Source organism: Neovison vison, chromosome 6 (assembly GCF_020171115.1).
Source record: "Neovison vison isolate M4711 chromosome 6, ASM_NN_V1, whole genome shotgun sequence".
NCBI classification, from domain to species: domain Eukaryota; kingdom Metazoa; phylum Chordata; class Mammalia; order Carnivora; family Mustelidae; genus Neogale; species Neogale vison.
In genome coordinates this window covers 125,257,251-125,497,912 of record NC_058096.1, presented here as the reverse complement: position 1 = coordinate 125,497,912, position 240,662 = coordinate 125,257,251, and the positions used below count along the sequence as shown (strand labels likewise).

The 240,662-nt window shown below is 38.8% G+C and overlaps 2 protein-coding genes across 2 annotated transcripts; one reads left to right on the top strand and one right to left on the bottom strand.

The window, feature by feature from the left end:
• Positions 1-22,786: 22,786 nt before the first annotated feature.
• Positions 22,787-224,397, bottom strand: PIK3CB (phosphatidylinositol-4,5-bisphosphate 3-kinase catalytic subunit beta). The gene is made up of 24 exons (XM_044252261.1): positions 224,229-224,397; positions 191,276-191,374; positions 146,601-146,787; positions 138,471-138,696; positions 131,098-131,321; positions 122,222-122,401; positions 118,953-119,123; positions 117,992-118,069; positions 102,635-102,886; positions 101,191-101,287; positions 97,582-97,712; positions 94,874-94,924; positions 81,869-82,057; positions 74,524-74,645; positions 71,136-71,279; positions 69,414-69,513; positions 50,979-51,157; positions 50,045-50,154; positions 48,517-48,595; positions 29,639-29,806; positions 28,462-28,585; positions 26,947-27,092; positions 24,677-24,809; positions 22,787-24,321 (listed from the first exon to the last, which is right to left on the bottom strand). The coding sequence occupies exons 3-24, from the start codon at positions 146,769-146,771 to the stop codon at positions 24,184-24,186; spliced, it is 3,213 nt and encodes a 1,070-aa protein (XP_044108196.1). The 5' UTR covers positions 146,772-146,787; positions 191,276-191,374; positions 224,229-224,397; the 3' UTR covers positions 22,787-24,183.
• Positions 142,195-143,768, top strand: LOC122908901 (elongation factor 1-alpha 1-like). The gene has a single exon (XM_044252262.1). The coding sequence runs from the start codon at positions 142,230-142,232 to the stop codon at positions 143,616-143,618; it is 1,389 nt and encodes a 462-aa protein (XP_044108197.1). The 5' UTR covers positions 142,195-142,229; the 3' UTR covers positions 143,619-143,768.
• Positions 224,398-240,662: the final 16,265 nt, after the last annotated feature.

The window sequence follows — 240,662 nt, the reverse complement described above, 5'->3', positions numbered from 1 at the left end:
CTCAGGCAGTGCTGGAAAAGTGGAGTTGTATCTGGTGTTGGGAGGTGACAGCAGCGTGAGGCAGGCCAGGCCTCCTCAGGAAGGCGAGTGCCTGAGATTATGCACTCAGTGCTCTGCTTAGACGGTCTCTCAGGAAAGGATATCGCTTACCAGTAGGGCCTTTTGTCAGGGTGTCTCATGTCTGTTACAATACTGTGATCCTCTAAGAGGAGGGGTTCTTCATTAACTTGACTTGCTCTGTCCTATATGAGAGCCACTAGTCATGTGGCTATTTCAGTTAAATTAATTAAATACAGTTAAAAAAAAATTCCTCCATCACACTAGCCACATTTCAAGTGCTGGATAGTCACCTGGGGCTGGCGGCAACCACATTAGACAGTGTGGACACAGACATTTCCATCATCCTCCCACATTCCATTGGATGGCACTGGCCTGCATATGCTGTCTCAGGTTTACTGAGCTTCTCACTAGTGGCACCGGCAGGATTTAAACCCAGGTTTTTTCTGACACTGAAACCCACCCCCTTACTACTATCTCCCTGCCACTAACGTACTTCTAAGAGATGTGGGGCAGAACAGAGGCACAACCAGGTTCAAGCACCAGGAAAGAACTAAGAAGAGAACAGGAGAACAGAGAGGAAAGGTGGCTCAAAGAAGCCTGGGCCAGGCAACATGCTAGATGGCAGAGAAAGCATATTAAAATTAGCCTGTAACTACTTGCTTCCTCTAACATTTTTTTTTTCAGTTCTTCCCAATTGGTGGGTCCAAGACTACCTTGACAGAAATGCCCCCCTGTTCTCCCTTGTCCACCTCCCAGCTCTGCTTCACTGCCTGTGGAAAACCAGGAGATGAACAAAGAGGCACTCTTTTGAGGCTTCTTAAACTCACATTTGGGTGTTTTCAAGTGTTTGGGTATTGTTTTCTTTTTTCTTGAATAATGGGCTGCTGCCTTTTTTTTTTTTTAAGATTTTATTTATTTATTTGTCAGAAAGAGAGAAAGCACGCAAGCAGGCAGAGAGGCAGGCAGAGGCGGAGAGAGAGGCAGGCTCCCTGCTGAGCAAGGAGCCCAATGCGGGACTCCATCCCAGGACCCCGGGATCATGACCTGAGCCGAAGGTAGCGGCTTAACCCACTGAGCCACCCAGGCGTCCCAATGGGCTGCTTTTAATGGCCATATTCTGGGACACCAAAAAAATGTTTTAGACCATGTCCAAAAGCAAAACAAATGTTTTTAGGCACTTTGTTTTGAACTCTAGTTATTAGAGATCAAAACCTGTGCATTGCATCCCAGAGCAAACACTTGAGGATACAGTTTGATTCAGGCTTTTGTGGAAACCAAACCCAGGGATGCTTCAGATTCGGTGAACCCATGTTTGTTTTGTTAGTGCAAAGCAGCATGGTGATGTAAAAGGAACACAGGGTCAGTTCTTGAGCCTTGGGCTCCTCATTTTAAAAAATTAGCCTATTTGTTTTGTTGTTTTAGTTGTTAAATGATATACTGCAGATGTACAAAAAATAGAAATGTAACAGACAGTTGTATTATATATTTTTTTAAGATTTTATTTATTTGAGAGAGAAAGAGCACAAGCAAGGAGAGCAGCAGGCAGAGCAGGCAGAGAGAAAAGCAGCTCCCCACTGAGTAAGGAGCCCGATGTGGGACTTGATCCCACAACCTGGGGGTCATGACCTGAGCCCAAGGCAGATGCTTAAGTAACTGAGGCATCCAGGCATCCCAGTTGTATTATTATTATTTAACTGGGCGTACAATTCACTCCGTTTAATAACAAAAGCATTACAGTACTGAAGTGCCCTAGGCCTTCCCTATCCTGAGGCCCCTATGTTGCCTAAGGGATCACTGTCATGATTTGGATGTTTATCATTCCTATGCAAGTCTACATTCTTTTACCATATAGGCATATATCTCTAAACAATAAACAGTATTATTTAAAATGTTAAATATCCTATTCTATGTATCTTTCCTGCAACTTGCCTTTTTTCCCCTCTCAACATTGTTTTTGAGATTTATCTAGGTTGATATGTGTAACTCAAGTTCCTTTTAACTCTTGCTTTCAACCATACGAATTTAGCCATCCACTCACCTCAGTAGTTTTTCAGAAGCTCATTAATACCATCAGTGCTCTAGTGAACATCTCTATGTGTGTCCTTTGAGGATATACATCAAGAGTTTCTCTTGGGCCTTGCTGTTTAAAGTGTGTCACTGGACTAGCAGTAATGAGATCACCTAGGAGCTTGTAAGGAATTAAGAATCTCTGGTCCTTCCCCAGGCCTACTGAATCAGAATCTGTGTTTTAACAAGACTCTGTAGTGATTGAGTGCTTCTCAATCTCAAAGATTGAGAAGATCTCTTTGAGACAGAAACGCTGCCCTAAGGATATACTCAGAGGTAGAACTGCTAAATCAAAGGGTGGGTGTATCTTCATTATTAGGTATTTGCCAAATTGCTTTCAAAGGTGGTTGTACCATTATAAGTTTTGACCAGCAGTAGAAGTTCTTTTCCTCATATTTTCAACACTTAAAGTAGTCAGGATTTTAAAATTTTGCCAATCTAATGGTTTTTAAAAAATCGTATCTTTTTTTTTTCCAATTTATTTATTTTCAGAAAAACAGTATTCATTATTTTTTCACCACATCCAGTGCTCCATGCAAGCCGTGCCCTCTATAATACCCACCACCTGGTACCCCAACCTCCCACCCCTCCGCCACTTCAAACCCCTCAGATTGTTTTTCAGAGTCCATAGTCTCTCATGGTTCACCACCCCTTCCAATTTACCCAAAAGCACATACCCTCCCCAATGTCCATAACCCTACCCCCCTTCTCCCAACCCCCTCTCCCCAGCAACTAACAGTTTGTTTCGTGAGATTAAGAGTCACTTATGGTTTGTCTCCCTCCCTATCCCATCTTGTTTCATGGATTCTTCTCCTACCCACTTAAGCTCCCATGTTGCATCACTACTTCCTCATATCAGGGAGATCATATGATAGTTGTCTTTCTCCACTTGACTTATTTCGCTAAGCATGATACGCTCTAGTTCCATCCATGTTGTCGCAAATGGCAAGATTTCGTTTCTTTTGATGGCTGCATAGTATTCCATTGTGTATATATACCACCTCTTCTTTATCCATTCATCTGTTGATGGACATCTAGGTTCTTTCCATAGTTTGGCTATTGTGGACATTGCTGCTATAAACATTCGGGTGCACGTGCCCCTTTGGATCACTACGTTTGTATCTTTAGGGTAAATACCCAGTAGTGCAATTGCTGGGTCATAGGGCAGTTCTATTTCCAACATTTTGAGGAACCTTCATGCTGTTTTCCAGAGTGGTTGCACCAGCTTGCATTCCCACCAACAGTGTAGGAGGGTTCCCCTTTCTCCGCATCCTCGCCAGCATCTGTCATTTCCTGACTTGTTGATTTTAGCCATTCTGACTGGTGTGAGGTGATATCTCATTGTGGTTTTGATTTGTATTTCCCTGATGCCGAGTGATATGGAGCACTTTTTCATGTGTCTGTTGGCCATCTGGATGTCTTCTTTGCAGAAACGTCTGTTCATGTCCTCTGCCCATTTCTTGATTGGATTATTTGTTCTTTGGGTGTTGAGTTTGCTAAGTTCTTTATAGATTTTGGACACTAGTCCTTTATTTGATATGTCGTTTGCAAATATCTTCTCCCATTCTGTCAGTTGTCTTTTGATTTTGTTAACTGTTTCCTTTGCTGTGCAAAAGCTTTTGATCTTGATGAAATCCCAACAGTTCATTTTTGCCTTTGCTCCCCTTGCTTTTGGCGATGTTCCTAGGAAGACATTGCTGCGGCTGAGGTCGAAGAGGTTGCTGCCTGTGTTCTCCTCAAGGATTTTGATGGATTCCTTTCTCACATTGAGGTCCTTAATCCATTTTGAATCTATTTTTGTGTGTGGTGTAAGGAAATGGTCCAATTTCATTTTTCTGCACGTGGATGTCCAATTTTCCCAACACCATTTATTGAAGAGGCTGTCTTTTTTCCATTGGACATTCTTTCCATCTTTGTCGAAGATTAGTTGACCATAGAGTTGAGGGTCTATTTCTGGGCTCTCTATTCTGTTCCATTGGTCTATGTGTCTGTTTTTGTGCCAGTACCATGCTGTCTTGATGATGACAGCTTTGTAATAGAGCTTGAAGTCCGGAATTGTGATGCCACCAACATTGGCTTTGTTTTTCAATATCCCTTTGGCTATTCGAGGTCTTTTCTGGTTCCATATAAATTTTAAAATTATTTGTTCCATTTCTTTGAAAAATATGGATGGTACTTTGATAGGAATTGCATTAAATGTGTAGATTGCTTTAGGTAGCATAGACATTTTCACAATATTTATTCTTCCAATCCAGGAGCATGGAACATTTTTCCATTTCTTTGTGTCTTCCTCAATTTCTTTCATGAGTACTTTATAGTTTTCTGAGTATAGATTCTTAGCCTCTTTGGTTAGGTTTATTCCTAGGTATCTTATGGTTTGGGGTGCAATTGTAAATGGGATTGACTCCTTAATTTCTCTTTCTTCTATCTTGTTGTTGGTGTAGAGAAATGCAACTGATTTCTGTGCATTGATCTTATATCCTGACACTTTACTGAATTCCTGTACAAGTTCTAGCAGTTTTGGAGTGGAGTCTTTTGGGTTTTCCAGATAGAGTATCATATCATCTGCGAAGAGTGATAATTTGACTTCTTCTTTGCCGATTTGGATGCCTTTAATTTCCTTTTGTTGTCTGATTGCTGAGGCTAGGACTTCTAGTACTATGTTGAATAGCAGTGGTGATAATGGACATCTCTGCCGTGTTCCTGACCTTAGTGGAAAAGCTTTCAGTTTTTCTCCATTGAGAATGATATTTGCGGTGGGTTTTTCATAGATGGCTTTGATGATATTGAGGTATGTGCCCTCTATCCCTACACTTTGAAGAGTTTTGATCAGGAAGGGATGCTGTACTTTGTCAAATGCTTTTTCAGCATCTATTGAGAGTATCATATGGTTCTTGTTCTTTCTTTTATTGATGTGTTGTATCACATTGATTGATTTGCGGATGTTGAACCAAACTTGCAGCCCTGGAATAAATCCCACTTGGTCGTGGTGAATAATCCTTTTAATGTACTGTTGAATCCTATTGGCTAGTATTTTGGTGAGAATTTTCGCATCTGTGTTCATCAAGGATATTGGTCTATAGCTCTCTTTTTTGGTGGGATCCTTGTCTGGTTTTGGGATCAAGGTGATGTTGGCCTCATAAAATGAGTTTGGAAGTTTTCCTTCCATTTCTATTTTTTGGAACAGTTTCAGGAGAATAGGAATTAGTTCTTCTTTAAATGTTTGGTAGAATTCCCCGGGGAAGCCGTCTGGCCCTGGGCTTTTGTTTGTTTGGAGATTTTTAATGACTGTTTCAATCTCCTTACTGGTTATGGGTCTGTTCAGGCTTTCTATTTCTTCCTGGTTCAATTTTCGTAGTTTATATGTTTCTAGGAATGCATCCATTTCTTCCAGATTGTCAAATTTGTTGGTGTAGAGTTGCTCATAGTATGTTCTTATAATAGTTTGTATTTCTTGGGTGTTAGTTGTGATCTCTCCTCTTTCATTCATGATTTTATTTATTTGGGTCCTTTCTCTTTTCTTCTTGATAAGTCTGGCCAGGGGTTTATCAATTTTATTAATTCTTTCAAAGAACCAGCTCCTAGTTTCGTTGATTTGTTCTATTGGTTTTTTTTGGTTTCTATTTCATTGATTTCTGCTCTGATCTTTATGATTTCTCTTCTCCTGCTGGGCTTAGGGTTTCTTTCTTGTTCTTTCTCCAGCTCCTTTAGGTGTAGGGTTAGGTTGTGTACCTGAGACCTTTCTTGTTTCTTGAGAAAAGCTTGTACTGCTATATATTTTTCTCTCAGGACTGCCTTTGTTGTGTCCCACAGATTTTGAACCGTTGTATTTTCATTATCATTTGTTTCCATAATTTTTTTCAATTCTTCTTTAATTTCCCGGTTGACCCATTCATTCTTTAGAAGGATGCTGTTTAGTCTCCATGTATTTGGGTTCTTTCCAAACTTCCTCTTGTGGTTGAGTTCTAGCTTCAGAGCATTGTGGTCTGAAAATATGCAGGGAATGATCCCAATCTTTTGATACCGGTTGAGTCCTGATTTAGGACCGAGGATGTGATCTATTCTGGAGAATGTTCCATGTGCACTAGAGAAGAATGTGTATTCTGTTGCTTTGGGATGAAATGTTCTGAATATATCTGTGATGTCCATCTCATCCAGTGTATCATTTAAGGCCTTTATTTCCCTGTTGATCTTTTGCTTGGATGATCTGTCCATTTCAGTGAGGGGAGTGTTAAAGTCCCCTACTATTATTGTATTATTGTTGATGTGTTTCTTTGATTTTGTTATTAATTGGTTTATATAGTTGACTGCTCCCATGTTGGGGGCATAGATATTTAAAATTGTTAGATCTTCTTGTTGGACAGACCCTTTGAGTATGATATAGTGTCCTTCCTCATCTCTTATTATAGTCTTTGGCTTAAAATCTAATTGATCTGATATAAGAATTGCCACTCCTGCTTTTTTCTGATGTCCATTAGCATGGTAAATTCTTTTCCACCCCCTCACTTTAAATCTGGAGGTGTCTTCGGGCTTAAAATGAGTTTCTTGGAGGCAACATATACATGGGTTTTGTTTTTTTATCCATTCTGATACCCTGTGTCTTTTGATTGGGGCATTTAGCCCATTAACATTCAGGGTAACTATTGAGAGATATGATTTTAGTGCCATTTTATTGCCTATAAGTTGACTGTTACTGTATATTGTCTCTGTTCCTTTCTGATCTACCTCTTGTAGGCTCCCTCTTTGCTTAGAGGACCCCTTTCAGTATTTCCTGTAGAGCTGGTTTGGTGTTTGCAAATTCTTTCAGTTTTTGTTTGTCCTGGAAGCTTTTAATCTCTCCTTCTATTTTCAATGATATCCTAGCTGGATATAGTATTCTTGGCTGCATGTTTTTCTCGTTTAGTGCTCTGAAAATATCATGCCAGCTCTTTCTGGCCTGCCAGGTCTCTGTGGATAAGTCAGCTGCCAATCTAATACTTTTACCATTGTATGTTACAGACTTCTTTTCCCGGGCTGCTTTCAGGATTTGCTCTTTGTCACTAAGGCTTGTAAATTTTACTATTAAGTGACGGGGTGTGGGCCTATTCTTATTGATTTTGAGGGGCGTTCTCTGAACCTCCTGAATTTTGATGCTCGTTCCCTTTCCCATATTGGGGAAATTCTCCCCAATAATTCTCTCCAGTATACCTTCTGCTCCCCTCTCTCTTTCTTCTTCTGGAATCCCAATTATTCTAATGTTGTTTCGTCTTATGGTGTCACTTATCTCTCGAATTCTCCCCTCATGGTCCAGTAGCTGTTTGTCCCTCTTTTGCTCAGCTTCTTTATTCTCTGTCATTTGGTCTTCTATATCGCTAATTCTTTCTTCTGCCTCATTTATCCTAGCAGTGAGAGCCTCCATTTTTGATTGAACCTCATTAATAGCTTTTTTGATTTCAACTTGGTTAGATTTTAGTTCTTTTATTTCTCCAGAAAGGGCTTTTATATCTCTGGAGAGGGTTTCTCTAATATCTTCCATGCTTTTTTCAAGCCCGGCTAGAACCTTGAGAATTGTCATTTTGAACTCTAGATCTGACATATTACCAATGTCTGCATTGATTAGGTCCCTAGCCTTCGGTACTGCCTCTTGTTCTTTTTTTTGTTGTGAATTTTTCCGCCTTGTCATTTTGTCCAGCTAAGAGTATATGAAGGAGCAAGTAAAATACTAAAAGGGTGGCAACAATCCCAGGAAAATGTGCTTTAACCTAATCAGAAGAGATCCCAAATCATGAGAGGGGATTTCTCCCCCCTCACGATTGGGTGAGGGATCTCCTCTGATTGGGATCTCTTCTGATTGGGATCTCCCAATCTCTTCTGATTGGGGTCTCTTCTGATTTGGGGATAAAAAGAGGTTCAAAAAGAAAGAAAGAAAAAAAAAAAAGAAAAAAAAGAATTTAAAAAAGAGATTGAATTAAAAATTCAATCAAGAATTAAAAAAAGAATTAAAAAAAGAGATTGAAGAGATTGGGATCTCTTCTGATTTGGGGATAAAAAGAGGTTCAAAAATAAAGAAAGAAAAAAAAGAATTAAAAAAACGAATTAAAAAAAGTATAAAAAAGAAAAAAATATATGTATATATATTATATAAACTGTTAAAAAACGTTAAAAAAGAAAAGGGTAAAAGTTTAAAAAAATTTTAGCAGAAGAAGAGAAAAAAAAATGAAAAAGAAAAAAAATTAAATTAACTGCAAGACTAAAAAATCACAGGGAGAAAGCCATGAGTTCCGTGGTTTGTTTTCTCCTCCTCTGGAATTCTGCTGCTCTCCTTGGTATTGAAACTGCACTCCTTGGTAGGTGAACTTGATCTTGCCTGGATTTCTTGTTGATCTTCTGGGGGAGGGGCCTCTTGTAGTGATTCTCAAGTGTCTTTGGCCCAGGCGGAATTGCACCGCCCTTAGCAGGGGCGGGGCTGAGTGATCCGCTCGGCTTTGCTTTCAGGAGCTTTTTGTTCCCTGAGCGCTTTCCGTAGAGTTCCGGAGGACGGGAACACAAATGGTGGCCTCCTGGTCTCCGGCCTGGAGGAGCCGAAAGCCCGGGGCCCCGCTCCCCAGTGCACCCTCAGCGAACAGCTCCCAGTAACTCCCGTCTGCCTAACCTCTGGCCGCGCTCCGAGCTCACCGAGCCCTTGACTGGCTCAAGGCAACACCGAGCTGCGAGCTTACTGTCGGCTCTGTCTCTGTAGCCGGCTTTCCCGTTCCAGTATCCGCAAGCTCTGCAACACTCAGACACTCCCGATCTTTCTGTGACCCTGCGAGACCCGAGGCCACGCTGACCTCACGTGGGCTTCACCCCGGTTTAGCCTCTGGAGCGATGTCCCTCAGCGGAACAGACTTTTAAAAGTCCCGATTTTGTGCTCCGTTGCTCCGCCGCTTGCCGGGAGCCGGCCCCTCCCCCCGGGGTCTATCTTCCCGTCGCTTTGGATTTACTTCTCCGCCAGTCCTACCTTTCAGAAAGTGGTTGTTTTTCTGTTTCTAGAATTGCTGTTCTTCTTCTATCTGCCGATGGATTTGCAGGTGTTTGCAATCTTTAGATAAGCTCTCTAGCTGATCTCCTGCTTGCTGAAGTAGTCTCAGCCTGCTACTTCTCCGCCATCTTGACTCCTCAAAATCGTATCTTTTTAGGGCACCTGGGTGGCTCAGTGGGTTAAGCTGCTGCCTTCTGCTCAGGTCATGATCTCAGGGTCGTGGGATCAAGTCCCGCATTGGGCTCTCTGCTCAGCAGAGAGCCTGCTTCCTCCTCTCTCTCTCTCTGCCTACCTCTCTGCCTACTTGTGATCTCTCTCTGTCCAATAAATAAATAAAATCTTTTTAAAAAATCGTATCTTTTTACTTTATTATTTTTTAAATTTTTATTTATTTATTTATTAAAGTAATCTCTACATCTGATGTGGGACTTAAACTCACAACCCTGAGATCAAGAGTTGCACAGCCTTCTGAGTAAGCCAGCCAGGTGCCCTGAAAAAAATGGTATCTCATTTTATTTTCTCTGATGACTAGTGAAGTTGATTGTCTCTTATGTTTATTGGCCACTCAGGTTTTCTCTTCCAAGAACTACCTTTTCTTTTCTTTAGCCTATTTTTCTATTGAGTTGACATTTTCTAGTAGATCTGTAGTAGTTCTGTATATATTCTGGAACTAATCTTTTGGGTGTAGCCTTTCCCTTATAGCAGTCCAAAATTTGCAAGAGATCAACAAGTCTCTCAGTCATCCCTCTAAATTAACACAGTATCTCTCTTCTCTAACAAGCTTGGAGGGCAGGGACCACCTACTATTGTATCCCCCAGGATTTATCACACCCCTCACTGACAGTAGACAGTGATGTTCATGTTACTACAGCTCAGAGGTCTGGGCTGGAGCTATACATAAGGGCATCATCAGCATTTGGGGAAGGTTAAAGCAATGGGAATGGATGACATCAGGTAGGGAGTTTGTATAGAAAAAAAAAGAAGGGAGCTTAAAATTAAACCCTGAAGAGCTACAGTATCTGAGACTGGCCAAGGACAAGGAAGATTTTCATTAAGTAAGAAAATCCTAAAGCTATAAAACAGACATATTTGACTATGTAGATATTTAAATGTTATATGGTAAAAAATACCATAAACAAAGCTAATAAGCAAGAGATTTGGGAAAAATTTGTAATGTAAAAGACAAAGATATATATAAAGAGCTTTTAGAAGGTGATAAGAATCAGGCTAATTTTGAAATGGAAAGGATATGAATGGGCTATGGAAAATGAAATAAAATAGCCAGCAAATATATTTTTTAAATTCTCAAATTAATTTGTAGTTAGGAAAATTATTTTAACAGTGAAAACAAAACAAAAAAGAGTAGTGACGTTACTGCTGAGATGTAGAAGGGTATCTATCCCTTTACACTTTGAGGGTTAAAATATGGTATTTTAAGTTCTCAGGGAAAAAATCTGACATTTGTTAAGTTTAAAAATTCCATTTACATAAAGTTCAAAAATAAGCAAAAACTAATATGTAGTGTTAGAAGTCCATATAATACTCACTATAGAAGGGAGTTAGTAAGTAGGAGTATGAGAGGAATTTCTGAGGTGATAGTAATCTATTTGATGTGGGTGCTAGTTACAAAGATGTATTTACTCCCTGAAAGTTAATGAAGTTATTTAACTATGTGATTTTTACCTTTCTGCCTATGTGTTCTTTATGAATGTTGAATTTCAAAAAAGATTTTAAGGTGTACTTACAGTAAAGTTTTTTAAAACAGCATGTACACACACCATGCAGTCTTCTATTGGAAACCTAATCCATAAAAACAAAGCCATCAATAACAATAAATATACAATATACACATGAGGATGTTTATTGCAGCATTGTTCATAGTGGGGAAAAACTGGAAATTAGGAATGCCCATCTACAGAGAAATGATTGAATAAATTATAATACACTATAAACTACAATCCATCCATTCAGAATGAACTTCAGAGATTTCCATAAGGTACTTTTGAGTAAAAGAAAAGCAAGTTGCAGAAAAGCAGTTATAACAGTGCGATTTTTTGAGGGGAAAAAAGATACCCTATTGTAATGTGTGTATCTTTTTTTTTTTTTAAAGATTTTATTTATTTATTTGACAGAGAGAGATCACAAGTACGCAGAGAGGCAGGCAGAGAGAGAGAGGAGGAAGCAGGCTCCCTGCCGAGCAGAGAGCCCGATGCGGGACTCGATCCCAGGACCCTGAGATCATGACGTGAGCCGAAGGCAGTGGCTTAACCCACTGAGCCACCTAGGCACCCTAATGTGTGTATCTTTAAAGATTTTTTTCTGTATACAATTATGAAAGCATGGAGAGAAATATGGAAGGATACAAACAGGCAGCATGAGCTAGGGTGGATAGGGAATGATGTTGATAATGGGGAAAGGGTAACCAAATAAAATTTTTTAAAAAAAGATTCCACTTTTAAAAACTAGGCATTTGTTATTACTTTTATGCTTTATGTAAAAATTTTTAAAAAGTATACAAAGAAAAAATTGGATAAAGGAGAAATTGTTAGTAAAGTAGAATGAGGAGTGTTTTGAGATGGTAGAAAAGCCTAAGATGTAGAAAATACTACAAAACATAAATAGTTAACTATGTCACATTGCTGTTTAAGTGAGGAACATGAGAACTGGAAAGTGTGCATTAGATTGGCAACATCCAGGATGTCTGTAACAAAATTAACAAAATCAGTGTGAATGAACTGAAGCAGAAGCCATATTAAAGTGGATGGAGAGTTAGTAGGGCTAAGAATAAAGTTGGAAAAGGCAATGCTAACAGTTCTCTTGCTAATGACAACTTAAAAAAAAAGATAAAAATATAAAACATATCTTCTTGAAGGCACCAGAGAGCTAAAAAGGCAGTGATGAATTTCTGTGCCAAGATGTAGCAGAAAACAGAAACCCAAAGTTGTGAGCCAGGCATTTGGAACCACTTAACCCTGGGAATGTTTACTGATTCCACAACAAGAGGTAAAGAGACTAAACAGCAGTTTTGATAGCTTAGCAGGGCTAGGGGGATATAACTTGGGGTCTACGAATGCTAATGCTGGAGAATTCTAACAAAATTCCCACATTTGGGGCCCAAAGAGCATAACTTAAATAATAATAATTTATTTGTTTTGAAATTAGACTTACCATGGATGTGAGCATGCAGCATAAATAAATACACAAACAAATGACCACTACAACATGAATTGGTTTCAACAAAAATAATGAAGTAATAGAGACAGACCCACAAGGGCTGCAGTTTGTGTTAAGCTCTGCTAGATGCAGAGCTTAACATAACTATGTTTAAAATGTTCAAAATAATAAAGACAATTCTGAGAATTTCAAAGGCAACAGGAAAAAAAAGAATTTAAAAAGAACCAAATAGAAATTGTAGAATTGAAAAATACACTGACATTTGTAACTCAAGATCAGAAAAATACTAATACTAAACTGGAACAGGGAAGAAGGAAATATCTAGAAGAAAAATACAAAGAGATTATAGAGGAGAAAGTAATAAATATCAACTGCACAAAGGTTAAGTAAGTATAAATGGAGTTCCAAAAGGAGAATTATGCAGAAGCAGATTTGAAGATAATTTTCCAAATGATGAAACGTGACAAGCTATAGATTCAAGAGGTTTTTTTTTTTTTTTAAAGATTTTGTTTATTTATTTGACAGAGAGAGATCACAAGTAGATGGGAGAGGCAGGCAGAGAGAGAGAGAGAGAGGGAAGCAGGCTCCTTGCTGAGCAGAGAGCCCGATGTGGGACTCGATCCCAGGACCCTGAGATCATGACCTGAGCCGAAGGCAGCGGCTTAACCCACTGAGCCACCCAGGCGCCCCGATTCAAGAGGTTTTGCAGACACCAAACAGGAGAATACAAAAAACAAACAAAACAAAACACCCTGGGATACCACAGTAAAGCTGCTAAAAACCAAAGACAAACAGAAAATCTTTAAGAGTAGTTAGTAGAAAAAAAATATACACTAAAATGTTACCTTTTCAGTAGAAATGATTTTTCAATGGAAAAATCCCTTCAATGTGCTAAAATAAATACCAACCTAAATTTTTATATCCAGCAAATCTACTATTAATTATCAGGCAAACAAAAGTTTGATGAACTTAATCAAGGGTAGAACAAGTAAAAGAAATATGAAAGGGTTTTCTTTGGTCTAAGAAAAAAAGGATCCTAGATGAAAACTTGAAAATGTAAGAAAAAGGATGAAAAGCAATGAGAATGGGACGCCTCGGTGGCTAAGTGGGTTAAAGCCTCTGCCTTCAGCTCAGGTCATGATCCCAGGGTCCTGGGATGAAGCCCCGCATCGGGCTCTCTGCTCAGCAGGGAGTCTGCTTCTCCCTCTCTCTCTACCTGCTGCTCTGCCTACTTGTGATCTCTATCAAATAAATAAATAAAATTTAAAAAAAAAAGAAAAGCAATGAGAATCATAAAAATGTATGTATAGATCTTCCTTGTTTTATGATGGGGTTATGTCCCAATAAACCCACTGTAATTTGGAAAGTCAAAAATGCATTTAAAACTGACTGAACATCATAGTTTAGCCTACCTTCAACATGCTCAGAACACTTACTTTAGCTTAAAGCTGGGCAAAATCATCTAACACAAAGCCTATTTTATTTATTTATTTTTTTAAAAAGATTTTATCTATTTATTTGACAGAGAGAGAGAGAGAGAGACAGCAAGAGAGGGAACAGAAGCAGGACAATTGGGAGAGGGAGAAGCAGGCTTCCCACTGAGCAGGAAGCCAGATGCAGGGCTTGATCCCAGGAGCCTGGGATCATGACCCAAGCTGAAGGCAGATGATTAATAGCTGAGCCACTCAGGAGCCCCACAAAGCTTATTTTATAATAAAGTGTTCAATGTCTCATGTAATTTATTCAGTACTATACTGAAAGTAAGAAACAAGATGATTTTATAGGTACAGAACGATGGTTTTAAGTTTTTCAGTTGTTTACCCCCATAATGGCATGCCTGAAATGGGAGCTATGGTTTGCTGCCACTGCCCAGCAGCACAAGAGTGTATCATACTATATTATCACTAGCCCAGAAAAAGAGCAGAATTCAAAATCAAAGTACAGTTTCTACTGAACGTGTATTACTTTCACACTGTTATAAAGTTTGAAAATTTTAAGTCAAACCACTGTTAAGTTAGGGTCCATCTGTACAGCTAAATGAACAGGGGCTGTATAAAACAATACTTTCTTGTGGGATTTAACAATGATATATAATTAAAATCCAACAACAATAGCATCTAGTTGGGAGAGAAGTAAAAAGATTTACTTGCATTGTCTGGGAAGATGATGAAAGTACCAATAACATTAAACAAAGATTAGTCTAGTATGCAAGTTGTAACCTAGTATATCTTTTTTTTTTAAGATTTTATTTATTTATTTGACAGACAGAGATCACAAGTAGGCAGAGAGGCAGGCAGAGAGAGAGAGAGAGAGAGGAGGAAGCAGGCTCTCCGCGGAGCAGACAGCCCGATGCGGGGCTCGATCCCAGGACCCTGGATCATGACCTGAGCCGAAGGCAGAGGTTTTAACCCACTGAGCCACCCAGGCGCCCCATAACCTAGTATATCAATAAAAGAGTGGTAAGAGTGTGATTTCCAAGTTAATAAAAAAAGTATTTTAGAATTCCATTAAAACTGGAAAGAAAATCATGGAAAAAGCAACATATAAAGAAAAGCTAGAAAAATATAAAACTACATAGTAAGATGGTTCACTTAACTCCAAGTATATTGGCAATTACCTTAAAGGTAAATGTGAATACTTAAATCAACAGATAAGGAGTATTAAAAATAGATTTTTAAAAAACTACATGCTATTTACAAGAGAAACTTTATAAGGTTTATAAAAGGTTTTTTTTTTTTAAAGATTTTATTTATTTATTTGACAGAGAGAAATCACAAGTAGTAGGAGAGGCAGGCAGAGAGAGAGAGGGAAGCAGGCTCCCTGCTGAGCAGAGAGCCCGATGCGGGACTCAATCCCAGGACCCCGAGATCATGACCTGAGCCGAAGGCAGCGGCTTAACCCACTGAGCCACCCAGGCGCCCGGTTTATAAAGGGTTTAAAGGAAAAAACATACCATACAACCACTAACCAAATGAAAGCTGGCATAACTATATTAATATCAATTAAAGTGGACATCAAAGCAAAAAGTATTGCCAGAAACACACGGAAGACTTTAAAACAATTTTTTATTTATTTATTTATTTATTTATTTTTTTAAGATTTTATTTTATTTATTTGAGAGAGAGAGACAGTGAGAGAGAGCATGAGCGAGGAGAAGGTCAGAGAGCGAAGCAGACTCCCCATGGAGCTGGGAGCCTGATGTGGGACTCGATCCCGGGACTCCAGGATCACGCCCTGAGCCGGAGGCAGTCGTTCAACCAACTGCGCCACCCAGGCGTCCCTAAAACAATTTTTTAAATGATTTGATTCACCAGGGATATAAATCAACTCTAAATTTGTAAGCACCTAATAATATTGCCTCAGACTATAAAAGTTGACATAACTAGAAAAGCAAATCCAAAATCATAATGGAATATTTTAACTTATCTCTCATAAATACTAGGCAACAAAAAACTCAATAAAGATATACAGACAACAGAACTGATCTAATGAACATATGTAGAACACTTAGCAACCATAGCACATGGATTTTTTCCACATGTACACTGAACATTTACAATTGTTGACCATACTGAGTCATAAAAACAAGCTTCACAAATTTGAAAGATTTGAAATCATATAGATATGTTCTCTGAATGCTAAGCAATCAATCTAAAAATCAACAAAATTGTAATGAGAAAATTCACATGTATTTGGAAATGTATTTGTAAATAATCAGCAAGTCACAGAAAGAAAAATGGAGATTAGAACATACTTTTTATGGAATGGTGATGAAAAGACTTCATCTTGAAACTTAGGGGATGCAGATAAAGATTTATTATAAAGACTAAAATCGATTGGTCAAGCAACCATCTTACAAAACTGGAGAGGGTAAAGTAAGACCAAATAAAGCAGAAGGAAGGAAATAATAGGGATGAAAGGAATGTCAAAAACAAACATACATTAGAGAATCAAAAAAGCCAAAAAACTAATTCTTTCTAAAGACGACTATAACTGAAAAACCTCTAGTGAGACTAATTAAGAAAACAGAGAAAGCACTAACCAATGACAAGAATGAAAAGAGGACATCAGTATTAATCCTGCAACATTAATAAACTCTTACACATCAATTGCTGTATAGGAATAAAATTTAAAATGTAGATGAACAAATTCCTAGAAATCACAACTCTTTAAAATGGGCACAATAAGATAAAAATGTGAATATTCCTCTAGCTATTAATGAAATTCATACCTCCAAGAAAACATCAGATATAAGGTCATTGGCAAAATTCCATCAGATTTTTAAATAATACCAATCTTACCTGTGTTAAAAAGTCACAAAATCTTGGTTAACAAAACCTAACACAGATCTTAAAAGAAATTTATGGGCTTGGTGCACCTGGGTGGCTCAGTCATTAAGCATCTGCCCTCGTCTCAAGTCATGATTCCAGAGTTCTGGGATTGAGACCCAAATCAGGCTCCCTGCTCAGCGGGAAACCGACTTCTCCCTCTCCCATTCTCCCTGCTTGTATTCCCTCTCTCTCTCTGTCAAATAAATAAATAAAATCTTAAAAAAAAAAAAAAGAAATATATGGGCAAATCCCACTGATAAAAACAGATGTGAAAATCCCAAGTGAAATATTGGCAAATCTAATCTTTCAGTATATTTTAAAAAATACATCACAATCAAGTTGGGCTCATTCCAGGAATGTAAACATTGGCTTACAATTTGAACATTAATTGGGGTGCCTGGGTGGCTCAGTGGGTTGAAGCCTCTGCCTTCGGCTCAGGTCGGGATCCCGGTGTCCTGGGATCGAGCCCCGCATCGGGCTGTCTGCTCCGCGGAAAGCCTGCTTCCTCCTCTCTCTCTCTGCCTGCCTCTCTGCCTACTTGTGATCTCTGTCTGTCAAACGAATAAGTAAAACCTAGAAAAAAAAATTTTGAACATTAATCAATATAACCTACCAAAGGAGGAAAACCTTTGTAAAATGCAGAAAAATAATTTAATAAACTCAGCAACCTTTCATGATTAAAAAAAAAAAAATCCCTTGAGAATTGAAGTATGCTTTCTTAATTGGTAAAAGATTCAGATTCCAGAGCACACACCATACTTAATATTGAAAACGTTCCCTTTGAGATCAATTAAAGATTTAGTATTGCTTCTCTTCAACATTGTATTGCAATTCCTAAGCAAGCCAAAGGTAAAAAAAAAAAAAAAAAAAAGGAAAAGGAAAAGAAAAAAGAAAAAGAAAATGTTGAAGGGAATGGAAAGGAAAAAATAAAACTGTATTTGTAGATCATGTAAAACCAAAATAATTCTATAAATAGGATTAATAGCATGTTTAGCATGTCTGCTAAATGCAAACATCAACTGTATATCTATTGATTGCTCTAAAACTTGTTAAAGCTTTGCTAAAATACAGGTTGCTGAATTCCATCTCTAGTGGTTCTGATTCAGTGGGTCTTGCAGAGGGGAGGGGAGGTCCTTAAGAATTTGTAGTTTTAAGCAGTTCCCAGGAGATGCTGCTAATAATCCTACTTAGGAGACTGCATTTGGAAAACCACTGCTATAGATCAAGCAACAATGAAACTTAAAATCACCCAGAAATCTAACAAAAGATATACAAGACTCTACATAGAAAACTATAAATTGGGGCACCTGGGTGGCTCAGTGGGTTAAAGCCTCTGCCTTTGGCACAGGTCATGATTCCAGGTTCCTGGGATCGAGCCCTGCATCAGGCTCTCTGCTCAGTGGGGAGCTTGCTTCCCCCTTCTCTCTCTGCCTATTTGTGATCTCTGTCAAATAAATAAATAAATAAAATCTTAAAAAAAAAAACAACTATAAACCATATGCACAGGACCTAAAATGAAGACCTAAATGAAGGTTACTCCATTGTCACAGATTGGAAGAGTCAATATTCTTAAAATGTGAATTTACTTCCCCATCTATAATGCAATTACATTCAAAATTTCCTCGGGTTTCTTTTCGTGGATCTCAACAAGCAGATTATGAAATGTGTATTGAGGCATCACTGGTAATTGTGAGGAAAGAGCGTTAACACTGAAGACAAGAGTCCCTGAGTCTGAATGCTTCCTTTTACTTTGCGACTATGGACAAATTATTTAACCTCTAAGCCTCACTGTTTTCATCTGTAAAATGGGGAAGGACACTTGCACCTGTATGTAAGGTTATTATACAGATTAAATATATACTGTTTATTTTTTTTTTTTTTGTCAGAGAGAGAGGGAGAGAGAGCGAGCACAAGCAGAGGCAGAGGGAGAAGCAGGCTCCCTGCCGAGCAAGGAGCCCGATGTGGGACTCGATCCCAGGACGCTGAGATCATGACCTGAGCCGAAGGCAGCTGCTTAACCAACTGAGCCACCCAGGCGTCCCAAATATATACTGTTTAGATGCATACCTAGTACATACTAAATGCTACATATGAGTATGATAAATTAACTTGAAAAAATAGGGAGGTGAAATCTACTGGGTATCTTCTAGAGTCCAGAAGCAGACTCCTATGTACATGGACACCTGGTTTATGACAAAGGTGGATCTATCAGTGGTCAAAGGATCCCAAGATACTAGGAACACTTGGTGCCCATACAGGAAAAAACACTTCACATTATTTATAAAAAGCAATTCCAGGTACATTATAGACCTAAACAGAATAGTTTTTTTTTTTAAAGAGCTTTTAGAGAATAATCCAGAAAAATATCTTAAATACTACATAAGGGGTATTAACAAGGGAAAATAATGATAAATTTTACATTAAAATTAAGATTCTGTGTTATGAGAAGAAACATTAAGAAACTGAGAAATTCACACACTGAGTGGAAAAGATATTTTCAACACGTGACTGACAAAAGGCTTCTACACAAGGTAAGTAATTTCACATTAACAAAAACCAAAAAGCAGTATTAAAAACAAAACCCTCTGGGACGCCTGGGTGGTTCAGTGGGTTAAGCCTCTGCCTTTGGCTCGTCATGATCTCAGGGTCCTAGGATCAAGTCCCACATCGGGCTCTCTGCTCGGCGGGGAGCCTGCTTCCTCCTCTCTCTGCCTGCCTCTCTGCCTACTTGTGATCTCTCTCTGCCAAATAAATAAATAAAATCTAAAAACAAAACAAAACAAAACCCTCCTCAGAACCAAAAAGAAACAAAAACAAAAACAAACAAATGGCAGGTATCCCAATAAACAAATGCACAAAGGACTTAAGTAGGCACTTCACAAAGGAGAAAACAGAAATGAACAAAAATATGAAAAAGCAATTTAATCTCATTACTAATCAGAGAATACAATTTTTTCACCTCACACATCAGAATGGCTAAAAAGTTTGTAAAATGTTGGTTAACTGGGTAGTGGTGAGAATATGGAGTGACAAGAATTAAGTACTGGAGGAAGAGTAAATTGGCACAACCACTTACTTTTAGCATTACTTAGTCAAAATAAAGATATGCGTAATCCTATGACCAATTCATTTTAATCTTAAATATATACACCCAAAGAAATACATACATCTGTGAATCAGCAGATAAATTATAATCATCATAGCAGCATTATTTATTTGTCCCAGCCTCCAACTAGAAACTACATGTGTTCCCACAGTAGAAAGGATATTTTATTTTTTTTTATTTTTTATTTTTTTTAAAGATTTTATTTGTTTATTTGACAAACAGAGATCACAAGTAGACAGAGAGGCAGGCAGAGAGAGAGGGAAGCAGGCTCCCTGCTGAGCAGAGAGCCCGATGCGGGACTCGATCCCAGGACCCTGAGATCATGACCTGAGCCGAAGGCAGCGGCTTAACCCACTGAGCCACCCAGGTGCCTGAAAGGATATTTTAAATTATAGGAAACCCATAAGATGGAGTAATTTGTGGTGATGATAAAGAATGATGCCACTGCATGGCTGAATCTTGAAGACATAATGTTGAGCAAAAGAAACCTGATCCAAGAAGTAGGCAGTGTAACTGTAAAGTAAGGAAATAAGATGATTGCCATCAAAGAAGAGACAGTGATTACAATGGCAGGGAGGAAGGAGTCCTGACCAGGAAGGGGAACTGGTAGGGCTTTGTAAGTATTGGTAATGTTCTTGACCTATGTGATGGTTCTCTGGATGTCTGCTCTAGAATATTTGCTAAGCCTATTTATATACTTTGTTTTGTATACTTTGTGTGCCATTTCTCACAATAGAAAAAAAAAAAGTTGGAGTTTGAAAGGGCAGACTTTTTCTGAGTGTTGAACCTGGGCTTTACTAAAAGCAGAAAGGAACTCTGAGTTCCAAAAATCCATTAGTTACATATTTTAGAGCAGGAATAGCCCAGAAAGTGATGCCAGACCCTTTTCCCATCATCAGACAAGGGGATAAAACTGCCAACAGACAGTTAAAGAGGAAGAGGTTCCGGGATGACATGACTGAAGTTTAGATCCTGTCTGGATCCCTGAGAAGTGCAGCATTCTGGAATGGAGAAAGGGGAAGAGGCAGAGGCAAAGAAAGAACTGTTGGGCCTATTAGTGCCCATGGATCCTGTTTTTCCTCCTCTCCAAGCCTTTGCAATATGCTGTACCTTCCTGCTTAGTCATACCTATCACCCCTTCACCTAGCTTCTATGTCCTTGAAGACTCAGCCCAGAGGCCCTCTGCTCCAAGAAAACCTTGCACTTGCCTCCTCCTTTTTTAAAAGCTGCCCATTCCAACAGTCAGGGTCACATGGCATAGTCGCTCTCTGCTCTCCACCCCATGGACTAGTCTTTTACCTTCTCCATACGAGTGACCTCTGCATTATAGGGTACCTGACTGGTCTGGTGTTAATAGCCTAGTCTGGTCCTAGGCAGGGTACCTGAGTGGTCTGGTGCTAACAGTCTAGGCTATTAGGGGACTCAGCCTATGAGTCTATGAGCCGATGAGCCTATGGGACTCAGCCTAGATTCTCGTTGAAGACCTTAACCTAGGGTCTCCCCCACACACAGAAATGAGTAGGGCAGTTACTATCAGGCCCATTTTATACACTAGGAAGCTCAGACCCTGAGAAATAAAAATACCTTACTCTAGGGTCACAGAAAAGAACTGGATTGCAAATATTGGTCTCTGCAGCCCAGGGTCTGCCTACAGATATGTGAGGTTAATAGTTGGTAATTACTTGTTCAGTATACCCATCCTTTGTCTTCCTAGACCCAGGCAGACACAGAGGCTGCCCTCAAGTATTGAAATGCACAGGGTTTCCAAAACACTGTTTTGGATCAACTTGGGAAAGGACCAAAACACAAGGAGCCAAATGTTTTCTGCTAAGATTTATTGTTGACCAGAGCACTTAACAACCAAGGTGCTAGATAACCAGCCCCCAGCAACAAGCTCCTCCTGCAGCCCAGACCTCTAGGCTGGTATCCTCTGCCTTCTACCTCCTCTTCTCTGGCTCTGCCAGAGCCCCTGAGAATCAGAAATATGCAACTCAGTAAGTATGTGGGGAGCACCTGTAAGGAGTGGTCAGCAGCTACAGAAGGCTACTGTGTCACAGTGTACTGGTTATCTTTGAGGGACTTATGGCAGAGAGGGTAGAGAGGACTCCAGAGCCATCCTGGGCTCAGGCCCAGCACTGTCCAGGGAGGTTCATTTCCCTTTCTTTTCTTTCTTTCAAAATGGTGTCCTGTTATTTTCTTTCTTTCTTTTTTTTTTTTGATTTTATTTATTTATTTGAGAGACAGAGATCACAAGTAGGCAGAGAGGCAGGCTGAGAGAGAGAGAGAGAGGAAGGGAAGCAGGCTCCCCGCTGAGCAGAGAGCCCGATGCAGGGCTCAATCCCAGGACCCTGGGATCATGACCTGAGCCGAAGGCAGAGGCTTTAACCCACTGAGCCACCGAGGTGCCCCTCATTTCCCTTTCTTACTCTTGACATTCACATTCATTGATTTGGCATATATTTACCAAGGCTCCCTATGGCTGAGGAGATTCCTCAAACAGTAGTGCCCACTTGTAGCTGGCAATGTTCACCAGTCTCCAAACCCCTGACCTGCAAGACGTAGTGCATGTAAAGGTAGACTGCTACCGGACAAAGATCCTTGAACAAATCTATCCTTCCACAGTGTTATTCCTGGAGTTCTGAGTCTGGGCCAGCTCTCGGAATAGTCAGGTCAGAGGTCAATCTCTATCCTTAGCTGACATTTCTAAGAAACTATGACTCTGAACATCTGCCTCATGGAAGAGAGCTACAAAGTGGCTGTAGTCTGGCCTTGGCTTGGGTACTGAGTCACTGAAGGGGCATTCTCCCCAACCTCAGGGTGCCTTGCAAAAATATGAAAACCTGATAAGCCTCAGCCTCCCACCAAAGTCCAAGAGGCCTCCCACACTGCCTACTGGGCTGAGAAGTAGAGAGAGAAGTCAAAGAGACCATGAGCCTCAGTCTGCTTCTCAGACTGATTTGTTTATTGACTTGATGATCTCTTAGGGTCCCAGTGCTGAGACCCAAAGGCCTGTGCTGTCCATAAAGAAAAAGCCCACACATCCCAAGATCAGCTGAAACCAGCTCACCCATTTATTTGACTGAGAACATGAAGGAGAACAACAAAATTAAACAATCTTTAATAAAATTCCTATAGAAAACTCAGTCACAGGGTAAATACTCAGTTCTCTTTCTCATGTCACTGAGGATTGAGAGCTCCCAAAAGTCTTTGGAGAAAAAGCAGTAGTTTTGCTGGATATTGCCAGTACTCTGAAAGAGCATCCATTTACACATTCAAACCAGTAGTTCTTATTGCACATATTAACATTATTTGCCATCTAGCACCCTAAATGTATGGTACCTCAACAAATAAATTAAAGAATTCCATGTGGCATGGAACCATTTCAATTTGAACTAATATCCTTGAAAAATCACATTATTATAAGTTTTAATAAATACAGTAAGAACAGCTGGCATTTTACTAAAATACTGAATTTTAGGTCTGGAGATGATTCTATAAATAGTTTCTTTTCATTTGCTTTTTGTCTTGGATGTATTTGCTCAAGTATTATGCTCTATGAAGTGAACTCTTTCATAGATACCATGTAAAACTGAAATTACTATGTGCCTCATTACAGAAGCAACTGGAAGAACTGGATCTCATACAGTTAACTAAAAAAGTAACAAGAAAAAGCTCTGCTTTTTGTAAAACTTTAAAAAACAGAAAAAAACAAAGAAATGTCTTTTTATATAGAACTCCCACTAGAAATTTATAAATATATATGCAGCATATATATTATATTTGCCTCATGAGCAGATTTTCACCAAGTCTGGTAGGAATGATGCTGTCACGGTAGATAAATATCAACAAAAAGAGTTACTCTTTCTACAGATTTAAAGGTTTCTTTTGAAAAATAACAATAACTTCAAATTATGTTATAATTTATAGGTGATATAATTTAAAAAGGGAAGAAAGATACCTTTCTTTTAAGCCTCATTTGGAAAGTAAGAACAACTACCAGTCCCCAGGTGTGGATAAGTTGGCTGAGTGATAACACTTGGTCACAATACAAAAAGAAGTATTTACACCTTTCTGGAAAAGTACCAAATACTTAAAAAGAAGGAGAAGAAGAAGGAGGAGGAGGAGGAGAAGGAGGAGGAGGAGGAGAAGAATAAGACAGAAAACAATCTCTAGTAGCATTCTTCGGCGTGCAAAGTCAGCAGGAAATGATTATCCATTATGTTGGGAGTTTTTATGATGAATCTTGGAAGCATTCAATGAAGCAGAGGGTGGTCACTGGGGATTGTTCAGATTAGGTTCTGTGGGATGCCTTGTTCTTAATTTAACTGAGTTCCAGGATTTCATTCCCTTTGTAACATCTCTGGCAGGGTCATGTTCAATTTAGTGCAAGTGCAAACTGAAAACTAAACAAAACCAACAAATACATTAGGAGCAAAGGCTGATCATTAAGATCTGTAGTCTTTCCGAACTGTGTGGGCCATCCAGTTCACTTTAGTAGTCCAGCTTTCCCTGAGTGCCTCATCAAATTTTTGCTTAAATTGCTTGAGTGCTTCTTCTTCACTCTTCCCTAAGGCAAGAGAGTCCTAAAAATAAAAGGGAAAAAATCTGATTTCATATATCTTCCATAGTCACACGCAAATGTCAAAATCTCAGTCATACCTCCCTAGCACCATTAAGTTGTGTGTCTCATGTTCTTATTTAAATCCCTTTTGCAGGATAGAGAATGACACAAGGTAGGGTGATAATATAATCTCTGCCAAAGGGTTTTTGAAGATGACGTTTTATGATTACTGCACGACAATTACTCAGCTGCTGGGTAAAAGCAGTCTAACAAGAAATGGCTTTGTTCTATTCCCTTTGAACATCTGAACGAAACAGGTAGGTATAGCTGAGCTTCATGCCTATGAACTCCCATATACAAAGAAAAGGGGTTCATACCTTAAGATACTGTATATCCTTGACTGATGTAAGCTCAGGAAGCCCTGCAGTCAACATCAGTGCAAAAAGAGTGATGAAGAGATTCCCGTGCCGTCGTAAAATCAGATATGCATCCTCACAACACTGGCGGAAGCTTCAGTTGACGCAAAAAATCACAACATGATATTAGAGAAGGAAGCAAATTTCACAAAAGAAAGCAAGAGAGACATATCTAGACTTTAATTTCTACTGAACTAACATTAACAGTTCATTTCTGATTTTTAAAACTCTGAAAATTGTCTCAAGAATAAAATCTACATAAACTAATAAATCTGTCTAAAATGACACACACTAAATTGAAATTTTTATAGAAGACTACGTAACATTTACTGTGTGCTTTTTTTTTTAAAGTAGACTTGTGTATTTCTTTTTTTTTTTTTTTTTTTTAGATTTTATTTATTTATTCAACAGACAAAGATCACAAGTAGACAGAGAGAGGAGGAAGCAGACTCCCTTCGGGGCTCGATCCCAGGACCCTGGGATCATGACCTGAGCCGAAGGCAGAGGCTTAACCCACTGAGCCACCCAGGCGCCCCTACTGTGTGCTTTTTAATTGAGACCCCAAAACTAGTTCTAAAACAAGTGGTAATTTATAATCCATGAGGATTTCTGAACATATTTGCAGATTCTACATTTGTAGCCAAATTCCACTGTAGTCTATTTGTAGTCTAACAGAGAATAATTTATTTGATTTCCCCCCAATTAGTATCAATACTTTTGCACTGCACCTCCACATCATCTTGCTTTCCCTCTCTCTCCTCTTTTTTTTAAAGATTTTATTTATTTATTTGACAGAGAGAGATCACAAGTAGGCAGAGAGGCAGGCAGAGAGAGAGAGAGGAGGAAGCAGGCTCCCTGCTGAGCAGAAAGCCCGATGCGGAACTCGATCCCAGGACCCTGAGATCATGACCTGAGCCAAAGGCAGTGGCTTAACCCACTGAGCCACCCAGGCGCCCCCTCTCTCTCCTCTTAAAGACAGTAATTCAAGTGGCGCCCGGGTGGCTCAGTCAATTAAGCATCTGCCTTTGACTCAGGTCATGATCCCAGAGTCCTGGGATCAAGCCCGGCATTGGGCTCCCTGCTCAGTGGGAAGCCTGCTTCTCCCTCTCCCACCTGCCTGCTTGTGTTCCCTCTTTAGCTGTCTCTCTCTCTGTCAAATAATAAATCAATCTTAAAAAAAAAGGACCATCCAATACTATTTCCCTAATTTTGCCCCCCAAAAAACCCCAAAACAAATAAACAAACAAATGAACACCCAAGAGGTATATTCTGCAGAAACTCGAGGCAGAAGTAGAAATGATAATAGCAATCACGTGGCAAGCATATAGTATGAGTTGGTCACATCACATTACTTAACTCTAATTATCATAATTGCTCTAAATTCTTTTTAAAAATATTTATTTATTTGAGAGAGAGAGACAGAAAACAAGCTTGGAAAGGGGCAGAGGGAGAGGAGCAGACTCCCCACTGAGCACGGAGCCCTGACAATGGGGCTTAATCCCATGAAACTGAGATCATGATCTGAGCCAAAATCAAGAGTTGGATGCTTGACTGAGCCACCAGGTGCTCCAAAATGGCCCTAAAACTTAATTATTTTTGTCCCTATTTTAAGACAAAAATAAGACAAGAAGACAAGTAATGTGCTTAGAAACAAGTAGTGAGGACTAGATTAGAGATTATAAAGTTCTGAACCCTGGCTCCCTTAGAATGAGTGCAAAGTGCCTGTCGCTCCCAACATCTCATTATGAAATGTCTTAACAGTTTCAGAGAATTTTCTAAGACAGATAAAAAGTGGTATAAATACTACTGGAATAAGACACAGTAACTTATTTCAAATTTCTTTTTTTTTTTTTTTTAAGATTTTATTTATTTGACAGACAGAGATCACAAGTAGACAGAGAGGCAGGCAGAGAAAGAGGAGGAAGCAGGCTCCCCGAGGAGCAGAGAGCCCGATGAGGGGCTTGATCCCAGAACCCTGGGACCATGACCTGAGCCGAAGGCAGAGGCTTTAACCTACTTAGCCACCCAGGTGCCCCTTATTTCAAATTTCTATATTATTTCTCCTCTCTGAACCAGAACATGGATCTGACAGGCAAACTCCTCAAAAGCCCCCAGTTAGCAGACTGAATATTTCCCTGATCTAAATATATCTCAGCTAAAAAATGCTAGTCTAGCTAGTCAGATGAGAAAATGTCAGATATGTTTATCCTTGACATGAGGACAATACTCACCGGCCAAACTTCTCTGTGTTTCCTGTTTTTCCTTGTTGAATCACATGAATGAAATCATAGGTAAGAATAAAAGGCACCCGTTCCCTTTTAATGCCAAATTTAGACTTGAAATTTCCAAGAATATGTCCAAAGTCAATGTGGAAGAGCTGGAAAACAAATGGCACTCAATTTCTATTGTTTCTTTAGTTCCAAAGAGAAAGGCAATATTTCAGCAGTCTTACACTCAACCCACACTGATCCTCAACTGAGCCCTTTTTTCACTCCTTTTATTGACATATAGTTGATACACAGCATTACATTAGTTTCAGGTGTACAACATACTGATTTGATAACTACATACATTACAAAATGTTCATGAGCCCTCTTCTCTTTTCAAAAGCTATTGGGTCACTTGAGAAGAGTGTTTCTATCATTCAAAGATCTTTTATACTCAGTAATAACCCAGACCAGGTATTGAATTGCATTTACCCAGTGGGAAAGACAAATGTTTAAAAAGTGCAAGAAAAAAAAAGAAAAAAAAAAAAAAAAGGAAGAAAGAAAGAAAGAAAAAAGAAAAAGAAAAATGCATCCAAATAATAAATATGTCTGATTTTAAAAAGTCAAATAGTTCTACATATCAAACTATTTTGGTCAATATTTCTACTATGGAAATAAAAAAGAAAGTATAGCTTTGCCTTATAGCCCCCTCAACACCCTGAGTGTTACTATTTAGAGGTAACTTCCCCCACTCTTTTAGGGGTTTTTCCTCCATTTTTTAAAAATGAAGTAAATTATGGATGGTAAAGACTTAGTACTTTGTGCTGATGTAATACTATACAATGAGGCACTACTGTGCCTTGTAATTTCTGGTTAAATCAATACTCAGTGTTTATACTGTTCAGGCTATGTAAATCCATTTCAAAGCTAAGTCATGTGGCAACAGTATACTACAACTATATTTCCTTTTTTGCCCATCTTTTTCCTTGACAAAGCTTTTTTTGGCTTAGTGTCCTAGGACCACCTCAATAATTCTTCCCCAAATCATTTTTAAAAACTTTTTTAGACTTATTTATTCATTTGAATGAGAGACACATAGAGAGAGTCTGGGGTGGAGGGAGAGAGGGAGAAGGAGACAGAGTCCCAAGCATACTTCCCACTGAGTGCAGGGCCTGAAGTGGGGCTCAATCCCATGACCCTGAGACTATGGCTTGAGGTGAAACCAAGAGTCAGACACTCAACTAACTGCACCACCCACGTGCCCCTCTCCCCAAATCTTATATTGAAAGAATATGTCATTTTAAATAACTGCAATAACTTTTCAAACATTAGATAAGTGTTTATCACCTTACTTTAAGCAAACAACCAACAAATATATGAAGCAGATGGTATATGAAACAAGGTTTGGGAAATAAAAGGAAAGCAAGAAGACATGACTCCAAGAATTACTAAAGAACCTGCCTGGATTGCACAAGAGATTGTGCTGTATATAAGTAATAGCATCACCGAGGCCCTTAGCAGATCTAGGGAACAGCTCACCTGGCCGGTTTTTTTGACCATAATGTTGTCACTATGTCTATCACCAATCCCAAGGACATAAGAAGCTACACAGTAGCCGGCACAGGACAAGGTAAACTCCTCAATGGCTCGGTCTAGGTCATCCCTGAAAAAAGAGAAAAAAATAAAATAGAATCAACAAAGGTTTTCAGTCTCCAAAAGTACAGGATGAGATCCAATTCACACTTGCTTCCTTTTAATTGTGAGTAGAAAGGCAATACGGAGCTGCTATGAGCAGAACATTCTGGATCAGTCAAGAGAGGGAGGGTGAACACTGCAAGAGCGGAGCAGAAAGGAGTCAGCAGGAAGTCTCCAAGACTTCAGATAACTGGACCTCAGCCATTCAAACTGCTATGTCCTGGGGACTGAGCTTCACTGGGTTGGGAGTAAGCTCAAATACATAACAAGAGGAGACTGTCTGCTTTGCTGGCTGATGCTGGACTATAGGACATTTTTGGTCAGTTATAACCTAACCCTAGAATTCCATATTTAAGAGTTAAGTATTATAGTTACAACACTTTAAAGCACTAACTTAAATTAGAAGTTAATAATACAGACCCTTTACAGACAAGGTCTTAAGATCAAAATTTGAAAACTAATCCTTACATTCAAGTCCTTTGGTTTTGCCAATGAATAAAATATAAATCTGACTTTTAAGTCTTTAGCCAAAAATACCTGCAGTGTTTCCCCTCAATGTAACATTCCTTGTGAATTTCACAAGGAATTCAATGTGAAATGTCCATGATACTATGTCCAACAGAGTAACCAATAATAACACAATTCCCAGCCCTGTTTTTTTTTAAGTTTGGAGCAATCACAGTCTACAAACTCACTTACTTCTACTGTAAAAATCTACTGAAAACTTACTAATAAGTTCATACATTCATATAATTACAGAAGCTGACAAATTCAAAAAATTATTTTAAAAATTCATAAATTCTTAGATTGTAACTACTACAAGGCTCTGAAATTTGATCTAGATGCAGTAGAATTTAATGCTAACCATCTGTGAGCCTTTAGGAAGGCCTATTTGTCATTCTGATCTAACCTGAAATAAAGCAATAAATAACACTAACATTTCCTCTAGGACAGATGATTCTACTTGAAAGAACAGTTATTTGTTTGGCTATTTGTTCAGAAGAATGATAAACAAACTAACCCAGAATTGTATTCTTTAAGCCAGTTCAGAAGGGCATCTTTGTTGAAGGCTGCTGCAGCAGCCACATTGCTACTGTTCAGCTGAATGTCAGCAATTGTTTCAGAGGTGCTCACAACTTCAATGAGGCCAGAGCGATCTCCTGTCGCTAAGCAGCCATAAGGCAGCATCCTGAAAGGGAAAAAAAATGGGCATAGTCACATGTATATGTTACTCATAAAATGAAACTTTAACAGAGTAAGCTTCTTCTTTGATTTTTAAAAAGCTTTATTACTATTGATATGCTTGCCGTTTCTGTTTTATTGTCATATGGAAAAATAAAAGTCCTATTTTCGGTTGGGGGGGAATCTCCTGGCCAACAGATGAAGTAGTTTACTAGAACTCCAATGTACCTAGATGTATAATTTGTTATCCAGTTATTCTAGTGAAATATTCTATTTGTTTGTGCAGATGGACAGAAGTGTATCAGATAAAAGAAGAGTCTTTTATTTTTATTCTAAACCATCCTTTATGGAGCACCAATAGGTGCCACATAGCAGGCTAAGCACTTTACACATTACTTTTATTAATGAATGGCAACTCCATCTTTCCAGTTGTTCAAGATGACAATCTTAACGTCACCTTTGACTCATTCTCTTATGACCAGGATTTACCTATTTTGAAAACATATACTTAAGACTTCTCTGCCTCCACTCTTCCTCCAGCTCCTACTAGACCAAATCACCATCAACCCTTACTCAATTATTCAAGTTTCCTTATTAGTCTCCTTTCTCCCACACCATGGTTTGTTTTAAATGCAACAGCAATATAATCCATATAAAAAATATACATATTATGCCACTCCTCCCCATCAAAAGCTCTGCATTGGCTTCCCACCTTAGGGTGAAAGCTAACATGCTTGCCATAGCTCACAAGGCCCTTCACCTCCTCTCGTCTCCTCCCCTTGTTCACTTTATTCCCAATACACTGGCTTCCATACTTTCTTTAACCACAGCAGGAACAACATTCTTTCATTCCATTTTCTCTGCCTAGAACATCTCTCCCCAAAACCTTTATATGACTTACTCCCTTATTTCTTTGAAGTCCTTGCTGAAATGTTTCTGTCTCAGTGAGAAATTCCTGATCATCCTCTTTGAAACTATGAAACTATCTGTGACACAACACTTACTATCTCTTCCCTGTTTCAATTTTCCTCTATAGCCCTCTACACTATCCAGACATCTTGTACACTTTGTTTCTTTATTGTTCCTCTCTCCATTATTGGATGGAAGTTCTACGGGGCAGGGATGTTTGTTCCTGGCTGTGTCCTCAGTGCCTGAGAAAGTGCCAGGCACAAAGCAGACTCTCAGTATTTCTGAATGAACAGACAAATTTAGTAACAAAATCCCTGTAAGGTAAGTTCCAGTTTACAAATGAGAAACAAAAGCAATTTGCAAAAGGCCATACATTTAACTAAGCCATTGATCTAAGACTTAAAACTAGGCCTGCGTGGCTCTAAAATTATCTTTTAAACCCAAAAGTCTCTAGAGTCATTGACTATATAACAGGCCTCTCAGACTGCTCTTGCGTAAAATAATTTTTACTAATTGATAAGGAGCATTCTGCTCTGAATCTCATTTATACAATTACAGAAAATTAGAGAAAATAAAAATTTTCTCCTATCTCTTTTAATCATTTTAAGGAGATTTTCTTTTATGACTTAGGTATTCACATTCTTCCCCTATTTATTAGGGTTTTAAATATTTACCTTAGTGACTTACATGACTTCTTTAATATATTATCCTTTTCTTCTTTTGGTTATAAATATTTTCTTCAGTTTTTTGTTTTTGTTTTTAAAGAGTATTTATTTATCTATTTGACAGAGAGAGAGAGCGAGCCAGAGAGGGAATACAAGCAGCGGGAGTAGGGGAGGGAGAAGCAGGCTTCCCACTGAGCAAACCCTGATGCGGGGCTCAATCCTAGGACCCTGGGATCATGACCCAAGCTGAAGGCAGATGTTTAACGACTGAGCCACCCAGGCGCTTACCCCTTTATTCAGTTTTGTAAACACTACATTATCTTTACAGCAACTCCAAACTAGAATGGGATACTTTGGGAAGTTCAAATGAAAGGTGACTACAGAAAATGCAATGGATGGGATTCTAGAACTCAATAAATATATGGGTACAGCTATGTGCCATGCATCATGTTTGCTGTTGGTGATACAGAAAGGAGCAAAAAAAAAAAAAAAGGCAGTCCTTACTCATACAAAATGAGTATATTATCTTTGTATGAATAAGAACTGCCATGAGAACATGTCAAGAGTTAAAAAGATCTCTATGAGGAGGAAGGACAGCAAGGCTGGAGGAAAATTTAAGGGGAATACAAAAGCAAGGTGAGACTATGCAGGCCCCTATAGGTCATGTAAGGGCTTCTGTCATTCTCTAAAAGCACTGAGAAAGCTTTGAAGGACTTTATGAAAGAGGGGGGGTGTTTGTGTGTTGGGAAAATGTATAAATGTATTACTGTAACAACCCAATTAAAAGAGCCATATTTCATTAAATAATCCCTAAGTTTCCATACAACCAAGAATTCAATTATTTTATGCCTCTTTTAGGCACTTTCCTAGTCTTAACAAAAGAAGTCTGGCAGAAGAATTGTCAAACTACATGTTGGCAGCCCGATATACCAATACACTGCTTTACATTTGCATTATTAATTTTTTCTTCTCCTTTTAAAAAGTTACCTTCAATAAGAAAAGTAGCTTGGAGTATGGAAGCTTTCCCAGCATCCCTGTCCTTCTCATGACACAACACATGTGAGGTAAACAGTGCATGGTTAAACTTTGGCTCACTTTCCTGCTTCTCCTCCCACCTCATTTGCAGCCAAACTGGGCAAAAATCCAACAACTTCCTCTTCAAAAGCATGCAATAATAAAAGCATTCAGTGTCTTGAGGATGAAACTCTCACAATGGGAAGGAAAAAATATCCTTGTTAGACAGTTTGACAGAAGTCAAGCTGGGGACAAACTCCTGGAGTCCTGACCATCTTACATGGGCCTAATTTGCACTCAACTTCCACACTTCTTTTAAAGGCTGTAACAACTGGTAATGTTTCTCTTCCTTTGTCACGATCTCTGACCCAAGGAGCAATTTGTTGCCTTTCCACTAAACAAGAATTAAAATATAAATTCTAGGGGCACCTGGGTGGCTCAGTCATTAAGCATCTGCTCAGGTCATGATCCCAGGGTCCTGGGATTGAGCCCTGCATCAGGCTCCCGGCTCAGCAGGAAGCCTACTACTCCCCTTCCCCACTCCCCCTGCTTGTGTTCCTTCCCTTGCTCGCTCTCTCTTTGTGTCAAATAAATAAATAAATAAATAATGAAATAAAATACAAATTCTACAGCAGAGAGGATGGCAGACCCATAACCCTACTCTCAGTGGGTATGTAGAAAATTTTCTCCAGCCTTGACTCTGACACATCAACCCAAATCAGAATGGTACCAGAGACCCTTGCTTCCAAAGGAGGAAATTATAATTCCTTTACCTAATGTTTGCATTGCTTCCATCTTCTTCCTTAATCCTTCCTTCCAAGATTACTGATACCAATGTCATTACAGAACTGTTTATTAGCACTCTTAAAAGGGAACCAAATCCCATTAATGTAATTCAGATGTAAAGTCACAATGAAGACAGCCATCCAAAATTCAAGGAGTGGAAGAAGACTGTCAAATCTACCAAAGGTCAGATACATTTATATATAGACCACCAGTGAAACTTGACAGAAAAGGCTGAGTATCTATTATTTATTGACTGAAAGAGGTCAGAGTGTTCCAACATACTGATGGCTTACAAAAGTTCTAAAATTTGACATGACAGATACCAAGAGTATTTTTGAGACATCAGAGAAAAATGAAAATGAGATATGCACACTTTCATTCATGCTAACATGGTACTGTTACAAGTACTAAAATATTCTGGTCAAAGTAATAAGTATAGAATGTACCTGAAGATTTAAGATTGAAGTTAGAAGAGTTTGTGCTACGTGACCAAGTTTAACCTCAACAGCTGGCCAAAAGAAAACAAACAACAGGAATACTGGAACACGTATTTATAGAAACAGTAAAAAAAAGTTTGGTGAGAAAAAGGTATTCATTTAGAAATGAACCCGAAAGAATTATAGTTCTGCATATTTTAAAAACATGGGGTCAGAGTACAAGATGTCAGCAAAGATCTCACTGAACAGACGAGTTCCTTTTTCTTGTTAGACACTTGTTGCTTCCCCAAGAGAAACATTAGGTTTGTTTCTGGCACTCCCACATGTGGTTTCCTCCCTTTGCCTGAGGTCACAATGAACTTCATTTGAAGCTAAATGAGCTTTACATTTGAGTAGAATAGGTAAAATTAAAAAGCTAAGAGAAAAGAAAAGGATTGGGGTTTTCAATTAGGCTGATGGAACTGAGACAGGCAAACCAAAGGGACCCCATGAAAGCAAAAGCTGTTTTGTTCCTTTTGCTTTTTTTTCCTGCTTCTATTCTTGCTAGGACCTGCACTTCTGCCCTACAAATTGCCTTAATGCATGTCTTCCTTGTAAGGGACAAAGTTAATGGTATCTTTGGAGTCTTCTAGCACTGTAGGTAATATCTAAACCACTGTGCTAGGCATCTTAAAGCCAAGACCCTGGCCTCAAGTAATAAGTGACTTATGATGGACACCTGGACCTTGTCCTTATTCTAACTGGTTCCTGGATACCTGAGAGGACACTTAGGTCAGACCACCATCCTCAATAAAAACCCCCAGCCCCCAAAGATAAGACTCGGGCTCCTTTCCCTTCCAAGTGACTGGGACAGTCCATCTGTAACTGCTCTCCCTATTATCCTCAATAAACTCTGCTTTCACCTCCTGCTGGCTCCTGGTAAATTTCTGTCCTGCATGAAGCCAAAGACCCTCTTGGCTGGTCTTGTGGGATCCCTCCTGGGTCCCTTGGACCTGGCTTGTAGGCATCAGAACTTTACTTTTTATTCATTTTTTATTTAATTTTTTGAGAGAGAGACAGAGTGGGTGGGGGACGGGGGTTTGCAGCAGGCAGAGGGGGAGAGAATCTTGAGGCTCCATGTCTAATATGGAGCCTGACATGGGGCTGAATCTCATAATCTGAGCTCAAGAGTCAGACGCTTAACAAACTGAGCCACCCAGGCTCCCTGTACACATTGAAACTTAAAAACAAAAATTTTACCTCAACCTTTCATAACTGAACATGACTTCCCATATGCTCTGAATCTGCTTTTAGCAAAGGAGACTACTTTGTAGCTTACATGATGATTTTGGGAAGAACCAATGAATTACTAGACTAAGCTTGAAAAGTCTTCCATTTTTATGGGATAAATCAAGTAAAATCAGGGCATCTAGGTGGCTCAGTCAGTTAAGCAACTGCCTTCAGCTCAGGTCATGATCCCAGGGTCTTGGAATCGAGCCTCACCTTGGGCTCCCTGCTCAGTGGGGAGCCTGTTTTGCCCTCTGCCTCTGCTGCTCCCCCTGCCTGTGCTTTCCTGCTCTCTGTCAAATAAATAAATAAAATCTTTTTTAAAAATCAAGTAAAATAATTTTTGCAGGAGTTTACTTTATAAGAAGGGTGAACAAACTTTTGGAGATTAAGCCAGAAAGTAAATATTTTAGGCATTGCAGACTACCCAATTCTGCAGTTACAGCATAAAAGCAGCCACAGACAGTATGTAAACAAATGAGCCGTGGTTGCATGCCAATAAAACTTTATATACAAACAGTGGGGGTTGAGGGGGTGCTGTAAACCAGATCCCTCTGGGTTTATGTCCTTCAGGCAGAGTTCACAATCACTCATTCCTCTTATCTATACTGTATTTCCTATGTGTATGTGCTTGACTAAAAAAAACTTGCTGCCTATTCCAAAATAATTTTACTTTTTACATAGCTATATTAGAAATTCCTCCCAGGGCGCCTGGGTGGCTCAGTGGGTTAAGCCGCTGCCTTCGGCTCAGGTCATGATCTCAGGGTCCTGGGATCGAGTCCCGCATCGGGCTCTCTGCTCAGCAGGGGCCTGCTTCCCTTCCCCTCTCTCTGCCTGCTGTGATCTCTCTCTGTCAAATAAATAAAATCTTTAAAAAAAAAAAAAAAAAAAAGAAATTCCTCCCAAATTAAAAGCAAAACTCTGTCATTTGTGGTACTCAAAGGGTCCTCTTTAGATAAACCATAATCTTACTTCCTTATTTCAGTCACAAGTCCCATAAAAGTAACAATACCAACACAAATTGTTCTTTGTACCTCAACAGCATGGAAAGATCTAAGACTAAAACTCCTTTAAAGAAAACAAAACAAAACAGAAACAAAAACAAATCAATGAAAAGTTATGTATTTGAGGCACCACAACACTTTGATAAACAAAGGGTTATAGAGCTGCCTCATCATGATTGCTTTCTTGCTTCTACTAGTAAAATGAAAAAGTGCCATGAAGTATACAGTCTGATGGACCTAGATTTAAGAGTCTTGTGCTCAGGGAGCCTGGGTGGCTCAGTTGTTAAGCGTCTGCCTTCAGCTCAGGTCATGATCCTGGGGTCCTGGGATCGAGCTCCACATCGGGCTCCCTGCTCAGCAGGAAGCCTGCTTCTTCCTCTCCCACTCCCCCTGCTTATGTCCCCTCTCTCACTTTGTCTCTCTCTCCCTGTCAAATAAATAAAATTGTCTCTCTCTCCCTGTCAAATAAATAAAATCTTAAAAAAAAAAAAAAAAAAAAAAAGTCTCACGCTCTTTAGTCGACTGAGCTAGCCAGGCTGACAGACCTAGATTTGAATCAGGCTCCTTCACTTAACATTTTTTAACCTTTGACAAATTGTTTAAAAGCCCTTAAGCCTGGGCGCCTGGGTGGCTCAGTGGGTTAAGCCGCTGCCTTCGGCTCAGGTCATGATCTCAGGGTCCTGGGATCGAGTCCCGCATCGGGCTCTCTGCTCAGCGGGGAGCCTGCTTCCCTCTCTCTCTCTCTGCCTGCCTCTCCGTCTACTTGTGATTTCTCTCTGTCAAATAAATAAATTAAAAAAAAAAAAAAAGCCCTTGAGCCTTAATTTTTTCATCTGTTAAAAAAAAGTAACACAATCTCACACAGTTTTAAGTTACACGACATTACATATGTGAAAACCTAATAGAACATCCGGCTCAGTCAATAAATAGCAAGTGTTTTAAGTTTAAAAAATCCTAAAATATATTTAGTAATGAAGAAAACAATTCAAGTTTCAAAAATTATTCAGAAAACGTTCTTATAATCTTAAAGGGATAAAGTCAATGACAAGTAAAATTGTTTACAGCAAACTAGTAGACTAAGCTGCTATAGATACTAAAATGCGTGCCTGAGTTGCTCAGTTGTTAAGCGTCTGCCTTCGGCTGGGGTTGTGATCCCAGGGCCTTGGGATCGAGCCCCACAACAGGCTCCCTGCTCAGTGGGAAGCTTGATTCTCCCTCTCCCACTCCCCGTGCTTGTGTTCCCTCTCAGGCTATGTCTCTGTCAGATAAATAGATAAAATCTTAGGAAAAAAAAAAAGATAAAGTAAAAAATATTCCATAAACAGTTATAGTTAATTAAAGAAAAAAGCTCTGGGTTCCAGAAATAGATTATTCATAGCACTGGCTGAGGAAGTCACTGACTTCGTTGACATTTTAATGTCCATGAGAAAACAGATACATTGTTGTGCCCAGAAGAGACAGAACCTGGACCTGAGATCCTAATACAAGGCTGAGGATCTGAAAGGGCTTTCAAGTGTCTGAAAAAGGAACTAGAAAATATCTGCTCACTGATCAGAAGATGTAGCATGAAAGTCTGCCATCTATCTTGAGCACTGGATGGGGGGGGAAAGTTTCATGAAAATGCAAAAACTCAAGACTTCCTACATTCTCGTGAGATCCAAGTATAAACTACCTGTAAAATCTGAGAGCATGAAGGCAAAACGTTAAAATAAAAACTGACTGATCGTGTGTAAAGACCTTGAGAAACAGCACAAATTAAACTCAAACCCAAAATATTTTGAGAGGATACTTTCACACCCTATGGAGCAAAGGACACTCAGAGAAAACACTAAAAGGAATTCAAAACCAAATTTTGTCAACTATACAACAAAATGAAATTGGACAATGTAGAAGAGAAATTTAGTGAACTAGATGATTTAGTGAACTAGAAGACCAAATATAAGAAACTACAAAGAATGTCACCTAAAGATGGGAAATAGGTAAGACAGGTTAAGAGAGATGCAGGACAGAAAAGTCCAACACACCTCTACCAAAGTTGCAGAAGACTGTGAAGGTGGAAGTAATGGAATATTGAAAAATATGGATACATTTTGTAGGAACTAAAAGAAACCCATATGCCAACAAATTGCAGTAAAAACTGCAAAAACAAAGGCAAAGAGAAATTTGTTTTCCACAATGGAGAAAAAAAAAAAAACCACAAAACAAAACAAAAAAACCACTATTTAGACTGACAGCAGTCTTCTACAAAGTAACAGAGGTCAGAATACCATGGAATAACACCTTCAAGGTTTCTAGGGAAAGCAGCTATAAATCTGGATTTTAAAATTCTATAACTAGGTGATGTCTGCAAAAACAGGAAGTTAAAAAAAGGAAGTTAAAAATCTGGTCTTTCATTAAAAGCAACCAGAACACTAGCCGAAAAATGTCAGAATTGACTATTTAAGTAATATAGAAATGTAAGAAAGAGTTGCAGCAATCAGCAAGTGTTTATTGAAGAAAATAGCTGAATCTCGGCTGTTTTATATCATCACATAGTTCAATTTCCCACCTTCCCAGTTCCACAGTAGACTTGACAATGAATAGTCCATAATCACAGTGCATACAGTAATCTACTAGCCATTAGAGGGGGCAAAATGGGGTTGAAGGTCCTTTGGCCCCATTTCTAAAGCTAACATTCTTCAAACTCTATAGTGGTTCCCAGGAAGAGCTGACTCACAATTCTCTGTTTCTCTGATCTGAATCAGACCTCACCTACTGTGAAGTGCCGTTTACTGTGGTGTTTTGGGGGAAAAAAAAATCACTATCAACTAAAACTGCAGCTATCTAAGGGGTAAGTAAAAGCAGAGTAAGTAACAGCTGGGCAAATAACAGGCTAACCAAAAAGCTTAGAGGAAAAAGCTGGGGAGTTAGGTGTCCATAGAGGACAGTAAAAAACTCCAACATAATCATTGAAATCTACAAAGCCATATGCATGGATAGGGTTTTACGCATACCTAGGGGAGTGTACAGTGCAGTGAAGAATTTAGATGGTCATAGTTATCACCTCTTGCTAACATTCAGACATTACACAAGTTAGGGCTAAGACACAATTCTGAATTATCTGGCTGGCTGCTGAAGGAACTACCCTAACACATAGAGTCTCTCAGTAAAGAACAGAAAACTTACAGATTTCAGGGATTCAAGGAAGCCTTGGTCAATTACTAGTTGACCAATAAAGTAATCAAGAAGAGAAATCAGTAACCACATATGAGCATATGTATACTTTACATATAATTACTTCAGATAAAACATTACATAAACAGACCGCAACAATACAAAACCCTAAAGAATGATTAGAATCTGATTTTCAGAGCTGCCAAATTATTTAAAGTGTTTGGTTTCAACAAAAATGTATGAGACATACAAAGAAACAAGAAAATATTACCCATACATAAGAAAAAAGCACCATATAAAAAATGTCACCAAGGAAGCCCAAATGCTGAACATTTCAGACACAAATTTTAAAACTCCTATCTTTTTATTATTTTTTAAAGATTTTATTTACTTATTTGACAGACAGAGAGAGATCACAAGTAGGCAGAGAGAGAGGGGAAAGCAGGATCCCCGCTGAGCAGAGAGCCCAATGCAGGGTTCAATTCCAGGACCCTGAGACCATGACCTGAGCCAAGTGCAGAGGCTTAACCCACTGGTGCCCCCCAAACACCTATTTTTTTAAAAGACTTTATTTATTTTAGATAGAGAAGGCATACATGCAGAGTAGAGGGAGCAACAGAGGGAGAGAATCTCCAGCAGACTCCCTGCTGAGCATGGACCCTGACATGGGTCTTGATCCCATGACCTATGACATCACATTTTAAGGGGCAACTGGGTGACTCAGTCAGCTAAGCATCCAACTCTTGATTTTAGCTCAGGTCATGCAGGGTTGTGAGACTGAGCACCAAGTCGTGGGACTCCACACTAAGCATGGAACCTGCTTAAGATTCTCTCTCTTGCACCTCTCCCTCTACCCCTTCCCCCCCAATAAATAAAAAATAAAAATAAATTAAAACATCTATTTTAAGTATATTCAAAGAACTAAAAGAAACCACGTCTAAAGAACTAAAGGAAAAGTACAAAAATGCAGAATCATCAAATAGAAACTATCAAGAGACACTAAAACTTTCAGAAGAAAACATAAATATAAACTTTCATGATATTGTATTAGGCAATGACTTCTTAAACCTGACACCAAAAACATAAAAAAAAAAAAAGAAGAAGAAGAAGAAGAAGAAGAAATAGGGGCGCCTAGGTGGTTCAGTAGGTGAAAGCCTCTGCTTTTGGCTCCGGTCATGATCCCGGAGTCCTGGGATGGAGCCCCTGTCAGGCTCTCTGCTCCACCAGGAGCTTGCTTCCTCCTCTCTCTCACTGCCTGCCTCTCTGCCTACTTGTAATCTCTGTCTATCAAATAAATAAATAAAATCTTAAAAAAAAAAAAAAAAGAAGAAATAAATTGAATTTCATCAAAATTAAAAACTTTGTGCATCAAAGGACACTATCAAGAAAGTATAGAGACAACCCACAGAATGCAAGAAAACATTTGCAAATAATTTATTTAATAGGGTTTAGTATCTAAAATATACGAAGGGGTATCTGGCTGATTCAGTAGGAAGAACATCTGACTCTTGATTTAGGGGTCATGAGTTTGAGCCCCATGTTGGGGGTAGAGATTACTGGGGAGAAAAAAAAGAACTTAAAAAAAAAAAAATGAGCAAAGGACTTAAATAGCTATGTCTCCAAAGAGGATATACAAATGACCATTAAGCACATTAAAAGCTGGCCAACATCCTTTGTTATTGGGCAAATACAAATTAAAACCACAATGAGAAAACTAACAAAACTGCAAGCAGAAACTGACAAATGCCAATTATAATGGGAGGTTTTAACATATCTTCAAAGTGAAAATTAAGTAAAAATTTGAATAAAGTATAGATTTGGACACAGTTAACAAACTTGATAAAATAGACTGATTTATAACCTTACTGCTAATAATTATAGCATATGAAATCTTTTCACTCACAAATAGGATGTTTTGAAAACTGGACATTTTTATTAAAGCATAAAGAAATTCTTAAGAAATATGATATTTATACTGACCACATAATTCTAGCAATAAAGAAATAAAATAAAAAACCAGAAACAACAGCAACAAAAAAATCCAATGCACTTGGAAGTTATAGTAATTTAAACTAGATCAGGAGTGGAGCCACTGGAAAGATGGTAGCAGAGCAGGAGGACCCTAGGCTCACCTCGTCCCATGAATACAACTAGGTAACTATCAAATCATTCTAAATACCCCAGAAATCGACCTGAAAACTGGCAGAGCAAACTCTACAACTAAAGGTAGAGAAGAGGCCACATTGAAGAAGGTAGAAGTACAGAGACATCACGTGGGAGAGAAATGGACTGTGGCCACTGTGGTGGGGAGGGAGCCATTATGATGGAGAATGGAGACAGACTACCACACAGAGGAGTGCACAAGGAAAACCAATCCCTGTAGCAATTAGCTTGGAAAACAAGAGAGCCCAAATTTTGTGACATCTTAAAACCAGCAGGGCATAAAGCCTAAAGTTCTAAAGGTCAGCACTGGGACTATTCCTGGAGAAAAGGCAGGGCAAACAGCCTGCAATACAGAGCCTGGAAATAGCTATCTGAAGAGTGCATGGGGTACAAAATAGGGAGGTTATTTGTTCATCTTGAAGCACCCTAGAGAAGCAGGCTTCAAGGACAGACCCCTCCAGAAACAAAGAAACTGGCAGGCACCCTGCACCTCAGCATAAATAGAGCCTCCTCCCGGAATGAGCACAAAGCCAACACCCACTACCTAACTCGCTTATATCAAGTCTCATCTCCCCGTGCTTTTGCGGACCTGCCCTTCCCAGTCCTTCTTGCCCTAAGCCCAGCACAGCAGGACCCCTCTGTCAGAAGAATGCCCCAAGCCCCTTCTAGAACAACATCACCCCACTCAGGAGTTATGCAGGGCATTGATTCCAGAGCTCTAGTTAAAATCACATTCAGGCCAGGAACCAAACACTGCCCACAAAACGCAAAGAGAGCTTCTGCAGATGACTAGCCTTGATGATAAAAAAGCCAGGGGCATCTGGGTAGCTCAGTGGGTTAAGCCTCTGCCTTTGGCTCAGGTCATGATCTCAGGGTCCTGGGATTGAGTCCCACATCAGGCTCTCTGCTCAGCAGGAAGCCTGCTTCCTCCTCTCTCTCTCTCTGCCTACTTGTGATCTCTCTGTCAAATAAATAAAACAAAATCTTAAAAAAAAAAAAAAAAAAAAAAAGAAAAGAAAAGAAAAGAAAAAGAGCCAGGGCACAATAGCACAGCACATGCAGCACATTTTGGAGACACTCCTGGAAGTGCCAGGCCATGCAGAACAGGGGACACTACACTTCAGGGCACTACAGGACCTCTTCTTAAAACCATTACCCTCAAGAACAGACGATGTAGCCAGCTTTCCTAACACATAGAAGCAGGCACAGCAACTTCGACAAAATAAGAAAGAGGAATCTGTGCCAAATGAAAGAACACAACAAGGCCAGGATTACAGATCTAAGTGAAACAGAAATAAGTAACATGCCTGACAGAAAATTTAAAGTACTTATGACAAAGACACCCCCTGGACATGGAAGAAAGAGTTGAAGACCCTTAATACAGAGATTAAAAAAATAACCAAACAGAGATGAAGAGTGCAATAAACAAGATTAGAAACATGCTTGATGCAGTAACAGCAGGCTGGAAGAGCAGAGGAAGGAATTAACGATCTAGGAGAAAGAATAATGGAAAGAAATCAAGATGAATAAAAGACAGAAAAAAGAATTATGCAAAATGAGGGACGCCTGGGTGGCTCAGTTGGTTAAGCAGCTGCCTTCGGCTCAGGTCATGATCCCAGTGTCCTGGGATCAAGTCCCACATCGGGCTCCTTGCTCAGCAGGGAGCCTGCTTCTCCCTCTGCCTCTGCCTGCCATTCTGTCTGCCTGTGCTCGCTCTCTCTCCCTCTCTCTCTGACAAATAAATAAATAAAATTTAAAAAAAAAAAAAGAATTATGCAAAATGAGAATAGACTTAAGGAACTCAGTGACTCCATCAACTGTAGTAACATTCACATTACAGGATTCCCAGAAGAAGAGAGAGAAAGGGGGGCAGAGTATTTATTTGAAGAGATAATAGCTGAAAACTTCCCTAATTTGAAGAAGGAAACATATCCAAATCCAGGAGTCACAGAGAACCCCCAACAAAATCAATAAAACCAAACCCATGCTGAGACATATTAAAATTAAAATGGCAAAATATACTGATAAAAAATTTTAAACGCAGCAAGACAATACCCAACTGATAAATTTTTGAATACTACATCTGAAACTAATGATGTACTACTATATGTTGGCTAACTGCATTTAAATAAAAAAATTTTTAAAAAGCAGCAAGACCCCATAAGGCTATCAGAGGATTTTTATTTTTTTATTTTTATTTTTTTATTTTGAGACACAGAGTATGAGTGGGGATGGGAGGGAACAGTGAGAGGGACAGAGAGAATCTTAAGCAGGCTCCATGCCCCAGCATGGTGACCAACACAGGACTCAATCTCACAACATGAGATCATGACCTGAGCCAAAATCAAGAGTCAAATGCTTGAGTCAACTTGCTTGTCAAAAAGTCAGTACAGAATAAACTCAACTAAAGGGAAATCATAAAGAGGTAATCAATGATAAAATAGAAAAAAGATCAACAAAATTACAAGCTCCTTCTTTTGAAATACTAAGCAGCACATCTCTAGAGTAACAAAGAAAAACAGTGCACATAAAATAATTTTATACATGCAAAAAAGGAGAAAAATAAAACACAGAAGAGGTTTTAAAATTAGGGCGCCTGGGTGTCTCAGTGGGTTAGGCCTCTGCCTTCAGCTCAGGTTATGATCTCAGGGTCCTGGGATCGAGTTCCACATTGGGCTCCCTGCTCATCGGAGAGCCTGCTTCCCCCTCTCTCTCTGCCTGCCTCTCTGCCTACTTGTGATTTCTCTCTCTGTGTGTCAAATAAATAAATAAAATCTTTTAAAAAAATTAAAAGATGCTGCTATAAAAGATGTATGATAATAAACCTGAAAACACTGATGAGCTGGACAATTTTTAGCCTCTAAATTAACTCAAGAGGGAAAAAAATCTGTTGAGTCCAATAACCATTAAGAAAAATCATAGTCAAAAAGACCTGGACTCGGAAAAAAACAACACCAGAACCAAATCTTCAGAGGGACGGAAGAGGGAAAAGAACACTACAAAATAAAATATAGAAGAGTATCTTTCTTTTAAAAGATTTAATTTATTTATTTGAGAGAGAGAGAACATGAGAGAAAGCATGAACAGGTTAAGTGGCATAGGAGAAACAGGTTCTCTGTTGAGCAGGGAGTCCTACGTGGGGCTCGATCCCAGGACTCCGGGATCATGACCTGAGTCAAAGACAGATGCTTAACTGATGGAGCCACCCAGGCACCCCCTAGAAGAGTATCTTTAATGATAACTGCACAGAGAAAACAATTTTTAAAACTTAACTAAAAGTATAAACCTTAAAGGAATCTAAGTAATTTATAGCAGAGAGAAAAACACAGTACTTTTCAACACTGAAAACACAAAGAACCAAGCTATTTATAAAAGAAATGAAATTTAAATTCTATGAGATACCACGTTATATCCGCTAGATTTGCAAAAAATCAACAAGTCTGCTTGGCAAGGAGATATTTCTGGGTGAAAGTGTAACACTGGTACAACCATTTGGACAATGGTGGTCAATGTAAAAATACACATGCCTTATGATGGAGCAATTCCACTTCCAGCTATATAAACTAAACATCTCTTCCATATGTGAAGAGTGAGCTGTTGAGAAGTGTTCAAACTCAAGCTTTTGTTATTGTTGAAAAAACAATCAATGTAAATAGCTAGTAACAGAAGAACCAATGTAATCAATGTAAATAGCTAGTAACAGAAGAATGGATACATTTTTATATTTATTCAAAGTATTAGTAAAGAAGTGAAAGTAAGAAATTAGAACTTCACATATTAATCTTCATAAATCCCAAAATATGTTGTGAAGACAAAAAGTAAAAGTTGCATGTGATATAACAGCATTTATTTAAAGTTTAAAACATAGAATAGATAACAAACATATAGTTAAAGCCTAAAAGTATACATATTACAGCTTTAAAACAGTGGTTAATTCTGAAATGTGAGAAGGCAGAATGGGATAAGAATGAATTAACTTTATCTGTGTGTTTAATTCCTTTTTTTAAAAAAGTAGGAAACATGTTAATAACTCTCATTTAATTGCTAAAGATATATTTATTAAGTCCCAATGTAAAAATATAAAAATAATAAATTACTTTCTGTACTTCCATGTATGAAATAGTCCACAATTTAGAAAAATAAAAGAATTAAGTAAAAGAGGAAAAGGTAAAACGATCAACTAGCATAGGAAAAAGTCTAAAACTGTACGGACCTATATTACTATCACGAAACATGCTGTTTTTTAATCCTTGATTTAAAAAAAAAAGAATACAAGCCCACTGAAGAAAACTATGGAAACAGGTACATGAAGAGTGCCTGACTAGCTCAGTCAGTAGAGCATGCCACTATTGATCTCAGGGTTGAGTTCAAGCCACACACTGGGTGTAGGAATTACTTTAAAATGTTAATGGGGTGCTTGATGGCTCAATGGGTTAAGCCTCTGGCTTCAGCTCCGGTCATGATCTCAGGATCCTGGAATCAAGCCCCACATGGGGATCTCTACTTGGTGGGGAGTCTCCTTCTCCGCCTGCCTCTCTGCCTACTTGTGATCTCTGTCAAATAAATAAATAAAATCTTTAAAATAAAAAATAAAAAAATAAAATGTTGAGAAAAAAAAAAAGAAAAAAAGAAAAGAAATAGGTACATGAAGGGTGAAATTATCTTTACATCACCCAGAAATAATGTCTATTACCATTTTAGTTTGCCAATCTATTTTTTTAAATTTATTATTCCAAAATTGTTTTGGAAGATTTTATTTATTTACTTGACAGAGAGAGAGGGAGATCACAAGTAGGCAGAGAGTTTGTCAGAGAGAGAGGGGAGGCAGGCTCCCCGCTGAGGGACTCGATCCCAAGATCCTGGGATCATGACCTGAGCGGAAGGCAGAGGCTTAACCCACTGAGCCACCCAGGCGCCCCAGTTTGTCAATATTTTAGCATGTCACTTTTCAGTGAGTTCTTTTTTTTTTTTTTTTTTTTTAGGCAAAGAGGCAGGCAGAGAGAGGAGGAAGCGGGCTCCCTGCAGAGCAGAGAGCGATGCAGGGCTCCATCTCAGGAATGTGGGATCATGACCTGAGCTGAAGGCAGAGGCTTTAACCTTAACACTGAGCCACCCAGGCGCCCCTCAGTGAGTTCTGAATACAACTGAAATAATTCTATGAAAACACTTCTGCACCTCACTTTTTTTTCTTGACATTTGAAGATAAGCATTTTCTCCATATTGTTAAGCAATTCTCTATGAACAATAATGTAAAATACCTGAAATACTTGGTCATAGGAGTACGTTAGATATTTTTTTTAAGCTTTCTTTATCTGAGAGAGAGAGAGAGAGAAAGGGTAGGGGGAGGGGCAGAGGAAGGAGGAGACAAGCAGACACCCTGCAGAATGGGGAGCCTGATGTACGGCTCGATCACAGGTCCCTGAGATCATGGCCTGTGCCGAAACCAAGAGTCAGACACTTAACCACAGTGGTCTAATTTTCTTTTTTTTTTTGTAAATAAAGCAAGGATGAATATCCTTGTGCATAAATTTCTGTCCACATTTTTAATATTTTTTAATAGGCTCTGCACCAGCATGGAGCCCAATGCAGGACTTGAACTCACCATTCTAAGACCTGAGCTGAAATCAAGACTCAAAGGCTTAATCAAGCGAACCACCTAGGCACCCCTCCACATTTCTAATTTTTTTTTTAAGATTTTATTTATTTATTTGACAGAGAAAGAGATCACAAGTAGGTAGAGAGGCAGGCAGAGAGAGAGGGGGAAGCAGGCTCCCTGCTGAGCAGAGAGCCCAATGTGGGGCTCAATCCCAGGACCCTGAAATCATGACCTGAGCCGAAAGCTTAAGGCTTAACCCTTAATTAGGCTTAACCCACTGAGCCACCCAGGCGCCCCCACATTTCTAATTTTAAAGTAAATTCTGGAAACACTGGATAGAGGATATAAAAAAAAAATTTGATACAGGAAGGTTTATATTAATTTACAAAGGTATATAAAAATGTTTGTTTCTGTTGCTTCAATGGTCTTAGACAAGTTTATCATTTAACAAAATCTTTGCTAGGAAATTAGTGGTTTCCAACTCTTCTTGTAATTTGTACGTCTATGCTGGAATTGACTGTGTTCATATAATTTTTAGTGTATTTATTTTATATCTTGTATGAATAGCCTTTTCACATCTTTTCTCCATATCTCTTTCTATAAGCTTTTAAAATATTTAGGATTATTACAGACTTCTACCCTGTTCATTATTTATATTATACCCAGTGTAAGGCTTGACATTTAATTTTTTAGGTTTATAAGATTCAAATCTTATATTGTTATAAAAATAACATTTTTTTTTATAATTATCTTCATTTGCTCCTCACCTCAGAAGATTTGGTAATGATTAAAGTTTTAAAACCATTATGTTGGACACCTGCGTGGCTCAGTGGGTTAAGCCTCTGCCTTCAGCTCAGGTCCTGATCTCAGGGTCCTGGGATGTAGCCTCACATGGGGCTCTCTGCTCAGCAGGGAGCCTGCTTCCCCTTCCCTCTGCCTGCCTCTCCGCCTACTTGTGATTTCTCTGTCAAATAAATAAATAAAATCCATTATGTTTTCTTTTTTTCTGTTGCATATAGCTGTTCTGCTGTCTACCCCTAATAATGGTGACAAGCTGAAAACCCTAAAAGAACCCCTAAACACTTCCCTTTCCTAAAGGTAGTGGAATCAATGCTACCAGGCTAAGAAGACAGGCAAGCCCTTCTCTGGCTTTGTCATTCCCAGGACCACCAGCCAGTGCATCCTTCATGAGAGCACCTTTAAAATCACAGGTTAGGGCGCCTGGGTGGTTCAGTGGGTTGGGCCACTGCCTTCGGCTCGGGTCATGATCTCAGGGTCCTGGGATCGAGTCCTGCATTGGGCTCTCTGCTCAGCAGGGAGCCTGCTTCCCTCTCTCTCTCTCTCTGCCTGCCTCTCCGTCTACTTGTGATTTCTCTCTGTCAAATAAATAAATAAAATCTTTAAAAAAATAAATAAATAAAATAAAATAAAATAAAATCACAGGTTAGATAGAACGTGACTCTTGCTGTCTGTCCAGGGTTTACTGGAAGTTCAAGCCTCTTTCTTTCTGGAATCTCTGTACATATACAGTTTTACATCTGATGAGACTTCAATAAGACAATGTATTTGACAGTACACTATAAACTGTAAAATGCTATATAAATATTAACATGAATAACAATTAATAATAATAGCAGGAGAAAAGGAATAAAAAGGAAGTTTTAAAAATTCAGCTGTGGAAGGAATACAACATGAGACAAAAATAAAGTCACTAGAAATCTCACCGAAGATCCAGACCAGCTTCTTTCCAAAGTAAATCCATCAAACGCAGCATCTGGAGTGTCAACATATCTTGTCGTAAATCTAAGGGGGGTAAAAATCCTGCTTTATTATAAATACTTTCCAATTTTTGTCTCATAACATTAATTCAAGATTAGCTAATTCAGCCAGACTTAACTAAAACCATTGACAAATATTGTGCTAATACTTCCCCCAAATTGTAATGCTGACCATATTTATTTTGTTAAATGTTAGGTCTGGGGCACCTGGGTGCTCAGTTAAGTGGCTGTCTTCAGCTCAGGTCATGATCCCAGAGTTCTGGGATCCAGCCCCACACTGGGCTCCCTGCTCAGCAGGGAGTCGGCGGCTGCTTCTGCCCCTCACTCTGCTCTCATGCACTCTTTCTCTCTAATAAATAAATAAAATCTAAAAATACATATTAGGTTTATTGGTTAGCACGTGCCCATAACACTAGTAACTAAATTAAGTTGAATAATATTTTTAATTGGGGCAACTGGCTGCCTCAGTCAGTAGAACATGTGACTCTTGATTTCAGGATCATGAGTTCAAGTCCCATGTTGGGTGTAGAGATTACTTAAGGAAATTCTCACTATTTCACTTTCATGAAAATTGTACAATTTTCATTGTAAGCTACTATACTAATTGTATGGATACTATAATACTATATAACACAGTCATGCTGTGTACAGCATCCATACAATTCACACTGCTAATTTTTTTCTTTCCTGGTTGTGTTTAAAAAAAAAAGTTCTTAAAAATCACTTAAGTGATTATATGATTATATGATGGGTTACAGAACTCTAATAGTCAATTTTATTTATTATATCTAAGGATAATTTTCAGCTAACAGAGGGCTGTGAAAGTACTGACTTCTACACAATGACATTCACATGGTCACAGTGGGGTTAGATGTCTAGCAAAACACTACGAGTTCATTTTATAACAGACATAAACACATTTACTTATGTTCCTTTAATTCCTTTTAATAAACCCAACATACAATACTATAATCCTTTTGGACGTGAAGAACCTGAAGCTCAGTGAATTTTATGTGACTTATCTATAATCACACAATAACAAGTGGTGGTTGTCATAACTGCCTTCTGATTGGTGTAATCACCTCAGAGGCATTCCTTCTGAAAATACTTGTCAGTAAAATATTTTAATTAAAATACAAAACTATGGCAGCAATATCAAAATTGTTACCACTAAAACAGAATATATGAATATACCACTGAAAATACACTCTTGTACTTCACAAGCTTTTTACCAAAGAATTAGACTTTGTATTTTGTAGGGGGAAAAAAAGATTTATTAGAACAATGTATATAAGTAAGCTGTAAGCATTATTTTCTAAGAGGAAAAAAAAGGGGATTTAAGACATGCCAAATTCAATCTTATGACCACTGATAGCATCTGTTACACATTTACACATCACCTTTCAGATAAAGCAAACTGACAACAAATGAAAAATACTAAGGAATTTGGTACTATAAAAACCTTAGTACATACCATCACCATTTTTAAAAATCACTCCAACTGAATCTTCACCAAACACTTTGTTGTTGTAAACGAGCCACAAAGGCTTCATTTTGGAATCCATGTATTTACACTTTTCAACACTGAAATCAAACAAGGGGAAAATTAGCCCACCTCAATTTAAAGAAATGGCAAGACTGTATATTAGACGTGGGGAAAACCCTCACCTGTTTCATTTAGCTCTGCAGAAGTCAGAACTAGAACATATCCTCCTGGTAAAAAAGTAACTAGGATGACAGTTTTCACTGGCATGTAGTGATGCCAGATGGGCTAGACTGAAAACCCAGATTCATCCTTCTCACTACCTACATTTAAAATTCCTCCTTTTCTTTCTTTATTTTTCCTTATGTTATTATATGTAGTCAATAAAGACCAGATCATATCATTGGATTAAAATTAGGAATATTATGAGTTCATTCTTGATTTCTTAAAGAGATCAATTTTGAAAACTGACATATGAGAATATTTATCACTACCTTTCTATTAGTACTTTTGAAGGGAATAAAAAAGCAAGAAATAATCTTTCAAATTAATTTAAGATCTCATTTGAAATACGAAAACAAATTAATAAATAATCTATGATGGTTGCCAACATTTTGCATACATAGGATTTTTAACTCTCAGAAACCAGTAATATAGAAAACAAATTTAGTCACATACAATTGAAAGGAAAATAACATGCAGTAACTTTTATGAACCCCACAGGTAAATTTAGCTAATAGGTATACATCCTAACACATATAAGAATAACCTTTGAGAAATTTAAGATTTTCCTTCTTTAAATATATTGTCCTTATGGAGGCTAACAGCTAGCCCTACTGCTCCTGCAAGGCAGTCACTCAGAAATCCTTTCCGCACTGCCATTTTCATGGAAAATTCACTGAGCACAGCAAAGATGGTCACTTACTAGAGTTCTGAGAGGATAACGCATGGATTCAGAGGCGACTGCAGGTCAGAAAGGGCTTCCCGGTAAGCATTCTGTTTTAAACAAGTATGCATGGCCTCCTTCCCTTTGGCTCTGTTTAGCTTCATTGCATTCAGTTTGATTAAGCTATTTAAAGTTTTTAACTTATTGAGTGCTTCAACCTGAAAAATAAGTGTCCCCGCCAACAAAATTTATTTATGGTTAAAAATAATAAAAAGTACTATAGTTTCATGTGATCATATTATTTCATAACCACTCCCTTCCTCTCCCCAACATAAACATTTGACAACCAACCAAAGTAAAATCAGTGCTTGGTTTATGACAAATATACTAGAAACAATAGAGTAAAAATCTCATTTTTATCACGTTACTTAAAGCACAACTTTTCAATCTTCAAAATCAGGGAAAAGTAAAGGGACATACATTGCTGTTAAGAAGATAAGTAAGACAAAGAACTCAGCACTCTGCAGCTCAACAAGTAGTAGAATTTGAAACACAGTCTGAACCATTCCATTTGGCCAGCTTCATAGTATAAAAGGAAAATCTGTGCACAAGTAATCCTGGGGTTCCTGCCATTCAACCTTAACATCTAGTTCTTGTCATCACTCTGGTGTAACATGTTCTCAATATACTCCTATATTCTCTTTCCATGAGTAATACAGTTAAATGAATTATTGTGTAATAAAACAAATATGAATATAGAGAACAGTATTTGTTGTCCAAGTCCACATTACTTATTTTTATGAAGTAACTCTAGCTATCAAAACTTATGCAAATTAAAAAAAAAACTTATGCAGTTAGTACAAAGTCAATCAACAGCGGCCAACTCAATGAAAACCATTGTGTTTAAAAGTCAACTTCACTGTTTAATAATAACTGAGGTCTTTCCATGTTGTGTTACGCAAAAATCCATTAGAAACAGCCTTGGCCAACCATAAGCCATAAAAAAGACATTTTATTTTATTATTATGTTATTAAAGCTGGAACAGCTTGTTAATATAAACACATTTATATTAACACATAAATTGACTATAACAAGCATATAAAACATGTATACAATAAACATTATGAACACCTTGGCCTGAATTTCCATTAACAGGAGATTTATTTTATAGATTGTTTTCATTTTCAAACTTTGCTTCTATGAGAAGAAACCACTAAGACTCTGTAGGGAGATGAATTCAGTCATGCAGTTTTTAGAGACAGGCTTGCTCACAGGAAACTGGAAGGTTCTATGTAGCTTGATGAAAATCGAGAGGGCTGAAGCTTGCCAAGTTAGCCACAGACACTCCATTTCTCAACAGTTTCAGGAGCTGTACAAACACTGGTGAAAAGGGAACCAGTTGAAATACAGACTGTGCAAACAGGAACTTTTTGAAGTATTTAAATTTGAATTTCTTCTATGTTTGTACAGTTGGGAATTTTCAGGCCCCATCATTAATTGTGTTGATGTCCATTTCCTGGAATAGTGTCCTAAATACCCACGTGGCCGTTAAGTCAAATACTTTTAAGTGTTTTGACACCCTGTCCTTCCACAGGTTTACAGTGATAACAAGAATCTCCAATGTAAAGTGTAGAATATTCCCCTTGCTACTCATCAATTAGGAGTAAAAATTAAGTGATCATACATATATCATATGTTTGATGTTATAGAAGTCAAACTGAGGTTCGCAGAGAACCAAAGAAATGTATGGTGTGGTTTGATCATGAATGAAGTCAATGAAGCAGGACCTCATCAAGTTGGGCCTTATAGGCTTTGTTAAAAAGTTTGGGGAAGATCCCTCTACATGCTAGGTGAGATACTGCTGTATTCACGAATCAATCAATAAAGCTAATAATTAAAACACACTCAGTTGAATTTTTTGTGACAACTTCAAGATCTGAAGCAAACTTCCCATGGCATTCGGGGATGAGAAACGCGGGTGCGGTACTGTGAACCATTTTGAATTTACTATCTTTCTCGCCATTTTCCTCTCAGCTCTGAGCTCTGCTCTCTTTGTAAAAAGTTCCTGATCTAACTGGCTTTCCTTTATAGGGCAGGTCAGATCGAGCTGGCAGATAGCTTTGCCCAGAGCTCACCTTAGCTGGCAGTTCACCCTGAAGCCCAACTGAGCTGGCAGACAGGGCTGCCCCAGAGCCAAGCCCCTAGCTTTTCAGAATACAATTTCCCAGGTGGAAAACCCAATCTTAGTTGTGTCATTGGATTCCACATTGGAAACTGCTGACAGTTTAGTCTGCAATTCTCTATTTGTTTGGAATCCTTCCCCAGATTCCATGTTGGGAAATGCTACAGGCAGCTGTGGTTCTCCATTTTATTTGGAATTAGTCCATACTCCATATTCCTTGGCATTTTCTCATTTATCCCTTCCCCAGTCCAAGGTTTGATGGGAATTGGTGGTGCATACAGGGCCTTCTCTTGGCTAGGAAAAGTAACATTTCTTGGTCACTGATGATCTATTAAGGAGCATATGTTTTTCTGTCTTGTTTTATATAGATAAAGGCTACTTCCTCTGAGGGAACTCAGAGGTCCAAAAGCTACAAAAAGCGGGGCAAGCAATCAAGGCTGTTAGAGCATCTGCCACTTCAAGTAATAGGGTAAGTTGGTCAGGAATGTGTTAGAATGACACTAGGTTACCTGCCAACAGCAAGAAAACTTCTGTCCAACAAGGTATATTGTAACACACCCCACAATTCCCAACCTCACCACATGCCCCTCTTAGGTATTAGTTTGGCTCCAAGAAACCCAAAGGTCTAGCTAAAACAAATAGGATCCTAAAGAGTTGAGCACTCCACCTTCCAGCACAACTGCTTATTTTATGTCTAAGAATTACATGTAGAGGTCACTTTTAGATAACAGCCCTGAGCAATGAAATGCAGAACAAGGCAAAAGGGCCCACAGTGGGTACCTGGCTGAATACAAACAGGTGACCCACTTCAAAATATCCATAAGCCCTGATTGACCAATGGGCTTCTTACAACCAGGCACAGTTACCAAAAAGGGGAAATTCCATAGGTCCCCATACCCCCTCACCTTCCCCCTTTAAAAACAGCCCCCACCCACTGCCTCATTGCAGATTGTTTTTTGTGGGTTTTTTGCTGTCCTGTTCACCGCTCCCTTGCAGTGTATTCAATAAACTTCTATCTCCTTTGTTCTGCCTTGGGTGAACCCTCTTACCTCCCATACCATCAGCTTCTAGGCTACCATCACCCCACGTTTGGGGGTCTCCATCTATCTGGAGTGACAACACACTACAGTCCTAGAAATTTCAGATAGCTAGTAAAATGGCAAAATCTTACTGAAGAAAACCTGGAAATACAATGGCCATTATGTGGAAATTTCCAATTAGATAAAACATGTAAGAAATGCACTTGAAATCAAGCATTTCCAAATTAAATAAACAGAATGGGATATGCACTTAGAGTATGAAGCAGCCTCTAAAAGCTTCAAAATTCCAAAATAGTTTCACTGAAGATTCACTGCAAAAGACTAATGAAAAATTAAAGAGAAAGGGTATTTAAAACAAAAACTGTAACAGAGGCATAAGAGTGACATAATTTCTACTGCTTCCCTTTATCCTTAATTTGAGTATCCATTCTACTAACCCCCTGTCTGAATTGCCTTTCTACTCTAAAGAGACTATTAAACAGTTAGCTTATAAAATAAGACCACCTGAGGCTATGGGCCATTCTCTTCTCCTAACTTTCACATCTTGCTCAAAGGCAGAACTAACGGCACAAAGAAATTTCTTAAATCCAGGAGAGGATTCTGAAAATTTCTATAAGCAGATTACCCCTGGAGCCCAGGGAAGAGAGGGAAATAAAATTTCACATTATCCCTTTCTTTCCAGTTCCAGACCAATTGGTTATTGATCCTTTCTCTCCCAGAGAAAAGTATTTCTTTCTTGCTTGCTGGTCTTGTTTTATATCCTAAGGCTTGGCTTTCTGCTCACCTGAGCTATGTAAGTTGTTGTTGTGTTTTCTGTTGTTGCTATTGTTTTGGTTATGTTTAGGAGTAACTCTAGATCTTGTGAGGATAACATCTTTTGCATATAGATCCATGGGATTGTTCAATACTGCCAGAAACAGTTGACTGTTTGTCAAGGTTGAAACCTGACAAGATATTTGAAAGGACTTTAATAAACTTTTTGGTGAGAAATTTGCCCCAATTGGAAGATATTATTCAGAGCTTGATAGGAATTTTTTAGGCCTTCTCCCCAACGGTTACCCAGCAGGAAAGAAAAACACTCTAACATAGGTGCATAGATGTTATTAGCCCTTTGATATAACTTAGGCAGCAACCCAAGTCTTTGAGGAATTGAAAATAGCTGTCTTTTGTTTTACAAGTCTAGTCTTTTTTTTTTTTTTAAAGATTTTATTTATTTATTTGACAGGCAGAGATCACAAGTAGGCAAAGAGGCAGGCAGAGAGAGAGGAAGAAGCAGGCTCCCTGCTGAGCAGAGAGCCCTATGTGGGGCTCGATCCCAGGACCCTGGGATCATGACCTGAGCCGAAGGCAGCGGCTTTAACCCACTGAGCCACCCAGGCGCCCCACAAGTCTAGTCTTTATAGGACCAGAGACAAGAAGCAACTCGAAATCCATCAATACTTTTTACCAAACCCAAAACCTCCCACTTATCTCAATAGCCTTGGAAGTATTATGAATTCTGGCTTTAAGAAAACAAACATTAGGGCGCCTGGGTGGCTCAGTGGGTTAAGCCGCTGCCTTCGGCTTGGGTCGTGATCTCGGGGTCGAGTCCCCCATCGGGCTCTCTGCTCAGCAGGGAGCCTGCTTCCTCCTCTCTCTCTCTCTCTGCCTCTCTGCCTACTTGTGATCTCTGTCAAATAAATAAATAAAATCTTTAAAAAAGAAAGAAAGAAAGAAAACAAACATTATAGGAGGAGCCTGCATTTTTTCCCCCGTGTCTTTGAAGTACTACATGTCCTACCTGAGTCCTCTCCATAATTCTTATCTAGACCATCTCTTTGACAAGTAAACTTCAGGGAGGTAATCCTTATCAAAAGGGGAAAAAACGGTCATTTGGAACTTGACTTGTTAAGAACAAATACAATTCTTTTTTTTTTTTTTAAAGATTTTATTTATTTATTTGACAGACAGAGATCGCAAGTAGGCAGAGAGGCAGGCACAGAGAGAGGAGGAAGCAGGCTCCCTGCGGAGCAGAGAACCCGATGTGGGACTCGATCCCAGGACCCTGAGATCATGACCCGAGCCAAAGGCAGAGGCTTTAACCCACTGAGCCACCCAGGCATCCACAAATACAATTCTTAATGCTCTTCTCCACAAGTATTAGAAAACGGTTTTAGGCCCCTAAGCAGGTAATCTGAACTTACTCCATCCATCAGAAAAACAATTTAGAGCCAACTATTTTTCATAAGCAGTGAGTTTTGTATTATTATACCTAATTCATGGTAGTAATTTAAAGCTATAAGCTATAAGGTCTCTGTTTGCTTCCATTTGTGTTGGTATGTGTGTTCATACATGTGTTTTGTTTTTTTTTTTTAAAGATGTATTTATTTATTTATTTGACAGAGAGAGAGAGAGAGAGAGAGAGATCACAAGTAGACAGAGAGGCAGGCAGAGAGAGAGGAAGGGAAGCTTTTTTTTTTTAAGCCACAAGCCCCGCACTGGGCTCTCTGCTCAGCAGGGAGCCTGCTTTCCTCTCTCTCTCTCTTTCTGTTTTTAAAAAAAAAAGTAAGCTGGTATAAAATTAGAATTTGGTTTTCTCTGGTTTTTATTTTTTAACTTTTAGTGTACTTTTGATAACAGAGTGTAGAAGTTTCTTTACCTTTAAGTGATCTGCCTAGAAAACAAAGATACTGTATTTTAACAAAATAATTTCCTGTGGTTGCCATCTTTATTAGGTTGTTGATTACTTAAGAAAACTGAGTCTTCTCAGTATTAAAAGAGCTAAGTGTTGCTAACAGATAATTAAGTATTAAGTTTCATAACGATCTGTGATCCTATCTAACTATTCAAGGGCTTTAAAACTTCATTTCTCTCCCACCATAAACTTCTCAAAATCAAATTATAAATGTACTTTTTGACCTGGAATAAACTTTGGGATTTTTCCAAAGGCTCCTAGAATATTTCAAGGGACCTCTTAAACTAATTAGGTTTATTTGATACGTGAAATTACGTAGAAAATATTGTCAAACAAGAAGTAAGCTGGGCAAACCTGTCGGGACCCCCTCACTCTTGAGAGCTTTTTATCTTCACTTAATAAACTTCTATTGCTTTAACTCACACAAAAAAATAAATTAATAATAATATCAGTAAGCCTTCTTTATAAAGCATTTGTGTTCTAAAAATTATATGAAATTCCTAGAAACCTAGCATGCCCTAGTATAATATTATCACTTGTAATTCTGATTATCTTAAAAGGTTTGACATCCTCTGAGACCCCAATAAAAAATGGCAAAAGTGAACCATCTTCTTACTATTACTGCTTCCCTTCTGAAATTGCTGTCATTAAAACTGAGGTTCACACTAAAAGGATTAAGCCTGAGTATCAGAAAAATGCCCCAGTTGACCTTCATGCTAAGGCAACAGCAACACATCTATGAAGATTATGGCACATGTGGAAGAAATCCCTTCTGCTTCTGCAAAACATGCCCCTCACTGCCAGACTTTTGCCATCCTGATGGACTTGGAAGATGGCAACAGTCTGTTCCTGAATTAGAGAAATTAGCATGGGTAAGCAATAGCTGTAAGTTAAACAAACGTTTGAGACTATGAGAAACCCAAGATGGCTGCTTGGTTCTTGGTGACTCCCTGGCAAACTTTATTTTTTAGTTTGTGGATTCCTTCACCCACCAGAGTGCATTTAAGATGATACAAATTATGAACAGAGATTGGTAAAAATACTTTTATAAAACTGCAAACGCAGTCTACCAGTAATGTCTGACCTGTCGGGTCCACAATCCCCAAGAAGAACTATTTTTGTCCCAAGAGATCTCAGACCTCCACCTTCTGGGCCTTCTGAATATCTGTAGATGACTTCATTCAATTGCCACTCAGTATGGCCTACCAATATGTTGATACTGTATATGTGTTTTCCAGATGGGCTGAAGCATTCCGAAGCTCCAAGGCTGATGTCCTCACAGTGTATTTCCCACTTGTGGTATACCTCCCAGAATCCCCAGAGATGAAGGCCCCCACTTCACTGGACAAATCACATAAGGCTTAATAAAAACCTGGCAAACTTCTTAGAATTAACATTGTCCCTATCACCTTCAATCATAAGGCAAAACTGAGAGAATTAATGGGGTTCTCAAACTTAAAATTTCTAAATTTGCCTCAACTATTGGACTTTCCTGGCCTACGGCATTATCTTTGGTCTTGCTGACTATTAGTAGTTACCCCTTTAGGAAACAAACTTACCGCATATATGACAGTCACCAGCAGACCAATGTCTATTAGTATACAGCCTTATGCTGATCCCTTGTTGTTTCATGCTCCTGTAAATCTCTAATATCTTATGCTCAAGACTATCATCAACAGAGTAAAGATTTTTTGGATCCCAATTCAAAGGTTCCTGTTGGTCAGAGTCTAGAGCTTGGTGAATGGTCATTCTGGAAATGTCATCGAAGACAGCTGTTATAACCCCACTGGAAGGGACCTTACCCAGTGCTCTTGACCACTACACTGCTTGGGTATTCATCTCACAGCTAATGACAGTTCCACCTCCAACCTGGTCTTGTGCAGAGGCTGGCAACCTCTAACTCAAATTGATAAGAAAGAGATGTAGCTGACCTTGAGGCAGACTGCTTCTGCCTAAGGCGACAGATCAAGACTTCAGACCTTAACTAAACATGAAAACCTTCCTTCTTCCCCTTTCTTTTACTCTGGCATTAGCCTGAAAGATAATGCCCCCATCTTTTTCTCCCCAGGCCCTTGCTTAAGGGAGGTAACCTCTGGATTTAAAACAACCTTATAGTTCAGGTAAGAGAAAAATCTGAGACCCTAACTTTTCACAAGCAAAATAAGACAACACACTGGGTGACTCCCTTGAAGTTGCACTGTTGAGTTAGAAAGGACCTGCTGGGAGGCTTTCATGATTCAGGAATTCACTCCTCTTGGCAGGACCCTACTTCCCTGGTTACAGGTAAATGTAAATTAGCTCATGATCAGGAAATTCTCAATTCTTGAAATTACTGCAGAATCTGCTGCTAAAGCAACAGAGGCCCAACAACCATCCTTAGATTCTTTAGCCAAGGCTGTTCTTAATAGTAAGACAGCCCTCTATTATCTTTTAGCCAAGCAGGGGAGTACCTCTGCTGTGGCCAACAACACCTGCTATATCTGGATTAACATTTCACAGGAACCTGAAACTTGGTTACATAAGATCACTAAGCAAGCTACTTGCCTTAAAAGGACTCTTTCAATAGGGTCTTCTTTGACTGATCTGGGTCTTGCGGACCATAGCTCCAAAAAAACTCCAAACACTGGGAATTACCCTGCTTATAGTTATCATAATAATTGCACCAAGTAATTCTCTCACAAGTTTTAAATGTTAAGCCACTAACCGTCAAGTAAATGAACTCCTTAAGACTGGAATGTAAAAAAAAAAAAAGAACAAAGAGAATGACTGACTTCCATAACCTATGAATACCACAGGGATTAAGCAAAAACATTCTAACCTATGGATAATGGAATCCACACAAAAAAGACAACAAAAACTTTGAGAACTTCAAAACAGTATCTGATAGTGACACTAACGCCTTAAATTTTGATCACATCTCTCCATTAAGCTGAGAGCCTGATCAAAAGGGAAATGTTGAAAGAAAAGGACAGGCCCCAAATGCTAGGTCAAGTCACCAAACTGGGGTTTAATACCTAACCTAACTGCAACTTCAACCTTCTCCTTCCCCCTCTTAAAAGATTTATTTATTTGAGAGAGAGCAAGCAGGGGGGGAGAGGGAGAGGGAGAGAGAAACTCAAGCAGACTCCATGCTAAATAGAGCCCCTAATCAGGGCTCAGTCTCACAACCCTGAGACCATGTACCTGAGCCAAAACCAAGAGTCGGACGGTTAACTAACTGTGCCATCCAGGCGCCCTCTTTTCTTCATTTTTAAGATTTATTTGTTTATTTTGTGTGTGTGAGAGAGAGAGAAAGCATGAGTGGGAAGAGGTGCAGAGGAATAAACAGAATCCCAAGCAGCCTCCATGCTGAGCTCAGGGCCCAACAGCGGGGCTTGATCTCATGACCCTGAGATCATGAGTCCAGTGCTTAAGTGACTGAGCCACCCACGTGCCACCGCCTCCAAGCAAAGTATAGTCTTAGGCAGGAATTTTCTGCTCAGTACCAATAAGGTAATCTGTCACAGGAGCTCTCTCAAACCCCTAAAGGAAAATGAGGAAATCCACCTCCAATAATAATAAGGCCCTTGGCCCCTTCCCCTAAGGGAAGGTCACTGTCCTAAAACAATCATTTCTGTCCTAAAACAAACATTTCTTTTCTTTTGTTAATTGCCTCCCCTATTACTCCCTACAAAATCCTTCTATTTTGCAACTCAAAGTCCCCTGTACTAGATTAGCTGGATAGGACACTGCCCAATTCATGAATCAATTAATAAAGCCAATTAGATGGTTTTTAAAAAATGGGATTTTATTCTCCATGAAATGAATACTCAGGGATTTTAAAAATGAAAATAACATAATACATCTACATTTTAAAAAGGTTACTTTATCTGCTATGCAGTACAGGAGATACGTGTGCAACAATGGAAACAAAAGGCAAAATTTAAGAAGTTAATGAAGACATCCAGGTGAGGAGCACCTGGGTGGCTGAGTCGTTAAGCACCTGCCTTCAGCTCAGGTCATGATCCCGGAGTCCTGGGATCAAGCCCCACATCAAGCCATGCATTGGTCTCCCTACTCAGTGGGAAGCTTTTCCCTCTCCCACTCCCCTGCTTGTGTTCCCTCTCTTGCTGTTTCTCTCTCTCTCTCAAATAAATAATAAAATCTTAAAACAAACAAACAAACAAAAACCAAGACATTCAGGTGAGAGAAGATAATGGATTGGTAGAGGACAGTAGCCATGAGCACAAGAGACACTGATAAGTATGAGATATTTTTAAGAGGACTATAAAATTAAGGGGACTAATAGTATCCATTTCATGTAATTGTGAAGAAAAAATGGCCCATAATAAATGGTGAGTAAATGTTAGCTATTATTACCACCATTAATGGGCTTTCCAAAAGGATCAGATAATAGTTGTTTTAACATGAATGAAAAATCATAATACAATCATAATATAATAATATATTATGCATATATAATGTAAATCATGTATGAAAAGCTATGGGAGCTTCTTTGGCAATGCAAATGAGTTAGAAAAGTATAATGAAACTGGGAATTACCACAAGGATAGTTTATAAAATAGGGTGGACATCAGAGAGGAATAGGAATGAGTAGGTTAAGAGTGAGGAAACAAATGGCCTTCAAATGAGATCAAGAGGTTGGAAAATATAGCAAGGTAGGGAGTCTCTGCCATGAGGAAAAAACAATGTACCGAGAAGCAAAGTCTGGAAGAGGTTTTTTTTTTTTTTTGTTTGTTTGTTTTTTGACAGACAGAGATCACAAGTAGGCAGAGAGGCAGGCAGACAGAGAGGAGGAAGCAGGTTCCCCGCCGAGCAGAGAGCCCGATGTGGGGCTCGATCCCAGGACCCTGGGACCATGACCTGAGCCAAAAGCAGAGGCTTTAACCCACTGAGCCACCCAGGCGCCCCTCGAAGAGGTTTTTTTATTCTACAAAATATTTTGTCTAAGTGGACTAAATACACGGATTCAGATTACATCAGCTAGCTACCTTGCTAAAACTTCCTGGTCAGATACAGTTTATAGTGTGATGTTTATACCCAGACAATAATTAACACCTAAAGTAAAACCTTCAGGACTCATTTCTCTAACATGCACCCAGACACCTAGACACAGTAAAGGTGTTAATTCTCCCCAATGTTTGGGGAGAATCAGTGCCAAGACTGAAACTGATTTTTCCCTGGCTTCTCCAAAGGAACCTATGGTTTTAACCATGGTAACTGCATATTGGAGGAAAGGAAAAAACCAGACCTTTTCTTTTCTTTTTTTTTTTTTTTTTAAATATTTTATTTATTTATTTGACAGAGAGAGATCACAAGTAGGCAGAGAGGCAGGCAGAGAGAGAGAGGAGGAAGCAGGCCCCCTGCTGAGCAGAGAGCCCGATGCGGGACTCGATCCCAGGACCCTGAGATCATGACCTGAACTGAAGGCAGCGGCTTAACCCGCTGAGCCACCCAGGCGCCCAAAACCAGACCTTTTCAAACTTCTAGATACTTGCTTTGAAATGACACTAACTCTAGGAGACTCAAAATATCACTGAGGTCCACCAGAGTAGATGCTTATGGAAGTAAGCACAGATATGTTTCACAGTGTGCTCAATGGGTCCCAAACCCATCTCTGGCTATTTCTTCAATTCTAGAATGCATAATTGGAATAGATATATTCAGCAGTTGGCAGAATTTCCATATTGGTTCCTAAACCTATGGAGTGAGGGCTGTTTTGGTGGAAAGGTCAAGCAGAAGTTATCACAACCATCTCTACCTAAGAAAACAATAAACCAAAAGCAGTACCCATTCCTGCAGGACTGAAAAGATGCAGGGGTGGTAATTCCCATCACAACCCTATTCATCTTGCCTATTTGGCCTATGCAAAGGACACACAGATCTTAGAGAATTACAGTGGATCATCCTAACATTATAATTAGGTGGTATACCAAATACGGTTTTGTTGTGGAATGAAGTAACACATCCCCTGGTACTTGGTATACAACTATTGAGCTAACAAACGCTTTTTCCTCCTCCATAACTGTCAATAAAGTATCACAAGAGGTTTCCTTAAGCTGGCAAGGCCAACAATACATTTTCACTGTCCTTTCTCAGGGGTATATCAATTCTCCAGCTCTATGTCATAATTTAATTTACAGAGATCTTGATCACATCTACTCTCAACAAGATACCACTCTGACACCTTTATAATATTAGGCTGATCCAACCTAGTGAGTAAGAAACAGCAACTTAGAAGGTAGGAAGTATTCCAACAAAAATTTGGGGCCTTTTACCTCAATGAAACTTGAAGCACTCAATTTATATGGAGTATTATCAAGATATTCTAAGGTAAAGAAAAATTTGTTACTCTGGGCCCTCCTACAACCAAAAATGAGACACAGTAGCTAGGGGGCCTCTCTGCATTGTAAAGGTAACATATTCCTCAGGTGGGTAATGTACTGTAGTCTATTTCCTAAGTGACCTAAAAGGGTGCTAGTTTTGAATGAGATCCCAAATAAGAGAGGGTTCTGCAATAAGTTCAGACTGCTATGCAAACTGCTGTGCTACTTGGTCCTATGATCCAACAGATCTAATGGTTCTTGAACTGTCAGTGGCAGATATAGATGCTGTTTGGAGCCTCTGGCAGGCCCCTATAGGTAAACCATAGCACAGGTCCTCGGGATTTTGGAAAAAAAAAAACCACCTGCCATCTCCAGTAGATAAATACTCTCCTTTAGAGAAACAGCTCTTAGTTTGCTAATGGGATTTCATACTAAATGTTTAAACACTGGCCACCAGGCAACCATGTGAACTGAGCTGCCAAATATGAATTGGGTGTTATCTGACCCACCAAGCCATAAAGATGGGTGAGCAAAATAGTATTCCATCAACAAATGAAAGTGGTGTATATAAGACTAGACCAGAGCAGGTCCTGAAGGCACAATAAGTTTTATATGAAAAAGTGACTCAAATGTCCATGGTTTCCCATGGACTTGTTACACTACCTTCTTTTTCTCAGCCTGCCCCTATGTCCTCAAAGGAAGTTCCCTTCAGTCAGTTAACAAAGGAAGAAAAGAGAAGACTCAACATGATTTACAGTATGTAGGCATCATATGAAAGTTGGCAACTGTGGTACTACAGTCCCTTTCTGAAACATTTCTAAAGGACTGTGCTCAAGTTCTGTTGGGCAGAACTTTGGAAACTGCAATTCACTGTTCACTTTGCTTGGAAGGAGAAATGGCCAGACATGCAATTATATACCAATTCATGAGCTGTAACTAAAGCTTGGCTGATGGCCAGGGACTCAGAAGGAACATGACTAGAAAATTAGTGACAAAGAAATTTGGGGAAGAGATATGTTATAAACCTCTCTGAATGTATACCAAAGGGTGTCTCTGGAAGAGGGCTTTTATAATCAAATGAATACGATGCCCCATTTTGAGGATACTTGTCAGCCTTTTTCCAATCACCCCTGTCATCACGCAATGGCTTCATGAACAAAGTGGCCAAGGTGGCAGGGATAGGTGGCAGGGATGGAGGTTATACACGTGTTTAGCAATATGGACCTCCACTCACTAAAGCCTACCGGACTATGACCACCACTGAGTGACTACTGTGTCAGCAGCAGAGACCAACACTGAGACCCTAATATAGCACCATTTACCTTTACCCAGGATGGTCAGCCAGCTATCTGGTAACAGGTTGATTACACTAGACTGCTTCTACTATAGAAGGGGCAATATTCTCTTCTTACTGGAATAAACACTCAACTCTCTATATAGATTTGCCTTCTCTGCATGCAATGTTTCTGCCAAACTATAATCAGTGGAGTCACAGAACATCTTATTCACCATTGTGGTATTCCATACAGCATTGCTTCTGATCAAGAAACTCATTTCACAGCAAATGAAGCTTAACAATGGGCTCATGCTCATTAGTCTTACTGTGTTCTTAACCTGAAGTAGCTGGCTGGACAGAAGAGTAGAATGGCCTTTGGAAGACTAAGTTACAGTACCAGCTAGGTAGCAATACCTTATAGGAGTTGGGCAAAGTTCTCCAGAAAGCTGTATCTGATCCAAGTCATCATCTGCTACATGACAGTTTCTCCCACAGCCAGGACTCAAGGGTCAAAAATCAATGTTTAAAAATGGAAGCAAAAATTTTGCTTCCGGGGGCGCCTGGGTGGCTCAGTGGGTTAAAGCCTCTGCCTTCGGCTCGGGTCATGATCCCAGGGTCCTGGGATCGAGCCCCGCATCAGGCTCTCTGCTCAGCGGGAAGCCTGCTTCCTCTGCCTGCCTCTCTGCCTAGTTGTGATCTCTGTCTGTCAAATAAATTTTAAAAAAACCTTAAAAAATTTTTTTTTGCTTCCTTTTCCTGCACCCTTATGCTTTATGGACATAGAGGTCTTAGTTACAGAAGGAAGAATGGTTCCAGTGGGAGACATGACAATGATTCCCCTGGACTAAAAGTTAAGACTCCAGCCCAGCCGCTCTGAGCTCCTTATGTCTTCATATCAACAGGCAAAGGGCGGCACGGTGATGCTGGGTGGAGTGATTGATCCTGACTAACATAGGGAAACCGGCCTACTACTCCACAGACAAAAGGAAAAGTATGCCTAGAATACAGAATATTTCTTCTAAGCATGACTATATCCTATCATTAAGACCAATGGACAATTACAAGCTAACTCAGGTAGGACTACTAATGACCTGGACCCTTCAAGAATGAAGGTTTTGGGGGGAATCTGGATGGCTCAGTTGGTTATGCCGCTGACTCCCATGTGCTCTTGCTCAAATAAATAAAATCTTAAAAAAAAAGAAAAGAAAAGAACGAAGGTTTGGGTTAACTCTGCAGGTCAAGAACCACAAGTGAAATGCTTACTAAAGGCAAGGGGAATACAGAAAGGGTTGGAAGAAGCTAGTAACAAATACCAGCTATGAACACATGACTAGTTACAGAAATGAGGATTAACTGTTATGAGTATCTCTTCCTTGTTTTGGTATGCATGTTTTTGTGTATATATGTGTATAGACTATCTGTACACAGACACACAGTCTTTGTTTCCTTCCCACTGTTTTCCTTAATCTCTCTTTTTTTAAAGATCTTATTTGAAGACAGAAAAAGAGAGAGAGAGAGCACGAGCAGGGGGAAAGGACAGAAAGAAGGGGAGAAGCAAACCCTGCTGAGCTCAACAGAGGGCTTGATCCCAGACCCTGGGATCATGACCTGAACCAAAGGCAGTTAATAAACTGAGCCACCCAGGCGCCCCTTCCTTTTTCATGTAACATAAGATGTACTGATTTTGTATTGTAGTATTTAAGCATTAATTTTACAACATATGATTTAATTTTCAGAGAAACAAGAGTAGGCAACACTCAAGGATATTACTTCTCGTGCTGGGAAAGAGGTTAGTGCATTTTTGGTTGTACTCAGGGTAATTTTATCATGTTAAGGGAATTTTGAACTTGCTACAATCTTTACCTGGAGATTAAATATGGTTTTCAGAGCTGTGTATAAATGCCAACTTGACCTATGATGGTTAATTTTAAGTGTTAACTTGACTGGGCCATGAGGTACCCAGAAATTTGGTCCATCATCATTCTAGGTGTGTCTGTGAGGGTGTTTTGGGATGAAACTAACATTTGAATGGGTAGGCCCAGTAAAGCAGGTGGCCCTTCCTAATATGGGTAGGTCTTGTCAGAATCTGTAAGTTCTGAATAGAATAAAAAAGCAGACTTTCCAGCAAATAAGAAGGAACCCCGTCTATCTGACTGCCTTGAGTTGGGACACAGGTCATTTCCTGCCCAGAATTAAAACTCCTTAGGTGTTAAGCTTGTCTGCTTTCAGACTAGAACTTCAACATTAGCTTTCCAGCTCCCATAACTGAAGATTTCAGGACTTCTCAGCTTCCATAATCACATGAGCCAATTCTTTATAATAAATCACAATCTCTGTCTTCCTTGGCTTCATTCTCTCTATACAGCTAACCCTTAAATAAAGGGTTAGAGGTACTGACTCCACCTCCAGCCCCATGAAGTTGAAAATCTGCATGTAATTTGTGTCTCCTCAAATTACATGAGGAGTGGGTGGCTCAGTGGGTTAAGCCTGGGTGGCTCAGTGGGTTAAGCTTCTGCCTTCGGCTCGGGTCATGATCTCAGGGTCCTGGGATTGAGTCCTGCATCGGTCTCTCTGCTCAGTGGGAAGCCTGCTTCCTCCTCTCTCTGCCTGTCTCTCTGCCTACTTGTGATCTCTCTCTGTCAAATAAACAAATAAAATCTTTAAAAAAAAAAAAAAAAACTTAACTACTAATAGCCTACTGTTGATGGAAAGCCTTACCAATGACATAAACCATCGATTAACATAATTTGTCCGTTATGTGTATTATATACTATATTCCTAAAATAAAGTAAGCTAGAGGGAAGAAAATCACAGGAAGAGAAAATACATTTACAGTACTGTACTATATCCCAAAAAATCAGTGTATAAGTGGACTCATGTTATTCAAATTTATATTGTTCAAGGGTCAACCATACACATACACAAACACACATACCCCTTTTTGATTGTTTCTTTGTAAAATACTAACATACTCTTCACTGAACTAACACCAACTACAACATCAAAAGCTACAAGCATCTCCTCCACTGTGAACTCTTCCCTAATGTCTTAAGTTTGTTTACATGTCTGTCTTTTGTCCTTCCATAATATTCCCATTACAATAATTCTATCCTAACAATCACTGACTTGTATATCTTCTCTGGTATAAAAAATTCCTTCATAACAATAACACAACTATATTCACTTCACATTACCAGAACCTAACACAAACCCTAGCATATAGAAAGTTCTGAGTAAATATATATTAAACCATTAATAAAACCTTCTTTCATTTATTTAGAGGATACTCAATTTAAGAAAGATTATTGCTAAAGAACAAAAGCATATTGTTGCTACCTGTCAATGAAGGATTCTGGCATGAAGAAGCTAGAATAAAGGGCTATTTTATTTTGATGGCAGAAATGCTCTCATCACAACCTTCAGGGGACCAATGACCTACCAGCAAACCAAGCCTGAGCCACAGTTATGCTTCTCACTTGCAAGCAAGCTATTAAAAAAACCTTTACTATTTGCAAACACATAGCTGTATAAATCAGGATTATCTCCAAAACAAAAGAAATAAATAGATACCAAGACTACAACTGTCAATAATAGTCCCAGATTTTGAAATTCTATATTTAGTAAAATAGTTTCATGGTTCTGTTTAATGGCTTTCATTTTATTTTAGCCTTAAAACATATTTATACTGATAAAATAACATTGCTATTTTATATATCGAATCTATGTTTAAGTTTTGATTTATAAAATAGAGTTATGGTGCTAAAAGTGTGAAAACTCCCAGTAGGATTAAAAAAGATGTTAATTTTATAGCTGGACAGACTGAACTCTAAAATTCATTCCTGTCACAGAATAGCGGGTTTTCAGGCAAGCTACTTAATCTCTTGGAGCCTCAGTTTCCCCCTTGTCAAATCCAGACACTACTGGCAACTACTGTGGCACATTATTAGGAGAGTAAAGAAATATACTTCAAACACTTAGTATGGTTCCTGGCATATAAGCATTTAGTATCTGACCTATCAATATCACTAATATCACCTGTCATGATTAGAAAATGAAGGCCTGGAAAGAAGATAAGGGTCTGTGCAAACACACACACACACACACACACACACACACACATATACATAATTTGAAAAAGCAGCTTGAGGAATCTGAATTCTAGATCCTATAACAACTATGGACTTAGTTGTCAAAATATCTCAAACTAAAACATATGGCAGAATAAATGAAACATAAATACTAACTGCAAAGAGTAACTCAGGGATATGAAAATACAGGGTCTATTTCATGACCTATTTCATGATGATGGTCATCATCACCATCAAACACACTGTTAAGCATGTCTAAATAGGCATTTCCTATTAAAATGTATGGCATGTTTTAAGTGGGTAGGACAAGAATCCATGAAACAAGATGGGATAGGGAGGGAGACAAACCATAAGTGACTCTTAATCTCACGAAACAAACTGTGGGTTGCTGGGGGGAGGGGGGTTGGGAGAAGGGGGGTAGGGTTATGGACATTGGGGAGGGTATGTGTTTTTGGGTAAATTGGAAGGGGAGATGAACCATGAGAGACTATGGACTCTGAAAAACAATCTGAGGGGTTTGAAGTGGCGGGGGGGTGGGAGGTTGGGGTACCAGGTGGTGGGTATTATAGAGGGCACAGCTTGCATGGAGCACTGGGTGTGGTGAAAAAATAATGAATACTGTTTTTCTGAAAATAAATAAATTGGAAAAAAAAATAATGTATGGCATGTTTTAATATACATACAATGAGGAATCCGTAATTGGGGGGACACTCAAATAATGTTTTGCTCAGTTTGTTGACACTTCATTTCTTGACTTATAATTTAAAAATGTATTAACTAGGTTTAGTTACTAAAACCTCTATGACATAATGTGAGAAACAGCATATGATACAATTTATCAAAAGCCATATGGCAAACTGAACAGAAAATTTAAAAAAATCCAATACCTGCTTGGAAAGCACTTTCATGTGCCCAACACTTCCCCGGCAGTATGCTTCAAGGATAACACCAAATTGTACTGAGACAGCAGGAATATGCACTTCTGACCTACAAATAAATTAATACTATTAAGACAGGCTGCTTATAAAACACTTCAGATCACCAAATAAAAATACTGACTTCATATTCTATTATGAAATAAACTTCTGATGCCAATCAAAAAAAGAACACATTATCTTATTCACAATTATTAGTGGGATGGTCAACTTCCCAAGTCTTTAAACACCACAGTTCAAAACCATGTGATTTTGTAGTTAATTTCTTATTAAAAAAAATTCAAAATACTCACATCTCACCTTGCTTATTACTTTTTATAGTTGAAATGGTAATATTGCCAATTAAATTACAATAAAGTGAAGATTCAAATCACACAACTGACTAGTCACTCAATTAGCTTCTATACAATTTTCTCTCACTTAAAGAATGCTGTACATGGGCGCCTGGGTGGCTCAGTGGGTTAGGCCGCTGCCTTCGGCTCAGGTCATGATCTCAGGGTCCTGGGATCGAGTCCCGCATCGGGCTCTCTGCTCAGCGGGGAGCCTGCTTCCCTCTCTCTCTCTCTCTCTCTCTGCCTGCCTCTCCATCTACTTGTGATTTCTCTCTGTCAAATAAATAAATAAATAAAAATAAAAATAAAAATAAAAAAAGAATGCTGTACATGTTTGAAAAAGGAAGGAACACCATGTTTTGTTATTCCTTGGAGGACTTAAAATTAGGAAGACTGAACTGCAGGATAATAAGTTTAAAATAAGAAAGGAGGGGTGCCTGGGTGGCTCAGTGGTTAAGCTGCTGCCTTCGGCTCAGGTCATGATCTCAGGGTCCTGGGATCGAGCCCCACATTGGGCTCTCTGCTTTGCAGAGAGGCTGCTTCCCTTCCCCTCTCTCTGCCTACTTGTGATCTCTGTCAAATGAATAAATAAAAATCTTAAAAAAAAAAAAAAGAAGAAAGGAAAATCTCTACGAATAATAAGGAAGTCAAGATTCAGAAATATAACCCCCCAAATTAACATCAAAATAATATAGAGCTTATTTTCCTTAAGAACTTTGGCAAAAATGGAGTTTAGTCCTATTTTTCTGATAATCATTTTCTGACGTCCAGATGAAAATGACTGAAAAATGTCTGAGTACAGTGATAAATGAGGAGCCAACAGTTTTCCCAGGACAGAAGAACTTTAGTTATCCTTCTTGATTTTACTCCTATGTAAACTTGGTGAAATAAGACTCATGTATTTCTGAAAATGGCCTAATAAAGAAGCCAAAAATAATGTTGCTGTTCTTACAGAAAAACTTTAAAACCTCTACCTATTAGTAGCAATGATAATATTACTACCCAAAGCCTTTTGGAAAGAACTGTAAGTCAGGTTTTAGCCCAAATACACTGTAAGTACATAATACGTACATTTGACAAGAAAATAGCAACACATTAATTATTTGTTTGTTAAAAATCAAGGAGGCTTGGTGGGATACTTATCTGAATTAGTTTGCCAAATCCTGAAAATTAAGAGTTGGGTATCAAGAAATAGGAGAAGACACCAAGACAAGTGCTAATGTTACAGATGGCTCAGAAACAACAAAAGCAGCTGATGAGTACACTAAATGTCCTGTATTATGCTGATTTATATGTACAAAAGCACAAGGTGGACTCAAATTGAAAAATACAGAAGACTTACCTAAGGTGCCAAAAGAGAAACTGCCCTATTCTCCGATTAGCCAGTGCTCTTTCTAATAGGAATCTAGAGAGGGCACAATCAAGAAAAGGCTCATATTTTAAAACTTGCACCAGTTGTAAAAGATATTGAGAGAGCTCTTCATCACTAAAAGAAACAAAGAACAGAATAAGTCACTCAACAACCAGTGGCAGAAAAAGATCCCTTCTGATCAAACTATCAAATACTAACTTGCTGAAAACAGAATGGTTCATGGGGGTAAGGCCTGTTGCATGCTTACATTCACTATTCCACTGTTAAAATAACACAAGAAAAGCTCAGGATTTCCTGTGGGCAGGAGGGGGAGTGAAAAGGAAAGGAGCAAAGAACAGATATGTGGGGCATTTTAATTATCTAGGTTGATATGATTAATGACTGTACTTACAATCAGCCCAGAGATTAAAAAAACAAAACAAAACAGGTACTTTTTTTTTTTTAAAGATTTTATTTATTTATCAGAGAGAGAGAGGGAGAGCGAGCGAGCACAGGCAGACAGAATGGCAGGCAGAGGCAGAAGCAGGCTCTCCGCCGAGCAAGGAGCCCGATGTGGGACTCGATCCCAGGACGCTGGGATCATGACCTGAGCCGAAGGCAGCCGCTTAACCAACTGAGCCACCCAGGCGTCCCAAAATCAGGTACTTTAATACTGATTTCTGATCATGCTGGAAAAGTGATATACTCAGTCAACCAGTTTTTTAAAATAAAAATTCTATCAGTAATTTAGCAATTTATTTTTCTTTTCTATCATTAGGATTAAGTAATTCCTTTTCACAGATAGTGAATATTAAAATATTAACTTAAGAGTTTAAAGGATAAGGAAATGAGTATATGTATAAGTGGGAACTGATTCACTGAATTAATACAACATAATGTTGTAATTAAATGAGCTGAATTAATATTAGTGGTTTAGTTTGTGTCATATATAAACACACTCTCATCAGAGGCAATTCGAGTGGTCAGGTAAGATATGAATCCCAAGTCCTCTACTTGCTAACTGTAGTCTTGGGCAATAAATGGTTAAGAAAGTAATCTAATGCAGCTCTGGGACTGAAACCCAGGGCACTATTTTTAAAAACAAACAAATAAACAAAAAAAAACCTCATAAGCAGAAAATTTATCAAAGGAAAACTCATCAGAATTACCAAATGGAACATGGAGATCACAGCAATCTCCTCCTGGAGATCAACACATTTAAGAAAAACACGTGGCGGGGCACCTGGGTGGCTCAGTGGGTTAAGCCGCTGCCTCCGGCTAAGGTCATGATCTCAGGGTCCTGGGATCGAGTCCCGCATCAGGCTCTCTGCTCAGCAGGGAGCCTGCTTCCCTCTCTCTCTCTGCCTGCCTCTCTGTCTACTTGTGATCTCTCTCTGTCAAATAAATAAATAAAATCTTAAAAAAAAAAAAAAAAAAACAACCACTTGGCTCAGCCCAAAGCAGGCCAAGTAGCCACTTCCCCTCAGGTCTCCAAACTTAGGGAAACTAAGAAGCAACTGGGAGCCTCATTTTTTAAAACTACTCAACAATCTTAAGTTTACTGTAAAATTTTTGTCCTTTATAAAACCTGCAAGTGATGTAAAAGACAGAAAGGAAGTACTGAAACAGAAGGAGGCTTCTTTTTTCCTCATACTTTGAACTTTACTCCCCTAAAACAGCAACTATGGAAGAGTTTGTAATTTCTTTTGGATATCACATGACTTATAAAAAGAAGAAAAAGGATAACAGTATCCATAATTTTCTGAGAACTTATCTTTTTCAAATAACCATATAGTATAATCTTCATTTTTGAAACTGGCAATGAATAAACCTGAAAATGCCCAGTGTCTGAGACTGTTTCAATAACGACATTTCTTCAAATAAAGCTCACAGATTTTCACACATATACTGGCCAAAGGGAACTGTATAAGCATGTTCACTGCAGCACTGTTTATAATACTGTTTATTTGGAGGAAACAAAAATGTTCCTCAGTAAGGAAATGGAGTAAATAAGATATATCCCTACAACAGAATATTTCACAGTAGTCAAAGAAACAAACTATTATCTATATGCAATGGGAGAGAATGACCTCAAAAACCTACGGTGGGTTTTTAAAAAGCAAGATTTAAAATAAAATATATAGTAAGACATATTGGTATAATTTTTAAATGTACAATGTTGGGGCGCCTGGATGGCTCAGTGGGTTAAAACCTCTGCTGTCAGCTCAGGTCATGATCCCAGGGTCCTAGGATCAAGCCCCGCATCCGGCTCTCTGCTCGGCAGGGAGCCTGCTTCCCCCTCTCTCTCGGCCTACTTGTGATCTCTGTCAAATAAACAAAATCTTTAAAAAAAAAAATTTTTTTTTTAAATGCACAATTTTACTCTATATTTTTATAGTTATAAAAATGTAGTATAAACAAAAAAATGTGGTACAGAAGGATACATGCCAAATTCATGATAATGGCTGTTTTGGGGAAGTAAAAGTAATTAGCACTAGGTAAAGTAACTACGAGGTTTTCACTTTTAACTATAATGTTATTTGCTTAGAAGTATTTTTTAAAAAATAACAAAATACTAACATTTCTTAATTCTGAGTGGTGGACAGCAAAGAGTTAACATAACAGCAGGCCTGAACTTTATCCTCTTAAAAAAAAAAAAAAAAGCCTGTTAACACTCTGGTCCTTTTGGCTGGCATTTGGAAACATAGATTTCAGAAGGCTTCCCACCACCTAACAGGTAAGAGTGGCTTTGTGTGCATAAACTGTTCTTACAAAGTGTATGGTTTATGCTCAATACTCATTTTTCTGGGAGTCTAGAATTTTGCTTTTGTGTTAGGCAAAGGGGGCTTCTGGGACTAGCCCCCAATAAAAATTCTGACTGCCACATGTCTAAGACGCTTCCCCAGTGGATAATTATTTCAGATATGTTGTCACAACTCATTGTTGGGGGAATTAAGTATATTCACTGTGATTCCACTAGTAAAGAATTCTTAGAAGCTCCTACATGGTTTCCTCTAGGCTTTGCTCTATGAATCATTTTCTTTTGCCAATTCTACACTGCCTCCTTTTGCTGTAATAAATCACAGCCAAAAGTATGAATATATGTGGAATCTTGTGAATTGTAATGAACTGTAGAAGCCAAGGGTGATCTTGGGTACCTCCTAACCCAGTGTTTTTTTGCTTTTTGTTTTATAATAGAATAAACATGAAAGAAGAGGGAGAGATGGAGATCGAAAGGGAGAGAGAAAAAACACTTTAAAATCTGAATAATTCCGAGCTCTTTCCTTTCTTATGACACATTCAAGCAGACATCACCTTCTCTATCTACCCCCCAAGTTATTATATATCCTTTCCCCCAAGAAAGCCACCTGCAGAATACCTCATCTGTCGCAGGCAGCCCACAGCATATTCTCTCACGTACTGATCTGGATAGTTGAAATCTAGAAGCTCTAACGCCTCCCGGGGGGGCAGTTTAGGCCAAATCTGAAGTAGTGCCTGAAGCTGTTGAAAAATTAAAACTGGTTCAGAAATTATAGGGGAGAAAAGTAATCTATTTTTCCTTGACACACAGGAGCAGAGATGGGTCAAAAGAAAGGAAAAGCATACTTGCAATTACTGAGGCCTCAAACCTCCACTCCTGTTAATGTGGATTAGTAAAGACTATCTTTGTTGAAATATTCTATAAATAAGCAATGAAGTACTTACCTGGGAATAGAATGATACACCGAATATAATCATTAACTATTAAATAACTTTTCAAAGGAAAAAAGAGAGAAAAATGATCAAGAAATACTTAAAGGTAAAATTCAAAGTACAAATATAAGTACACACTCAAGATAATGACAGGCAATTTACATATAAAAAGTTCATTAATAACTCAACATAAAATTATTTTGAGGGAGCTTATTTCCAGTTCTTAATACTTTTAAGAATATCTATCACTGGGGCACCTGGGTGGCTCAGTGGGTTAAAGCCTCTGCCTTCAGCTCAGGTCATGATCCCAGAGTCCTGGGATGGAGCCCCAAGTCAGGCTCCCTGCCTGCTTGTGATCGCTTGTCTGTCAAATGAATAAATAAATAAATAAATAATCTTTTTTAAAAAAAGAAAAGAAAAGAAAGAAAGAAAGAAAGAGAAAAAAGAATATCTATCACTTAACAGATTTTTTTATTGACCATAACAAGTTTACACCCTTTAAATCATAGTAAGTGACTAAAAAGAAATAGTTTATTTTCTATAAACAAGGTAAAAACAGCCAGTCCCCTATTTACAGATGCCACTTAGAAATAATCTAGACAGAATAAAAAGGAATCCCTCCACAGGGATGAGTGGGGACTGCAGTGGAAAATGGAAAAGAGATGGCAGTAACTGGAGGACTTCTCTCAACAGACTGCCAACCTCACAGTCATACTGCAAAACGTGGCTTAAGAATATCTGCTGTCTAGCTACCTTGTCGTTTGTCATTTAAGCTTTTATGAGACTTGGGCTTTGAGAACTAAATAAAAATCATTCTTATTTTATTATTTTAATTCTACTAATTATTCAGCCTCTCTCATTAATTAGGTCAGGTGCCAAAATAGGTCAATAATACTTGAATGAATATCTACAAGCTGTTTATTTTCTCATATCAAGCAAATTTTACCTCACTAAAGATACTTTTTAAAAATTGATTTTTCTATTAATTTCACATTTGCAGAAAAAATAACCTTTGAATAACTTTTAACAATTTGATTATATTGCTATTATTACTAACTACTAACTACTAACACAGTTATGAAATTTGATATTACAATTTACATAATTATATAAATTATTCAAATACAGTAAAATATTAGTTTAACTTTTTCTTAAATTTTTGTTTAATTATTCTTAAACTTGTGTAAATAAAAGGAATAAGCTTTATACTTGCTCTTTTTATGTATATAGCACATAAGCACATATATACATATTGTACATAAAAAGACAAATACTTACCCATGGATCAAAATATCATGGGGATGGGGCTATTAGGGGAAAAAATGTCTAAACAGGCTCCTAACAGAGGCGACTGGGTGGCCCAGTTGGTTAAGCATCTGCCTGTGGCTCAGGTCATGATTCCAGGGTTCTGCAAGCCAACCCCATATCATATATGGCTCCCTGCTCAAAGGAGAGTCTGCTTCTCCCTCTCCTTGCTTCTCCCTACCCCTCCCCGCCACTCACACGTAAGCACTCTTTCTCTCTCAAATAAATAAACAAAATCTTTAAAGGGTGGGAAGTGCTCCTAAAGTGTAAAAAATTTTGACACAGTTTCAGGAGAATAGGAATTAGTTCCTCTTTAAATGTTTGGTAGAATTCCCCCGGGAAGCCATCTGGCCCTGGGCTTTTGTTTGTTTGGAGATTTTTAATGACTGTTTCAATCTCCTTACTGGTTATGGGTCTGTTCAGGCTTTCTATTTCTTCCTGGTTCAATTTTCGTAGTTTATATGTTTCTAGGAATGCATCCATTTCTTCCAGATTGTCAAATTTGTTGGCGCAGAGTTGCTCATAGTATGTTCTTATAATAGTTTGTATTTCTTTGGTGTTAGTTGTGATCTCTCCTCTTTCATTCATGATTTTATTTATTTGGGTCCTTTCTCTTTTCTTTTTGATAAGTCTGGCCAAGGGTTTATCAATTTTATTAATTCTTTCAAAGAACCAGCTCCTAGTTTGGTTGATTTGTTCTATTGTTTTTTTGGTTTCTATTTCATTGATTTCTGCTCTGATCTTTATGATTTCTCTTCTCCTGCTGGGCTTAGGGTTTCTTTCTTGTTCTTTCTCCAGCTCCTTTAGGTGTAGGGTTAGGTTGTGTACCTGAGACCTTTCTTGTTTCCAAACTCATTTTATGAGGCCAGCATCACCTTGATCCCAAAACCAGACAAGGATCCCATCAAAAAAGAGAGCTATAGACCCATATCCTTGATGAACACAGATGCAAAAATTCTCACCAAAATACTAGCCAATAGGATTCAACAGTACATTAAAAGGATTATTCACCACGACCAAGTGGGATTTATTCCAGGGCTGCAAGGTTGGTTCAACATCCGCAAATCAGTCAATGTGATACAACACATCAATAAAAGAAAGAACAAGAACCATATGATACTCTCAATAGATGCTGAAAAAGCATTTGACAAAGTACAGCATCCCTTCCTGATCAAAACCCTTCAAAGTGTAGGGATAGAGGGCACATACCTCAATATCATCAAAGCCATCTATGAAAAACCCACCGCAAATATCATTCTCAATGGAGAAAAACTGAAAGCTTTTCCACTAAGGTCAGGAACACGGCAGGGATGTCCATTATCACCACTGCTATTCAACATAGTACTAGAAGTCCTAGCCTCAGCAATCAGACAACAAAAGGAAATTAAAGGCATCCAAATCTGCAAAGAAGAAGTCAAATTATCACTCTTCGCAGATGATATGATATTCTATCTGGAAAACCCAAAAGACTCCACTCCAAAACTGCTAGAACTTGTACAGGAATTCAGTAAAGTGTCAGGATATAAGATCAATGCACAGAAATCAGTTGCACTTCTCTACACCAACAACAAGACAGAAGAAAGAGAAATTAAGGAGTCAATCCCATTTACAATTGCACCCCAAACCATAAGATACCTAGGAATAAACCTAACCAAAGAGGCTAAGAATCTATACTCAGAAATATAAAGTACTCATGAAAGAAATTGAGGAAGACACAAAGAAATGGAAAAATGTTCCATGCTCCTGGATTGGAAGAATAAATATTGTGAAAATGTCTATGCTACCTAAAGCAATCTACACATTTAATGCAATTCCTATCAAAGTACCATCCATCTTTTTCAAAGAAATGGAACAAATAATTTTAAAATTTATATGGAACCAGAAAAGACCTCGAATAGCCAAAGGGATATTGAAAAACAAAGCCAATGTTGGTGGCATCACAATTCCGGACTTCAAGCTTTATTACAAAGCTGTCATCATCAAGACAGCATGGTACTGGCACAAAAACAGACACATAGACCAATGGAACAGAATAGAGAGCCCAGAAATAGACCCTCAACTCTATGGTCAACTAATCTTCGACAAAGCAGGAAAGAATGTCCAATGGAAAAAAGACAGCCTCTTCAATAAATGGTGTTGGGAAAATTGGACAGCCACGTGCAGAAAAATGAAATTGGACCATTTCCTTACACCACACACAAAAATAGATTCAAAATGGATTAAGGACCTCAATGTGAGAAAGGAATCCATCAAAATCCTTGAGGAGAACACAGGCAGCAACCTCTTCGACCTCAGCCGCAGCAACATCTTCCTAGGAACATCGCCAAAGGCAAGGGAAGCAAGGGCAAAAATGAACTTTTGGGATTTCATCAAAATCAAAAGCTTTTGCACAGCAAAGGAAACAGTTAACAAAACCAAAAGACAACTGACAGAATGGGAGAAGATATTTGCAAGCGACATATCAGATAAAGGACTAGTGTCCAAAATCTATAAAGAACTTAACAAACTCAACACCCAAAGAACAAATAATCCAATCAAGAAATGGGCAGAGGACATGAACAGACGTTTCTGCCAAGAAGACATCCAGATGGCCAACAGACACATGAAAAAGTGCTCCATATCACTCGGCATCAGGGAAATACAAATCAAAACCACAATGAGATATCACCTCACACCAGTCAGAATGGCTAAAATCAACAAGTCAGGAAATGACAGATGCTGGCGAGGATGCGGAGAAAGGGGAACCCTCCTACACTGTTGGTGGGAATGCAAGCTGGTGCAACCACTCTGGAAAACAGCATGGAGATTCCTCAAAATGTTGAAAATAGAACTGCCCTATGACCCAGCAATTGCACTACTGGGAATTTACCCTAAAGATACAAACGTAGTGATCCAAAGGGGCACGTGCACCCGAATGTTTATAGCAGCAATGTCCACAATAGCCAAACTATGGAAAGAACCTAGATGTCCATCAACAGATGAATGGATCAAGAAGATGTGGTATATATACACAATGGAATACTATGCAGCCATCAAAAGAAACGAAATCTTGCCATTTGCGACAACATGGATGGAACTAGAGCGTATCATGCTTAGTGAAATAAGTCAAGCGGAGAAAGACAACTATCATATGATCTCCCTGATATGAGGGAGTGGTGATGCAACATGGGGGCTTAAGTGGGTAGGAGAAGAATCCATGAAACAAGATGGGATAGGGAGGGAGACAAACCATAAGTGACTCTTAATCTCACAAAACAAACTGTGGGTTGCTGGGGGGAGGGGGGTTGGGAGAAGGGGGAAAGGTTATGGACATTGGGGAGGGTATGTGCTTTTGGGTAAATTGGAAGGGGAGATGAACCATGAGAGACTATGGACTCTGAAAAACAGTCTGAGGGGTTTGAAGTGGCGGGGGGGTGGGAGGTTGGGGTACCAGGTGGTGGGTATTATAGAGGGCACAGCTTGCATGGAGCACTGGGTGTGGTGAAAAAATAATGAATACTGTTTTTCTGAAAATAAATAAATTGGAAAAAAAAATTTTTTTTGACAAATATGGACTTAAAGGTAAGAAACACCTACCTCATACCACTTTTCATCACTGATGGGATTCCCTCCCCGCTTTGCCCAAGGTCCTAAGGGACCAGAAATCCCCATTATGGATGGGGGAAACAGGGAGACCATATCCAAGGTCTGAAACAATAGTTTAAAGGTTAAACTATGCTGTGAGTTAAAAACAGCTCTACTATTGGAAGGAAGTTGCCTTTGGTAAATTTATTTACAATTATTAAAGAATTAATTTATATAAATGTAAAACGAAATAAAATATCAAAACTTACTACTTCAGTTTGCATAAAGCTAAGGAAGTGAATAGGGAAGAGAAATCTGATTCAATGATATAAATAATGAAAACAGTGCTAATTAACTACCTGCCTTCTGCAAAGCCTCTTGAAACCACTTCTACATTATTATTTTCCTGTGGCTTAATGGAGGACTACTCTTTTTTTTTTCCTCTTGGGGTGGGGGTGGTGGAGAAAGGCTTCTATAGGATTTTCACCCATGGCTTATCCCTCTAGGATCAGAATACAAATTTTACACCAGACTTCTGGCTCTCCACTTCTTAAGGTAGTCAATTTACTAAAAATACAGTTTATTCATTCTTTTGTATCCATACACTTTTTATTCCAACAACTTTTTTTTCTTTAGACTACTAAAAATAGGGATTAGGATTGGCTAATCCTAAATTGAGGATGTTAGTTTTATCTGAAAACAACGCTTTAGGTTACCTCTTGGAAATGAGATAAGTGTGCCAAATTCCAAAATGTAAAAATTTATATCCCCATGCTCATATAAAGAAATAGTAGCAGTAACTGGGTGGCTCAAGAGGTTAAGCACTGGCTCTTGATTTTAACCCAGGTCATGACTGCAGGGTCCTGGGATCCAGCCCAGCATCGGGATTTTTTGCCCTTAGTATTCTCTCTCCCCTCTTCCTTGTCCCTCCCCTACTTGCATGCTCTCTCTCTCTCCAAAATAAATAAATCAATCTTTTTTTTTTTTTTTAAAAAAAAAAAAAAAGGAAAAAAATATTAAGCAAAAACTAGCTCTTTTTTTTTTAAAGATTTGAGAGAGAACACACAGGCATGCTAGTAGGGGGAGGGGCAGAGGGAGAGGTTCCTCAAGCCCACTCCTCACTTAGCATGGAGGCTGAAGCCCTGGTGGATTTCACAGCCCATGAGATCATGACCTGAGCCAGAACCAAGAGTCAGTGGTGAACAAAATGAACCACGCAGGCGCCCTTCGTTCTGTTTTCTGACAGATGAAACAAGAAACCTCTCTCTCAGTATCTTTTAAGAGTACAGCAAGAAATTTCTTCTAATTCTTTTTTTTTTTCTTAAGATTATTTATTTATTTATTTTACAGAGAGAGAGAGAGAGAGACCACAGGTAGGCAGAGAGGCAGGCCGAGAGAGAGGGGGAAGCAGGCTCCCTGCTGAGCAGAGAGTCCGATGCGGGGCTCGTCCCAGGACCCTGAGATCATGACCTGAGCAGAAGGCAGCAGCTTAACCCACTGAACCACCGAGGCGCCCCGACTTTTATTTTTTTTTTTTAAGATTTTTTTTTAAATTTATTTGTTTGACAGACAGAGATCACAAGTAGGCAGAGAGGCAGGCAGAGAGAGGTTCCCTGTGGAGCAGAGATACTTGTGATACTGCCTACTTGTGATTTCTGTCAAATAAATAAACAAAATCTTAAAAAAAAAAATACTGCCCACCCAAAATCAATGTTAAAAACTGATCTAAAAGGTTTACGCTCTAAAGTATTAGCTTCTAGAAATAGAAGTAATTTTCAAACAATACATATTCATTTTAGAACAGTCAATGCAAAGATTAAAGTCATTTTAAGATTAAAACTTTGGAGCTCACTGATGAATCTGTTAGAAATAATCCAGAACTTACTACATGCAGGCTGTAATTATAGATGATTACACCAAAAGCAATGTTTTAATTGTTCTTAGTGGAAGATACAGGAAACCTATCTAGAATCTGGGAATTTAAAATCTTGAACTTTCTAGTCTGTCATTTAGAGTATATGTAAGAGTTTAAAATCTGAAAACTTCTCTTATTATAGGAAGTTATCCAATGTATGGAGATATCCCTGTATAAGAAAGGACAATTTACATGAGTTCAACCATATATGTCCCCAAAAAGAATTACAAAAATTATGTTCTGTTACCTGAGCAACATCCTCAAGTTTATTCCACTTGATTGACAGCAGTAATTTTGGCAGTGACTGTGGGAAATTCTCTCTGCAATCTTGCCGCAGAGTCCAAATAAGATCCATTTCATTCTCACACAATTGAGACAAGGGATCCCTGTCCAAGATTTCTTTTAGTACAGCAAGAAACTTTTTTCCACCTCGACTCTAAGAAAGTAAAATTTCTCATTTATTACATAATTTAATTCTATGAACATCACTGGCAAACAATTAACAAAACTATATATAAGGAATTTATAAACAATTTATAAGCTTTAAAATAAGATACTAAAGATATAATCCCTTAAAAAAATTAATAAAGATGGATGCCCTTTTCATAAGTTGGTAGCATATTAAATTTGTAAGCTAAGGATGAAATAAAGTATTCTCAAAGAGTTCTAAAAAGGGGGTTTCCCCTTCCTGTTTCTTTAAAAATCCATGCAAACGCTAGGTGGCAGAATTGCAATTTGGATTAAAAAGTCCTTTATTATTTAAATTGATTTCTTTCTATCCTTCCATTTTAATTTTCAATTGCTATAAACAAATCAACAAAGACAAAATAGACATACTAGGTTTTTTCTTTTTTTAAGAGTTTATTTACTTATTTGTCAGAGAGAGAGAAAGAGCAGAAGCAAGGAGAGTGACAGCCAGAGGGAGAAGCAGACTCCCACTGAGCAAGGAGCATGATCCTGGAAGGACCCTGGGTTCATGACTGACTCAAAGACGAGACGAACTGAGCCACCCAGACATCCCCGAACGTACAAAGTTTAAAAAAAAAAAAAAAAAAAGCATAAGTGTCTTGTTGGTTCAGAGGCATTAAAACCATTTAGATTAAGAACTGAATCCTTGGGACACCTGGGTGGCTCCATGAGTTAAAAGCCTCTGCCTTCGCCTCCAGTAGTAAGGCGGGATCAAGCCCCGCATCAGGCTCTCTGCTCCTCAGGGAGCGTGTTTACAGCCCCTCCCTCCCCCGCCTGCTTGTGAGCTCTGTCTGTCAAATAAATAAATAAATAAATGAAATCTTTAAAAAAAAAAAGAAAAAGAACTGAATCCTGGCTAAAACTAAACATGAAACAAATATCATTATCCCATTTTCTTCCCCAATTTGTACAAGAATAGACTAAAATAATGAAGATGGCCAATCTACTTTTTGGATCTACACTCTGAATTGTAGCAACATTAAAAGAAAGAGATTCATTTCCTCATACTTAAAGTAGAACTATACTATTTGGGCCAAAATACATTTAAAACAAAAACAAAACAGGGACACCTGGGTGGCTCAGTCAGTTGAAGGCTGGACTCCTGGTTTTCAGCTCAGGTCATGACCTCAGGGTCAGCGATTAAGCCTTGTGCTGGGCTCCCTATTCTGTGGGAAGTCTGCTTGAGATTCTCTTTCCTTCTCCCTCTCCCCCACCCAACTGCTTATGTGTGCATGCTCTCTTTAAAATAAATAAAATCTTTTAAAAAAAACAAAAACAAAAACAAAAACCTCTCCCGGGGACGCCTGGGTGGCTCAGTTGGTTGGACGACTGCCTTCGGCTCAGGGCGTGATCCTGGAGTCCCGGGATCGAGTCCCACATCGGGCTCCCAGCTCCATGGGGAGTCTGCTTCGCTCTCTGACCTTCTCCTCGCTCATGCTCTCTCTCACTGTCTCTCTCTCAAATAAATAAATAAAATCTTTAAAAAAAAAAAAAAAGAAAAGAAAACCTCTCCAGAATAACCAGGCAAGATTCTGTAAAATCGTATATTCTATTATTTATAATTTTGTACTTGATGTTTCTAAATGGAATTTCATATAAGCATTAAAATAGTCATGCTAATTTTCTAAAGTAATGAGATTCAAAATAACACATATGTACAAAAGAATGGGGGTTACGATTATCTACATAGATGTCTATGTAGGAAATCTGAAAGAACCAACAAAAATATTACTGGAACCAATGCATAATTAAAGCAAGACTGTAGGACACGATTTAGTAAACAAAAGTAAACTGCTTTCCCATATATCAGCAATAAACAAGTGGTTTTTGAAATTAAAAATCTAGTATCACTTACATTAGCACCCCAAAATATGAAAACTTAAACAAAATATGTACAAAATCCATATATAATGAAAATTATAGATCTCTGATGAAAGAAATCAAGTAACTAAATAGATATTCCATGTTCATGAATAGGAAGATAGTATATATGTCCAAAATTAGCTCTTCTAATGTAATCAAGAGATTCAATGCAAACCTCATCAAAATTTTATAGATATTGACAAATGGACTCTAAAGTTATATGGAGTGGCAAAAGACCCAGAAAAGCCAACACAATACTGAAGAAGAAAAAGGTGAAGGACTGATACTACCCAACTTAGTAAAAATAAATGTGAAATATCAAACTATTAAACTCCCAGAAAATAACACAGGAGAAAACCTAGATGACCTGGGGTTTGGCAATGACTTTTTACATGTTAACACCAAATGCATGACCCATCAATAAAAAAACTGATAAACTAACTACTTCATGAAATTTAAAATTAATTGCTCTGTGAAAGACACTGTCAAGAGAATGAAAAGACAAGCTACAGACTGGGGGAAAACATCTGTAAAGACTTATCTGATAAAGGACTGTTATCCAAAATAAACAAAGAACTTTAAAAACTTAACTATTAGAAAATAAACCATCAAACTAAAATACGAGTCCAAGACCTGAACAAATACCTCACCAGATAAGATACAGGCATAGCAAAGAAATATATGAAAAGATGCTTAAAATCCTATGTCATCAGGGAAATGCAAATTAAAACAAAAGTGAGGTAAGACTACACACCTATTAGAATGGCCAAAATTCAGAACACTGACAACATGGAATGCTGTCAAGGATGTGGAACAACTGTTATTCACTGGTGGCAGGAATGTAAAATACTACAATAACGCAGAGGAAGACAGTTTCACAGTTTCTTACAAACTAAACATACTCTTACCATACAATCCAGTAATCACGCTCCTTGGTATTTACCAAAAGGAGCTGAAAACTTATGCCCACAAAAAACCTGCACACAGATGTTCAGAGCAGCTTTATTCAAAACTGTCAAAACTTGGAAGCAACCAAGATGTCGTTCAGTGGGGTAAATGGATAAACTGTAATACACAGAATGGAATATTATTTATCACTAAGAGGAAATGAGCTTTCATGCCACAAAGACATGGAGGAACCTTAATTCCTGCTAAGGGAAAGAAGCCAGTTTGAAAAGACTACAAACTGTATGATTCTTTTTTTTTTTTTTTTTTGGTATGATTCTAAATTATACAAAATTTAGGACAAATTATGAAGAAAATAAAAATATCAGTGGTTGCCAGGGTAGGGTGGGAGAATGAACAGGCAGAGGACAGAGGATATGCAGGATAGTAAAAATACTCTGTATGATATGATAATGATAAATATGTATCATTATACATTTGTCTAAACTCACAAAGCACACAACATCAAGAATGAAACCCAAGGTAAACTAAGGACTTTAGGTGATTATGATGTGTCAGTGTAGGTTTCTTTTTGGTAACAAATGTACTGCTGTGGTGAGTGATGTTAATAATGGGAAAGGGATGTGCATGTGAAGGGACAGGAATATATGGGAAATCTCTGTACTTTCCTCCCAATTTTGTTGTGATCCTAAAACTGCTCTTTAAAAAATATATTCTTGGGCGCCTGGGTGGCTCAGTGGGTTAAAGCCTCTGCCTTCAGCTCAGGTCATGATCCCAGGGTCCTGGGATTGAGCCCCTCATCGGGTTCTCGGCTTAGCAGGGAGCCTGCTTCCCTTCTTCTCTCTCTCTGCCTGCCTCTCTGCCTACTTATGGTCTCTGTCAAATAAATAAATAAAATCTTTTTAAAAAATAAAAATTTTTTTAAAAAATCTTATTTTACGGGGCGCCTGGGTGGCTCAGTGGGTTAGAGCCTCTGCCTTCGGCTCATGTCATGATCCCAGGGTCCTGGGATGGAGCCCCGCATCGGGCTCTCTGCTCAGCAGGGAGCCTGCTTCCTCCTCTCCCTCTGCCTGCTTCTCTGCCTACTTGCGATCTCTGTCTGTCAAATAAATAAATAAAATCTTTAAAAAAATAAAAAATAAAAAAATCTTATTTTAAACATACATACACACACGCACAAAGACTATGATTACAGTGGTTTTATATTCAGATCCTCAACCTAGAAAGAGTATGCTTTATTTTACAGGCTTGACTGGGTTTCTCTGAAAGTTACCATCACAAGTCATTGGAATTTGAAAATCAAACTCCTACACTTACACATCTTGAAACCTGTTACTGCAAACAACACAGAGTCTAAACTGTTCATGTCAGAGAAACAGACCACTATTAAGTTAAATATGGCAAAACCCAACAAACCTACTATAATTTTGTGAATCAAAATTGGACTCTACAGACCTACTCTAAGTAAATATCCTGAAGACCTAAGAGTAAACGAAGAGGGGAGAATAGAGGGTTAGCTGTATAATTGTACTATGATTATTTACTGAGCTATGAAAAGCATAACACTGAATAAAGCCAAGGTAAAAATAAACAACTACCAGAAATGTGGCAGGAAGCCCAAAGAAAACACAGAATCTTACATTCTTTTGCAAAAGCCCAAATAATCAGTAATGAAAACTTAAACTGCACAGGGTAAATGGTTAATTTATACACCTGTTCAAATGCTTGAACTAAAGTAATGGTAGAAAGCAATGAAGAGTAACATTCATATTCTCTTTCTTTATGTTTAGATTTTTCAAAATCATATACATATTATGATGTAATAACCATTACTAACGAAAACAAAACAAAGCAAATATACTTTGCTATAAGTACATAAAAAAATGACTGTGCTCTTCTAAATGGGGGATCTGGTTTTGGGGGAGGGGAATGAAAGACTGGAAAACTCATTGGTCATTTTTTTTTTTTTTGAAAGATTTTATTTATTTATTTGGCAGAGAGAGAGCGAGAGCGCGCAGGAGCGCACAAGCAGGGGGAGCGGCAGACGGAGGGAGAGGGAGAAGCAGGCTCCCCGCTGAGCAGAGCCCAATGCTGGACTCAATTCCAGGACCCTGGGATCATGACCAGAGCCAAAGGCAGACACTTAACCAACTGAGCCACCCAGGTGCCCCTCATTGGTCATACTTAAACTCAGCATGTTACCAGTATGCCTGCTGAGGACAGAATTAACTGTGTGTGGCCAGACAAACTGACAAGAGAGTTACATGACTGGGAGACTGATTACAAACAGGGGATTAAGCAAATAAGCAAATATACTGTGGTTAACAGACATCCAGATTTCTCAATGTCAGAAAACAGAATTATAAATATTGAAAGGCAAAGGCTAAAAAAAATTCCTGTAGTGGTGGACCTAATAAATTAAAAACACTGATAAGAGCTCATGTTTTTTAATAGATAAAGCAATATATCTTGGTGCTTATATATGCCCAAATATATGCAAATATATATATGTTACCTAGCTGTTTTGTGAAAAGGCCTAGATACAAGTGCATGCCAATAGCAATGGGCATATACAGTGCCCAAATCTTGGATTCTAAATACTTTCCACATATGGAATCAGGACTCTTAACATGTAATATTAAGTGGCATACACACAAAACTCCCTTCTGCTCCTCAATTCTTCAGCGTATATTTCCTAAAAACAAGGTCATTCTCATACTTAACCAGAATCTGTTCACAAAAATCAGGAAAATAATAATGACATAGTTCTATTGTCTAATTCACATATTCCATTCAATTTTTCCAGTTTTCTAAACAATGTTTGTTATAGATCTAGGATCCAACCCAGGCTTAACTGTTGCATTTTACTGTCATTTATCGTTAGTTTTCTTCATTCTAAAACAGTTCCTCAGTCTTTCCTTACCTTCACTGACTCTGACATTTTCTAAGAATACAGGTCAATTACTTTGTAGAATGTTACTCAACATGTATTTGCCTAATGTTTTGTCATAATCAGATTCCAGCTATGTATTTTTGGTATGAATACAATGAAGTGGTGGAGTGTGCCTCTTACAGGAGGCAAATAATGTTAATTTGTCCTATTGCTATTGATGTTAATTTTTTAAAAGATTTTATTTATTTATTTATTTGACAGAGATCACAAGTAGGCAGAGAGGCAGGCAGAGAGAGAGGGAGGAGGAAGCAGGCTCCCCACTGAGCAGAGAGCCCAATGCAGGCTCAATCCCAGGACCCTGAGATCATGACCTGAGTCAAAGGTAGAGACTTTAACCCACTGAACCATGCAGGTGCCCCTTGATGTTAATTTTTATTACTTCATTAGGAAAGTGTCTACTAGGTTTTTCTGGGATAAAGTTAACAAGAAGTAATTTGTGGGCCTATTTTGAGACTAACTGTCCTGTTTCCCATCAAACTTTCACCCACTTGTTTTAATAAACATTTATTACTGTATCTCGCACCCAGGGTGCCTGGGTGGCTCAGTCTAACTGACATAACAAGCATCTGCCCCAGCTTGGGCATAATCTGGAGGTCCTGAAATCTAGCCCCAAATTGGTCTCCCTGCTCACTGGGGAGTCTGCTTCTGCCTCACCCTCTACCTGCCACTCTCCCTGTTTCTGCTTTCTCTGTCAAATGAATAAATGGAATCTTTTAGAAAACAAATGTGCCAAAATGTTAACAGGTGGGGAAGCTGAAGAAAGGCTATATGGGAATTCTCTGAATACTTCCTGAAAATTTTGACTTAAGTTGAAAAAAATTTTTTAAATTTTTGATATTTCCTTCCCTAAAAATTGAGGGCTATAAAAACTCCAAATCATTCTCCTAAGAAAACTTCCTAGGTAGATTTCTAGGACTTGTGAACACTGGCTTAAGTTATCACATCTGCATACTCCAAAGCCAACCATTAAAATTTTATGCCTGAGTTTCCACAGTAGAAAATAAGATAAAATTATAATATGGATGTTTTAGATTACAGCAGGGTTTCTAAACCTCAGTGCTATTATTATTTTGTTGTAGAAGGATGGTCCTGTACATTGTAGAAATTTAGCAGACCCCTGAACTTTACCCACCAGATGCCAGGAACACCCTCACAACCAAGGAAACCTCTAAACAATGCCAAATGGCCCACAAAGGGCAAATTAGCCTCAGGTTGAGTTCCACTAGATAAGAAGATAAAAACTGCCAATTCTATAATCATAATTCACAAGGATCACATTTTTTCTATTCTACAGACCCAAGGTCCTTGGCACACAACCAATTTAAAAAATACTAACACCTATTAGGATGGCTACTGTCAAAAAACACAAAAGTGATGACAAGGATATAAAAATTGCTTTTGTAGCTGGTGGGAATGTAAAATTATACAACTATTGTAGAAAACAGTATAGCAGTTCCTTAAAAAAATTAAAAAGAAAACTACAATATGATTCAGCAATTCTACTTCTGGTTGTATATATATCCAAATAAACTGAAAGCAGAGTCTTAAAAAGGTATTTGTATATTCATGTTCATAGCAGCATTAGTTCAAGTCCAGCATTGGGCTCCTTGCTTAATGGGGAGTCTGCTCCTCCCTCTGCCTGCAGCTCCCCCTGCTTATACATACATTCTTTCTGACAAATAAATAAAATCTTAAAAAAAAAATGCAAGTTAAAGTAGTGTGACATAAATTTTTTGTCCAATGGATTAAAATACTAAAAGGGTTTAAAAAGTATTAAAAGGGCAGGAGGACATGTAGAATGATACTAACTCTTCCACAGTGTGGCTAGGGTTATAAATTTTAAGGTATTTTAAGGTATGCAATTTGGCAGAAATCTTATTTTAAAAGGGATGCCTTTGATCTAATAATTTCACTTCTAAGAATCCATATGATAAAATACATGTATGTAGGGGCATGTGGCTGGTTCAGTCAGTGGAACATGCAACTCTTGGTCTTGGGGTCAGGAGTCCCCATGCTGGGTACAGAGCCTACTTAAATAAATACATACATACATACTTTTAAAAACACAAAATACATATTTAAAGAAGTATCTCTAAAATATTCATTACAACACTATTTTAGTAAAAATGGGGGGGAAAAAACCCCCAAAAAACAAAAAAACCCCAGGAGTATGTATGTTCAATAACTAATAGCTGCTAATAATGCCACAGAATGTTGAAAAAACTTTAAAAAGTGGGGAATGCCTGGGTGGCTCTGTCAGTTAAGCTTCTGACTCTTGATTTTGGCTCAGGTCATGATCTCAGAGTCCTGGGATCGATTCCTGGGGTCAGGGGCTTTGCACTCATTTGGGAGACTACTTGAGGATTTCTATTGCACTCCCACTGCCTTTCCCAGGACCTCTCCCTCTGTTCACGCTGTTACTCTCTCACTCTCTCTCTCTAAAATAAATAAATCTTTTTAAAAAAGTAAATAAAAAGAGGGGCGCCTGGGTGGCTAAGTGGGTTAAGCCTCTGCCTTCGGCTCAGGTCATGATCTCAGGGTCCTAGGATCGAGCCCCGCATCGGGCTCTCTGCTCAGAGGGGAGCCTGCTTCCCCCTCTTTCTCCACCTGCCTCTCTGCCTACTTGTGATATCTCTCTCCCTCTGTGTCAAATAAATAAATAAATAAAAATTAAAAAGTAAATAAAGAGAAGTGAACCTCTGAAAGAGACAAAATCCACAAATGCATTAAATTAAAAAGGAAGAAACTATATGATCTCATTTATTTTTTTAATAAAGAATATATTATATATAAAGGTATGTAAATCCATGTATTGCATTAGGATTAGTACCTATAAGCTACACTCCTGAAAAGTTATCTCTGAGGATAAAAAGTAGATGGCAGTTAAAGGAATAACTTTATTTAATTTTTGGTTTCACTATTTATTAATTGTACGATGCCCCCAATTTTTTTAAAAAAAGGCACATCAAATGTGGGCCAGAGGGGCACCTGGGTGGCTCAGTGGGTTAAGCCGCTGCCTTCGGCTAAGGTCATGATCTCAGGGTCCTGGGATCGAGTCCCACATCAGGCTCTCTGCTCAGCAGAGAGCCTGCTTCCCTCTCTCTCTCTGCCTGCCTCTCTGTCTACTTGTGATCTCTCTCTGCCAATTAAAAAAAAAAAAAAAGTGGGCCAGAATATTACAACCTTAGTAAGAAGGAAACCTTCTGATTTAAGTGAGGGAACAGTAAAAAGCACAAGAGAAATAGTAAAAATTACTATTTTACTATTACCCTTCTGATACTTGGGATCAATATAAAGACTAATAAAGGATAACAGAAAGAGGAATTATGAGACTGACGTGCTACCTACTGCGCTAATGAGGCACCTCAGAAAGAGGAATTAGAATGAAGATATCTTTATATAACTATTATCTCTGAAACCTAAAACTGTAATTATCTGTTTTGGTACAGGCTTATTTTATTATACCTCACAGATACTGTGCTATATTTTTTCACAAATTGAAGGTCTGTGGCAACCCTGCATTAAGCAAGTCCATCAGCGCCATTCTTCTAACAGCATTTGCTCACTGTCTCTATGTCTCATTTTGGTAATTCTCTGAATATTTCAAACTTTCTCATTATTATTATACTTGTCACAGTGATTGGTGGTCAGCAATCTTTGCTGTTACTACTGTTAATTTTTTGGGGGTGCCAGGAACCATACCACAGAAGATGGCAAACTTAATAAATGTTGTACCCATTCTGATTGTTCCACCAACCAGCTGTTCCTATCTCCCTCTCTCTCCTAGGGCTTCCTCATTCTCTAAGACACAACAATATTGATATTAAGCAAATTAATAACCCTACAATAGCTTCTAAGTGTTAGAGTGAATGGAAGAGCTGCACGTCTCACACTTTAAATCAAAAGCTGTAAATGATACAGCTTAGTAAGAAGGCATGTTGAAAGCCAAGACAGGCAAAAGCTAGGCCTTTTGTGCCAAAAAATTAGCCACGTGGTGAATCAGAGGAAAAGTTCTTGAAGGAAATGAAAAGTGCTACTCCAGTGAACACATTAATGACAGGAAAGCAAAAGAGACTTATTGCTGTATGGAGAAAGTGTTTGTGGTATAGATAAAAGATCAAACCATTCCCTTAAGCCAAAGCCTAATGCAAACAAGGCCCTAATTCTCCTGAAGTCCATGAAGGCTGAGAGAGGTGAGAAAGTTGCAGAAGAACAATTTGAAGCTAAAAGAAGTTGTTTAAGAGGTTTAATATCTCCATAACATAAAAATGTAAGGAGAAGCAAGTGTTGACATAGCAGCTGCAAGAGGTTGCCCAGAAAATCTAGCTAAGATCATTAATGAAGATGGCTACACTAAACAACAGCTTTTCAACGTAGATAAAATAGCTTTCTATTAGAAGAGACTGCTATCTATGACTTTCACAGCTAGAGAGCAGAAGTCAATGCCTGGCTTCAAAGCTTCAAAGGACAGATGGACTCTCTGGGCGCTAAAACAGCTGGTGACTTTAAGGTGAAGCCAGTGCTCAATGACCACTCCAGAATCCTAGACACTTAAGAATTATGCTAAATCTAGTCTGCCTATGTTCTATATATGAAGCAACAAAGCCTGATGGCAGCACGTATGTTTACAAGATGGTTTAATGAATATTTTATGCTCACTACTGAGACCTACTGAGACCTTCTTTTCAAAACATTAATGCTGACAATGCTCCTGATCACCCAAGAGCTCTCTGATGGAGATGTATAATGAGACTGATGTTGTTTTCATGCCTGCTAACACAATACCCATTCTGTAGCCCATGGACGGAGGAGTAATTCTGACTTTCAAATCTCATTATTTAGGACATTTATTTCATAAAATCAAAAGTACATACAGAGTGATGCCTCTGATGGGTCTGGGCAAACTAAACTGAAAACCTTCTGGAAAGGATTCACCACTCTAGATGCCATTAAAAACATTTGGGATTCAAGGGAAGAGGTCAAAATATCAATATTTACAAGGAGTTTGGAAGAAGTTGATTCCAACCCTCACAGATGACTTTGAGTGGTTCAAGAACTCAGTGGAGGAAGTAAATGCGGATACGGTAAAAACAGCAAGAGAACTAGAATTAGAAGTGAAGCCTGAAGATGTGACTGAATTGCTGCAGTTTCACGAAAAAAGCTTGACGGATGAGAACTTGCTTCTTATGGATGAGTGAAGAAAGTGGTTTCTTAAGATAGAACATACTGCTGGTGAAGATGCTGTAAAGACTATTGAAATGACAACAAAGATTTAGAATATTACATAAACTTAGTTGAGTAGCTGCAGGGTTGGAGAAGACTGACCTAATTTTAAAAGAAGTTCTGCTGTGGGTAAAACGCTACCAAACAGATTGTATGCTGCAAAGAAATCATTCATAAAAGGAAGAAGAGTCAATTAATGCAGCAAACTGCATTGTGGGCTTAATTTAAGAACTGCCACAGCTATCCCAATAACCTTCAGCAACCTCGACCCTGATCAATCAGTCGCCATCAACATCAAGAACTTCTATCAGCAAAAAGATTACAACTTGCTGAAAGATCAGCATTTTTTAAAATAAAAAGTATTTTTAAATTAAGGCATATACATTGTTTTTTAGGCATAATGCTACTGCACATGTGACAGACTACAGTATTGTGTAAACCTAACTTTTATATGCACAGGGAAACCAAAAAATTCACAACTAATGTTATCATGATATTCCCTTTATTGCAGTGGTCTGGAAAAGAACCCACAGTATCTTCAATATAACTGATGGACAAACTGGTAAGTGTATACTTGTAATAAAATTCTTTTATTCCACTAAAGAGAAGTGCTCGAAGTATTTATAGTAGATGACTTGCACTGCAGGACTATGGATATTTTTGAGAACTCCAAGGGCAAAGCAGAAGACACCCTGGGCCAGACATTTCTCCAACTAGCCAACATAACATAGTGCTTTGATTCTGTGTAAATGATAAAAATATACATTATCTCCACTTTGCCACCTGGCCTATTATTGCCATTTTATGTAAATAAAATGTATGTTCTATACTGAAAACACATTAAAATTGTAAACAGATTAACATGAAAAGAGAGTATCAGATTAGACTCGGCAACGTCTTAAACTATTTTAACAGTCAAAAAATTAAGCTAAAAAGTATAAGTGATAGAAATATTACAAATATTGTAAACTAAACAAAATAATCTATTTTGTCGTCTCTGATAAAAATGATAGGCATAGTGTGTATGGCAGAGATGCCGTTTGTCCCACAGTATTCTTTCTGCTCTTCCTTTATTAACTAGGATCTCTTATTCTTAGTCAAGCACATGCCTGGCCAACTAAAGACTGTATTTCCAGCCTCACCTGTGGTTAAAATATGGCCATGTGACTAATTCCTGGCTAATAAGATGTGAGCAGCAATGAGGCATATTAATGATTTCCTCAAAGAGAATAGGTGTGGCCTCTATTCTTGCTTTTCCTGTTCCTGCTGGCTGGACCATAACAATATGAGAAGCTGAAGCACTAGTATTAAACCATGAGACAGAAAAACTACGTATTAACAAGACAGAGCACCAAGATGGAAGAAAACTGGTTCCCTAGCACTGTAAATCCTGACCTGATTATATTTGTTGTTACATGTGAAAAAGAAAGAAAATTACAGCCTCTTCATTCAATTGAATAATATTCAAAAGAACAGTACTGTTACTCTATGAGGAGGTGCCAGAGCGTCTCTTAAAGACTAGCTACTGAGGGCACCTGTCTGGCTCAGTCAATAGCACATCCAACTCTTGGTCTCAAGGTTTGTGAGAGTCTACTTTAAAAAATAAATTAACTAAATTAAAAAAAAAAAAAAAAAGACAAACTGCTAAGCCTGTGCTTATATCAGAAAAGGGTTTACCACTGAACACAGAATATCTACAAACAGCTGCCATTCAACAGAACATTAGTATGTACATATTCACACACAGTCTGTAAGTCATCAGCATAAATCAGATAAAGGTAACTAAAAATGAACACAATGTTATAATAAGAAAGGGCCGTTTAAAATCTTGATACTTACTGATACATTAGCACTATCACTGCTTGCAATCTCAGCCGCCTTCTCAATTATCTGTTAAAAAAAAATTTTAATTACATTCTGCGCTTGTATTTGTAAAATTTTAATTATAAATGATTATAATTGTACTTAGACTACAAGAAACAACATAGGGTCTGGCATTTCTACACTTTATAATGTAAACATGAATTTTAAGTGCAAAATGGTATTGTGTGGGGATTCCCAATCTTCAAACTCCTGACAACTGATAGTCAATGGTACTGTGACTCCCAGGGTATACTACTAGCATAGTCTGTAGATAAAATAAGCAATGGTTTGAATATGTATGGGAAAGAATTCTTTGGTATGTGAAAGAATTTTAAATACAGGTAAATATTTTCTGATTAAGAAAATGCAAAGATATGTAAGAATTACTAAATAAGTAAGTTTTTCTCATTTGTCATTTTTTCCCTAAATTAACATAAAAAAGCAGACTATCAGGGGATAATCTAAAAATATCTTTTGAATTTTTTTACTTAAAAGGGGGCTCTGATTCTTTTTTTTTTTTTAAATATTTTATTTATTTATTTGATAGAGAGCGATCACAAGTAGGCAGAGAGGCAGGCAGAGAGAGAGGGAAGAAGCAGGCTCCCTGCCGAGCAGAGAGCCTGATGCGGGGCTCGATCCCAGGACCCTGAGATCATGACCTGAGCCGAAGGCAGAGGCTTTAACCCACTGAGCCACCCAGGCGCCCCGGGGGCTCTGATTCTTAAAAAGATGGGAAAATCAGTGGTTAAAGAATCTGAAGAAGGGTGCCTGGGTGGCTCAGTGGGTTAAAGCCTCTGCCTTCGGCTCAGGTCTCTGCTCTGCAGGAAGCCTGCTTCCTCCTCTCTCTCTCTGCCTGCCTCTCTGCCTACTTGTGATCTCTGTCTGTAAAGTAAATAAATAAAATCTTAAAAAAAAAAAAAAGAATCTGAAGATTTATATCCAGTTACTGACTTACATAATACTAAATGAATAATTTAACTATATCCACAAATGTAAAGTGTAGTGATAACTGTTATCTTATTTCATACAGTTTTTATAATGACAAAATGAAATTAGTTATTAAAATTATCAATAACCATAAAATTATCTTGAAAAGCAAAATGTACACAAATGATCACAACAAAAATCATTAAATTAAATAAAAAGAATACAGGGAACTTTCAATTTTTCTATCTGTATTATTTGATTTTTTAAATGGTACACTTATAAATTATACAATTTTTATAAAATCCCAGTAAGTATATTTATATATATTTAAAGACAAATCCTCTATCGCAAGTTGATCTTCAAAGACGGACTCTCTAAGAGATTACAAAGGCAAAAGGAGAGTTTAGTGACTTAAGCAGTGTTGAAATAAAATATTTTAAAGAAGCTGGACTTCTCTTGAAATATAACATGAAAACTACATGTATCTGCATAGGATAGTCATAAAAATGGTTCAAAAAGCACTTCATTTGATCCAAAAGAAACTATAACTGATTGCTGAACACATACTATTAAGCGAACACAAAAATAGTCATAGTTTGGAGTATAAAATGTATCACAAGTAACTATGCCTTCTGGTTAAACTGCTATTCTAAGGAATAAAGCCATGGCAGGAATGCAATGGATGAGTCAGAAATGCACCTTTTCCAACTCAGTGTACACTAAGGTATATGGTTCTTGACATATGTGGGATTTCAACTGTATAACCACAAAATTTAATTTGGTTGTATATTACTGATTAGAAAATCATTTCAGAAGAATTGAAAATGAAAAGTTACCTTATATGGAAAAAATTCAATGAAAATGAGAGTAAAGAAGAAACATTAGGTAACATTAATTTATGTATTACTTTAAAAATTTACTCTATACAGGTCTGGCAATGCTGAATTTTAAAATAGAATTAAGTTTAAAGATGGATTAATGTAAATATTATTTAGTATAATACTAATTTTTAAAGGAAGCTTTTTCTCACATAGATGAAGGAAATAAAATAAACTTGTTACTATCTGAGAATCTGCTCCAAGATTTTCTCATAAAAATTGCATCAATCATACCTGCAACAAAGATGCCAAACCTGAAGATAAAACATATGACTGCTTAGCATATGTTCAGAATGTAAATTAGCATAGCCCCATTTTCAACTCCAGCAGATATCCTCCTGGTACCTAAGATAAGCAGTTTGTATACTAAGGAAACAGGTTTAGAAATGGAAGTCCTTGCTATAGATTCTACACAAGTAACAATACCTTAGGAAGTCTTACTAATAGTAATAGTCAACATAAATCTTCTGTTTTTTGAATACCAATTCTGACACGGCAGTGACCATGTCTTTAATTCCTAAACTAAGATGCCGGGCAAGCTTCAATGTACGTATCACATACTCAGACTTATATAAATGCATTTACTATCATTTTAAATTGAAAAGAACCTGAGAGAACAGTTATGATTTTCTCATTTTATAAATGAGAAACCTGACATTCAAAGATATTATGTCTCACCTGGTCAGTGATAAAGCCAAGATTAAATACAAATTTAGTTGGCTCCATGATCAGTGGTCTTTCCACTGAACCAAGCTGCCAATGTATGTGACGTTTTGAAAGAGAAACAAACATGGAAAGCTTAAACTATAAACATGCAGAGCCAAGAACTAATGATTCAGTGATTTTCATGCATACTGATTCTTTAAATAATTAGCTTACCTTATCGAAGGGAGGATAATAATAAGGTTGTTTTTTATTTTCTGGGAATTTGATATGCAAAGCTGTTGCATTTTCAGTATATGGATTTGTTTGAACAGTTCCCATTGGATTCAACATTTCTTCAAGTTCATCTAAAATATACAAATAATTTTGACTCTTAAAAAATGTTTTTAAAAACTAAACTAAAATAAATCCTTAGTAAAAAATTATTTTACAACTATGCCACCTAAGGAATTTGGTAGACAATCATATCAGTAAGCTTCTTTCTGTTAATACTTGACACAAGAATTGAATGTGAGTTTACATACAGCTCTAAAATGAGAAAGTTTATAAAAATACCCACCTCACCTCTTTCTTCAAATTTGACTAGTATTCTCAATCTTGAAAAAAAAAAAAAAACTTAATGGGAACTGTTCTCCATCAATATAAAGTGACTCACAGAATTTTTATTCCTTCACCACATATATGGACTCCTTATTTTTTTTTCTTTTTCTTTTTTTTAAGATTATTTATTTATTTATTTATTTGACAGAGAGAGGAAGAAGCAGGCTCCACACAGAGCAGAGAGCCCCATGTGGGGCTCGATCCCAGGACCCTGGGATCATGACCTAAGCCAAAGGCAGAGGCTTTAACCCACTGAGCCACCTGGCGCCCCTGGACTCCTTATTTTTCCATGGTCATCACAGTACCCAAACTGATATTCTGAGAATCATCAATGACATTCTTTCGGACACATCTAATGTTGTTTATGCTTCTCAATTAGCCCATAAACTGCTGATAACAGTTAAAGGGCTCTCTGATAGTTTCTGCAACACTCCATTCAAATGGTACTCCTTTAACTGAATAAACTGCTTATTTCTTGAAGGCACTCCCTCTGCTCCCCCATGGTACATTCACAGAATTGTGCATGGGATTCTTAGATTTCAGTGTTCTCATAAAACTTTTTCATTTCACAGATAAGTAAACTGTGGAACAGACAATAAACTCAAGAGAATGGAATTAGCAGTACAACCTAAAGTCTCTCCTCTCCAAACTATTATCTCTTTCTTATACAGACTTTTATTAAAGAAATAAAAGTTCTCTCCTAAAGAAATAAAAATCCATTGTGTCCAGGCCTAATGTCTAGATATTATGCATACTCAAATTATTTACCAATGCCAGAAAATATTCTTTTTATTTATTAATTTGAGAGAGAGAAAGAGAGCAGGAGCAGGGGTGGGGTGGGGGGAGAGAGGCAGACTCCCTAGTGAGCAGGGAGGCTGTTGGGGTGGGGGGGTGGGGGACAGGTGGGGAATCCCAAAACCTGGTGTTAGTGACCTGAGCTGAAATGAAGGCAGATGCCAACCACCCTAGCTACCCAGGAGTTCCACTAGAAACTCTTTGAGTATTTCCACGTTTCAGCTCATTGATCAATTCTTCACTTGAGTTGTTTAATACTCTCAAATTTCAGATTCCATTGTCACCCAGAAGGGAGAAATTCTCATTTATATACCTCTAAAGCAGATTTCTCAGAAAATTAAAATCCTACACTTATGCTATCTGGTAGCATTATACTCCTTTGTTCTACCACATACAATCTAGCTAAGTAAAATGGAGCATTTTAGTATTCTTACTAACAAACATAGAGAGGTAACCTTGCTTGAAAGTGATTACCAAAAAAGCACTCTAATATATTTTATAAATAGAAAGTACAATTTGGTACAACCTCAACAGGAGAGCAATTTGTGATTATCAAAATAACAAACCTATTTATTCTTTTTTTATTTTAAAATTCCAAGTTTTTTTAAGTTTTTATTTTAATTTCAGTTAGCTAACATAGAGTGTGATATCAGTTTCAGGTGTACAATAACAAATGTATTTATTCTTTAACTTAACAGAACCACCTCTAGGAATTTATCTCAGACATACACCTGCACATAAGCAAGATTATTCACTATAACACTGCTTAAATTATCAAAAGGTAAGTCTGGTTTAAGAACAGCAACAGAACTCTATATAGACAGATAAGGTTAAAGGAGCAAAAAGGAGAACATTGCACAGAATGCTATTTTAAGACTAGAAGAAAAATAGAAATCTACATTTGTATTTCTTAGTGTATATGCAAAGAAATCTGGAAAGATAAAAAAGCAACCAGTAATGTGATTATATATCATTTAATGATGGCCTAGGGACTCTACACAATAGATTATTTGTAGTTCCTTTTTTTCAGCTTCACTCCTACTGCGATAAAGTGACAATTCTAGAGCTCATACATGCATAGCAAATGTGTTCATTTATTATTTTTCACATTACATTTTGTTAGAGATGAAGTCAGGCTCATAGTATGCCAAGTTAATACTGCCCAAAATTGTCTATTTTACTAAAAATACCAGTCGAGTTGCTTGGTGATTCTGGAGAACATGTGTGAGTCTAAATTAAAATTTTCAAAAAGGTGTAACTGCTGAAATGCATAATTTTTACTCTAACTATGAAGCTCACAGTTTCTCTTAAGAAATATATAAATGCATACTACTCTCTTATATTTGGGGGAAAACATGTAGTAGTAAAAACTACTACTGGTATATGAGGAAAGAATAGTAACTGAAGAATATATACACACATAAAATATTAGAACATAAGTTTTTTTTTTTAAGATTTTATTTATTTATTTGACAGACAGAGATCACAAGTAGGCAGAGACGCAGGCAGAGAGAGAGAGAGAGAGAGAGGAGAAAGCAGGCCCCTGCAGAGCAGAGAGCCTGATGCGGGGCTCAATCCCAGGACCCTGGGATCATGACCTGAGCTGAAGTCAGAGGCTTTAACCCATTGAGTCACCCAGGCATCCTAGAACGTAAGTTTTAAATATGTCTGTAAATAACTGATTATCCAAAACCAATTTCTCAGATGCCAACTACTAATAAATATTTTCAAGTATCTGTCACCCAAAAAATAACTTTAAAATGCAAGTAATTTCACAATTTTATTAACTGTATTAACAAACTATGAAGGCAGGGGGGAATGAAAACCGCTATTATAATGCAAAGTTTATACTAAAAATTTCAAACATCCAGGAAACGCAGTATGGAATAATGGAAAGAATCAAGCAGTCTTCTGTACAAATCCTACTTTTGAATCAAAGTGAACCTAAATTGTAAGTCTTACAAAACTGGTTTCCTTATTGGGGTGCTCTGAATAGTACTTCAGAAATATAGGCATATGGAAGGTGCTCCTCTTAGCTCAAATTTCAGGTTAAAGCCAACTAAACACTTGCTGTGTTTTTACTATTCCTCCCATATTAGTGAATGTTCCTTCTATTAGTGTAGAAATTTAGTACAACAAGAAGCAAAAAGGTTGTTACAAAGAAGATACTGTTCCTTAGGAGAATTTCTCCAAAATCTATAAAAATAAAACTTTTAAAGCAAGAACATATTCACCAGGATAACAAATATCTTCAGATACAAGTCACTTTTTAAATACATTAAAACAATCTGCGGGCATCTGCCTTAGAATAAATAATAAAGATACAAAAAGATGGTTTCTTTTCTAAACTGAAAGAATAGTGAGTCATAGAGAAACTAACTAGTCCACATACCAAAAGTTACTCTTTAAGGATTAGGATATAAGTCTTACCAGGAAATGAAGACCAGCTGTGCAATATTATGTCTCCAGATCTCAACTGTCCTTTAAAGTCAAAAACCATCGTATTTACCCATGCTACAGGATAATGCTGTTGAAAAAGATACCACTGTATAAATATCCTGAAAAAAAACTTCAGAAGGTAAACATGTACATGCCTTTGTTTCAAAAATTTAGATCTAGAAATATCTAGAATTCCAGACGATTTCCAAAAAAATCATCCTAAATAAAACAAGCTGTACATGGAAAAATGTTCTAGATCTTTACAACGGTTCAAGAAAACTCTGAAAGTCAATTAATGTCTCATGATGAAATAATGTATCCAAAAAACATTATTTCTTATATAAACAATGCAAATGATAAGGAATTTTTAATGATTCAAGAAAATACGTATGATATATCAGGTTATAAGTTTTATGAGCTTTACACCTCATTAAACCTTAATGTAGTAGAAGACAATGTCTGTAGGTATTGTAGAATTTATTTTTATTTCTTATTAGGAAGCCTAGAACCTAGCAACAATTAACTTGGTCACAGTTTATCAAAAAACCTTATAAATAGTCAAATACTTTGAATAAAATTCTTTATCAGTGTAAGAAAAAACACTAAGGAAGTACTCTTCCATGACTTTTACACCCTAAAATTTATTTTTAAAAAACTGTATGATAATAACCAGAGGAAAAGCCTGCTTAATTCTTACATTAAAGAATAAAGGATACAAATTCATGTACATAAATATAGCAACCAGGTTTTTTTTAAATATATAAAATTCGTGTCCCCATCCCTCCAAAACAACTTTTCATAAACTTAAAAGAAAATGAAAAAGACAGGACTAAAAATATGAAATGGAATATGAGAACAGGCACACCATCATACTTTTTCCTCAATTTTGAAATCTAATAAATTGAAAACTAAAAGTTTATTCATAATTCATATGACAGCAAAACATGGCCAGAAATGGCATGAAGTTAACTAATATTCTGCATTTGTCTCATTTAATGTGACTATTCACATACTTCACTGCCAAGCAATGATGTGTTTAATTACAGATTTGTGATCCAGGCCCCACAGATGTGTTGAATAAAATATACTGTACTATCTTTCTAAAATTCACAAAAATCTGAATGTTTGAGCATATGTGGCACACAGAATTTCAGTTAAGGTATTGTGGAAATACAGTTTTTTAATCCTTTCATTCTTTTTTATCTATATTTTCTAAAGTATTATATTTATAATGGAACACTTACAATACGGTATTTGCTAAAATAATTTGCCAAAAGAGAAATAAATGAACAGAATATAAAAATGAAGATCTATCATCTTTTTAAAATCACTTCATAGGGCCGAAAGTTATATGCTCTCATTTCATGTTACTCAATTATTTCAAAGACTCTTAAAATTATCCCATTGAAAAAATTTTTCGGTAGTGTATAATTACCACTTTCCCAGATTTCCGAATGGTCTGGTATTTAGAGGGATTAATAGTTTTAGTTGACTTTTTTGTTTTCACTTTATCCAGAACTGCATAAACAGCAAAACATAATCGAGCCATTCGTGGCAGGTCACAAGTATTTATATCAAATTCCAGTGGTTCATTCCAAATGTGATCATTTTTCCCTGATATCTCTGAGCTTACGATGGTTTTACAGAGGAGTTCAGTACCATGAAAAAGGCCAGCCCTGACATGAACCTGTAATAAGAGAGACAAAAACACAGAATTACGAGTACTGCACCACTGAAATACCTCCACTCTGAAAAACAAACATCTATTAGGAGAAGCAGCACACCAACTCTAGGAAAAACTTTTCGTCCACAGAAACATCAGGCTGTAAGTATCAGTATATAATTCACTAAACTGTTATTTCAACCTGTTTTCACTTAGTAAACCAACTAAAAAATGCAGTATGTCTCAATGGTATAAACAGATCTACAGAAACTAAGACCATAAGTATGAAAACTACTATCATATGTTCACCTCGAATGACTGCATTTACTGGGGGTGTCTTGTCTTATTCTTTGTATAACTGGAAAGTAAGTGATAGATAAAATGTCTTTGAAATCTCTTTCTACTTCTTAATAATGTACGAACTGGACATTCTAAGACCCACCTTCTTAAAGATATTCTATCCAATATTTACAATTATTCTACACATCATTGTGTTTCATTTTTTCCTGAAGACACAAGTCCAGAGTAATGCTGGACATACGCAAAATGTCCCAGAAAATTTTACTCAGTCATTCATATAGTTTTTTATGACATAACCCAATTATCTCTAAATTTAAAAGTGAGTAGTACAGAAGTAGAACAAATAATCCTTAAGTTTATATGGAATCACAAATAGCCAAAGCAACCTTAAGAAAGAACAAAGCCGGAGGCATCACAATCCCAGATTTCAAGATATTCTTCTATAAAGCTAAAGTAATCAAAACAATATGGTACTGGCACAAAAACAAAGACATCAATCAATGGAACAGAATAGAGAGCCCAGAGATAAATCCACATTTACCTGGTCAATTAATCCACAACAAAGGAGGCAAGAATATACAACAAGGAAAAGATAGTCTCTTCAATAAATGGTGCTGGAAAAACTAAATAGCTACGTAGAAAAGAATGAAACTGGACCACCTTCTTATGCCATATACAAAAATAAACTCAAAATGGATTAAAGACCTAAATGTGAGATCTGAAATCACAGCACGCAAATTACTTCCACATAGGCTACAATTTCGTGGATACTGGCCTTAGCAACATTTTCCTAGATATGTTTCCTCCAGCAGCAGAAGCAAAAGCGAAAATACACTATTGGGACTAAACCAAATAAAAAGCTTTTTCACAATAAAGAAAACCATCAAGCTAACAAAAAGGGAGTCCACTGAAAGGGAAAAGATATTTGCAAATGATGTATCTAATAAGGGGTTAATATCCAAAATATATAAAGAACTTACACAACTCAACACCTCCCCAAAATCAAACAATCCAATTTAAAAATGGGCAGAGGACCCGAACAGACATTTTTCCAAAGAAGACATTCAGATGGCCGAGAAACATATGAAAAGATGTTCAACATCACTAATCATCAGGAAAATGACATCAAAACCACCATGAAACATCACCTTATACCTGTCACAATGGCTTCAGTCAAAACAAGATATAACAAATGCTGATGAGGATCTGGAGAAAGGGAATCCTTATGCACTGTTAGTGGGAATATAAATTAGTGCAGCCACTATGGAAAACAGTAAGAAGGTTTCTTGAAAAAGTAATAATAGGAATGCTATATGATCCAGTAGTTCCACTATTGAGTATTTACCCAAAGAAAACAAAAAAACTAGTTTGAAAGATGTATACACCCCTATGTTTATTGCAGCATTATTTATAATAGACAAGGTATGTAAGCAACCCAAGTGTCCATCCATAGATGAACGGATAAAAAAAAGATGTGGGGTGTGTGTGTGTGTGTGTGTGTGTAATGGAATATTACTCAGCCATACCAAAGGATGAGATCTTGCCATTTGCAACATTAGAGGGTATTATGCTAAGTGAAATAAGTCAGAACGAAAGACAACTTCTGCATGATTTCACTTATATGTGAAATCTAAAATCAAATGAACAAAAAAAGCAGGAAAGACCCATAAATACAGAGAACAAATTGACGGTCGCTAGAGGGGTAGATGAAGGGGATGGGCAAATGGGTAAAGTGGAATAGGAGGTACAGGCTTCAAGTTATAGAATGAATAAGTTACAAGGATGAAAGGTTGAGGATAAGGAATATAATCAATGGTACTGTAACAGTGTTGTACGGTGACATATCGTAGTTGTGCATAAATAAAACTACAGGTTAGTTCATAATGTTCATAGTTCACATAGTCAGTTCGTAATGTAACAGGGAAAGAACGGCTTACTTTAATGAACAGTATTCATTTATCTATCTCCCACATAATAAACACAGATTGGAGTGCCCAGATGACTCAGAGCCGGATGTGCGGCCGATCTCACAACCCTGAGACCAGGACCTGTGCTCAGTGTGGGGTCTCTCTCCTTCTACCAGTGCACCTCCCCCTGCTCACACACACAATCTCTCTCTCTCAAAATAAATAAAATCCTAAATAAAAATAAACACAGATAAAAGGGTTAGATGTTAAAATCATTAAAAAGCAAAAATGTAAAAGCTATCAGAGTAACTACTGAAGCATGGTGATGGGTTCACAGAAGTTGATTACACTATTCTCTTTACTTTTGTGTATGTTTGAATTTTTCCATTAAAAAATTTTAAGCTAGGGGCTCCTGCATGGCTCAGTGAGTTAAAGCCTCTGCCTTCGGTTCAGGTCGTGATCTCAGGGTCCTGGGATCGAGCCCCGCATCAGGCTCTCTGCTGAGCGAGGAGCCTGCCTCTCCCTCTTTCTCTGACTGCCTCTCTGCCTACTTGTGATCTCTGTCGAATAAATAAATAAAATCTTAAAAAAAATTTTTTTTAAGCTAAAAAAAATCAGTTATTCCAAATACATATGGGTTATTTTTACACAGTAAAGATTAAAGTAATAGGGAGTACAAAGAATTGCTAAAAGCACCTCCAGTAAATTTTCAGGCCACCAAGAATTTTCATCTGAATACACCTGATTGTCCTCAAATTCACAGAAAAGGGATTATTCCTTCTACTCAAAACCTCTACTTCCATCTTGTTCCAATTTCCCAAGTACTTAGACCTTGCTCTTTTGTTTCTCTAAATTGGAAAAATCCCCTCCCCAGCAGGCTATAAAACCTAAGCATTTCTCTCCTATGTCAAGCTCAAACAAAAACCTTCTTTGGAACCCAACTAATCATAATGAGAATGGTGCCAGTGTCTGTCTACTCATGTTTCCTACTTTCAATCCATAATCAAGCCTATACTGTAATACAAGAGGAAAGTGATTTATGATATAATCTTACTATTTTTAAATTTTTAAAAATATATTGATTTTTTTTTTTTTTAAGTAGGCTCTATGCCCAGTGTGGGGCTTGAACTCACAACCTTGAGATTAAGAGTCCCATGCTCTCTCAACTGAGTCAGCCAGGCATCCCTATAATATACTTTTTTTTTCCTACAATGTACTCTTAAATGAAAAATAAAGTAATTCAATCATACTCACTAAAAGCATATTCACATTTTGATGGTGCAAAGAAATGAATACAAATAAAACTAATTATGGTAGGACAGCAAGAATATTGGTGATTTATCATTCTCTTAATACCATACTTAAGATGGTATTTTATACTGTTATCTTTAAAATATTTAAAAATTACTATTCTAGAAAGTATAACACAAATCAGCTAGATGAACTTAAATTTAAGATCCTAAATACAGGCATAACACCAAATGCTCACAATCCAAAACTCATTAAATTTAATGCAAACGTGAGTGAAAATGGAAATCATTTTAAAAACAACTACTGGCGGTGCCTGGGTGGCTCAGTCAGTTGAGTGTCTCACTCTTGATTTCAGCTCAGGCCATGATCTCAGGGTCGTGGGATCCAGCCCTACACTGGGCTTCACACTCAAGTGTGGAGTCTGCTTGAGATTCTCTCTCTCCCTCTGCCCCTCCCCCCAACTCACATGTGCACACGCATAAACTCTCTTCTCTCTCTCTCTGTAATAAATAAAATCTTTTCTTTTTTAAAAACCCATCCAAGATTATCTGTTTTTAAACAGTGTCAAAATCTTAAAGGGTGCCTCAGTGGCTAAGTGGGTGAAGGCTCTGCCTTCGGCTCAGGTCATGATCTCAGGGTCCTGGGATCGAGCCCCGCATTGGGCTCTCTGCTCAGCAGGGAGCCTGCTCCCCACGCCCTGCTTCTGCCTGCTTCTGCCTGCCTCTCTAACTACTTGTAGTCTGCCTATCAAATAAATAAAATTTTTTAAAAAAAATCTTTAATAAATATATCAATAAATAGAAAATGTCAAGATTGAGCAGCCATAGCCTTAAGCAACTTTTAAGTCCATGACTCTACCCTACCTTAAATGCTATTTCCCTGTGTTCCCTGAAATAAGGCAAAAAGTCTGGGGATTCATTTTTACTCTGTGAAGAATGTAACAATAATTATAAAGAAGGATTTATACAACTGCAAGATTAGGAAATCTTTGTATTTTCCTTTACTCTATACTCAAAATAAACTGTGAGACACTTATCATAGTAGTAGAATTTTTAATAGCCAAGACAAAACCAGAAATAACAATTATTCTTTTTATATATACATATGAATAATTATTCTATACAGAAAACTGCAACTGCCTATAAGAATCATAATTATTTTCTCCTAAGCAATGAAAAAATGGCCCTATCATGAAATGCTCAACAAATGGCATTTAGTGTTAGTAAAATTATATGGGAAGTAAAAAGAGCACAAAATCCAGATTTCGAAGTTTTCCTTTTCTCCCTGATATACCTCAGGAAGACTGAGCACGTTAATAAACACATAGTGAATGGTAATTTTAGTTTATCAAGAGGTTAGGAAAAGTTCCACCACTATCCTACCAGTCATTATCTTAAAAGAAGTTCAACAGGAAGAAAGGAAAGCGGTGCCTATTGCCTAGGCAAAGACAAACTCCCCTGGCATGCCTTAAGAACTGAAACCACTATGGCACAGCTAGAGGCACATCAGGGGGCCACACTGTTGCTTGGGCTGGAGAGGTGAACAGCAAAGTCAGTGCCAACTGAGACTACTAAACAGGAATGGAATTTTTTTTTTTTTAAGATTTTATTTATTTATTTATTTGACAGAGAGAAATCACAAGTAGGCAGAGAGGCAGGCAGAGAGAGAGGAAGGGAAGCAGGCCTCCTGCTGAGCAGAAAGCCCGATGTGGGACTCGATCCCAGGACGCTGAGATCATGACCTGAGCAGAAGGCAGCGGCTTAACCCACTGAGCCATCCAGGCGCCCTGGAATTTTTTTTTTTTTTTTAAAGATTTTATTTACTTATTTGATGGAGAGAGAAGGGGGGGGGCACAAGCAGGGGGAAGGAGCAGAGGGAGAAGCAGGCTTCCTGCCAAGGAGAGAGCCCGATGTGGGCCTTGATCCCAGGACCCTGATATCATGACCTGAGCCGAAGGCAGGCGCCTAACAACTGAGCCACTCAGGCGCCCAACAGGAACAGAATTTAAATCACAGAAAGACTACTTTGTTTTCAGGTAAGAGAGAAGTTTGGGTGTAAGGTAAGATGTGAAAACAGAGGCAAGGAGATCACTGAGGGGAGGCTGTTGCTGTAATTCAGGGAGAGACAATGAATGCTTGAGCTACGAAATGGTACAGAAGACAAAGAGGAAAGAATGGATAGTAAAGGATTTCAATGAGGTAGGATCAACAGTATGTGATCAACTGAATAAATATGGTAAGTAAGGGAGAGTGGTGACTCCAGCTGCTTTACCAAATATAAGAGGAAAAGGAGTTAAAGGAGTTAAGAGAATGAGCTGGGGGACACTAAATAAAGTTGGCTTTAGAAATGTGTATTGGGGCACCTGGGTGGCTCAGTTGGTTAGGAATCTGCCTTTGGCTCAGGTCATGATCCCGGGGTCCTGGGATAAAGCCCCATGTTGGGCTCCCTGCTTAGCCGGGGGCCTGTTTTTCCCTCTCTCCCTGTCACTCTCTCCACTCATTCTCTCTCTGTCAAATAAATAAAATCTTAAAAAAAGAAACAAAAGAAGAAGTACACACTGAGGTATGTGAAAACAGGAGTCTGGAACTGAAGAGATAGCTGGGCTACAGCCAACAGCTTGAGAATCATAAGTGAAGGAGGTATAGTTTTTTCAATTTTCTTAAAAAGAGGATATCAGTAATTGTTTTCCAAGATATAAAGAATCCGAATGATATGAAAAACATTAAGAGGTGTTGCTGAGGCAGGGTGCACATGCCTCAAGCAAACAATCCATGTGACCTCTGAGTTCTGTGATCTCAAGATCTCCATAGTGCTTGCTCTTCTTCCCCTTGGCCACACAAACCCAAACAAATCTAGAATTGGACTTCCCACCACACCCTAGCATCTCCAAATCACTACCTGCTACATCTTACTCTCTACTCACCTCCCCTTCCAAATCACTATGACACTCCTACAGGATAATCTCCTTACCCTCTTTAAGGCCTGCATTTCAATGACCAATACTACCCCCAATCCCCACTTTTCTCTATCACCTTTGTCTTCCTTTGCCTTCACCAAAACTCTGTCAATGGGTGTCTCTCCTCTGTCACAATCATCTGAATTCTCTATCCTGGATAAACCTAATTAACTGCCTCTCCTCCATACTACATGGTTTGGGGTCAAGACCAACCAGTCTCAAATGTAAAATTATTCTTTCATCATTACAAGAATATTTCTTACCTTTAATTAACTGCTGAAAACCTGCACAATCATTTACTCTCCTATAAGATGAGAACTATTTTTTTTTAAATGCAAAGCCCCAATTTAAGCTCCTTTTTTTTGTTAGGTTTTCTGTTACCCAAAGATGCCATGCTTTGATGAATACCTCCTGTCGGTCAAACTACTCTATTTAGAAGTTATAAAATATTAGAATAATGAAATACTAGTCCATTATTATTTATAAGGTAAGGAAAGCAAGTAAAGAGAAAGATCGAATTATGTAACGAATAAAAAAAATCAGAATCTAATACTCACCAATTATAGATAGAATACTGTTACTAAATTGTGAAGTCATGTCAGTGGGGCAGAATGAGAATGACATATATGTTGGGATGAAGTAAAGGGTTTAAAGAGTATTTTTCTCCCAGAAAAACTCATGCTGCTTCATATGCACCCAAAGCTCCACAAATCTCCAAGTAAAGATGTATGGCAGTGGGCAGGGAGGGTGAGCGCCTGGGTGGTTCAGTGGGTTAAAGCCTCTGCCTTCAGCTCAGGTCATGATCCTGGGGTGCTGCAAGCCTGCTTACTCCTCTCTCTGCCTGCCTCTCTGCCTACTTGAGATCTCTGTCTGTCAAATAAATAAATAAAATCTTAAAAAAAAAAAAGATATATGAGGGGTAAGGCGGGAGCTGTCATCTATTATCACACGATCCTCCCCTTCGGAACTTCATGTTCCTTTTTTTTTTTTTTTTTTTAAAGATTTTATTCATTTATTTGACAGACAGAGATCACAAGTAGGCAGAGAGGCAGGCAAAGAGAGAGGAAGGGAAGCAGGCTCCCTGCTGAGCAGAGAGCCCGATATGGGGCTCGATCCCAGAACGCGGGGATCATGACCCAAGCCAAAGGCAGAGGCCCTAACCCACTGAGCCACCCAGGTGCCCCTCAATATTATATTTTAAGTTTAGCCAGTGAAAAGATTCTATAAAGGAAAGACATGTGAGAGGTGCCTGGGTGGCTCAGTCAGCTAACTCCAACTCTAGGTTCTGGCTCAGGTCATAATCTCAGGATCATGAGACGGAGCCCTGCTTCAACTGACATGCTCAGTGAAAAGTCTACTTGGGAGTCTCTCTCCCCTTCTCCCCACCCACGCTCTCTCTTTAAAATAACAAATAAATATTTTTTTAAAAAAAGACTGAATGACAGACAAAAGGTTGATATCCAGGATCTATAATGAATTCCTCAAACTCAATACACACAAAACAGACAATCATATCAAAAAATGGGCAGAAGATATGAACAGACACTTCTCCAATGAAGACATACAAATGGCTATCAGACACATGAAAAAATGTTCATCATCAATAGCCATCAGGGAGATTCAAATTAAAACCACATTGAGATATCACCTTACACCAGTTAGAATGGCCAAAATTAACAAGACAGGAAACAACAGGTGTTGGAGGGGATGTGGAGAAAGGGGAACCCTCTTACACTGTTGGTGGGAATGCAAGTTGGTGCAGCCTCTTTGGAGAACAGTGTGGAGATTCCTCAAGAAATTAAAAATAGAACTTCCCTATGAACCTGCAATTGCACTCCTAGGTATTTACCCCAAAGCTAAAGATGTAGTGAAAAGAAGGGCCATCTGTACCCCAATGTTTATAGCAGCAATGGCCACGGTCGCCAAACTGTGCAAAGAACCAAGATGCCCTTCAACCGACGAACGGATAAGGAAAATGTGGTCCATATACACTATGGAGTATTATGCCTCCATCAGAAAGGATGAATACCCAACTTTTGTAGCAACATGGATGGGACTGGAAGAGATTATGCTGAGTGAAATCAGTCAAGCAGAGAGAGTCAATTATCATATGGCTTCACTTACTTGTGGAGCATAACAAATAGCATGGAGGACATGGAGAGTTAGAGAGGAGAAGAGAGTTGGGGGAAATTGGAAGGGGAGGTGAACCACGAGAGACTATGGACTCTGAAATACAATCTGAAGGGTTTGAAGTGGTGGCAGGGTGGGAGGTTGGGGTACCAGGTGGTGGGTATTATAGAGGGCACAGATTGCATGGAGCACTGGGTGTGGTGAAAAAATAATGAATACTGTTATGCTGCAAATAAATTTAAAATAAAGTTTTAAAAAAAGAATGAATTTTTAAATTCTACCTCTGAAACTAATAATATACTATATGTTAATTATATTGAATTTAAATTGAAAATTTTTTAAAGAAGAAAGATTATGTGAAACATTATTTTATCTGCTATAGTGATGCTGGCATGGGTGTTGGTACCCACTCTATCTCCTCTTGTGTCTCATTCAGAAGGAACCACTAACATCTCTCAATTTATAGCAGTATGAAAATGAGTTCTAGACACGTGAATAACTGATTTGTTTATATAAGGAAATTCTGAATACAACTGACAATGTTTTCTTTGCTTTGACCACTAGCTCTATGGTAAGAAAGCAAAATCTAACATCATGCACTTATGGAGGATCTTACCATATGCATACTCTCTGTGAATCTTGCTCCTGACTTTTTTGACTATTAAATATCCTCAATTATTTTCTAAAAAAGTCAAAATTTTGTATATGGACACTGTGTATGTGTTGTGAGAGAGAGAGAGAGAGAATGAGACAGACGGAACGAACACACATACACTTAGCTCAAACATTTGTAAAGTGAGATTTGGTATATCATAAATAAAACAAAATATCCATAAGACACATTTTGCACCTTTTGTATGATAGGATAGAATGAATTTCAAGATAAAAATGCTATTCAATTTTTACTCTTGGTGACCCTTAACACTTACAAGACATGATTTTACCACCCTTTGCATTTGGAATAGTTTATTCAGAAAAATTACAGGTTTAAAGAAATGAATATTTTTCAATGTTTTTGTAACAGAAACAAGCTACTTATAATAAACTGCTAAACTCGAAAATGTTAGCATCCCTTGGTTTTTGACAATTTTTGAGAATAAGAACATATAGAGTCTACTCCATAAGTACTCAAAAAATACTAGCATTTAAAGAATCAAAACAAAAAATGCTAGCTGTAATTCCATCAACCAACTTCTATAAGAATTCAGATATAAGGAATGAAGTAAAATTATGGATCAGGTGGCTACAAAGTTCAAAAAAACTTAAGTATAATGAACTCCAAAAGTTCTATACTAGCTATAAACAGCAACAGCAAAGGATATGATCTACAAAAGAATAAAAATAAAGACTCCAACCAAGGCATGGGTGGTAACAGAAAAAACAAAACAAAACACAAAAAAGAACAAAAAACAAAACAAACAAACAAACAAAAAAACCACCCTAAAATAATTCAATACATGGTTTAAAAAAGAGTATTAAAAGTGATCTACATTTGGGGCACCTGGGTGGCTCAGTGGGTTAAGCCTCTGCCTTCAGCTCAGGTCATGATCCCAGAGTCCTGGGATCAAGCCCCACATAAGGCTCTCTGCTCAGCAGGATGCCTGCCTCCACCTCTCTCTCTGCCTGCCTCTCTGCCTACTTGTGATCTCTGTCTGTCAAATAAATAAATAAAAATCTTTAAAAAAATAAATAAAATAAAAGTGATCTACATTTAAAATAACATGGGGGGAAAACTGTTTTCTGAACAGTTACATGGTAACTGCTTTCCCATGGTAGCAGAATTAAAGGGAAGTAGTTGTTTTCAGAAAAATCAGTAAGAAAAACTATACTCTGAACTTGCATCACATGGAATTTGGTCAAAATTATCCCATTCCCTGATGCTTGGTCTGAATCACCTTCAGACTCTGAAAAGTAAAGGATTTTAAAGCACCATCATGCTTCACACAGTTGTGTTCACACAGTTGTGTTTTATTATCCAACTTTAGTAAACTTCCAAAGAGATCCTTTTTCACAAGGCCCACAACATTTGAAGAACAAGGGAAGGCAGGCTTTATCATGCAAAGAACCTTTCACTGTGCTACAGCAAGGATATACCAAAGCTACACACACAATTCCTGAATTCAACAATTAAAAATGTTTCTGTGTTATAATACATGAAACTTTTCCCCAACATTATATCTAATTTCCTTCTTATTCAGAAATAATGGCCAAAATCCACTACTTTCTGCCTTTAGATATTAGACATAGAAAAAGGTCAGTGGGATGAATAGGTTGAAATTCCCATGGTTTCATGAAGGGCATCACTTTATAAAAAGAGGCAGATTCGTTCTTGCTTTTGGAAGGAGTGTTAAGCTACCTTTAACTAAGAATATAAAGATGTTAGAGATAGTTACATTAAAATGTATTAATTCATAACACAAATACTTATTTAGTGTGTCAGGCACTAATAACAGAAAAAGATTAAGAGAGTTTCCTTCTTTCCTCAGGTTATTTTTATTTTTTAACAGTTAGGTGTGCTGAGACCCACATAAGTAGGCTATGAGGTGTTACGATTTTTGAGGTTTACGATTTTTACTAAGTGTGCTATCAGATGTACGCGAGCTTGAAATTCTCTGGGTTTATCCTATTTGTGGTTCATTGAGCTTCGTTAATCTGTTGTATTTATGTCTTTTGCCCACTTGGGAAAGCTCCCAATAATAATTTGTTTAAATAGTTTTTCTGAACTGTACTCTTTTTCTTTCTAGAACTCAGATTACACAAATGTTCAACCTTCTGATATTGTTACATAGGTATCTGAAGCTATAAGGAGTTTTTCCTCCCTCAATCATTTTTCTCCATTTTGTTCAAACTGGAAATGATTTTTATTAATCTTAAAATTCATGGACTCTTTCCTTTCTCATTACCATTTCACTACTGAATCCATTCCATGAGTTGTTGGTTTTTTTTAAGATTTTATTTATTTATTTGACAGAGACACACAGCGAGAGAGGGAACACAAGCAGGGGGAGTCGGAGAAGAGAGGCTTCCACTGAGCAGGGAGCCCAATGCGGGGCTCAATCCCTGGATCTGAGCAGAAGGCAGACACTTAACAACTGAGCCACCCAGGCACCTCATTCAATGAGTTTTTAAATGGTAAGTTATTGTATTTTTCAGTTCTAAATTTTCCATATAGCTCCTATTACATCTTCTGTTTCTTAGCTGATACTTTCTATTTTTCCATCCCTTTCAAGTGTGTTTGCCCTTACTTGGAGCATTATTGTAACTAACAACATATATGTCATCTGAGCAGATACCTGTTGGTTATCATTATCCATACAACTTGATATTTTCCTGGTTCTTTATGATGCCAATTAATTTTAAATTGCATAGACCATTATGACCACTATGTTTTAAGACTCTGGGTTTTGTTTATATCCTACGGAGAACACTGATGTTTTAGGAAACAATGGTTAAGTTCAGACTACAAGGTGAAACAAGCTCTGTGAAGCTATGGTTCTAATATCAGTTCAGTTTTCAAAAACCTTTGCATAGTGCTTGGATCTGTCCTTTCTGTGCAGCATACAGTGACCAGACTGAGACCTGGTGGGAACATATGCTACATTTCAGTCTTCAAATTATGTAGGCAGTTAAGATTCAGATCCACATAAGTACAGCTCAGGAATAAACCTATAGGCATAAACAACTTTAAAGAGTTACATTCCCAAGCTCTTCCCACTCTTCAATCATCCAATTATTGTTTGGTTGCCTAGGGCTCCCCTTTTTTATCACCCAGCCAGAAAGCTAAAGCTTTATTCACCCACACTTCCTGCAACTATGCCAAACAGAAGAAAAAGACAAAAAAAAAAAAAAAAAGCCTGTGAGGATTTGCCCCATTCTCTGTACAACTCTTCTAATCAGAGAAGGTTCAACTTTGCACTTTAGGCCTGTCCCCCTTGTTGTTGCTACTGCCACTGCCACCACTGCTACCACTGCCACAGGACTTCTTAGAAACTGGAACAAATGAGAACAAAGAACAGGAAACAAATAACAGAGGGAAAAAGCAGAGAAATTCTTGCTCTCTCTGAGGGTTAGAAGCCCTCCTTCCCACTAGAGCTATAACTAGAGGGCTTCTTGAGTTCTGTGTGCACTAATGTCATCTTCTAGATTTGGGACAGCACTGAGTTCAGGAGTCTCCTTAATATTAAGATACATACCTGAGAGGGTGCCTAGGTGGCTCTGTGGGTTAAATAAAGCCTCTGTCTTCAGCTCAGGTCATGATCCCAGGTCCTAGGATCGAGCCCCGCATCGGGCTCTCTGCTCAGCGGGGAGTCTGCTTCCCCCACCCCACTCTCTCTGCCTGCCTCTCTGCCTACTTGTGATCTCTATCTGTCAAATAAATAAATAAAATCTTAAAAAAAAAAAAAAAAGATGCATACCTGAAAAGTGAACTACAAGGCTAAGAAAGGACCAAATCAGGAAGGAATATGCTCCAGAATTCTAAGCACATTCACAGGGTCAAGACATTCATGTGCCCTTTAAGATCCCTGGGACTCTAAATATAATGGATTTCACTCCTATGATTAGGTTATACTACTTAACATAGATGACTTCAAGGAAGGGAGACTATCTTTCATGGGTCTGATCCATTGGTTAGTCTCTAAAAAGGGACCAGGTTCTTCTTGGCAAGAAATTCAAAGAGTGAGAAGGATTTGAAGCTTGAGAAATTCTCCATTTCTATAGAGTTAGAAATAGAGAGAGCCACAAAACCAGCCTTGAAAGACACCTCTACTAACTGAGAGCAATCCCCAATCAATCCCCTACCAAGACCCAGCAAGAAAATGAAAACCTTAGTTCTACAACTTCAAGGAACTGAATTTGGCCAATCACTTGAATCCCCTTGGAAGCAAATTCTTCTCTAGAGCCTTTAGGAACAAAAACAACCCAACTAACACTGGATTTCAACCTTGCAAGAACATAAGCAGAAAATCCAGCCACACCATGCCCAGACTTGTGACCAACAGAAATGCAAGCTAACAAACAGGCATTCAAGCTGCTACGTTTGTGGTAATTTGTCAAACAGTAATAGAAAAACTAATGTAAGAGGCTATTATAAACTTAATGCCAAAAATGTAACAACTTAAATTTTTCAAAGGACAAAAATTATCAAAACTGACATAAAGAAATAGAAAACCTGACTATCCAAATATCCATTTAAGAAATTAAATTCCTAAGGGTGCCTGGGTGGCTCAGTCTGTTAAGCCTGACTCTTCCTTTCAGCTCAGGTCATGATCTCAAAGTTGTACTGCATCAGGCTCTGCGCTCAATGGGTAGTCTGTCTGAAATTCTCTCTCTCCCTCCCCTCTGCCCCTTCCCCCCACACTAGCTTACTCTGTCTCTCTCTCAAATAAATAAATGAATCTTTAAGAAAAAAAAAAAAAAGAAAAGAAAGAAACTGAATTTCTTAATAAAAACCTTCCCACACGGGGCACCTGGTGGCTCCATCAGTTAAGCATCTGCCTTGGGCTCAGGTCATGATACCACAGTCCTGGGATCCAGACCCACAACAGGCTTCCTGGAGTGGAGTCAGCTTCTCCCTCTCCTTCTACCCCTCTCCCCTGCTCATGCTCATGCTCTCTCTCTCAAATAAATAATATCTTTAGGGGAAAAAAAAAAAACTTTCCCACAAAGAAAACTCCAGGAAATTTCCATGAGCTAACAACTTGTGGTCCATAATGTAGTCATCTATTTCCTTCTAAGAAATGATACTATATTTTCTCTGTGTTCAGCAAGTTTAAAAGAAAAGGAAAGGTCTGAGAAAGGAGGCCGAGTGCAGTTCTAAACAAGGCTGACAAAGGAGATTGAGCTTGCATAGGAACCTATGGCTTAAATTGTATTTGCTGAATTCCTGATCTAAAGCAAGTTCTTTTATACAATACACACAGAAAAACATCACTATATCTAGTACATCTCCAACTATTCAAAGAATACTTTAAAAACAAAAATTCTTGGGGTGCCTGGGTGGCTCAGTCAGTTGAGCCTCTGCCTTTGGCTCGGGTCATGATTTCAGGGTCCTGGGATTGAGCCCCGCGTCGGGCTCTCTGCTCAGGGGGGAGCCTGCTTCCCCCTCTGTCTCTGCCTGCCACTCTGCCTACTTGTGATCTCTCTCTGTGTCAAATAAATAAATAAAATCTTTAAAAAAAAAATTTAAAAAAAAATTAAAAAAAAAATTCTCGTCTAACTTTAAGTCACCATATTCTGTCTTGTGTAACTGACCAATATAGGGAAAATTTAATCTCCAGTGTGACATTCATTGAGCGTATCAGTGAGTTATTCAAATAATGGAGTAGACAGGGGCACGTGGGTGACTCGTTGGTTGAGTGGCCACCTCTTGGTTTCCACTCATGCTATGGTCTTGGGTCCTGGGATCAGTCCACATTTGGCTCCAGGCTCAGCATGGGGTCAGCTTCTCTCCCTCTCCCTCTGCCCCTCCCCCTGCTCTAGTGCTCCAGTGCTCTTTCTCTCTCTAAAGCAAATAAATAAATCTTTAAAAAATAACAACAACAATGGAACAGATTTTAAAAAACTCAAATCTTAACAAGTACTCACTTTTACACTTTCTTCTGTGTTAAGTTTATTTCCCTTAACCAAGACAATCTGGAAAGGGTTGTTATTTTCCCAAACATGCTGCAAAAGAATGAAATAGAGTATTTTAATTAAAGACATAAATATTCTATGCTAGCAATGAAACAATCTTATCTGTTCTCATGTCCACTGGCAAAATAATGCAAATAGACCTCCGAACTAACAGCTGAAAATCCCATATACTAAATGAAGCATCACAACCACTACCACTTAGTTCTTCCAGCAAAATACAGGCAGCATTCCAATACTGCCAAGAGGTTCACTAAACTAAATACCATAAACAAAAAGTATTAAAGCTTTGGATGAATTAAGAATTGACCACTTAAATTAATACAGAGCTAATATCTTAATCATCAAGGAGAGATTAAATATACAACTTGTTAAAACTGAGTAACTATTAAAAAATATTAACTGTTCCAATCAATAAACAGAAACACAGGAATTGCTTTATATAAGTATATTACATTCTGGGGGAAAAATGGTATCTTTGATATATTTAAATTCTAAAAGTATTCAATAAGAAGGCAAGTTATACCAAAAATGCTAGCATAAGCTAAGCTGACATAAATTAAATACACAAGAACATCAACTATTTCTGAACATCTTTTTTACTAGAACCTCTCAAATTGCTCACTGAAGTTTATGTTCACCTGCACTCTCAAGAAATTTCTAATTTGGTATCATTTTTCTGTGATACCAAAAGAATACCAAAACCAGAAATCGCATATTTACATTTCCATGAGCTGAGGAAAAAGAATAGTAGCTAGAAAGATAATTACCAATAAATGGTAATGGATCTTCGGCTAATGTGCACTGGTTTTCACAGAATGAGAAGTGAGCAGAGAAAATATGTGAGGCTTAAGCACACAACCTAACAAAATTATATGCTTTTGGGGGTTACCAAAGGTTCACACATGAAACTTACAGAAATAATTCGCATTTTCTTTGGTGGTAAAGGAAGAGGAAGGTTTGATGCATTTCGATTTATGGCAGCCTCTATGGCAATCATTTCCTGCTCATACATCTTCTTGATCTTGCAACATTCCACAAGCATAAAATGGGGCAAAGTCCTGTTCATTACACAGTTCCGAATATACTACAGTGGCAACAAAGAATAAGGTAAAGATTTTCAAGCAAATACTTAAATTGACAGAAGAATAATATTACATGAACATCACTATACCAATGTACTATGAAAATATATCTTAACAACTAATGTTAAGAATATGAGAAATTAAAATCACAACATAAAATAGCTACCATTAATTGAATACCTAAGTACCTAAGAACTAGCTACTTTTTTTTTTTTAAGATTTTATTTATTTCTTTGAGAGAGACAGAGAGAGCACAAGCAGGGGGAGTGGCAGAGGCAGAAGGATAAGTAGGCTCCCTGCTGAGCAGGGAGGCCAACATGTGGCTTGATCCCAGGACCCCGGGATCATGACCTGAGCTGAAGGCAGACACTTAACCGACTGAGCCACCCGGCCACTGGAAGAACTAACTAATTTTTCTAACAACCCTGTAAGAGAGATTTTCTTCCCTTTAACAGATGAAAGGACTAAAAGAAGAGTTAAGTTACATACCTGGCATCTTAAATCTACCTGTTTCTCTCTCTCTCTCCCTCTTTTTTTTTTGGCTAAACCTTTAAGAAATAAGTACCTCAGGCTTGATGTTTTGTCTTCTCTTTGCACTCAATACCTGACATTTTGACCAAGTGGCTCACTGTCCCAAGGGTGGGACTTGATACACGTACTGGTAAAGACTGTGATATCATAGTGTAAACTCTGATCAGTCAGTCAGGAAAAGTAGACATGTAGTACACATGTGGCCATTTCTTCACATTCTAAGGTGGTCATCTTAGACCTTCCCATAGATCCCTGAAGTCGACCTAGTACCTTTACAGAACAAGGCTCCAGAAGACAACCATTACTATCTCCCTTGCAAAAACATTGACCATCTCAGTTTGAAACTCTTTTATTTCCATGAGACCAGGACAACTCTCCAAAGGCATATAAGGAAAGGGATGGTTATTCACATTACCAGGGATGCCTAACAAACTGGATAGAAAGAAACTTAATATATTCCTCAGAAGAATAAATTTCCTATATAGATTCAGCATATTACATTAAATTCAGAACCACAAAATACTTTTAGAAATTAAAAAAAATCCAGAATGGTCTGTAAGTAGAAATCACATATTATGATAAATACATTCAATCAAACACATGAAATATGTATCCTTCCATTTCCTTCACATTCCTTTACCTACATGGTATACTTTCTCTCTCACAAGACCTTGTACAAAAATGTATACAACTCTTTATTTTTCTTTATAATAACAAATCCTAAAACACAAACTCAAAAAAAAAACCCCATAAATCCTAGTTTTGGCAAAACAATACGTCCTCCACTAATTAAGTTAAAAAAAAATCAAAGCTCCTGGTTGGTTTTTTTTTTTTGGAGGGTGGGATTTTATTTATTTATTTATTTGACACAGAGGGAGAGAGACAGCAAGAGAGAGAATACAAGCAGTGCGAGTGGAAGAGGGAGAAGCAGGCTTCCCACTGAGCAGGGAGTACAATGTGGGGCTTGACCCCAGGACACTGGGATCATGACCTGAGCCAGAGGTGCTTAATGGCTGAGCCACTGAGGCACCCCAAAATCACAGCTTTTTCTCAGCCATCACTTAATATCTGGCATGCCTCTATCCCTCTTTAAAACAAAAAAATAAAAATCACAAGAGTAATCAGATCCTACTGTATAAGGATGTGAAAATGTATTAAGACCTTGTTAACTTCTTTAAAAAAAAAAAAAAGACCTTGTTAACTGATAATCACATCCAAGATCCTATTTTATCAGATGATGGTGGGGGAGAGGTGTTGCACTACAGATTTATTTATTTATTTAATATTTTATTTATTTATTTGACAGAGACAGAGAGAGCACACAAGCAGGGGAGGAGAAGCAGACTCCCAGCTGAGGAGATAGCCTAACACAGGGCTGGATCCCAGGAGCCAAGGATCATGACAGGCAGCCATTTAACTCACTGAGCCACCCAGGTGCCCCTCATTTACCTTATTTAAACCCTACTTAACTCCAAAAACAATCTGGGGCACTATCCTCAAGGAACTTGTGATTGCATGGAAATAGGTATGTCAAAGATGGAGGAAAGCTTTTGAGGATGAACAGACCTAATGCTTTCAAAATTCCTACCATATATGGAAATAACAAAAAACAGAGGGAAAGGCAATTACACATATAAATGTTAGACTGAACTGAAAAGCTTTCTAATTCAAAATGAAAAGGTATAAGACCCTGTTAACTGATAATCACAAATAAGTTTCTTTACCATTTAATTAGTGGCCATTTAATAAAAAAAAAAATTTTTTTTTTTAAGATTTTATTTGACAGAGAGAGAGAGAGAGAACACAACCAGAGGGAGAAGCAGGCTTCCGGCAAAGCAAGGAGCCTAATGCGGGGCTCAATCCCAGAACCCTGGGATCATGACTTGAGCCAAAGGCAGACACTCAACCACTGAGACACCCAGGCGCCCCTAATCAAAAAATCTTGTATTTTATTTCCTCCAGAATATTGCCTACCTAATTACTATGTTTACGTGATAAAACAGTAAGCAGCTTTAGCAAGTTTTATTAATAATTCATTATGCTGGAATGCCTGGGTAGCTCAGTTGGTTAAGCATCTGCCTTCAGCTTAGGTCATGATCCCAGGGTCCTGGGATGAGCCCCATGTCTGGCTTCCTGCTCAGCAGGGGGTCTGCCTTTCCATCTTCCTCTGCCCACCCCCCACTGCTAGTGCTTGCTCGCTCTCTCTCGCAAATAAATAAATAAAATCTTAAAAAAAAAATTCATGCCACAGGAAATGCTAACACTGAAACAACCAAAAAAGTAGAAAGGAAACATTGAGATACACACATTAATATAATCATTATGCCAAAAATATATAACTGCAAGTAAACAACAAAAACACGCCAAAATTTTAACAATGGTTATCTCAGAGGTGGGTAGGATTATGAATATCTATTATTTAATTTTGTATAATTTTCTGTAGGTTCTAAATACTTAACTATAATAATGTATTTTTATCAGAAATTTAAATTGTTTAAACACACATACATACACGCACACACACACACACTCACACATATCTATGGAAAAGTGATAGTAATACACATACCTGGAACTGAATGAGTGGCTGATCACCAAACACATATTCTACTCTCCCACTTACTTGCAACACATAGTCATAGGGACTAACTTCATCTTCTTTCCCATGAATAGTCAAACGTTTTTGGATTGCCAGTTCATTTATTTTGATAGGATTCATATTAGGAGATATTTGAAAGCTAAACACATCCTTAAAAGGGGGGGGGTAGAAAAAAGGAGCAAATTTTATATTTGTGCTGAAAAAACTGTCTTTACATTTATACTTATTACTACATTGTATATAGCCATACATAGTATGTCCATATATATATGTTACATATGTATATCCTTTACATTTAACATTCCAGTACATTTTCTTATTTTTTAAATATAGTATGTCCACAACAAACTTAAGATTTCTGATAATTTGCAAGTCATCTTACACTATACAAAGTGCTACAGATCCCACAGATAAGATTCATATTTAACTCAAGTGTCTATTTAACTAAACTATACCACCAGAGAGTTTCAAATACATTTCTCAGTAAATATCTTTTATATTTTTTAATATCTTTGCTTTAAAAAGTTCCAAAAATCCTGTAGTTGTTCAAATGTAGTCCATACTAAGAATTTTATGTTATATACCAATTAAATTATAAATGAACAAATATACCAATTAATTATAAATGAACAATTCAGCCCAATTTTATAGACATGTAAAAAAGAAACAAAGAAGGTTTCATTAATGAGAAATAAAGATATAGTCAGAACTGAATATCAAATCTTCTCATCACAAATCCCAAATGTATAGATATTAAAGATCACTTAATAACATCTGAAACTTCTCATAATCCAGCAAAGTAATTTCCCACCATATGATCGCATACCGAGGATTTAAGAAAATTCACTGTCTTCTAAAGCAGCTAACTGTTCCTCTGCACAACTGTGGCTGTTAGAAAATTCTCTACTGACCAGAGGTTGCTTCTGCAGTATTTTCACCAAGTTGAGTCACCTCCCTTTTCCATAAGGTACTTCAAATTTCAACTTTTTTAACCTAAACTTACTGGGTGCTCCTTTTCTCTAGTATTTTTACCTTTTTTTCCTAATGTTCTGTATGAGTTGGTGCTATATGCATCAAAGCATATGAGCCAGGATCCACAGAGTCATTTGAAAAGTCACATGACTCCACTTTCCTCCCCTAACTCACTTCCCAATAAGATACCAACAACCTTGTATCCTTGGGCTGCCAACTGTCACCTCCTCTCTATCCCACTCACACTACTCTATTTTGGCAATTCTTCATCTTTCTCCTAAAGAGCAATATAGCTTCTTATTTAATTTCCTTGCACTATCCACCTCAAAACCTTCAGCTACCTTAGAAAGTAACCTACTTTAAAAAATAGATTCACAAAGAGATATAATACTTTTTTAACATAATACAAATGGTCGTAACTGTCTAAAGCAGCGCTACCCAATAAAACTCTTTAATAATGGAAATAGTCTATTCTATGCTGTCCAATACAACAGCCTATTAGCCACAAGTGGTTGGTTTTTTTTTTAAGATTTTATTTATTTATTTGACAGAGAGAGAGAGAGAGAGAGAGAGATCACAAGTAGGCAGAGAGACAGGCAGAGAGAGAGGAGGGGAAGCAGGCTCCCTGCCAAGCAGAGAGCCTGATGCAGGGCTTGACCCCAGGACCCTGAGATCATGACCTAAGCCGAAGGCAGACGCTCAATTTACTGAACCACCCAGGCGCCCCTCCACAAGTGGTTCTCAAGAAGCTTGATATGTGGCTAGTGCAAATTACTGAATTTTAATTTTACTTCATTTAATTAACTTAAATTTAAATTTAATGTACAAATGTGGCTAGTGGCTACTGTATTTAAACAATACAGGTCTGAATAATAAGGCCTTACGCTCCTTAATATACCATAAAATTATTCTATGACTCCCATTTACTCTCTATTTCATAAACAGACCCTTTAGAGATAAAAAACTAGAGGACACACTCATTATCAGATAGCAAGAACCTACAGAAAAGACCAGAAATCAGAACTAGGCTTGAAAAACTGCAGATAGGGGCGCCTGGGTGGCTCAGTGGGTTAAGCCGCTGCCTTCGGCTCAGGTCATGATCTCAGGGTCCTGGGATCGAGTCCCACATCGGGCTCTCTGCTCGGCGGGGAGCCTGCTTCCCTCTCTCTCTCTCTCTCTCTCTGCCTGCCTCTCCATCTACTTGTGATTTCTCTCTGTCAAATAAATAAATAAATAATCTTTTAAAAAAAAAAAGAAAAGAAAAAAGAAAAACTGCAGATATTACAAGTAATACTCAGAAAATAAAACAGGTTTAGTTAATGTGTGTTAAGAATTAAAGGTTGTTTGAAAATGAGTAAAGAACAAAAAACTGAAGAAGAATCAAAGAGAACTCCAAGAAACAAAACATATTAAGTGAAATTTAAAACTCAATGAAAAGGAACATGGCAAATTTTAAACAGTTTTCAAATTTGACAATATCAAGTGTTAGCAAAGATGTGAAGAAACTAAACTCTCAATATATTTCTGGTAGGAATGTAAATTGGAAAAACTGTTTGGGGGGGGCGCCTCTGGGGATATAGTTGGTTTAGCAACCAACTCTTGGTTTCAGTTCAGGTTGGGATTTCAAGGTCCTGAGACTGAGATCCACATCGTGTCCCTGTACTCAGCCAGAGTCTGCTTGGGATTCTCTCTCCCTCTCCTTATGCCCCTCCTGCCTGCATAAGCGTGCTTACTTGCTCTTTATCTCTCTCAAAATAAATAAATCTTAAAAAAACAAAGAAAGAAAGAAAAACTTTTTGGCAATATATATTAAAAACCAATTACACCCATATACCCATCACTCACCAATTCCATTTCTAGGTATATTCTAATACAAATACATAAACTGATGTTATTTCATACAAAACAATGTTGGATTTGAAATGTGTGTATACATGTATATAACACAAGAATTGAGAAAAATCTGAAAACTGACTAGAATTTGAGGATAAAAGCAAGTAAAATAAACTAGCTAAACAAAGAATAAAAAACACAAGACACATAGAGGGAGAACACATTCCCAACATACGTGAATGACAAAGATTCACTACTCCCAAAAACCAAGAACGTATACAAATCAGTAAGACACACACGACACAGTTTTAAAACAGACAAGAAACAAACACAACAGAAATATGAATGTTTCATAAATATGTGAAAAGACATACCTTATCATCAGTTCTGAGAGAGATGCACCTGAGACCATGGAGATAAAGCTGACACTTGAGCAACATGGGTTTGAACTGTGTGGGTCCACTTAATTATGTGGATTATTTTTATAAATACTGTAAATGTATTTTCTCTTCCTTATGACTTTAATAACATTTTCTTCCCCCTACCTTACTTTACTTAAAAATACAGTATATGACATGTATAACAAATATGTGTTAATCAACTATTTATGTTATCAGTAAGAGAGTCAACAGAAAGCTATTAGTAGTAAGTTTTGTGGGAGTCAAAAGTTATCTGTGGATTTTTGAATGTGGAGGGGTTGGCACTCAACCCTTGCAAAGATGAAGCTTAGGAGAGAAACAAATCATGGCCTTTGCAGTACAGAGGGAGCTGCTACAGCACAGAAGAACAAGAGACAAACTGTAACACAGAGGAGCACCTGGGGAAAAGGAGTCCACATAGTAACCAGCAAGAAAAGCAAGAAAGTCCCATTTCACAAGTTCCTGCAACCAGCCAGTGGGGCTTAAAGTCTGCAGTTCTAAAGACAGTGGGCTTGGCTCAGCTAAAGTCCAGAGGCATGGGGGCTACTCTTAGAAATAAGGTGGAACAAACAGCCCAAGGAAATACAGAATGAAAACAGAGATCTTTAGGGTGCCTACACGCACAATGGAGAAGCTACTTGCTCAACTCACAGCAGTGGCAAGAGTTCCAGAGAGGCAGCCCTCCCAGAGAAACCTCATGGGGGAAAAAAGGAACTGCAAGGCACCACTTCCCTTCCCTATCCCTCAGCATAAACACAGAGCCACCTGAGGTAATGAACACAGCATTAGCACTCACATGTAACTTGCTTATATACCAAGCCCTGCCTCCCGCACTCTTGTGGATCCATCCTTTCCAGTTACACTTGCTTCAGTCCCACCACAGCAGGCCTCCACACCCAGATGACCAGCCCAAACCCTTGACCAGCACCATATCTCCTGACCCAGGAATTCTGTGAGGCCTCAGTTCTGGTGGCAACAGCAACAGATCTCATTTCTTAAGTAGACCAGAGCACATCTAGTTAAAACACACCACATTCAGGCCAGGGACCAAACACTGCCCACAACAGGCAAAGAGAGCCTCTGTGTACTATACTGATCTGAAGGATAAAGTAGCCAGGGCACAACAGCAGAAAACACTCAGCACACAATAGAGATGCTACTGGAAGCACCAGGCTGTGAGGAACAGGGAACACTACACTGCAGAGCACTACAGGACCTCTTCTGTTTAAGGCCATTACTCAGAAGAACAGAAGATGTAGCTGACTTTCTTAACACATGGAGAAACAGGCACAGAGACAAAATGAGAAGACAGAGGAATTTGTCCCAAATGAAGAACAGACCAAGACCAAGACCAGAGATATAAGCAAAACAAATATAAATAACATGCCTAATGGAGAATTTAAAGCAATGATCATTAAGGATACTAAATGGGCTTTAGAAAAGAATAGAGGACATCAGTGAGACCACTAACCAGAGAATAAGAAAAACATGGCAGAGCTAAAAGGCTCAATAAATAAAATAAGGTGTTTGATGGTATGAACATCAGGCTGGAAGAAGCAGAGGAACGAATTAATAGTCTAGGAGACAGAGTAACAGAAGGTAATCAAGATGAACAGGAGAGAAAAAAGTACTTAGGAAACAAGTACAAAACAGTAACAGACTTAGGGAACACAATATTTCCACCAAAAGTAGTAACATTCACATTATAGGACTCCCAGAAGAAGACAGGGAAAAGGGGTAGAGAATTCATTTGAAGAAATAACAGCTGAAAACTTCCCTACTTTGGGGAAGGGAACATACCCAGATGAAGAATGCACAGAGAGCCCCCAACAAAATCAACAAAAGCAGCCCCACACAAAGACAGGTTACTATTAAAATGGCAAAATAAAGGAATAAATAAAAAATATTAAGAGCAGAAAGACAGAACATCTGGGTGGCTCAGTTGTTAAGCGTCTGCCTTTAGCTCAGGTCATGATCCCTGCATCAGGCTCCCTGCTCAGTGGGAAACCCACTTCTCCCTCTACTACTCCCCCTGCTTGTGTTTCCTCTCTTGCTATCAAATAAATAAATCTTAAAAAAAAAAAAAAAAAAAGAGCAGATAGACAAAAGAACAAAGTTACATATGAAAGAAACCCCATAAGGCTATGAGCCCATTTTTCAGCAGAAACTTTGCAAGCCAAAAGGAGTGGATGATGTGTTCGAAGTGCTGAATGGGAAAAACCTGCAGTAAAGAATACTCTATCTAGCAAGGCTATCACTGAGAATAAAAGGAAAGATAAAGGGGCGCCTGGGTGGCTCAGTGGGTTAAGCCTCTGCCTTTAGCTCAGGTCATGGTCTCAGGGTCCAGGGATTGAGCCCCACATCAGGTTATCTGCTCAGCTGGGAGCCTGCTTCCCCCCCTCACTCTTCCTACTTGTAAGCTCACTCTCTCTCTCTCTCTCTCTCTCTGTCAAATAAATAAATAATCTTTAAAAGATCTTTTTTTTTTAAAAAAAGAGAGAGATAAAGAGTTTCTCAGACAAAGAAAAACTAAAGGAGTTCATGACCATTAAACCAGCAATATTAAACACAGGACTCTTTCAGTTGAAAAGAAAGACCAAAAGTGAAAGTATGAAGGTAGGAAACACAAAAACAGTAATGAGTATTTCTGTAAAATATCAGTCAAGGAAATCACAAAACAAAAAGATATAATATGACAACACATACCTAAAACATGGGAAGGAGAGTAGTAAAAAATGGGTTAAAACCTAAATAACCATTAAGTTAATACAGACTGCCATATGCAGAAGTGGTTATACACAAACCTAATGGCAACACAAATCAAAAACCACTAATAAATATGCAAAGAATAAAAGAGAAAGAAATCCAATTGTATCACTAAAGAAAATAAGAAAACCATGAAAGATAAAAGACAAGAAAGTGTCAGAGAAAATCTTCGTTAACAACCACAAAGCAGGACGCCTGGGTGGCTCAGTTGGTTAAGCAGCTGCCTTCGGCTCAGGTCATGATCCCAGCGTCCTGGGATCGAGTCCCACATCGGGCTCCTTGCTCGGCAGGGAGCCTGCTTCTCCCTCTGCCTCTGTCTGCCTGTGCTCGCTCTCTCTCCCTCTCTCTCTGACAAATAAATAAATAAAATCTTAAAAAAAAAAAAAAAAAACCACAAAGCAGGTAACAATAATATGGCAATATACATATATATACATATATGATTACACTGAATGTAAATGGACTAAACACTCTAATTGATAGACATAGGGTGACAGAGTGGATTAAAAAAACAGGACCCATCTATATGCTGCCTATAGGACACTTATTTTAGACTCAAAGAAACCCACAGAGAGAGACAAACCAAGAAAGGAAATCTTTACAGAGAACAAATTGATCGATGCCAGAGTGGAGATGGGTAGGTGGATGGGTGAAAGGATTGGGATGGGATGGTAGGTGGATGGGACAGGGATTAGGAGTGCACTTTTCTTGCTAACAACTAGGTGATTAAAATAACTTTATTTTAAGATTTTATTTATTTATGACAGAAAGAGAGATCACAAGTAGGCAGAGAGGCAGGCACAGAGCAGGGGAAGCAGGCTCCTTGCTGAGCAGAGAGCCCAATGCAGAGCTCAATCCAGGGACCCTGAAATCATGACCCAAACCAAAGGCAGAGGCTTAACCCACTGAGACACCCAGGTGCCCCTAAAATAAATTTTTTAAAAACTAGAAGTAAATAAAAGAATTTGGGAAAAAATTCTATGATTTCTTGGAATCCAGTAGATTTCACAATATCTCCATTTTTCTTCTTATTTCAAAACATTTATTTTCACATATACTTTGTTACAATGATGATTACATGAAAAATATGTATATCCAGTAGAGAACTGACCCATATGTACTGAAATGCAGACTGACCTAGAAGGGCAAATTGCTCTGAGCCAGTGTTTTCAAGTTGAATTCTAGTCACCTTTTAGTGGTAAAATTCTTCATTCCACCTCTTCCAACACTGCAGAATTCCCTAAATCGTATTTCAAATTTGATTGTGAGACTTTGTCATATCCAAATCTTGATTTAAACTGAACTTTAGTCTCAACATACCTCGGGAGAGAGCAACAAAAAAAACTTTTAAGCTAGATAAATCTCCTTCATAAAATGCCAGAAGGCCAGCCGGCTCGCTCTTTCCTTCTTTTGTATTTGTTCTTACAATTATTTAGAAACATATTGTTGGAAAGGAGGCAGAACTGAATAAAACGAAACACCTGGATAAAATCCTGTCACTACCACAGACCAGCTGTAAGATACAAGACCTGGCAAAAAAAAAAAAAAAAGAAAGAAACAAGAAATAAGAAACAAAGAAACAGAGAGAGAGAGCGACAGAAAATAAAGAAAAGAAAGAGGAGGGGGGGAAAAAAAAACTTCTCTCCCTTTCATTTTCTTCATTGTAAAATGGGGATGATAACATTTTATAGGTTTTTTTTAAGATTTTATTTATTGATTGATTTGACAGAGAGAGAGAGCGCAATCACAAGTAGGCAGAAAGGCAGACAGAGAGATGGGGGGTGGGGAGAGCAGGCTCCCTGCTGAACAGAAAGCTCAGATGTAGGGCTTGATCCCAGGACCCTGAGATCATGACCTTAGCCGAAGGCAAAGGCTTAACCCACTGAGTCATCCAGGCGCCCCTACAGTTGTTTTGAAAGTGGAGAATATACTTAAAAAATACGTATCTTTCATAGTTCTTGGCACGGTAAAGTGCTCAATACAGAATGGCTACTGAAATGGTTTATGTTGTTGTTATCGCAGTAACTGAAGAACACCACAAAATATCCTTGAATGCCTACCCTAATTCTAAATCCAGATCCTAGATGATAAAATGACCACACTAGATACAAAGGCAGTCTCATAATCTGGTTTGTAAAATAGCTGTCACCATTCAGGTATGGATTAACTGTAAATATACTCCAATATAATGCCCAATTCCATATCACCATGAAATGCATATATAAGAATATGAGAAAAAAGAGATCATTTGATCAAACCTTTCATTTCATAGGCAACAGAAAAATCAAATAAGAAAATAAAATATCTACACTAAAGAACATTATCTAGACTGGGACTGGCAATCTTTTACTGTGAAGAACCAGGCTTTGCTGACAACCCATGAGTCTGTGTCCCATTCCTTTCTCCCTCCTTCCCTCCCTTCCTTCCTCCCTTTCTTTCCCTCCATTCTCTCTCTTCCTTTCTCCTTCCATCTTTTAAAAATTCCTCGAGTTTTTTAACATCCTTTTAAAATATAAAAACCAGAAACTAATAATATACTATATGGTTAATTGATTTTAAATAAAATTTAGAAATAAAGTGAAATAAAAATGATTTCTAAAAAATATATACATACATACCATTCAAAAACTGCAGTTTCCCAACCCCAATCTAGACTAATACATCACTGTATCACAAAATCATACGTGCAAAAGATGTGTCATTTGATTGTTATACGTAATTCTAAATTTCCATCTTTAAATCTAAAAATGCCCTTTTTAATAAAATTTACCAGCTATCTCCTCTACGATTGGTGTTGCATTCAGGTAAAAATCACAGATTTTTTACAATGTATTTCTTAAAATAACATAACACTACCTGACAATTTTCAAAATGAACAGCCACAATGAGCTTTCCTCCATAAAGTTTATCTTCTAAGTTTTCAAGGACGGATGGTTCATGTTCTGGTGGGTATGTCTGCTTTAGCCAATCCATCCAAGACAATCCCACAAGCGACTGAATCTTTTCCTCACTGAATTTGCGCATTTTTATTCGGAACTCATTCACTTCGGGATCCTTCAGTGCATCAAATTCATGTAGACCTAAACAAATTTTTTTAAAGTGTCATTCTGAGTAGCTAATAATAATACAAGAGAATACAAAATATATTCAACCAAATATAATGGATATTTGGTTTTTATCACGCAAATAAAACTGGGCAGGAAAATATGATGAAAGATCAAAAGAACATCCAGAAAAAGTAACAAATTTCATGTACAGAAGATGAACATAATTAGATTTCTAAGGAAGATAAACTTGAAACCGTTAAAGAAATGCAATTGGGTATGAGTTTTATAAAGGTAATCACTGAAATAGTACACACTTTAAAACCACATACAAAATATCCAGTTTTTCTTTACAAACCAAGTAAGTCACATTTACTATATCTGAGAAAACCTAAGAATCTGAAAACTTTTCAGTTAATGAACTTAAAATACAAGCTATTTCTTAACTTTAACAAGCTATTACTTTAAATAGTAATATTATTATATTATATTATATATAATTAATATATTAATTATATATTATATAATATAATTATATAACTATATATAACATAAATATATAATTGATCTAATTAATATATAATAATGTAATAATATAAATATTATTTTTATATAATATATAATAATTATTGTATTATATTAATATTATTACTATTACTTTTTATTAACTTTAACAAGCTATTACTTAAAACTCAGTAAATTTAAATTTTATAGATTAAACTTTCAATTCACTATGATTTTAATAATGGTTATAGTGTATCAATTAATCAAAAATCTCATAAAATTATTCTTTGTTGTACTTAATTATGACCACTCCTACCATCAAAACAACTAAATATAGCAACGTTTTCATAAACTTATCATTATCTTAATAAATAATTTTTGGGGTGCCTGGGTGGTTCAGTGGGTTACGCCTCTGCCTTCAGCTCAGGTCATGAACCTCAGGGTCCTGGGATCAAGCCCTGCATCAGGCTCTGTCTCTGCCTGCTGCTCTGCCTCTGCCTACTTGTGATCTCTCTCTGTGTCAAATTTTTAAAAAATTTTTTAATAAAATAAAAAATAATCTCTGAAATCTATAATAAATGAACATGCAGAAATGCTTATATGTACATTACATATAAAAATTAGTGGTGAGATTGGCAAACACTTTAATTTAAAGATTATTCAGACTGGCCACACCTCATGACCCCAGTGCAGCTCTTTCTGCCACACGTCCTGTCCCCATTCTTTAATAAAACCACCTTTTTGCACCGAAGATGTCTCGAGAATTCTTTCTTGGCTGTGGGCTCTAAATCCCAGCAACACCCCAAAATTACATCAATCCTGTGCATGTATTGAGGAGACTTTTCAGTGCCAGCTCTATCTCATTCTTCTAAAGTGCTGTTTAGGTGTTCCTGGGGGGCTCAGTCGGCCAAGTGTCCAGTGCTTGGTTTTGGCTGAGGTCATGATCTCAGGGTCGTGAGATCGAGCCCTACATCTCTCTCTGTACTCAGCACAGAGTCTGCTCAAGACTCTTTCTCCCTGGGGTGCCTAGGGAGCTCAGATGGTTAAGTATCTGCCTTCGGCTTGGATCATGATCCCCAGGTCCTGGGATTGAGCCCTATGTCAGCTCCCAGTTCAGCGGGGAGTCTGCTTCTCCTTCTCCCTCTGCCTCTCCCCTAGCTTGTGCTTGTTCTCTCTCTCCCTCTCTCTCTATCCCAAATGAATTAAAACACCTTTAAAGAAGGATGCCTGGGTGGCTCTATGGGTTAGGCCACTGCTTTCGGCTCAGGTCATGAACTTGGAGTCCTGGGATCGGGTCCCACATAGGGCTCCCAGCTCTGCAAGGAGTCTGCTTCTCCCTCTGACCTTCTCCCCTCTCATGCTCTCTCTCTCTCAAATAAATAAATAAAATCTTAAAAAAAAAAAAACTTTAAAGGAAAATAAAAACTCTTTCTCCATCTTGCTCTGCCCATCCCCCTCAAATAAAAATCTTTACTAAGTAAATAAATATTAGAATCAATTGTGGCATTAAATACAGAAAAATAAGTTTAAGTTGCATAATGCAGCAAAGTTAAAATCCTGAGGGTACATTGTGACTTCCTGGAGAGGAAAGATCTAGAATGGAAATACACACTCTAAATCAGCTATGAAGGAAGTGTAACTTAAGACAAACTAGCTGAGGCACTGTGGAGATTTTTCCCCAGCACCGCTGAAACTACTACTACCCACAGACATAGGTATTACAGGTAAGAAAAGAAAAATTAGTACCTAATACATCTAACAAAAATCAAACTCTTTATCTCCCTTTATCTACTAAAAGTCATGTCTAATCCACTTTCTAAATGTTCCTCAACTCTATCTACTCTTCTAGTTCCTGCAGTCATTAATTTAACCCTGGCCATCACCAACCCTCCCTTGGGTTACCACATCAGTTTTCACTAACTTCTCTATTCCCAGTCTTAATCTGATTCATTCTCTATTTTACAATGTGAATCATCTTTATAAATATAATCTGATCATGTTACTCCACCATTTAAATCCTTTTGATACTTCCCAATTGCTTTTAGGAATCAGTCTCTAATTTCTCATATGACCTGAATGGCTCCACATACTCTGAAGCTGGTTGCCTCTCTCAACTTCCTATTTGTCCTAGCTATCCCTTTACACAAACCATAATCAATTACTTTTATTCCGTGAACAGGCCATTCTTCATACGTGCCCTTCCCATTCAATTATCCTTCTAATTCCTCCTACCTGCTCAACTCCTCATCAGCACTGAAGGCTCAGTTTAGTTGTGTGTCTTCTAGAAGGCCAACCCTCTCTCACTCAGCTGATTTTACCTCTTTGACTTATAGCAGTTTACACACTGTATTGTAATTGTCCATTTACTGATTCACAATTTCCACAGCATTGTCAGCTCCAAGCAAAGACCCAAGCTCACTGCTGTAGTCCCAATTTAAAACATTTGATACATATTGTGGAACTGCAATTGCTACTGCTTTGGTAATTTTTTCAATATATTGTAAATAAGGAACTCTGCTCACATAACTGTTAGAACCAACTGAAGAGTATAGATTTCTTTAATTCACCACAGACTCACTGAATTCCAATCTGAGAATCTGCTTTTAAAAAATAAATAAAAAATAAAACTTGAATTTAGAAACCACTACAAAGAGTTCTTAAAAATAGACACTTTGGGGCACCTGGGTAGCTCAGTGGGTTAAAGCCTCTGACTTCAGCTCGGGTCATGGTCCCAGGGTACTGGGGTCGAACCCCGCATCGAGCTCTCTGCTCCATGGGGAGCCTGTTTCCCCCTCTCTCTCTGCCTGTCTCTCTGCCTGCTTGTGATCTCTGTCTCTCAAATAAATAAATAAAATCTTTTTAAAAAATAGACACTTTGCCAAAAAATAAGAAATTAGCGGGGTGCCTAGTTAGTTCAGTCGGAAGAACATGCAACTCTTAATCTCCGGGTTGTGAGTTCAAGCCCCAGAATGGATGTAGAGATTACTTTAAATATAAATAAATATAACAATTAGGTAAGTAATTTAATTTTAAAACTTAATTTCTACATATCTTCTGGTGAAAATTTGATAGCAAGCCTTAAATTTCAAGATAAGAATATTTTATCATTTACAGTCAAGTATAATTTTTAAAATAGGCATCCTACCCGGCATGGAGTCCAATTCAGGGCTTGAACTCACAACCCTGAGATCAAGACCTGAGCTGAGATCAATAGTGAGATGTTTAACCGACTGAGCACCCAGGTGTCCCAAATGTAATTTTTTCACATAAAAAAAGCACTGAGTGGGGGCACCTGGGTGGCTCAGTTGGTTTCCTATCTGCTTTTGGCTCAGGTCATGATCCCGGGGTCCTGGGATCTGGCATTGAGCCCCATGTCTGGTTCCCAAGAGGGAGCCTGCTTCCTTTGCCAGTCACTTCCCTTGATAGTGCACACACGCGTGCTCACTCTCTCTCTACCACATAAATAAAATCTTAAAAAAGGTATTGCTGAATATTTTCTTCACATTAAAGATACTGTTAAAATCCCGCAGTCACTTTAAAATATATCACAACTTAAGATAGGTCAGGGAAAAAATAAGGGAGTTTTCAAAAAATTTTTTTCAGGATGCTGACAAAATCCTCTGATCAAGATTTAATGGGCATTTGAAGGGGTGACCTTCACTACAGAGCATAATCAGAAGACAAATAGAAGTTCTGTAAATAATTATTTATAATAAACATTAGAAAATAAAATGAGATAAATCATCATGGAGGAAAAGGTATTTTTAGACCCACCAGGGCAATAACATCTGTAAAGGTTCCATTGTTTTCTTTGGGGAGGAGAAGGCAGCAAACTCATTCCTGAAGTTAAACTGAAATAATTGTTTATTGTTTTACCAGGAGGCATGACCTCACCAAGCCCCAGTTATAGTCATCACATATAAATTAGCAACTGCGAAAACGGACTTCTTAGGTACTTAAAGTGAAAATTCACTCCAAAATATTAAAACAGACTTACTCAACTTCCTAAATGCATGTTAACACTTGAATCTGTGTATATGATCATTAACATCAGGTTTTCTAGATATGCTGAAAATCTAAAGTACAGTTTATTGTTAAGCGTTTATAAACTGTTCATTTTATTTCTTTTAAGATTTTATTTATTTATCTGACAGAGAGAGAGAGCAAGCACAAGCATGGAGAGCACAGTGGGAGAAGGAGAAGCAGGCTCCCCACCAAGCACGGAACCAACATGCAGTTTGATCCCAGAACCCTGGTATCATGACTTGAGCTGAAGGCAGATGCTTAACCAACTGAGCCACCCAGGTGACCCATAAGCTGTTCAGTTTAATATAAAACAGAGTTTGCATCTTGATCACTCAAACTGCAGGACACACTTCATTAAAAGTTTTCATATAATAAACCTATGATACAGAACAAAATATGGTCACACTGCTTATAGAAAGAAAAATTCAATTTATATATTACATATGTACGACCCCTGCACTGTAGCAAGGTAAAGTCAGGGTTGCCAAATAAAAACAAAGGCAAAAAAACAGCATGCCCAATTCTATTTGAATTAGATAAACCATGAATGATTTTCATCATTGAGTATATCCCATGTAATATTTGCATCTAGTATATTTTTATTTGCTAAATCTGCCACGCTCATGTAGAAATAACAGTGGCTAATGAGCCCATATTTTTTGAAGATCACAACTAGAAGACAGTGTAGTGATCTAAATTTTGAAAACATGATACATCTCAGAAAGATATCTATATCTTGACAAAAGTTAGCTCTCTCTGTGATGCTAATCTTTTGGATTATCAAATATTTAATCCTTAACAATCAGTATGGTTCTGGTCTACTTCCTTCCATCAGCAGGGAAACCTAAAAGCTATATATTTCATACACAGAGACACATACACAAAAAGCCACTTGGAAAGAACTCTATCTCAATGTTATCAGTGGATATTCTTGTCTTCAATAACCTATAAGTCATTATTTATTATTTTTTACTTTCCCATATATTCTTCAAACAAAGGAGAGACTTTTTGTAATGGAGAATTTAAAGTTTATTGAAAAAATCTTTGGAGCCCTAGCAAATGGAAAGGAGTGCTTTCTAATGAGGCCATTAATATATAAGAAAATTGTGGGGTCTCCTGGATGGCTCAGTCAGTGGAGCATGTGACTCTTGATCTCAGTTATGAGTTCAAGCCCCACACAGGGTGTGGAGATTACTTAAAAATAAAAAAATAAGAGGCGGGGGGGGGAGGGAGGAAGGAAGGAAGGAGTGATGGATGGTTGGGTGGGTGGGTGAATGAATCCTATATGGTAAATAATTACAAACTTATTGAAGAAACAAAAAATTATTTCCTAAACGGAACTAGCTCTCCTCTGAAGTAATCAAACCTTTTTAAGTACTATATTGTCTGGGTACTTGGTTGGCCCAGTCAGTGAGCAATCTGACTCTTGATCTCTGCTCAGGTCTTGATCTCAGTGTTGTTGAATTCAAGCCTGGTACTGGTAGGCCCAGCATGGAGCCTACTTGAAAAAAAAAGAAAGGGAAAAAGAAAGAAAAGAGAAAGAAATACACATAGGCTGTCATTCAGTAATTCAACAAAGTTCTGTTCTTCTTCTAAGCACTCAGAGGAAGAATGTAGCCCTACACTTGTAATCATTAGTTAGTCTGAATCACTATAGGTCAAGATCAAAGAATGCAATCTTTAGGACATGGTTCTTGGAAGGGATGATATTAGGTTATCTTGAAGACACTTATAATATTAAATGGGATGGTACTATATTATCTTTTAAGAGTGAATTTAGTCAATACAAGAGGCTAATCCAAATCCAAAAGCCTCCAGTGGGTTGCTTGGTTTTTTAGTTCAATTTCAAGTCTCTTAAAAAATAAAACTGAAAACAACAACACAAAACTGCTACTGCAAAATAAATAAACTTCAAGCCTCCTCTGCAGTAAACCTCTCACAGTACTTAATTCTAGTATCTTGTCTAAAGCAGGATATTGATATACCATTGACCCATGTGATACCTAACATTATTATAGCAAAAGATACTCTACCACATTTTGTTACTCATGATTCTCCCTGGAATTAATTTGCAAAGAATAACGTAGACACAACATATCCTGACTCCCTACAAAAGTATCTCTACTTAAAGATAATTTTAGTTAAGAAGTAAAATTTGTCAGTAATATGGGTTATTGACAGAAACTTTTTAATTAGCTTAAAGTCTTGATATACAGAATTTTATATAAATTGTGTGTATAGTGTAGAGGAAGTTGTGTGTATTGTGTATAGTGTATAGTGTAGAGGAAGTTCAAAAGAAATGGAGGATGTATCTCTTAGAAAAGGCCTTCTCAAACTACCTGAGACAAAGGGAGAACTTCTTCCTTTCCAATCTGCCAAAAAGGGCATATACTCTGGCTAATAAAAATAAGTCACTAAAATAGATATATAAAACATATTACCATAGTGTCCCAGGGGTTATCACATTGCTATAGGAATTTATAAACATTTACTCTCAATTGTTACATGCACCTTATCTCAGACTAGTTACAAATTTACAAGTAAGTATTGGTCTTTGAGCCACACTCTACAAAGCAACGTCTTTGATCATACTTATATGTTTATACATACAACCATAAATATGTAAAGAATTCATACCATAAGTTTTTACGTTACCTTTTCCTATAAGGACTCCAATTTTTGAGTCTAATTTTTCCCCTGGGTCACAACTTCTGGTCACTAATTTGAGAACTGGAAGAAAAGGTCTGACATCACAGAGTCTTCTTGTTTCATCTTCAAGCTCCTCATATACAGCAGTTTGATTCACACATGCAAACATATAGGAGTCAATTTCCATAAGGAGGTTAAACATTGGGTAATTGTGAACTTGCTTCCATAACATCTGCAGGAAAAAAATAAGACACTTTCTGGAACAGAAAAACTTGTTCAAGTGTACAAAGATACATCTACAAGGATACTCACTGCAGCACTCTCTATAAAACTCAAAAAAATAGGACAAGCCAAATGTTTAGCAATGAAGGACTGGCTAAATCAACTATAAAATATTACAAATCTGTAAGACTAAAATAAAAATACACAGTAACATGGAAAGTTGTTCAAGATATATTAAGGTTTGTTTTTTGTTTGTTTGTTTGTTTGTTTTTAAATACCAACTTAAAAGATAGGATCAGGAGGGAGACAAACCATAGGAGACTCTTAATCTCACAAAACAAACTGAGAGTTGCTGGGGGGGTGGAGGGGTATGGATAGGGTGGTTGGGTTATGGACATTGGGGAGGGTATGGGCTATGGTGAGTGCTGTGAAATGTGTAAGACTGATGATTCAAAGACCTGCACCTCTGGCACAAATAACACATTATATGTTAATGAAAATAATTTAGAAAAAATAAATAAAATACCAACTTACAAGGGGACACATATAGTATTAACCCATATTTGTAAGTAATAGTACAACACACAAAAAATGCATTTACATAAACAAAATTAAGTATCTGCAAGACTTCTTAAGAGAGAGCACTCAAAATCAGAAATGAAAGAGAAGTTACAACTGACACCACAGAAATACAAAAGATTTTTAAGAGACTACTATAAAAAATTATATGGCAACAAACTGGAAAACCAAAAGAAACAGATAAACTCCTAGAAACATACAATCTTCTAGGGCTTAAATCAGAAAAAAAGCAGATACTCTAAATAGAGTGATAACCAGTAATGAAATTGAATCAGTAATTTAAAAAAACTTGCACCAAAAAAAAAAAAGTCTAGGGGCCGGTGGGTGGCTAAGTCAAGTAAACATTGGCCTTCAGCTTAGGTCAAGAGTAGCCACTCCCCCACCCCCACCCCATCCCCACCTCATAAGGCTCCCTGCTGAGCAGGGAGCCTGCTTCTCCCTCTCCCCCTGCCGTTCCTCCACTGGTGTTCTCTCACTCTGTGTGTGTCAGATAAATAAATAAAATCTTAAAAAATAAAAAAAGTCTAGAACCAGATGGCTGCATTGCTGAATTCCACCAAACATTCAAAGAAGAATGAATATCAGGTATCAGGGTGCCTGAATGGCTCTTTCAGGTAAGCATCCAACTCCTGATTTTGGCTAGGGTCATGACCTCAGGGTCCTGAGATAGAGCCCGGCCACAGGCTCCTTGCTGGGCATAGAGCCTGCTTAAGATTCTCTTTCTTCCCCTCTGCCCACCCCTCTCTCCCTCTCTAGCTGGGGGGAAAAAGAAATGAATATCAATCCTTTTCTTTTTTTCTAAAGATTTCTTTTATTTATGTATTTGATAGAGAAAGCGTGTGCTACAAGCATGCAAGTGAGGAAAGAAGAACAGGCAGAGGGAGAGAATCTCAAGCAGACTCTGCATTGAGCATGGGCCCAACTGCACAACCCTGAGATCATGAACTGAGGCCAAATTAAGAGTCAGAAACTTAGGGGAGCCTGGGTGGCTCAGTGGGTTAAAGCCTCTGCCTTCCGCTCAGGTCATGATCCCAGGGTCCTGGGATCGAGCCCCGTATCAGGCTATCTGTTCAGCAGGGAGCTTGCTTCCTCCTCTCTCTCTCTGCCTGCTTCTCTACCTACCTGTGATCTCTGTCTTTCAAATAAAATAAAATCTATAAATAAATAAAATAAAATAAATAAAATCTTAAAAAAAAAAAAAAAGAGTCAGAGGGGCACCTGGGTGGCTCAGTGGGTTGGGCCTCTGCCTTCGGCTCAGGTCGATCAAACCCCGCATCAGGCTCTCTGCTCGGCAGGGAGCCTGCTTCCCCCTCTCTCCGCCTGCCTTTCTGCCTACTTGTGATCTCTGTCTGTTGAATAAATAAATAAAATCTTTAAAAACAACAAAAAAAAAGAGTCAGAAACTTAACCAACTAAGCCATCTAGGCACCCCTCAATTCTTTTTTAACTCATCCAAAAAAAGGAAGAAGGAATGCTTCCAAATTCATTCTACAAGGCCAGCATTACTCTGATACCAAAATCAAACAGACACTACCAAAAACAAACAAACAAACATACTAGTATCCCCAATGAATACAGGTGTAAAAATCTTCAACAAAATATTAGCAATGCAAATTCAACAAGACATTAAAAGGTTCATTCACCACAATCAGGTAGGAAATATTCCAGAGATGCAAAGATGGCTCATCATCCACAAATCAATCAAGATGATATACCAAACTGAAAGATAAAATCATCTAATCATCTCAGAAGACGCCAAAACAGCATTTGACAAATTCCAAATTTGTTCATCATAAAAACTCTCAAAAAGATGGGAACAGAGAAAATATACTTCAACATAATAAAGCCATATATGATAAACCCATGGCTAACATCATACTTATGGTGAAAAGCTGAAAGCTATTGCTCTAAGATCAGGAACAAGACAAAAATGTCTACTCTCACCACCTTTATTCAACATACAGTATTAGAAGACCCAGTCACAGCAATGAGACAAAAAGAAAAAGTATCCAAATTGTTAAGGAAGAAGTAAAATTGTCACTATTTGCATAAGACATGATACTATATATAAAAAAAAACCCTAACGATTCCACAAAAAATATTAGAATAAATGAATTCCACAAAGTTGCAGAATACAAAATTAATATACAAAAACCTGTTGTTTCCATACACTAGCAAAGAAAGAAAACAATGCCATTTATAAGTATATCAAAGAAAAATAAGTATATACCAAAACCTAACCTTATGCTAAGTAAATAAGTCAGAGAAAGACAAATACCACATGATCTCACTTATATGTAGAATCTAAAAAGCAAAAATAAAAACAGAAACTAATAAATAAAAAGAACAAACTGGTGGGGGGAAAGGTGTAATAGATGAAGGGGATTAAAAAATCAAAATACTGGTTATGAAATAAATAAATCATGGAGATGAAAAGTACAGCAATGAGAATACAGTCAATAATATTAGAATAACTTGGTGTGGTGATAGTAACTATACATATCATGGTAAACATTTCATAATGTATGTAACTGCTGAATCATAGTTTGTAAACCTGAAAGTAATATAATATCGTATGTCAACTCTACTTCAATTTTTAAAAAAGTGATTATCTATGAAGATGTTCATATTTACCTTTTTTTTTTTTTTTAAGATTTTATTTATTTACTTGACATAGAGAGACAGACAGTAAGAGAGGAAATATAAGGAGGGGGAGTGGGAGAGGGAGAAGCAGGCTTCCAGCCAAGCAGGGAGCCCAATGTGGGGCTGGATTCCAGGACGCTGGGATCATGACCTGAGCAGAAGGCAGGCGCTTAACGACCGAGCCACCAAGGCACCCTCATATTTACCATTCTTATGAACACAAGTAACTTCTAATTAGGAAAAAAAAAAAAAAGCTTTTTTGCAACGGGTTTGCCACCAGAACACAGGTGTCGTGAAAACCACCGCTCAACCTAAACCAGAATGGGGAAGGAAAAGACTCTTATCAACATTGTTGTCATCGGACACGTAGATTCGGGCAAGTCTACCACTACTGGTCATCTGATCTACAAATGTGGTGGGATTGACAAAAGAACTATCGAAAGATTCAAGAAGGAGGCTGCTGAGATGGGAAAAGGCTCTTTCAAGTATGCCTGGGTCTTGGATAAACTGAAAGCTGAAAGTGAACGTGGTATCACCACTGATATCTCCCTGTGGAAATTCGAGACCAGCAAGTATTATGTGACCATCATTGATGCTCCAGGACATAGAGACTTTATCAAAAACATGATTATAGGCACATCCCAGGCTGACTGTGCTGTCCTGATTGTTGCTGCTGGTGTTGGTGCATTTGAAGCAGGTATCTCCAAGAACGGGCAGACCCGTGAGCATGCCCTTCTGGCTTACACACTCGATGTAAAACAACTAATTGCTAGTGTTAACAAAATGGATTCCACTGAGCTACCCTACAGCCAGAAGAGATACGAGGAAATCGTTAAGGAAGTCAGCACCTACATTAAGAAAATTGGCTACAACCCCGACACAGTAGCATTTGTGCCAATTTCTGGTTGGAATGGTGACAACATGCTGGAGCCAAGTGCTAATATGCCTTGGATCAAGGGATGGAAAGTCACCCGTAAAGATGGGAATGCCAGTGGAACCACACTGCTTGAAGCTCTGGATTGCATTCTGCCACCAACTCGTCCAACTGATAAGCCCTTGTGTCTGCCTCTCCAGGACGTCTACAAAATTGGTGGTATTGGTACCGTCCCTGTGGGCCGAGTGGAGACTGGTGTTCTTAAGCCTGGCATGGTGGTCACTTTTGCTCCAGTCAATGTTACAACTGAAGTCAAGTCTATTGAAATGCACCATGAAGCTTTGAGTGAGGCTCTTCCTGGGGACAATGTGGGCTTCAATGTCAAGAACGTATCTGTCAAAGATGTTCATCGTGGCAATGTGGCTGGTGACAGCAAAAATGACCCACCAATGGAAGCAGCTGGCTTCACAGCTCAGGTGATTATCCTGAACCATCCAGGCCAAATTAGTGCTGGATATGCACCTGTGCTGGATTGTCACACAGCTCACATTGCTTGCAAGTTTGCTGAGCTGAAGGAGAAGATAGATCGTCGTTCTGGAAAAAAGCTGGAAGATGGTCCCAAGTTCTTGAAATCTGGTGATGCTACCATTGTTGATATGGTTCCTGGCAAGCCTATGTGTGTTGAGAGCTTCTCTGACTATCCTCCTCTGGGCTGTTTTGCTGTTTGTGACATGAGACAGATGGTTGCTGTGGGTGTCATCAAAGCAGTGGACAAGAAGGCAGCTGGAGCTGGCAAGGTCACCAAGTCTGCCCAGAAAGCTCAGAAGGCTAAATGAATATTATCCCCAATACCTGCCGCCCCAGTCTTAATCAGTGGTGGAAGAACGGTCTCAGAACTGTTTGTGTCAATTGGCCATTTAAGTTTAATAGTAAAAGACTGGTTAATGATAACAATGCATCGTAAAACCTTCAGAAGGAAAGGAGAATGTTTTGTGGACCATTTGTTTTTTGTGTGTGTGTGTGGCAGTTTTAAGTTATTAGTTTTTAAAATCAGTACTTTTTAATGGAAACAACTTGACCAAAAATATGTCACAGAATTTTGAGACCCATTAAAACAAAAGTTTAATGAGAAACAAAACAAAACAGAAAATTCAAAGTATGCACCATCCTCTCTTACAAAATATTATTTTTCCTGGATTCTTTTCTATTGACCAGGATTATCATCATTAATTAACAGTGCCCTGTCAGAAGAAGCAGAATCAATCTCTTGTCATTTTCCCCCAAGCTTCCTGAATGAAATCATATAAAAGAAGGTCACCATACAAATGGCAAGGTGGATTACAAATTTGTAATTGCAGCCAGTATAAAAACCAAGAGCTGAGAATAATAGACCCTAGTAAAAATCATAGCTAATCTTCAGATTCAGCTATATTCAGGAGAAAGCAGTGTTGCTGGGCGACAAAAGAAAGAACAGGTAAACTGGATTTCATAAAAATTTTAAAAATTTTATACATCAAAGGACAGTACTGCAAATAAAAAGGCAACCCAAAGAATGGGAGAAAATATTTGCAAATTATGTATCTGATAAGAGATTAATATCCAAGATATATGAAGAACTCCTATGACTCAACAATAAGAAGCAAACAATTGAATTACAAAATGTACAATGGACTTAAATAGAGAATTCTACAAATGGCCATTAAAAACATGAAAAGATGCTCGACATCATTAGTGATCAGGGAAATACAACTAAAAACTGCAATAAGATACCATTTCACAGCTATAAAAATAGTTATTATAAAAAACAAGTGACAAAAACAGAAAATAACAAGTGTTGGCCAGGATGTGGAGAAACTAGAACTCTTGAGTATTGCTGGTGGGAAAGAAAAAGGATAATGCAACTGTGGAAAACAGTCTGGCAGTTCTTTAAAAAGTTAAAACAGAGTTACCAAAAGATATAAAAATTCCATTTCCAGACATATACCCCAAAAAACTGAAAGCAGGGACTCAAACAGATAACTATACACTAATGTCCACAATAGCCAAAAGACTGATACAATCAAAATATCAAGAGATGAACAGAAAAACAAAATGTGGCATAAAATTCCAAACAGTGGAATTTTACTAAGTCTTAAAAAGAAATGAAATTTGGACTTATATTACAATATGGATGACCTTTGAAAATACTATGGTAGGTAAGATAAGTCAGACACAAAAGCACAACTACTGTTTGATTCCACTTTTATAAGGTAGCTGGAATAGACAAATTCCTAGCGACAGAAACTAGAATAGGGATTACCAGAGACTTGGAGAAGAAAGTTTTTTATTTAACGAAAACAGTGTTTGTGTTTCTATATAAGGCTGATGGTTGGGCAATACTGTGAATGTATTTAATACAGAATTATGCACCTAAAAATTATTCTTATGGTAAACTTCACGTTATGTATGTTTTACAATTAAAAGAATGGAGTGCATGAATGCTTAATCCAGCTTCAGGTGCAGCCACAGACATCCATACTTGTCACTGGTGACTATAATGATAAGCACTGAACCTGTACACCAGGTTAATACCTCTGAATCTTGGGATACCTAAAATAATTTTGGGGTTTTTCTGTTTTCTACTTCAGGGATCATGCAGTTTTAGAATTCTCATGTCTCCCAGATGAAGAAGCTTGGAAAAGAGTTAAGAGGCTATCCAAAGTCAAGAACTTTAAAAAGGTTTATCATAAATACTTTTTCTTAAAGTATCATATCCCCTGATTTTCATATTGGGTTCAGCTATTTGGAAAACATTAAAGAGAAAGTTTAGGAAAATAATTTCATTTACATTTCATTGTACTCACAAATCAATACCACTCATCAATTAATGTGAAAACAAGCAAGACTAGTTATATAAAAGAAGTTGCGGGGCGCCTGGGTGGCTCAGTGGGTTAAAGCCTCTGCCTTCGGCTCAGGTCATGATCTCAGGGTCCTTGAATAGAGACATACATCCGGCTCTCTGCTCGGTGGGGAGCCTGCTTCCTCCTCTCTCTCTGCCTGCCTCTCTGCCTAATTGTGATCTCTGTCTGTCAAATAAATAAATAAAATCTTTAAACCTAAATAAATAAATAAATAAATAGAAGAAGGTGCTTCCAAACTGATGGTTACAGAAGGGAGGTATGGTTGAGGGAATGGGTGAAATAGGTGATAGGGATTAAAGAGTACAGAGTACACTTGTAGTGATGAGCACAGGGTATTGTTTGCACTGTTGAATCACTATATTGTACACCTAAAACTTACATCACACGGTATATTAACTAACCTGAATTTAAATTAAACCTTTTTAAAAAAAAAAAAAAAGAACTTGCTTCCAAAGGAGGGCATGCTATTCACTACTAGGGGAAAACTTTTTCTTCCCCACAATCATCATGAAGAGTAGTGGGGGTATGGAGAGAAGAAGAGGAAAGAAAAGGGGAAGAGACAACCAACCAAAAACCACATACAAAAAAGTATGACAAGTTCAAAGATAGTACTTAAAAAGATTTTAACTCAAAACTTTCTTTGACAATGTCAAATTCCTTTAAACAACCTGAATGAACATTTCAAACTAACCTAATTTTTCTTAATTCAGGTATTACATATAGATTAAAAGTGAGAGTGAGAATTACCTTTTATACATCTACAAAAGACAAAGCATGTATCAAAATCCTAAACGTTAATTTTCCCTCAAACTGACCATATGATTTACATTAATAACATTTTCTATAATAGAATAACATCTTCCCCTAAGTGATATAGTAAGTAAGCTACATTTATAAAAATTCCACTTATTAACATACCTGTTTAATATAGGAAATGGTAGCTTCCCGAGGAACCTCCAGCTGAATATAAATCCCAGTGGGCAAAAGGAAATCCACAGGTATGGAGCCATCAGATGCTAACTGTGAATCCACTGCCCAGATGTCAAGGATGTCTGCCATAGCAGGAGGCATTATGAAATTGAAGCACATTCATAACCATGGGGCCCTAAAAATTATTAAGTAAAACGTGGTGAAACAGAAAATTAGCCAAATCTTATAATAAAATATGTTAAAGACCACCAATCCATAATTAGTCTTTGGATTTCAATACAGCCAATAATATAACAGATGGCTAATTAAAGATTAAGCCACCAGAAACAAATTATTTAAAAACACTCTACTCAAATTCAACAAAAGTGTATCACATATGAAAAATGAAAGATTTAAGATTAGAGGTTTCTAAGAAATTCAGTTAACAACCACTCAACAGGTGATTCCAGATTTTATTAAATAAAATTGGCTTCTTTCGCTGAGTTCTTCTCTGCAAACTCCAATGAAAACAGTAGTCAAGAGGGCCTTCTTTCAAATATAATTTTCTATCTGGGCACCTGGGTGGCTCAATCAGTTGAGCATCTGTCTGACCCTCGATTTTAACTTAGATCATGATATTGGGGTCATCAGGTCAAGCCCTGTGTTGGGCCCCATACTCAGCAAGGAGTCTGTGCTTTTCTCCCTTTCTCAAATTGCCTCCCCCCACCCCATTTAGACACACTCACTCTAAAATAAATAAATCTTTTTTTTTTTAATTTATCAATCTCATGTGAGAAACAAAATGTCATGAACTTACAGTCTCACGACCCATCACCTAAGAATTAAAAACACCAAATCCCTCAACCCAGCTGACAAGGACTTTTGTGCTATGTTGCTGGACTAATTTCCTTCGCTTGTCCTAATACTGCACCACCTTAGCCTTTGTACCACAAAGGCTATTAATCTACTGTTGGAACTATGTTCAGACAAATGTTGACACTCCTGGAATCAAACCCCTATTCCAACAAATGCGCCCCTGAACTGCACCTTGAAGACTTCCTTGAGAGCTTCCTTGAAGAAAGCACAGCAATAATAGTGGGCGGAACACGGGCACTAAAGTTAATTAAATCAAGATTCAAATCCCATTTACTGAAAGAATGAAAGCATCACATCAAAAGAGACAAGAGCCAACTTGAAGCATTTCTGAGCATCAGAAATATCCGTGACATCCACCGGTTGAAATGCATCAAAAATATACAAATGAGTGACTTAATAATAATAAAAAGAAACAAATAAACAATTTACTGATCACCACTGGAGCTTGCTAAGACCAACTCCCTATTCTGAAAATTGATAAAGAATGGGGAAGCAGGGCACCACTGGCTCAGTGGGTTAAGCCTCTGCCTTCAGCTCAGGTCATGGTCTCAGGGTCCTGGGATAGAGTCCCACATCGGGTTCTTTGCTCAGCGGAGAGCCTGCTTCCCCCTCTCTCTCTGCCTACATGTGATTTCTCTCTCTCTGTCAAATAAATAAATAAAACTTAAAAAAAAAAAAAAAGAATGGGGAAGCAAATCAAACATGTTTTGACCAGCTTATACCAAATATTTCAGGGTAACCAAATGACTGATGAGGGTAAGGTTTTTTCCTTAAGTTTTAGAACAACTTGAGTTCATAAACACAGAAAGAACGATAAAATTAGAAAACCACCGTTGTGCAACCTCTAATGAAACAATGAATCTAGGCAATAATGCATAATTTATGGATGCTAAATTTTACAAAATAAAGTGAAAGGATGATGAGTAACTTTATAATGAACAGTATCAGGTTAACACTATCTAAAACCTGTGACTAATCCAGACATATGTCTCCTCCTACAATGCAACAGAAGTACTAACCACACCCTATAGGATATAGTTGATTTTGGAAAACAAACAAACAAAAAGAACCTGAATTTAATCAAGACTCTAAATCTGAATTATTTATCAGTTTACAAGAAATAGGAAAACAGAGACAGGAATTAAAGACTTCAAGGAAGCATCAGTCAAGTTCCTAATGAATCATCAATAAAAAAAAGTAATCAACAAAAACAAAACAAGCTAATCAACAATAAAAGAAAATGATGCAAGGACTGTTAACAAATCAACATTTAGGAGGGGCACCTGGGTGGCTTAGTTGGTTAAGCCTAGAGCTCTTCATTTTGGAATAGGTCATGATCTCACAGTTCTAAGATCAAGCCTTGCCTCAGTTCCGTGTTGGGAGTGGAGATAGCCAAATCCAACACTTATTTCACCAAATCAGCTATAAAAACCTATCTTTAGGGATGCCTGGGTGGCTCAGTCGGTTAAGCTTCTGCCTTCAGCTCAGGTCATGATTCCAGGGTCCTGGGATTGAGTCCCACATCAGGCTCCTTGCTCGGCAGGAAGCCTGCTTCTCTCTCTGCCTTTGCCTGCCACTCTGCCTGCTTGTGTGTTCTCTGACAAATAAATAAATAAAATCTTTAAAAAAAAACAAAAACACAACAAACATCTTTAAGACAAACTAGGAAATTAAATATGAATTAAATATTAGATGATTTTAAGGAAATACTGTTGCATTTGTGAAGTATAATAATGGTCTGGTGGTGGGGCACCTGGCTGGCTCATTTAATGAAGCATATGACTCTTATTCATGGGGTTGAGTTCAAGCCCCACAACTGGTGCAGAGATTACTTAAAAATGGGATCTTAATAGATTAAGATCTATCTATATGCTGCCTACAAGAGACTCACTTTAGACCTAAAGACACCCGCAGATTGGAGATGGAGAACCACCTATCATGTTAATGTATGTCAAAAGAAAGTTGGAGAGAGAGCAGAAGAAAGAGCAGAGGGAGAGAGCAGAGGGAAAGAGCAGGGAACAAGGAGAAGGAGATACCCTGCCGGGCAGGGAGCTCTATGTGAAGCTTGATGGACTCGATCCCAAGACCCTGAGATCATGAGCTGAGCCAAAGGCAGATACTTAAACAACTGAGACACCCAAGCGCCCCAAAACTGGTCTGCTTTCTTACACCATACACAAAAATAAATTCAAAACAGATGAAAGACTTTAGTGTGAGACAGGAAACCATCAAAATCCTACAGAAGGGGTGCCTCGGTGGCTCAGTGGGTTAAAGCCAGCTTTATTGCTCAGCTGGGAGCCTGCTTCCCCCCTCTCTCTCTGCCTGGCTCTCTGCGTACTTGTGATCTGTGCCTGTCAAATAAATACATAAAATCTTAAAAAAAAAAAAATCCTACGGGAGAACACAGGCACCAACCTCTCTGACCACAGCTTTAGCAACTTCTTACTAGACATATCACCAGAAGCAAGGGAAACAAAAGCAAAAATGAACTATTATGACTTCATCAAGTCATACAAGCATGCAAAAAGCTTCTGCACAGTGAAGGAAAGCAATCAACAAAACTAAAAGGCAGCTACAGAATAGAAGATACTTGCATGACATACTGATAAAGGGTAAGATTCCAAAATCTAACAAAGAACTTATGAAACTCAACACCGAGAAAACAAATAACCCAGTTAAGAAATGGGCAGAAGGTATCAAGACATTTCTCCAAAAAAGACATTTAGATAGCTAACAGACACATGAAAAGATGCTCAACATCACACATCATCAAGGAAATACAAATCAAACCACAATGAGATACCATCTCACACTGGTCAGAATGGCTAAATTAACAACACAAGAAACAACAGGTGCCGGCAAGGATGCAAGAAACCGCACTCCCTGAATATTCAAGCCTTTACTGATTCCTCTCTCCTAACTCTTACACCCTTTTATAATCTGGACCCATTACACTGACACTTATACAGGCCCTGAAACTTTCTCATGTGCCAGTCCTGTTTCTGTCGGCAAGATAGTGCACTGATGAAAGACTGTGGTCTCAGAATCCAACAGCTTACTTGTGAGAGTTCGTTCCATCCCTTACCGGCTGAAAGATCTCGGGCAAATCATGTATCTTCTCCCCTACTTAAGTTCCCTTATCTGTGAAATGATGAAATCAACAGTAACTACCTTAGAGCACATAGCTATAAAAATTAAAGAAAGAACGCCTGGAACTTAGTAAGTTAAATATAAATATTTGCAGCTAACTTGTTTTTTTAATTCAAAAGCCCTAAGTTCTTTTGAGCTATGAATTATATATTTTCAACTACTTTCATTTCCCCAAAAGTGATCAGCACATAGTAGCCATTTTGTAACTGTTCAATGTTTTTAAGACAAAAACATTATTATCCCTACTCCTACAATTCAAAAAAAAGCTCACAGGGTAATAAGAAAATCTAAAACAGCTAAAGGTGAGTTCTTAACTCTGTGCCAGCATTCTACTAATTTCTTTACATGCATTTCTGTATTTTATCCTTATTACCCTCCTATGGTAATATTATTACTCCTTGAGGAACTTAAAGAGGTTGTTATCTCATAGCTACCAAATAGCAGTCCTGGATTTGAAGTTGGGTCTAGCTGCAGAGTGTGAGCACTACACAACCCTCTGCATAGTAACTCTTAAATTACCAGAAAAAAGTCTTTATTATTATATTATTACTAACCATAATAAACCACATGTTAACTATAAACTTTTGGAGAGCTTGACCCATGCTTTTATTTTTGCTTTTTTTCCCCCATGCTTTTTAAAGTACTGTCTCTTACCACAGTATATGGAGAAATCATTAAACTTGGGCACTCTAAACTGATACTTTATTACAAAGATTCATTTTTATTTTTATTTATATGACAGAGAGAGAGAGCACAAGCAGGGGGAGTGGCAGGCAGAGGGAGAGGAGAAGCAGGCTTCCCCACTGAGCAGAGTCTGATATGGGACTCAATCCCAGGGCCCTGGAACCACGACTCAAGCCAAAGGCAGACACTCAACCAACTAAGCCACCGAGGCGCCCTAAACTGATACTTTTATAAACATGAACAAACTACACACAGTTACTACAGATGTCATTAACAGTCACTGGTCCTGGAATAGCTTTAGGTACATCACTGCAGAATAGCCTTTTGAGACTGTCTTTAGGAGAGTTGTTCTTCAACCTTGCAAATAGCAGGTGTTCAAGAAAATATGCTACACAAAATTATAAAGACCATGCTTTGCTTACTTTCATCACCACCACACAAAGATGGGGGAAAGCCAGCTCCTGAATACTAAGTCACACCATGTATGACATGAATCAGGAATTTGCAACAAAAGCTGGAAAAACAGAAGTTTGCACTTAAAATAGAGAAGGGTTTATGAAACATCAGCCACCTATCATACAATTACAATCATGATAAACCTGTACATGCCCCTCCTTTCTTTAGCATGGATTTTTGGCAAGATTCTCACAACTGAAACCAAATCACCTAATAAATAACAACAGCAATAAGGGAGCATGAACCTATAAAAACAGAATTTCTAAGATCTCACCCTTACCAGACAGCTGGAAATGCTAAGGCTTCCCAGGTCCTGAAGCCCAGAACAGCAATCTTTTCAAAGACACTACACCTCAAACCACCCTATGGCATTAACTTCCCATATACAAAATTATGAACTTCTGGGGCTATTGGAAGAAAAAGCACTATAGCAGATTTAAGAATTTCTTGATGACATAGTTATAAATAAATGGGCCCCTACCTATCTTCCTTTTTAGATCTGTTCTTCAATACTCTCACATATCCTATCCTTAATCCTGATGCCCTGAACCACTGATACTTGCCAACATATCCCATACTCTCTCCTACCTCCTACCTTAACCATCATTCTCTCTCCCTAAGATAGATGTCCTTATCTACATATCTCCTGATCAACTTACTCTTCTATTTTTTAATGATTTTTTAAAAATTATGTTATGTTCGTCAACATACAGTACCTCATTAGTTTTAACTCTTACTCTTCTAGACTCTTGGAATCCTTCCCTGATAATCCTGTGCACCCAAGCACCAGGGCATATCTATGTCAAAGCAAGAGCACGCTACATTGAAGGTCACAGCTCTTTCTCACCTCTTTATTTGCAGCTTTGACACATATTATGGCCTCAGTAAATATTTACATATGGGTAAATGAATAAATGAATGAGTGAAAGAATTCTATGGAAGTCACTTAGGAGAACAATTGTACTGGATAATTAAAAATGTGATCTAAATCATGCTTCAGAGGAAAAATTTAACTATGTGGCTTCAATGCAGTCTCTCAGTGCCTAGTCTAAGAAATTCCATAAACAGCCCACAAACGTGACATCTTGACATGAAGTCATGGTAATATATACCATTACACAGATAAAATGCCATACACATATAGATTTCCTAAAACTCATTAAATTTAAAAAACTGAAATGATCTAATTCAGGTATCGCTTATCTATTTGCCCATGGCTTTACAAAAATCTGTCTAAATTTCATAGATATACCTTTCCATAAAAGAGTAAACCAGAAAAATATTAACGAATATACAGAATTCTGATCACATAATCACTTGCAATGGATCAAGCTTCACTTAATATCACTTTGTTTCCAATCCATACATTCCTGTCATGTGAAGAGGAACATGAAATATATCTTATCTATAACCTAAGCACTGCATTCCCACTATATAGCAACTCAGTAACAGTACAGGCATTTCCTTCCAAAACTGATGCTTTTTCAACTAACGTTTAACTATAGAATGGCTTATTCCCATAAAATGACATCTACTAAATTTAGACAGACTGGAGAATTCCCATGATGTCAAGGGATAACCATTATTTTTAATATAGGGAAAAAGAATAATTCACTAAGCTCCACATTTATGTTTTTGTATTTTCTATATCTATGCCACATTTCACAACAGAAATATTTAGAAACATTTAAATAAATTAAATTTTTAAAACTGGCCAAATAAGTTGCAAAGTATTTTTCTCGTGCTATCTCAGAACCTATCAAAAAGGCAAGTTAAACCATTTAGCTTTACAGTAATCATGCTCATTGCTTCTTAAAGGAACAGCACACCAATCTCCAAAATTAACTCCTTGATCTTCAATTTCAAGGGCAAAATTCTCACTTTCAAATGTCAACTACTTTAGTGCTCGCTTCAGCAGCACATATACTAAAATGTCAACTACTTTAAAAATACTCCAATGATTCAGCAAGATAATAAAGATGCTTCTTAAACAATACTATGTTTAAAAGAAAGACATAAGTGTTTTTCTCTACCAGAAGTAAATAAATTATCAAAAGGGAATATTGCAAGGTTACAAACATGTCCATTAATTTCTACCATAATATTGTCATATTAATAATTCACTAACAGGGGCGCCTCGGTGGCTCAGTGGGTTAAGCTTCTGCCTTCGGCTCAAGTCATGGTCTCTGGTCCTGGTGTGGGGCCCTCTACTCAGCAGGGAGCCTGCTTCCCCCCTACCCCACCGCCTGCCTCTCTGTACCTACTTGTGATCTCTGTCAAATAAATTAAAAAACCTTAAAAAAATAATAATTCCCCCCAAATAAATAAATAATTTACTAATAACTGGCTTGCTCAGTCAGAAGAGTGTGAACTTTTTTTCCTTAAAATAGGCTCCACACCCAATGTGGGATTTGAAATCATGACCCCAAGATCAAGAGCTACATGTTCTATAACTGAGCCAAAGACGTCCCCAGAGCAAGGAACTCTTGATCTCAAGGTTGTGAGTTCAAACCCCACATTGGGCACTGGGCACAGAGCCTACTTAACACAAACACAAACACAAAACAAAACAAAATAAAACACCGCTCAGGTAAACATATGGTATATAATTACAGCCTAACGTGTAGGTTGTACTTGTGTGTCCCTTTAATAAAAGCACTTTTGTTTAGATCAATGTTCAAGGTTTTCAAGTATTTTAAGCCAAATACTATCTAGAAGAATCGTTTTCAATCCTCTCATATTCCATATGCTTATTAAACAAATATTATACAAACACTTCAAAAACCTGAAATGAAACTATTCATATATCTTATATATATATATATATCTTAATTTCAAAATAAACCCGTGTAATGCCCCAGCTATAACATAAAAGGAGAAATAAAAGAAAATATAAGGTTTTTCTCAATATGTAAATACTTGGACATGACCAAACGTCTGCTAATGAAGCAGTCAGGTTTGCCTCTCAACACAGAATCACCATGGATATGACAATCCAGATGACTAATCCAGATGTGTTGTACTGATGATCAAATACTACAAATGCCACTCACTGGTGTCACAGATTTTCTAAATCTTTATCTTTCAACATCAATATTTTGAAACCATGTAAAAAATACTTTCTATTATATTTTTATGTAATACAGAGTTAAGAGCTCAGCTCAGATAGTAAATAGAATTTTCACCTCATCAGAAAGAAAATTCAAAAACTGTGTTGTACATGAGACTTTTTTTGTTGTAGACAACTGTCTAATGCATTGCAGGATATCTAGTAATCCACGGCCTACTACTAAGTAGCACTTCCCCCAGTCACTGTATCAACAAATAAACAAAATTGTCTGTCACAAATTTCAAAAACATCTTATAGGAGGGAAGTCACACTGTTCACTTTCAGTACCACTGCTCTAGGACAATTCCTATTATTTCTCAAAGTAGTAGTAACCTAGAAATGGTCTTTTTTTTTTTCCTAATTTTATTTTTTGAGAGAGAGAAGGAGCATGAGCAGGGGGAGGGGCAGAAGGAGAGGGAGAACAAGAAGCAGACTCCCTGCTGAGCAAAGAGGGTGGGGCCAACTCAGGGCTGAATATGAGGACGCTGAGATCATGACCAAAGGGAACACCCAGGCACCCCAATCCAGAAATGTTTTTATCTAGACCTAGTTATACTAGGTATTTAAAATAGTAATGAACACAATTTATCATACATTTCTACTGGCAAACCAACGTTTCTTATATTTGGCTATGCTGTCTTTGGCTAATTCTTGAAGGGTAAAAGAAGCTCAAGTAAAGAAAACTTTAGCCCCTTACACAATCAGAGGAATATAAGGCCAGTATGACTAGCTCTTAACTTTCATGACTCTTAGTAAACACACTTAAAAGATGGGGGGTCAAACTAAACCCACAGGATAACTTGTGGCTCTTCAGAATATCATGTACAACACTGTATATAGGTACTGAGAGAGGGGGCATACTTACAAAATGTGCTGTGCTGTTATTAAAATAGCACGTCCTTTATCAAATTAAAACTGTGATGTGGTTGCTAAGCCATCGAGGTATCAAACCAAATGCTAACAGATAAATCTTTTGTAGAGATATTTTGGAAAAAAAAATACTGCTACACATTCAAATGTAAAATATATCTGGTTCCTATTTCCCTTTGTCACCTTATTTCATAGGGAGCACCACACATGAGTCCAGCCTAAGAATTAACTCAAGAGTTTCCAGTTGGGAGATGCCCCTTGGGGCCCCTGGGTGGCTTGGTCAGTTAAGCATCTATGTTGGCTCAGGTCATCATCCCAGGGTTCTGGGATAGCCCCAAGTCAGGTTCCCTGCTCAATGGGGAGCCTGCTTCTTCTCCTCCTGTTTCCCCTTCCCACACGTGTTCTCTCTCTTTCTCTCCCAGTTTTTCTCAAATAAATAAATAAATAAATAAATAAAATCTTAAAAAAAAAAAAAAAAGTCACAAACCCTGAGGTGCCTCCAGGTTGAGCCTCCAATTCTTGATTTCAGCTCGGGTCATGACCTCAGGGTCATGGGATCCAGCCCCATAAGGGCACTGGGCTCTGTTCTCATCAGGCAGTCTGCTTCTCCCTCTGACCCTCCCCAGCACACTCACTCTCTCTCAAATAAATCTTTAAAAGTTAGAAGCCCTTCTCATATTAAAGGTAAGAAAAGTAAGGGTCATGGGATCCAGCCCCATAAGGGCACTGGGCTCTGTGCTCATCAGGCAGTCTGCTTCTCCCTCTGCCCCTCCCCTGCACACTCACTCTCTCTCAAATAAATCTTAAAAAGTTAGAAGCCCTTCTCATATTAAAGGTAAGAAAAGTAAGGCCCAAAGAAATTAGTTATCGAGGATGACACAACAACAGAGCTAGAACCAAAGTCCGATTTTTCCCAAGCAATCAGCATACCTTTTGATTTTTTTCCCCTTATTTTTTGTTTTCCTTTTCTCTTTTTTAGAAATGACTTATTTTAGACAGAGAGAGTGAGCACGTGTTTGTGCCTGTGAGCAGAAGCAGAGGCAGAGGAAAGAGAGAATCTTCAGAAGATCAGTGGGGAGGCCTGATGCAGGGCTCAATCTCAGAACCCTGAGATCATGATGTGAGCTGAAACCAAGAGCCAGAAGCTTGACTAATTGAGCCACCCTGATGCCCCCTCCTTTTGCCTTTAAAAGAAGTGTCCTTCCCAGGGCTACCTAGCCCCAAAGAATTCCCAGTCTTGCATCACTCTTCTGTTTAAACATGTAGGCAATGATCAAAGCATGAAGAAAAGCATGACACAACTATGAAAACAACTCTCTTCCAGGAAGCTATCAGAGGGCATGGAACTTTAGCAATGACAATCTGCTCAACTAAAACCCTCATACTGTAATTATAAACCTATACCCTGCCAATTGTTCACTGGCAGAAAGAGGAAAGGATTTAAACATTCTCAGTCTCCACAGGAATATGTCATCAGAGCCATTAGATTTTACACTTTTTTAAATCAAATCATAAGTAGAAGCCAACATAAACTTACAGATGAACAAGTTTAACCAAAAACTACTCTGCAAAATTATGGAAGAAATTTTAAGAGAGACTGAAAGACAATTTTTTAAAAAAATTAAATCCAACAGGGGTGCCTGGCTAGCTCTCTTGGTGAAGCATGGGACTCTTGATCTCAGTGTTTTGAGTTCGAGGCCCACATTGGGTGTGGAAATAACTTAAAAAAAATTTTAAATCTTTTAAAACTTTTTTTTAAAGACTTTATTTATTTATTTATTTGACAGACAGAGGTCACAAGTAGGCAGAGAGATAGGAGGAAGCAGCTCCCCGCGGAGCAGAGAGCCCAATGTGGGGCTCAATCCCAGGACCCGGGGATCACAATCTGAGCCGAAGGCAGAGGCTTTAACCCACTGAGCTACCCAGGTGCCCTCCAAATTTTTTTAAATCTTAAAACAAAAATTAAATGCAACAGTATTTACCTAATATTAATTTCTGTCTTATTATATGATATAGTTAGAAGATAAGTGAATGTTCATAAAAAAAATTAGCACTGGGCTACCTGGGTGGCTCAGTCAGTTAAGCATCTCTCTCTGGCTCAGGTCACGGTCCCCAGGTTCTAGGATTGAGCCTCGAGTTGGGCTACCCGCTCAGCAGGGGTTCCTGCTTCTCCCTCTTCCTCTCCCTCTGCCCCTGCTTGTGTGCTCTCTCATCTTACTCATACTATCTCTCAAATAAATAAATGAAATCTTTAAAAAAAAAAAATTAGCACTGAAAGGGGCTGTACACATTTGAAGATTACTATCTTTGCCATCTCAAACATTCAGGTTTCAATTAGACACCAAATAAAAGATGGGATCTTGATTCATATGGACCTCAGTTCTGCTATCCACATTGTTCAAAAACAACAAATCAGCCTCAACTGAGGCTGAAAATATGAACAGAAGAGAACTTGTTTTGTAAAGACTGGAATCATCGTAAGTCTATGTAAAAGATACCTCCAGAGATGGGGCACCTGGCTGGCTCAGTCAGAGAACCATGTGACTCTTGATATCAGGGTTGTTAGTTCAAGCCCCACACTGAACATGGAGCCTACTTTTAATTAATTAATTAAACTACAGATTTATATTCTTAGTACTTAACCTCAATATAAACAGAATACATTTATAAATATTTAGTGTGTTTGGGGCGTCTGGGTGGCTTAGTGGGTTAAGCCTCTGCCTTCGGCTCAGGTCATGATCTCAGGGTCCTAGAATCCAGCCCCACATCGGGCTCTCTGCTCAGCGGAGAGCCTGCTTCTCCCCCCCTCTCTCCGCCTACTTGTGATCTCTCTGTCAAATAAATAAATAAAATCTTTTTTAAAAATTAAAAAAATATAAAAATAAATATTTAGTGTGTCTCTATAAAATAAGTTTTCTCATTATAAGTCAGATTTATTTCAATGTCCATGACAACAGAGCAATTTTTTAAAACCACAATACATATACTTAATGTATCAAAATTATTTCAGTGGCTAACCTAGGCACAGACAAAACTGTGGTCTTGCTTAAGGAAATTTCTCTCTTAAACAACTTCCCAACAAGCAATCTCTAATGCACAGACAGGTAGTTCCCATCATGGTACATATCCTGAAGAGGAAAACACAGCCAACAATTAAAATAGCACAAATTTAAATGAAATATATATAGTTACTAAAGTTCTCCCCTCCCAAAAAATATCACTACTGTCTTTGGGTCTTAAAAGAGAAGCTCCAAAATATTCAAATTCAATAGAGCAATCATCTCAGATAAAATTACCCACTATGTAAATGCTACTTAACTCTAAAAGGTTACTGTAAGATCTAATGTATAAAAGTCATCAAGTATTTAACACTGAATTTTATCATTCTCTTTAATCGAGTATCTGGCTCATCAATATTGAACCAGATCCAGAGATTTTATTAATGAAACACCAAGAAGTTCTTTTCATAATACAGTTTCACCTACACATTATGTTGTACAACTTGGATGGTGTAACCTTGATAATTTACTTCCCTCTCTGACCTTCAGTTTCCTAATTTATTATCAGGAGTAAGTAATTTCTACTTTGCAGAGCTGGTGTAAGTTTTAAATAAAATGGTGTATACACAAAAGCACAGTGCATAGTACCTTATATATAAAAAGCATTCAGGGGCGGGGCGCCTGGGTGGCTCAGTGGTTTAAGCCACTGCCTTCCGCTCGGGTCATGATCTCGGGGTCCTGGGATCGAGTCCCACATCGGGCTCTCTGCTCAGCGGGGAGCCTGCTTCCTCCTCTCTCTCTCTGCCTACTTGTGATCTCTCTCTCTGTCAAATAAATAAACAAAAACAAAAAAAAATAAAAAATAAAAAATAAAAAAAAAAAAAGGCATTCAGGGGCACCTTAACTAGATGGTTAAGCATCTGACTCTTGGTTTCAGCTTGGGTCATGATCTGGCTCTGTGCTCAGTGTCAAGCCTGCCCAAAAAAGATTCTCTCCTTCTGCCCCTCCACAAGCAAGGGAAAGCTTGCTCACCCTCTCCCTTTCTCTCTCTCTTAATAAATAAATCTTTTGGGATGCCTGGGTGGCTCAGTGGGTAAGCCTCTGCCTTCAGCTCGGGTCATGATCCCAGGGTCCTGGGATCGAATCCCACATCAGGCTCTCTGCTCAGCAGGGACCCTGCTTCCCCACCTCCCCTGCCTGCCTCTCTGCCTACTTGTGATCTCTCCCTGTGTATCAAATAAATAAATAAAATCTTTTAAATAAATAAATCTTTTTTAGAAAATTAAAAAATAAAAATAAAAAATAAAAAGCACACAATAATTGATGACTAAGATTAATTTACAATAATACTTGTTTCTTTCCAAGGAGAGGAACAGCCATGACTCCTTTCCACATCATACAATAATGACCCTGAATGCCTGGTGTGAAAGGAATAAGAACAAAGCTCCTCAAAAGGTGGTCTCTAGTGACCTACCAGGTGGTTGGCTCACATAATTTCCCAAATATAATCACAGTTTGTACAGAAATCACACAAAACAATTCTGGGTTAGCAGAGCTGTAATGATTAATTTCTCTTGGCTAACAGTTGAAATGATGCTTCCAGACTTAGCAAATATATTTTTACTTCATTGCTACAGCAATTTATTTTTTTAAAGACTTTATTTATTTATTTGACAGAGAGAGATCACAAGTAGGCAGAGAGGCAGGCAGAGAGAGAGAGGAGGAAGCAGGCTCCCTGCCGAGCAGAGAGCCCGATGCGGGACTCGATCCCAGGACCCTGAGATCATGAGCTGAGCCGAAGGCAGCGGCTTAACCCACTGAGCCACCCAGGTGCCCCAGCAATTTATTTTTGTTAAATATTTTTTACTATCATGTGGTATTATTCATTTGAGGGTAAATGGCTCAAAAACAGTTCAATGAAGCAATCAGAAGTAGAGGAGCAGGGGCGCCTGGGTGGCTCAGAGGGTTAAAGCCTCTGCCTTCGGCTCAGGTCATGATCCCAGGGTCCTGGGATCGAGCCCCGCATCGGGCTCTCTGCTCAGCGGGAAGCCTGCTTCCTCCTCTCTCTCTCTCTCTGCCTGCCTCTCTGCCTACTTGTGATCTCTGTCTGTCAAATAAATAAATAAAATATAAAAAAGAAGTAGAGGAGGGGCGCCTGGGTGGCTCAGCGGGTTAAAGCCTCTGCCTTCGGCCCAGGTCATGATCCCAGGACCCTGGGATCGAGCCCCGCATCGGGCTCTCTGCTCAGTGCAGAGCCTGCTTCTCTCGCTCTCTCTCTCTCTGCCTGCCTCTCTGCTACTTGTGCTCTCTGTCAAATAAATAAATAAAATCTTTAAAAAAAAAAGTAGAGGAGCAAAACACCATTATATATTTCTTATAGAAAACCAATTTCCCCAACTACTAAAAAGGTTCCAAAACCATGATAAAGTTAATGCTAATGCTCAGAGAGAAAGCAAAATGAGCTGCTGAAAGATTCCTCCATCTTACTGGGCACTGCACAGTATCAGTAACATACAATATGACAGAGCAATTCCTACCACGTATGCGTAAGAGTAAAAATTTTGCTTTATAAAGGCCAAAACCCCTGGCAAATCCATCATGGTTCCTGAGGGAGAGGTGCTTAATGACTTTTCATACTGTTTATGAATGAAAAACCATGTAACCATAGTTAAGGATTTTTCATTTAGTTTGTAATTTTCTAAGCCACAATATAGGCTCAAAAGCAGCACCTATAATTACTACTTATGGAATTAAAGTTCTCAAATCAACATCACTATTTCAGTGTTTACTCGTAGTCAATGCATTCACAGTGATTCAAGCACAGATATAAGCACCTGACTTTGGGATTCTACAGTTTTTGCTGTTGATTTTTTTTTTTTAAGATTTTATTTATTTATTTGACAGAGAGAGATCACAAGGAAGCAGAGAGGCAGGCAGAGAGAGAGGGGGAAGCAGGCACCCCACTGAGCAGAGAGCCCGATGGACCCTGAGATCATGACCTGAGCTAAAGGCAGAGGCCCAACCCACTGAGCCATCCAGGCACCCCTGGGCTTCTACAGCTGTACCTGTGTTTTTACATAATGAAATGCACACCAATTTTTATCACAAATGACCTTCCTTTATATTGCATTATATTTTTAATATAATTAATTATATTTTTCTTGTAACATATGTAGGTAGATTATATTAACTATAAGTTCTATTTCAATACAGTACAAGTATTGCATAATATGCTACAAAAAAGGGATGTGAGGGGCGCCTGGGTGGCTCAGTAGGTTAAACGCCCAACTCTTGATCTCAGCTCAAACCTTGATCTCAGGGTTCTGAGTTTAAGCCCTGCAATGGGCTCCATGCCAGCGTGGAGCCTACTTAGAAAAAGAGAAAAAATTGAGTCCAACAGGGTTTAGAATCACTGCTATAAAATTCATCGGGGTTCTTTATATGTACTATCTAACTTTCTAGAAAGACATTTCCTAGAAAGTCTTTACCAATTTGTATTCCCTCTACACTGATGGATGTACATAGTATTAACAGATTTGTAATACAAGTTTTTTAATTTTAGTCAATTACCTGAAGGCAAAAAAAGTTCTTGTGAGTTAAACTGCATTTTTCGGATTACTTATAAAATCAAACTTTAGTTTACTGAAATTTGAATTTCTGTATGTGTTTGGTCACACAGATGTTTCACTTAAACATTGATACTTTTTTCACTGCAAAGTAAATGATAACCATGTGAAAATGTTAGAACTATGAATCGTGGTTTTATTAACCTCTTGCTTCCTTATCTTAGACTGTTACTTTTAATACATTAAGGCATACTATCCAAGTAAACTGAACACTCTGGCATCTTAGAGAATATCTGCTTTGAGAATAACTGGTATTATAATACAGAGCACTAAGGGAAACCTGCCTGGCTCAGTCTGTAGAGAATGAAACTCTTGATCTCAAGGCTGTGAGTCTGAGCCCCATGCTGGGTATAAAGGTTACATAAAAATAAAATCTTTAGGGGTGCCTGAGTGGCTCAGTCAGCTGAGTGTCAGACTTTTAAGTTCAGCTCAGGTCATGATCTCTGGGTTGTGAGATGAAGCCCTGAGTCAGACTCTGTGTTCCATGGAGAGTCAGATTCTTTCCCTCTGCCCCCATCCCGCTCAAGCACGTGCATATTCTCTCTCTCTCTCTAAAGTAAGTATATAAATCTTTAATAAAAATCTTTAAAAGTATATAAATAAAACTTTTTTTAGTTTAAAGGTTTTAAATTCCGCTTAGTTGGGGCGCCTGGGTGACTCAATCGTTAAGTGTCTTCCTTCGTCTCAGATCATGATCCCAGGGTTGTAGGATCAAGCCCCACATCGGACGCCCTGCTTGGTGGGAAGCCTACTTCTTCCACTCCCACACCCCATGCTTGTGTTCCCTCTCTCACTGCCTCTCTCTGTCAAATAAATAAATAAAACCTTTAAAAAAATAATTCTTAGTCAACATATTATATAATATTAGTTTCAAAATAAAATATTTTTTAAAAAATAGAGTACTTAAACCTCCAAAAGACTTAAACACTTAAATCTCCATACACTTAAATTTTAAACACTTAAATCTCCGTAATAAAATCCTGCTTTCTGAGAAGAGAGTTCCAAACACATTCTAATTTCTAATACTCATCTGAAGTAAGTTTAAATTAACTAAAGCTTAACAGTTAATGGAATGTCCTAAGTAGACTTCACAGAATGCTAACATATATGTCATGTATGTTATATTAGAAATGATCAAAGGGGCACCTGGGTGACTCAGTGGGTTAAAGCCTCTGGCTTCAGCTCAGGTCATGACTCTAGGGTCCTGGGATCGAGCCCCACATCTGGCTCTCTGCTCAGCAGGGAGCCTGCTTCCCTTCCCTTCTCTCTGCCTGCCTCTCTCTGCCTACTTGTGATCTCTGTCTGTCAAATAAATAAATAAATAAATTTTTTAAAGTTTTAAAAAAAGGAAATAATCACAAACTGTTATTTTTTCAGTTTTAATTTTTTTAATTTCAATTTTAATAATTTCAACTGTAATTTCTATTTTAATTTAATTCACAAGTAGGCAGAGAGGCACAGAGAGAGAGGAAGGGAAGCAGACTCCCTGCTGAGCAGAGAGCCTGATGTGGTGTTTGATCCCAGGACCCTGGGATCATGACCTGAGCCAAAGGCAGAGGCATTAACCCACTGAGCTACCCAGGCACCCCCAATTCAATTAGTTTTAATTTCAATTTTTAATTTCAAATTTAATCAATGTAATTCAATTTAATTTTTTCAATTTTAATAATGCTGCCATTATTTTTTTCCTTTAAAAAAATTCCATGCACAGCATACTCTGTGTACTAACAGAATCAGTATTCAAAAAGCATTCATGGGGGGCGCCTGGGTGGCTCAGTGGGTTAAGCCGCTGCCTTCGGCTCAGGTCATGATCTCAGGGTCCTGGGATCGAGTCCCGCATCGGGCTCTCTGATCAGCAGGGAGCCTGCTTCCTCCTCTCTCTCTCTCTGCCTGCCTCTCTGCCTACTTGTGATCTCTCTCTGTCAAATAAATAAATAAAATCTTTAAAAAAAAAAAAAGCATTCTTGGTTTTGTTTGGAAAATATTACACATAGATCAATGGAATACAACAGACAACCCAGAAATAAACCCACAATTATATAGTCTTAATCTTTGACAAAGGAGGCAAAATTATACAATGAGGAAAAGTCTCTTCAACAAATGGTATTGGGAAAGCTGGATAGCTATATGCAAAAGAATGGAACTGAACCACTTTCTTACACCATACACAAACTCTGGGTTTTGAGTTTGCTAAACTCTTTATAGATTTTGGATACTAGCCCTTTATCTGATATGTTGTTTGCAAATATCTTCTCCCATTCTGTCAGTTGTCTTCTGGTTTTGTTAACTGATTCCTTTGCTGTGTAAAAGCTTTTGATCTTGATGAAATCCCAATAGTTCATTTTTACCCTTGCTTCTGTTGCCTTTGGTGATGTTCCTAGGAAGTTGCTGCGGCTGAGGTCAAAGAGGTTGCTGCTGCCTGTGTTCTCCTCAACGATTTTGATGGATTCCTTTCTCACATCGAGGTCCTTCATCCATTTTGAGTCTATTTTCGTGTGTGGTATAAGGAAATGGTCCAATTTCATTTTTCTGCATGTGGCCGTCCAATTTTCCCAGCACCATTTGTTGAAGAGACTGTCTTTTTTCCACTGGACATTCCTTCCTGCTTTGTTGAAGAATAGTTGACCATAGAGTTGAGGGTCTATTTCTGGGCTCTCTATTCTGTTCCATTGATCTATGTGTCTGTTTTTGTGCCAGTACCATACTGTCTTGATGATGACAGCTTTGTAATAGAGCTTGAAGTCTGGAATTGTGATGCCACCAACTCTGGCTTCATGAAACAGATTCTTAACTACAGAGAACACGTTACCAGAGAAGAGGTGGGAGGGAGGATGGGTGAAATAGGTGATAGGGTTCAAGAGGAAAGCACTTGTTGAGATGTGCACTGATGATATATGAAATTGTTGAATCACTATTTGTACACTGACGCTGTGTGTTAACTATACTGGAATAAAAATTAAATTACATTTTTCAAAAAAATGCAATGTATCCCAAAACTTATGGAGAACACCAAACTACAGGGTGCTCTACAATTCATGCCATTTACCTACATTTTTCTTCCACCTTCCACTGATAATCACTGAACAAATAATGTTTGAAACAAGCTGCACTGGGGTACCTGGCTGGCTCAGTAAGTAGTACATATGACTCTCGATCTCAGGGTGGTAAGTTTAAGCCCCACACTGGACATGGAGCCTACTTTAAAACAAAAAACAAAAAACAAAAAAAAACTTTTTTTAAAGAAACAAGCTATATAAATTAGCTATATTCACTTAAAAGGCACTAGAGAATTTTAAATAATTCCTACATTTCCAACAACTTTTTTTTTTTTTAAGATTTTATTTATTTATCAGAGAGAGAGGGAGAGAGCGAGCACAGGCAGACAGAATGGCAGGCAGAGGCAGAGGAAGAAGCAGGCTCCCTGCTGAGCAAGGAGCCCAACGTGGGACTTGATCGCAGGACGCTGGGATCATGACCTGAACTGAAGGCAGCTGCTCAACCAACTGAGCCACCCAGGCGTCCCCCAACAACTTTTTAAAAGTCATTATTATTAGGTAAAAGTTTAAACATAAATTAGATAGAGTAGTGGAATTCCAGTGGGGGAGGGGACATTGTTGGATATTATTTTCTTCAGACAAAATGGGCTGATTAAAAAGTTTTAATTCAGCAGATTCCTAAGTCTAAAGAATGTTAATAATTTCCTACAGAGATTATAAAAAATAAAAATCTTATCATCCCATTATTCAAAAATAAAGTGCTAACCTGTTTATGATACTCTTTTAAAATAAATGGTCTTGGGACACCTGGGTGGCTCAGTTGGTTGGGCAGCTGCCTTCAGCTCAGGTCATGATCCTGGTGTCCTGGGATCGAGTCCCACATTGGGCTCCTTGCTCCGCAGGGAGCCTGCTTCTCCCTCTGACTCTGCCTGCCACTTTGTCTGCCTGTGCTCGCTCTCACTCTCTCTCTCTCTCTGACAAATAAATAAAATCTTTAAAAAATAAAAAATAAAATAAATGGTCTTGGGGCACCTGGGTGGCTCACCTGGATGAGTGTCTGACTCTGGGTTTAGGCTCAGGTCATGATCTCAGGGTCATGATAGAGCCCCGCGTGGGGCTCAGCAGGGAGTCCACCTGAGATTCTCTCTCTCCTACCCCTCCCCCAACTCACAAGTGCGCTCACATTCTCTTTCTCTCTAAAATAAGTAAATCTTTTAAAAATAGTAAATAAACAAATCCTCAGAAAATAAAATAAATGGTTTTGATATAAATATTAATTTTTTAAAGACTTTACTTATTTGAGTTAGAGAAAGCAACCGAGAAAGCATGAATGGTGAGGAGGGGCAGAGGGAGAGGGAGAAGCAAACTCCCCACCGAGCAGGGAGCCCAATGCAGGGATTGGATCCTGGACCCCAGGACCCTAGGATCATGACCTGAGCTGAACGCAGACTGCCAAAGGACTGAGCCACTGTGGCACCCCAAATATTAATTTTTATTAAGTAATGCTAATTAATTTTTTCAGTGTTTTATTTCAGTCTGCCCTCCTTTCTTCTAAATATTCGATCATGTTTATCAACAAGAAAGACAATATATTACTCAAATCGGATATACATTTCCAAGAAATGTTTTCCCCTCACCCTGTGCCTTCTCTTCCACGTCCAAATGAATGGTATTTTGGGCATGGGGACTAATTGTTAAGCCTACTTAAATCACTGTTGACCATAACCATGTTTTAGGGTAACACTGATTATTTTACTAAGTAGATAAAACTAGTAAGACAAAGACTTAATAACAATTATCTAGTTCAAAATATGGTGACTTTATCCTTTGAAGATACTGCTTTAGGAATTCTTGTACATGAAGGGTATTTTCTATTTTTAAACATATTGTTTAAAATAATAAAAAAGCTCAAGCAAAAAAAGAAGGTATGCAATGAGTTACTATAAAGCAAACACCTACTGTAAAGCAAATCACAGTCCAGGTCAAGAAACACAACACTGCAACAGAACACTGCATTCAGAGCCTCCTTGGGTGTTCCTTTCAGGTAACAAACCCCTTTGTCTCCCTAACCTCTCATCTCAACTCTGATTTCTGAGAAAAGTTCTTTTTTGTTTTTTAATCATTTCAGCTAATAATGCAGGCATAAGGTAAATAATTCTGGTTTACTGGATATACTTTTGGATCTACCAAGCACATACATATTTTAGACAGAATTTTCATCTAGACAACTTCTGTATCTCAATACAGAGGCAATGGGGGTCCAAAAGACTCACTAGGTGTCTTTTTCTTTTGGTAGGGGAGGGGGATATCAACCATCTTCATCCCAGAAATGTTATCCAATCAATTCTGGTACCTATTTATAACAAGTGACATAATGACAATCAGAAATGACTATATCGAGCAAAAGATATCCACATGTTAAGTACTGTGTGAGTGAGTCATGAGCCAAACTGTACAAGTGTATGGTGATGCTGGTGAGTAACTAACCAACAGCCCTCACATCAAGGAACTGAGTCAGTGCCAAAAAGCCATCTGGATGGCAAACAGTAACATGAGAAGAATTTTAAATAGCTTTACAGCTGTAGAAAAAAGAACTATTCCAGGCTCCAAACCTCTTAGTTCTGTCCGTTGTCGTTATGAAAATAAGTTGTAATACACAGAAATTCAAACAGCATCCTAAAAAGCTGGCATTTCTCCCAAGCCATTTCAGGATTACTACTTTAGATACTAATTTAACTTTGGTCTATGCAAGTATTTGTCTGTTTAAATGCTTTTCTTCAGAGAAAATTATCCTCCTAAGCTATCTAGCCATTAATGACAAAATGCTTCTGTCTTTCATTTCCTCTTCACTACTGACAGTAAACAGAGATTGAAAAAATCTTAAAAGCCAGGAAGAATTAAAGAGGTTGGTGCCAACTCTCTTCTTTCACTGCCTATTCTATCTAGAGGACATGGTAAATCAGTAGAGGCAGGCTGATAGTGTAATCTCAGCGCCAGGCGTTGATCAAGAGAAAAAGACAGGAAAAAAATTGGAATTCAAATTAATAAATATTTATTACTTATACTTTTTAAGACACCATAGTCACACACGTGACTGGGAGAAGAGGGAATTACAAAAATAAAACATGGACCAATTTGCAACTCAGCCTGTAACAAAGCACTTAGATTGGTTGAGACAGATGAATGGGAGATCTGTCTGTTCTGTTTCATTCAGAAGGTGCACCTTCTTAAACTATTAGAGGCAATAAAACCAAGAAAGAGAGAGTAAAGGCTCATATTACTGACTATTAATGTTTTCTACCTCAACCCCCACAGAGCTTCAATCACAAGAGATAAGGATAGACTACAGTAAATGAGAAATATAAAGTACCTGCCTAAACTTCACACAGGAGGTTGGAAAGAAGTGTCTAGGGATCAGAAGACCTCACCTGAAAAGGTGAGGCAGCAACACAGTATTGCTGTCATGAAACCCCACCCCCATGGCCACACATTGCCTCAACCAACAACCTGTGCTCAACAGAACAAGTACTGGAAGTTACATGGTTTGGAGTAAGTCATCATATGTCACTACGTCTAGTTTCTCAAAAAACCGAAATCTTGGGGTGCCTGGGTGGTTCAGCCAGCTAAGCATATGCCTTTAGCTCAGGTCAGTATCTCAGGGTCCTTGGCCTCCCTGCTCACCATAAGCCAGTTTCCTCTCTCTCCATCTCTTCCCCCTGTTTCTATGCTTGCTCTTTCTCTCTCTCTCTCTCTCTCTCAAATAAGTAAATAAATAAAGTCTTTTTTTAAAAAATCTGAAATCTTCATCTATTTATGCTTCAAACCACTTCTGGCTACTGTCCTGCATTTAATTTGGAACAATATCCTATAGTTAATCTAATAAACCACATTTTGTTTCACAAACCTCAAATACAGGAGCGCCTGGGTGGCTCAGTGGGTTCTATCTAGCCTCTGCCTTCGGCTCAGGTCATGATCTCACGGTCCCGGGATCGAGCCCCCCATCAGGCTCTCTGATCTGCAGGGAGGATGCTTCTCCATCTCTCTCTGTCTGCCTCTCTGCCTACTTGTGATCTCTTTCTGTCAAATAAGTAAATAAAACATTTTAAAAAAAAAAACCTCAAATACAGCATTTTTTTAAAAAGATTTTATTTATTTATTTGACAGACAGAGATCACAAGTAGGCAGAGGGGCAGACAGAGAGAGAGGAAGAGAAGCAGGCTTCTCACTGAGCAGAGAACCCGATGCAGGGCTCGATCCCAGGACTGTGAAATCATGACCTGAGCGGAAGGCAGAGGCTGTAACCCTACTGAGCTACCCAGGCGCCCCTACAGCATTATTTTTAAAACACCAAACATGTCTGGGTGGATCCCTTGATTGAGAGCATCACCTCTTGATTTTAGCTCAGGTTATAATCTCAGGGTAGTAGAACTGAGCTCAGGCTTGAGATTCTCTCCCCTCTGTCTCCCCTCCCTGGCTCACATAAGCATGCTGCTTGTGCTTTTTCTCTTTCCCTCTCAAATAAGTAAAATCTTTAAAAATGTATCTTATTTATTTGAGAGAGAGAAAGAGCGAGCAAGAGAGCAAGCGAGAGCACAACAGCAGGGGTAGGAAGCAGCAGACTCCCCGCTGAGCAAGGAGCCTGATCCGGGTCTCAATCCCAGGATGCTGGGATCATGACCCAAGCTGAAGGCAGCTGCTTAACCAACTGAGCAATCCAGGAGCCCCAATGTTTAAAAAAATTTTTTTTAAATAAAAGGCATTTTTCCCTTGTCATGAGAAGGTCATGCTACTCTCTTAGCAACTTTCAATTATGTAATGCAGTATTATTAACTATGGTAACCATGCTGTATAATACACTCTTCTTGACTTATTTATATCTAGAAGTTTGTACCTTTCGACCCCCTTTACCCATTTTGCCTACACCCCACCATGCCTTTGGCAATCACCAATTTGTTCTATTTATTGATTAGTTTGGTTTGGGGAATTTTTAAAAATTCAACATATAAGTGACATCATATAGTATTTGTCTTTCTCTGAATTATTTCCCTTAGCAAATGCCCTCAAGATCTATCCATGTTGTTGGAAATGGTAAGATTTCCTTCTTTTTATGGCTGAATAATATTCCTCTGTGTGTGTATGTGTGTGTGTGTGTGTGTGTGTGTGTATACACACCATAACTTCTTTATCCGTTCATCCATCAATGGAAACTTAGGCTGCTTCTACATCTTGGCTATTGTAAACAATGCTACAATGAACAGAGGCATGCAGACATCTTTTTCTGTTACTATTTTTTGTTTCCTTCAGATAAATACCCAGAAGTGGGATTGCTGGATCAGACAGTAATTCTCTATTTTTAATTTTAGGAGCAATCTTCACACTATTTTCCGTTATGGTTCCACCAATTTACATTTCTACCAACACTACACAAGGGATCCCTTTTCTCCACATTCTCACCAGTATTTGTTACTGCCTATCTTTTTGATACCAATCCTTCTAACAGGGTGAGGTGATTACTGTGTGGTTTTTTACTTAAATTTCGTTGATGCTTAGCGATATTGGGCAAATCTTCAAGTACCTGTGAGAGACATCTGTAGATCTTCTCTGGAAAAATATCTATCTATTCAGATATCTGCCCCCTGGTGGCGGGGGGAGGGGGGTGTCTAGTAACTTGTATGGGTTCTTTGTATCTTTTGAATATTAAACCCTCTGCAAATATTTTCTCCCATTTGGTAGGCTGCCTTTTTTTTTTTTTTCCTTTTTTATTTTCTTCTGCAGGAAACATAAGTTTCCCTCGGGATTTTTTTTTTTTTTTTAAGATTTTATTTACTTATTTGACAGAGAGAGAGATCACAAATAGGCCCAGAGGCAGGCAGAGAGAGAGCAGGAAGCAGGCTCCCTTCTGAGCAAAGAGACCAATGCAGGGCTGGATCCCAGGGCCCTGAGTTCATGACCTGAGCCAAAGACAGAGGCTTAACCCACTGAGCCACCCAGGTACCCTGCCTTTTCATTTTATTCACGGTTTCCTCTGCTATATGGAAGTTTTTTAGTTTGATTTAGTCCCATTTATTTTTGCTTTTTTCCCTTTGCTTTTGGTGTCAAATCCAAAAAACTCATCATAAAATCCAAAATATCACTGCCAAAATCAAAGTAGGAGGGCTTACCACCTATGTTTCCATCTAAAAATTTATGGATTCAGGTCTTAAGTTCACGTCTTTAATCTGTATTGAGTTAATTTTTGTCTATGGTCTAAGACAGAGATCCAGCTTCATTCCTTTATATGTCGCTGTCCAGTTTTCTGGGGCTCAATCTCAGGACCCTAGGATCACAACCTAAGCCAAAGGCAGACATTTACCGACTAAGCCACCCAGGCACCCCAGTTTGTTAATATTTCAACGAGCATTTTTTAATGTATGTTCATCAGGAATATTGGTCTATAATTTTCTTATCTTGTCAGCCCTTATCTGGTTTTGGTGTCAGTAAAAAGCTGGTCTCATAAAATGAGTTTGTTAGCGTTCCCTCCTCTTCTGTTTATTTGGAAGAGGCTGAGAAGGACCGGTATTAATTTTTCTTTAAAACTTTGGTAGAATTCACCAGTGAAGCCATCTGGTCTAGAATGTTGTTTGTTGGGAGGTTTTTAGTTACTGACTCATTCTTCTTACCAGTAATCTGTCTATTCAGGTTTTCTACTTAACGATTCATTCAGTCTTGGTTGATTGTATGGTTCTAGGAATTTATCTATTTCTTTAAGGATGTCCTATTTGTTGGTGTTGAAACAACATTATTTTTTTCTCTTCCCTTCTCTTCTTAATATACCATTTAAAATACTGTTTTGGAGGCACCTGGGTGGCTCAGTCATTGAGCATCTGCCTTCGGCTCAGGTCATGACCCCGGGGCCCTGGGATACAGCAGCAAACAGGGCTCCCTGCTCAGTGGGAAGCCTGCTTCTCCCTCTCCCTGTAACCCTTCACCCTGTTTGCGCTCTTTCTCTCTCAAATAAATAAAGTATTATAAAATAAATAAAATGAAATAAATACTGTTTTCTTATGGAGTGTGATTTTCATTTTATTCATTTATACCACCCACCCCACATCACTTACTATCAAAAATGAATGAGAGAAAATAAAATGGAAAATGTCAGTATCAATTTCATATCACTAATACAAAAGCGAGACAAAAAAAAAGTTTCCTGATTGTATTCAGCTCTTAAAACCAACCTATACTTTTCCTCTTGATCTTTTATTATTATTATTTTTTTTTTAAAGATTTTATTTATTTATTTGAGAGAGACAGACAGTGAGAGAGAGCATGAGCGAGGAGAAGGTCAGAGAGCGAAGCAGACTCCCCATGGAGCTGGGAGCCCGATGTGGGACTCGTTCCCGGGACTCCAGGATCACGCCCTGAGCCGAAGGCAGTCGTCCACCAACTGCGCCACCCAGGCGTCCCAAACATTGTGTTAGGAGCTCTTTTTTTTTTTTTTTTTTTAAAGATTTTATTTATTTATTTGACAGAGAGAAATCACAAGTAGACGGAGAGGCAGGCAGAGAGAGAAGGAAGCAGGCTCCCTGCCAAGCAGAGAGCCCGATGCGGGACTCGATCCCAGGACCCTGAGATCATGACCTAAGCCGAAGGCAGTGGCTTAACCCACTGAGCCACCCAGGCGCCCCTGATCTTTTATTATTATTAAAGGAAAACTTACAGGGTGCCTGAGTGGTATAGTTGGTTAAGCATCTGCCTTCCACTCAGGTCATGACCCCAGGGCCCTGCTCAGCAAGGAGCCTGCTTCTCCCCCTCCCTTTGCCTCTCCCCCCACTTGTACTCTCCCTCTCTCTCTTAATAAATGAAATCTTTAAAAAAATAATAATAAAACAAACTGTGGGTTGCTGGGTGGAGGGGGGTTGGGAGAAGGGGGGTAGGGTTATGGACATTGGGGAGGGTATGTGCTTTTGGGTAAATTGGAAGGGGAGGTGAACCATGAGAGACTACAGACTCTGAAAAACAATCTGAGGGGTTTGAAGTGGCGGGGGGGGGTGGGAGGCTGGGGTACCAGGTGGTGGGTATTATAGAGGGCATGGCTTGCATGGAGCATTGGGTGTGGTAAAAAAATAATGAATTCTGTTTTTCTGAAAATAAATAAATTGGAAAAAAAAATAATAATAATAAAGTTAAAGTTACTGTTGAGGTTCATTTGACTATTTCTCAGCTTCAAAAAGGATACCATCTGGAAACTCAGGGAATACTCTCAAAAATTTTAAAATGCAATGGCTAAAACATTAGTAATGAAAGAAGGCTTTAAGAAACAAAACAATCTAATGGAATATTTAAACACTAGCTGCAAGGGCACCTGGGTGGCTCAGTAGGTTGGGCATCTGTCTGCCTTGGGCTCAGATAATGACTTCAGGGTCCTGGAATCCAGACCCGCATCTGGCTCCCTACTCAGCAGGGAGTCTATTTCTCCCCCTCCCTCTGTCCCTCCCCCTGCTCTGAACCCATGTACTCTCTCTCTCTCTCTCTCTCTCTCTTAAATAAATAAATAAATTCTGGGGTGCCTGGGTGGCTCAGTCAGTTGTGCGTCTGGCTCAGTCAGTTGCGCATCTGCCTTTGCTCAAGGGGTCATGGTCTCGGGGTCCTGGGATCAAGCCCTATGTGAGGCTACCTGCTCAGTGGGGAGTCTGCTCCTTCCTCTCCTCTCTGCCCTTCCCCACTGGTTGTGCTCACTCTTGCTCTCTCTCTCAATAAAAATATAAATAAAATAGAATCTTTAACAAAAAAAAAAAATAAATAAATATAAAACCTAGCTGCAAAACACTGTAATTACATGATAAAGAGTTCTGCCTAGTGACCTGCAATGATTTTTTAAAAGGCCCCCAAATTCCTTTACTTCTATTCCTTCTTCTTTATTTCTCCTCTAACTTCCTACTATTCTTCACTTCTTTTTCCTTCTACTGAGAATTGAGGACTATACTCTTTCCTTTCCTCTTACCTGAGCTCTCTTTGGCCAATTAAATAAACCATGGTAATGCTATACTAGTATCTGGACCTAGGTTTAAGAAATTGGTAGTTTTGTTCAACATAATACTAGAAAACCTAGCCTCACTGGTGAGAATGTATGCTGGTGCAGCCTCTCTGGAAAACAGCACTAAGGTTCCTCAAAAAGTTGAAAATAGAGCCACCCTACTACCCAGCAATTGTACTACTGGGTATTTACCTCAAAGATACAAATGTAGTGATCTGAAGGGGCACGTGCACCCCAGCAATAGCAGCAATGCCCACAACAGCCAAACTATGTAAACAGCCTAGATGTCCATTGACAGATGAATGGATAAAGAAGATGTGGTATATATATACACAATGGAATACCTCTCAGGCACCAGAAAAATGAACTCTTGCCAACTGCAACAACGTGGATGGAACAGAGATTATTATGCTTAAGCGAAATAAGTCAATCAGATAAAGACAATTTTATCATATGATCTCATTCATATTAGAATTTAAGAAACAAGGCAGAGGATCACAGGGAAAGAGAGGAAAAAATGAAACAAGAAGGAACTAGAGAGGGAGACAAACCATAAGAGACTCTTAATCACAGGAAACAAACTGAGGGTTGCTAGGGGGCAGGGGATGGATGGAATAACTGGGTGATGGACACCAAGGAGGGAATCTGATGTAACAAACCCCAGGTATTATATAAGACTGAAGAGGGGTACCTGAATGGCCCAGTTTGTTAAGTCTCTGCCTTTGGCTCAAGTCATGATCTTTAGGTCCTGGGACTGAGCCCCACATGGAGACCTACATCAGGCTCCTGGGTCAGCTGGGAGTCTGTTTCTCCCTCTCCCTCTGAGTATCCTCCCTGCTTCTGTTTTCTCTCTTTCTCAAATAAATAAATAAATAAATAAATCTTTAAAAAAAAAAAAGAAAAGGCTGATGAATCACTGATTTCTACCTCTGAAACTAACATATATTATGTTAATAAATTGAATTTAAATTTTATAAAATTTAAAAAAAAAACTGGTAGTTTCTACCTGTCATTTCTTAAGACACTTGCTAGTGAGATGGTCATTCTAAAAGCCACGTGTTGGTGGTTTGACCAACCCCCACTGACTGCCAGCACCAACAGCCAGATTTCTGAGTGAACAGGCCTTCCTGACTCCAGCCCTAAGATTATGAGTTTTTTCACCTGAGGCCCAGATATCATGGACCTGAGACATCAAGAATCTCTGTCTGTCAAATAAATAAATAAAATCTTAAAAAAAAAAAAAAAAGATATATGAGGGGTAAGGCGGGAGCTGTCATCTATTATCACACGATCCTCCCCTTAGGAACTTCATGTTCCCTTTTTTTTTTTTTTTTTAAAGATTTTATTCATTTATTTGACAGACAGAGATCACAAGTAGGCAGAGAGGCAGGCAAAGAGAGAGGAAGGGAAGCAGGCTCCCTGCTGAGCAGAGAGCCCGATATGGGGCTCGATCCCAGAACCCGGGGATCATGACCTGAGCCAAAGGCAGAGGCCCTAACCCATTGAGCCACCCAGGCGCCCCTCAATATTATATTTTAAGTTTAGCCAGTGAAAAGATTCTATAAAGGAAAGACATGTGAGAGGTGCCTGGGTGGCTCAGTCAGCTAACTCCAACTCTAGGTTCTGGCTCAGGTCATAATCTCATGGTCATGAGACGGAGCCCTGCTTCAACTGACATGCTCAGTGAAAAGTCTACTTGGGAGTCTCTCTCCCCTTCTCCCCACCCACGCTCTCTCTTTAAAATAACAAATAAATATTTTTTTAAAAAAAGACTGAATGACAGACAAAAGGTTGATATCCAGGATCTATAATGAACTCCTCAAACTCAATACACACAAAACAGACAATCATATCAAAAAATGGGCAGAAGATATGAACAGACACTTCTCCAATGAAGACATACAAATGGCTATCAGACACATGAAAAAATGTTCATCATCAATAGCCATCAGGGAGATTCAAATTAAAACCACATTGAGATATCACCTTACACCAGTTAGAATGGCCAAAATTAACAAGACAGGAAACAACAGGTGTTGGAGGGGATGTGGAGAAAGGGGAACCCTCTTACACTGTTGGTGGGAATGCAAGTTGGTGCAGCCTCTTTGGAGAACAGTGTGGAGATTCCTCAAGAAATTAAAAATAGAGCTTCCCTACAACCCTGCAATTGCACTCCTAGGTATTTACCCCAAAGCTAAAGATGTAGTGAAAAGAAGGGCCATCTGTACCCCAATGTTTATAGCAGCAATGGCCACGGTCGCCAAACTGTGCAAAGAACCAAGATGCCCTTCAACCGACGAACGGATAAGGAAAATGTGGTCCATATACACTATGGAGTATTATGCCTCCATCAGAAAGGATGAATACCCAACTTTTGTAGCAACATGGACGGGACTGGAAGAGATTATGCTGAGTGAAATCAGTCAAGCAGAGAGTCAATTATCATATGGCTTCACTTATTTGTGGAGCATAACAAATAGCATGGAGCACATGGGGAGTTAGAGAAGAGAAGGGAGTTGGGGTTAATTGGAAGGGGAGGTGAACCACGAGAGACTATGGACTCTGAAAAACAATCTGAGGGGTCTGAAGTGGCGGGGGGGTGGGAGGTTGGGGTACCAGGTGGTGGGTATTATAGAGGGCAGGGATTGCATGGAGCACTGGGTGTGGTGAAAAAATAATGAATACTGTTATGCCGAAATTAAATAAAAAATAAAATTTTTTAAAAAGCATTAAAAAAATTAAAAAATAAAAAAACAAAAATTGATCAAATAAACAATTTTTATAACTTTTGGTGAGAAAATAAATATGTAAAAATCATGAACCCAAGAGAAAAATGGGCAAAATAATTAAACACAGGGGCACCTGGGTGGCTCAGTGGGTTAAGCCCCTGCCTTCGGTTCAGGTCATGATCTCAGGGTCCTGGGATCGAGCCCCGCATCGGGCTCTCTGCTCCGCAGGGAGCCTGCTTCCTCCTCTCTCTCTGCCTGCCTCTCTGCCTACTTGTAATCTGTCAAATAAATTTAAAAAATTTTTTAATAATAATAATAATAAACACAAATTTCATAGCAGCTCAAAAAATCCTTAAAATATGGTGGGGGGGGAATGTTCAACCTCATTAGTCATCAAGGTAATGTAATAAATTAAAACCAAAAGGAGACACCATTTCATAGATCACTACTGGTGGGAGAATAAATTGATTCAACCTCTTTCAGAGTCTGGAATCAAAAATTCCTTTACTAAGTACATATCCTTGAAAAACTCTTAACCAATGATGTCCCATGTACATGAATGTTCAGTGTGGAACTGTCCATAATATTTGAAAACTGGACACAACCTAAACATACATTAATAGAATGGATCAGTAACTTGTACTGAATATTTTACAATATGGAAAATTAGTATAATATAGCTATACACATTACCCTGATGAAGCTTACAATGTTAAGAGAAAAAATATATATACAATATGATTCCACTTACTTAAGTACAAATATGTTAAATATTTTTCAGAGATATACATATAGATGGTAAAGCTATAAAGAAAAACGAGGTTGGGGTGCCTGGGTGGCTCAGTCAGATTAAGGCATCTGAATCTTGATTTTGGCTCAGGTCATGACCTCAGGGTTGTGAGACTAATCCCTATGTCAGGAGTTGTGCTCAGAGTGGAGTCTCCTTAAGACTCTCTCCCTCTCCCTCTCCCTCTGTCCCTCCCACCTCCTCCCCAAAACAGGAAAGAAACAGGAGCACCTGGGTGGCTCAGGGGGTTAAGCCTCTGCCTTCAGCTCAGGTCATGATCTCAGGGTCCTAGGCTCGAGCCCCACATTAGGCTCTCTGCTCAGCGGGGAGCCTGCTTCCCCTCCCCTCTCTCTCTCTGCCTGCCTCTCTGCATACTTGTGATCTCTGTCTGTCAAATAAATAAATAAAATCTTTAAGAAAAAAAAAAGGAAACAGAAAGTAAAAAAATAAAATATTCATCTAAGTGTAGCTTGGGGAAAGGAAGAAAAATATGCTACAACAAGACATAGGATTTGCCTAGCTATATGCACAGAGGTTTTATTTTTATTGTTTTTTAAATTATGTATTTCAGTTTTCATCTGATCTTCTGTATACATGCTAAATTTCACACTTCTTTAAGTGGACTGAAAGCAATAACATATGTAAAGCTCCTAGGCAGCACCTAGCATAGAGAATGCATTTGATGGTGGAACCCACACCCCATTTTGCTCTGTGACCTCTGTGTTGGTGATGACTAAACCCAAGCTCCAGATTTCTCCTGTCACCTGCAGTTACTTCTCCTCCAGCACTGCTCCAACCTAATTATCTCAACCATCCTCATGCCCTTACTGCTTTTCCTTATAACCTTTGTTGTTACCTCTAGATTCTGGGAGGGAACTGACATTAGCGCACACTGACATTAGCAGCTAACTGACATAAGGAGTTATAATTCCACCAAACTTTATTTCTGTTACCCTTGATAATATCTAAATAGTGAGTTCCCGACAACAAGGACAAGCTCTTTTATCTTTCAGGTTCTGTACATTGCCTGATATCAGACACGAGTAACCATCTGCTGAATGATGAATAAATAAATACAAACATTATAAAACTAAGCTATTACCTGAAAATAAGATTAAAGTTTAAAATCAGGCTGGTGCAGGAGTCCCTGGGTGGCTCAGTCAGCTGGGAATTCACCTCCTGATTTCCCCTCAGGTCATGAACTTGGGGTCCTGGGATCCAGCCCCAGGTGAGGCGCTAAGCTCAGCAGGGAGTCTGCTTGAGAGTCTCTCTCTCCCTCCCGTCCTTCACCTCTCCCCCCTCCTAAAAAAATAAGTGAAACCTTTAATAAAAATAAAAACATGCTGGTGCTTATTCATATTCCCCAGGCCCTTTCATAGCACTGGGTTTTTTAACTGATAAATAGTTGACATACAATGTTATATTAATTTCATGTATTCAACACAGTAATTCAACAATTCTAGAGCCCCAACAGAGTTTTAAAGAAGAATCTCTTAGTTGCTCAGGAACAGCAGAAAGATACCTCCAATGTTGCTTTGAAATCTCTGCCCACAAAAATAGTGGATTTGTAGTCATGGTCTGTATATAATAATCCTCAATCATTAGTAATTCTAAAATTGCATTTTAAAAAAATTCTGAATAAAAAATTAAGATCTTTTGGGCGCCTGGGTGGCTCAATGGGTTAAAGCCTCTGCCTTTGGCTCAGGTCATGATCTCGGGGTCCTGGGATCGAGCCCCACATCAGGCTCTCTGCTCAGCAGGGAGCCTGCTTCCCCTTCTCTCTCTGCCTGCCTCTCTGCCTACTTGTGATCTCTGTCTGTCGAATAAATTAATAAATCTTTTTTAAAAAATTAAGATCTTTTTTCAAAGTAACATAGATTATTAAAGTTTTCATTTTTTTAAAAGATTTTATTTATTTATTTGACAGAGAGAGATCACAAGTAGGCAGAGAGGCAGGCAGAGAGAGTGAAAGGGAAGCAGGCTCCCTGTTGAGCAGAGAGCCCAATGCGGGACTCGATCCCAGGACCCCGAGATCATGACCTGAGCCGAAGGCAGAGGCTTAACCCACTTAACCCAGCCGCCCCAAGTTTTCATTTATTTTTAAGTAACCTCTTCATCCAATGTGGGGCTCAACTTTATGACCCCAAGATATCAAGTCACATGCAAGCTAGGCGCCCCACATAAATTATTTTCTATTTCAGTTTTAACTATTATAATATTTATAATTATACTTAAAATATACTCTGTATTATGAATGAAAATTGTTATTCCTCCACATAAACAAAATAATGATATTTAATAATATATGTAACATAAGAGCATGCTCTTACATTGGAAAACTGTATTGACATCAACAAGGCAGCCATTTATATTGCCCTTTATATACTACTTCCTCTGTCATGTGGCAGTCAAAAGGCTAAGCGAGATGCTTGCAGCAAAGAAAACAGTTTTGAAAGGTCATGCTACACAGATAGTCAGAATTTCTTTCACAATATCCTCACTGTCTACGGTAGACTATATGGACAATCTGACCACAGTTATTTTCCGAGTAAAAGCAAAAACCATGTTATCAAAGGACCAGAAACAGCAGGCACTCAACAATATGATCTTTATGAACACTTTTTTCTAACTGCATAAACATTCACTACACATAAAGAAAAAGAACCCTGAGGCAAAGACAAGAACTGGCGGAAGAGGAATTAGTAAAGACCGGAAGGCAAGTTTAAACCACTCAGTTTATTCACAGTGTTCATGTAACATGATAAGCGTCTATTTTTTTTTTTAAGATTTTGTTTATTTATTTTAGAGAGAGAGAAAGAGTACAAAGTGGGTGAGGCAGCAGGCAGAGGGAGAGGGAGAAGCAGGCTCCCTGCTGAGCAAGGAGCCCACAGCAGGGCTGAGTCCCGAGACCCTGGGATCATGACCTGAGCCAAAGGCAAACATTTAACCAACCAAGCTACCTAGGCCCCCCATAAAGTAAATTTTTTGAAATTAAAACATATCATTTACCAACAAAAAGCATAATTACAGCAATATTGAAGACAAGAATATGATCTACTTCAAAATTTACAAATCTTAATGACAATTACAAGCATGGTGCAAAGCTTCAAAAACCACCGTAAGAGCTATAACCCCATCAACATTTTTTCCCTTAATACTTATTGGTCCACTATTCATCTAACAGACAATATCAGGGTGCCTGGGTGGCTCAGTGGGTTAAGCGTCTGCCTTCAGCTCAGGTCCTGGTCTCAGAGTCCTGGGATCAAGTCCTGCATAAGGCTCTCTGCTCAGCGGGCAGCCTGTTTACCCCCTCTCTCTCTGCCTGCCTCTCTGCCTATATGTGATCTCTCTCTCTGTCAAATAAATAAATAAAATCTAAAAAGAAATAAAAATAAAAAAAATAAACAGACAATATCTTGGGGCACCTGGGTGGCTCAGTTGGTTAAGTGACTACCTTCAGCTCAGGTCATGATTCTGGAGTCCCAGGATCAAGACTCACATCAGGCTCCTTACTCAACAGGGAGTCTGCTTCTCCCTCTGACCCTCACCCATCTCATGTTCTCTCTCTCTCATTCTCTCTCTCTCAAATAAATAAGTAAAATCTTTAATAAATAAATAAACAGACAATATCTTTCCTGAACTGTTACACAATGTGTTAGTCAACAGCAAGATGAAAATTTCCCAACCTCCTTATAAAATTTCTAATCTCATAAGTCAACAAGTATACTCTTTGCTGGGGGGCAAGGGGGTAGTCATTCCAGATCATTTAATCATCTTGTCCTAGCCTGGGAAATTACAGTTATTCCTGCCTACTAATCAAAACATAAAGCTTTCTCCAGATCCAAATGAAGGTCCTAGTATATTAGATATCAGAGCCAAGCTACACAGACGCAGTATCCATTCATTTCTCACAACATACTCTTTTTAAGCCTCCAGAACTTTAATTCTTGTGAAGCTCTCTCACTAGAATTTAACTAGAACACAACTTCCTTTACCAGTTCTGATCCTATAGCAGAGCATGAGGATTTGTTTATTACTTCTATAACTACTAAAAACAATCTATGATATACACTCTTCTAAGAAAATATGCATAATTAAAACATACCACTACTCAAAACCAAAAGTAAACTACAAATTGTAACCCTTGTATATTAGTGGTGGTAAGGTAAAATGGTGCAACCACTGTGGGAGAACATGGCAGTTCCTCAAAAATTTCAACACAGACTTACCATATCATCCAAAAATTCCACTACCCAAAGGAATTAAAAGCAGGGGGCACCTGGGTGACTCAATCAGTTACACATGTGACTCCTGATTTCAGCTTGGGTTGTGATCTCAAGGTCAGGAGATCAAGCCTGACATCAGGCTCTGGGCTTAGCAGAGAATCTACTTGTCTCTCTCTCCTTCTCCCACTCCGTTTGTCCCTCGTACCCCACTCGCTCAAAGATAAATAGATATTTAAAAAATAAAAAAATAAAAAAAAACACAAGAGCGCCTGGGTGGCTCAGTCATTAAGCATCTGCCTTTGGCTCAGGTCATGATCCTAGGGTCCTGGGATCAACCCCGCATCAGGCTCCCTGCTCAGTGGGAAGCCTGCTTCTCCCTCTCCCACCACCCCTGCTTGAGTTCCCTCTCTTCCTCTCTCTCACTCTGTCAAATAAGTAAATAAAATCTTGAAAAAAAATTTTTTTAAATAAATTTTAAAAAGCATTAAAAGCAGGGACTCACCCAAATATCTGTATACTCAAGTGCAAGTAATATAACTACCAATAACCAAAGGTCAAAAAAAATAAAATTTGGATAAACAAAATGTGGTATATACATACAATGAACTATTATCTAGCCTTTAAAAAGGATACAGTGACACATGCTACACCGTGGATGAACTTTGAGGACATTATGGTATGTGAAATAAACCAGCCACAAAAAGACAAATACTGTTTGATTCCACTTACATAAGCTATCTATTAGAGGCAAATTCATAGAGATAGAAAGTAGTACAATGGTTAACAGAGATTAGAGTGAGAGAGCAATGGGGAGTTACTATTTACTGTAGAGTTTCAGTTTGGGATGATGAAAAGTTCTGGAGATGGATAGTAGTGATGGCTACACATCCCTTTTATACTAAAAAATCTGTTTTATTGTGCACCCCCTTCTATTACCAGCACTTTCAGATACTCCAAACATCTGGCCTCACTGTTCATTAGCTACAAGTTACACCACTCAGCTATAGCTTTGTCTTTCACTCCTCCCGCATCCTTACCTCTAGATCTACAGCCCCATCACCACTCAAAAGAAAATGCAAAGGCTGAACAATGGTCTACAACTCTACTCAAGCAAGCCTCCTCTACTTTCACAATGTCAGCTTCCACTACCTCCTCCCTCACTGACCCCATTCAGGTCATTCTGGCCCTCTTACTGCTCCCAGAATACATCAAGCACAGTCCAGTCTCAGAGCCTTTGTATTTAGGTGACTTCAGCCTGGAACTCTCCCCAACCCCTAATCCAAAGATCTACCTGACCTATTTCCTTACTTTCCTTAGATCTATCAGCTAAAATGTCACCTAATCAGAGAGGTCTTCTCTAACCACCCCCCATGAAATAGTAAATCTATCCTATCAATATCCCCTCAATATCTACTTTTCTCTAATATATTTCCCTAATATACTTTTCTTAATAGTCATCACCACCCAACACAGTATATATTAACTTATTATCTTCCCCATCCTCATGAGAATATCCATTCCATGAGAAAAGGACCTCTGCTTTTGTTCACTGTTGTAACCCTACCAGCTAGCACAGTTTTTATTATACTAGATATTCAAAAATACATACTGACTCAATCATGGCCTCCAGTCCCTTAATATACTCCCTTTTACCAACCCTGAATCCTAGAGATAACTCTTTCAACCACCAATGTCAAATTTCTCATTTCCATCCAGACGACTGTGCAAGCTAAATTCACTCTGCCTGCCAGGTTATGCTAGCTTATCTTAAACTGGGCCTTTACTGATTGCTCAGCAATCCTTTCTATTCTATCCTACTTATCACATCAAACTTCTCCACCATCATCTCTGGTCTAGTCAATTCTGGCCAACAGCCAGTTTTCTGACCTTTCTGCTTCCCCTCTATTACTATAACCCATCTTTAATAAAGTAAACAGAGTAATCATTAAAACATGTAACAATATCAAGACATTTTTCGGCTTAAAACCTTCCTTAAAAAACTTCCTTGAATCTAGACTCCTTACCACAGCCATAGGGACCAACACGGCCCAGCCCTACCTACTTCTTCAACTTCATCTCATGATACTATGGTCCTCTTCCATTCTGTTCTAGAGTATGCGACTTTTTTCTGATCCTCCAACACAATAAGCTTATTTCCACTTTGAGATTCTTACGTTAGCTTTATTTTCAAGTGACTGAATTTTTGTCTTTCACACCTTATCCTAATGTCACCTCCTCAGAAGTAACCATCCAGAGGTGCCTGGGGGGCTCAGTTAGTTAAACATCTCCCTTCAGCTCAGGTCATGGTCTCAGGGTCCTGAAATCGAACCCTACATCAGGATTCCTGCTCAGTGGAGTCTGCTTTTCCTTCCCTCTGTCCCTTACCCCACTTATGCTCTAATAAATAAAATCTTTGAAGAAAGAAAGAAAGAAAGAAAGCGGGTGTCTGGATGCCTCAGTTAAGTGTCTACCTTTGGATCAGGTCATGATCCCAGTGTCCCCTGATTGAGCCCCAAAATGGGCTTCCTGCTCAGCAGGAAGCCGGCTCTCCCTCTCCTTCTCCCTCTGCCTGCCACTCCCCCTGCTTGTGCACATACACTCTCTCTCTGTCAAATAAATAAATAAAATCTTCAAAAATAATTAACTAATTAATTAATTAAAAGAAGTAATCACCCAGTCACTCTACCAAGAGGCTTGTTTTAAAATTCTCTTCGTTATCACATTACAATTTGGTATTTTTCTGGTTCATTATTAATAATTGGCTCCATGAGAACAGATCTTATCTATACAAATACCTGGCACAAAGCACATGTTTAACAAATATTCCGTGAATTTGATGATTACAAAATTTTCCCTAAATATTTTCTTCTCCCAGGATCCCAACACCACTGCTAATTAACTATATGCCTAGCACATAACCTCAATCCTTACCTTATTAAAAAAGTAAGGTAAGGAATTACACAGTTTTCTTCCTCTTTGCCTAAAAATTCCCTGATTTATTTTCTTCTATTTCTCTGGTTTCTAAGCAAAACTGTTGCTACTTTTCTGTAAGAATTACGTCCTCTACCCACATCCTTGATCTCAAACCTATCTATCTCCTCCTGGCAATTAATCACTCTAATATTTAAACTACCAATGGATCACTCCCCTTTACCAAAAATATACTATGTGTTAATGCAAAAATATCTATGTGGCTAAGTCCCCACAACTGTACAAACTTCTTGAAAAACATTCTACTTTATTCTTTATGTTGTGTAGTTTGTAAAACCATTTACTTAACCTCTTACAATTCATCCTGGTCTACTTAATTTATTCTCTCAGTTATCAATAACCTTTTCTTTTTAAGAGACAGAAAGTAGAGAAGGGCAGAGAGGAAGGGAGAGAGAATCTTAAGCAGGCTCCACACCTAACACAGAGCCCAAAGAGGGGCTCAATCTCGCAACCCTGAGATCATGACATGAGCTGAAATTTAAAAGTTGGTCACGGGCTCCTGGGGTGGTTCAGTTGGTTAAGCAACTGCCTCCGGATCAGGTCATGATCCTGGAGTGGCCAGATTGAGTCCCGCATCAGGCTCCCTGCCCTGCAGGGAGTCCGCTTCTCCTGCTGACCTCTCTCCTCTCATGCTCTCTCTCTCAAACAAACAAATAAAATCTTAAAAAAAAAAAAAAAAAAAAAAAAAGTTGGTCACTCAACTGACTAAGCCACCTAGGTGCCCCTCAATAATTTCTTAATAGTTAAATTCAGTTATGCTTTCCAGGGTATTAAAATCCTTAATCTTTCTACAGCATCTCATCCCTCTAAAGAGCCTCTCCCTGAAATTTTTTACTATGCTTCAAAGAAAGAAACTGCGTTAATTCTGGTCTCCTTAATACTTTTCTTCTTATTTTTCCTTTATTGATTCTTTCTAACAACATCCACTCATTTACTAAAAGCATTTCCTAAAGTCCAGCACTTAACATTTTTCTTTTGACTAGCACCCTGGAAATGTTACCTACTTTCACAACTGATACTTTATGTGTGGATTACTCCAAAATCTATTATATCCGGGTCCTAAAGTATCTTTTTCTAATTTCCAGTCTCAAATTCCCACAATTAAGGAGATATTCTAACACTTCCACCTATAATTTAAAAAATGTGTCTAACAAATTCATCATATTACAGTCCCACCCACTAGATCATTAGTACCAGTCTTTCCTCATAGTTTCCTTACTTTTTCTGTTCATAGTATCATCATACTTCAATCTACCAGACCTCAAAATATTGGATTCGTCTGTAGACTCCTTTCTTCCATATTCTCTGCCAAATCTATTTCTCAAATCTCCGTTGTCAAATTAACTCAAGCAGGTAGTCATTATATCACTTCTGCAGCCCTGATCACAGCTGTAATTAGCCAATTCATTTCATAAATATTTGTTAAGCACTTAACTTGCCTGCAAGACTAGAAGCCCAGTATACTGGCAAAATAAACCCAGGCAGGTAATGGCTGTCCCTGTTAACTATACTTATCATCCATGTATTAATCACTGGATAAGCCATGTAATTTGTCATCTAAACCTAAAGACTTAAAAACAAAAGAGGGGGGGCGCCTGGGTGGCTCAGTTGGTTGGACCACTGCCTTCAGCTCAGGTCATGATCCTGGAGTCCCGGGATCGAGTCCCGCATCGGGCTCCCAGCTCCATGGGGAGTCTGCTTCTCCCTCTGACCTTCTCCTCACTCGTGCTGTCTCTCTCAAATAAATAAATAAAATCTTTAAAAAAAAAAAAAAAAAAAAAGAGGGAATTAAAAATAGGTGAACAACCCAGGGCACCTAGCTGGCTCAGTCAGTGGAGCATGTGACTCTTGAACAGAGGCGTGAGCTTGAGCCCCACTTTGAGTGTCGAGATTACTTAAAAAAATGAAATCTTAAAGAAAACAGCTGGACATCCAGAGATGCAAGAGTGGTTCAATATTTGCAAATCAATCAATGTGATGTACCACATTAACAAAATGAAGGATAAAAATCATATGATTATTTCAATAGATACAGAAAAAGCATTTGACAAAATTCCACATCTGTTCCTGGTAAAAACTCTCAACAAAGCAAATTTAGACGAAACACATCTCAACATAATAAAAACCACATATGACAAACTCAAAGCTAACATCATACTAAATGGTGAAAAGCTTCAAGTTTTTCTTCTAAGATCAGGAATAAAATAAGGATGTCCACCAATGAGACAAAAATAAATAAAAGGCATCCAAATTGGTAGGGAAAAGTAAAACTGTCACTATTTGCAAATGACAAGGTACAATATAGAAAATTTCTTTAAAAAAACCCTAACGATTCCACCAAAAAAAAAAATTAGAAATAAAAATTTAATTGAGGGGCGCCTGGGTGGCTCAGTGGGTTAAGCCGCTGCCTTCGGCTCAGGTCATGATCTCAGGGTCTTGGGATCGAGTCCCACATCAGGCTCTCTGCTCGGCGGGGAGCCTGCTTCCCTCTCTCTCTCTCTCTTCCTGCCTCTCCATCTACTTGTGATCTCTCTGTCAAATAAATAAATAAAATCTTTAAAAAAAATTTTTTGAGTAAATATGAGGGCACAAAACTACTATACAGAAATCTCTTGCATTTCTATATGCAATAATGAACTAACAAAGAGATATTAAGAAAACAATCTTATTTACAAGTGCATAAAAGAATAAAATACCCAGAAATAAATTTATAAAAGACCTATAATCTGAAAACTATAAAGATACTGATGAAAGAAACTGAAGACAGGATATGTGGGTGGCTCAGTCAGTTAAGCATCCAACTCTTGATCTCAGCTCGGGTCTTGATCTCAGGGGCATGAGTTCAAGCCCTGCACTGGAATCCATGCTCCACTTTTAAAAAAGTAAAAAAAAGAAAAAAAAAAAAGCCTTTAAAAATAAAGAAAGAAATTGAAGACAACAAAAATAAATGGAAAGATATACCATGTTTACAGACTGGAAGAATGAACACTGTTAAAATGTCTATACTACCCATAGCAATCTACACATTCAACGCAAGCCCTATCAAAATACCAACAGTATTTTTCACAGAACTAGAACTAGAACGAATAATCCTAACATTAGTATGGAACTACAAAAGACCCCAAACAACCAAAGCAACCTTGAGAAAAAACAAAAACTGAAGTATCACAATTCCAGATTCCAAATTACACTACAAAGCAATAGAAATTAAAACAGCATGGTACTGGCACAAAAGTAAGACACACAGATCAATGAACAGAATAAAAAGCCAAGTAATAAATTCATACTTATATGGTTAATCTATAACAAAGGAGGCAATAAACAATGGGGAAAGGACAATAAATGGTGCTGGGAAACTGCACAGACACATACAAAAAAATTAAACTGGGCCACTTTCCCATACATTACACAAAAATAACCTCAAAATGGATTAATGACCTAAATGTGAGACTGAAACCACAGAACCCCCAGAAGAAAACATAGGCAGTAAATACTTAGATATCAACCTCAGCAGTATTTTTCTGGATTTGTCTTACCAAGCAAGGGAAACCAAAGCAGGAAAAAGGGGGGGAGGGAAGTTGGCAGTATGCCAAAATAAAAAGCTTCTGCACAGCAAAGGAAACTATCAACAAAATGAGAAGGCAACTTACTATATGAGAGAAGATATTTACAAACTATATATGTGATAAGTAGTTAATATTCAAAATACATCAAGAATTTATACAAGTCAACACCAAGAAAACAATCTGATTTTTAAAATGGGCAGAAGCACTAAACAGACATTATTCCAAAGAAGACAGACACACAGCAACAGACACATGAAAAGATACTCAACATCACTGATCAGGGAAATGCAAATCAAAACCACAGTATCACTTCACACAAGTCAGAATAGCTAGTATCAAAAAGTTAACAAGAAGTATCAAACATTGGTAAGGATGTTGAAAAGAGGGAATCCTGGTGCACTGTCAGTAGGAATGTAAATTGGTGCAGCCACTTTGGAAAACAGCATGGAGGTCCCTCAAAAAATTAAAAACAGAAATATCAGGATGCCTGGGTGGCTCAGTTGGTTAAGCAGCTGCTTTCAGCTCAGGGTCATGATCCCAGGGTCCTGGGATGGAGCCCTAGTTGGGCTCCCTGCTCAGCAAGGAATCTGCTTTCCTTCTCACTCTGCCCCTCACCCTGCTGTCCTCACTCTCTCTCAAATAAATAAAATCCTTAAAAAAAAATAATAAAAAAAAAAATGAAAATTTAAAAAGAAATGCCATATAATCAGGTAATTTCACTTCTGGATATTTACCAAAAGAAAACAAAAACATGGGGCGCCTGGGTGGCTCAGTGGGTTAAAGCCTCTACCTTCGGCTCAGGTCATGATCTCAAGTTCCTGGGATGGAGCCCTATATGGGGGGGGAGGTCTCTGCTTGGCAGGGAGCCTGCTTCTTCCTCTCTCTCTGCCTGCCTCTCTGCCTACTTGTGATCTCTGTCAAATAAATAAATAAATAATCTACTTCAAAAAGATATATGTACCCCTATGTTTATGGCGGCATTATTTGGAGTAGCCAAGATATGGAAGCAGCCTAAGTGTCCAATGACAGATGAATGGATAAAGATGTGATATATATAAAATGCAATTATTATTCAGCAAAAAAAAGGTGAAATCTTGCCATTTATGACAACATGGGTGGACCTACAGGGTATTATTCTAAGTGATATAAGTCAAAAACAAATACCTTATGATTTTACTTATATGTGGAATCTAAAAGCAAGCAAACAAAGAAACAGATCACTAAATATAGAAGAAACTGGGGATGGCTAGAAGGGAGGGTGGTGGCAGGGTACATGCAACTCTTAATTTTGGGATTGTGAGTTCAAGCCCCATGATGGGCACAGAGATTACTTTAAAAAATAAAAATAGGGGCGCCTCTGTTGTTAAGTGTCTGCCTTCGGCTCAGGTCATAATTCCAGGGTCCTGGGATCGAGCCCCACATCGGGCTCCCTGCTCGGCGGGAAGCCTACTTCTCCCTCTCCCACTCTCTCTGCTTGTGTTCCCTCTCTTGCTGTGTCTCTGTCTGTCAAATAAATAAAAATCTTTAAAAAATAATAATAATAAATAAAAATAGTAAAGAAGAATAAAAAATTTAAAAGGATAAAAACTGCAATGCGTGGGTGGCTCAGTTGGTTAAGCATCTGCCTTCAGCTGGGGTCATGATCCCATGATCCTGGGATCGAGTCCCACATCAACTCCCTGCTTTGTGGGGAAACTGCTTCTCCTAAATGAAGCCTGCTGCTCCCCCACCTGTGCACTCATTCTCTCACACTTGCTCGCGCTCTCTCTCTCTCTCTGACAAATAAATAAATAAAATCTGTTAAAAAAAAAAAAAAAAAAAAAAAAAGGTAAGAACTAAGCCACAGGAATAAAAAAAGTATAGCACACAAAAAAGTTGGGTGAATACAGAATGGTATTTGTCAATTATATCTCAAAGCTAGGGGAAAAAATTTGGCATTAATTGATCCACAAGAGTCTTAAACCACAAGAGTCTTAAAAGGATACATGGTCACATTAACTAGAACTCAAGTACTTAGGAAAATGATTGCTGCATCCTAAGCACATTCTACCTATTGATTTAATAAATGAATTAGAGATGAAATATTCACTTTATCACCTCCTCTTCACTCTTTATTTTCTACTGCACACTTATTTTCAGCCACAAACACTGTCTTGAAAGGGGCTAACCATAACCTCCTAACTACCAACTCCAAAAAAGCTCCAAAAAGCTTCAGTTTTCAATTAACCTCTCTCAACAGCTTTCAACAATACTGTCCCCTCCTCTCTCCTTCATGAAGCTGTTAACAATGGGGTAAACATAATCCTAATTATCAGACTATTTTAGAAGGCGGCCTAGGATTTCTACCTCTCAAACACACGATTTAGTTAATCTCCACACGATTAACTAAAAGATTAGAATCTAGGGGTGCCTAGCCAGCTCAGTCAGAAAAGCATTAACTATTCATCTCAGGGTCATGAGTTCAAACCCCATGTTGGGGGGTAGAGATTACCTAAAAATAAAATCTTTTAAAAAAAATTAGAATCTAACCAATATTCACATTTTCCTTCTATTTTTCAACTTCCGGAAAACTGGCAAGTAATTAAAGATACAAATTGGACACTTACCTCAAAATGACAGCCCCCATTTCAGTCTTATTTTATCAGAAGATGGCATTATTTTTTTAAACTGAAGTTCTCATGAAGACTTTCAAATTAGAAGACACACTACAAAAAAGGGTGAAGATAAAAGGTATTAACACTAAATGAGCTAAATTAAAAATAAAGTTGTTACTTGTATGACATGATCGCTTATAACTATATTTTTAAATATGGGGAAAAATATAAAAAAACATATGAACTACAATAATAAAATTGTAGAGCATTAGAGCGAGAAGGGACCTAAAGCAGACATCCTATTCAACTATCTAAATCCTCTCATTTAGGTCACCTTTTTGAAACCTCTTTTCTGTAACATGCTATTTCTTTCTACTTCTCAACCTATTCCTCTATCTACATCATAAGCTACTATTGATAGCTTATTTCACTTTCCCCCTTTCCTTCTTTAATATAATATTTAAAGCACACACAATATACAGAAAGATGTATGCAAGCAAACAAGATGAATGCTATAAATCACCATTCCACAGAAGAACACCAATACCATTACATCTACCTACATGCTCTTCTCATCCCAACCTTTATCCTAAATAATTATTCCATTACTGTTTAAAACAGAACTTTGTCACATATGTATATATCCCTAAATAATGGTTTGTTTAGGTTTGCATTCCTGGCTCCCTTTTTCAGCTTGATAAATTCATATGCTGATAGTCTTCAGAGATGTGAATTTTGTCGCTGAAATATTTTTCTAAGCTTTATTCATGTTACTTTTTAATTGCTCTGTAGTGTTTCATTATGTAAGTATGTACAGTATGCCATGGTATGTAAGTATGTAAGTATGCCAAATGTATTTATCCATTCTGTTTTCAGGCATTTGGATGGTTTGAAGTTTTTTGCTATTATCAACATTATTATACAACTTTCCAGGTGCACATGAACAAGAATTTCTTTAGGGTATACTTTAAACCTAGAAGTGGAATTGGTGGGTTATAGGACATGCAAATTCCCAACTTTACCAAAAATGCCAAACTGTCTTCCAACTGTACCACTCTACCAAGTCACCAGCAGTATGTAAACTGATGACACAATCCTCTCCACTACCTACCTGGTAAAGTCAGATTTCTTAATTTGTGGCAATACAGAAAATATACTATGATTTCAGTCTGTGTTACTTAATAAGGTTGAGGACCTTTTCACACAGTTATTAATTATCTATGTTCCTTCTTGAATTCCTTTGTTCACAGTTTTGGCCCTTTATATTGGGTTGTGTTTTTCTTACCTGACTTTATGTATCAGGACCAGGACTGATTATATAATCTGGAGGCCCACTGCAAAATTAAAAAGCAGGGCCAAAACTGAGTGGCTCAGTCAGTTAAGCCTCTGACTTTGGGGATCAAGCCCCATGTCAGGCTCAGGCTCTGTGCTGGGTGGGGATTCTGCTTGTACCTCCCCTCTCTCACTGCCTCTCCCCCAACTCATGGTCATGTGCACTCTCTCTCAAATAAATAAACAGAAAAAAAAAAAAGAATAAACAGAATCTTTAAAAAAAATGGCAGGGCCATTATTCAAAAATTAAAAATTTTAAGACAGTGATAGTTTAACAATAAAATAAGTACAGGGCAGGGGGCTGCCTAGGTGGCTCAGTGGGTTAAGCCTCTGCCTTCGGCTCAAGTCATGATCTCAGGATCCTGGGATCAAGCCCCACATCGGGCTCCCTGCTCAGCAGGAAGCCTGCTTCTCCCTCTCCTTCTCCCTCTCCTGATGATTGTGTTCCCTCTCTCACTCTCTCTCTCTGTTCAGCAGGGAGCCTGCCTCTCTGGCTACTTGTGATCTCTGTCTGTCAAATAAATAAATAAAATCTTAAAAAAAAAATAAGTATGGGGCCCTGTGTGACTTCACAGGTTATACATCCATGAAGGCAGCCTGATTAGAACACTAATTCTCTAGCATATATAATTATTTTTCCCAATTTGCAATAATATTTTTCCAAGTTTGTTTATCATTTCATTTTCTTGACGTGTCGCTTGAACTCATGACCCTGAGATCAAGACCTTAGTTGAGATCAAGATTGGGACATTTAGGGCGCCGGGGTGGCTCAGTGGGTTAAGCCTCTGCCTTCGGCTCGGGTTGTGGTCTCAGGGTCCCGGGATGGAGCCCCACATCAGGCTCTCTGCTCAGTGGGGAGCCTGCTTTCCCCCCCACCCCCCTCTCTGCCTGCCTCTCTGCCTCCTTGTGATCTCTCTCTCTCTGTCAAATAAGTAAATAAAATCTTAAAAAAAAAAAAAAAGATTGGGACATTTAACCAACTGAGCCACACAGATGCCCCTATGGTGTCTTTGAATGAACATTAACTTTAAAACTACTAATTTTTTTTTTTTAGTGGACCCTTCTGTCTCGTTGAAAAAATCCTATAGTCTTCACAAAGTTTTAGACTTTGCTTTCTCATTTGAGTCCTAAATCATGGGTGTTTCCCAATGATCAGTTGGGATCTCTTCTCAGCCATAACGTCCCATTCCTCACTAATAAAATCTTAAGGGACATTACGTCCTCTACTGATAGCATCCTAATCACATCATTTAATTCACTTCTAGGCAAGCCCACTCAAATTGGACTAGAGCTTGTGCTACACACCAAGTCTGGAATTATATATATCTTCTCAGTAATACTCCAAGTCAGAATTTTTTTTTGAAGATTTTATTTAGGGGTGCCTAGGTGGCTCAGTCATTAAGTGTCTGCTTCAGCTCGGGTCAGGATCCCAGGGTACTGGGATCAAGCCCTACATCGGGCTCCCTGCTCAGTGGGAAGCCTGCTTCTCCCTCTCCCGCTTCTCCTGCTTGTATTTCCTTTATCACACCTGTCTCCAGGGGCACCTGGGTGGATCAGCTGGTTAAGCAACTGCCTTCGGCTTAGGTCATGGTTCTGGAGTCCCAGGATCCAGTCCTACATCGGGCTCCCAGCTCCAAAGAGAGTCTGCTTCTCCTTCTGATCTTCTCCCCTCTCATGCTCTCACTCACTCAAATAAATAAAGAAAACCTTTTTAAAAAATAAATAAATAAAAAATAAAGATGTACAAAAAGGGAGAAAAGACTTAAAAATCTTCAAGTTTCATAAAATTAGGAGGAATTAAAAGAGCGGAACTTTTGATATAAGGTTGAAAATCTTTTTCATTTTGTATCTTCAAAATAAAATTCTGTTAGGAAGCCAGTAATTCAATTACAGTCTTGGTTTCTTTGGGTAGTAAGGTCAATAATACTGTTTTCAAAATGAGAAGAATGTTGGGGCACCTGGGCGGCTCAGTGGGTTAAAGCCTCCAGCTTTGGCTCAGGTCATGATCCCAGGGTTCTGAGATCGAGCCCCACATTGGGCTCTCTACTTTGTGGGGAACCTGCTTCCTCCTCTTTCTCTGTCTGCCTATTTGTGATCTCTGTCTGTCAAATAAATAAATAAATAAATCTTTAAAAATAAAATAAAATAAAATGAGAAGAATGTTATAAAATAGACTTTAGATGATGCTAAAATATATCAAACTGCTCACTTTCCCAAAAGGGAATCAGTCAACTCAAAAATAACAGCAATTTGCTGCTGCTGCAGGATGTTGACAGGGAGGCAATGCATGCAGTGGGGGCAGGGATATAAGAGAATTCTCTGAACCTCCTACTCAATTTTACTGTGAACCTAAAACTGACAAAAAATGATGTCTGTGAGGTAGTCTGCTTCTCCCTTTGCCCTTCCCCCTGCTCGTGCACACTCTCAAATAAATAAAATCTTTAAATAAAAAAATTTACTCTTAAAATTCCTACTAAAGCTTTGGGTAAGAACAATGTTATTAATAACCTTACACATGAAGATCCATTCTCACTGCTTTATTGTGAAAAGAAAGGAAAAAATTCTGGACAAACAAACACCCATTAAACTTTAAAAAGATGCAGGGGAAGATTTCAAAAGCTTATCCAAGCACTGATAACGGCATATAAACAAACAAAAACCCCTACACAGAGTCTATCTCTAGTCCTTGTATCTCTAGTCCTTGTTCACATAAAGTACTTTCCTACAAAAACAAAAAAAATACTATGCCTCAATCTTGCAAGTTATATTATAATTTTAGAGCTGGCTAAACTATTCTATTTAAGTAACAATGATTTCAACCTCCCAACCTCCACCCACAAATAAGCAAGCAAAAGCGGGTGAACTCAAAAATCATTTCGAGGTCTAAGTATTTCTCTCTCTCCTCTTTATCCCTTTCTACTGAATTAAAAGTACTCCTTGCATACTACCACGAAATCCTAGACGTACATCAAAGGATAAAGTAATTTAATTTCTACACTTTAACTTTTTTTTACAAAAGGCAATTAGAAGAGTCAAAAATATTCTTTAATACATAGTACCCAAGAACGAACCAGATTAAGGTTGCTAGTGTAAAAGCGTTTGTCTGTCTTTCTTTTTGTTTAACAAATGGAGATTAAATATTCTGGGGTTTTTTAAATAAAGTTTTTCGGGGCACGTGGGTGACTCAGCCATTAAGCGTCTGCCTCTGGCTTGGGTCAAACCCCGACCTGGGCTCCCTGATCAGTGGGGAGCCTGCTTCTCCCTCTCCCACTCTCCCTGCTTGTGTTCCCTGTCTTGCTGTATCTCTCTGTCAAATAAATAAATAAAATCCTTTTTTAAAATAAAAAAATAACATAAAATAAAGTTTAAAAAAAAAACAATATAGCCAACAAGCAGAGGGGGAAAATGGACACTCTCATTATAAAAATAAAAATTAAAACCACAGTAAGATACCACTTTGTATCTACCAAAATGGGTAAAATTTAAAGAAACTAAGAATATCCAGGCTTGCTGAGATATTAAATGGAAATTAACATACCTTCTGACATAGGAATTGCACTACAGACATACATCCAAAAGAACTATGTACACACTTCACCAAAACATATTTACTAGAATGATAAATAAATAAAATAAAATAAATCTATACTGATACACACCACTTTCCACATAGCAGGTATTTTTGGTCTGTTTATTTGTTTTAAGACTTTATTTATTTATCTGACAGAGAGAGATCACAAGTAGGCAGACAGGCAGGCAGAGAGAGGGGGACACAGGCTCCCCACCGTGCAGAAAGCCTGAGGCGGGGGCTCCATCCCAGGACCCTGAGACCATGACCTGAGCTGAAGGCAGAGGCTCAACCCACTGAGCCACCCAGGTGCCCCTCCACACAGCAGTTTATCAAAAATTCCTGTTTGCCAAGCAAAGCACTTTCTAAAGATTTATTTGAGAGAGAGAGCTCTCTTGAACACCTATTGGGGGAGTGCAGAGGGGCAAGAACAAAGAATTTCAAAGACTGCACTCTGAGCATTAGAGCCAGACAGGGGGCTCAATCTGAGGACCCTGAGATCACCACCTGAGCCGAAAACAGGAGTCCAATGCTCAACCAACTGCACCACCCAGGCACTCTTACAAGGTACTTTCTTGGCAAAGCTGTGAAGAAATGCCTATTATCAGGGCGCCTAGGTGGCTCAGTTGGTTAAGCGTCTGCCTTTGGCTCAGGTCTTGGTTGTGCTCATTCTCTCTCTCAAATAAATAAATAAAATCTTAAAAAAAAAAAAAAAAGATGGGTGCCTCGATGGCTCAGTTGGTTAAGCGTCTACCTTTGGCTCACATCATGATCCCAAGATCCTGGGATCAAGCCCTATATCAAATCTCCTTGCTCAGCGGAGAGACTGCTTCTCCCTCTCCTTCTGCCCCTGCTGGCTCTCTCTCATGCACACTCTAATAAATAAATGAAATATTAAAAAAAAAAAAAAGCCTACTAGCCACAGTAACAACAACAAAATGGTAATTGCGTGAATTATGTGAAATGTAGTAACTAGCCTTCTGCGGTAAATATTTTGCAATATATACATATGTCAAATTATCATATTGTACACCTTAAACTTACACAATGTTGTATGTCAATTTAATCTGAATAAAGCTTGCAAGGGAGAAATACACATTACCCCTTATAATCAATGGGAGAATCTGGGTCCAAACATAAGGGCATTTTGGCAATACCTATCAAAATTACAAAGATATATGACCTTTGATTAGTAATACCACATCTGAATTTATTCCATAATTTTATATTTGCTTATGGGCAAAATGACACGTACAAGGTAATTCATGACAACACTGTTATAATAATCAACAGGGCACCAGCGACCAACTGGATTTCGGGTCAGGTCATGATCTGGTCATGGGATGGAGCATGGCATTGGGCTCCACACTCAGAGCGGAGTCTGTTTGTCCCTCTTGCTCTGCTCCTTGCCACCACCCCCATTCTTGCTTGCATTCTCTTTCTCTCTCTCAAATAAAGAAGAAGATGGAATCCTTAAAAAAAATTTTCTTTAAAAACTAGAAACCAGGGGCACCTGGGTGGCTGGCTCAGTAGGTTCAAGCCTCTGCCTTCGGCTTAGGTCGTGATCCCAGGGTCCTAGGATGGAGCCCTGCTTTGGGCTCTCTGCTCAGCAGGGAGTCTGCTTTCTCCTCTCTCTCTGCCTGCCTCTGCCTACTTGGGATCTCTGCCTGTCAAATAAATAAATAAAGTCTTTAAAAAAAGAAAAAAAAATATGCAGTTAAAAAAAAACAAAACAAAACAAGGGGCGCCTGGGTGGCTCAGTGGGTTAAAGCCTCTGCCTTTGGCTCAGGTCAGGATTCCAGAGTCCTGGGATGGAGCCCCGAGTTGGGCTCTCTGCTCCGCAGGGAGCCTCCTTCCTCCCTTCTCTCTCTCTGCCTGCCTCTCTGCCTACTTGCGATCTCTCTCTCTCTGTCAAATAAATAAAATCTTAAAAAAATAAAAACCTAGAAACCACCCAAATGACTACCAAGAGAGAACTAGTTAAATAAAGTATCCAAAAGGAAACCATACAACTTAAAAAAAAATTATACATACTCTCCGGGAAGATTTTGTGAAGATTTCCATTGTTAAGAAACACAGTATGTAAAGGGAACAGTAGGAAGACCAATGTGTAGAACAACAGGTATAATATGGGGGCTTTGGTGGGTTTTAGAGGGTAGAGATAGAAAGAAATAAGAATCTGCATTTTTTTTTAAATATTTTTTATTTATTTATTTGACAGAGAGAGATCACAAATAGGCAGAGAGGCAGGCAGGGAGAGAGAGGAGGAAGCAGGCTCCCTGCTGAGCAGGGAGCCCAACGCGGGACTCGATCCTAGGACCCCGAGATCATGACCCGAGCGGAAGGCAGCGGCTCAACCCACTGAGCCACCCAGGCGCCCAGAATCTGCATTTTTAATTGCCTTTATTTACATAAAGAAACCCTAGAAGGATACATAAATAAAAAGTTTCCTGTGTGGGGTAAGTGTGCTGGAGGAATGGGGTAAACAGAAACAGGATTGACTGAGGGCTAGGGGTGGGAAGGTTTACATTGTTTAACTTTTTTAAGTTTTTTTTTTTTAAATTTTTGTTTTGTTTTGTTTTGTTTATTTCAGAGACAGAGAGAGAACAAGTGGGGAGGAGAGGCAGAGGAAGAAGCAGACTTCCCACTGAGCAAGGAGCCCAATGTGGGGCTCAATTCCAGGACCCTGAGATCATGACCTGAGCCAAAGGCAGATACTTAACTGACGGAGCCACCCAGGCACCCTTAACATTTTTATGTTTAAAAAGTTTTTAATCCGAGGGCACCTGGCTCAGATGGTTAAGCATCTGCCTTCAGCTTAGGTCATGATCTCCAGTTCCTAGCACTGAGCCCCACCCACGTCACGCTCCCAGCTCAGGAGGGAGTCTGCTTCTCCCTCTCCCTCTGCCTCTCCTTCTGCTTGTGCTCTCTTTCTCAAATGAATAAATAAAATCTTTAAAAAGAAAAAAAGTGTTTAATCCCAATATAGGAATTGCTACTAAATACGTCAGCAAACTAATAAACCAAAATGGGGTCCTAATAGTATCAACATACACACATGATGACAGGAACTATCCTTTTACCATCTCTATAACGAGACCCCAGCATTGTCCAGCTATCTTACTGAAATCTGTAGGATGACTAGGTCCATCTGGCTTAAATCATCAGCCCAAGATCCCTTAACACTAGTATTCTAAAGATATTTTCTCTGTAATTCCATTTTGCTTCTCTTAGGTTTAAGGTCAACCTCTGCACACACACATACATATGTAAGTACATGTGTAAGTACATATGTAGGTATATATGTATTATATACACACACACAAACACACCCATATTTCGAGTCTCTTTAGAACAAAAGCCTCACCTAAGGGTTCTCACTCACCTTATTGAGTCCAAAGGTTAGTCTTTCCTACTAACCAGGAATTTACCCCAGCAAATAAGTCACAGTCTAATAAATGAGGGAACCTACAAAATGAAACCATCCAGGGGCGCCTGGGTGGCTCAGCTAAAGCCTCTGCCTTTGGCTCAGGTCATGATCTCAGGGTCCTGGGATGGAGCCCCACATCGGGCTCTCTGCTCAGCAGGGAGCCTACTTCCCTTCCTCTCTCTCTGCCTGCCTCTCTGCCTACTTGTGATCTCTGTCAAATAAATAAAATCTTTAAAAAAAAAAAAAGAAAAGAAAGAAAAGAAACCATCCAGAATTTGCCAACCAATGTTATCTCCTCCTTAAACAATGAGATATCCCCTATCATGAATTATCCTCCTTAATGAATTCTATCATCCACCACTCACTTACCTAAAATGCAAAACACTATGGTATCTATTAAGTTGCTGCTCATTCCAGGACCCTGTCCATCAGGCTAACTCCTATGCACCTGTACCAATTCAGGTGACATTTTCTCTAGAGCCCTTTCCTAATTCCCAAAGGCTCACTTGCATAGGATCCTGCTGTAACCTGCGACAGTATATTATTAGCTTTAAATCATTACATTACAAATATTAGTTTGCTTATCTTCCCTACTGGACTGTGAATCCCTCAGGACAAAGAGAGAGTCATATTCATACTTATAATCCAAATACTTAGCAAAGTGCCTTTACAAATGGCAGGTAATCAAAAGGACTCACTGAAAGAATTAAAGAAACTACATATGTAGGCAAACTGTGAGCATGGTTGAAATCCCACTTAATATTCTCTTAGCCCCAAAGACATTTTACTTCATTCACTCCCTGCTTTGAAGGAAAAAACAACTCCAGTAACACTCTTCCTTACAGAAATATCTTATATTAACATGAAACAATTAAAAATATCTCAATACTTCATGAATGTTGCTGAAAATTATTTCAAAAGTGTATCTATTAAAAGTTAATTAAAACAAAATTGATGGAGTGCTAAATTTTATGACTTTTACTCATTTTTTGTTTTTAAGAAATTATGAGTTATAATAACAAAAAATAAGAATCTACAGCATCTTCTTTCTTTTTTTTTTTTAAGATTTTATTTATTTATTTGACAGACAGAGATCACAAGCAGGCAGAAAAGCAGGCAGAGAGAGGAGGAAGCAGGCTCCCCGCCCAGAAAAGAGCCGACCTAGGGCCAGATCCCAGGACCCAGGATCATGACGGGAGCTGAAGGCAAAGGCCTCAACCCACTGAGCCACCCAGGTGCCCCAGAATATACAGCATCTTCTAAGAAGGTAGCCAAGATTATAGGGATCAGACATTTCTCCACATGGTGTTTTAAACACTAACTCACACAAGCTTTCCATCTGGGCTGTCCCAAGTGGCCTGAGGAAGAGGAAGCAGAGACTAGAAATAATCAACTATTCATATATGCCCAAGAACTATATGGCAGATGTTTATCATTCAGAGTGTGCTTTCAAATTTTATCAAATACTGGTAAAAACTAGGAACTAAGGAGAAAATCGAATTTTAAGAATGCCTGCTAAGAGGCACCTGGGTGGCTCAGTTGTTAAGCTTCTGTCTTTGGCTCAGGTCATGATCCTGGAGTCCCGGGATCAAGCCCTGCGTTGGGCTCCTTGCTTGTAAGCCTGATTCTCCCTCTCCCTCTGCCTGCTGCTCCCCCTGCTGCGCTCTATCTGTCAAAAAAATAAATAAAATCTTAAAAAAAAAAAATGGTTTCCTGCTAAATACATCCTAGTTAACTGTGAACCTCTCCTCCATCTCCAGGAATTCAACAAAGCATTCTATTTTGTCAGAAAATGATAAGGAAGAGCAGACAGAAATAACTAGGATATATATGCCTGTAATCCATACATACAAACATCTACATTTATTCCTGTGTCTATCTAAAAAGACCAGCAATTCATAGTGATCTCAGATTCTAATCCAACCACAATGTCATTCAAGGCATATTTACAACTCTCTTAAAAAAACTAATAATCTAAAATACACAAAATAGTTACAAAATTCCTAATTCAAACAAAAAACAACTCCACTAACAAATGTTCTTATTATTACAGATTACTTTGTTCTGAGCCCGGGGTTTATAGTCAAAATTCTGCATAGTTAATTGGTTTTGGTTTTTATCCTCCCCCCTCCTTTTTTTTTTTTTTTAAGATTTTATCTATTTGACACAGAGAAAGAGATAGTGAGAGAGAGCACAATCAGAAGGGAAAGGAGAAGCAGGCCCCCTGCTGAGCAGAGACACACACATACACACGGGGGGGGGGGGGGGGGGGCTCTATCCCAAGACCCTGACATCATGACCTGAGTAGAAAGCTTAACAACTAAGCCACCCAGGTGCCCCTATTCTCCCTTTCAATGTGGGTGTTATTTATTAGAAATCCAGTTAAGCTCATTTGTTTTTATTTTGTTTGGGTTTTTCCCTTTCCATCCTAATAGAGTTAATGTATTTATTTATTTTTTTAAGATTTTATTTATTTATTTGAGAGAGCAAGCGAGAGAGAGCATGAGAGGGAAGAAGGTCAGAAGGAGAAGCAGACTCCTCATGGAGCTGGGAACCTGATGCAAGACTCAATCCCAGAACCCCGTGATCATGGCCTGAACCGAAGGCAGTTGCTTAACCAACAGAGCCACCCAGGCACCCTATGTATTTATTTTTGATTATGTGAAACATTAATATGGTTCAAAAGTCAGACCTACACAAAAAGATACCTTCACCAAAGTATCCCTCTCTCTATCCCTACTACTTAATTCCTATTCCCTTCCATTCCACACAGTACCCACCTAAATATTGTAAGAAATAAATCTCACTAGTTTCTGGACTACCTTCCTTGTGTTTATTCTTGCACAAATGTGGAAATACTTATCTATATTCTTATTTCCCTTTTTTCTTCCATAAAAGGTAACATAGTTATTCTTTTGCACTCTGCTTTTTTCCATTAACAGTATGTCCTGGAAATTACTTTGTATCCGTTCACAGAACTCTTTCACATTCTTTACTTACATCTGCCCTGTACTCCATTGTGTGGATGTACCACTCTTGCTGGGTATTTATATTGTTTCCCATATTTTTTACAATGCTACAATGTAAACTACTGATATCCTCCTGTTCTGCTCCCCCTCAAACATCATTTCAGACAAAACCAAAAACAAGCAAAAAAACTGGCTCTACCTCCAAAACATACCAAACTCACTCAACACTCCCACTGTTTCTGACACAGGCTCAGTCTAAGTCATCATCAGTATTTCTTGGCTGTTTTGCTGCAACACCCTCTTAATCAGTCTCTCTGACTCTTACTCTAGGCTCTCTACAATTCAACTGTGCCTGAGGAATCCAAAATGTACTCTGTAGACCATAAATCAGATAACTCCCAATTCTTTGCTTAAAACATTCCAAAAGCATCCCATTGTAACCCTACCTAAGTGGACCTACATTATCTCCTATCTGTCTATCTCTGCCCTCATCTTCCACGATCTCAAGGTGATGAGATGGTGTCCTGTGTTAGGCTCTGCACTCACCATGCAGTCTGCTTGAGATTCTCTATCTCTGCCTCTTCTCCTCCACCTGCTTGTGCTCGCTCTCGCTTTTAAAAACACATTTTAGGGGCGCCTGGGTGGCTCAGTGGATTAAGCCGCTGCCTTCGGCTCAGGTCATGATCTTGGTGTACTGGGATCGAGCCCCGCATCGGGCTCTCTGCTCAGCAGGGAGCCTGCTTCCCCCTGTCTCTGCCTGCCTCTCTGCCTACTTGTGATCTCTCTCTCTGTCAAATAAAATAAATAAAAAATCTTTAAAAAAAAAAAACACATTTTATTTTTAAATATATTTTAACTTTGAAAACCATATTTTTCAAAATAAAACTTTTAGTGAGAACAGTAATACTGCTTTATATTTCTGCAAATCTCCTTAATGTCTGGCTTAATAGAAGACAGCTAAGGATGCCTGAGTTTTGGATCAGGTCATGACTTCATGGTTGTGAGAGCAGCTCCCACAACATGCCCCACGTCAGCCTCTCCACTCGGCGTGAAATCTGCTTGAGATTCTCTCTCCCTTTCCCTCTGCCTCTGACCTTTCTCCTTCTCTCTCGCTCATACTCTTTCTCTCTCTCTCTCTCTCTCTCAAATAAATAAATAGGGGCACCTGGGTGGCAGAGTCAATTAAGCATCTGCCTCTGCTCCGGTCATGATCACAGGGTCCTGGAACTGAGCCCCACGCAAGGCACCCTACTAAGTGGGACATCTGTTTCTCCCTCTCCCCTCCACTTATGTTCTCACTCTCAAATAAATAAGTAAGATCTTAAAAAATAATAATAATGGGTGCCTGGGTGATACAACTGGTTGAGCGCCTGCCTCTGGCTCAGGTCAAGATCCTGAAGTCCCCAGATAGAGTTCTACTCAGGAGGGAGTCTGCTTCTCTCTGCTTTTCTTGTTCTCTCTTTCTCTCAAATGAGATCTTTAAAAAATAATAATAATAATAAAATAAATAAATCTTAAAAAAAAAAAAAAAGACAACAGCCAGATTCTCATCTCTGCTTCTGTATTCAATCTATTGTGATACCACAAATAATACTGCCTTTGGAAAACTCTTCCATATATTTTTAAGTGAATGAAAGCAAAAACAGCAAATAATGTCTTAAGTTAAAAAACAGTTTTGACCTTACAGATCAATCATGAGCCCAGGGACTACCAGGGTCCCCATACTTTGAGAACTACTGCTACATTCTGTGCTCCCACAATACCCTGATAGGCTCTATCATTTGCACTTGTCACATGGCATCAGAATAATCTGTTCATTTGTCTGTCTTTATCTTAAAAGTTCCTTTAAACCATGAACCATGAGCCCTCAACCTTGTATCCCCAGTGCCTCACACAGCAAATTCCATATATCCTCTCAATAAACATTCCATGAATAAGTGATAGAGGAAAATAGTCACATACCTTAATATAAAAAGGTGTATGTGAATAAAGTAGATTTCCCATGGCCAGTTCTTTAGCTAACAGAAATGCATAAAAGAAAAATCTTACAATATACCGGTAACAATTCCAGAGACAGAATAAAGGATACATTCAGACCTGGTATGACCACACTAGATTAGACCTTTTCAAAGTTCAGCCCTGAAGGAACAAGGAAAGCAGATAGAAAAAGTATCTTAGGGGCACCTGTGTGGCTCAGTGGGTTAAGCCTCTGTCTTTGGCTCAGTGGGTTAAGCCTCTGTCTTTGGCTCAGGTCATGGTCTCAGGGTCCTGGAATCGAGCCTCACCATCAGGCTCTCTGCTCAGCAGGGAGCCTGCATCTCCCTCTCTCTCTGCCTACTTGTGATCTCTCTCTGTCAAACAAATAAATAAAATCTTTAAAAAAGGGGTGCCTGGGTTGCTCAGTGGTTAAAGCCTCTGCCTTCGGCTCAGGTCATGATCCCAGGGTCCTGGGATCTAGCCTCACATCGGGCTCTCTGCTCGGCAGGGAGCCTGCCTCCTCCTCCTCCTCTCTCTGCCTGCCTCTCTGCCTACTTGTGATCTGTCTGTCAAATAAATAAAAATCTTAAAAAAAAAAAAAATCTTAAAAAAAATAAAAAAGTATCTTAAACTATAAACAAACACCCACTACTCCAGTCTTCTGACAAAAAGAAGTATCCACCTCCTCCGCAACAAGACAATTTAACCACTGTTTAAAAAAAAAAAAAAAAAAAAAAAAAAAGGCAGGGAGGAGTGTTGGGTGTCTAGGTAGAGAGTGCCAGTTACTGAAGACTAACAATGAAACATGTATTCTCAGCTTATGAATTTCTTGAAATTTTGCCAATCAAATTAGAATACAAAAAAATATTTTTCCTGTATTTATTTGCATTGTTTTTTAAATCAATGCCACCTTACATTTCTAAAAATGAACATCACCCTCCCAATCGAATTAAACAGTATCATAACAGTACTGAAGATAGGACACATATGAGTATGTCTGTGTTAACCTAGCCCAGCACCTTGATGCTCAACCATTATGTCTAGGTTCATCCATTATTTGGATATGCAAAGTACCTGCACCAAGGAAAAAGAGATCCTTCTGCAGTAAGACCCAGGATGGGACTGGGATGGGATGTTATGCAATCAAGACAAAGGGAAAAGCTCTTGGAACAATTCTCAGGAGTGATGGGGAAAGTCAAGGCAGAGCTAAAGGAACTTGGGGCTCTAGGGGAGCAGCCTGTAACCCTAGAGTGATGGCCTCCTTCTCTAGGTCTTACTCTATACCATAAAATGAAACTCTAGAACACAGAGGCTCTCTCCCATACTTTTCAGGAAGTCTTGGTAGCTTACATGCCCAAGAAAGTCCCAACCTCTTGGCAGAACACATCTGACATTCCAAAGGTCTGAATTTTGACTACAGTTAGCTCACTAGCATTTTACATATTGGCAAGCATTCAATTAGTGTTAAATCACTTAAAATAAATGGGTTAACACTGTTACTATATTTTCTAGAAAAGTAAACAGGAACAGAAGTAACCTGACAAATTACTTGATCTCTTATGGAGAAAAAGCCATGTGAGTATTAGAAAATAATAATCATCAAAATAATTTCCTAGCCCCTATTATAAAATTTTATAAAAGCAGAAGTCTTAAACTTTTAGTACTTAAAATCACAAAATAGGGGCACCTGGGTGGCTCAGTCATTAAGCCTCTGCCTTCTGCTCACATCATGACCCACATCGGGCTCTCTGCTAGGTGGGAAGCCTGCTCCCCCCTCTCCCACCCCCCCCTGCTGGCGTCCCCTCTCTGGCTGTGTCTCTGTGTCAAATAAATAAAATATTTTAAATAATAATAATAAATCTTATTTATTCATTACTTGAATGAATGCTTGAATGGGCTAAAGATGAAAACCTGAAAGTCTACTAATAGGGGGCTGGTCAGGTACATTATGGTATATCCACATAAGGGAAGATTCTACTTCTAACTATAACAAAACAAAACAAACAAAAAGTCCTGGGGCGCCTGGGTGGCTCAGTTGGTTAAGCGTCCAACTCCTTTGGTTTCAGCTGGTCAAGATCTCAGGGTCGTGAGTTAGAACCCCAAGCCCCGCATAAGGTGGAATCAGCTTGGGATTCTCTTGCTTCTCCCCCACCCTGCACAAGCACATTCTATCTCCCTCCCTCTCTCTCTCTCTAAAATAAGTAATCTTTTTAAAAAAGTCTTTTAAAATTTGGAGGCGCCTGGGTAGCTCAGTGGGTTAGGCCTCTGCCTTCGGCTCAGGTCATGATCCCAGGGTGCTGGGATCGAGCCCTGCATTGGGCTCTCTGCTCAGCAGGGAGCCTGCTTCCCTTCCTCTCTCTCTGACTACTTGTGATCTCTGTCAAATAAATAAATAAAATGTTTTTTAAAAATTAAAATTTAAAAAAAGTCTTTAAAATTTTGGAAAGATTACAATAAAAAAAATTGGAAAAGGGGTGCCTGGGTGGCTCAGTGGGTTAAAGCCTCCACCTTCAGCTCAGGTCATGATCCCAAGGTCCTGGGATCAAGCCCCGAGTCAGGCTCTCTGCTCAGCAGGGAGTGTGCTTCTCCCTCTCTCTCTTCCTGCCTCTCTGCCTACTTGTGATATTTCTCTGTCAAATAAATAAATAAAATCTTTTAAAAAAAGAAAAAAGAATAAAAAATAATTTTCTAAACAATATCTAAACTATAGAGCTCCTATTTCCTAATTTTGTTTTATTTAAAAGTACAGTCATCAGGGGCACGTGGGTGGCTCAGCTGATTAAGCGTCCAACTCTTGATCTCAGCTCAGGTCTTGATCACAGGGTCCTGAGTTCAAGCCCCACACTGGGCTGCACACTGGGCATGGAGCCTACTTTAAAGAAAAAAAAAGTGCAATCATCAAAGTATGTTGCTGGAGATGAACTTTGTTACAAAGAGAGCATGAACTCTCTTTGCAGGCAACCAGAAGTCTTCTGAACCAAAATACATACTCAGGTTAAAAAGTCAATGCACAAAGATAAGGCCCCCTGCCTCCCTGCTGGGACTCATCCTACACATGGCCTACTCACTCTCTCCTCTCCAACTATACATAGTCTCCTTTCAGTTTCTCCAAGACCCCAGCCACCTTCCCATCAAAGTTTTCCCATGCACTGTACCACCAAATCCCACCTATTCTAGGGGTACTCAGTCATGTCAGACCCAATGATCCCTTTTTTAGAATAAGAAGTATTTCATAACAACCTCTTTACCTCACTGAATGAAATTTATAAATAATACAAACAAAACAGAATTTTAAATAATTACATGTATGTATATGTTATATACAGTCCTAACTATATTATAAAGGAGAAATAAAAGGAAGATAATTTAGTACAAAATAACACAGATACCAATCGTAAATGCCCTGGTACAATTATCAGAAGGAAGTGGAACAGCATAATGCTATTATTTTTCATAACAAACCTTAGAGGACTGTTTGACCATTCAAAACATACATATGAAAGACTAGCCTAATTTATAAAAACAACAAAAAATTAGTAATCAAGAAACCTGAGTACCTATAACAGTTTTGCTGATAATAAGCCTAAAATCACTCCTAAATATTTTTACTTAAGTTTTTATTTAGGTAATCTCTACACCCAGTGCAGGACTGGAACACATGACCCCAAGATCAAGAGTTGCATGTTCTCCAACCGAGCCAGCCAGGCACCCCTTTTACAAAATTTTTTAATGTCAGGCAACCCTCTCGGGTCCCCTTCCTCTTTGGGAACTTTGTACTATATTCCTCAATAAGCTTTACTATCACTCAATAAACTCCGCTTTGCTGTCCACCCAAATAATAATAATAATGTCATTTCACCTGTCTGACCCTCAGTTCCAGTCTGGGTGAAGAGTGCACACAAGGGTGGCACCGTCACTAGGCAGTGATCAAGCAGGTGGAACTCCCAAGCTTACTTCAACCAGAACAGCAGCTCAGCTAGGATTTGTTTACATACTGCAGCTAGCTTCTGCAGTAGGCTTCTTCATATAAGCCTTCCCTGTTACTCCTTGTACGATAAAAGGGAGTGTGGCAATTTCTTATAAAACTAAACAGTAAATACCAGACAAGGTGGCAATTGCACTCTTAGGCAATTTATCAGAGAAAGGAAAATTTCTGTTCACACAAAAAATAAACCATACTTCTTTTATTCGTAATAGCCCCAAACTGAAAACAATCCAAATCCAAACAAAACAATTTTAAAAAGCTGATTGGAGCCAAAAAACAAACAGAACATTTCAGGAACCAACCTCTTTCTAAAAGACAACATATGAGAGTTTACTGTTCTTTTATGCCTCTTGGATTAACTGAGAAATCATCCTTTAAAATATACATATGGCAAAATACCTGAGATTAAATAAAGTAAGGCAACTCAACGTGTTCCGTGAAATTCTGTGGGAGACTCATCTAGATTCATCTAGACTGGGTTTTAGGATAGAAGTGCTCTGAATATGAAACTATCTCTTTTCCAACACTCCAATTCTACATATGATTACTTTTCTCCTTAATTTAGGTTTAGATATAATAATACACAGTATTAGTTCAAATGAATGTAAGATATAATAGGGATTGAGAAAAACCATAAAAAGTAAAATGTAGGACTAATTTCCAAATTTTGCTAAATTTATCCCATAATTTCATACTCCTTTTAAAATTCTTGCTAATGATACTAACAGCTAAACTCGCTTTAAAATTTACACCATTTGGGGCGCCTGAGTGGCTTAGTCGTTAAGCGTCTGCCTTAAGTTCAGGTCATGATCTCAGGATCCTGAGATCGAGCCCCACATTAGGCTTCTCGCTCCTCAGGAAGCCTGCTTCTCCCTCTCCCACTCCCCCTGCTTGGTGTTCCCTCTCTTGCTGTCTCTCTCTTGTCAAATGAATAAATAAAATATTTAAAAAATTTTAAAAAGTAAAAAATTAAATTTACACCATTTCCCTCTCTCTGCCAATACTTTAAGAGTTTAATACACAGCAAAATGTTAACAACCTGGGGCGCCTGGGTGGCTCAGTGGGTTGGAGCCTCTGCCTTCGGCTCAGGTCATGTTCCCGGGGTCCTGGGATCGAGCCCCGCATCAGGCTCTCTGTTTGGCAGAGAGCCTGCTTCCCGCTCTCTCTCTGCCTGCCTCTCCATCTACTTGTGATCTCTGTCAAATAAATGAATAAAATCTTTAAAAAAAAATAATATTAACAACCAGTTGATATACAGAAGGAAAACCTAGGTCATGGACAATCTCCTGATTAACAACCCTAATATATAGCAAAACACATTTACTAATGGAATCTAAAAAGAAAACAGAATTATTCAGCAAAAAAGAAAGTAATGACACATGCTACAATACAGATGACCTTAAAAACATTATGCTAAGTCAAAGAAGCCAATCACAAAAGACTTCATATTATATGGTTCCATTTATGTAAAACGTCCAAAATAGGAAAATCTATAGAGACATAAAATAGATGAGTCATTGCTTAGGGCTGGGGACATGGATGGACTTGAACAGTGATAGCTAAATGGTTAATTTTTTGTAGGGATAAAAAATTTTCTAAAATCAGTTTTTTTTAAAAACTGGTATAGGAGGGGCACCTGGGTGGCTCAATGGGTTAAAGCCTCTGCCATCAGCTCAGGTCATGATCCCAGAGTCCTGGGATCGAGCCCCGCATCGGGCTCTCTGCCCGGCAGGGAGCTTGCTTCCTCCTCTCTGCCTGCCTCTCTGCCTACTTGTGATCTCTCTCTCTGTCAAATAAATAAATAAAATCTTTAAAAAAATAAAAATAAAAATAAAAACTGGTATAGGAATATACAAAAAACTACTGAATTACACATTTTCAATGGATAAATTGTACAGTATGTTATGTGTGTATATGCATATACATGTATCTATGTATATGTATACATATACATATATGTACATATACGCATATGTGCACATACATATATGTGTACATATATGTGTATGTACGTATATGCTTATGTACATATATGTGCATGTATATACATATACGTGCACATATGTAAATAAAATCAACAAAGCTGTTCCCCCCAAAATTGAGAAAAAACTCTCACCACTTTTATTCATCTTAGTACTAGAAGTTCTAGCCACAGCAATCAGACAACAAAAAGGAAATAGAAGGCATCCAAATTGGTAAGGAAGAAGTAAACTGTCACTATTTGCAGATGACATGACAGGACATACAGAAAACCCTAAAGACTCCACCAAAAAAAACTAATGGAACTGAAAAATTCAGTGAAGTTGCAAGATACAAAATCAAGATATGCAAATGTGCTGCATTTCTAGATACTAGCAACAAAACAGCAGAAAAGAGAGATGCCTGGGTGACTCAGTCGGTTAAGCATCTGCCTTTGGCTCAGAGTCATAATCCCACATCACATTGGGCTCCTTTCTCAGTGGAAAGCCTGCTTTTCCCTCTGCCCGCCGCAAACCCTGCTTGTGCGTTCTCTGACAAATAAATAAAATCTTTTAAAAAATACAGAAGAGGGGCGCCTGGGTGGCTCAGTGGGTTAAGCCTCTGCCTTCAGCTCAGGTCATGATCTCAGGGTCCTGGGATTGAGCCCCGCATCGGGCTCTCTGCTCAGCAGGGAGCCTGCTTTCCCCATTCTCTCTGCCTGCCTCTCTGTCTACTTGTGATTTCTCTGTCAAGCAAATAAGATCTTTAAAAAAATTTTTAAATAAAAATAAATAAATAAATAAAAAATACAGAAGAAAGGAAAATTTACAATCCCATGTACAAGTACACCAAAAAGAACAAAATAACTAGGAATAAATTTAACCAAAGAGATGAAAGACCAGGCCTATACTCTCAAAACTATAAGACACTGAAAAAGAAATCAGATGATACAAATAAATGGAAAGATATACCTGCTCACAGACTGGAATAATACTGTTAAAATGTCCATACTACCCATACTACTCACAGCAATCTACAGATTCAATATGTTCCCTATCAAAATACCAACAGTATTTTTTGCAGAACATGAACAAATAATCCTAACATTTGTATAGAATCACAAAAGAACCCAAATAGCCAAGGCAATCTTGAGAAAGAATAAAGCTGGAAATATCAAAATCCCAGACATCAAACTATACTACAAAGCTATAGTAATCAAAACAACACGGTACAGGCACAAAAACAGACCACAGATCAATGGAATAGACCAGCAAGCCCACAAATAAACCTACACTTACACGGTCATTTAATGTACAACAACACACAAAGAATATAATAGGAGAAAGACAGTCTCTTCAAAAACTGGACAGCTACATACAAAAAATGAAACCAGCCACTTTCTTACACCATATACAAAAACAAACTCAAAATGGATTAAAGATGTAAATGTGAGACCTGAAACCATAAAACTAAACATAAGCAATAATCTCTTGAATATCACCCTTGGAAGTATTTTTCTGGATCTGTCTCCCCAGGCAAGGGAGACAAAACCAGTATGAACAACTGGGACTACCTCAAACTAAAAAGCTTTAGCACAGCAAAGGAACCCATCAACTAAACAAAAAGGCAACAATGAGTGGGAAAGATACCTGCAAATGATGTATTTGACAAGGGGTTAATTTCCAAAATCTATAAAGAACATCGGGCACCAGGCTGGCTCAGTCAGTGGAGCGACTCCTGATCTTGGGTCATGAGCTCAAGTCCCACATTGGGCACAGACCTTATGTAAAAAAATGAATAAATACAAATTTTAAAAAACAAAATATATCAAGACCTTCTAGGGCGCCTGGGTGGCTCAGTGGTTAAGCCGCTGCCTTCGGCTCAGGTCATGATCTCAGGGTCCTGGGATCGAGTCCCGCATCGGGCTCTCTGCTCAGCAGGGAGCCTGCTTCCCTTCCTCTCTCTCTGCCTGCCTCTCTGCGTACTTGTGATCTCTTTCTGTCAAATAAATAAATAAATAAAAATCTTTAAAAAAAAAAAGACCTTCTAAACTTGACACCTAAAAACAAACAATCCAATCAGAAAATGGGCAGAGAGGGTGCCTGGGTGGCTCAGTTGGTTAAGCATCTGCCTTCAGCTCAGGTCATGATCCCAGGGGTCCTGGGATCTAATCACTTGAGCTGGATACCTGCTCAGCAGGGATTCCGCTTCTCCCTCTGCCCTCCTGGTCTCCGCCACCCCTACCCGGACCCCCAACCCCCGACTCGTGCTCACATGTACACGCACTCTCTCCCTGTCAAATAAAATACATATATATTTTTTTAATATAAATTTAAAAAAACTAGTATAGTAGTATTCTACACATACTGTGACCACATCTTTTTTGTTTTTTTTAACTTTGCCCATTTATATGGAAAAATCATTCCACATCAGTACATACAAACTTTCCTTGTGAGTGCCTTGCTGGCTCAGCCAGTAGAATGTGCGATTCTTGATCTTAGGGTCCTGAGGGGGAGCTCCATGTTGAGGGTAGAGAAAAAACTTTCCTCATCTGTTTCATGGCTACAGAGCATTCAATCACATGAGTGTATTACTTTTTTAAGCCAATGCCCTCCTGAGGAACATTTAAATTACTTTAAAATTTTTGCCATTATAGGGGGCACCTGGGTGGCTCAGCGGGTTACACCTCTGCCTTCAGCTCAGGTCATGATCTCAGGGTCCTGGGATCAAGCCCCACATCAGGCTCTCTGCTTAGCAGGGAGCCTGCTTCCTCCTCTCTCTCTCTCTCTCTCTCCCTCTGCCTACTCGTGATCTCTGTCAAATAAAAAAAATCTTTAAAAAAAAAAAAATTTTTGCCATTATAGGAGCACCTGGGTGGCTCAGTCAGTTAAGAATCTGACTCAAGATTTTGGGCGCCTGGGTGGCTCAGTGGGTTAAGCCGCTGCCTTCAGCTCAGGTCATGATCCTGGGATAGAGTCCTGCATCGGGCTCTCTGCTTAGCAGGGAGCCTGCTTCCTCCTCTCTCTCTCTGCCTGCCTCTCTGCCTACTTGTGATCCCTCTCTCTGTCAAATAAATAAAATAAATAAAATCTTTAAAAAAAAAAAAAAAGAATCTGATTCAAGATTTTAATTCAGGTCATGATCCCATGGATCCTGGGATGGAGCCCAACATCAGGCTCCCCACTCAGCGGGAAGCCCGCTTCTTCCTCTCCCACTTCCCTACTTGTGTTCCCTTTCTTGCTGTGTCTCTGTCAAGTAAATAAATAAAATCTTAAAAAAAAAATTAAAGAAGAATAATTTTTAAAAAAAGATTTAAAGAGTTATTTTTTTATTTGAGAGACAGAAAAAGAGCGCACACACAGGAACCCATGGGAAGGGAATCAGAGGGAGAAGGAGAGAGAGTTTCAAGCCGACTCCACTGTGGGTGCAGAGTCCAATGAGAGGCTTGATCTCAGGATCCTGAGATCACCACTCCAGCCAAAACCACAAGTCGGACACTTAACTGAGCTGCCCAGGCACCCCTGCAGAGTTAAGTTTTAGCTAACAAATTTTAATTTTTGTTCTGATAACCTAAGAACAGCAATTTTGAATGATTTCTAAAGCCTAGCGAATGATTTTGATAGTACCTAAACAAGAGTACAAGACCTACAATAAATCAGTAGTTCAAGAATACACAATGTCAGGCAGCTCTTTCTGCCCACAGTTCCTGTCCCCATACTTTAACACAAACATTTCTGGAACGCCTGGGGGGCTCAGTCAGTTAAGTGTCTGCCTTCACCTCAAGTCATAATCCTAGGGTTGAGTCCCACATCAGATTCCCTGCTCAGTGGAAGCCTGCTTTTCCCTCTCCCTCTGCTGCTCCCCCTGATTGTGTTCCCTCTCTCTGTCAAATAAATAAAATCTTCTAACAAAAGCACATTTGGGGGCGCCTGGTGGCTCAGTGGATTAAAGCCTCTGTCTTCAGTTCAGGTCATGATCTCAGGGTCCTCGGATAGAGCCGTGCCATCAGGCTCTCTGCTCAGCGGGGAGCCTGCTTCCCCCTCTCTCTCTGCCTGCCTCTCTACCTATTTGTGATCTCTGTCAAGTAAGTAAATAAAATCTTAAAAAAAAAAAAAGCACATTTTGTACCCAAACCCCCCCCACCAATGTTAAAGGACCATATTTCAACTAATCAATAGAAATTACTGTGTAACTACATGTATGTAACTTGTCAGAGGTAGTAGTGGGTGTCCTGGCTACAAAAACTGAGCATCTCTTATTTGGAATTGCAGTTTTTTGGTTTAATTCCTACAAAAATTGTCAATAAGCTAAATTAGTAAATAAACATTAAGGAAAACTTCAAATTGCATTAAACTTATAATTCTGAAATACTTATAATCTGAAATACTCACTATTAAATCATGAAAGCTCAAGAATCATTTGAAATAGTAGAGCACAAATATCTCAAAAGGGAATTTGACCTCTTGCTGACAGTCACCTCCAATTTCTTCCAGTGGCTCAGCAGGTAAGGAATTCATGGAATTCAGGTCTTCAGGGTCTAGTAAGCACTGTGGTTAAACCACCCAGTCAACACCAAATTATGTAGGGCAATGCCTGTTCATTATCTAGCTCGTTTGACCCCTCCTATCCTTTCCTTACTTCACAACGGCCAATACTTCTAAATGGTAGAAGGAGATAGATATGAAATCAGCATATATTATAAATTAGTTATTAGAAATGCAAGAAAAAACTATGCTCAGGAATGTGGTTAAACTGCAGTTTAAATAAAGCTTCTGGATTACGGATGGATTTCTTTTAATCCACATAATCCTCCTCCTGAAGGCACGGATAATCAGGATTTCCCTTGAAGTTTGCCTGGTGGTCTCCCAAGTGACTAAAGCACCCAGGAAGGACAACCTACAAAGTCAGAGACGAGCCCACCAGTTCTTCCTGAGCTTACACTAGAGGACTATGAGCTGCAACATCTGGCTCTAGCAATACCACAATACAGGGGACCATCCAGAATAACACTCTTTATTTCACCAGTAAATACACTCAGTTAAAGGGTCAACCAGTAATAATCTTAAGCGAGCCACTTTAAATACACAGGAAATAAGGAGGTTGTTGGTAGAGAGGTGGGGGAGAAATATATCCTGGAGCCAGGACTCAGAATAAGGATTTATGAATTTTGTATGCAAATAATGGAGTTTTTAGATTATTAACTGCTTTAGGCTGGAACTAATATAATAGGATGACTGAAAGCTATATTAGCAATATACTTCGGGTATACAGATAGCATATCCTCCTCTCAATCCCTAAGGAAATTGAATAGCTGAAACAATTTTAAGTGCTGGGAAAAAATAGATAGGTTAGCAGAAAGTGACAATGCTAGAGAGAAACGAGGGAGAAAAACTGAGACTTCATAACATAAGCCTTGACAAAATTAATCTCTAGCTAACCCTGCAACAGCAGTAAACAGGAAGTCTAGATTTACCAAAGAGAGATAAGTGGATATGTGATGCCACCCATTATGATTTTATCAGACTTAGTCCCCAAATTCTTTGTTAGATGGTCCCTATTGTAACTTGACATTATAGGATTAGTCTCCCTTCATAGGTTCCAGAAGTTACACAATAATTTTTTTAAATTCAAAGCCTTTATAAACATCCTGTATCTACAAAGATAATTACTTTATTGCATATTGAAGACTGCAGTTATCTCACTTATATTTCCAGAAGAACACCAACAATTAGGGTGATCATGGGGCTGCCTGGGTGGCTCAGTGGGTTAAAGCCTCTGTCTTCAGCTCAGGTCATGATCTCAGGGTACTCGGATCAAGCCCCGATTCGGGCGCTCTGCTCAGCGGGGAATCTGCTTTCCCCTCTCTCTCTGCCTGCCTCTCTGCCTACTTGTGATCCCTGTCTGTCAAATAAATAAATAAAATCTTTTCTAAAAAAAAGAAAAAAAAATTAGGGTGATCAATCATCCACTGATTCCAGTGCTAACATATTCTAGCCATGAAAATTTTTTTCCTTAAAAAACAAATAACCGGGGTGCCTCCGTGGCTCAGATGGTTAAGTGTCTGCCTTCGGCTCAGATCATGATCCTGAGGTCCTGGGACTGAGCCCGGCATCGGGCTCCCTGCTCAGCGGGAAGCCTGCTTCTCCCTCTCCCTCTCCTGATGCTTGTGTTCCCTCTCTCACTGTGTCTCTCTCTCTCTCGTCATATAAATAAATAAAATCTTTTTAAATAAATAAATAAATAACAAATAACCCCCGGGACGCCTGAGCAGCTCTGTCAGCTGAGCCTTTGGCTCAGGTCATGATTCCAGCGTCCTGGGATCCTCTGACAGCTGGGCCTGCTTTTCCCTCCGCCTGCAGCTCTACCTGCTTGTGTTCTCTCTGACAAATGAATACATAAAATCTTTTTAAAAAATAAATAAATAAATAAATAGCAAATAACCCCAAGTGTTAAGAATAGGGAAGAAGGGGACTACAAAGGGGTAACACAAGGCAATTATCTGGGGTGTCAGAATTGTTTTATATACTGTTAGTGGTGGCTGCAATTACAAAAATCTATGTGTGTGTTAACTCAGGACTATACATGAAAGAAACTGAGTTCTGACAAACCAAGAAACAACCTTTTTTTTTTTTTTCATATTTTATTTATTTGATAGAGGGAGAGAGCGAGCGAGCACACAAGCAGGACTTCTCGCCAAGCAGGGAGACCAATGTGGGGCCTGATCCCAAGACCCTGGGATCATGACCTGAGCCAAAGGCAGATGCTTAACTGGCTGAGCCACCCAGATGCCCCCAAGAAACCAACTTTTAACTATACAGACCAAACTTATGGTTACCAGAGAGGAGGGGGTGGGGGATGGGTGAAATAGGTAAAGGCGATTAAAGAGTAAACTAATTAATTAAAAAACCAATTAAAAAAAGTAAACTTACCATGATGAGCACTGAGTAATGTGTAAAACTGTTGAATACTTTATACTGTATACCCAAAACTAATATAACACTGTACATTAACTGTACTGGACCTTTTCAAAAACTAGTTAAAAAAATTTTTTTTAAAGATTTTTATTTATTTATTTGACAGACAGAGATCACAAGTAGGCAGAGAGGCAGGCAGAGAGAGAGAGAGAGGAGGAAGCAGGCTCCCTGATGAGCAGAGAGCCTGATGTGGGACTCAATCCCGGGACCCCGAGATCATGACCTGAGCCGAAGGCAGCGGCTTAACCCACTGAGCCACCCAGGCGCCCCTAATTTAAAATTTTTGAGTTTTACTGTGCATAAAAGTTTTTAAATTCAACATCACCCCTTTTAGAAATGTCTTTTTAGGGGCACCTGGGTGGCTCAGTGGGTTAAAACCTCTTCCTTCGGCTCAGGTCATGATCTTGGAGTCCTGGTATTGAGCCCCGAATCGGGCACTCTGCTCAACAGCAAGCCTGCTTCCCCCTCTCTCTCTCTGCCTGCCTCTCTGCCTACTTGTGATCTCTGTGTCAAATAAATAAATAAAATCTTTAAAAAAAAAAGAAGAAGAAGAAGAAAGAAAAATGTCTTTTTATCAAAATCTCTTTAGTCATCTAAAAAAAAAAGTCTGTTGAAAAAGAAAGGTCTAAATTAGATACAAAATCTGCATTATCAGAGCAACTGAAGCAAACACACTATACACACCCAACTACACATCTAATCCCTTTCATTTTCCCTCTCTCAAACAGAAGCTTGTGACTCAGAACTATTTAACCTGGAGATAATAACATAAAAGCTACCATGGAATACACAGGGGAACAACAACTTTAAAAGGAAATAAACCAGTGTGGAGCCAGTCTAAAGGGAAAGCTAGACCCAATGGCTAGAAAATCCAGGAAGACAAACCTTGACTAGGAGTAAGGAGAAAAGCCTCTCACAAAGCATTCCAGCAGACATTAAGACTACTGAAGGCTCATAGGCACTCCTTAGAAAAACAACCCATACCAATCATGGAACAGAGAAAGAGCAGAGGGAAAAATATCCAAGTGACAAAGTTTGGGAAGGGAAGTGAGAAGAGGAGCAGTAAGGGATGTTGTCCCATACAAGCCTAAAAATCAATGACATTCTCTATCTTCCTTTTCTTCTGCTCTTCTACTAAATGTCCAGTCAGTATCATTATTCCAGTCTAGGATTTTCTCCTCCAATATATTTCTCCTAGTATTTCTACTTTGACAACGGAATTACACACTTTTAATTTTTCCATACCCTTCTTTTCATACTTCCAAGTTTTTAGGGCTACAAAACAGGTCTAAAGTGGGGGTAAAAGTCCTAAGTTTATCTCCCTCCTTCTACAACATGATGAAGTTCTCAAATGAGCAGTTAAAACAAATCAAATGAGGGGCACCTGGCTGGCTCAGTTGGTGGAGCATGCAACTCTTGATCTCAATATTAATGACTTGAACTCAGTATTGTTGACAAATAAATAAGAAAATAAGCAAGATAATTAGCAGATAATGCAGGTATAAAGAGTATGGATTTACTTCTTAGTGTAGATCCCCCACATAAGTGTAGAAATTACTTAAAATTAAAATCTTTAACCAAAAAAAAAAAAAAGAGGGGTGTCTGGATGGCTCAGTCAGTTAAGCATCCAACTCTTTTTTTTTTTTTTAATTTTATTTATTTATTTGACAGAGAGAGATCACAAGTAGGCAGAGAGAGAGAGAAAGAGGAAAGCAGGTACCCTGCTGAGCAGAGAGCCTGATGCTGGACTCGATCCCAGGACCCTGGGATCACGACCCGAGCCGAAGGCAGAGGCTTTAACCCACTGAGCCACCCAGGCGCCCAAGCATCCAACTCTTGATTTTAGCTTAGGTCTCAGGGTCATGGGATCGAGCCCTGTGTGGGGCTCCACACAGAGCAGGGAGTCTGCTTGAGATTCTCCCTCTCTCTCTCCTTTTGTCCCTCTCCCAGCTCATGCTCTCTCCCTCTCAAATAAATAAATCTTAAAAAAAAAAAAAAAAAAAGTAAGAAAAGAAAAGAAACCAAATGATAGGGACTTATCCCCCAGATGCGGTAATTCCAAATCAAATGGTTCAGAGGCTGGATACACAGGAGCAGGGTGTCAGATTTTTTAAAAATAGTGTAATTGAAATAAAAATACCTATTCTCTAAAAAATTCCAATTGCTACCCAAAAGGATTTGGTATGTAATACTGGATGAAACTACCACACTCTAGAGCCAATCCCCATCCCCCACCCCCGAAAGAACAAAATTTAATGTCTCAAAAGAACCAAAAAAGCCTGTTAAGCCTATTAGGTTCTTTATTTACAAAAACACTAATGAACAAGGACACAGTGAGTAAAATTCACATTTGCGGGGCGCCTGGGTGGCTCAGGGGGTTAAGCCGCTGCCTTCGGCTCAGGTCATGATCTCAGCGCCCTGGGATCGAGTCCCGCATCGGGCTCTCTGCTCAGCAGGGAGCCTGCTTCCCTCTCTCTCTCTCTGCCTGCCTCTCTGTCTATTTGTGATTTCTCTCTGTCAAATAAATAAATAAAATCTTTAAAAAAAAAAAATAAAATAAAATAAAATTCACATTTGCTATCAATGGCTTAATGTCTAAATGCTTAGCCTTTTCAGGAGGTACAACACCTTAACCAAGACTGAGGGAATAATACCTAAACAATAACTCTATGCCCTCTGATTACTCCTTCATTTGCACAAATCTGGGACCAATAATGGTAGTTTGTTCAGTACATACTGCACCTGCAATCAGAAGATTGTGACTTATTTCATTCACACATTCGTTCATTCAACATAAGTTAAATGTTTCAGACATTGTTCTGATAACGAAGTATACCACGGTGGGGGACGGACACTTGGGTGACTCAGTCAACCCGTTAAGGGACTGAACTTTTGATCTCAGCTCAGGTCTTGATATCAGGCTCCTGTGTTCTAGCACTGCTGGGCATGGAGCCTATATTAAAAAATAAATAAATAAATAATTTTTAAAAAATAACCATAGGGAACACAAACAAGAATCTCCCCCTCAGGGTTTAGAGTATGCTGGAGGAAAAAAGACCATAAGCAAATAAATAAGAAAATAAACAAAATAATTAGCAGATAATGCAGGTATAAAGAGTGTGGATTTACTTCTTAGTGTAATGAAAAGCCACTGAGGCAGGAAAATGAGTAAAGATCACTCTGGCAGCTGTTTGAAATAGTAAAGCAAGACCAGAGGCAAGGAGACCAGTTAGGAAGCCACTGCCCAAGAACAACGGGGGTGGTAGCAATACAAACAAAGTGAAGTAAATACACTTGACATGTATTTTGGGGGCTCCTGGGTAGTTCAGTCAGTTCAGGGTCTTACACTTGATTTCAACTCAGGTCAGGATCCCCACCTTGGGCTCCTACTGAGCCTGGAGCCTGTTTAGGATTCTCTCTCTCCCTCTCTCTCTGCCCTCCCCAGTCTGCACACTTCAGTGCTCTCTAGCAATCTCTCAAAAAAAAAAGAAAGAAAGAAAAAAGGTATTTGGAGCTAAAATTGACAGGGTTTGCTGAAGGACTGATTGTGTGGGGAATGGGGGAACAGTGAAGTAAGGGGACAAATTAAGGATGACCACCATATTTTTCACGTAAGGATGGTGAAGTTTGGGGGCAGAAGGGTGCTCTTATGAAATGCAGACTTCTGAGGAAGGAATGGGTTGAGGAACAGAAATCAAGAGCTCCACTCTGAACATGTTCAGTTTAAGATGCCTATAGACAAATGGAGTGAAGATACCACATAGGCAGTAAAGGAAATCTGAAGTTCAAGACTGAAGATGAAAATATGAGAGTCAACAGCACATTGACAGTGGACATAAGAGCACCCAGAAAGAGTGCAAGTAGAAAAAAGTAGAAGAGAGACGTCTGGGTGGCTCAGTGGGTTAAGCCTCTGCCTTCGGCTCAGGTCACGATCTCAGGGTCCTGGGATTGAGCCCCACATCGGGCGCTCTGCTCAGCAGAGAGCCTGCTTCCCCACCCGCCCCACTCTCTGCCTACTTGTGATCTCTCTGTCAAATGAATAAATAAAATTGTAAAAATATATATATTTTAAAAAATGTTTTTAAAAAGTAGAGGTAATGGGGGGGGCGACTGGGTGGCTCGGTGGGTTAAAGCCTCTGCCTTCAGCTCAGATCATGATCTCAGGGTCCTGGGATCGAGCCCCACAACTGGCTCTCCGCTCAGCGGCAAGTCTGCTTCCTCCTCTCTCCCCCTTTGCCTGCCTCTCTGCCTACTTGTGATCTCTATCTGTCAAATAAATAAATAAAATCTTCTAAAAAAAAAAAAAGTAGAGGTAATGGCTTGGAAGCACTAAGGCATTAGGAGGTTTTTCAGTCAAATACTCTACCCCTGAGCTATATACCCCCAGGCATTAGGATGTTTTGAATTCAGCAAGAAAAAGAAAAAAATCAACAAAAGAAAGAGTGAGGGAAGGAAAACCATAATAGTATAGTAATCTGAAAGGTTCTTCTATATAACGTGATTCTCTAGTCCACCACCACCCCCAAACCTTGTGACACACACCCACTCACACTCTATAAATAAAGACTGAGGCCCAAAAAGACTGAGTGACATCCTCAAAGCCCCAGCTAATAGGAACCCAAGTCCAGGCCTAGAATGAAGCAAGACGTGACTTCTGATGCCTGGCCTTTTCACAGCGGCTAGCAATGCTTCTCCTGTCAGGTCACCAGTTTGAATGAAGTTAGACAACAGGAAAGACCCAAATTGGGGAAGAACATAACTTACAAGGCTTAATTTTATTTTTTCTACATATTTTGTTCACATTCAAAAACAAGCTGAATCAAAGCCTTTATGGATGGGTCTCTAAAGAAAACTAGGAAACATGAGAGAGAGGTACAAAATGGCTATAAATTAATGGATGCCTGGGTGGCTCAGTGGGTTAAAACCTCTGCCTTCAGCTCGGCTCATGATCTCAGGGTCCTATGATCCAGCCCCACAACAGGCTCTCTGCTCAGCAGGGAGCTTGCTTCCCCCTCTCTCTATGCCTGCTGCTTTGCCTACTTGTGATCTCTCTCCGTCAAATAAATAAATAAATATTTTAAAAGCCAATTCAATTTTCTATAGTTCTAAAACACACCCTGAAGGTGGAAGACTCTCATCAGAGAATGAATCAGGGTGTGTAAAACAAGAGGCTTTTTTCAGTCATTTTTGCTTTAGTAAATACAATTTCAGTTTGTTTTTTGTTTTTTTTAAGTTGTTATTTATTTGAGAGAGAGATGAGGAAGAACAGAGGGAAAGGGATCAGCAAACTGTGTGTGAGCACAAAGGGGGGCTTGATACCAGGACCCTGAAATCATGACCTGAGAGGAACTCAAGAGTGGGATGCTCAATCAACTGAGCCACTCAAGCACCTCTGCAATTTTGGTTATTAAAGTTTAAGATTTTTACTTGTTTTCACACTTACCTTCTGAAACTAAGATCTTTATCCTGACCACTCTCTCTTAAGCTACATTATCATGACTTAAACAGTTCTGCTTTTACCATAAAAATCTTACAGCATTGCATAAAAATCCCCAAATGATTAATGAACTGCTGAGAATTCTGACTCCTTAAAGATGATTTTATTAGGAATCATATTTCCAAACATTTATTCAGGGCTTCAAAATAAGTACTCATCTAACTTAATTATGATGACTTCACCAGACACTAACACTGCCCACAATGATGTTTACAAAAGCACTTGTCACTCCCTTTGGATGTAGCAAGGCAGAAAAAGGAGTCTGTTTCCAGACTCCTCGTGTGTTTATACTATGTAACAAGCCACAGTTAAGTGTCACTTAAGATTATTTAAACAGCAAAGCACTTCCAGTTTGTGTGTCCCACCATCTTCCATCCTAAGCGAATCTAAAATCCATTCGGTCTTATTTACTACAATTTCCACGCAGCGCCTGAGACAGGTATCCCAAGCCAACTCAGCGAGAGAGACTGCATGATTCTAGGGTGGGCAATATTTTGGCCCCTGTGAGAGAACAGGATCCAATACGAAGAAACTCCAGTGGAGGTTACTGCAACAACAGAACAGTTCGGAAATAAATGTGCCCCAAACGTACACCCGCAGCCAGGAATCAGCAACAGCTAACCAGAAAAGATGCTGCACCAGGGCTGCTCCTAAGAGCCTACCACGTACCGAGCGCGGGCTGATCCGTCCTGCGCATCATTCCTGTCCTAGCCTCAAAACAACCCTGTGAAGTACGTATTCCTATTCCCATTAACGAATCAGGACACTTGGGCCCAAGGCCCCAAGGCTGGTCGGTGGAAGCGCTGGGATTTGAAAACACGCCCGTACCCCAACAGCCCAGGATCTCCGCCCCTAAAATGCGCTTCAACGTAAAAAGGCAACTGAGGGTCTGAGAGCCCCGGGGGCGTCCGCATAGGCTGAGGAGAGCCGAGAGCGAGGGCGCCGCCTCTCCACAGAGGGCCCCTCAGGAACGCCACCAGAAGCACCAGCGGCCCGGGGCGCTCGGTCGGGTCTCGGCCGCCCAGAGGCCGGGAAGCGCCTCTCACCTCAGAGAGCCCCGGGAGGGCCGCAGTCGAGCGAGGCGCCCCCGCAGGCCGGCGGACGGGTGTCCTCCGCGCCGGCAGGAAGCGCGCAGCGGGGACACAATTCGGTGGCGCCAGAGGCTGAGGCAGGCAAGAGCGCGCCGCCCGCCCGCGCGGGGGCACCTCACCCGCCGCCGCGGCCGCGTCGCCACTCAGTTGCGCCGCATCCGGGTCCCGCGCCGCCGCTCTCACCTGCCCGGTGCTCCGCCGCCGCCTACTCCTGGCTCCGGGGACGCGGTCAGCAGCCCAAGCCACCGCGACCATGCAGCTGAGGTGCCCTCATCCCCGCCTCTCTCGGTCGCCTCCCGCCTGCCCCGCGCGGCGCTACACCGGCCAACCACCTACAGCCATGGCCCGCTCCACCACAGCCACCGCCGCCGCACCGACCGACGGAGCACGCGCGCGCCGCCGCCGTGTCCGGGCGCGCGCGCACCTCCCAGGCCGGCCTCCCAGCAGCCCTCGCCCCGCCCCCTGCGCCACTCGGACCAATCCCCGGCCCTTCAGCGGCCGCCGCCAGACCCGCGGGACTGGCCCCGCAGGGGAGGACGCCGCATCGTCTCCTGGTCGTCTCCAACTGCATTTAGGGCCCGGCAGGTCCGGCTCTTCTTGGGTTCAGCGAGTACCGTGGGATCGGGAATCTCCAACAGGCAGCCTTCAGCGGACAACCGCCATCTGCCCCGGCTTTCGTAGCCCCCTCCCGAGACACCCCTCTGTTCCTAGGTTTTCTTGTTGGCCTTCTGTTCTGGAACTATAGACAGACTCATTGGGCACAGCCTTTCGCTTTTCCACTTCTCTGTCTGAGTTCTGGAGATGGAGTGCTGCCTCATAGCTGGTCCTTCGATTCCAAAAATGTTAATGGTAATAAAAGCAAAAGTCCAGCCTTCCAAGCCCAAGATTAGTTTTCTGTGTGTTCACTTTTGCGGTAGTAATAACTAACATTTGTATGCGGTGCCTTAACAGTTCATTCAACCCTTTTTGCATAACTTCTCTCCAGTTATCTTTTGACCTCTACCGGGAAATTTTATGGCCCTCTTCCTTAGTGGCACGCTTGAATTGCACTTGCTGAAATCTTAACGTACTGTAAAGCTGTTATATTGTAGAGTTATTGTAACTTACTGCTACTATAATAGCTCAGGCAAATAGCCAAGTAATCGAAAAAAAACCTGGAGGAAATTTTTTAAAAGAACAGTAATATAACTTTTCCCTGAGGGGGAAATTTAAAGCAAGAATCATTAAGCCCAGAATCATTAATGAAAAAATAAGGGCGCCTGGGTGGCTCAGTGGGTTAAGCCACTGCCTTCGGCTTGGGTCATGATCTCAGTTTCCTAGGATCAAGTCCTGCTCAGCAGGGAGCCTGCTTCCTCTCTCTCTCTCTCTCTCTCTCTGCCTGCATCTCTGCCTACTTGTGATCTCTCTCTGTCACATAAATAAATAAATAATCTTTAAGAAAAAGAAAAACATTTGTCTACGTAAATATTTTTAAAGTTTTGCGTGACATCATAATGACAATTTTTTAAAAAAATAGAAGGGCGCCTGCGTAGCTCAGTCACTAAGCATCGCCTTCAGTTTAGGTCATGGGATGTAGCCCTACACTGGGCCCTCTACTCAGCGCACTGGGCCCTCTGCTCAGCGGGAAGCCTTTTCTCCCTTCCCCTATCCCCCTGTGTATGTTTCCTCCTTCGCTGTCTCTCTCTGTCAAATGAATAAATAAAATTTTATTTTAATTAAAAAAAAGGTGGGGCGCTTGGGTGGCTCAGTGGGTTAAGGCCTCTGCCTTCTGCTCAGGTCATGAACCAGGGTCCTGGGATCCAGCCCAACGACAGGGAGCCTGCTTCCTCCCCTCTCTCTGCCTGTCTCTCTGCCTACTTGTGATCTTTGTCTGTCAAATAAATAAAATCTTAAAAAATAAATAAAGAATAATAATTTTAAAAATTAAAAAAAAAATAGAACATTTGGCAAGCACATTGTATCTCTACCCTAAAAGAGTTTCTGTAAATGGCTTTTTTTTTTTTTTTTTTTTTTTAGTAAGCTCTACTGCCCAAGGTGAGACTTGAATTCACAACCAGGAGATTGAGTAACATGCTTTACCAACTGAGCCAGCCAGGTGACCCTGTAAATGGATTTTTTTTTAATGGGGTTTTTTTTAAAAAGCCTGATGGATCAGTGTTATAAAAATATGGGCAAGGTATGCAAGCAGGCAACTAATGGAAGAGAAAATCCAAGTGATCCATTAAAAAGATGCTTATTTCACTAATAGTTATGGAAAAATAAAACAATAATCCATTTTTTCACTCATTCAATTGGCAAACATTAAAAAGAGCAATGCATGGGAAAAGGAGTCCTGGTACTTCTCTGGTAGGAGTATAAATAGCCACAAACTTTCCAGGAGTAATCTGGGAATGTCTATTAACATTTAAAATACATATACTTTCCCAGTGACCAAAAATTATATTAACTCTGCCCTATGGAGAAGCTAAAGAAAACATCAGTTGTAAGGATATACACAAGGATGTTGTAGTGGGTTGAATGTTGGCCCTCCTACAGATATGTCCACCCAAAACCTGTGAATATAGCCTTATTTGGAAAACAGATCTTTACACATATAATTAAGTTATGGATCTTGAAATGAGAGTATCTTAGACTTAGGATGAGCCCTAAATTCAGAGACAGGTGTCCTTGTAAGAGAAAGGCAGAGGGAGATTTGAGATACAGGGACACGGAGACAGAGGTGATGTGAAGAATGAGGCAGAGAAGGGAGTGATGCATCTAAAACTAAAGAATGCCAAGGATTGGGTGCCTGGGTGGCTCAGTGGGTTAAAGCCTCTGCCTTCAGCTCTGGTCATGATCTCAGGGTCCTGGGATCGAGCCCCACATCGGGCTCTCTGCTCGGTGGGGAGCCTGCTTCCTCCTCTCTCTGCCTGCTTGTGATCTCTGTCAAATAAATAAATAAAATCTTAAAAAAAAAAAAAGAATGCCAAGGATTGCTGGCAGCTACTAGAAACTAGAAGAGAAGCATAGAACAGAGCGACCTTCAGAACATCTAGAAGCTAACAACCCTGACAACCCCTTGATTTCAGCTTTCTAGACTTAGCAACTCTGAGAGAATAGATTCCTATTGTTTTAAGCCACCCAGTTTGTGGTAATGTGTTAAAGTAGCTACAGGAAACTAAGACAGATATTTATATTGTTTGTGGTACATAACAAACACAAAGAAACTGGAAACCACCTGATTGTCCATAGGTAATGGAATCCATGAATCTGTTGTACTACCTCTGTACTATGGAATATTATGCAATGATAAAGATGAGTTAGATGTATTTATATTAACCCAGAGGTATGTTCAGATATATTGCTACAGTAGAAAATGCAAATTGCAGAGTGATAAAAAGTACTATGACCCTTGTAGTATATAGCTAACCATTTATATATATGTTTACATGAGCATAAAGAAAGTGGTGGAATGATTTATAGTAGGCTGATTATTTTGGATACCTGAGAGGGCTGAAAGAGGAAGATTTGGATGGGAAGGAATTATCCTCTTTTTTTTTTTTAAAGATATAATTTATTCCTTTGTCAGAGAGAAAGATTGTGCAAGCAAGGGGAACAGCAGGCGGAGGAAGAACCAGGCTTCCTGCTGAGCAGGAGCCCACTGGGGTCTCCAGCCCAGGACCTGGGGATTATCACCTGAGCTGAAGGCAAACAACTCAACAACCGAGCCACCCAGATGCCCCCCTCCCAATCTTTTTTAAACATACATAGATCTTTGAATTAACTTATTTCTTATAACCAGTATATGTATTAACTTACTCTTTTAATCAAATAAATACAATTTTGTCTTATTTTTTTAAAGATTTATTTAGTGGGGCACCTGGGTTGCTCAGTTGGTTAAGCATCTGACTTCAGCTCAGGTCATGATCTCAGAGTCCTGGGATTGAGTGCCAGCTGGGCTACCTGCTCAGCAGGGAGTCTGCTTGTCCCTCTCCCTCAGCCTCTTGCCCCTCCCCTCGCTCAAGCTCTCTTTGTCTATCAAATAAATAAATAAAATCTTTTAAAAAAGATTTATCTATTACATACATAGAGATAGAAAGAGAGAGAATGCAATTGTGGGGAGCAGAGAGAGAGAGAGAATCTCTAGCAAATTCCCCACTGAGCACAAAGCCTGATGCGGGGTTCGATCTCACAACATAGATACTGTGACCTAAACCGAAATCAATAGTTGGATGCTTAACTGACTGAACCACATAAACACCTCACTTTTTTTTTTTTTTTTTTTTTACTTTTTTTAATTCATTTGACAGAGAGAGAGAGAGACAGTGAAGGCAGGAACACAGCTAGGAGAATGGGAGAAGGAGAAGAAGGCTTCCCCCTAAGCAGGAAGCCAGATTCGGGGCTTGATCCCAGGACGCTGAGATCATGACCTGAGCCAAAGGCAGGCGCTTAACTGAGTGAGCCACCCAGGCACCCCATGCCCCACTTCTATTTTATTTTTTAAGATAAGCTCTACACCTAGCATAGAGCATGAACTCACAACCCCAAGATCAAGAGTCTCATGCTCCACCAACTGAGCCAGCCAGGCACCTCTCATAAATATAGCTTTAAGGGTGAAAACAATTTGTGACTAGTGCTGGAATCATAGTTAAAGTTATGAACTTTAGGGGCGCCTGGCTGTTTCAGTCAGAAGAACATAAGACTCTTGATCTTGGAGTCATGAATTCAAGCTCCATATTGGGCGTAAAGATTACTAAAAAAGATAAAGATAAATAGACTTAAAAAAAGTTGTGAACATAAAGAGAAGGTTTTATCTGTCCAATTTTGGAAGACTCTAATGTTCTCCATGTCCCCCACTTTTCCATCACTGATTTCTATATTGTATTTCAATATATAACCTTATGGTGTTTTTTTTTTTTCTCTATTTTCTTTCTAAGTACTTCTGAGTATTTCCTAAAATCACAGAATTTCTTTTATTTTTCTTTTTAGAATTTGAGTGCTTTCTTTTCATTGTGTAAGTAATATATTCGCATGATTTGAGATCCAAAATGTACAACTAAATGGGCAACAAGTCTCTCAGCTATGACTCTCCCTTCAGAAAACCGATGTTGGGTGCCTGGGTGGCTCAGTGGGTTAAGCCGCTGCCTTTGGCTCAGGTCATGATCTCAGGGTCCTGGGATCGAGTCCCGCATCGGGCTCTCTGCTCAGCAGGGAGCCTGCTTCCTCCTCTCTCTCTCTCTCTCTGCCTGCCTCTCTGCCTACTTGTGATCTCTCTCTGTCAAATAAATAAAATAAAAATCTTAAAAAAAAAAAAAAAGAAAACTGATGCTGTCAGTTTCTTGAGCATCCTTCCAGAGGTATTGTATGCATATATTTAAAAATACAGATATATTTTCCTACTTTTTTTTACACAAATGGAAGTGTTTGACTCATGCTTGTTTTTTTGATGTAATGTGTGTCAGGTTGTCTTATATCAGTGTCTTATATCCATAACTTATATGGAGTTTCTGTGTCTTTTAAACTTTTGTTGGTGTATAGAATACTCACAAAAAAAAACTGCACAATCCTAAATTTTCACAAACTAAACACACCTGTGTAACTAGTTCCCAAATCAGTAAAAAGAATATGAGGGACATTTTTTTTTTTAAATTTTTAAAAGCCTTTATTTGTTTATTAGAGAGAGAGAACACAAGCAGGGGGAGGGGCAGAGAGACAAGCAGATTCCCTATTGCTAGGCTCAATCCCGGGACCCCAAGAGCATGACCTGAGCTGAAGTCAGATGCTTAACCGACTGAGTCATCCAGTTGCCCCTTTATTCTGTTTTTTTTTTTTAAGGAATCTCTACACCCCATGTGGGGCTCAAACTTACAACCCCAAGATCAAAAGTCACATGTTCTGCCAGCCAGATGCCCCATGAAGAACATCTTAGAATCTACTTCTCTGAACTCCCTCCAGTCATGGCCCTATCCCCAAGGACAACCATTATCCCAACTTCTAGCACTGGAGATTCTTTTTTCTGTTTTGAACTTTTGTTCTTATTGCTGTTTTTGAACTTTTAATTAAACAGATTCATTTGGGGGCACCTGGGTGGTTCAGTCAGGTAAGTATCTGCCTTCAGCTCAGGTCATGATCCCAGAGTCCTGGGATAGGGTCCCACGTCGGGCTCTCTACTGAGCAGGGAGCCTGCTTCTTCCTCTGCACCTCCCTTTGCTCATGCTCTCCTTCTCTCAAATAAATAGTTTTTTTTTAAAAGATTCATTTGATATGCTTTTTTAAAAGATTTAATTAAATTAGTTTATTTATTTGAGAGAGAGAGCGAGAGAGAGCATGAGCATGCATGGGGGAGAAGTAGAGAAGGGACAGGGAGAGAAAGAATCTCTCAAACATACTCCACTAACACAGAGCTCAATGCAGGGCCAGATTCCATGACTCCAAAATCACAATCCCAGCCAAAACCAAGAGGCAGGTGCCCAACCGAGCCCCCCAGGTGCCCTTGGTGTGCTCCTTGAGTTGTATGTTCCACCAACTGAGCCAGCCAGGTGCCAGAGAGGTGTACTCTTTTTTTTTTTTTTTTTTGAAGATTTTATTTATTTTTTTAAAAATTATTTATTTATTTATTTATTTGACAGAGAGAGAAAGAGATCCCAAGTAGGCAGAGAGGCAGGCAGAGAGAGGGGGAGAAGCGGGCTCCCTGCTGGGCAGAGAGCCTGATGTGGGGCTCAATCCCAGGACCCTAGGATCATGACCTCAGCCAAAGGCGGAGGCTCAACCCATTGAGCCACCTAGGCACCCCAGAGGTGTGCTCTTTTTGTGTTTAGCTTCTTTTGCTCTACATTTCCCCTACCTTGTTTTGATATTTATGCACAATTGCATGTCACAATACTTTGTTCATTCTCGTTGCTAAACACTATTTCATTGTAGCTACACTCTTTTTTATGGCTACATAATGTTCCATTATAAGAATATACTATAATTTATTTCTCTGGTCACTTATTAATAGATATTTAGGCTGTTTCCAGTATTTTGCTCTACAAACAATGCTACAATGAACAATCTAGAATTTATATCATTTTGTGCACATCCAAGTGTAACTACAAAAGAAATTCCTAGGGCGCCTGGGTGGCTCAGTGGGTTAGGCCGCTGCCTTCAGCTCGGGTCATGATCTCAGGATCCTGGGATCAAGTTCCTCATCGGGCTCTCTGCTCAGCAGGGAGCCTGCTTCCTCCTCTCTCTCTCTGCCTCCCTCTCTGCCTACTTGTGATCTCTCTCTGTCAAATAAATAAATTTTAAAAATCTTTAAAAAAAAAAAAAAAGAGGGGGGTGGGAGGTTGGGGTACCAGGTGGTGGGTATTATAGAGGGCACAGCTTGCATGGAGCACTGGGTGTGGTGAAAAAATAATGAATACTGTTTTTCTGAAAATAAATAAATTGGAAAAAAAAATTCCTAGAAGTAGAATTACTGGATCAATAGGTATAGATATTTGTAATTTTGAAGGATATTGACCAATTGCCATCTAAGGGATATACCCTTTTTTTAGATTTTTTAAAAAGATTTTTTTTAAAGATTTTAAAGATTTATTCATCTGAGCGAGAATGAGAGAGAGAGCACATGCAGGGTGAAGGGCAGAGGGAGAAGCAGACTCCCTGCTGATCAGGGGCCCTGATGTGGTACTTGATCCCAGGACTTGGATCATGACCTGAGCCAAAGGCAAATGTCTAACCGACTGAGCAACCCAGGCGCCCCTTAAGGGATATACTCTTTTAACACTCCCACTGGCCGAGTATTTGAAAGCTTATTTTTTAGAATTTTAAAGCTTGGAAACTGGAGACTTAGAAATCACATTATAAAGTCCATTCATCTTACCCAGAGAGAAATCAAATGCTCAAGGGTAAAAAGAATTGCACAAAACCATAAAGCAAGTTAGTTATCATTCCTAAATTCTGAAGGAGGTCTGGATACTGAGCTCACATAGCAGAAAACCAACAAAGCCTCAAACATCCTGTTCTGCTCACAGCTATGGGCATGCTGCCTCTCTCTCCCTTCCTCAACCGCCTTTAAAGACCAGCATAAGGGGTCCTGGGTGGCTCAGTCTGTTAAGCGTCCAAGATTGGTTTCAGCTTAGGACATGGGACTGAGCCCCTGGCTTGGGCTCTGCACTCAGTGGAGGGGGTGGGGGAGGAGGTGGCAGGGGATGGTGGTGCTTGAGAGTCCCTGCTTCTCTCCCTCTCTCTCTCCCGGCCACCAGTCTCTCTCCCTCTAAAATAAATTTCTAAAAACTTAAAAAAAAAAAAAAAAACCAGCACATAGGGGTCCAACCACATACACACCAGGAGCACCCAACATGGGAGGAAGGGGGAATAGAAAGGGAGAGGCAGATGGGGTGCAGAGATTACTCAAGAGGGACCAGACACTACATTTTCCTGGAAAGCAAAGCAATAGATACATAAGGCTTTGACGGAAAATGTAATAAAACATTTAGACATGTACACACACAGATACACATGCACAGAGATTATAGCTAAATTTTGTGATATACAACTTTGAAAAGAATGAGGTAGATCCCTGGGTGACTCAGTTGGTTAACCATCCAACTCTTGATTTTTGCTCAGGTCATGATCTCAGGGTCGTGGAATAGAACCTGAGTTAGGTTCTGCGTTTAGCACTGAGTTTTCTTGTCCCTCCCCCTCTGCTCCTCCCCTGCCATGCTCTCTTTCTCTCTCTTTCAAATAAATAAATAAAATCTTAAAAAAAAAAAAAAAAAAAAGAATGAGGCATTTCTATATGAACTGATCAGGGACAATCTCCAAGATATTATTCAATGAAACAGGTAAGATACAGAACACTAAAATATGCTGCTATTTCGCTATGCAGTGATTATCATCAATAAGACAGAAGAAACTCACAATGGGGATGCCTGGGTGGCTCAGTGGGTTAAGTGTGTCTGCCTTTGGCTCTGCTCATGATCCCAGGGTCCTGGGATGAAGCTCAGTATCAAGCTCCTTGCTCAGTGGGGAGCCTGCTTCTCCCTCTGCCTGCTCTGCCTGCAGCTACCCTTGCTTGTTCTCCTCCCCTGCCCATGTGCCCCACCCCACAAAACACACACACCAATCAGTCAATCTTTAAAAAAAAGAAAATAAACTAACTGTGGTTGCCTGGCGGAAAGGTTAACTAAAGCCTGGGAAACAAGGGTGGAAGGGAGAATTAATTATTATGGTTATTCTCTTTTATGCTATTTGAAATTTTTATCATATTCACATATCATCACATATATAAAGTTTACATATGCTATATATTAATACATAATAAAGGAAATATATAAGAGGAGCGTAATTTAGTGAGAGATATGCCTATCACTGAGGAAGAAGAGGCAAAAACCAAGAGAGGAAGAGGTGGAGTCTAGTGAGAGAGTTGGTGTGGCAATGAGGGCACCAGAAGGACAGGAAGTAGGTTCAGGGACTAGGCTTACAAACTGAGAAGGCTGATCACATGCATTTTAAGTGCAATTGGTCTTCAATCCTATTAGTTTACAGCTCTAGAATGGTGTCAAGCACTAAAGAAATACAAGTAGAACGCTGAAAAACAGTAAATCACACTTTTAAAACCAGTTAGGGCTGGTATGCAGAGTTCGCTAGATCAAAGATTGTAGTCCTAGTTCCCAGGGGGTTTGGGTGTGACTCTCCCTTGTGGAATGAGAACTATTTATCAACAAAGGCGCTGCCTTGTTTGTTGTTTCAGACAAGCTACCCAGGACTTCAATTTAACCTGTTTTTATATATAAGGAAGATAATGTAATGTAATTAAGATCAGTATTAAAAATAATCTGTTACCTTGAACACATTGAATCAAGAATTTTCTAGCCCATTAGGAAGGCAGCAGAAATGTCTAAAACTCCAATGCCAGGGGCCTATTTATAGTTTCACCCTGATTCATCCACTACTGAATTTTTATTGGGCAGCTTATTTTCAACTCCTCAGGCAGCTCATAGGCCTATATTTGCAAAACAAAGCCTTAACTTCAAAGGGAATTACTTTAGCTAAAAAGTGGGCTCCATTTTTTTCCTCTCAAGGAAAGTGAAGAATTGGTTTGCTTTAACTTCTTTTGACACCAGCTTTCTTTTTTTTTTTTAAGAGTTTTTTGTTTGTTTGTTTGTTTGTTTTTGTTTTTAATTTGACAGAGATCACAAGTAGGCAGAGAGGCAGGCAGAGAGAGAAGAGGAAGCAGGCTCTCTGCTGAGCAGAGAACCGGATGTGGGGCTCCATCCCAGAATCCTGGGATCACGACCTGAGTTGAAGATAGAGGCCCAACCCACTGAGCCACCCAGGCACCCCACCAGCTTTCTTTCTTTTTTTTTTTTTAAAAGATTTTATTTATTTATTTGAGAGACAGGGAGAGAGAGCATGAGGGAGGAGAAGGTCAGAGGGAGAAGCAGACTCCCCATGGAGCTGGGAGCCCGATGCGGGACTCGATCCCGGGACTCTGGCATTATGACCTGAGCCGAAGGCAGTCGTCCAACCAACTGAGCCACCCAGGCGTCCCCCAGCTTTCTTTTTTAAAAGGCACTGAGAGAGCACAGAAGCAGGGACAGGAGGGGTGGGGGGGTGAAGGAGAAGCAGAGGATCCTGGTATCCTGATCTGAGCCAAAGGTGGATGCTTAAACTACTGAGCCACCCAGGTGCCCCTTACACCAACTTTTTTTTTTTTTTTTTTTTTTTAGATGTTATTTACTTACGTGACAGAGAGAGGCACAGCGAGAGAGCAAACACAAGCATGGAGAGTGAGAGAGGGAGAAGCGGGCTTCCCGTAGAGCAAGGAGCCCGATGTGAGGCTCGATTCCAGAACTATGAGATCATGACCTGAGGCCTGAGCCAAAGACAGCCGCTTAATGGCTGAGCCACCCAAGCGACCCTACACCAACTTTTGATACAGAAGTCATGCTGGGCTCACTGGTCTAGAGCAGTTTTGAAATACTTATGCAAATGAATGGGGAAACTTGCAGGTGTAGAATGGGTCTTGAAAACAAAATTCTGGATTGCTCAATCTGAAAGGGTGGGGACCAGAGTGAAATGTGAGATGACTATCCTAGCCTTCAATCCCCCAGATTGGTCAAGGGGTAGGTAAATATTATTTCTCTTATAAGATCAAGACTTACATACTCAGAGGGTATAGAGATGTTCCATCTAGACTCAGCTTTCAGGATGAGATCGGCAAGTATTTGTCAAATATCTCCTTAACAGCCACCAAGAGAACTTCATACAAGACTGTTTTTCAGGCGCCTGGGTGGCTCAGTGGGTTAAAGCCTCTGCCTTCAGCTCAGGTCATGATCCCGGAGTCCTGGGATCGAGCCCCGCATCGAGCCCCGCATCGGGCTCTCCGCTCGGCGGGGAGCCTGCTTCCCCTCCCCTCTGCCTGCCTCTCTGCCTGCTTGTGATTTCTCTCTCTCTCTGTCAAATAAGTAAATAAAGTCTTTAAAAAAAAAAAAAAGACTGTTTTTCAAATCCAATAATACACCGAGACTTTGGAGAGTAAAAAAATGTTCCCAGACCCTTGAGAGTATTCACTTCTTCTTTCACTCAGCAACTGTCCCAGGCACTGGGATAAGTGGTTGAGACAGGGGCCTGAACAAAACAACATGATTCCTACAGCAGATGCTGTTGAGGAAGAAACAGTCATTAATGAAGTCATCGTATTATTAACTGCAAATTACAATTAAGTGCCATAAGATGGGGCGCCCGATGCTATGAAAGTAAATGATAATGGGAGGGGAAAGCAAAGTTTCCCTAAGGAAGGGAAAACTTGCCTCAGTCTAAGGGAAGATTAGACCAGGCAAAGAATGGGAGCAGAGTGTCACAGAAAAAACAGCCAAGGCAAGGGTCCTGTGGCAGGAGGAAATATGGCCATTTAAAAAACAAAAAAGAGGGGCGCCTCAGTGGCTCAGTCGTTAAGCGTCTGCGTTCGGCTCAGGTCATGATCCCAGGGTCCTGGGTTTGAGCCCCACATCGATTGGGCTCCCTGCTGGGTGGGAAGCCTGCTTCTTCCACGTCCCCCCTCCAGTCCCCCCTGCTTGTGTTCCCTCTCTCACTGTGTCTCTGTCAAATAATAAAAAAAAAAAAAAAAAAAAAGAACAGAAAGCGTGGGATGCCCTAGGTAGACATTAGCATCACTTGATAGTATTTCCAGAGCACTTGAGAGGGTTGTACTTCTCTGCTCCTTTGAAGTTAGGTGCAACTCTTGAACTTGAGCAGAGCCCTGGGACTTGCTTTAGCCAGTGAAATGCGAGCAAAAGTGGCATCTGTTTCTTCTCCTCCTCTCCATGGAACCATTTAAGAGATAGAGTAGATTTTTCTTTCTTTCCTACTAGCTAATATGAAGGCACCACAGGAAAGGAGCAGGATCTGAGCTAATACAAGGACAGCTGTCCTGGAGAGCCAAAAGGAGCTGATGCAGACAGTGCATGATCTAGAAATAAACCTTTACCATGTTAAACCACTGAGGGTTAGGAGCTGTTTGTAACTGCAGGAAACCCAGCCTATCTTATTTTTCCCCCCCCAAATATTTTATTTATTTATTTGACAGAGAGAGAACAAGCAGGGGGAGCAACAGGCAGAGGGAGGGTGAGAAGCAGACTCCCTGCTGAGCAAGGTGCCCAATAAGGGACTTGATCCCAGGACCCTGGATCATGACCTCAGCAGAAGGCAGATGCTTAACCAACTGAGCCACCCAGGGCCCCCAAACCCAGCCTATTCTATTGATATAGACCCAAGTTTGAGAAACTCCGTAGAAGAATCATATAATGTAGGGGAGTCTGGGTGGCTCAATTGTTAAGCATCTGCCTTTAGCGTGGGTCATGATCCTAGGGTCCTGGGATCTAGCCTCTCATGGAACACTGCATCAGACTCCCTGCTCTGCCAGAAGCCCGCTTTCTTTCCCACTTTCCCCTTCCCACTTCCCGGCTTGTGGTCCCTCTCTCACTGTGTCTCTCTCTGTCAAATAAATAAATAAAATCTTACAAAAAAAGAATTACATAACATAAAGGAAAAGAAAATCTAAAATAATTCAGAATTTAAACATAAATAATTTCTTTTATCTACAATCTATATTGCATCTGCATTTATAGACATTTATTCAGTGAATAATGAATTTCAATATCTCGTTTTCCAAAACTGCATCTGATTTTCTATATGAAGTCCTAAACACTGAAGAGTATTTTTTTATTTTATAAAGCTGAATTGATTAAAAAAATAAAATAGGGGCGCCTGGGTGGCTCAGTGGGTTAAGCCTCTGCCTTCGGCTCAGGTCATGATCCCAGGGTCCTGGGATCGAGCCCCACATCGGGCTCTCTACTTGGCAAGGAGCCTGCTTCCTGCTCTCTCTCTCTCTGCCTGCCTCTCTGCCTACTTGTGATCTCTCTGTCAAATAAATAAATAAAATCTTCTAAAAAAATAAAAATAAAAAAATAAAGTTGAATAGAAAACATTTATCAAGTCCTCTACTATCCATTAGCACTGGGTTAAGTATCTGAATTTGTTCATTTAATCTTCCTAATAGCCGAGGAAGTAGGTCTAGGACTATATGCATTTTCCAGATGTCTATATATTATTTCAGAGGCATATAAAAGAGGCTCAGAAAGGTTTAACAACAGCTGGGAAGTGATGTACCTAAAACTGAACCCAGATCTGCCTGACTCCTTAACAAATGAGCCTAACTTTTATGAAATATTGTATGTCTCTTGAGACTGAAAACTCTATCAGATTGAACTCCTTCAAGGTAAGGATAATGTCTTATTTGTCTTTGCATCCCCAGCAGAGTCTGCCACCTAGATATCCTCAAAACGTATTTTTGGAAGTATCAAATGACTTGATTAAAAAACATAAGTGAGTTTATTACTGATAAACTACATTAACCTCTAGGGATTATATTTTGACTACTTATTTATGCACTTATAACTCTACTAGATGGTAAACTCTTTGGGGACAGGGCATTGGTAAATGACAAAAATCCAACTGAGTTCATTTGAAAGACCTAATGGCTTTTTTAAAACAACTCATGAATTGGGCAGCACTGCATCAAGTAGGTGGAGGGGAACTCCAAGGGGCTGTACAAAATGGAAGAGGGACCTGTGGTTTTCTAACAATACAGATACAGTGTTTATTTTTATACCTTCCATAGTTGACACAGGGCCTTGATGAGTCATTTTTTGTCAAATGTGGACTAGGTCCCTTCCTCTGAATCCATAGAGCCAGCAAATGCTAACGTAGAGATTCTGTTCAGGACAATAGCCCCTGATCCTTCCACACCATACTAACTGCTGTCCCCCAGCCTCCCTGAGTTCTATTCTTCCAGGAATAATTTAGTTAATTCAGAATATTTTTCTAGGAATATATAATTCATGATCCAACCATACATAAAAGAAAAATAATTAATTTTGTATTCAACTTTGAAAACTGTGAAGTCATCTGTTATTTAGGGGAACAAAAGAAAGAGTGAGAAAGAAAGCCCACCTGAATGTGCATATGATAAAATGGACTTGAGGATGTAACATAAGCCAACCAAAGCACAGAAATCCAGAGTTCACCCTGCAACGGCATCCTGAAATTGTGTCTTCACTTCCACCCTGGGTCTTTGAACGAGCTTCCCAGGTGTTATTTCCCATCGATGACATGACTCAGTGTCTGGAGCTCTGGGTTGCTCTAAACTGGGAGGATACTATCTTACCATACTTCAGTCCAAGCAGCCTAAACCAGGCTTTTCGAAACTTTTGACCAACTCCATAAGAAATGCATTTCACACTACAACCCAGTACATTGTGTGTGTCTCTGTGTGAATTTATAATATTTATGCTGTAATAAAAATGTGATGGAACAGGGGTGCCTGGGCAGCTCAGTGGGTTAAGGCTCTGCCTTGACCTAGGTCACGGTCTCAGGGTCCTGGGATCAGCCCTGCATTGGGCTCTCTGCTCAGCAGGGAACCTGCTTCCCTCTCTCTCTCTGCCGGACTCTCTGCCTACTTGTGATCTCTCTCTCTCTCTGTCAAATAAATAAATAAATAAATAAATAAAAAGTGATGGAACAATACCCCCATTATGTGTGATGCACTCTGACATTGGCTGGTCCGTTTCTATATTCTGTTCTCTCTCACATTTTAAAAATTGCAGTTGCAATCCACCAAGTTAATTTCACCACCCACTGAGTCTTCTGATTTGATAAACAGTGGCCCAATGCACATGTATGCATAAGTTGCTTCTCACTGAGGGCAGGGACACGTGTCTTTTCTTCCTGTGTCTTTAGCGCCTATCACCTTTTTTTTCCTGGACAGATGAGGAAGTGAATACCTAGCATGTGCTAGGCATGCAAGGATAACCAACACTGAGAGCTAAAACTGAGAGATTCTGGGGCGCCTGGGTGGCTCAGTGGGTTAAGCTGCTGCCTTCAGCTCAGGTCATGATCCCAGGGTCCTGGGATCGAGCCCCGCATCAGGCTCTCTGCTCGGCTGGGAGCCTGCTTCCTTCTCTCTCTCTCTGCCTGCTTGTGATCTCTCTCTGTCAGATAAATAAATAAAATTAAAAAAAAAAATAAAACTGAGAGATTCTTTTCTGGTAGAGCTTACAGCCTATGAAGGAAGGGAAAAAGCACCCAACAAACCAACACCAATAAACAGAGATAAGGAGCTGGGCACATGTCAAAATCTCTTCCCACCTCTACTCTACAAAAAAGTGCCTGGAACTCTGTCATTTCTGTCCCCATTTTTCCTTTGGAGCCCCAACCCCCATCCCATTCCACAGGAGCCTGGCAAGAGTCCCCATATGAGAGCTTTGCCCTACCCCCTGGCATGAGTGGGGGCCTGGCCAGAGTCATGAAAATGTTTGGTTCAGGGAGGAACAGGTGACTTCAAGTGAACCAACTAACGTCGTCGTTATAATCAATACATGGGAATGGGCTCTTTTTCTCTGGGTCTATAGATATAAGGTCAAATGAAGCTAGATCTCTTCTCCACTATATGAAGAGAACAGATTAGAAAATGAAACTGAAATACAGAGAAAAAGATAGCTAAGAGCAGCAGCAAGAGAAGAAAGATTGTCATTTGAAGTTCTCAGTCTAAGAGAGGCCTAGAGACAGCAGATTAGCAACACTTCACAACTGTTTGAGCTAATAATTGCACCTTTCCCTAGTGCTGGTCTTAGTTAGATCTCTGTTATTTACAGCTAACTATAACTGTGAGAGGAAGGGTAGAAAGCCAGTTAATTTCTTTTATTTATTTATTTTAAGATTTTTAATTTTTTTGGAAAGCTCTTCACTTTTGTTATTTAAGTTTTATTTATTTAAGTAATCTCTACACTTATCGTGGGGCTCAAATCACAACCCCAAGATCAAGAGTCTCTTGCTCCATGCACAAGACAGTCAAGTGCCCCTAATTTCTTTTTTTAAAACAGAATAGAAAGGGGTGTGCCTGGCTGGCTCAGTGGGTAGAGCATACAACTCACGATCTCGGGGGTTGCTTGAGTTCAAGCCACATGTTGGGATACACTTTCTTAAGAGAAAAAATAAAATATTTGTGGGGTCACAGACATACTTTCCCCATGATTGGGAAATTTGCCCAGAATATGCCAAGTTTTAAGGGTTCCAGAGTTAGGAGGTTGGCTC

Excerpts from the sequence above, each read along its gene's own strand:
- PIK3CB (XM_044252261.1), bottom strand. The coding sequence starts at position 146,771 with ATGTGCTTCAATTTCATAATGCCTCCTGCTATGGCAGACATCCTTGAC. Across the intron at positions 118,070-118,952 it reads AGAAAATGCGAATTATTTCT|CATGTTTGGGAAAATAACAA; the intron begins GTAAGTTTCATG and ends ATTCTTTTGCAG. Across the intron at positions 27,093-28,461 it reads TGGTCAAAAAAACCGGCCAG|CTCTTCCACATTGACTTTGG; the intron begins GTGAGCTGTTCC and ends TTTGTTTTCCAG.
- LOC122908901 (XM_044252262.1), top strand. The coding sequence starts at position 142,230 with ATGGGGAAGGAAAAGACTCTTATCAACATTGTTGTCATCGGACACGTA.